This window comes from Triturus cristatus, chromosome 3_2 (assembly GCF_964204655.1).
Source record: "Triturus cristatus chromosome 3_2, aTriCri1.1, whole genome shotgun sequence".
Taxonomy (NCBI): domain Eukaryota; kingdom Metazoa; phylum Chordata; class Amphibia; order Caudata; family Salamandridae; genus Triturus; species Triturus cristatus.
In genome coordinates this window covers 1,086,528,537-1,086,816,894 of record NC_140584.1, presented here as the reverse complement: position 1 = coordinate 1,086,816,894, position 288,358 = coordinate 1,086,528,537, and the positions used below count along the sequence as shown (strand labels likewise).

Genomic DNA, 288,358 nt, shown 5'->3' with positions numbered 1-288,358 from the left:
GGGCAAAGACACGTACTCCTGTTAAGTTGGACTTTTTGACAAAATGGCTGGTCATGCTGGGGTCCGACAGGAAGAGGGAATTGTTGAGAGGTTTCCAGTTTGGGTTTCATTTGTGTTATGAGGGTCCCAGGTTTCGACAGTGGGCAGAAAACTTGAGATCAGTCAGAGGACATGAGGAGTTGGTTTGGAGAAAGTTAAGGATGGAGGTGTTGGAGGATTGAATGTAGGGGCCCTTTCCAGATTGGCCACTTAGGAATTTGAGGATTTTGCCCATTGGGTTGGTGCCCAAGAAGGAGGCGGGTGAATTTCACATCATTCATCATATTTACTTGGCCTGCGTGGCTGTCGATCAATTACTTCATTCCTGAAGGGTGTTGCAAAGTGCAATATGCCTCAGTTGACTCTACGGTCCAGTTGGTCAATAAAGTGGGAAAGGGTGCCCTTTTGGCGAAATGTGACATCAAATCAGCATTTCGGTTGCTTCCTGTTCACCCTGTGGACCATGAGTTGATGGGGATTCAGTTGGGGGGGGGCAGTTTTTTGTGGACAAGACTTTGCTTATGTTATATTCACTTCCCTGTTCTTTCTTTGAGGCTTTTAGTTCCTTTTTGCAAAAAAAATGTGTCCACGTGGCCGGAAAGGACGTGATGAGTCATTATTTGGATGATGTTTTCATTGTTGATGCTCCATATTCGGGGGATTGTCATGGTGTTCCAGGGCTTAATGCAGGATTTGGGGGTCCCCTTAGCGCCAGAAAAGACTTTGGGGCCTGTTCAGGTTATCACCTTTTTGGGCACAGAGCTGGATTTAGACAAGATGGAGATTCATCTGTCGGATGAGAAGAAGAAGCATTGCTTGAAGCTCTTGGATGCGGTCTTAGCCAGGTCAAAAGTACAGGTGATGGACATGCATATTTTATTGGGGCCCCTGAACTTTGCATGTAAGGCAGTCAGAGCGGCAGGACATTTTGTAGAAGATTGGGCGGGCATTGTCTGGGACCTCACTGTTGGATCACAGGGTGTGAATTACAGCATGGGTCCAGGAGGATTTTAGGCTTTGGTGTACTTTTCTGGATTAGTGCAATGCCATTCCAATGTTGGGGCATGTGGACCAGATGGAGTGGTCTGTGGAGATGTTTCAGATGCCGCTTGCAGGCACGGGTTTGACCTTTTCTGGCAGGGGTGGTGATGTGCCGAGGAAATTCCAGAGGCGTGGAAGCAGGGAGAGCTCAGCATCACTTTCCTTTAATTTTTTCCTCTTGTGGTGGCAGTGTGCTTGTGAGGGTGCTACTTCGTGAACAGGGCAGTCCGTTTAATGTGGATAACATGGCGGTAGTTGACATGGTCAATCGGCACTCTGCAAAGGATCCAAAGGTGTGGCAGTTGTGGAGAGTATTTGTGTTGGAATGTTTGCGGCCAACATTACTTACAGGGCGCAACACATTCCAGGAATAAACAATGAAATTGCTGATGGTCTCTCTCGATTTCAGTGGACAAGGTTCCTTCGGTTGGCCCCAGGGGCGGACGAGAGGAAGACTATGATGCCGCACCTCTTGTGGGACGTAGGCGAAAGCGCATGATGCAGCTGTTCCTAGGTTCGCTATTGGATTAGACACAGAAAGATTATGGGCTGGTGTGGGAGGAGTGTCTGCTGTCCTGCAGGGAAGTGCATATGGAGGTCGTGCTTGCTGGGATGATGTGGTAAGTTTTATCATGTCCTTGACTGACAGGGGTTTGTCTGCAGTCACAATAGCCTGTAAGTTGGCGAACATAGCCTTTTTTGGAAAACTGTGGTGGGCATACGAGCCATCGGCGGGTGACATGGGGAAGCGCATCCTGGAGGGATGGTCGAGGGAGAGGGGGGTGGGTGACAGGTGAAGACGGCCCATTACACTGCGCATTCTGAAGCAAGTGATTGCAGGTCTGCCAAGGGTGTGTTGGGATGCATGGGAGACACTGTGTTTTTCGGTCATTATGGTGTGGCTTTTTTGGGGCTTTTTGGATCACAGAAGTGCTTGGCTCTGCAACGTGCAGGGGATGCGTAGGCGTGAGGTCTATATGCAGGGGGCGGTGCAGGTTTGGATACCCAAGTCCAAGATGGATGAGTCAGGCAAGGGCCTTTGTGTGACATTGCGGGCGTACCCTGATGTGTCAGTTTACTCATTCACTTGTTGGATAAGGTTTAGAAAACAAAGGTGCAGTCGGGGGGAGATTTTTCTGCATGAGAATCGAGAGCATTTTTCTGCTTCGCAGGTGTTGGGGGTCCTGAGAAAAGCATTGGGTTTGTTGGGATATGAGGCAAATGATTTAGGGATGAATTCATTCCAGATTGGGATGGCAACGGAAGCTGAGGGCAGGGGTAGGGGGGTGGGGAGATTCAGCAGGTGGGGTGTTGGCGATCTAGCTGCTATCGGCGCTATGTGCGTTTGGGTGGGTGTTGTACGACAATCAATAACATGAGTTTGTTTTCTCCTAGGTTGCATTGTGGACCCACAAAGAGGCCATATAGAGGTTTGGATCTGCGGGCAGCTGTTGCCCAAATTTATTGGTTTATTGGTGCTCCTAGGAGAAAATGACTTAGTCAAGATGAAAGGTTTGGCTCTCGTAAAATCTATAAAAACAGGATTTACTAGAGATTAAGACAGTGTGGTCAGGCAGGGTGGTGGTATTCGCTGAGCTGATGCCACCGAGAGCATGGAGGGGAGCTAACAGGCCAGGGGCCATCGACAGAGCGAGGTAGAAAGGGAACAGGGAATTGCAGAAGTTTTGTAAGGCGCAGGGGTTTTTCTTTTTGGAACACAGCGACATCATATATGAGGCAGCTGAGTTTTTTTTAGAGATGATGGGGTGCATTTGTCTGTTTATATGGTGGAATTGTACCTGTTGCAGATCAAGAGTATGTTGGTGTACATACTACCAGGGGTCCATGACCCGCCACAGTAGGCGCACATTGAACGACAGCTACTATCAGCGGATAAAGGCCTCTCTGCTCTATATGGTAAAGAGACATGCGGGCATGACCCCACCTGCCCAGGACTGTATGCCATGTACAAGGCCTGGCAGCACTCACATGCTTGGTAGGTGCAAACCCACGGCTCCACGAGAAAGCCCCCCAATGGGGAATGCTTGCAGATGCATCAATGGACAAAGTCTGCCTCGGCCTCAGTGGAAAGCAGCAGGAATACACACCCTCAACCAGCTCCTCCATAATGGAGATCTCAAACCGTTCAAATGGCTTATGGAGGAGTTTGGCCTCCCTGCACCACAATCCTGTTGCAACATGCAACTGTAACACTGCCTGAGGGGATGCCTGGGCCCACGCCCGTGGTCCCTGCTGGCATCACTGGTGGCATCATATCTCCACATCTGGGGAAAGCACAAAGGGGTCATGTCAGGACTGTACAACACACTCTTATCTCATCTTTTCTCGCAACCGACTATCAGTCTCCTATGAAGAGGATGAGTGGGCGGACGACCTGAAAGCCCTGGACAGAGGTACCAGAGAGGCACGACTGAAGTTCTGCTTTTTCAAGACACCACACGACTGGCACTGGACACCAATGAAATTGAGTTGAGCAGGCTTACTCCCACATGCAAACTGCTGGAGATGCGCGAACGCCCGCTGCGACACAACTCACATTATCTGTGATTGGCCATTGATTCAACCCTTCTGGTCTTACGTACAACAAGTTCAGAGCGCCTCCATTCCCCTCCACTTGCTGCTTTCCCCCTCAGCTATCCTCTTCCATGACTTACGGAACGCACCTGAGTTGTCAAATCTGCAACGCCATCTCTTTCACCGACACCCCCGTCCCAGGAGGCTTGGCTAGTCACCATGATAGACACTGCCTCTCATGAACGAGTCATTTACAACTTACAAGACCAGGCAGATCTGTTTTTCCAGACATGGGTGCCCTTCCTACGTGCGGGGGACGTCGGGGGAAAGCCTACACTGAGTGCTCAAGGCCACCCCCCACCTCCCCCATTGCAATGGTCTAAAATGTCAGGACTGAAATAAGCACTGCCGCCCTATACAACGGCCTGCCCTGAAATACAGCCAGTTCACACACCTACCCGCACACCCTTTTTTCTTTACATGGCCCGCTCCACCCCTGTGCACTCGTTCTGTCGCCCTGTACCCCTTTGTCCTAGACATGTCTGCAAATCCCTGCCCTTCCTTACCACCACCACCCCTCCCCCCCCCCACGTAGCTCGCACATATCCTGGCATAGGCCTTCATAAATGATAACGGACATGAATTTCATAGCTGCCAGCCACTACTAATCCCCTCCCCTCAGCAACTACACTCTTCATCACCCACCATGCTCTTCCACCCCACTCAGGCGTGGACATGGAGGCCCTCGGCCCAGGCAGGGGTCTTTCATCCCCCCATACTCTCACCTCTCACCAATAGCTACAATGTACCCCTCATCCATGTAATCAATGTATATGATTATTGTACTTGCCTGAAAGATGATGGCTGCCCACAGCAAGAGTATGTTGGCGGGTATGCTGCATTTGCCAATAGTAATGTCAATTTTTGGTTTTGCCTAGTTGGGGGTTGGGGTGTACAGAAAAATTCTGGGGGGTTTTATGATGGTGGTTTTTCCTATGACAGTTAAAAAGGTTTGTAAAAGAAAGCACGGGTCAATGTTTAGACCCAGTTGAATTCAGGGGGAAGGGGGAGGGGATTCATGGAATGAGAGGACAACAGTGGTGGATGCAAGACGGATGGATGTGGGGATGTATGAGTGATGAGGTGTGATTGGATTTTTCTTGGTTTGGTTTAAAGGGGGGTTGATTAGGAGAGGGCGAGGGGGTTTTGATTAGTTATTGAACTGTATAGTGAGGCCAATGTTATGAGTAGACTGTATGGCGTAGAGCCAGGTTTTTGGGATTTTTATTGCCGTTTTATTCACCTGTTAAATTAAAGCAGCCTTTTCCACACTACAAAAGTAGTCCGTAGTTATTGGAGATGCCATCTCGCCCAATGATGGTTCTAGGGGGTGAGCAAAAGCCCTACCCACCCGTAATTTTAGGGCGGGTGGTAGGGTCCGAGGGCGTAGGGCATTAATATTGGCTAGGGATGCGGGGGCGGGGCTTAGTTAGGTCTTTGGGTGGCAGTTAACAGGGTTTAGGTGCCATTTTAACTTATCATGCCCCGGTTGGCAAGGTCAGAGTTAGCGTTGTCCCACCCACCCGTCCCTCTTTTGTTTTTCGACAGTCTTTGATGAGGTTTGTGCACGAGACAGGGAAGTAGGTTTGGGTTTTGTCGCTTTATGTGCAGGTGCGTGGCGGTTTTTCCTACAACAGTTACAAAGGTTTGTAAAAGGAAGCACGGGTCAATGTTCAGACCCAGTTGACTTCTGGGGGGCGGGTAAGGGGATTTATGGAATGAGAGGTGGATGCCAGATGGATGGATGCGGGGATTTATGAGTGATGAGGTGTGATTGGATTTTGATTGGTTTGGTTTTTAAAGGGGGGTTGATTAGGGGAAGGGGGGTTTGGTTAGGTAATGAAATGTATAGTGAGGCCAATGTTACGAGTAGACTGTATGGCGTAGAGATAGTTTTTTAAAATTATTATTGCCGTTAGGTGCACCTGTTTCATTAAAGCGGCCCTTTCAACACTACATAAGTAGTCCGTATTTATTGGAGACGCCATCCAGCCCGATGGGCCCTAGATGCAATTAGCTCTCTTCTACTGCTTGTAATGGCATTTTTTTCTTCATCACGCGCACATCTACCTGAAATGAAGTGTATTTCAGTTTCATTTACTTTGCCAATGCTTTTTTGTATTCTATTAGCTTTATCCTTCTTTAGGCACCTTTGTGTGTTAGAGTATGTCTTCAGGTTACAGTAATTCAAAGCCAATGGTATGTTTTCTATGCACCATTAAGTATAGTATTTGCTAGTGGTATGCATTAAAACAAAGAAAGGGTTTCTATACCTTGTCTAACAACACCTTCCTGCTAAGATGCACCCATGTAGTTCTATTAAAATTGCTGCACACTTTTTTATTTTATAAATGTTATTGCAAGCATACAGCCACCACGGATAGGCTTCAGCATGTTTTCTGTCTCATTTATTTTTGTGGAATATGTGCATACAATTAAAAAAATTAAACTTTTACACCAGCTACTTTGGTTTTGTAGTGACAAAGATGCAGGAGAAGCCACATTAACTAAACCACTGTAGTTCTGGAATCCACCCTATCTGGACACTACTGACTGCCTGCCTCCTGCAACATATCTACAGACCTTTATTGCCTCACTCTTAAAAAGAGATCATGATTTCAGAATGTAGCAGTTGAGGTTTGTCTTATGAACTGGAAAAGATGCATGCTGTACATATAATTCATGCAGTTTACTTCCATTTTCACCTAAACACACAACTCACAAGTAGGGGTGATTTCGCCCCTGCTTATGAATTGTCGTGCAAGGTTAATTCTGATTTTAGAGTATTTTCAATTAATTGTGAAGATGGGAGAACTGCAACTCTCTTAGGTTCTTAGGAGTATTTACAAACATAACAATTTCTTCATACAGAAACGAAGCAAGTTTACACATTCCCATCTGGATGCAAAAGTGCTTTTTCACTTAATTTAGAGAAAATATGTTTCTTCTCTGATAAACGTATTTCCACTACTCCAGGAACAATCTTGGCAGTGTTTCCTCCACATTCCATATTCATGTCCACATATCCTTGACAGGTCTAGGATTAGGAGTGTATTTAGGGTCAAACTACCAGTCAATTGTTGGTGAATACAAACACATCTGCTAGTTGGTGAGTGTTGAATAATTCTCTTGTGAACTGCCCAATGTGGTAGTTTTGCTCACAAACAGTTTCCCCACACTGGCAGAATTTCCAAGTGAGTAAATCCTATGTGAAAGGAAAAAATCTCACCATTTATGAGTTTGCATTTATTTTTACATTTAGACTGAACTTGGTTGCACAAACATATTAGAGTAAAAAAGGAAAGAACAAAGAACACTTTCTTTAGAAAGTCGTGCGCGCAAACCAGATTAGTGAGGGTTTGGTAGTTTATGCCTGGTTATGATTGCCGAGGCACTTGAATCACCTCCAACTGATTCAAATTATTGCAGCCAGACTAAGCTGAGACTTCCTAAATTGTCCTGTTACCAGTCACCTGGCTGGCCTTCATGGCATCTATGGAAAGCTGTGCAGAGTTTAAATATCTACGCATATGCCCTTGGTGATGAAGGACCACTGTTTTTAACACTTAAGGCCTCGTTGGTATGTCGAGCGGACCGACAATGACAGGCCGTTGGTGGCAGTCTACCCAACAGCCAAAGAAACGGTCTGACCACCTGGCACTGTGCATAGATGTTTTCAAAATGCTTTTTACCATTACGGCTTGTGTAAAGGTCCTTTTCCTGGGTTGCTGCACAAGCCCGCAATAGTAAAAAGCAGTTTACGACCACCTGCCAGGTGTTCGTACCGTAATTGAGTTGTCAGGACTGCCGACGCCTTGTTGAGTGGCTAATGCCCGAAATGATGGCAGTTGGGTTTGTAAAGCGCAGCTACTCACCTGAAAGGGTCTCAAGGTGCTTGGGGGTGGGGGAGGTGCAGCTCATTAAAGTTTACAGTGATTCCTCAAAGAGCCAGGTCTTGAGGTCCTTCAGGAACTTGGAGAGTGTGGGTGTCTGTCGGAGGTGGCGGGGAAGGGTTTTCCATGCCTTGGCCGCAAGGAAGGAGAAGGAGGATGTCCTGTTCTGGTCTTCTTGATGTGAGGTACAGTCACAAGAGCGAGCTGGGCTGAGCGGAGGGATCTTTGGGGTGCGTGGAACAAGAGGCGGCAGTTCATGTAGGTGGGTCCGGTGTTGTTGAGTGCTTTGTGTGCATGGGTGAGAAGCTTGAAGGTGATTCTCTTCTCGACGAGGAGCCAGTGTAGGTAGATGTTGGCTGATGTGGCAGTGGCGTGGTAGGTTGAAGACTAGTCTGGTGGCTGCATTCTGCGTGTTGGGAACTTTGCGGGTGAGGTTCTTGTTGATGCCAGCATAGAGGGCGTTGCCGTAGTCCAGTCTGCTGCTGATGAGGGTGTGGGTGACGGTTTTCCTGTGTTCGAGGGGAATCCAGTTGAAGGTCTTTGGGAGGAGGCGGAGGGTGTGGTAGCAGATAGAGGTGACAGTGTTGATCTGGCGGTCCATTTTGAGTTCGGAGTCCAGGATAATTCTGAGGTTGCGTGCATGGTCAGAGGGGAATGGAGGGTTCCCGAGTGCGGAGGGCCACTAGCTGTCATTCCAGGCGGAGGGGTGTGGGCCCATGATCAGTACTTCGATTTTTATCCATGTTGAGTTGTAGGCAGCTGTTCTTCATCCACCTGACAACTGCTTCCATTCCTTCTTGAAAGTTGTGTTTGTAGATGTTGGGTTCTTTGGATAGGGAGAGGATGATTTGGGTGTTGTCTGCGTACGATACAATGTTGAGTTCGTGTGATCTGACAATGAATGCGAGCGGGGCCATGTAGACGCTGAACAGGGTGGGGCTGATGGAGGATTCTTGGGGGACTCCGCAGGTGGTCGGTGTGGGTTCCGAGAGGAAAGTAAGGAGTCTGACCCGCCGCATTCTGTCAGAGAGGAATGAGTAGATCCAGTCGAGGGCCTTGTTCCAGATTCCTGCGTCGTGGAATCTGCAGTGTAGGGTGAGGTGTGAGACTGTGCCAAAGGCAGCGGAGAGGTCCTGGAGGATGAAGGCCGCAGTCTCTCTGTCGAGGAGGAAGCGAATATCATCTGTTGCGGCGAGCAGGGCGGATTCGGTGCTGTGAATCTGCCTGAAGCCTGATTGGGATGAGTCGAAGATGTTGTTTTCTTCTATGGAGGAGGCGAGTTGGCTGTTGAAGGCTTTTTCCATGACTTTTGTCAGGTACGGGAGCAAGGAGATCGGTCTGAAGTACTTGAGTTTGGTGGGGTCCGCCAAGGGTTTTTTCAGGAGAGGGCTGATCTCAGTGTGTTTCCACTCGTCGGAGAAGGAGGCGTTCTTGAGGAGCGGTTGATGGTTAGGTCGAGCCTGGGGCAATGACGTCCGCGGCTCTGTGGTAGATGTGGCGAGGGCAGGGGTCCATGGGGGCCCCAGAGTGGATAGACTTCATATTCTTCAGGGTTTCTTCAATACTGAGGGTGGTCCAGTTGTCAAGTGTTGGCTGCGCTGTGTTGGGAGCGGTGGAAGTGGGTTCCTTGTTAGGGATGTTGTCGTCGAAATTGCCATAGATGGTCTTGATTTTTTGATGGAAGAAGGCGCTGAGTCTATCGCAAAGGACCTGGGAAGGTGGAATGTCGGTAGTCTCGCTTTTGGGTCGGGCAAACTCTTTGATGATGCCGAAAAGTGCCTTGCTGTTGTGTGCGTGTGTGGATATTCTGTCCTGGAGTGCTTTCTTCCTTGAGTATCTCATGAGTTTGTGGTGGGCGGCTGTGGCAGTTTTGAAGTTGTCGAGGTCTGCTGTGGTTTTGGAATTCCTCCATAGCTGTTCGAGGCATCTGTAGGTTTGTCTAGATTCTCAGAGTTTGGTAGAGAACCATCTGGCTTTCTTGGCGTGTGGGTTGGAAGTTTTGTTGAGGGGGGCGATGGTGTTGGCGCAGTTGGTGATCCAGTTGTGTAGGGTATGGGCTGTGGTTGAAGGGGCGTCATCTGTGTCGGTGGGAGCAGAGTTGCTGAGGGAGGCGGTGTGCTGGTCGTCAGAGATCTTGTTCCAATTTCTGCTCTGGAGCTGGTAAGGACGTTTGCGGGTGATGTTAGTTTGGAAGGTGAAATGGACGAAGCGATGGTCCATCCATGGGAGTTCGGAAGTGACGCAGTTTCCTGCTGTGAAGATGGGGTCGAGGGTGTGTCCTGCTGAGTGCGTTGGTTCTGGTACGATCTGTTTGAGTCCGATGTTGTGAAGCTTGTCCAGGAGGGAGGTGGAGTTGGGGTCTTTGAGGCTGTCTAGGTGGGAGTTGAGGTCTCCCAGCAAGGTGTAGTCGGTGGAGGTGATTGCTTGCGGTGTGATGATGTCGATGATGGAGTCGGTGAAGGATGCGCAGGGTCCAGGGATTCAATAGATGAGGGCGCCTCGGAGGGCAGTGGTCGGTTGGTCTTTATCTTGAAGTGGAGATGTTCCCATCAGGTTTGTGGCCCTGTCGGTGTGGGTGCTCAGACGGAGGTTAGACTTGTGAGCGATGGCGATGCCTCCTCCGGGGTGGTTAGGGGGTCTCTCTGGGTGAACTTGTAGATCCGGTCCGGAGGCGGCAATCGTTCAGGTTTCGTTAAGGAAGGCGACGTCAGGAGTGTTGCTGTCAAGTAGGTCCCAGAGTTCTGCGGCGTGTCCGTGGAGGGAGCGGACGTTGAGGAGGATGCATTGCAGGGTTTGGGGTGCGATGGAGTTGTTGCTGGAGGGTAGGGGTGGGTCCTGGGTCTTGGCGAAAGTGAAGGAGTGTCGGCAGTGTCAGCAGGTGAAGGGTCCGTGGGTGTCGAGAGGTGAAGAGAGCTTGCAGTTGTTGTTCTTGCTGATGTTGAGCGCATAGACATCCGAGGAGCTGTAGCGCTGGCGGGTCGGAGGACCAGAGTCCCTGGCGCAGGTTGCGGTCGGGTCACAGACGGGCGTTGACAGGCTTGCCTTTGGCACGCCAGCGGCGTGCCCACTATGCGTGGCCGCCCAGTGGCGGCCATGAAGTAGGGTTTGGGTCAGCGGGAGGGTGGGACAGCTGGGAGGCGGGCGTGGAAGCGCGCAGGAGGGGCCGCGGGGCAGCAGCGGTGAACAGGAGCAAAGAGAAACAAAAAACAGACTAGTACAGAAAAACAGAAAACGGCAAGGGTGAAAGGAGATGGAAAGGCAGATAAAAAAGAACATGCAAAAAGAGGCAAAAGGCTAAAGAAAAGAGGAAAGGCTACAGAAAGGCAAAAGAAGGCGGAAGCAGGTCAAAGAAAGGACCGAAGCACAGGGGCCTCGAACACCAGCTGACAGCGCTAGAGGCGGGAGACTTGCAGCGGAGCTACGGGAGGGGAGAGCTGTTGGCTGGCCATCGTAATGAGACCCATAGATTTCACAGTAATACATCCTGCTGACTGCTCCTGCATGGTTGTCTTCTTTTATTGGTTACCATGGCCAAAATGTGGAATGCTGTCCCCCTTCATATTCAGTATACCTCTGATCATTTAGCATTTAGAAAACCTCTGGAAACATGCTTTATTTGCAAGATAACTTACAGACTTTCCCTGTGCTCACCCAAAACTTGCTATTGATGGGCCTATATCGTCTAAAGAAACAGTTGTTGGGAGTGATCCAGAGTGCGCTGATGAAGTGTGGGGCGATGCATAAATCAAAGGATTTGGAAGTGAGCAGTGGGGGAGGCCGTTGTCAATGAGCTCACAACATGCAAGGAAAGAGTCAGGTGGATGCTTACGTTTGAGCATGGGAATCTTAGTTATCAGGTTGGTTGATCATGTGTATGAGGGCATGAGTAGGGTCCACAGTGGGAGTGGAGTGAGGCATGTGATAGCTTGCTCTAGATAAGGTGACATTGCTAGATAATGCTTTGGTTCATATATTACATTTATAAACTGAAAAAGCAAAATGCAATAACAGTTTGTATAAATCAGTTACTGACAAATTATGTGGCAGTAAAGTGGGTATATAAAACTACATATAAACTTATTAAGACCACAATGCACATATTAACAATGATAATAATTATAATAATGTATTTTTATATAGTGCTTCATACCACACTTCTACCATTCGTAAGTGTTGTACCGAACAGATGTTACCATTATCCATTTTATGGAACTCAGTTTACTAACCTAAGAAGGATGGAAGGTTGAGACCACATTACCTCATGTTCTTCAGATCACCTTATTTGTTAGACAACTGCATTTATTAGTTGTCTATAAACCAGGAAGATGGCCTGCTCTTGTTTCTTCCTGCTTGCACACATTGCACTTCATTTTCTGAATTAGGTCTGTTGGGAATCTAATGATTTTAGAATTGTTCTTACTGTGGGCTTTCAGTGCTTTTATTCCTCTTGCTCACATGTGCGTAGCTCCCACTCAGCACTATTTTTGTAGTCCATTACCAGCACTTTGACTTCTTTTGAGAAGCTTCACCCATGGCGACTCACATGTAGACCTCCGTGGTCTAATTGTTGGAATTCACTCTAAGCATCCGCAAAGGGCCTTCAAAGTTAAAGCATGACCACCCAGTAGGTATGTACAAGGCATGCTAAAAACAGGCCTGTCTGCACCAATCTGCACTAGGACTTCACCCAGGGAATGGTCAGGGCCGGACTGGCCGTAGCGGGCACTGGGCGTTTCCCCTGTGGGCCGGAGAGGTTGGGGGCGGTTTTGTGGCCGTGGGGTCCTGTTATGTCACTGGGGGCCAGTTTTGCAGCAGTGCTGCAGTATCGGCCCCTTGTAACAAAAGCAAGAGCGGTGCTTCTTACTAGCACCCCTGCACCTCCCAGGTATTTCTTGTGAGTCATTTGAAAACCTTCAAAACTCGTTACTAGTACTGCGCTGTAACTTTGTAGTTATTGTCATGTAGTGCAGGAGGCATGGTCCTTCTCTCGTAAAGCCTTGAGAGGTGACAGGGGTACCGTGAATTAAAGTGCGCATGTTGGACTGGACAAGAGCTGGGGTAAGACCAGTCTGACATACTTACTTCAAAGGCAGCTTAACCCGTGCCATATTAGAGAGTCTAGGACACAGAGACGCAGGCTCCCTGGTCTCCAACGGAGCATGGGTTGCCCTGCCCAAGCCAATCCCAACACTGCTCTCATATACTTTACTGAAAGTCTGATATGCTTTATTTTAAAGATCAGCACTGGGATTGGCTAGGGCAACAAGAAGTAAACTCCGCCACACTGAATGACAGGCAGCACAGCGTGGCAGACCAGCCATGTGGCTCGGGTCTCTGAGAAGTGGCTGCTCCTGAGCACGGCAGGGTGTGGCCAATGCTGATTGGCCCTCACAGGATGACCTTGGTGAGCAATAGTGAGAAAGAAGGCTAAACATGCATGGAGCCCCCCCTTAACTAGATGATCAGTAAGGATTATGAACAGGCCTCCCTGTGTAGTTGACAGCGACATATTGTACTGTGTTGGAATCTGTTAGTCTTAGACACACCTGATGCATGCCTGAGACCACAAGGCTTCCCGTAACACTGAATAAGTCCCAGTTTGTGTAGAACTGCCTCGTAAATGGAAAGCAGCGAAAAATGCTGCTCAAGTTAAGAGGTATTTTTGTTTATATAATAAACTCATTAAACTCTTTACAAAGAGATGTCGAAGTGAAGGTTTTTGAGCGGGCTCCCGCTCAGCTCTCATGCTGCTAGATGTTTGAAGTTTGACTAATTAAATGTAAGGTTTGTATGTGAGAATCTATTTTGCATTACATAAAAGAGAGAATGTGGCCTAGCGGGGGAAACGGGTTTGAGTCTCGGCAGGGACATCAGTGCTTCATTTGTAAAAAAATTAAAAGTCAGGGCTCTCGTCAGGAGGCCACTGCAGCTTGCACCACACATTGCCCCAGCCAGAGCTGCCGATGATAGTAACAACCCATCTACCAACCGTAGCAACCCATCTACCAACCGTAGCAACCCATCTACCAACCGTCACACGCCCATAAGTGTGACAATTTGGATTATTTCAGCCCCCCAGAGCTATAGGGCTTGGGCGGCAGGTAGTAGTCATTTTTCCTGTACATTGAATTAACAATTAACTGTTGTTGGGGTAATCTCTAAATTAGCCAGACAGTGCCACCACGTGGCAGGCTGTCACAAGCCCGGGTGTTGACAATTAAGTGCCGATGCCTAGCACGAAAACCACCGGCTCAAATTAAGCACTGCTCAACATCCTGTGAATCTGGTCAAATCACTAAATCTCCCTGTGCCTAACAAAAAGAATGAGTCAGTCTGAAACGCAACTGGTGCTCATGTAAAGCTTTCGGATACCTTCGGACCGACTTCGAGCTATACAAAACTCCCAATAGTAAAAATAACTAAATTCTGACATTTGAAAGTTATGATCCTGTTTGTTTCTGTGGCAGGTACAAATATCTGCTTCAGAAATGTTTATATTTGTACGAGGTTTATGTTCAGGTAGTGCAGTGGGTTAATTTCCCTGCTGTAATGATCATTGTTTACCCTCCAAATCTCAGGGCCAGGTGTACAAAATTGTGTGTTTACGATATCCTAATAGCGAATTTTAGCGATTCTCTATTAAGAAATCACAAACTGCGATATACAACAGTGTGTTTGACACTGTTAGCGATTTGCAGTGGCTTGTAAATGGACCTGCCTCATTAATATTCATGAGGCAGGTCGTAATTTGCGACCCATTGTGTATGGCTACAATCACAGCAATGGTGGCCTGCTGGGGTCAGCAGAATACTATGTTTGTGAATGTTTTTTAAATAAAGCAATGTTTTATTTTGAAATGCATCCCATTGATGTATTTAAAAAAGAAAAATGAAAAAATTTCCTTTCATTTTTTAAGAGTGGGCAGTGGACCCTGCTCTTAAAAAATGTTCGCACCCACATTAACAATGGGGAAGGGGTCCCTTGTGAACCCCTTCCCGTTTGCGAATGGGTTACCACCAACTTAAAGTTGGTGGCAACTGCAAATGTTTTGCAACCACATTCCTGATTGCAAAACATTCCTACATACCAGCGCAACTCGCTATTTGGAAAGGATGCCCTTGGCACGCCCCTTCTAAATAGTAACTCGCACACCTAATTTGCGATTCAGTAATAGGTTACTGAATGGCAAATAAGGCTTTGTACGTTGAAAAAGGCTTTTTTTTGCTCGCAAACGGCCTGATTCTAAGAATCCGGATGACTGCGAGCTGAAAAAAGCTTCATACATCTGGCCCTCAGTGCCGAATTAGGTCAGAATCCCCTCCTCCATAGCTTTCAAGTGTGATACGAGCCTATACTTGCAAGCAGTACTTTAAATGGAAGTATAAGAGTTCTGGTATTAATTATTAAGAGTTCTTGTTTGCTCCTGAGAAGTGCTGATAATCTCCCATTAATTGTCTGGCAGCCCTGCTGAGAAGTGCAGGTACTCTCCCTTTCAAGTTAAAGAAGTGCAGGTACTCTCCCTTTCAAATTAAAGAAGTGCAGGTACTCAGTACCGGACAGTATCTGCCCATTTGAAGCACTGCTTACAAGGATAAAATGAAAACTGCAATTCCCCAGAAATACAATTTACTGCACACTAGACCAAACAGGTTGAAGGTGTCACACGCTATACCTGAAATGATCAACTACGTGAGTTTTTGGAAACGGTAAAATTACCTTTGATTAGGAAAATGATAAGATGCACTGTTAAAAAAAAGCGCGATCCTTCAGTGGTGTTTTTTGTATGCAGTTCCTAAAACCTTTGCTCAGTGTGCATCTCACATCCAAGAAGTACTGAATATTTCTCGTCACTGACATCACATTAGTCGGGCTGGTGTGGGCTGCAGCCAGTAATAATTTACCCGGACAACCACGAACTTGGACAGTAAGAAACAGGCGGGATAGGGGATTCTATATGTTCAGGTAATTAGACATTCTATTAATAGCAGTCAAGTTATCACTTTGCTTGTTTCACATTCACAAGTGTGCAGTGTGCTTATCTGTCACACTTTGAGTGAACAGAATATTTCCACAAATACTCAGTGAACATGAGGATCCTGTTCAGAGCTTCCAGGTAAGAGGATGATAATTTTACCCCAAAGTTGATGATCATTTTCACAGCATCTCGATGAAGTCCTTGTCACTTCTCCTTATGTCTGTCAAGTGGACAGCAGCATCCAGATGACCGCAGAACTTGGATCTCTTTGAAATGCATAATATTGCCACAAATCTCTGAGTTTTAAAACAATGCCACACATAATTTGTAAATTTACAAGCATCTATGTAGTCTTTCAATTTATCTGCTCAAGCTCCAGAGCTCTAACAATTCCCCCTTTCCTCCATCAGCTGTGCAGAGCTTGTGTTCTTGAGATAACAATTAGGTGAAAGTACTGTACGTACAATATTCTTACCCAATACAATTGCACAAAGCAGGAACCTTTGTGATACACAAGTTGTCAACACCTCGCCATGTGCTGCTGCACCTCCACCCATTTTTGGGGTGTGGTAAATAATCATGAGGATAACATGATGTGATATTCTTTATTGCAGAGCCCACACACGGTGTAGGGAGAACACGGCGGTAGCTCGAATCGACCTTAACATTTCCAATATAGTAGTAGCACAGCGAACACAATTCTAAACAGAATGTACATGAATGAGTGCATGCACTCACTCTTCACTAACGTCAAGAAAAGAATGAACACAATAAATACTACACATCTCCCCTCTTTAATATAAAAAGTGAAAAATAAACCTTAAAAATGATAAACAATATCTTATTCAAAGTTACCAACACGGTCATTATATTTCTTTGGAAGTCGAGGATTCCTGACTGGTCTGCAATGAGCCCTCTGCAATGAGGCACAATAATGGAATCTGAATCTTGAGGATGAACAATCTCAGAATCCACTCTGAAATGTGCAACATTGGTTGAAGCATTCACAGTTTCTTCATCAACATCTAAGTCACTCTACCATAGCCAGTCTTGAAATTCACCAACAGGTACCATTACTTAGAAAAACAGAGGTCTTCCCAATAAATACAACAGTAAACTTCTTGAAAAGTTTGTCTCAACATTTCCTACCAGCGTAGGTTTTTTTAATCTATAGATAGTCTCCAATCTTTAACTTTAGTTGTGTATGAATTGTTTTAGGTTTGTACTTCAAATGGGAATTCTCCACATTTTGTTTTTCTGAAACAAAACAATATTTTCTTTTGAGTCTCCGGCAATTTGCTGCTTAGCCAACCAGGAGTCAAGCTCGTATGAGGTTTCCTGGCTTTAAAGATTTCAAATGGTGTAAAACCAGTAGATTTTGAAAGCACAATGACATTACCATAACAGGTTTTCTATGTTCCCCGACATTCAGACCAGAGCTAATGGAAAACAGAAAATCCTCCGCAATCACTCTGGTAAATCTCTCAACTAGGTTATTCATCTTGGGTGAGTATAAAGCTGTACGGATATGTTTAATTCCACACTTTTCAAATTATTGAGATAGACGATTAGCCACAAATTGTTTACAATTGTCGCTAGTAATGATACAGGGAAAACCCTCTATAAGAAAGCAATTATTCAAATACTTAAAAACTGATTCTGAGTTTGAAGTATGGAGCCATTGTACATTTGCCCACTTTAGAAATACTAAAGAATACAAAAAGTGATAGATAGAATACTTGAATTAATCTCAGCCAATGGTAAATACTCTGGGCTGTCCAGTCCATCGTTATTTTGCACACCATGCCACCTCAGTTAGGACCCAGCCATATGCAAATCAGTCTTGACACTGGTTCAATGGAACAGTCGAGCCCAAACTGCCAGGTCAGGTCTTCCCTGAACTGGAATACAAGCAGCCCATTAACAGTTTCACCCTAGTTAGGGCTAATCAGCCAGGTATAGCTTGGTTCTAGTGAAACAGTGTGCACAGGACCGACGTCTGGGCATACCCATCTCACTTAAGGCGGCATAATAAAGAATACAAAAAGTAATGTATAGAATGCTTGAATTAATCTCCGCCACTGGTAAGTACTTGGTGGCCACATCCCAGTCCATCGTTATTTTGCATACCATGCCACCTCAGTTTGGACACAGCCATATGCAAATCAGTCTTGACCCTGCTCTAATAGGAACAGTCTAGCCCGAACTGCCAGGCCAGGATCTCCCTGAACCAGACTCCAGTGTAGTTCATCATCTGCTTCATGAGCTGATCAATATCTTAGCCACGGTCCAACATTGAAGGACATGGTCAAGGTTTTGAAGTTTACAAACAATTGCAAGCACTACATTAAAAAATCAACCATGCCACATGTCTATTAAAGCTAGGTGGGTTGCTTGAGTTTGTCGTTCTGAAAATTAGGTCGTAGCTCTCAAAGGTTTGGGAAGCACTGCTACATGGTGATATTTAGATATACCCCACCTCCGCCAGTAAAAATATTTTACATGTTTTCAACAAATTCAAAGCAATGTTGTCCTCTCTTCCCTTTACATACCTGGGGTGCACTTTCAAATATTTCGAAATGTTAATAGTACTCCTGTAGTAAAGACATTTAAAACTGTACTGTAAAATCCACAATTTTTCCCTCTATTTTTCAAAAATGTCTCCGGGATGTGAGAGATTGGGGAGACCCTGAAATACCTTGGAAGAATTGGGTTTACTCGTCACCTCACATTCAGGCCAGGTATTTATGCCCACTAGTTATAAATGTCACAAGTCACCACTGGAAGTACACAAATTTTCCGATATTAGGTAACTTTAACATTTGCTTAGCAGCCTAATAAACAGGGAGTTAACCACAGACATTTTAGGCCCTAATCAATTAATATAATTCCTTGCTCATTATGCTGGGCATTATCAGGGTCACATTTTTTCATCTGACCACACTGTAGTGGCTTCTGATCCTCAACCTAAGGCTTGGTCTGATCACCTTGAAAGGCCATTTTCTTTCCTTTTACCCTACCACAGTGCCGATTCCTTTTCAAACATTATCAGAAATAATGCCCTGAGTAGATCCTGGTCCCAAATTTCGTCTTTCGGGGGAGGGGTGTGTGCTAGAGAGGCCAAAGCAAGATGGCTGCACCTCAGTGCCGCTCTGACAGCCATACATCGTTATCCACCAATAATCCAGTCATCTGGCCCGCTGCACGCTGCTCTCTAGGGATTTAGTGCTCTCTAGGGATTTAGATGGGGGATGGCAGCTGGAATCTAAATATCCCGCTATTACACTATTTGGTGCCACACAAGCAATGATTGCAGCCTGAGGAGAGATGTGGCCGGGCTGGTGTGAGTAGATCACCTTGCTGATGTCGCTCGTCTGATGCCTGCCTCCCTGCTGGCTGACCTCTGTGCAGTGGACCCGGGTGTGAGTTCTGCCTCGCAAAGTGCCTTGCCGGGATCCCTGGGATGAGTTGAGGAGCTGCTTGGGCACAGCTCATGGAGTGTGGTGGACTGCATGGATCATAGCCCTTAAATAACAAAGGATCAAACTGCACCATTCTGCTCCTGTTCGACGGTGTGGCCCCCTTGTGCTTACCTCGTTCCCTGATTTATCATGGGAACGCTTGGCACCAGTCATACCGAGTGGACTGAGGCGCCCATCTGTGAGCTCGCTGGTGGCCCTTGGTGGGCCGTGGAGGCTCCAGGCAGGGGAGGCGCCCAATGGGGGAGAATTGGGCCTCCACCCGGCTTGAAGGTGACACTGCACACCCTGCCTCGATACTTAGAACCCTTCCTTTGTTGTGTTTGTCGGGTGAGGGGGATTCCTGGGAGTGATGGCAGAAACATATTAAGTTCCTAAAACCCCGGCAGCCTGGTCTGGTCTCACCGCGTCCATTGGTGCTCATGGGGCATCTACATCCTGCACTACTTGCGGGGAGCAAATTCCCCCCCCCCCGTGTGGCCCTACTCCTGAACCCCAGGGCCACTGGATGGTGCTTGCTGGGGCAGGAGGACATGGCTCTTAGCTGCTCTAGGCTGTCCTGGCCTGGTTACACACAAAGTATGCTTGCGGCTGCCTGATTCCTCCTACGCTGCGGCAGTTGCATAAGAAAATATTGGAGTGGTGCATCGCAGTCAATCCCCCCTCACATTTGAGGCTAAGCGTACCCCTAAACCCCCAAATGACAATCCGGTCTACTCGAAACAGAAATCTGCGCTGTCCAATGATACTGCATTCGTGGTGACGCTGCAAGCCATGCAACAGAGCCTGGTATCGATCGTTGGAAAAATAGACATGCTTAACCTATGCATTGATCACATTGCAGCAAAACTGGATAAGCAAACTGCCCAAATCACAACCGCGAAACAACATATGTTCGGTGCAGAAGATGGATTAAAAGTGGAGGCAAAAAATTAAAGCTTTGAGGCACGATCTCGCTGAAATAATCTACGTGTTACAAGGGTCCCTGAATTGACTAATACTGGCAAGGTTGAACAATATGTGGAAACTATGCTGACCTCCCTCCTTCATCTGAAAAGCTCTCTAGCCTGCTGGTGGTGGAGCACGCTCACCGCTCTCTCATGGTGCAGCCGCCTCTGAGGCCCTGATGTGCCCCATCATCACGAAGCTGTTAAACTATAGAGACCATCACATGATGCTCCGGCTGGCCCGTGAGAGGAAGGATATTACCTATCAGAGCAACACCACCTTTTCCCCAAGTTTTCACAGTGGCGGTACAGACAGAGAATTTATACCCGTCAAAAGACAACTACAAAATGAAGGCATTACCTGTGCTATGCTATATCTGGCGCGCCTCCACATTGATTACCATGGACACCAGAAAATCCTCATGCCCCCCTGAGGCAGCAACGGAATATCTCAGATCGCTCTCTCAATGTCGAGGGGGCACATCAGACCCTGCTGTGGATGACAACGAACTCTGACCACTTACCCCTTCTGATGCCTTCTGAAAGTGAACAACTGGTTGACTGGCACAACTGAGAAACTGGCCCCGGACAAGCCCTGTGACTCCTGTTTACACTGTTTACCCCTATTTAGGATACTCACTCTGCCGCCATGGCCAGACTGCTGCCCTTTTACCCTGGCCACCTCCAGACTCTGAGGGCTGAAGTTGGGCCTCTGGCTGACCCCTGCGGGAATACCCCAATAGTTTTTGATGTTTTTGGAATCTGTATTTATTTGATGCATAACTCATTGTACCCTTCTCAGTTGCTATTGTTGGGATCTGGGAATGTCGTTAGCATGATTGGGATGCTGATGTGGGTGGTGGGTGGCTTGGGAGATCGTTTGTTTTGCCTCTGTAATGTTGTAGACTTTTGTACCACATTTACAAACCGTACATCACAAATGACACAGCTATTCCAGTGACCCTTTACTAAGATAAAATGATAGACCCACCCGAGGTCACATGTCACTCTTAACATGGAACGTGCAGGGCCTCCACAATCCGCGAAAAAACACGGAAGGTGCTAGTTTATCTGGATCGCCCCAACATTCAGGCGGCATTTCTGCAAAAAACGCATTTGACACAGCATGCTGAACACAGTCGGTGCCGCCTGGGCTGTGCACAGGGTACCCTCCTCATGTTCCTCCTATTTGAGGTGCATAATGACACTACTTAAAAAAGTGATCTCCTAACGAATTACGGGGGCCTATACATAATTATACAGACAATTTTCTGTGGCACCCCTGTCACTCTGGTTAACATGTATGAGCCAAATGTGGATGACCCTGACTTTTACATGGTACTCCGGAACCAGCTCCTCAAGATAACTACAACTACTATTGTATGGGGGGGCCTGAATACATACCTAGACCCAATGTTTGATCAATTGTCCTTAACGGACTGGCATTGTAAACCCTCTACTAGACTACTGAAGGCCGGGATGGAGGAACATGAGACCATAGACATTCACCTCGTCGGTACATGGATTGTGGTCCTGTTTGGACTACTGGTTGGCAACTTGGGATGTATGTACCTGAGTATCCGACATCTTGCACTTGCCTAAGACCTTATCGGATCATACCCTGGTCGGTCTCACATTCAGGGTCCCTGCGCACACCCCTGCGCAGTTCAAGTGGCGATTTCAGGCAACAGCCCTCTTGGACCTGGTGTTCAGAGTGAACCGCTCCTCTATCAATGTGTACTTTGTAGAAAATGTTGGCCCTGTTGAAGATGCAGGCACACTCTGGGAGGCCTTCAAGGTCACTATCAGGGGAGTCTGTATCAGTACACAGGGTGGCATATTGAAGTCCCTACGTACACAATTATAGAACATTGAGCGGACGCTACACACTTTCAAATGGGACTATGAAACCAATTGAAACCCTTGCTATTATAGGAAAACACATTACTACCATTAATGACACTGCTAATCAAGGAATCCATTACAAGTCCATGCACTGGCATATGGGGAGGTGGGGCACCCTGGGGAGCTGCCTGGCTACTAAGCTAAAGACACCCTGGGCTCATGCACATATTGTTAAGAGTCTATCCCCGATGGAATTGAGCACTACGATACACCCGCCATCCTGGTGAACTTTACTAGATTGTACGTACACCTCTATGGTGCACGCAAAACTGCTTTGGCGGGTGACCTAGCAGACTACTTAGAGGATATTGCTTTGGCGTCGCTATCAGCTGGCCAGCAGGAATATCTATCCCAACATATTACAGTAGTCAAAGGAGGCCATTACTAATGTATTACCAAGTTATACGTCTCAGCAATAATCAATAGACCCACGGCCCTAAATCCGGCGCTGAAAAAATGGAATGCAATGTTGGATTAGCCAGTTGACAGAGCATTCTGTTGTTCACATACCCGTATGCTTACGCCTAACTGTAATTTACATATTATTCATTTCAAATATCTCCACCAAATGTATCATACACCTGCTAAGCTATATACGTTCGTTTGTTTTGAGAGCATATGCTAACTGTTTAAGGTGCAGGATGCTTAAAGCCGATTTCTTACATCTGGCATGATCATGACCTCCAATACAGCAATTTTGGATTCAGAACACGGATGCCCTTTCTGAGATGGCGCTGTGTTGTGCCGTTCGCACCTATGTCTTCTTAGTCTGGTTGAAGATTAGCAGCCGGAGATGCGTAGACTACCAGCAGTGGCATCATTGCTGGCCAAGAGGCGAGTTGCGATGTACTGGGGCAAGCGTGCGGCACCCACTAAACATTAGTGGTTATTTGATATGTAAGGAACAATCGGAACTTATGCTGAGGAACTACCGGCACTCTCACAACCCAAAGACAATTGGGGCCCCCACACTACATATTTTTTTACACACAACATGTGGAAAAGAGAGGCAACAGAAAAAGGCAATTAAGTGGCCAAAGAAATGTACTTGAGTCTTCAGATGCTAAAAGGAATTCTTCTTTATTGACTTCAACCACTCCCAGACCTCTCCAAAGGGTGGGAATACGTATGCTACGATCTACACTGGTCGTACTGACTCTGATGACTCGCTTGTGTCTTTCATATGTGACAATGTTTGCGTAGTTTGTACTATGTATGTTTATTGCACAAATGCCAATAAAAAATCCTCTTGCACTTTTAATCTGGTGCTTGCTGCTACAAAGTGCTTATATCGGATGGGTCGACATATGGAGGCAAACATTGATATTTATGGAGAGTGGATTGACTCCCTTCTCAATATATTTACGACTTCAAAAGCAAACCATACCAAAAGGGCAACTCTGTCTGCTCCTTGGAGCTCTGAGGATTTGGCAACTGAAAACCCTCAATGCAAAGCCCTAGTAGGAGCCTGGCATCAAGATTACAGTCTCCGTTTAAAACTCATTCAATCAGCATTTGTATAGCGCAACACTGTTAGCCCTAGGGTATCTGGGCGCCTAGAGTACTTTGTCTCTGTCGAACAGACAGTTCTTGGGCTTCTTTCTGAAGTCCTCCAGGGGGGGTGCTGTGCGGATGTGGAGGGGTAGGGCGTTCCAGGTCTGGCCGCAATGCAGGAGAATGAGCCGCCCCTTCTACATCTGCAAAGGATGCAGGGAGTGCGAGGGCGAGAGATGCGGAAAGCAGGTGTCTTGCGAGTAGATGGAAGTTCAGTCGATGGTTGATGTAGGATGGTCGTTGGTTGTGTAGGGCCTTGTAAGCGTGCGTGAGGATCTACCACTGGCGTCTCTTCTGGATGGGTAGCCAGTAATACATCTTTCTACTTTAAAAAATACAGAACACAATCTACATTTTCTTTCTTTTCATCTAGAATCGAAACAGTAAATGTGGCTTGAGGTCTTTCAAACTGTGAAAATCCTATTCGATCCTCTACACTCCTCTTTGTTTGCACCCGTGCTGGTATTTGCCATTACTAGGTGAAGGCGAAATTCCCTTTGTGACCATCTTTTCCTTACATTTTTTTTACTCTCCCTCACATCCACCCCAGTACCTCCATACGCTTTACCCTTCTCTTCTCATTTGCCTTATGATTTACCCTATTTATTTACTGTACCCCTTTCTCCTATTTATTTATGTTTTCCCTCACCCTATTTTTATCCCCAAATTTCCTATTAGAAGCTATTGAAGGGTGTGACCTACCAGAGAGATAGGTTAAAAATGTCTCCTTGGTGTGACCAGTCGGATGACATTATATAGGGCTGTCCTTAAAACTTGTGGGGTACCTATAATCAAAGACTCTTCCTATTGCAGCCTCTCGATACCACTCAGGACATAAATATAATACTGAACAGAAGTGCGTGGAGTTCTTGGGATTTTTGAGAGATTGCAGAACAAACTTGCTTTTATGTTTTTTAAACCAGACCAACATTTAAATGAAATTGAGACATAACTTTTACGGACATGACATATCCTTTACAATAATATTTTCCCTATGCCTTTCCCTCTTCGGGGGACTTGGTTTCTTTGGCGCCCACCGCGAAGCTTCCAATGAGTCCCATAGAAGTGATTATAAGAAAAGCATGAAATAGAGCAAGGAAAACGACGCCATTGAAGTGGTGATTTCGCCTTTTAGTGGCTTCGTGTAAACCTTCCATTTTCTGCATGTCTGGTACACAGCGGCGGCCTGGAGACGCGTCTCCTTTCATCAAGGGCGGAATCAAGGCAGTCTACTAAACCAAAGAGCCCACATTAATGTCTCCATTGTTTTTAACATAATCCGAGACAGCTGGAGTAACACGTTTGAAGAGACACGAGAAACTAGCGCGCTCGAATTAGTCTCAAAAACCCATTTAGGGTCATGCTTAGCATTAGCATGATGGAACTGTTAGCAGCATTCCATTTTGTCGCTCCTGATTGGCCGGACTCTTGAGCTCCTGACCAACCAGACAGCTGCCTTTCCGATGCTTCGAAATGCCATCTAAAAAATCTCAGATATTGTGCTACTGGCAACAGACAGACATGTTTTTTGAAGTACTGCGTTTTGTGGCCACAGTACCAACAAGCACTGGCAAAACCAATAGCTTTTGCCTTTTTTGACGTTTTAAGATTCCATAAAAGCGCGGACCGGATTCTTAAATAGAACTTTATAGGAAGGAAATCGTCTGTATTCGTTTTTATTTTGGCCTTTCTGTCTTTTTTGACTGTAACTATCAGTCGGGTCATTAAGGCAGCCTTTGAATATATTAGAAAGTGTTTTTTTTTTACAGTTACCATTCAAATTGTGAACCGATAAAAGAAAATAATACCGCCTTTAGGTAATTTTCATGCTTTTTGTACCAAAAGGGGAATTAAAATATCGGGCAAGCCAGTAAAAAACCGGTCAGAAGGCAATCCTAGATCAGCATCGGCAAAAATATTTAAAAAAATATGCGTAATTCTGGTGCTGAGCAGCATCTGCAAAAACAAACAAACAGTGCAACCATGTATATATGCGTGTCACCACTCATGCCCGCATATGCATCATGGCATTATGGCAGCCTCAGCATGATGAAGTGTGTGCACATGTTGCATGGCGTTGGGGCTACTTTTGTTTTTTATTTGCCTTTTCAAGATGGCGTACTCCCATCTTGGAACAATAAGTTAAAAAAATTAAATTAAGATGATGTGCAAAAGCATATTTAAAGAAAGGAGTGGCACAGAACCAAACATCTGCCACTCGCAACCACCTAAAAACTAAACAAAAAAATAAATACAAAAAATGGGTCCTTAGTGCTGGAGGAGCAAAGGAAGAACACAGGACTGGTAGAAAAGCAATGCAGTGAGCAGGGAGGGTTGGAGGAACAACAGAGGTTCCCCTGGGAGAGTACTAAAAAAAATCCAAGCAGATGTAGAAGGGTGGGGGGAAACAATGTACGAGCAAAATGGATGGGAAAGCAAGACGGTGAACACCAGACACTTGGGGATGTGAAGGGGGAAGCAGCACAAAATGGAGCAGAGGAGAGAGCAAGAAAACGCAAGCACTCCCCTGGATTGATGAAAGCAAACGAAAAACATGCCTTGGCTAAGCCAATAGGTCCCGCCTATGAGAACTACTGACTTTGGCAATGTATTGAAGCCCTGCTGTACAGCAGGGTATATGCTTTGCAGTGTGGCTAATACTAATTAAAAAAAAACCCTATGACCTAGGCAGGACTAATAAACATTTAGATTTTTTTTAGTTTACAAGCCCTGAATGCATCATAATCCTTTTTTTTCCCTTAATTTTTTAGCCATGCTACCCAGCAGCACAACAGCTATACAACATGGTCAAGTTGACAATGTCAACAGCTAAACAACATGTCAAAGTTGACAACGTCTAAGCTATCTAGAAAAAATAAAAGGCAGTGGCAAAGCCAATAGTCTTAAAGGCGAGACCTGTTGGCTTTGCCAATGCTTGTTGTGTCTTTTTAAAAAAAAGTTTTTATTGAAAGGACACATAAAACAAACAACAGTACCAAAACACCATTTACATCAAATCAATGACACAAAACAAATCTACATAACTGCGTGCCCTAGAATATATCAATAGGCAAAACAGCACTGCAACGGAAAGGAATGTAAAAAGACAATCACATCATGTAGATCTTAAAAATTAAGGACTTCACAGACAATAAGCAGAAATCATACAAGCCGCAAAAACTCTAAAAGATATCAGGGTTTCATGACTATCCGAGTGCAAATGTAATAGTCTAAGGCTTATGGCGGAGGAGAGGGTGCCCGGAGAAAGTCACCTTAAAGACAGTAGAGGTGCGGAGAGAGAGGAGCAGCAAACTGGAAAGTGAGCGAAGGTGCCAGACTACTTGGTTTGTGTGGGGGCTGGTGGTGTAAGGGGAACCTGTGACGTGTGAAGTGTGCGTTGTATGTATGTGCGATAGATGCATCAAATGTCCCGGGGCCTGGATGTCGGAGGTTAGAGTGAACCGTAAACCTCGGATTGTACATTACAGTACGCCAGACTCCAGCACCAGGCCGACCTAGTCGGACGAGCCCTTGCCCCCCAGAGAGCAGCTACCTCGCGCTTCGCCAGCAGCAAGGCGATTGCCTATAGCACAGCTTAATTCGCAGAACCAGTCCCAACAGGCCCATCTCCGGTGAGGGTATCAGAGATGTTTCTATAATTTGCGTCAACACAACAAATACTTCCTGCCAGTACGTGAAAATGGGGGGGGCAGGGCCAGGACATATGGGCAAAATCAGCATTCAAGGCGTTGCATTTGAATGCTTGTTATGTCTCAGCACAATACCCTGTGATTCTGAGCAAATCAGTAAATCACCCCATGCAAGAAAAAGAAAAGAAATACGAAATGTGGCAAAACAAATGTTATCACATAAAGAAAGCAATTGCACCCATGTCCATGTCTATGTCTTAGTGAAAATACATTTGAAAGTAGATACCATCTGTTGTCACATTAAACATCCATTCGAAAGAAGAAAATGGCTTCTATGAAGTGGGTGTGGCATAGTAAAACAGAGCTAGAAATGCCAACTGGCAAGAGGTTCAACGAGGACAACAGGAAAGAAGAGAAAATAAAAGTCGTACCTCAATCACAGTGTGATCAGCGGAAGGACAGCAATCAACCTGAAGCCCATCAGTACCTGGTCCATGCTCTGCCCCAAAGAAGAGGAAGTGAAGCCAGCACACACTGGCCAATTATAAGGCAGCAAATAAGAGGGAAAATGAAGCCAACAAATGTTAAACAATGGGCAAGATTGCAAGCACCTTGTTGAATACATCTTTCGCAAGTGACAGCGCATACAGTGCATGCGCTGTCACAGGCGAGACTTAAAAAGTAGTTCTCTGAATGTTAGTCGGACAATGTTCCACAGTATCCCTTTTACTGTTTGGGTTTTGCCTTCTTCTCCTTGACAAAGACCAATGCCACACAGAGGGACCATTTTCTAGGCACTACACGAGACACATTTCCAGTGCAGCCGAAGTGCTGGGTTTTCTGGACATACCCACAGCAGAAGAGATTCTTCAGAAATATCCACATGTTTGCGGATGTCAGGATGTTAACTCCAGCGACAAACTACCGGGTGTAGTCTCTTCTACTTCTGTCTTACTTTGGACTCCAATATATAGAGTTCGAAGCGCAAGGAAATCATAACCTAGATGTATATTTCCTTGGTTTTTGTTACATATGCCATAGTTTGTGTTTCTAAGGGTCACAATAATAGATTGTCAGTGGTTAGAGGAGAGGTCACTTCAGTGGTGTCCGGCTCTAGATGATCTTGCTCAGTTAAGTTAGTTATACACCGGTTCTGGTTGAGTACTTGAATGAGGGCGCCGAGGGAGCCTGTGATAGACGTGTAGAGGAAAGCGTAAGCGTGAAGAGGGTGAACAGGACCGCTGCCCACACAGGCATGATTTTTGTCCTTTAGGGGTACTGTCTGTGCTTCGGGGGACTGAAACTTTTCAAGAAGAGGTGGGTTTATACCTGTTATGAAAGGTTCATTAATGGGAGAGAGGGAGGAATATTTGATAGACAATGGCAAAGTGAGTAATCCTAGAATGAGTGACCACAAATAGCGTGTGTGTAAGAGAGAGTAGTTCATCACGAGTGCGGCATATTTGATCTTGTCGACAGGATATTGACATCAATGAATTATGTGACCAGCCCAGGAGATTGATACTTAATTGTTACTTTGGCTTGGAGCCGCCCTTTGACACAGATACTCTTATGATGTTGTCAGACTCTGGTAATTCAATTGGAAATTGAATTTCTCGTCATGATAACATGCAGCTATAAATAGGTATCAACTTAATTATCCATTATTTAACCTACCAATTCGATATTTTTGCTCAATTTTGCTAGTCCTAGGTAATAGACTCAGGGCACCTTAAACTGAAATAGCAGAGATTAAAAACAAAATGTACATCTTTATAGCAGTGCAACGATGTTTCAAAAACACTCCTGCTTGTATAGATTAATGCAAACACGGACATTTCTGCTGAGAAAATATGCATACATGTCTCCTGCTGTTGTTCTGCTTCAGGGTCGAGATCCCTGAATACAGAGGCAGAAAGGAAAAAATAAACAGAAGGTAACTCGGGGAGGCAAAAATGAAAAGAGATAGTCTAACTTCTATCTGCACTCCTCACTCATTCCATCCAATCAGATTCAGTCATCCTCAAACCACCCATGCAGGCGGCGCATGCATAAAATTGTTTGCATACCTGCATTACCCATGAACATCACAGGTGATGCATGCTGTTTGCATCTACATTCAGACATATAGCATCAGCCATCTGTGTGGTCGAGATGACACTAACAATCTAATGATATCATTAATAAACATCTGGATTGACACATAGAGTAAAAGGTCTACAACTTAAGCTTCAGAGGCCTACACCCTGGAACACCTCTCTTTACCATGGGTGTTACTCATTTACAATGATGTAGGCAAAAAGCTGATGTTATCTCCAACTCTTCAAGCCGCCAAGGCGTCAAATGATAGTACACACAGCCCAGATTAGACTGGGAGGGGCAATGCAAATAATTATGAAGGACTTCTTAAAAGTCCTTCCTCCGCAGATGCTTCCTGGAATCCACCCTCAGGGAGGCTACCACTGTCCTAGAAAGAACCCTAATCTAGTAATAAAGAAGGCGGTGTGCCCATCTACCTTTGTCATACTGGTCAACTTGGGATCAGAGGCTGTTGCACTGAGTTAGGCATCTAAGGGCTGTACAAGTAAACTATTCTTACCTTCAGAATGAAGTGAAATGTTTCTACCAAGATTCAGTAAGGCAGCACAGAGGTACATCATGAGCCAGAAAAGTAAGCTTCTTTAGCAGGAACAGCAGGCAGGCCACAGCAACGTTTTTGCGGGGCAATGGGCGAAATATACTTGCGGGGCCCCCCTTCATGCCACTTAGCTCCATCACCCCAGCTCTCTATGTACCCATTTCTGCAGCATGTGCCACAACTTATTGTCTGTAGCGTGGGTCAATGCTGCCCATTGGCTTCTAGTTGCTTTTCCCACTTCCCTGTACAGAATCTGTTTCCTTCTCATACCAATGATGAAGAAGGCCGAGATATTTATTGTATTTATGGTAAGGTGACGGAGTTTGAGTGTTTTGCTTGGATCATTATAGTAGAGGGAATTACAGGCGTTCAGAAGAGAGTGTCAGTAAGCCTAAAGTGATAGACACGTTTATCCAATGGGTGCAAATTCATGAAAAGTCAAGGGCAGAACCGACCCAATTAAGACCCACAGACGAAGATGCACTTGGAGGGTAATCGATAAGACCGGTGCCATTGAAAGACTGTGGCAAGTTCAGTCTTGTATAAGGCTTCAGACTTTGGAAGACACGTGGGATAGTGACAGAATCAGTCACACACCAAGCCTGTGCCCTTAAAGGGCCAGTCGTGCTGTGGTAGTGTTACTCATAAGCAGATCTGGGAGGGCTATGAAGAAGCCTCGGCGGGCCATGGAGATACACAAGAGCAGCCAGAAAAAATCAGCAAAGGGGTTTCGAGCATCTGCTAGCAGCATCTGCCCAAGACAGACAAGTCTACCAAGAGAAAGTAAACTATCTTTAGTAATGTTGGATTAGGTGGATATGACCTATGCCCATGGCCAGCACCCATTGTTCTGTTTTTGACTCTAAACTACCTTCTGACAGGTTTCAGCATTCTCTGTGTTTAGTTCTAGTGGAGTGCCCTGGCAGACCGCGTTGTTCATTTGTGATGATATCGTAACACTCAATTTCCTTCTTATTGAGCTCTCATCTATCCAAACAGCAGACTAGTTCGCTGCATTGTTAATAGACATGTCCCCTACCCTGAGTGCTCGACTGCAGGTGAAACTGGTATCCGGACTTTTCGTTTCGCTCTGGCACCACATTATTCTAGCATGTACTCGGTGACTTAGGCCTGTCTCTGGTGCTGTGAGATCCTGTAGGGGTGCGCAAACCATATCACCATAGTAGGTATAGGGCTACTGTGCATGCCCTGATTGGGTCACATAAAGCAATGATGGTAGCATACCAAGTTTTTATGAATCAATAGAGGGTCCAGACCTTCTACTCAGTGTCCAGGAGAGTCCGGTCTACTGACTCCTCTCATGTAATGTTCCACTGTTATGTCAGCCCCAGAACCTTGTACTGACATGCCATGTATATGCAGTGAGTGTGCTACACATGTATTGTAGTAGGACTTTGCGTTTATGAGTGTCAGAGTACTGGAACCAATGAGACCCATCGTGTATGATCCATGGGTTAACATGGCACGAGATGGTGAGAGGAATCAGCTTACCCATGCAGGAGTTCTGTGGCATTCCTGTGGCTGGATGAAGAGACCCAGACATTGAAGTGAAGGAGATTTGAGAGAGGCTACCTTTCGAAATTCAGTGAGGGACTTGTTATTAAAGGGCTGTTGATTAGTTCTTCCTAAGCACTGCCATTTGATAAGTGATAGAAGAGGATGGTGAGATTGCAGTTTAGGATGTTCAAGGTGAAGAACTTTTTAGGAAGGCCCTGTCCTTTTGTCTGTTCCAGATTACCGCTCCTGGAAGGCTGATGACAGCCAGGTGCAGAGATCTAACTCTTTAATGTGCCCTTTGTGAGAAAGTGACATCTTTCTTGCATGGTATGCCCCCACTTTTTGCTGAATTGCTGATGTACTTTGACTGAGTGTGCCCTGGGCTCCTGTCAATCAGGTACCCAGGGCCTGTGTTCCTTCCCTAAAACTGTGTTGAAGCCTAAACCCAATTGGCATCTCTGGCTCCTGGTAAATGGTACACTAGGTACCCAGGGCCTTGTGACCAGAGAAGGCCGGTAAGGGCTGCAGCACTTATTGTGCCACCCTTAGAGGCCCTGTACCCTGACACACACACGCTGCCGTTGCAGGCTGAGTGTCTGGGTGCAGAACAAAACAGAGAGTCGACATGGCACGCATCCCTGTGTGCAATGCCCACAACACACACTGCCCTGGCATACCTCAGTCACCCCTCTAGCTGGGTGCCCTGTGCCAGTGGTGTGGGTTCAGGTGCATGAGCCCTAGGCTCCTACAGTACCAGGTCCATTTCTGGGCACTGTAAGCGCAGTGCTGCCATTAAGAGTATATGGTGCTGGGAGGTCGTCAACACGAACTCCACAGCACCATGATGACAACACTGAAGACTGAGAAGTTTGGTATCAAACTTCTCAGCACTGTAAACCCACACTGATGCCAGTGTGGGATTTAATGTACAATGCACGACAGAGGGCAGCTTAGAGTTGCCCCCTGAACCTAACCTACAATCCACGTCTTGTCTGAGGGGCTGCCTAGGCTGCCACACAGCAGACATGTTGCTGGACCCCTGGGTAGAGAACCATCCGCTCTCCTGAGCCTGCAACAATGCACATCCTGGGCGAGATGCTAGGTCTCCTCCCCCAGGATGGGCAGGGGAAGCTTCAAAGGCATGCCGCCTTTGTGAGCTTCTCCAGGCCACTTGCTGTACTCAGCAACTGGCCCCTGCCGGTTCTGACCCCCACTCTGGCGGAAAGACTGGCGGGAAACCCCAAGGGAGGAAAGGGGGTGTGCCAGCCTCTGCCAACCCCACCCCTCAGGTGGGGGAGTCGAGGTGAAGCACATCTCCGGGCTCTCGCCATCTTGAAGATGGGGAGCCCTGCCCAATCAGTACTAGGCTACTGCCCCCCTCCCACAGGAGAGTGTCAGGATAGGGGGTGTACCCACCCCAGGGAAGGGACCCATTGGTCCCTGCCCCTTACCTACCTGTAACACCCCTACATTTAGTATTTAGGGGCACCCTGAACCTTCCTTCCTCAGATCCAGATTCTGAAACAAGCAAGAAGATTAAGAAACAAGAAGACCTGCCGTGCAGCTGCTAACAAGAGGAAGACACCAACTGATTCGGCCCCAGCCCTACAGGCCTGTCGACCCTCGAACCTGCTCCTGCTAAAACCCCGGCATCTCCAGTGGTCAGCAACCTAAGAACCCCGGAGGACCTGACTGTCTTGTGACTCTAACTAACTGGGACTCCCACGAGCAGTGGTACTGCTCAAAGCAAGTAACAAGCATCTGGCATCAGCCAGGAACCGCGAACCCTGCACACTCTGCACCCGGCAAGCCTGGTCTGTGCCGGAGTGGACAAAGATCGCGAGGACGTCCCCCCGGTGACTGTGACCCCGAATCCGGCACCCAAGGACCCTCCTCGACGCTCCTGATGACGCCTGCAGCCTCACCACCAGAGACCCCCCCAACCGCGACCAGCTGAAGGTAAGATTTCCCAACCCTAAAAGACACCCCTGCAACCGGCGCCCTGCGGCCCCCTGTGCCCAGCTCCTGGATGCCAACCTAACCCACAGCTTCCAAACTTACCTCTCGAAGTGGTGGTCGCACCTGAAGAATCTTTGTCCCCGAGCTTGCAGCCTTTGTTAGTCACTGAGCTTCTCTTTTGAAATCCATTGAGCGCCCGACGGCTCAAGAGCACCCTGCACCCAGCCGCCCGAGTGCCCCTGGCAGTGCAACCTCTATCCTAATCTACTTCCCCACTTGCCCTGAGTAAGTGACCAGGAGCCCAGCTCCCACAGCCGCGTGGCCTGCTAGCCAGCAGCCACCAACCAAAGGCCCCCTGCCTCCCATAGGATAACATTGGGCCTAACTCTCTCTGCACCCGGCTGCCCCTGTGCCGCTGAGGGTGTAACAACTGTACCTACCTGACCTTGGGAGACCCCTGAGTCTATGCCCAGAACCTTAACTCTGCCAGTCGAGTACTTACCCAAAAGCAGATAACTCACTTTTCTTCTGTAGGGTAACATTGACTGGTTTCACTTGGAAATTCTTCTAAGTAGCGAGTTTTGAAACTTTAAAATATTCATCTAAAATCAGTCGAATAACTAAAACGCAATTACTCACCTGTTATCAGGAGAGATCCCAGTGCTGGATCTTGGTGCCCAGCACTGACCCTGAAAAGTAATTACAACCGTACTTACCAATAACTTGATTTTCCTCCATAGGATTACATTGCCTGGTTTTCACCAGAAATTCTTCAAAGTGTCGATTTTTGAAACTTACAAATATTCCTTACAAATCGCCTGTATAACAAAAATGCTTTCTTCCAACTGTTTACAGGAGATGCACCAGTGCTGGATCCAGGATCCAACAATGAGTTAGAAAAAGTAACGATAACCCTACTTACCTGCTATGTGAATTACCTCCCATAGGATTACATTGGTGATTCTATGTGAAAAAGTTTCTGTCAACTTTTAAAATACACTAATATTCCTTAAAAATCACAACTGTAACCAAAACGTTTTTACTCAACTGTTTACAGGAGATGTCCCAGGACTGAATCTAGGATCCAGTCCTGTGGTAAGAAAAGTAATCCAAAAAGTAATCAATTGCATTTAACTAGAAATTCCCATTGAGCTCAATAAATAATTGTGTTTGAAATTGTGTTGCCTATTGCAACAACTGTATCTATTGCATTCAAAAGTCTATTGCCTATTGAAAGTATTCATCTAAATCATCTCATTCTGAGAAAGTATATTTTGATACCTATTTTTGGTTCTAAAATAAAACAACTATATATATTTATACAAAACCATTGGCCTACAGTTCAGTTCTTGAGTGTGTGAGACCATTTGCTGACTGAGTGTGTACAACAAATGCTGTACACCGTCCTCTGATACTGCCTTACTTCTCGACCAAGCTACCACTTTAGAGAGTAAGGTTATATCTAACTTTAGCCTCTGCCAAACCTCTGGGGACTGTTGACTCTGTGCACACTGTACCTATTTGGGAACAGTATATACAGAGCCACTTTCTTACACCCTTGTTTTGAATACTCCTGCTTGAAGGCAGCTTCATTGCTGCCTGTTGTGAGAGCCCTCACCTTCCACAAAGTCTGTGTCTAAGAAACAGCCAGAAAACGACAATTGAAAGAAAACCAACGCAAACCAGATCTGCACCCTTAGCCAGTAGATCAGCAACCCCTATCCAGAAATGAGTATTTTAGTGGGATACACATCACTCCACTTTGTTCCAGTTCCAAGTTCTTCATGACCAAGGAAGGGAGTGCTTTGCAAAGTAGTTGAACTACTGCTCTGTTATCACGATTTTGGTCTGCGTGACATCCAGTTGCCCAGATGTGAGGAGACTTCACCTGAAGTCTCCACTTTCTGCTGGAGGAGCTGAAGCTCTGCCTAGAAGCTATGAGAATGCCTAACTGGCTGCTGAGAGAGGGACGGAGTGTGCCTGGCCCTGCTGGGAGAGAGACTGTCCAGGAAAAAATCCTAGTTATATATGAATAAAAACAAGAGCAACCCTTATGTCCATGTGAACATGGGTATCAAGTTATCCTTGGAACAAAAGTTCAGATGGAACGAATTCGTGGGAAGGTTTTGTAGATTCACAGACCTTTCTGTGTAGAATAGATCTTTATAACAAAATCTACGATTAAATTAACAATGTTATTCAAAAAGAATTCGTAAGAAAGATAACAGCTCAGCCAGTATTTTTATGATGATGGGCACCTGTGTTGCGCTCACATACAGGTCAAAGGGACAGTCTTTGAAGGTTTTTTATCATTACTTCTCATTCTTTGTTGTTTCAAGCCTCCCAACGTTTGAATAGAACATGGGCTTCTTGGGACGGTGAAGAATGATGAATTATATATTTTGAACCGTGATTTCTCAAAAACTGCTGAACTGATTTACACCAAATCACAAAAAGCACGTTTTCTGGAATAAGATTTTGCTTTCTGCCAAATTTGGTGTAATTCTGTTCTGCTGTTTCATCAGAATTGCTGTTCAGTTTTCCTACGGGAAATTGCCGGGGGAAAACATGTTTTGGTTTTGCGATGACTTGTCAAACGGTGCCAAAGTTATTAGCAATAAATGCTTTTCCTGCGGTCTGAATTATAACCACCCTGTGGCAACCACCACTGGGTAATGTACACACATACATATTCACTGAAAGAAACAAAGGCTAAAGTAACGTTACAGTTCGGCAATATATCAGTGACAACATCAATGATTCGAGCCCAAAAAACCACAGAAATTCACCAGTTATAGCTAGCAGAGCTTACTATAATTTGCACCCCGCGATGCACTCCTTATGACCCCACATATTACATCACTCATGCCATGTTCTGTGACATCAATTATGAAATCACTCATGACATCTTAAATGACATCATTTTTAATGTAAAGTAATATTTTAATACCATACTTAAAGGCAACTCCCTGCTGCGCATGACTGGGGCCTGGCCTGTGGGACCGGCCCTGTAGCCAACCCACCCGGAGGCAGCCAACCCTTCTCACAGACAGCCAAACCCATGCTGCACCCGGCCTTTCGTTGCATGCAGTGTGGGGTTGTCTGCAGGGCCTGGCTCGCAGCCAAGCCCTGAGTCCAACTCCCTGTATGCAGCTACCCAGCGGCAGCCAACACCACCCTGCGCACGCCCCTTGATAATGCGTGGCATGGGATTAGTCCTGCAGCCAGGCCTTGCTTTCAACTCCCTGCAAGCAGCGACCCCGTGCTGCACACAGCCTTTGACAATGTGCATCGGGGGGTTGGGCACAGGGGGGATGCTGAGCCTTATTAGACCATGGGGACTCATCCCCCAGGGCTAAATACAATTAAAAACAAGGAAGGGGGCATGTAGCCCCCCTCCCAGAGGCTTTTTGGGCCCTGTGGACCTGAACCAATGGGGTCAAATTTAATATAAAATGGAATGGGCGGACGGCCCTCCTCCCCGATCCTTATTAGGCCCCGGGGACCCCTTTCCCTAGGGCTGAAATGTAAATAAAAGGGCTACCCAAGTGGAGCACTTTCTACTAGTTAATTAGTGACAGCTACCGCTTTGGGTGAATGTCTAGTGCATACCCTACACTACAGCTGCGTAAAAGACTAATAGGTAACGTCTCCAGTGACCTTGTGTACGTGTAATTGTGGCAATGTGATTGTTCCTTGAGCGTCTTCATACAGAGATAAGTGACAATTTATTTTTAAACCTTATTTTTATTCAGTTTCATAGTACCAAAACAAACAACCATGCAGCACGATTAACACTGGGAACATACACATTGCACAGGACCTTCCGTTACAGTAGTACAACAATGTTCTGGAGATAAGTATCTAGAAACAGTATTAAAACACAGCAAAGAAGCACAATCAGTGACAATTCTAGTAGAGGCGAGTGCCCTCCTACAAATCCGAGTCAGTACCCTCAGCATCCGAGCACTCTCCATCTGGGGTCACAAAGCGTTCACACAGGGCCGCCCATACATCCAAGTCATCCTGAAGTTTTTCATCTTTTCTACTATGTTTCCTGTGCATCTCTTCTTACAGTGACCACTCTACCACATCCCTATCCCTGAGGCCCATCGAAGGACCCCCATGCACAGTCCAGGAGATAGCCACCCTCCTCCTGGTCAACACCAAAGCCAGCTGCAAGAACGTGTAGGCCATTTTCCACCCCTTGGTTCGAGCAATAGCCCCCGGCAGACAATACTGTGGTGTAAGGACACTCCGCAGCTTTGTGGTAAGCACAAGTCTATCCACTACAATAACACAATAAGCCATTACTGGCTTGCAACTCCAAGCCAGATGCAGAAAGTCCGCCCCTACATAGCCTCGAGGACAAGCAGTGTGGCGATCCGGAGATATACGGTTAAAAGTCAGGGTCAGTAAGTATGGTGGAGAAAATTAAAATGAGTCAACTTAAAACGAGCATTACCAGAGACTGATCTTGTCAGGGAACACACCCGTTCACAATCCTCATCTGAAAGCGGTTCCCCGAAGTCCGTGTCCCATGCCAACTGAGCTCGCAAAGGTGAGCAACAACCGCCACGATGGCTTTATGCAGCAAGGACACTAAGTGCCTCAGTAACCCACAAGGCAACATGGCTCTTCTGTACTGGACATGGCTAACGCTGCAGGGTAAGCTGTCCTAGTCTGCCGGGCATGAAGAAAGTGACCCGGCCTCTCCCCAAGTCAATCTGCACATCCTCGAAGAAGATGAAGTGCTCGTTAGGGTATAAGCCCCCCAGTAACTTGTAACCCCCATCCCACTATGCTTGGAAAGACATATTGGCATGCATGTGCCGGAGCAGAGCAATAATCTATATTGGCAATTCACAGTGCTCTCCAAACTACCACCGCCATGAACCCCCGCAAAACATGTGCCGCCTGCAGGACCACATAAGGCAGCCCCACCCAAAGACCTGACTCCTCCATCAACAACACAGGAGATCCTTTCCCCCAATTGTTCCAGCCACTAGTTGTTTTTCTCAATTACTGCCGTCTGCCATCCATCGGGCTGCATGCTGTATATGAGCTGCAAAGTAATAGGACTCCAGTCGTGGTACCTCCAATCCCCCTCCTCACAGTCATCGCCAAAGTGTCCTGAGCCACCCTGCTGTGCTTACCCACCCAAAGGAGTGAAGTAAGCACCGAGTCCAGTTGCCGGGACCTGCTAGAGGGTAGGGGACATAGTGTATTCTGAATTGTGTAAAGGCAGCACAGGAGATGTACCATCCCCGAGCCAGCAATTTTTCCCATAAGTAACTGAGGCAGTGTATTATAAAAATTCACCGAAAAACATAACGATTCCAGCACCGTACCAATATTGTAGTGCAACTGACTCTCTTCAGTGTGAGCGACCATCACTCCCAGGTATTGAAAATGATCCAACTGGATCCTGCCAAATACCGCCAGCAGGAACAAAAGTGACTTCCTGCGATTCAGACGTAGCCCAGACACAGCCCCAAACTCATCTACTCAGCGCAACAATAGGCCCGGCAACTCCCTAGGGAGCCTTAAGATAAAACAGCATGTCATCTGCGTATAGCGACAAGAGGTGCCATGTCACTCCTAGTTCTATGCTCCAACCGTTCAGTTCCCAGCGGACCTAAATTGCCATATACCCCAGCGTTGATGCAAACAGTTGGAGTGACAACAGACAGCCCTGCTGAGTGCCCCTTCCCAACTCCCAGCAATCCGACTGATAAAGTCCCACCCGAACCCTGGTGCTGGGGCGTGTATACAGCATCTGGATCCGAGCCTGAAAATTCGGCAAAAATCCCATAACCCTCAAGACTTCCAGCAAGTATCCCCAATTCACAGTGGCAAGAGCTTTTTCAATGTCAATAGAGACCAGCGTCATTTCCTCACCCAAACCCTCTACTTCATGTAAGCCGTGCCTAGGCTGCCTCAGATTCAACTCTATGTTCCAACCCAGGATAAACCAGCACCTATTTCCTTTCACTAGCTTTCACTAGCAGGGTTTAAGCCCCGCCCCTCTTTTCCATTGGCTGGCGTCACCGTTTATGCTAAACGGTGGCCAGCCATTGGAAAAGAGCTTCCAGTGACGTACACTTTTCTCTTTTAGAGCCGTCCCAGTTGGACTGGCTCGTCTGACTTCCTGCTGGCGTAAAAGGTTTCTAATCTTCTTTATGAGGCCAAACACATGGCCCCATTCAGACAAGAAACCTTTTAGCAGGCGAGGCCGTCCAAGTGGGACGGCAGAAAAAGGCGACGAAAACATCATGGCGAGCGCTTGTTATTTTCTTACTGTCATGCGATATGTCACTGTAATCCGTGATTTATCTGCAGGGAGTCCTTCTATGCCACACACAAGCACCTTCATGGCATTTTGTGCCACAGCAGTCGTTCCTAAACATCTCTAGCTTCCTTGCGTGGAGACAGTACAAGCAATTTTCGGGCGTGTAAGATCCGCAGAGCCGTGTTTTTTGTCTCGCAGTTTTATATAGCTCGAATTCAACCTGGAGGTATCAGGGTGCTTTACAGGAGCACCAGCTGTTCCAGACGGGCACATCCATGTTTTGTTAGGCGCGGGGAGATGAAGTGATTTGCCCAGAATCACAAGAGGTTGAGCCACAGAGACTCGAACCTGGTTACCCAGCTTCGAGGTCATATGCTCTAACTGTTAGGCCACATCTTAATGAGTCCAGTCTGCAGGGACAGGGGCCCCTGTACTTACACTCCAGAGTGTGTCACTCCTGGGCGTGTCACTCTTAAGTTTGTCAGTCCTATGTGTCTCTCCTGAGGTTATCACTCCTGTATATATCACTACTGGGTGTGTCATTAATAAGGGTCTCACTCCTGAATGTGTCACTGGGGCGTGGGGGAGAGCAAACAACCCCGTACTGGTCACCGCGTTCTATTTGTATGCCGATGCTTGTTTAAACCCGAGATGCGCTTGGTAGGCGCTATACCCCGACCTTGTCACGTGAGAGCTTGTGTCTCACTCTTCGCCAACCAGCAGGTAGTGCGTGACTCTTCTGGGAGCGAGGGGCACTTATGGAGGGGAGAGAGTGTATCCCCCATGAGCACAAGAGTACCTCTGAGGCACGTGACAGTGCGTGCATGTGTGAGGGCGTGTGAGATCCGCAGAGCCGTGTTTTTTGTCTTGCAATTTTATATAGCTCTAACTCAACCCAGAGGTATCATGGCGCTATACACGAGCACCAGCTGTTGCAGACGGGCACATCCATGTTTTGTTAGATGTGGGGAGATGAAGTGATTTGCCCAGAATCACAAGAGGTTGAGCCGCAGACACTTGAACCTGGTAACCCAGCTTCGAGGTCATTCACTCTAACAGTTAGGTCACATCTTAATGAGTTCAACCTGCAGGGACAGGGGCCCATGTACTTTCACTCCAGAGTGTGTCACTCCTGGGCGTGTCACTCTTAAGTTTGTCAGTCCTGTGTGTCTCTCCTGAGGTTATCACTCATGGATGTATCACTACCGGGTGTGTCATTACTGGGTGTGTCATTACAGAGGGTGTCACTCCTGAGTGTGTCACTGGGGCGTGGGGTAGAGCAAATAACCCTGTACTGGTCACCATGTTATATTTGTAGGACGATGCTTGTTTCAACCCGAGATGCGCTTGGTGCGCGCTATACCCCGACTTTGTCACGTGAGAGCTTGTGTCTCACTCTTCACCAACCAGCAGGAAGTGCGTGAATCTTCTCGGAGCGAGGGCTACATATGGAGGGGGAGAGTGCATCCCCCACGGGAGCATCTCTGAGGCCCGTGACAGTGAGTGCATGTGTGGGCGTGTGAGATCCGCAGAGCTGTGTTTTTTGTCTTGTAGTTTTATATAGCTCGAACTCCACCCGGAGGTATCAGGGCGCTTTACACGAGCACCGGCTGTTCCAGACGGGCACATCCATGTTTTCTTAGGCGTGGGGAGATGAAGTGATTTGCCCAGAATCACAAGAGGTTGAGCCGCAGAGACTCGAACCTGGCTACCCAGCTTCGAGGTCATTCGCTCTAACAGTTAGGCCACATCTTAATGAGTCCAGCCTGCAGGGACAGGGTCCCCTGTACTTACACTCCAGAGCGTGTCACTCCTGGGCGTGTCACTCTTAAGTTTGGCAGTCCTGTGTGTCTCTCCTGAGGTTATCACTCATGGATGTATCACTACCGGGTGTGTCATTACTGGGTGTGTCATTACAGAGGGTGTCACTCCTGAGTGTGTCACTGGGGCGTGGGGTAGAGCAAATAACCCTGTACTGGTCACCATGTTATATTTGTAGGACGATGCTTGTTTCAACCCGAGATGCGCTTGGTGCGCGCTATACCCCGACTTTGTCACGTGAGAGCTTGTGTCTCACTCTTCACCAACCAGCAGGAAGTGCGTGAATCTTCTCGGAGCGAGGGCTACATATGGAGGGGGAGAGTGCATCCCCCACGGGAGCATCTCTGAGGCCCGTGACAGTGAGTGCATGTGTGGGCGTGTGAGATCCGCAGAGCTGTGTTTTTTGTCTTGTAGTTTTATATAGCTCGAACTCCACCCGGAGGTATCAGGGCGCTTTACACGAGCACCGGCTGTTCCAGACGGGCACATCCATGTTTTCTTAGGCGTGGGGAGATGAAGTGATTTGCCCAGAATCACAAGAGGTTGAGCCGCAGAGACTCGAACCTGGCTACCCAGCTTCGAGGTCATTCGCTCTAACAGTTAGGCCACATCTTAATGAGTCCAGCCTGCAGGGACAGGGTCCCCTGTACTTACACTCCAGAGCGTGTCACTCCTGGGCGTGTCACTCTTAAGTTTGGCAGTCCTGTGTGTCTCTCCTGAGGTTATCAATCCTGGATGTATCACTACTGGGTGTGTCATTACTGAGGGTGTCACTCCTGAGTGTGTCACTGGGGCGTGGGGAGAGCAAACAACCCCGTACTAGTCACCATGTTCTATTTGTATGCCGATGCTTCTTTAAACCCGAGATGCGCTTGGTGGGCGCTATACCCCGACCTTGTCACGTGAGAGATTGTGTCTCACTCTTCGCCAACCAGCAGGAAGTGCGTGAATCTTCTGGGACGAGGGGCACTTATGAAGGGGAGAGAGAGTATCCCCCACGAGAGTACCTCTGAGGCACGAGACAGTGAGTGCACGTGTGAGGGCATGTAAGATCCGCAGAGCCGTGTTTTTTGTTTTGCAGTTTTATACAGCTCGAACTCAACCCGGAGGTATCATGGCCCTTTACACGAGCACCAGCTGTTGCAGACGGACACATCCATGTTTTGTTAGGAGTGTGGAGATGAAGTGATTTGCCCAGAATCACAAGAGGTTGAGCCACAGAGACTCGAACCTGGTTACCCAGCTTTGAGGTCGTACGCTCTAATCGTTAGGCCACATCTTAATGAGTCCAGCCTGCAGGGACAGGGGCCCATGTACTTACACTCCAGAGTGTGTCACTTCTGGGCTTGTCACTCTTAAGTTTGTCAGTCCTGTGTGTCTCTCCTGAGGTTATCACTCATGGATGTATCACTACTGGGTGTGTCATTACTGGCTGTGTCATTACTGAGGGTGTCACTCCTGAGTGTGTCACTGGGGCGTGGGGTAGAGCAAACAACCCCGTACTGGTCACCGTGTTCTATTTGTATGATGATGCTTGTTTAAACCCGAGATGCGGTTGGTGGGCGCTATACCCCAACTTTGTCACATGAGAGCTTGTGTCTCACTCTTCACCAACCAGCAGGAAATGCGTGAATCTTCTTGGAGCGAGGGCTACATATGGAGGGGGAGAGTGCATCCCCCACAAACAAGAGAGCTTCTCTGAGGCCCGTGACAGTGAGTGCACATGTGAGGGCGTGTCAGATCCGCAGAGCCGTGTTTTTTGTCTTGCAGTTTTATATAGCTCGAACTCAACCCGGAGGTATCAGGGCGCTTTACACGAGCACCAGCTTTTCCAGACAGTCACATTACATGTTTTGTTAGACTTGGGGAGATGAAGTGATTTGCCCAGAATCACAAGAGGTTGAGCCGCAGAGACTCGAACCTGGTTACCCAGCTTCGAGGTCATATGCTCTAACCGTTAGGCCACATCTTAATGAGTCCAGCCTGCAGGGACAGGGGCACCTGTACTTACACTCCAGAGTGTGTCACTCCTGGGCGTGTCACTCTTAAGTTTGTCAGTCCTGTGTGTCTCTCCTGAGGTTATTACTCCTGGATGTATCACTACTGGGTGTCATTACTGAGGGTGTCACTCCTGAGTGTGTCACTGGGGTGTGGGGGAGAGCAAACAACCCCGTACTGGTCACCATGTTCTATTTGTATGCCGATGCTTGTTTAAACCCGAGAGGCACACTTCACACGTACTGTAACGTACAAACTACGCATAATCCGTCATGATCAGTCTTCTGGATGAAAGGCAGCTACCGTTGAATGAATAAACACTGATCGTGTCTCCCAGCTGTTCTACATGCAGACCCCACAGAGGGCAGTGCTTCGACGCGCACCCTCCGAGCTTGGTAACACTCACTTGCAGCCTCCGACTCTGTACACCTCCAGAGCCACACACCTACTCCTATGTGTACCTCTCCTCTGTCCCCGGCCACACGCTTTCTCAGCGTACTGAAACTCCCCTGGATGTCTAGCTCCTCTTCACTCCTCTTGGCGCTATGTTGTATGCTACAGGAGCAGGCGCAGTGCTGTGAGGTGAACAAGGGAGGGCGCCTCATTTCCTCACAGCTGTGATCGGTAGCAATCTGAGTATGTCAGGCATATGAAGAGGGGCACCGACCACCAAAAAATACAATAATACTGTTTTAAATGCAAGCCTGCAGCTGTTGCACAACTACAAAGTGTCAACAACATCGGTAGTCATAGGCGCACTGTTGACACATTCTGTAGTGTGCACACCATGCACACACTTGACATGTACTGTAGTGTACACACCACACACACACTTGACACGTACTGTAATGTACAAACTATGCACAATCCGTCACGATCAGTCTTTTGAATGAAAGGCAGCTACCGTTGAATAAATAAACACTGATCGTGTCTCCGAAGTCTGCACTCGGCATTACTCACAGTGAGGACTCTAGAATCTTCCTTTCAGAAACTGTTGCTAAGCTCGAAACTGCATTAAAGGTTTGCAAGATTTGGCTCCCTCTAACCCACGGCTCTTACCTTCATTAGGTACGCCTTCTGTGTTGTGTACCGTTCCCATTGTACCCTTCACACTTTGTAGCACACAGTGTAGACAAGGGTATTCATAGACAAGTGTAGACACTTTCTAAACAAAAGGGGTCATATGTGGTTCGGAAAAGTGGCAAACCCTCTGCAAGGATTAACTGGTCAGCTTTCAGTTGACGATTGCTGCATTCAGGTGTTAAACTGGTACTGATGAGGTGCGGCTTTGCTCATACACTATTAGTAGTTGTTAAACTGTCAAAAAAAACTGAAATATTACTGCTACATATTGTGCCACATTATGTTACATATTCGACTTTCCTTGCAGCATAATTATGTCAACCCTATTCTTCACTGCCACTTAATTCTAGTGGCCATGCTATAGTGCTTTATAGTGTTTAATTAGCTGATGTAAGAAATACCCCATGGGCAGATATTTCTATTGTTCTGGTGTCAATCTGGCACTGACCAGATGTGGCAACAACACCTTATCACAGCCTGGAGTGCTGGTCCTTTGGCCGAACCCCCAATCTGAAGCGAGAATAAACAGTATAAATGGGTGGCGGGTCATTATATCCAAATACGTTTTTCTGCCCCTATAGATTTTGTTTCCAACTATCGCTATCATGTACTGCTAGTAACTGCGGCCTCCATGGTGGTTCTTTCTGGCTTATCTGTACGTCATAGAAATTTTCACCATTCAGAAATAAATAAATCTAAAGGGAAAGTTGAAAGAAATGAAGGGCGACGGCAGTTCAAGTATTTAGGATTAACAAGTCAGGATTCACGGTGTTACAGTTCGCATGAAGCGCACAACAGGAAGCAGCTACGGATAGGTCACATTATAGTACTTGGTGTCATGTGACACAGAGCGCCACCCTCTGACACAAATGTCACCTGATAAGTAATGTGAACCCTTCTCCCCACCATAATAACAAAAAGATGCAACCAGGTCGGGACTGGCCCAAAAGCAGCAGCAAATGCTGCTCAGTGTGCACATTCACCCTGCCAATAACAAGGATTACTGCCTTCACTATTGAAAAACATAGCCAATAGGTCTCGCCTTTGGGCCCTTATAAATATTTAGTTATGCAGCACAATATCATTGGTTCTACAACATCAACCGTTGCATGGCTAAACACTTATAAGGTCCCGAAGGCGAGACCTATTGGCTATGCCAATGCTTGTTGAGTCCTGGATTAGAGAAGTCCTATTTCTGTGGGTCTGCCAGTCCAGTCTCCTCTGTCTGGAGTTCTCTCCACAATTGCATTTGTACTCCACCTGTCATCCCAATACACTGGCCTCGTAACATCGCCTTCATGGCCACCCACTCAGTAGTCCTACAGGAAGTCATTTCCCGATTACGTTCCATGACTGGGCAACACCCTGCCGGTGGGGCTAGGAGAGCAGGCAGAATGTCTCGACAAAGAGGAAGAGGAGCAGATGACAGCAGAGCTTCACACCTAGCGCTAGGGTGACGGTTTGCAGACAGCACTTTGAAATTGAAACAGAAGCGACAGGAACAGGAAACATCCCGGTTGAGTCGGTCACTTCAGCTGCCTCTGCCAGGAGTGCTTTGGATTTGGGGGAGGAGACGCAGATCCTCTAGTCCACTACAATTTGAGAATCCACCCAAGCCGAAGCTTTTGCCTGCTGGCGGCCCACTGAGGGACCATGGCCGGTGATGTGTCCACTTACCTGTGATGATTGCCCAGAAGAGATGGTATTGTATGAGCCTTTAATGTATTCTCTGACTTGTGGGTAAATGCTTAGAACCCGCATGTAACTGTGACATTCATGCCCAGTCCTTCAGTTGAATGGCTTGTCCCCATGGATTTACAACCACTCCCAAACCTCCTCTGGCCGTGTGAAGAAGTGCAAGCGGCCCTCATGCAGAACTATGAGTTTAGCTGGATACAGAATTGTATATTGAAGACTTATTGCCCTCAATTTCTGTTTGCCTCCATTAAAAGTTTGCCTCCCCTTTAACGCCGATTCAAGAAGCCCCATCTGTAGGGCGACCACACCTTTGGCATCCGTTCCGCACGGGCGGTAGCACAGCCTCCGCCATCTGGACTAGGGAGGTTGGCTTCTGCGACCACTTGTTGACTAATCCACTGCATCACAGGGCATAATGTGGGCAACCCGCTTCAGGCTACCTCTCCCCTGCTCCACTACTAAGTCCCACCAGGGCTGTAAGTCCCGGCTGAAAATGCCAGCAAAACAAGCAGTCCTCAGGGGCACTCAGGTCTCACACAGACACAGCGTCGCGCTCACCAGTGGTCCTTGGATCTCTCCAGTGCCCGCCACAGTGCTCAGAGACAGGGGAGGCGGCAGTCTACGCGGTCCCCCACTGTAAAGTGGTTGCGGTAGAGACAGGCAGACCTCAGCGAGACGCGACCGACGAAGAGCCGGTCAGGCAAGTGGCAGCCCCCATTTGTGGGTGTGTCACCCCTCAATTAAGTGTCCTCAGAGGCATTAGAAGAGTGCTGTCATTGACTGGTCTGTTTTCTTATTATTGTACTGTTATGTTGTTATTTTTGTATATGGAGGTAGGGGGAGTGTGCCCCTATTATATACAATTGAGAAATGTATACTTTGTATCACATTGTTTATATCCAATAAAAACCTACTAATTAAACAAAAAAAAAAGTGTCCTCAGAGGAGCCGACATGTGGGTGGACCCGGGTCCGAGGTATTCCCAACGCAAGGTGTCCAGACCGCTGTATGCCCCAGGGAAGGCCTGGTCCGCATGCCTCCGGCCACTGCTGCGGTTCGACGATCACACCTGAAATAGAGAGGCTCACCAGATGCAATGCAAGAAAGGCTCCGCTTTCCAGGAGGGAGTCACACCCACCCCGATCAGCATTCCGATGCAGGCAGGCCAATACACGGACCCCCCCCTTAGTGGACTGCTGCATCGCCGACCCAGCAGGTCTCCTCTAACGCTCACGCGGGTGTCCACGGGCAAGACAATCTGTTGGCGGCGGGGTGTGTACTCGAAGGCTGGAACACACCAGTGCTTAATTTGTAAAATATTAAGTGCCAGGGCTCTGACCAGGAGGCCACTGAGGCTTTTGTCATCGCTGCCAAAACTACTGACCATCTCTCCCGCATGTAAATGCGACAGTTAAGATTTTTCCAGGTCCCCAACGCCAAAGGAATGACTGGGGAGGCAGGTATTAGCACTATTTTAATGCATATTGTATTCCTAAACAACCATTGTTCTGCTCATCTTTAAATTAGATGAGCAGCACCACCATGTAGTAGACTGGCAACACCATACTTAGGACAGTTAGGTGCCGGTGCCGAGCACCGGAAACCAATTAAGTGCCGGTGCTGAGCACAGGAAAGCACCGGCTCAAATTAAGCACTGGAACACACTCCCACTATCAACCCCAATGTCACCCAGGCGAACCAGGGTATGGGAGCACTCCTGGGTAGGAGGATCATAGAGGATTACTTTCGCCAGGTCGGGAGCTCTGGCTTAATGCACACATCCGGCCATCTTGCCGGCCATGCCCCTCATATATAAACGCGCACACACAGACAGTATACATAACAGATAACCCCATAATACGGTCAAATAATGCCATATCGAGGTTCCAGTGACATCACAACCCACGAGTCAGAAGGCCCAGCGGTATGTATATGTCACCAGAACCCCAAGATGGCAATATTGAACCTTATTACACATTATGGATGCTGCATAATTTGCAAACATTTGTAGATTTCACTAAAACTATTTTTTCTAGCTAAAATGGAATAAAATAAGACTTCCAGAAATTGTGTTGCATAATTTGCATTTTTTACCACAGTTAAAAAAAAAACTTTGCCACAAAATGTGTTCCTCCATGCCCAGACAATGTTAGAGTTGTGCAGAGCTATAATTATGATGATGGAATCCGTATTTCACAGGAAACTGTGAAATTGTTCTCATATTTCATGATTCACAGTGAAATATGTTTTTTGTCCCCCACCTACATGAACAGTCACATCTCTTTCTACCAACCACCCAGACACCTCCACTCCACAGGACTCCTACTGGCACATATCCCACGCATACACAGAGTCAGATATGGGGACGAGCGTTTTCTTACATCACACCTAAAGCATGAAACGACCTCCCAGTCCACATGAGAGCATCCTCCTCTCTTCCTGAATGCTGCAGGAAGCTGAAGACCTGGCTTTTCAATTAACCAACCTACCCCAGGCAGTGCAAGGCACACACACCTGCTCAGGGCCAGGATACCCTAGCTTGTGAGAGTGCGCTTGGCAAATACACATAACATGATAAAGGGAACCGTGAGTCTGACCGGGACAAAATATATGACCGTAGCATAAATTTGAGAGATTTCACTATTCACTTTCTGTTGATATGTTCTTTTTCACGCAAGCCATACAGTACATATCAGGACAATATCTAAGACAAATATATTCAAACTGTCACTGACGCTATTTATTTATTTATTGTACACAACTTCATGTCATAATATTGCCATCTCCCTAGGAAATCATCATTGATGTAAGAATGGACAATGTTTTGTTCTGGTTGTTTTTTCAAAAATGTATATTTTTAATTGTATTGCTTTGTATGTTTAAAGGTCTTTTAAGTCTAATAGCCTTCCAGACATGACAGCTGGTCATGTTATGAACGACTAGATATGTGTCCTTTGGTGCAGCAAACATGGCCTTCATTACAAGTCAACAGCTGGTACCCAACAAACAAACCTCTTTTCAAGGTATGGGCAGGGAAAATGAGTTGCAAGCCACCATCATGTGTGCAAGTGTGTATGTGTGTGGTAGTTCTATAAAACAATGCTCATTACATCCTTTACTTGGGATGAACACCATTACCCTCTCTCTTTCCTCTCTACTTTGCAGGGGGAAACTCCTGTGACCCTCCACCACCACTATCATAGTCACACCCAGCAATTGGATCGATGCACGGGCCCACACACCTACCAGTCAAATCAAGGCATCCATCACAAACCCACACAGACCTGCCCACAGAAGTGCCTGCCTACCTACTGGCAGTATTAACTGAGTGCTGAATGCCCCATCCGCTTCACATACAGCAACAGTGTTCCACTTAATGAAATGTATAAAGCTATTCTTCATGTAAAATAGGACACTCGGGCAGAAGACAGGAGCGGCTCCTTCGCAGTGGCGGAGGAGCGTCGCCCCACTGGCTCAGAGACAGCAGGTGAAAAATAAAATGTTTACCTATAATTGTTTTCTTTTTCATTTGCTGGTCTGAGCCAGCATATGCAGAGGGGGTTGGGCATGAGAGGGGGAGGAGGAGTGCTATGTGCACTTTTAAGTGTGCATGTTTGTTTGGCCGGCCGTCTAATGCTGGCCAAATATACGTGTGCACTTAGGTTTCTCCACCTGGGCTGAAGAAACACCACTGACTCCTTGGTCTGAGCGGAGCCCAATCTGGCCAATCCCAGCGCTGCTCTCATAGCATAAGAGCAGCGTGTGCATTGCACAGGGAGTCTGTCCCAGTGAATGCTGGGAGCCTGGGATCAGGAAGAGTTCACGGAGGGGCTACGAGATGCAAGATGCAGCCGGCAGCTCCAGGTAAGTGAAGAAGAACTCAGGAGTGTACTGGATGCAGGTGGGAAGGCTGCCCTGATCCTTTTGGATCTCTCGGCGGCCTTCGACACTGTAAATCATGATATACTCCTGACCCGACTAGCAGAACTAGGAGCTCATGACACAGCACGAAAGCTATTATCTTCATACTTGACCGAAATAACTTTTACAGTTAAATTAGGAGATTCCACATCCAAATCCTTTAAGTCACCGTGGGGGGTACCTCAGGGCTCGTCCCTGAGCCCTACCCTTTTTAATATACATGTTTCCCCACTAGCAACTATTGTAAGGAACTGCGGGTTTCTACCTGTCTCCTACGCAGATGACACCCAAATAGTGGTGTCAATCTCAAATAACCTAGATGAAACAGCAGACAGATTTAGCAATTGCATGAAACAGGTTAATCACTGGATGCAGCTAAACTGTCTAAAATTAAACGGTGATAAAACCGAAGTCATGCTGCTAGGGACAGATTTGAATTTTTGGTCGCCTAAATGGTGGCCAGATAGCTTAGGAGACTGCCCCTCCCCAGTGGACAAAGTTAGAAATCTGGGAGTGGTACTTGAAAATAAACTGTTGTTTAATGCTCAGATTAACCAACTGTCCTCAACTGTGTGGTATATTATGAAAATGATAAAAAGACTTCTGCCTTTTATTCCCCAAGAATCATGCAAAACACTAGTAACGGCACTGGCCTTATCCAGGTTGGACTACGGGAATGCCCTGTATGCTAGGATACAAATTCAACATCTAACAAAACTTCAGCGTCTACAAAACGCAGCAGCGCGGTTGTTGCTGGACATTCCCAGATCTGAGCCGGTTGCCCACAGACTCAGAGCCCTGCACTGGTTACCAGTGCAGAAAAGGATAAGGTTTAAGTCAGTCTGCCTAGCCTACAAGGCCCTTCATGGGGTAGGATCCCATTTCTTAAAAACTCATCTGAAACAATACAAGCCTCCCAGGAGTCTAAGACCTAGTCAGGCAAAGTTGATTAAGGTCCCTAAATTCAAGCAGGTAAGGTGGGGGGGGGAGAAGCTTCCTGCTGCAGACAGCTAATACCTGGAACCAACTACCTATTACAATAAGAAATAGCTCCTCGCTACTATCATTCAGGAAGGCTGTAAAAACCTGGCTCTTTACCTCCTAGTTAGAACCTCATTTCACCGACAGCTCCAGACGTTTGCATTAACTTAGCGCCAAGACGCCCCTGGGCATTCATGCGCTCTACAAATTCACAAATCAAATTAAATCAAATCAAATCATTTTTTTTTTTTATTATTAACCCCCCTCCACGCGATCCCCCTCCTGCGCTCCTCTGCGCCCCCTCCACTCGCCTCGCCACCTCTTCATCGTGTCAGCCGCCACTGGAAGAAGAGCGAGTGGACAGATTCTGCCTGCTGTTCAGACCTGATAAGGAGACTTACAGGCACACAGGCAAAGAAGCTGGAGATGCTGGGTAGGGCCAGTCTGGGTTTGGCAAGCTCCAAGGAGCCCATAGGTGTTAGTTAGAATGGTAAGATGTGAGCGCGAGGAATAAACAGAGCATTGACCTGCCCCACATGTGTTATTGACGTGCAGACAGATCTCGTAATAATATAGGTCACCAAGACCCCTAGAAGCACACAGCCCTGCTCCAGGAAGTAATGTTTATAGGGCATGTTTTGTGTTTGTAACCCACTTATACCGTTTCAGTGGCGCCATATTGCTTTCTGAGTTCCCTTCGCGCTTCTTTTGCACTTGGGTCTGGGTCATCTCCTGTCAATGAGCTGCATGGAGACGACTGGTCTCTTCCAAGCATCAGGAATAGTCCGTCTTGGATCATGGGAAGAGGAGGATATTTCCAATTCTTCACAGGGATCTTTGTAGCGCTTTATGTCGATGGCTGTGTGTGCCGGAGAACTTTACCCTTAAAGTAAACTTCAGATCCCACAAGCCTTACCGTCCTGTAGAAATGAACCCATTAATTTGGTTGAGGTCAGTTACCTCCCAAAAGATTCATCGAACTTCATTAAAAAAGGTTTGAATATTGCTACTGATCATTCACTCTTAAAGCCAGACGCATTGATCCCGTGCCAGTTCGGAGCTATGGGCAACATGTGCAACAGTATTGCGAATTCGACCGCATGTGCACAGGAGGAAGTAGTGGCCATGCCACTTTACCTGCAAGTCCAGTTGAGCATGTGCCAAAATTGCCTAATCTTTGAAAAATAACTTTTTTTCAGAAAAGCTCAACATAATGTTTACTTCACTGCAACAGATTCTGATGCTTGTACCCTAGGAGGAGGCATCCTCTCTGTCCATTCTGTCTACAGTCACTGGTTTAAACCACTGCGCAGTGGGTGGTGAAGGGCACCTCATCCTGAGGTCTTTTGCTGGTCCTAAGAGGAGCATTCTTGTGTCTCTCTCTGGCTGAGATTACCAGATGACTCCATGTCTTGTGATAAACTTGCAGATCTGGCCTCCTCTTTTACAAATCTTTGTTTTCAGATGTGTTAGTCTAGTTACATAATGTGCAATAAACAAGGCTACAGTTGGCAGAATGCATTAGTTGGGTTTATCTGTGACTGGTTATATCTGGTGCACTTGCTGCCAATTTTTATACTTGCAATATTTCGGTGACCTACAAAGTCTGCCACTGACATGAAATTGAGGGCCTTATTTATGAAACCCTGCGTCACATTTATGCTGCCGCTGCGTCACTTTTTGTGATGCTGCGGTGGCATAAATAATGCGCCACATTGCGCCATATTTCCGAAGTGACGCATGCGTCAGGTATAATGTATGCAGGGTGGGGTTTCCCCCTGCATCAAAGCCTCGTAGAAGTGGCGCATTGAAATCTGTAAGATTTCAGTGCGCCAATTCTAGGACGCCATTGCGTCAAAACCTTGTGCCTGCCTCGTGGCAGTTGTAAGGGTGACGCAAGTCCTTTCACAAGGGGTTTTTCCCATGTGAAAGGACACATTGCTGGAGTTGCGCGTTTTCAGACACACCCCAGTAATGCATCACTTTTGCGCCTACAGAGCCACTCTGCCTATGGCTGGAAGACTTAGCCCCCCCCCCCGAAATCTTTTTCAGCCCCCCCTCCCGAAATTTGGCTCTAGTTGCCCGCCTGGTGTAAATACAGCGCATCCATGGTGTTGCAAGGAGGGCGTAATGAAAAGTGTTGCATCGTTGTTTTTCCCCCGCGATGCACCACTTTTCATAAATGAGGCCCCTAGTTTTGGTTAATTCGGAAAGGCAGCTGGCGGGGCTGGGCCATCATGGTTCTCAGTGCATTTACAAATACAAGCTCTCCATGGTCAGCAAGATTTAACGTTGAACCCTGGTGTGTGTCTGTGTAGGCGCTCAATCTCTGAAACTCACTTCCGGCGAGAATAGAATGCATCCAAAATCATCCTGATCCCCAGAGTGCAGAATAGACCTGGCTGATCCCCAGTGAAGTGGCCTCTCAGTCATAGTGAGACAAGGTGAAGTTTGTTTGTATCTGTAAATTCAGCTCTATCAGTGCTTCACATGGGCAGGCTCTGTCTGATACTCAGTACCTCCCCTTCGTAATTTTAAAGGGGATGTACCAGCACTTCTCAGCACGGCTGCAATACTGTCAGTGCAAGAGTACCGGCACTTCTCAGCAGCAAAAAGGAGTGAGTACCTGCACTTCTTTAGGTCTGTTTTAAGCTCTGAGCTCTATCAGTCTTGAATCTTTCTGCATCTTTTGACGTTACGGCGCATCTCCAGGTGTACAAACAGTACTGGGGCACCCAATCAAATCTTGCACACAACACCCACCTTTTCCCACACAGATCACGTCGTAAACCCACACCCTACCAACTACGCATGCGTATCCGCGGAGCCCCTTACCCTTCCGGCTACAAAGCGATTTGGACCAGGAAATGGTACAACATGTTATATAAATGCATGCAATGTAGGACCTTGGTATAAACCTGTTAATGGTCATGCATGTAACCATAAAGGGAACGATCTAGATACATAACAACACACCTGATTCAAACTGAAGACGCCAGAGTTTTATAGCTAAAAATTACTTTATTTTAGCTTTCTCCTGCCCCAGATTATTTCTACTCCAATGCAAGTAAGTAGAGAAAATACATTCACATGATTATTTTTTTCGAAATCTCCCTCTTTTCTGTGTACAAATGTTGACATTCATAAACCTAGGGCTGCGATTATCCTGAAACTAAATCAGATGCGAGAGGGATCTTTTAAAGTTTCCTCTGCACAGCGCTTGTGCTGTGCTTCCGCTTTCACTTGTAATGAAAAAACAAGCATTGGCATACCCAATAGGCCTCGCCTCTGGGACTTTACGTGTTTAGCCAGAGCTATTGGCTTTGGTAATGTTTTTAAGGTATGTTGTAGAGCAGTGTGGCTGCTGTGCGCCGGTCTTCAAACTTTGGGGGCATATTTACAAGAAAGTGGCTGCCCTATGTTGTTCCCTTATTGTCAATTGGTGATTGGATGTAGGGTGAGCGTGCACAAAACAAACTCCAGCACTCGCCGTTGAGGAGTGCCAACTGCTTAGCAGAAAACTGAAGGAACAAGTTGGTGGAGTGGTGCACTGCTTGTTGTTATGACAATAGTGGTCAATAAATCAAGGAGTCTTGATATGTGATGAGTCTTGTTTATTTCCCAAGACATAGATTGCCACCCAACTTGTTTCGTTCATGTGATGAACTTCTTCAGGGCATGTATGGACGCTCTTGTCAGATCGCAACCAAAAAATGTGTAGCCAATGTACAGCGCGGGGGCCACCTTGGTAAGGGCCTGTGTGCGCAACGTTCTGTGTGACGGGATGAGAAGGAGACACGTTCGCTCACGAAAGTAAAATGTGGTCGATTTGCGACTACCTAGGAATCGCTAAATGAAACTCTTTGAGTTTCATACATTAGGAATATCGTTTGCATAATTGCTTTCACAGTAAATCACGATTCGGTAATCATTATTCCTAATGTTGATACATGTGTCCCATAGTGCGGAAGGAGGTTTAACGTTTCATACGCATTCACTTTTATTCACCAGATTTTTATACAACAGCCATTCATTTCAGTTTGCTTACACAGATGTGAAGTTCTAATGTCTTTTCCTCGTCAGTGGTAGCAAGCGCTATATAAATGCAATTACAATATTGCACAACAGTGCTGACTGCTGTTCAACATGGCTTAATGGGAAAAAAGCGCTACGACGCAGTCAATGCTTGCCAGGTCATAGTGCTTTTTAAAATATTTTGTTTCTCTTTAGGCCATGATGCAAAGCAGCTCACGCTCCTGTGCAACATTACAAAAACAATGACAAAGCCAATATATTTTGCATAAGCAAAACCAATTGGCTATGCCAATATTTGTTTGGGTATTCAGAAAGTGTAGGGCGTGTCACGTGGGATGAGGTCACAGGGATTCCGCGTTCCTGGCTCCTAACCTTCTTATTGTACTGGCACCACACAGTAATATTTTGAAGCCGTGCCAAATTCTTGCAAAATAGTGCTTTTCCTCATGGTGAATTCAGTTTATGAGCCATAAAAGAAGACAATTCTGCATGTTCAGCCTTAATGGAATGAAATCAGTGATTCAGTGCCTTTCGCAGACTTAGCCTCTGCTGCAGGTATCAGCTGTACCGAGCCTTCTCTCAGCCAGTAGTGGCCGGTATGGCTGGCGGGTGGTGAGACGGCACGCGAAGGGGAGTGGCACGTGAGGGTTTGAGTGCGCAATATAAAAAAAAAAAGTTACCTTGCCGCCCGTCCTGCGTCTTTGCTCTTGCTCTTCTTCTGTACAGGAAGCACAGCCAGGCCCTACTGACCAATCACAACGCTGCAATGTGACACGGCACTCATCCAGGGGCTGGAGGGTTGGGCATGTTCTCCATCAAGGCTGTAATGCAGCCTGCATGGGGAACAGGGAAAGTGCGCATGACTGGTTTGGGCAGCCCAACAGGGCGACCAAACAGTCATTGCACACTTAGGAGAAGGCAAACCACTCCTCCCTTGCCCTGCTCTAAGAGCAGAGCGGCCCCACCCACCGGCCCACCCGCAAAGCAGCACAAGATATAATGATAATAACGCAAGGTTATTATCATTTTATGTTTCGTGTTTTGCACTGCTCAAAAGTAGTGCGACGACGCTCCTCCGCCATAGCGGAGGAGCCGCCACTGTCAGCTGAGTCCTTCTCCTGACCACACCAGTGAATAGTGGTGAGCTTCACCTTCACCTTGATTTTAAATTGCAAATTGATGTGAGTTTTATGGTTCAAATCACTCAAGTATCATTTCTGTGACAAGGCGTCCGGCCCTATCGGTTGTCAGCGGTATGTAGCCCTTGCATGATTTCTCGAGCCACCTGCTTTGCAAAACATTTGCCCCCTTTTTTTTGTAATTTTGTTTTTAATGGATTGGTTTCTTGACAACGTTTGCTATTTTTGTTATTTTGGCTTGGATGTTTACTCTTCTGCACTGTGTACTCGAGACATTAAAAAAAAAAATAAGGAAGAATATGAAAAAAATCGGTGGTTGAAGTTCTAAAGTAGACAAAAAATAATTGTTAATGTTTAAAATCCAAATTATCATACAATATAGTTTTAAGATTAACAGGCTTCAATTCCAACCATAAATATTTCACCACAATGGAATGCATGAAACAAAATCTATAATGAAAATGTAACAAAACTAGAACATAAAAGTGCCAGCTGATTACATCATGAACGCAAAACTAAAGTGAGAATTATATTGACCAAATCAGGTATTAGAAAGGAGTAGAATCAATTTTTGGAAACACAGATGCTATAAGTAACATCGAGGCACTGCATAAATTGCTACTTTACACTTTATGGTATTTCCAAATTGCACAGATTACACTTGCTGGCATTTCCCCATTACATGGATTGCACTAGTGGAAGATTGCACTGTTTAGTGCTTCCAGATTACATAGATGCACTCTCTAGCATTTTCAAAGCACGTACATTTCACCAGTTCAATTTTTCACTGCCAAGCATTAACATATGACAAAGAGGGCCTCAGTGCAGTTTTGCATTTTGTGACGTTTACGGATTAAGCAGATTGATTTGATGCAATTTTACACTTTCAGCCATTTCCAGATTACATGGATTCCACCAATCCAATTGTGCACTGTGTGGAATTTTCAGATTACATAGATTGCAGCAATGCAATTGTGCACTGTGTGGAATTTCCAGATTACATGGATTCCACCAATGCAATTTTGCGCTGTGTGGAATTTCCAGATTACATGGATTCCACCAATGCAATTTTGCACTGTGTGGAATTTTCAGGTTACATGGATTGCACCAATGAATTTTGCACTGTGTAACATTTTCCGAAGGGCATAAGTGAACCAGTTGCCATTTCCTTAATAAATAAAATGCATCAGTGTAATTTTCATTAATATTAAGATAAACTACAAAGAGCAAAGTCTAATTTTTGCAAAGGATATCGATCCAAATATCATTTATGGATTTATCAGGTGTTGCAAATGAGGTGTCAAACTGCACTACAAATACATATCCCAGCGAATTAAATATTTAAAAGGAGTATTATCATTCTGCAGTGGTAATTTCTTACGATATGGCTGGCCCCAGTGGGATGACGTATACGTTCTAATGCATCACCATGCTTGCACATGCTGGTGTCAGAACTTAGGCAGCCTTTTTTTTACTTTTAGTTTACCATTTGAAGGTTGCGCATACCCATCTTGGAGCAGTAAATGAAACAATAAAAAAGTGTACGAGAGCCCATGTACACTAACTGAGCTCATGATATAGCTCTTAGTAGGCATTGATTGCTCCGGCGTTGTAAGAGAGGCGATTCACTCGCTCCCATCTCGAGAATCATACCTGGATCTCAGAGAAATCCATGCCTACTAAGAGCTCTCTCATGAGCTCAGTATACATCCCTGGTAGGTTGTTTCCCAGACGCACCAGGCAAGAATAATTTTGGCCCTATTTTTACTTCTTGACACCACATTTATTGTCGGATCTAGATACCCACAGTAGAGGCTACTTCTCACCATTGGCACAGGCTGTTTTCTTAGCGCAGTCCTGATGAAGACCCGGGGTGATGTTTATGAATTACACACATAAAGGGTCGAAACGTCGATGATAAGTGTTGGTGCTCCCTTACCCTTCCAAGCTATTTCCATTTCCAATTTAAAAATGACTTCTGCTTGTGCAATCATCTGTTCTTTGGGACACCCTCAAAGAGAATTGTTTATGTAATTTTTGTACCATTTTATATGTCACCTGTGTTTAAGTCTACAATGTTTTGTAGCCCTGTTTCTTCATGTGTTTTTTCTTTTCCACTAATGTACTTTTTTCTCAAAAATCCTGTGTGATTCTGTGCCCTGTTATTTTGTACATCGTTTTACAATATATGATTGTCAATATATTGTTACTACAAACTCTGTCTCGTTGGTGTCCTATAGTATTTTGTCCATTCCAAGGTGTGATTGATTAGCCATGTCACAACTGCAGTTGTGGTGCCCTCCTGTTTTCTTTTTTTTTTTTTAACTAAACGGGGGAGAAATGGAGGAGTTGGGGACCGGAATAACAAGTAAAAATAAGCTGAGTTGGATGGTGAGTGAGATGAGTTCAGGGTAGCAACACGCAGAGTGTGGGAGCCGGCATGCGCAGGAGAAGTAGCTTATGGGAGGGAGAGTAGATAAACACATGCACTTTCATGCATTGCTGAAAGCAAAATATGGTTTTGAATGTAAGCACTGAAAGGAAATACGTCATCCACTCAACAGGATGGTAAAAAAAACTATGTTCCAGTGTAGGAACAAGCACAAGAGGGAAGTAAACCATCAAATAAGAAGTAGAAGAGATTGACAAGAAAGTCAACAAATGATAAGCAAGGGCTGACCCAAAGCTCACTAGAATGGTTAGGTATATTTTTGCCTCTGCAGTGTTTGCATGCAACACTGATAAACCCCTTGCCATCGTTGGCTGACCTGCATTGTGCTTCCTTGTTAGTGCAGTGTAATTAATTCTGAACTAAGTTAACTGTTACTGCAGACAGTCATAGAAAATGTATGGAGACAGTGTAGGGAATATAGGGGGGAACATGTGAACAAATCTGTTATGTCTTAGAGCAAGACTCACTGGAGGTGTCTTTGTGCTCCCTTAGCCACACACATTTCAAGAGGAAGACAGCGCATCTTTGTTTCTCACTGACGGTGCACAGTGAAGAGTCGCTCAGCGGAGAGTTCCGCTTGCCGTGTGGAGTGTTGATGGGAAGACATGAAAGATTCCTATAGGCAGTTCTTCTTCCTTCACCTGCCACGTTTTGGCAACGGTGTTCTCCTGGACAAGGAGACACCCCAGCCTTTAATCAATGCCTTTCCAAGATGCTCACCTCTCCAGTGTTTGTTGGCTGAAGTTCCCAAACCAAGATGATGTGAGCCTTTTTTCCTGTGATGTCATTTCCTGCTTGGAACACATGATAGGATACTTGTGCTAGAGAGGAATGTGTCACAAAATTGTTTCCCTATTGTTCATCATGTTCATCACCCATTTTGTTACCTTTTTGTCTCTAAGTTGTTGCTGTTCTTCATCAGGTTTCCTTTTGGATTCTTTTTTCTGGAAGACCTTATTCTGGGCTCTTTCTTACCCTGATTTAGGATGGATTCGGTGCCCTGCTTTTCAACCTCTGCTGTAACTATCAACTACAATGAAGACATTCCAGTATTGCCAAGGACTGTGTTACTGCCTTATGGGGTTTTTGTCTCAAAACAAGGACCATCTTAACAAGACACTAGTCACCTTTCACATATATATTTCGCCAGGGTAGCACCTTGGCGATTGGGAGGAATCCCCCTCTTCTCAGGCAGTCAAGCAGGGAAATAGAGAATCTTTTATTATCTCTAGTCCGTGACAGACTGCAGTGCCAAAGACTCAATAGGCCTTTCCGTGTTATGGCTCCCTTTCAGGATTTAGCTCAAGAGCTACAAGAAGTGCATTTTAAGAACGCAGGTTAAAAACAGATCTTAGCTTTATGTTCTCCTAATATCCCAATGGTACCTTTGAGTGTCCCTTGTTTTTAGGTCTCGCCTAGCAATGCAGCGCGTGTGCTGCTCGCCTTGGCGACACCTATTGTCGTCGGTTTCTTGGCCGAAGGGGGACAGGAGATGTGCACTCCGTACGCGTGCACATCTCCTGTCTCCGCGTAGGGCTTGCACGCTCATGGCGTCTCTATCAGCTTGCCCCCGGACAGCAGATGGGCACACGCATGGCGTCTCTTCACTTTCGAGCGCTCCCCCCGTGCACTTTCACTTTTGCGCGCTCGATATCAGCCTGCCTTTTCTGCTCCTTGGCAGTCATTCTGCTTCTCGGCATCACGGGAGAGCGCTTCATGCTTGCTTTGAGGTGCCCGCTGTCAATGTAAGAGTTTGCAGCATTACGGTCAGAAAAAGCACACGCTAGCAATTACAAAGGACGCAGCCGGAGAGGCAGCAGGACGCAGCGGCTCCATCACGCCCCCGACAACCTGCTTCGCATTTCCCAACCTCTAGCCTCGGCAATGGGCGTCCGGGACGGAGAACCTTGGCCAGACAGGGAGATGACAGTGTGACAAGTGCACCGAGGATAAGAGCCAGCAAGACAAAGGCTCTGCCGTCAGACACGGAGGCAGCACCCGCCAGCAGCGAGGGTCACACCGCTATCGGAAGCTGAGCCGCACACCACTTTCTTCCCAGCAACAGGCACATGATTGCGCGCAGTGCCACACAGCTCCACCGCTCCAATGGAAGAGCTCAGTTTAAACACACATTTATTTATTTGTATGTTTTTATATGCTGTGCACTGGGAAAAAATGGATGAATGGAAGTTTATAAAGGGAGGTTATCCTTTCCGTTCTGCAATACGAAACATGCACAATGCATGAATGCATACGCTTCGGAATAAGTTTTGTTTGGCCAAGCAACAAGCCACAAAAATACACTATAGTTCTATCTATAAGCGCACACGATTATGTATGACATGGCGTGCACTACGAGGTTAAGGCGCTCGATCTCAGCCTGCCTTTTCTGCCACGGCATCTCTATCAGCTTGCCCCCGGACAGCAGATGGGCACGCGCACGGCATCTCTTCACTTTCGAGAGCTCCCACCCCGCGATTTCTCTTTTGCGCGCTCGATCTCAGCCTGCCATTTCTGCCACGGTGTCTCTATCAGCTTGCCCCTGGACAGCAGATGGTCAAGTGCACGGCGTCGCAGACCACATCGACAGGATGACTGGGGAACACCTCTTTATAACTTCACGTTATTTATTTGTATGTTTTTATATGCTGTACACTGGGGAAAAATGGATGTATGGAAGTTTGTAAAGGGAGGTTATCCTTTCCCTTCTGCAATAAGAAACATGCACAATGCATGAATGCATACGCTTCTGAATAAGTTTTGTTTGGCCAAGCAACAAGCTACAACAAGCATTTGCAATACAATAGGTCTCGCATTTATGCAGTTTGAGCTATTGGCATTGTATGTGACAATGCCCTTTATTTATGTTTTGGTTTTCAAAACATAAATAAAAGGCCTTGTCCTTTACAATCCCAATAGCTCAAACTGCATATATGTGAGACCTATTGCATTGCAAATGCTTGTTTGAAGGATTGTGTTAAGATAACTTTTGGATTCTCTCATTGTGCATTTTCTGTTTTTTGCACAACACACTTTACCTAACCTGATCAGCTAAAATCCTTCCATTCAAGAAGGACGATTTTCTAAGGAGGGGGTCACCTCAGTCCAAAACACCTTACGGGTGGTCCTGACAGAGAAGGGACATATCTCTCCGATTTACTAATTTTCCCACCGACCTTGCCACCTAAAATGGGTCTTGTTCTAGGGGACTAGCATCTCCACTAGCTGGAGAGGCCCTGGCTAGCATAGCAAAGGGCAGGAAGCCTTTGAAGCTCACCACCCTGAATGATTTTCCAGCTTGGGGGTAGGTGAGAAGTACCTCCACCCTAAGCAGGCTTTATTCCTGACCCACGAACTCACAAGGGCCTGCACCTCAGGGGGACAGAAACATGTCAGTGTGGGGAAGGTTGGTGCAGACCAATCAGCAGTACACTAGAGAATGGGTCATGTTTCAGGGGGCATCTCTAAGATGTCCTCTGCGTGCATTTTGTAATAAATCCAGCACTGGCATCACTGTAGGTTTATTATGTTGAGACGTTTGATACCAAACTTCTCAGCATTCAATAAAGCCATCATGGAGCTGTGGAGTTTGTAATGACAAACTCCCAGACCGTGTACTCAATATGGCTTCACTGCACTTACAATGCCTAAGAATGCAGCTATGCCCGCACCTGTGGTATAGTACACCCTGCCTTAGGGCTGTGAGGCATGCTAGAGGGGTGACTTACCTATGACATAGGCAGTGTTTTGTAGGCATGGCACGAAGGAATGTGTGCCACGTCGATTCTCATGTCTGCACCAAAATACACAGTCTGCAATGGCAGTGAATATGTGTTAGGTGAGTGATTTCTGAGGGTGACACAATACATGCTGCAGGCCTTAGAGACTCTCTCTAGTCACAAGGCCCTTAGTACAAGTTGCACCTTTTACAAGTGGCTTACATGAGGGCCACATATGTGCCAATTGTGGAAACAAAGGTACAGTTTTGAGGAAGCACACAGGCACTGGGAACCTGATTGACATAGACCCAGTGCACATTCAGTCAAAGTGCATTAGAAATCTGGCAAAAAGTGTGTGGGGGGTATTTCAACAGAAACCCACTTCCCCTCACTACCACATCCTTTATTTACTCGAGAAAGAAATATGGACAAGGATTTATTGAACATGAGAGCTATTAGCTGACAGACTGTACACACTCGCCTTGCTTATATACGAGCTAAAATATATGATATGAGAAGCTATTCAGTTAGCTCCGTGTGATTTATTTTAACACACAAGCGTTGATTAGCAATGAAGAAGTCATTGTCGTAACTGACAAGACGAAACTCGTGTTGGCTAAAAACTGTAAATTGTCAAGCATCGGATAATTTGCTCAAAAAAAGAAGATTTGCAATCACAACACTGTGGAAAATACTTTATTTGTGTGCAATTCTTCTCCACTTAGATGATATCCTAGATTGATATGTTGCCTACAAGGTCCTGATCTGAATCAATCCTGAATGTTTCAGACTCGCAGACTCACAGCAAAAGTGACTACGGTGAGGAATTGTATTACATCACAATAGGATAGCCAATTCCAATATTTTTGTAAACGATATTTAGGCCATGATTTTTATGTCAGACGATATTTTTGCTATCAGTATTCTGACATCCAACCCCTTGTCTGCAATAAACCATGTGCAGCACATAGATGCCTGGTTAAAATGGGCTAAGAGAGTTTTATACTATACTTGGGTATAGACTACCCACGGACCCCATGCATAGGACATTGCAACCATAGAACTAAGATATGACTGTCCAGTGTAGTATCAACAAAGTCTTAGCTAGATGTGCTAATTGAGCATTGTAAGCTCAGGACTATGTCAACCAACTGTAACACAATGTGATGGACAATACATTTGCATGCCAAGGAAAAGTCTTACCAGGATGGCTAGGCATGAAAAAGTTGTACACCCGGGATCTTTTCAAGCGCAAGAAGTGAAATAGGATTCTTCAAACAAACTTGCTGACGGAGACTAAATTCTGACCAGTAAAGAGATTGTTTTAAATAGTTATGCATTAACCAGACTGACCTGTGTGCCGGCAAAACTGGAATGGGTATGTTACATAGCCAATGTTACCCTATGAGGTAGCAAATGTATATATAACTTCGTTCTGTGTCATCTCATCTGAAACTTTCCACTGCCCATAGGGGGTGTACACAGTGTGTATGCGAGTTTGCATGCGTGTGTGTGCGTGTGTGCCTGTTTATGTATGTGTGTGTGTAGTCAACACCCAGGGATGGGTAACTCAATGCCCAGACATGAGTACAACTACCAAGTGATTTGGTGGGTTGAGGTCCACTGCATTGAACTGATTGATTAAGTGAAAACACAATTGAAAGGAAGATGAACAATGGGTGACACTGGAATGATCTGATCTATGTCAGTAAGTCTGAAGCCCAGACTCGGAGAATTTGCCTCACCAAATGAAGAAGTTAAGGCACTGTCAACACATATGTCAAAATGCCCTCTAGACTCAACCCACTGACAAGCTGTGGAAGTCTGGCTCACTAAGAGAAACATCAACATCTGCTAAAACTTCCAAGTCTGGTGAGGATTAAGGAGAACCCTGCTCGGGATGATTTCAAATATGCCCCCACTGAATTCTGGGTTGGGGCAATGATCCAGATGAGATTTCCAAAACAGATGCACACTTCACACATCATTCGAGCTTTCTTCTTTGTCGGCGGGAATGATTGTGCATGTAAGAATTTGCTATCTTGTGTGTGTGGATTCTGCGGCTATGGTGAAAATGTCAAACTCAATGGGTGGACAATAAATTGAGAGCAGTAACACCCTACTGTGAAGCTCAGGGAACTTTAAAGACCTAGGGCAGTAATGAAATGGTCATACACTTACTGAGGGTTGATGGGGGACTAGTACATCCTGGCGGTTTTGTTAGCAGATTCTCCACAGCCCCTTAGTGAAAGCCCAAGGAACAAACCCTTTGTTGTCAGTTATTCAAGAGTCCAATTAAGTGTTCAGGATGCCTGTGTATCTGCAGAACTCAGTAACGTCCCATAGGCATGTTGTTGTTTCAACTGATGACAATGGCGTTGTTCCTTTTGGGGACTATAGAAATGTTGTTTACACAACCAAGCATCCTATAAAAAGTTTTAGTCCTGAAGAAGCTCTTCTTAAGAAGAGCGAAACGCACTGGCTGTAGTTTGATGTGTGCTCAGGAATGTAATATATAAAGAACACCCTCATATGAACTACTGCTTCTAGTACTTTTTTTAAACTACATAAATGTTGATAAAATATTCTATGTGGAGTTTAACCAGCTTGTGCCTCTCCTTACCGTATTAATCTGTGTAAAAGAGTACACCTAAGTTGCGAAGTCGTGATATGTGAACATTTATCAAGCCAGACACACTGATCCCTACACTTAAACTCAAGACTAATGACAAAGCTCAGTTTGGCGACCTAGCACAGTCATAGCTATCCCAAACCAAGACAGAAAAATGTTGTCACAAATTTATTTATTTTAAGTCTCCTTGACACTATTACTTTCTCTATGCACCTAGCCATTCCGAAAAAGTAAATATTCAGAAACTACAAAGAGAAAAAAGCTCCATCCAATCTCTCCAGGCCAAATCTTTTAATCATCTCTCTTGGTAGGAAAGCAACCCCAAATTGTGCTTTTGCTCTGCTTTAACCAACACCAATTTCTATGACAGTTGAGTACCACTGGTTGATTATTCGTCTTCTCAAATCTAAAATATTAGAAGATGTTTGTGAGGTGGAGCAAATGTACGGAACCGCCTTGAAGAAAGAATTGAAACAGGAACAGTAGATGAGTTGAGAGGTCTGAAACAGACTCAGTGCAACAAAAGCACTGAGTAAACAACCGAAAACATAAAGTCCAGGTAGGGTCTGTAAGGCAATGAGAGGCAGCTACGCGCAGATGGGATGGACTACTGGTCCTAATCGTTGGTCCAACTCTACGATCAACATATTGGACTTACCCTAGCTGGTACCAAAAAGAATACATTCAAGTACATTTTGTTTGAGGGTTGTTGCCTTTACTAAGACAATCAGGGCGGCTTTCTGATCTTGCCTCCCAGGTTTATGGTCTCTAATGTCAAATGCTAAAATGTGAAGATCCAAAGCCAGAGATACTGAGCTCCGCCTGTGTTTGTATGGTCACTGAAGGACTACCGTCACTCAGTCTCCCTGTGTATTTTCCAAATATTGGTGAATGACCACATTCCCAAGGCAAACTTACTCCTTACGTCAAGTGGTCTACAAGCACTCAGCAACCGCATTCAATCCAGTTCCCAAATTATGGACACAAGACATTATCGTAAAAATGGTCTTCACAAAAGGTTGTCTTTTATTTACACTGTTATTTGTGGATTAAATTGTGAACAACTATTTGTATCAGCTGCTGCCCAGGCTGCAGCATACAGTAGAATATATTGTAAGCTGTTCTGAGTTCGAATAGGAAAGACAGAAGACCTGTGGTGAGCCACCAGCCCGCAATGCAATAATACCAATATTTCAGAAGTTTAATCACATTACGAGGATTTCTACTGACAAAAGTTGAATTCGTAACGTTTACGGAGTATTTGATACATAAGTTTAAACAACTTCTCAAGTTTGCTTGAATACTGTATTTTGTCTTTCCAACATGAACTCTGTATTGCAGCCAGATAATCTCAAAATATGAAGAAATCTCTACTCCTAGTCCTTCTCCTCGCCGTGAGTGATGATATAGCACAGGTTCTTGTAGTCCAGGTTACCGGCGACATCTGGTGGGAACGCGTTGAACATCTGGGTTATCTGCAAGACAAAACAAGCATGAGATAATAGAATAAAGTTATTCTTCAAGATCTGGTCTTCAAGCTACTGCCCACCCTGAACAAATGAAATCAAACCCCTGCCAGTGACAAGGGCATGGAAAGCCTTTGTGTTCCAGAGAGTTATGCCAAATGTCATCGACGTCAAAGACCTCTTCTGGGTACCTGATCACATCATCTGCATTCAGCCTCGAAAAGGAATCTCAAAAGAAGACATTAAAGATGGAAAAGAACCCCCAGTTAAGAAACCTATAGTTTTGAGATTATGTTAGTTAGAAACGTCCTCATACTTGAAACCGCCAATGCCCTGTGAACCTGTTGCCTGGAAGACATATTCTCATGGATTGACCATCCTTAATTTATTTTCTGGTGCTGGTTGCTACTAATTCAGTTAATTTCTACGAATCAGGTTTTCTGACAGAAGCCTTTGATGATATCAGTCATGGATCACAGAAACCTACATGAGTAACTGTGCTAAGAGCCTCCACTGCGTATGTAAGTCTCCTTGGTGTATGTTGATCTTCTTCAAAGCCTTTGGTTTTTTGAGCCAAAACCTTGCTCCAGATCCGCCGGTTACAGTTTTTTAGTGCTTGCACCTTGATGCCTGTGAGTGACTGGAGGCCAGTATTACAAAAGCTAAAGTATTTACTATACTATACTATACTATACTATGCTATGCTATGCTATACTATACTATACTATACTATACTATACTACACTACACTATACTACGCTATACTACGCTATACTATACTACACTACACTATACTATACTATACTATGCTATGCAATGCTATGCTATACTATGCTATGCTATACTATGCTATGCTATGCTATGCTATGCTATACTATGCTATGCTATGCTATACTATACTATACTATACTATACTATACTATACTATACTATACTATACTGCTGCTCCTCTGTATTTGGCGGGATTCAGAAACATGATTGTCAATGACTCGGGCGTCATTGAGGGATTTCCAAAGTCAGTTTTCTATTGCCCATCACAAATCCTTGCTCATATTTTGAAGCTATTTTGAAGCTGTTGAAGGTGTCAATGTATCCACTTGCTCAACTCTTGCTCAGCTCTACTGAGTACCGAACAGAACATAACTGACATTTCAGGTCAAGAAAACCGCCTTCGAGCCACTTTCAATGCGCTCTATGTAAGCGAATGTTGAGTTGATACACTGTGTGTGAATCTTATAACAGTGAATGTTCATTCTATAGCAGTGGACGTTAATTCTAAAGCAGGGAATGTTGATCCCATAGCAAAGCACATAATTGATTTTTCGTTCATGTGGCGTTGTTACAAACTAGAGGTGTCACTATGGAGTAGTGGCCCTTAATACTCTGAACAAATGCAGAACCAAGGGTGGAATTGCACAGAGCCAGGCCTGCACACAGTCAACACCAGAGAGGGGTACCTGTGTGCCTGTCTGCAGCACAGGCACTTAGGGGCCTATTAGGATGGCGGGCGGACTTTGGCCCGCCCGCCACCCTAGCGGTGCTGGAACCAGTCGCCAGTGGTGCGGCGGTCCCGCACCGGCAATTTGGATGCCACCGCCACCGTAGCGGTGGTATGCCCTATTCCCAGCATTGTGGCGGGCGGTGCCCACAGCACCGCCCGCCACAATGCTGGGAATGCACGTCGTGCATTGGCATGCACAAGGTGACAGGAACGGCGCGGTGCCTGCCACTTTGTCCATGCCAATGGTACCCCCATGTGCACCCCCCAACTAACTGGGGGCTCGCTACGGGCCCCCATAGGCAAAGACCGCATGCCTTTCCATGGTGGCAACGCCCCCATGGAAAGGGACATCTCCGCCTGCATGCTAATATGGATAGCGGTGTCTTGCAGACACCGCCACCATATTAGACCCCTTTTTCGCCCGGTCTCCTGTGAGACCCGCGGATGGTCTTTCCGTCCGCCGGGGTCTCCCCACTATCCTAATATGGTGGGGGGAAATGGGAGGCGGGCGGAGAATAATGGTGGGCAGATCGCCACCGCCATATGGGTGGTGGCGAACTGCCCGCCATTATAATAGACCCCTTAGTGCCTGATTTAGGGAGTGGCGGACAGGTTACTCCATCACAAGCATATCCCGTCTACCTTATTACAAATGCATTATATCCTATTGCACTTGTGAGAAGGGCGGACCAGATAGCCATCACGTTATGACGGTAAACCCATCCGCGAAACTCAATCAGGCCCACAGGCAGTGGTTGGCTGCTCAGATAACGGTGGCCTACTCGGCTATGACTATTTCTCAATGGCAGCATTTTGTAAATGGCCCCAAACCTTGATTTTGCTCCCTTTTTCATCTTGAAATTGTCACTACAGTGATTTAAGTCTACAATCCTGCACAGTTTTTTCTCTTCTGCCCTCATCAGCAAGGCCTCTATGTCGATATTGCCTAATTGTGAAACAGACATTTGTTTTCACCATCGTAATATTAAAACATGATCACGCAACATTTGCACGGCTGACAGAGAGCCTATAAAACGCAGCCAGCCTTGAGTGAGTGTGCCTATGTATAAGTGAGAGTGAAAAGTGCTTGTACAAAACAGGAGGTGGAGAGGAGTGGGGTGTGAGCAAGAGTAGGCACCGTGTGAGTGAGGGTTAGTGTATGAAGAGGGCACACAGAGGGTTAGTGAAGGATGGAACTGCTTGTAACAGGAAGGTATTGTGTGTTTGTGAAATGGATTGAGGATGAATGATACAGAAATAGTTGAAAACAGCAGCTGTGAAAAGGGAGGAGGACAGCGTTAGACATCAGAGAGAATTGGGGCAGGTTTTAGGGAAGAGAATACTAGGTCGATAACTGGGCTGCCACCAGCGCGGGTGTCATATTACCAGTACACGCAGCAAGTGTGGGCGGTACAGAAAAATGTACCTTGGACTAGAATGACAAAACTCCCTGGGCTGGCCCTAACTGGTGCAGAAGGTGTTCAGACTAGCAAAGAGGAGTAGGTAGGTGGGAGGTAGCGGGGTAGAGAGTCGAAAAATGAAAAGAGTATGACGGGGGTATGTATATAGTTTAAGCTGAAATAGAAAAAAGAGAGCGAGGCAGGTGGGAATAAAGCGTGTGAGGGAATTGAGGGAATTGAGGGTAAGAGCAAAGTGTGAGAAAACAAATTATAGTCAAACAAGAGGAAAAAAAAGACAAGCTACAGAGAAGAGAGATCAATGTAAGCCAAAGAAATGAACATGAGAGACAGGGATGGAAAGAAAAAAAGAGAAATGGGAGGAAGGAGGAGAATGGATTGAGGGAGAGACTGAAAAGTGAGAGAGTGAGCAAGAAATATTCAATTGAGAGAGGGGACATAAAGAGTTAGAAGGGCAATGGAGAGTAGCTTCCCATGTTGTCTTTAGCTGGCCATGCTGGGCACGTGTCTCGCCCTCTATCCTCTTTCACAACATGAATAGGGAAGGTCTCGGTATAGGTTTAGCAAGAGCCCAACCGTTGAGAGCTGAGGCTCAATCACAAATGTAAATGTGAATGGCAGCAGTTGGATCAACAGGAAGTGACAGCAACAAGGCTGCAGGATATGACAACTGGAGTCCAGCAGTGACAGACAGCAGCGTTCAGGATGCCAATGTGGCAAATCACCTGAGTGAGAATGGTGTCAGAACCCACATATTAACTCAGTCATCCACCATCACCTTCCTCTCAGTGAGTAAAGATCTATCTGTAACCTGCGCCTCACTCATGCCTCAACTGTATATGTTGTGTGAGCAATGAAAGCCTGTTCCTGCCGAGCTTGTTCTATGAGGACGGAAGCCTGCACGTGCTGCCCTCTGTGAGGCAGGGAAACCTGCTTTGCCACTGCCAGGCTGCACCTGTTTTGTAGGGAAACAAAGCTTGCACTGGCACTGGCACTGTCCGGTGTGTCGTTGTGCTATCATGGGGCAAGCTTGCACACCTGCTGCCCTATCTGTACCTATGCTCTACAGGATGGAAGCTTCCACTGTTCCTGTCCACGGTGTACCTAGGAAGATGTGCTTCCATAGCTGCTGTACCCAATTATGAAAAAACAAAGGATGTATTAAATGCACTTGACTAACATGCCCTATGAACCGGGACTGTTTCACAATATTTGATGTGAAATATTGTCCTGAAGAAAAGGCCTCTCCCTTTACGCACAAATGTTTGAGCGCCGAAACATGCAGAAGGAAAAGAGAGGCGGCGGCCATTGCATCTCAGGCTACCCGTCAATGTGCATCTCACACCGTTGTCGCTAGGAATCGAACTCTCACCACTATCTCCATGCATGTTATGTTCCTTGGACCAGAGGTCTTTACACTACCTCCATAGGCCCCAAACACCTTTCACTGAGTGCCCTTCAACCCCATGCTCTTTACTCTGCCTATACATGGGCCCCCGGTTCATTGCGGTGTCGTTCAGTAGCCCAAATCCCTCATTCTGCCTACTGATACACCTTTAACTGTGGCCCACCCACTGATTAAAGGCAAGCACCACAGTGAGCTCTAAATGCGACCCACTGATCAATGGTGAGCCTCAGTGTGCAGCAATACGTGTGACTCACTTATCAATGGTGAGCCTCAGTTTGCAGCAATAATTGTGACTCACTTATCAATTGTGAGCCTCACTGTGCAGCAATAAGTTTGACTCTGATCAATGGTGAGCCTCAGCGTGCAGCAATAAGTGACTCACTGCAATGGTGAACCCCAGTGAGCAGCAATAAGTGTGACCCAGTGATCAAAGGTGAGCCTCAGTGTGCAGCATCAAGTGTGACTGATCAATGGTGAGCCTCAGTGCGCAGCAATAAGTGTGACTCACTGATCAATAGTGAACCCCAGTGAGCAGCAATAAGTGTGACCCAGTGATCAAAGGTGAGCCTCAGTGTGCAGCATTAAGTGTGACTCTGATCAATGGTGAGCCTCAGTGTGCAGCATTAAGTGTGACTCTGATCAATGGTGAGCCTCAGTGTGCAGCAATAAGTGTAACTCACTGATCAATGGTGAACCACAGTGAGCAGCAATAAGTGAGACCCAGTGATTAAAGGTGAGCCTTAGTGTGCAGCAATAAGTTTTTCCCCCAAGAATCTACATTTAAGTTTGACAACCTGAAAGAAGGTTGGTCCCTATAGACAGCTATAACTGTGGCACACAGACCGAGGAAGGACTTTAGTGTCTGGCTGTAGCTCTGACACGCTGACCGAAGGAGGACTTCCGTGTCTGGCTGTAGCTCTGAAACGCTGACCAAGGTAGGACTTCAGTGACTGGCTGTAGCTCTGACACGCTGACTTAGGTAGGGCTCAGTGTATGACTGTAGCTCTGACATGCTGACCGAGGTAGGACTTCAGTGTCTGTCTATAGCTCTGACACGCCGACGGAGGGAGGACTTCAGTGTCTGGCTGTAGCTCTGACATGCTGACCGAGGTAGGACTTAAGTGTCTGGCTGTAGCTCTGACACACTGACGGAGGGAGGACTTCAGTGTCTGGCTGTAGCTCTGACACACTGACCGAGGTAGGACTTAAGTGTCTGGCTGTAGCTCTGACACACTGACGGAGGGAGGACTTCAGTGTCTGGCTGTAGCTCTGACACACTGACCGAGGTAGGAGTTCAGTGTCTGGCTGTAGCTCTGACACGCTGATCGAGGTAGGACTTCAGTGTCTGGCTGTAGCTCTGATACGCTGACTGAGGGAGGACTTCAGTGTCTGTCTGTAGCTGACACGCTGACCGAGGCAGGACTTCAGTGCCTAGCTGTAGCTCTGACACGCTGACCGAGGCAGGACTTCAGTGCCTAGCTGTAGCTCTGACACGCTGACTGAGGTAGGACTTCAGTGTATGGCTGTAGCTCTGACACGCTGACCAAGGAAGGACTCCAGTGTCTGGCTGTAGCTCTGACACGCTGACCGAGGTAAGATTTCAGTGTCAGGCTGTAGTTCTGACACGCTGACAGAGGACGGATTTCAGTGTCTGGCTGTAGCTATGACATGCTGATCGCATGCTGACCGAGGACGGACTTCAGTGTCTGGTTGTAGCTCTGACACGCTGACCGAGGTAGGACTTCAGGCGTCCCCTCCCCCTCCAGCGCCTTGAGACCCCCACAGGTATGTAGTGCGCTTTATAAATACCATGATTGATTGATTGATTGAGTGTCTGGCTGTAGTTCTGACATGCTGACCGAGGACGGACTTCAGTGTCTGGCTGTAGCTCTGACATGCTGACCGAGGACGTACTTCAGTGTCTGGCTGTAGCTCTGACACGCTGACTGAGGGAGGGCTTTAGTGTCTGGCTGTAGCTCTGACACGCTGACCGAGGGAGGGCTTCAGTGTCTGGCTGTAGCTCTGACATGCTGATCGAGGTAGGACTTCAGTGTGTGGCTGTAGCGCTGACATGCTGACCAAAGACGGACTTGTGTCTGGCTGTAGCTCGACACGCTGACCGGGGTAGGACTTCAGTATCTGGTTGTAGTTCTGACACGCTGACCGAGGACACGCTGATCGAGGTAGGACTTCAGTGACTGGCTGTAGCTCTGACATGCTGATCGAGAGGGGCCTTTCGTGTCTGGTTCTACCTCGGTACGCAGATAGCAGGAGGCTACTAGTGGGCTGGCTGTGACACACCGATTGAGAGAGTGCGTGGCTCTGTTTCTTTCAGACAGATAAAGGGAAGCCTTCAATCAGGGCCGGTGCTAGGCATGGGCAGTGTTGGCAGCTGCCCGGGGCCCCGTAGTCAGCCCTCCAACGTGGGGCCCCACACCAATGCGACAGAGTCAGACCACAGCATGAACGGTGCTAACCTACAAGTGCGCCACCTTAGGAGGCCCCTCCCCTGGCCTCACTGCTATGGTGTAGCAAGGGGAACCCCCATTACCAGTTGCAAACTCACGTTTGTCCGGCAATTAGGCCTCCGCACCCACCCATGGAGAGGTACCGCGGGATGGCTATTGCCCTGCTGTTTAGCTCCCTGGCAGTATTAACCCTCTCTGGAGATAAGCAACCCTCACACCCCCAGCCCCTGATGAGCTGTTATGGGGTGCTTGTAGGTGGCTGAGAGGGAGGGGCTGCAGCTTCAGGTGCATCTATTCAGATGCAAACAGCCCTGAATGTGTCACGTCTATACAACTTAGAGGGGCCTCGCACATTCCCTTTCTGCTCAGGGCCCCAAAAATCCTAGAACCTGCCCTGCCTTCAGTGCCTGGCTGGCACACGGATGGGAGGTTGCCCTCAGCGGGTGGCTCTGAATGCCATCGCCGCTGTCTATCAGCTCCTGAGTGCCCACCCAGCCGGCCCCCTTTGGTTTACATCCGGGCATTACAGCTGCATTTGCTGCTTAAGGACAGAATGTGGCTGCGCCCAGGGCAGATGATCTATGTACACGAGTTATTAATAAACCCGCTGTGTACACAAGCTTTGCTTTGCTGTGACTATTTAGAAACTGCTTGAGGAAACGAGGGACCGAATGAAGACACCCTTAGCACACACTTCGGTATCCACGCAGGAGAAATTTGCGAGGCGAATACCAGAGCCTCATCAGAGCCGCCTCACGCTCATGTCTTAAAGGGGCCATCCAGCGAAGAGAAAACAAACATTTTGATGACGTCTGACTGGGATTGCAGACACACTGCGACGTCATCATTCCTGTTTCTGGCTGAAAAGCACAAGAGCCGCAAACACTGAACCCGGTGAAAGGGCCTGCATGTCAGTGGCGCCTGCTCGCGCTGAAATGTAGCAGCCTGCCCGCTGCTAGTCTGCTGCTATTTTTAGCCTCTGTAAATATGCTCTGAAAGCGGCGTAATCAGCATAATTCTCCTTTGTTCAGAAAGCGATTGGTTCTGACAAGTGCTGTGCTGGGGATTTATTAGCGCTTTTAATCACACCCTGGGTGAATTAGTCTAATTTCTACCCAGCAGGACTGGTTGAGAAATGTAGTTGAAGAAACAAGCGACTTATGTACGAGGTCTGAGCACAGCGCAGATCCGGAATGACTTAAGTGCATGGAAACTTGTGACTGGCGCCTTCCATCTACTGAAAAGTGATACAGCGAACAAATGACGGACGGAATGCCGGCAATGCAAACATTCTCCTTCAGTCAAAAGATCTGGGTTAAATCCATCACTCTTTTGCTCACTACGCCACCCCAGTTTGGACCCAACCATATGCAAATTGTCGTGTACCCTGTGCCCCATGGGAATAGTCAAGACAAAACTGCCAGGCCAGGTCCTCCCTGGACCGGAAACAAGCATCCTGGGACTGGTTTCAGGGTACGTCACCCTTCTTCAGCCAGGCCAGCTTGAATCCAGTGGCACAGTGAGCAAGGGACCCACGTCTGGGCATACCCATCCCACTTAGGGCAAAAAGTGTTACAGCAAACAAATGATGGACGGAATGCTGACAATGCAAACATTCTCCCCCAGTCAATAGATCTGGGTTAAATCCATTGTTCTTTTGCCCACTACGCCACCCCAGTTTGGACCCAGCCATATGCAAATCATTCTTGACCCTGTGCCCCATGGGAACAGTGTAGACCGAACTGCCAGGCCAGGTCCTCTCTGGACCGGAAACAAGCATCCTGGGACCGGTTTCAGGGTACGTCACCCTTCTTCAGCTAGGCTAGCTTGAATCCAGTGGCACAGTGAGCAAGGGACCCACGTCTGGGCATACCCATCCCACTTAGGGCGAACAAAGCAAACACAAGGAGATGATGGACGGAGCGCTGAAACTTTTCAGACACTCACCCCCAGTCACAGATCTAGGTTGAATCCAGGTGCCAGGATCCAACCCTTTTCAGGAGCCTTGAGCCAACCCCTGGGGCAGCCCGGCCTGGATTCCACCTTATGCCTCTTTCTTTCAGCACCCTACACTGGGCGGCTCCTCTGTAATGGCAGAGGAGCGCCGCCCCTCCCGCTAAAAGATGAAAAATACAATGATAATACTGTCATTTTGTTATCATTTTATTTTTGCCTTGCGTCGTCAGCTGTCAGCACGAGTCTCCCGCAGGGCGAAGTCAAGAAATCCTTTCGTGACAGGCATGGTAGGTGGAGGAGTGGTGGGCACTTTAAAGTTCGCATGTCAGTTTGGCCGGCCATCTTAGGCCTGCCAAACTGCCAATACTATTCTAACCCGTACATACATCTTTCCTGTTTTTTTGGTAGCCAATAATCTGGCTACGACATTTTAGTGGCATTATCTTATGTTCAATGTTGTTAACTACAACCCTTGACCCATTCCTTGAACTTTATCATGAACATAGTAGGATCGGAAGACCAGAGAGTGATGGCGGTAAGATTCATAGACTTTTTAAAAACATAAGCTCTTCTACACAAAGTAGTTAATAATGTAGACAACTTTGACCACCACTTTGGAATCAATCAATCTAGGATTTATAAAGCCTGGCAAATCACCCCTGAGGGTCTCAATGCACTGGATTTGCTATCAAGGGGAAAGCAAGGACAAGAAAGAAGAAGGCACCCACAAAAAGGGGAAAAACAAGGGCAAAGCAGTGAAAACAAGGGAAAAGCAAGGAGTAGGCACTCAAAAAGTGGGAATAAAGCAAGGAGAAGTCAAGAGCAAGAGCGATGCAGCAGCACGGGGAGAGCTGGGCCTGGGTACTTATCCTTTATTGACAGGCGGAGCAGGGCCTCCCAGCCAGCAAACTTCTCACTGCCCTAAATTTACATGTCCCAAATCTCTGCCCAGTATTGCTTTGCTTCCAGCAGTCTCGGAGTCCACTAGATAAACATCACATTTCTGGTGGAAATACTTCCTTACAGATCACTCAATCAGAGGACAGGGTCTACATACCCACTACTAAAAACTAGGCAAATTACTGTCCAATTTCCCACGCTACCAAAGACACACAAATGGCTGCCCAATGCCTCCTTACCAATCATCTCAGTGATAAGTACGCAAAATCTCATGTACCAAATGGAATCGCTGCCTACTATACCTCATACTGCCTCATACAACACTGGCGGACAGCATCGATACCAGCACAAACAGTGCAAAGTAATCTTCGCCATCATGAAGGATTTCACCTCACCAGTGTCCTCCTCCAGTTCAATCTCTCCCAATTCTTCAGCAACAAAATAACCCTTATTTACAGCAATTTCAATCCTCAACCACACCGGATAGACTTCGCCAAACACCTCCTGATCTTATCTAAAGAACCAATGCTAGCCACATGGCCCGTCGTCACCCCAGAAGAAAGTGCCAGCAACATAAAGTCCTTCCACGCAGGGGGCCCATAGGACCACTGCCTCCACCACACCTACTCCAGAGGACTGTAGCTCATCAGTGACATTCTCACACCCATTTTGAAAAGCCTCCGCCTTTTCTGTGACCTTCCCAGGTGCTTGGAAACCCACAACTGACCTCCTATTGCTGAAGAAACCATCCATGGACCCATCAACATTCGCCAACTACAGACCAATTTCCCTGCTAGTATTCATCAACAGACGCCTCACCGAATACCTCAATGACCAACTCCTCAACACCACTCAGTCTGGTTTTAGATCTAACCACAGCACAGAAACTGCCCTCACCGCCGCCACAGATGCCATCCGCATGACTTAGGATGAAAGAGGCACTTTGCTGCGTTTGACACAGATTCCCACCCCATCGTCATCTGGAGCCTACATGACATCAGAATCCAAGGACATGCACTTCAATGGATCTGCTCCTTCCTGACTGAACACAGTCAGTTACCCTTGTACTGCACACTTCGGACATCCAGGACCTCATTTGTGGAGTTACACAAGAATCCTTCCTAAGTCCGACCCTCTTCAGCACCTACATGAACCCTCTAGCCAGCATAATCTAATCTCATATTGATGTGCTCTTTACGTCGACAACACGCAACTCATTCTCTCACTCCCACACAAGATGCCCTGTACCCTGATAAAGTTCAATACTTGCATGACAAAAATCACCCACTGTATAAAGACCAACTCTCTGAAGCTAAGCATTGCCAAGACCAAAATCATGATCTTCGGGAAGAGCACTTCGCCATGATACTCCAACTAGTGTTCAACAGAGCTGGAACAAACACTCACCTGCACCAAGAACCTCAGGATTGTTATCAACAGTAAACTCCACTTGACCGCCCAAGTCAACACTGTCACAGCCTCATACTTCCATACCTTGAACCTCCATCAATCAGTACTTGTATAGGACAGCATTGTCGCCTCCTAGGGTTATCTGGGTGCTGATGTCTCCATCGAAAAGTCAGGTCTTGAGTTTCTTTCTGAAGCCCGCCAGGAAGGGTGCTTTTTGGAAGTGGAGAGGATAGCTCGTTCCAGGCGGCAATGCAGGAGAAGGAGCGGCCTCCACTGCGGCTGTGACGGATGCAGATGGGTACGTGAGGACAAGTAAGGCAGAGCGCAGGTGTCTTGTGGGCAGATGGAAGTTCAGTTGATGGCTGATGTAGGACATTCCTTGATCATGTAGAGCTTTGTAGGCATGCGTGGGGATCTTTAACTGACATCTCTTCTGGATGGGGAGCCAGTGGAGGTTTCTGGAGTGAGGTGATGTGGGCACTTTTAGGGAGGTCCAGGATGAGTCTGGCTGCAGTGTTCGGTATGGTCTGGAATCTGGGTAGAAATTGTGGCATAAAGAGCATTGTTGTAGTTAAGGCGGCTGGTCACAAGGGCCTGCGTAACAGTCTTTCTGGTGTTGATTGTAATCCATCTGAAGACTCTGCAGAGCATGCGAAGGGTATGGAAGCAGGAGCAGGCCACTGGATTGACTTGTCGCTTCATGGTAAGCTGGCAGTCAGGGATGATGCCATGGTTGCGTTCATGGGCTGTTGGTGTGGGTGTTGGTCTGAGTTCTGCTGGCCACCAGGTGTGGTCCCATATGGAGGTGTTCTTCCCGAAGACCAGTATTTCTGTTTTGTCGGAGTTGAGTTTGAGGTAGCTGTCTCTCATCCATTTGGCTACATTGGTCATGGCATTGCAGAAGTTGGTTCTGGTGTTGGAAGGGTCCTTGGTGAGTGAGAGGATTAGTGGAGTGTCATCTGTGCAGGAGATTGTGTTGACTCCATGGGATCTGACGACTTCTGCAAGGGGGGTCATGTAGATGTTGAACAGGGTCATGCTGCATATGATGTCCTTGGGTACAGAGGTGAAAGGAGGCAGTCGGATGATCGGTCTGTGTCCTGAAAGGAAGAAGTCAATCCACTAGAGGGCGATGCCGATGTTGTACAGTCTGTAGGTGAGGAGGTGATGGGAGATGGTGTCGAATGCAGCAGAAAGGTCAAGAAGGATTAGGGCCACAGTTTCTCCGCGGTGGAGCAGCATTCTGATGTCATCTGTAGCAGCAATCAGAGTGGTCTCAGTGCTGTGATTGGCACAGGATCCTGATTGTGAGGTGTCGAGTAGGTGGTTTTGTTCAGGTATTCGGTGAGCTGTTGGTTGAGGGATTTCTCGAGTACTTTGGCTGGGTAGGGGAACAAGGAGACTGGTCGTAGTCTTTGAGTTTGCTGGGGTCGGCAGAGGGTTTCTTTGGGAGGGGTCTGACCTCTGCGTGTTTCCATCTGTCCAGGAAAGTTGCTGTGGAAATGGATGTGTTGAGAATGCTGGTGAGTTCCGTGCTGATTGGGTTGATTCTGAGGTTGAAGGGATGGTGGGGGCAGGGGTCGGTAGGCACCCCGGAGTGGATGGATTACATGATGGCTGTGGTGGTCTGAATCGTGAGTGGAGACCAGGTGGTGATCGTTCAGCATGTATTTACAGGTTGGTTGATGTTGTCAAGGCTGAGAGTGGTGGATTGGGGGTCAAAGTAGTTGTAGATGGTGGCAATCTTGCTGTGGAAGTAGTCCGAGAGAGTGTCGCAGAATTTTCAGGAGGGGTGGATGGTGTTCTCTGTGGCTGCTGGGTTGGAGAATTCTATTTTGAAGAGTTTCTTTGTGTAGTTGACTGTGGAATGGATGTGGCCTGTGATGACTGTACTCTTTGCTTCCTTGTTGCGCAGGTGGGAGTTGCTGAGGGCCGTTTTATGAACAACTCTGTCTGAGGGGTTCTTGGTGACGCGCGGTAGATTCTCGAGTTGGAAGCAGTTGCGCTTGGTGGTCTCCCAGCTGTCTTGTTTTGAGGCTTTGTTGGCTTTTGCTGGTTGTAGCGGAGCAACTCTGTCGGCGCATTTGATGATCCAGGTGGAGATGTTCTGGGTGGCCTGGTCAAGGTCTGCTGACGTTTTGGGTTGTGTGGTACTGAGGGCCTGTGTTTACTGAGTCTTGGCTACTTTGCCCCAACTGCGGTGGGAGGAGCTGTGGTGCTTTGTGATGGTATGCTGGGCGTTGGAGATGGTGAAGTGAACAATGGTGTGGTCTGTCCAGGTGAATTCTATGACGTGGGTGAATTTGATTCTGAAGGTAAAATGGAGTCGAGTGTGTGTCGGTGATCTGTTGGGTGAGGTCAATGTTATTCAGGTTCTCCAGGAAGGTGATGGAGCTGGTGTCGTTGGGGTCGTCAACGTGGAAACTGAAATCGCTGAGTAGGACGCAGTGGTGGAAGTCTATGGCTCGGTGGGCGATGAGGTTGGAAATGGTGTCACAGAAGATCTGTAGATGAGGGTTCCTCTTATTGTGGTTTTAGCGTCGGTCTGTAGTCGGAAGTTGAGGTTTTCCAATGAGCGGCATTGGGTCGTCGTTGGTGATGGTGCAGCGGATGGTTTCCTTGAAGGTTATGGCAATGCTCCTGCCGTGTCTGTAGGTGTGGTCTTGGTGTATCATCTTATAGCCGCCGGGAGTGGTGGTGGCGATGATGGGGTTTGAAGAGGAGTTGAGCAATGTTTCAATGATGCAGACGATGTTGGGGGAGAGGGTAGGGATGTTGTTCCAGATTTCCGTAGTGTGTTTGTAGAGGGAGCAGGAGTTGAGCAGGATGCAATAGAGCGTTTCCGGGTTGTTCGTAGTCTTCTGAGTAGATGTGGGGCGGGGTCTCGTGCGGGCACGTTGTCCTTTGTAGCAGGAGAAGCGGCAGTGGCAGCATGTGAAGGTGCCTTTGGTCGATTGCGGGGAGAATGAGCAGCAGCTGTTGTTCCAGCATCCAGGGCCAGGAGCTCCTCAGCGGTATATTGGTGCATGGTGGGAGGGCACGGGGTCCTGGTGCTGGGCACGGTCCCGGCTAGGACAGGCGCAGACGGGCTTGCCTTTGGCATGCCAGCGGCCTCTATAAGTAGTCCTGGGAGGTAGGAGGGGCTGGCAGGGAGGTGGGCACCAGCAGGAGAGCGTGAGCTAGAGGAAACAGCAGGAGCAGACAGGGGCCAAAGCCGCACCTGGCCAAACAAACTAAGCCTACCCAGAAAGGACCAAAGTGGCCTAAGCCAGAAACAAATAAGCAAATAAAATTATGATGATAGAACTAGAAATGTGTCACAATAACAAAACAAAGAACTGACAAAGAAAATGAAAATGAGCACGTGGCAGGTGGGACCGAAACAGACTGCTGGACCAAGGTGTCATCCTCTAACTGACAAAACTAAGCCGTGGCCAGGGGAAGTGGCGCACAAGATCAGGGGTCATGGGCTACCTTGACCCCTCCCAATCAGCACCCAGAAAACTGTCACACATGCCTTTGTCATAAGCCAGTTGGACTGCAGCAACTCCCTCTATGTTAGGATTAGCAAAAGACTCACTAGAAGGCTGTAGATCATTCAGCACTCAGCAGCTGGATTCACTTTCGCTTACATCACACCTGAAGAAGCTCCACTGGCCCTTCAATACACAAATGAGCACAATTCAAACTACTCACCCACACTTTCACGGGAAACATCCTTTACCCCGCATTCACAAATATGGCATGCCTTTACAATGCAGTCACTACCCCGACTGCCTTAAAATGCAAGTCGTTACAACGACCTGCTTTAGGGGGCGCGTTGTTGGACTGGTGTTGGATTCTTAAGTCCAACACTTTCCCTACTGTTGCGTAGACTGGATTTGGAATAATAATTTATACTATTCCAAAGTCCAGCGGCCCCTAAAGCAAGCTGCTGTAATGACATGTGTGGTAAAGTAACGCATGGTAATGTCACAGTCAGGGTAGTGAATGCTTTGTCAAGGCATGAGGGGTAAATGTATGCAGGGTTCCGTCATACAACCCACTTTCAAGGTACTACATAACACGGGCCCAAGATATCGCATAAAGAATCGGCTTTCACAAACCTTTCAGACACCTCCATTCATCCGGACTCCTACTTGCACACATCCCACCCAAAAGGAAAACCAGATCCAATGATTGAACCTTCTCCTAAAGCGAAGAACGACCTGCCGCTAAACAAAAGACCCTCCTTCAAAGTTCACTAATTCTGCAAGAAGCTGAAGACCTGGCTTGTTGAGTAGCCCCACTAGGCCCAAGGTTTGGCAAGACTCGTACTTGTTCAGTGCCAGGATACCCTCCTAAGTGGTAGGGCACTCTACAAATCTGCATACCATAACATAAAAATGACCAGACGGATCACTATACTATATCTTGCTATACCTGAGTCTACTTTAATCATCCCACTGGAGGAGGAGGACATATATATCTCCATCCAGCATCCTATCCTACAATGACGAGACAATCAATGCCTTGACTCGCACACTGCCAGACAAAACCCAGATAACCATTTTCTTGTCACGAGAATCAATGCCCACAAGGCTTAGTTCCTGTAAAAAGACTTATTTTAAACAGAAGACAACTGCAATAGTTCCTGCAATAGTTCAAGATGACACTCAGAGGAGAACCTGACTTCAACCCTCGCCATGCATGTTACAGAATATCACCTGGAGAACATAGTTTCACAAGGGTTAGAAAAACTAGGATAAAAAACAAAGCACACTTGTGAAGCCTGGCATAGATCTTGACTACATTCATTGCTTCTAACATCAACCTGGTGGTGTTTTTGTAAGGTGGTTGGGTGGGGTGGTGCAAAGTATGTAAGTGTGCATCAAGCAGGCTGTTTGAGGAGGAAACAGAATCCAGAATGACATAGTGTCTTACCTCTTCCTGGCTAAAGCGGTCTGCTTGTGTCATCAGCATATCTTTGATGCTGTTGGGGAAAAATAGGCATGGTCAGCGTCAATAAACAGTGAAACGTGGCAATAAAAGTATGATCCTTAAACAGAGAAACTTTTTTTCTGATGAACTAATCTATAAACACCTGATTTGGGCACAGCGTACAGGAGGAGCCTAGACCACTACTCACTAGAGCAAAAAGACAAAACTCTTGATTCTTTCTTACTAATGATACACGAAGGCCATTTTTACCAGTAGATTTGCAACATTTACCACATAATCTATCATCTACTGCATACTATGCGGACTTAAAAAAAAATTGTTTCTACCTCAAACGGTTCAAAAGGTACTAAAAACGCAGTGACATGTTGCTGCACAGTGGAAGTGCTTTACAAAAAGATCAACTGCTCACCTTTCTGTTTGTTTATTGGTATATTTGAATGTTAAACTGGTACTAATGAGGTGCGGCTAATGCCCAGACAGTGTACACAAATGAAAAAATGACAAAATAATTAAGTAATAGTATCACAAAATGTGTCACATTATGGCACATGATTTGCCTTCCCTTTATTTATATTTTTGGGAGTTTTATATATAGCACAAACAAGACCTGAACGTATCAGAGCGCTTCATACGAGCACCAGTTATCTTACACCAGGACATATTCATTTTTGTTAGGCACGGGGAGATTAAAGTGATGTGCGTAGAATCACAGGATGGTGAGCGTCCTTGACGAGATTCGAACCCAGTTAGCCAGCTCAGGGGTCGGCCGCTCTAGCCGTTAGGCCACATCTTCTCCCCTCCCACACCCTCTTCCTTGCTGCATAATTTACTGAACCCCGAAGCATAATTCCAGTGTTCCTACTTGTAGGCAAAGACAGTCTACTGGGCTACCATACTACAGTTTTATAGAAGTCAGGGTTTAGTTTCTACGTGGGGTGCCATGTGAACAGGTCTTGTCACTTCTGTTCAATGTCTCATGTTCCCACTTGCCCATTGGGCAGAGGGCTGTGATCTCTGTGGCCATACGCCAGCAGCACACACATCCTTCTGTAAATATTGGGGCAGGGGTGCAGCACCGCTGTGTCGTGCAGCGCGTGGTGCGGAAGACATGGCTTTGTCTAAGGAGTGATAACACCAAATCCTGCTCTGGAGTGGCCCAAACCCGAGGACCCTTCCAGTTTCCAGGGTCATACCGTGGGTTCTCTCACATCTCTTTTGGGAGATAATATTTAAAATAATTTGGAAACACAATGCCAATTGCTGATTCTAGGTTTCAATGGTGGTATATCACGTGCCTCCTGCCATTCTGGATATGATTACTTGATTCTAAACGGGGTTGTTTAATAGAGTTTGTGATAGATAAAAAAAAAGGTTTTTAAAATTACAAGAGGGAGTTATTTAACAGTCAGTTCTCACGTTAAGGCAGTACTGAAATCTGCGCTTTGCATCTTCATGATGTACCCAAAATTGAGCTAATAAAGAAGATAAAATGTCTAGCTGATGAAGCGCGCACTCCCTTTATTTTTAAGCACTAGATGTACATTTTCTCAGTGGCTTCTTATTTTGGCAGCAGGCAGTGTGACATCACAACTAAATCGCAATCATTTATTACAGTGGAGTAGCCAAGCAATACATTTAATGAATTCATCATTGACTCAATCAGTAGCTACATCTTTTTCACATTACAGTGAATAGTGATCTCAACCCTACATTGTAATAGTTGACGCGAAACAGCTTATTATACTTGGATTACAGATGTGGTATACTAATAAACTATAATTTTTGAAAAAATATTTTTATTTAGCAATTCCTCAGTGTACAAAAGTAGATGCAATCTTGTACAAATAATTTGCAGCATTACAAAGAATAGGTACAGCGGCATTACAATGACCGTTGATATCAACCAACACGACACATCGGTTTTGAGATTCTGACATAGAATAAATACTGTCCTCATTGATCCCACACCTAGCCCGCCTGTACCCCCCAACTACCCCATAGTAACCTTTCACAGCCCCCTGTAGTCGCACATTGTTTCCAAACCATCTCGTATTTTCATAGACAACCCTGACTTTGGTGAGCCACCTGTTCCGCCCGTTGGAACCAATCCAGGTCAACCTCCTAGTGCTGCACACTTGGGGGTCTACTCGCTCCCCATGCCTTTGCGATGTTTCTCTTAGCCACCCCGCCCACTAATAATAGCCAGATCTTTAATATCTGGGTAAAACAATGTCACCCGCAATGCATAACTCATGCCATCTAGCCTCTAGTGGTACAATGAGACCTGTGACTTGGGCCATAACACGGACCACAGCTTCCAGTATTGCTGGATCATAGGACAGTCCCAGTAATGTATTCTCCTGCTTCTTGCTCTATAGTAGTGGTGGCAGCCACGGCTCGCCATAGCCTCTCAGTCGACTCGATATGCCAGTTCCTCTACAGCTATAAACACCCAATCACTGATTACGGTCAACTGGGCTGCCCAGTAGTAGTCCCGTAGGTCGGGAACTCCCAGCCCACCCTCATACATCCTTTGTTGTAGCTTACAGAGGGAAATACGTGAACTACCCCCATCCTAAAGGGGCTTGTCCAGTTCACTGTCAACCTTATGGAAGAATTCGGGGGGGCACCCTGCAGGGGGTATTTTGGAGGACATATAGCAGTTGGGGAGGGCCATCACCTTCAACTAATAGACTATTATAGTATTAGACGTATTATAATATTATAGAGACTTAGGAGTTTTTGCTCACAACCCGAGTGTCTCTTATAGTATGTCAGGATACTTAAGTGGCATGGAGGGCAATTATCTTTTTTTATTTCATTTATTAGAGTTTTATATAGCGCAAACATGACCCAAAAGGGTATCAGATCACTTTACATATATGCAGGTGAGTGAACCAGCGAATCAGACGATTATAAACCGTACACAATCACAATAAAAGTACAGAAGGCCGTGGGAAGTAGGTAGGGATACAAGAATGATCTATTTAATGCTCAGTAATAAGAAATAAAACTAACCAATCAGGCACATCAGTAGGGTCATGTCCGAGAAGCCATTCTAGATAGAGAAAATCAAGATTCAGATTTTGCCTACTTTTTTAAAACAGGCATTGGTAAATCCAATGAGTCTATGCTCTAAATGTGCATCCATCGAGATACATGATGGATAATCTTGGATTGGGTTTTTCGAATAATGCAGTGAGGCAGGCGGCGTTGGTGAGCGGGTAGATGAAAGAGCAAGCAGCCCAGAAAAACAGGGAGCAGGGTGGGGTAGGAGCATCGGGGGTAGAGGAGAAGTAAATAGAGTATGCCGTGGGTGGGGCTGAAAGAGGGGGAATGAGGGAGGACAGAAAAAAACACATGCACTCCCATGAAGTGTTCGATAGAAAAGTAAAAGAGTTCCCTCGGTTATGCAGTGGAAGGAACCAAGCTGTCTAATCCCAACAGTGTGAAATCAAAATGCTACTAGGTAGGACAATACAATAATAGGGGCACAGTCATGCAGTCAGGAGCTAGGAAGTGAGATAGACAGCAGACAGAAGCTGACCCAAAGCACACTCCACCCATTCTGGAAATAATAAGCGTGGCAAAAAGGCAGCTAAAGTTGTGGGTTGCTTAGTCCTAAGTATTCCTTACATCAAGAAAATACACGGTGATATTTAGCAATATCAGTGCTGGAAGCAAACTGGCCATTTACTCTGTAGCTTCACAGCCCTGAGAGTGGTCCAGCTCCATCACCTGCTTATCAACAGCAAACAATGGTTATTGCCTTTCTAAACACCTGGGAATGTCGAGGGTTAAGGGGGGCGGGCTCCCCGCCACTGCGCCTGTTCAAGCAAACTCCGCATGGCCATTGAACCGCTGCCAGACTTCAGCAGTGAAGAGATATTTATTCACAAGAGTAAAACGTGTGACTTTTTGCTATTTTCATGTTTTGTGTGAACAATTTCTTCACATCTTTGCTGCTGCTGCATCTGGCTGCTAATATTTATCATAATGTGCAACCACCATGCAAGAAACATACGGGCCAATTAAATTTTCGGCAAAGTGAATTTTAACCAAAGTGTTGCCTCAGAGACCATAGATTAAATTTCTTTATATAAAGAAAACAACCAGGGTTCGCTCAAAATAGAGTCGACAATAGGAACCTTAAATGTAAAAAAAAAGTATTGAAAAAGTTGCAAAATAAGGTAACCCAGAGTTAAATAATAAAGCTTCAGTGGTACAAAGTAAAAAATGGAATCTATGGTTTCCGACGCAACACTTTGCTTAAAATTCACTTTACTGATTCCAGCCTCTGAATCCCATAACTGAATCACTCCCCCGTTGTGTATATACTATTTAATTTTCGGCAGCACACCTATTGTCCTGATAGATATTCCACCCACCAAATTTAGAAATACTTGCCAAGCTGGTGCTCGTTTCTAAAGCATTACCAGGAACTGCCGTTCCTGTCAACACTTTTCATAGTTTGGTGCAGGGCTCCTTCAACATATTGTTCAAACTAGTTCTTTTTTATTTTCAAAAAGAAAATCCCGAGCTGGGTTTTCTTTTTGAAAAAAAAAAAGTCATCTCCCATGGAGAGGGGGGACATTTTTTGTTTTTCTGCAGTCACTTAATGCCAGGGTTTGCCTGGCAGTGGCAGACATAAAAAACAACTGTATGTCCACCCATCCTAATTGGGTGGACGGACATTGAGTAAATTCTCTGATAGCCCTTACTCCATTGGGCCGTCGGAGAAGTTCAGCCAAGACAGTGACGGAGTAGCCACCACCTTAGCCAAACCTATGGTCTGCCCACATATACATCAGACGGGCAGACTACTGTATTTATAGGTAGGGAACTCCGTCACCGTTCCGACAACTCCGATAACAATTAAATCGGCTCCATAGCCAGAACATTGTACAGAAGAAACTGGGACGTAGAGCATTTGGTCAGGAAGTGTGATTTATTTATGTATAAGACCCTACATGTTGGTGCTTGTGGAAGATACTGGACTAAGAGACTGGAAGCTGACAACCCCCCTCTACACACTTAAGTTGCAGAATGGGTGATAGTATTACAAGATCCCGCTGCCCACAGTGATGCAGGAGACCGACCCTTACCTTGTGTGACCAGAGGCCCCCAGGCTTCCTGGCATCAGAGTACTACAAGAATGGCAGCCATCTTGGAAGAGCATTGTCCGTATTAGCGAACATGAAATATACATCTGTAAATGTTGATATTACTAGACTTATTCCTTCCCTTTGGACAGATGAGATACTGCGAGCGTCGCCTACAACAGTTGCAACAGCACCACACAGTACAGCGCCCATTTGCTGCTCGGCATTTGCTCCCCAGCTCCCCTCCTCTCTACCTTAGACCCACTTCCCTCTCTGTCCTATTTTGCAGTCTTTTCTCTGATGACTGTTCCCCATGCCCCATAATTCTCTGACGTTCCTTCTCTCTCACTGTTTCTGCTGCAGCGACAGGCACCGGGTGTGTGCCTCTTCCTGTTGCCTGCTGCTCCTGCCTTGCTGTCCTAGTATCTGCAGTGCAGTGGCGGGAAGGCTTCAGGCTGCATGGGCGAGTTCACAGTGTGCATCTGTCTCTACTGCAGGTCTCTTCCATGCTGTTGTGTGGGAGATGTGGGGCGGAGGAGGGCTGATAGCCCTACTCCTTCTACTCATGGCGTCCTGGGTGTGAGAAAGTGTGCAATGCCTCGGCTCTCACCCCCTTGAACTCGTGCATTTCTCAGAGAAGCTTGTACCGCTTCTGCCAGGGTTTGGTAGAAATATCTTTACTATGCAAGAGCTAAAATATTTTCCATTCTGTCACAAGACCAGAGGCTCAATTATGACTTATCTTCTTTTTTGATAATCTCTAAGAGCAAAAATAAAACATAATTATCATTCCCCATGGATGGAAATATGCCAGCATCAAAGTAGCAAAGGTCAGCAGTCCAGCAGTGCAGTGACCTCACAATGTAACCACCAATCGTAATACAACCTATGGTATGGCCAACTCTGCAGAGCAGCAGACGTCCTCTTTTTTGCTGCTGTAGCAAATGATTGCTACCTCCTGCTTCTTTCTATGTTTTCAGCATAACGTTCTTTTATAAGGGTGGGATTTGTATGTTGGCAAATTGTCAATAATGGCACATCTATAGCCTTATTTCTTATTTTTTGCTTAGTTTACTCTAATTTATTGAATGGACCATCATCGGTCCAAGGGGGCCTTGAGGCATTTGGCCTCCAGTATGGCGCATAGGAGTCAACTTTTCTCTTCAGCTTAGCGTGCAACGCTGTAGTGCATTTCGTCTTCGCCTTCAGCAGGCTGCAACAGACCCAATGTTGCGTTGCGTATATTCTACATTCACAGGGACTTAACGCTCCCAGCCTGCCTTTCACTTCATACTTTGAGCCTTTTAAACATGGTTCTTCTTCTCTGGGAAAACTTTTTTTGTTATTTGTAATATTATATAATATATAATGCATGTAGAGCTTTAAGTACATCAAAATAATACCCATTCCGGCTTAGAGTGCCGCCTGAATTATGCAAAAAAGAAGCAAAGAACTCTGGGTAGTTCCCCAAGTTTAGATGTAGAGCAGCTCCTGTATAAAGCCACCAGTGACACTCTGAACCTGCTCACTTCAAATGTCTGTTTTTCTAGCAACGTTTCTAAGCATAGGATTAGCACAGAGATAGAAAGGGACAAAGGGCCAGATGCACGACCATTCTTTTTTGCAAGTTGTAAATGGCGACATTTTGAGGCTCGCCAAATGAAAAGTACAACAGTGTCCCAGACACTGTCTGCGATTACTAACAGGGTTTCTAAAGACCTATCTCATTAATATTAATGAGGTAGGTCGCAATTTGCAACCCCTTAGGAATCTCACATATCCCAGGGATGGTGGCCTACTGCGGACAGCAGACAACCACGTCTGTGATTGCTTTTTTAAATAAAGCAACTTTTTACTTTCAAATGCAGCCCGTTTTTCCTAAAGGAAAACGGGATGCATTTAAAAGAAAAAAAATGTACATTTTTTAAAGGGCAGGCAGTTGTCCATAGGAAGACTGCATGCTCTTAAAAAATATTTTCGCTGCCCCAAAAAAAGGGGAAGGAGTCCCCTGAGTACCCCTTCCCATTTGCGACTGGCTTACCAACTACTCGAAGTAGGTGATAACTATCATTGTTTTGCGAAAGCATTTGTGGTCGCAAAATAATTGTACATATCACTGTGTCTCGCTATTAGGAAGGACGCCCTTGGCACGCCCTTCCTAATAGTGAGTCGCAAACCATATTTTGCGAGTCGGTAATAGGTTACTGTTCGCAAAATGGGATTTTAACATACCACAGCCCTTTTTAGTGGTCATAAACGGCCGATTTTCCGTTTCTGACTGCTAAAAAGGGCCATATATCTGGCCCAAAGACTTTTGCCATTTCTACAGAAAAGTCTTAGCACAGTGCCATCCACGCCAAACTGTAAAATAACAAAAGCCTTTTACCACTCCAGGCACAGTATTACAGCTTTGGATTGATAAAATACCATCCAAGCCAACCTGGAATTAATAAAAAACAGATACATGTTTTGCTCTCATTATAGCTCTTCAGGGAGGTTTAGCTTTGTCCAGACACAAAGGAGCACCCAGTATAAGTCAAAATAACACCCTTTCAGGCTGAGAGGACTGCATAAATTATGCCACCAAGAAGCAGAGACCTCTGGGTTAGGTGGAGAGCAGCTACATATATACATACATTTATATATCATATAACGGTACAATTGACTATATATTATCTACAGGCGGTCGTCAATAGATAGTTATAGTTAGGACCTATTTTCCATAGGAAATCCGCAACATTCTATTCCCAATAAGTCTGGCGCCGGTTGCCGAATCTTCGCGAAATTTTGCAAACTTTTGACCAGCTCCGGTCCGCTCCTACCCTGAAAGTTTCGTGATGATTCGTCAAGCGGGGGCCGAGAAAAAAGGGGGGTCCCAAAACACGTTTTCCCCATGCAATTTCCCATAGGATCTGTTGTCGCAGCTACAGCTCGAACCGCTGAACGGAATTACACCAAATTTGGTAAAGAGGTAGTCCTCAGTTCAGACTCGTGCCTTTTGCATAAATGGTGTGAATCCGTTCAGTAGTTCCTGAGAAAATTAGAGTTAAAAGTACATATATATCTATGGCCGGGGAGGATCCGCGCACCCTACCCGCACCGTAAGCGCACCCTCCCCGAACTGAGTGCGCACCCTCCCGATCGCGAGCTGAATGCTAATTGGCTGTCGAGTGTCTGTCTACATTCGAAACCAGGAACTGTTGGTGGCCATTTTCTGCCTCGGTAGAAGCAAGGCTGAAGAAGCAAGGGGAATAAGTGTGTAAAACATATAAAGGGGGCAGAGTGGAAATATTCTGACCCTCTAGAGGTGCTTAGGGGGTCCCAGAAGGACCCCCTGGGGCCCCCTTTAAAAAAAACAAAAAACTGCTAAATGTGCGCAGGGTGCGCATATTCTATCACGTTTGGTGCACGGATCCTCTGGCGTTGGGTGCGCGGATCCAAAAACATGGAAAAAAAATATATAAAATAAAGTTTTGAACATAATATTTTGAAAAATATAAAAAAATATGTTTGAAAAACCCATTAAATTCAAATAATATTTTTTAATTTTTAAAAGAATTAATTGAAAAAATAAGTTTAAAAAATGGTGATAAAAAAGTATTTAAAAAAAACATAATTAATGAAATTGACACACTGAATTGGAAAAATATAGAAATCCAATCAAAATCATTAAACATGATATCTTTAGAGATAAGTTATAGATAGGAATTAGCATTTAAAAAACCTTTGAAATTCACTAAAAAAAACATAGGTTTCATGCACGTTATAGTTAGGAATTGGAATTTAAAAAACTTTGAAATTCACTGAAAAAACCAAAGGTTTTGTCACTGACCATGTCATGACTGATGTAATAAATGACGTCATCAGCAGTGCATTGCGGGGGCGCAAGTTATAGTTAGCTGAACTAACTATAACAGGGGAATTTCTAGGGTTTTGTACGAGGGAAATGTCCAGCTAACTATAACGCCCCTGAAACCTATGTTTTTTTTCAGTGAATATATATATATATATATATATATATATATATATATATATATATATATATATATATATATATATACGTGTGTGTGTATGTGTGCATATCTATATACACATAATTCCTCCAAGCTTAGGTAACTGCCACCGCCCTCCTGAACAGAGGGTGCGTCGTCGGAGCGGACCTTCATCTTACATCAGAGGAACGTCTATTTTTAAAAATAGATAAACCAGTTGTTCCCGTCTTTTACCTCATTCCGAAAGTCCATAAAAGTCTAGAGAATCCCCCAGGTCGCCCTACCAGCTCCGCCATTGGAGGAGCATTTGAAAACACCTCCAAATTTGTGGACTCGTTTCTGTGCCCCATAGTAAAAACTCTACCATCCTATATACAGGATACAGGGGATTTTCTGAAGAAAATATATGACTTGCCATGGGAAGATGACTTTCTGCTAATAACTATTGATGTAACCACACTGTATACAAGCATCAAACATGAGGATGGCTTGAATGCCATCAAATACTTTCTTAGTAGCCGACCCATTAAACTCTGGGCCCATACCCAGATGTTATTAAGTATGGTGTCCACGGAGGAGGAGCCTAGCGCGCAACCAAGATGGCCGCGTAGGTGCGAGGCTCCCGAGGACCTCCGCGACCTCCTGAATTAATCCTGGCGATATCCTGTCCTTGTTGAGGGGACTGTGTCGGTGAACCCGAGCTGAGGCGCCACCCGTTTTTTGGGCTCGAATCGGACCCCGAACACCGGTGGGAGCGTCGATTGAAGGTTGCGGCCTTCTCCTCGCCGGCCCCCCGGATTGGAGTAGTGGGGCGATCCGGGGACGAAGTGAATAACAGCGGCGAGCGGGGCTGGGCGACTCGCGTACCCCGCACTTTCACTTTCGCTTTTGCACCCTCCTTGCCTCAGGCGGGGTCGGGCTGCGGAGCGGGGTGCGGTGGTGTTGCCTTGTCCAGGTGCCCGGCTGACCCGCCGGCGGTGGGTTGACCCGCGGCCCGGTGGTCGCCCCCGCCCCCCCCCCTGACACCCGTGATTTGGTGTGGCGGCCCGTTTGGAGATCTTGGCACGACGGTGGAAGGGCCAGCATGTCCACCAAACAAGATGGCGACCGGACGAAGATGAAGACAACCCGCCGTGGCACGGCGCACCAGGCCAATAGTATGGATCGCTATACGCTCCAGAAGGGTTCTCCGGAGACATCGCGGTCATCCCTGGTGGGCCCGACGGAGGCGCCTGCCCAACCGGTGGATCTGACCCTCCGGGACGTCATGGGCGCCATCGCAGAGATGAAGGCCTCAGTGGACCAGCGTTTCGATACCCTGGCGCAAAAAATTGACTCGGTCCTGGTGGATGTGGGCCTTGTGAGGGCAGACTTGTCAAAAACGAACGACCGAGTTGACTCCCTGGCCCACACCACAACGAGCCTCACGGCGGACGTGGTGGCCCTCCAGAAGGAGGTGCGCCGGCTTGGCCAGGCGAGCGCCCTGATGGACCGGCGACTGGAGGATTCCGAGGGTCGGGCCCGGAGGAACAATGTTCGCATTATTGGTGTGCCGGAGGGCCGAGAGGCGGAGGCGGCCGATCTCTTCGTGGAAGAATTGATCCTGACCCATCTCCAGCCCCGGGGGCTGAGTAAGCTTTTTGCGGTGGAGCGTGCCCACCGGGTCCCTGGGGGCCGCCCTAAGACCGGTGCCCCGCCGCGGCCTATTATTGCCCGGATCTTTAATTTTCGGGACAGAGACGCCATCCTCCAGACCTCCAGGCAACAGGGACCGGTCAGGCTGGACAATATGGATGTACACTTCTACCCAGACTTTACTCCGGCGGTCCAGAAGCAGCGGCAGAGCTTTCTTGGTATTAAACGTCGCCTAAGGGACCTAAACCTCAAGTACTCAATGCTCTTTCCGGCTAAGCTGAGGGTGGAGGTGGATGGCCGTACGCACTTCTTCGACCGGCCCGAGGCGGCTGGGGACTGGTTAGATACTTTGCCTGGAGATCGGGGTGGGGGGGGCGCGGCTGGCGGGGAGGGCCCGCCGGATCAGAATTGAGGGGTGACTGTATAGGCCTTGCTCGGGATATTGTTCCTTTACCATATATTGCTTTCGTATGTTCCCCTCCCATGGAGGTCGGGTGGGGTCTGCTGGGGGCTTCCCTCCTCCTCTGGGGGACTAGTTAGTACTTAGCTATGGGGCGACAGGCACACTGCACTTTGGGGGGGCTGTCTGGGCTCATGCAGGGGTGCAGGGAGGGGGGAGTTCTGTTGGGACCGGGGGGTGGGGGGGGTGTGTTGTTTGTTAACACCGCAAGGCAAACCCGCAACTGTTTTGTTGTTTTTAAGATGCTCGGTGGGGGGCGACCGATTGTTTTGACGTATGATGGGGGGTAGGGATTTGATTGTGTTGTCATGGAATGTCAACGGCCTGGGGGATAGGATTAAGCGTGGTGTGGTCCTGCAGTATTTAAAACGTATTTCACCAGATGTTGTCTTCCTGCAGGAGACACACCTTATAGGTAACACCTTTCATGCAATGAATCGGCGGGGATATCGTTTGGCGGCCCACTCCGGCTTCACTTCGGGCTCGCGGGGGGTGGGTATTATGGTCAAGAACTCGCTCCCGTTGGAGATTGACGAGGTGCGCCATGATGAGAGGGGACGTTACACTGTTCTGGTGGGACGAATGGAGGGTAGAGTGTTTATCTTTATATCAGTGTACGTCCCGCCTGGGTTACAAGCCACTACATTTGCGGACCTGGGGCGCCTCCTTCTGGACCTTCCGGGTGGCCTATTGGTGGTTGGAGGGGACTTTAACGCGGTTGCCTCTGGGTCTATGGATCGCCATCCCCCTAGGGACCTCCCCCGGGCACAGGCGTGGCTGCCCGGCCTTTTAGACACGCTGGGCCTGGTGGATTGCTGGCGCTTAAAGCATCCCGTATTGCAACAGTACACCTTCCACTCGGGGGCCCATGGTAGCCTCTCGCGGCTTGATTACATCCTTGTCCCGGCGGCCCATGCAGGGAGGGTGGGGGAGGTGCGCCATCTGGCACGGGGTATCTCAGACCACTCCCCATTGTTGTTGCATTTCGATGTCTTCCCGAGGGGGGATGGCAGGGTGGCCCCGATCAATGCATGGTATTTGCGCGACCCCACCATTCGTGCCGACTTGATCAAATCCTTACAGCGCTATTTCGATGAGAATGTGGGGTCGGTCCCGTCTGCCATCTCCCTGTGGGAGGCTTTCAAGGTGGTTCTTAGAGGGGAGGCCCTCTCCTTCATCTCCAATGCCCGGCGGCGCGAGCGGGAGGAGGTGACCCGGGTTGAGGCCGAGATTGCAGAACTGGAGGGTGACCTGGGGAGCGGGGTAACAGATGCTAAGTTACATGTTTTGCACTTAAAGCAGGCGGCCTATCGGGCCCTCGTCACGGAGGCGGCCAGGGGCCTCAGTAGAGAGCAGCAGGGGCGATTGTATGATGTGGGTGACAAGGCTGGCAAATTGATTGCGTGGTTGGACAAGAGGGAAAGAGCGAGCCGTGTGGTGCCTTTGATTGAGAGCGTGGATGGTGTGTGCGTCACTGAGCCGGAAGCCATTGCCTCCTGCTTCGCGGATTATTTCCGCGAAGTCTACTCCCCGGTTTCTCCCTGCTCGGAGGAAGATTCCCATGCCTTGCTTCGGGACATCGCACTGCCATCCCTTACGGTGGAGGACAGGGATTCGCTGGATGCCCCGCCCACCTCGGACGAAATTGCCTCGGCTATTCGCTCGGTTGCATCCGGCAAGGCCATGGGCCCCAATGGTATTCCCATTGAGCTATACAAGCTACGCCCGGATGTGCTAGCGCCCCACCTGCGCGCGATGTTCCTTGCGGCCCACTCGCAGGGCTCCCTCCCGCCGGACCAGCGTCTGGCTACAATTGTGGTGATCCATAAGGAGGGGAAGCCCCGTGAGCGGGTCACATCCTATAGGCCGATTTCGCTTCTGAACGCGGAGCCCAAAATCCTCGCCAAGGTGTTGGCCAACCGGTTGGTTGGCGTGGTGGGCGATTTGGTCCACCAAGACCAATCGGGCTTTATACCACATCGCAACACGGCGCTTAATCTGCGGCGCTTACACGGGGTGCTCGCACGTGTCCCGTTTGTGCGGGAGCCGGCCATCTTGGCGTCCTTGGACGCCACCATGGCGTTTGATACGCTCGAATGGCCCTATATTTGGGCGATGCTGGCGAAGTTTGGGTTTGGCCCGGGCTTCGTCAGCTGGGTCAAATTGCTATATTCGGGCCCGTTGGCGCAGGTGGTGGTGAATGGGCGAGTATCTGCCCCATTTGCGCTGGGGCGGGGCACGCGACAGGGTTGTCCCCTGTCGCCTCTCCTGTTCGCCCTGGCCATGGAGCCCCTGGCGGAGTGGCTGCGGTGGCACCCTTCTATCCGTGGTCTCCGCTGGACCCCCGAGCATGAGGACCGCGTGTCCCTCTATGCTGACGATATCCTTTTGTATCTCGCCTCCCCGCGCAAGTCACTGATCGTCCTGGTTGATGTTTTGCGCTCCTTCGGTCGCAACTCAGGCCTGGTCATCAACTGGGCGAAATCCTGTGTCTATGTGCTCTCCGGGGAGGCCCCGGTCCTGCCACGGGACTGTCCGATCCAGATTGCCTCCCAGGGTTTCCGGTACCTGGGTATATATATCACTCTTGACCCGGAGGCCCGCTATGAGCGGAACTTGTTGCCCCCCCTCCAGCGTCTGCGGGAGGACGTGGTGCGCTGGCGGCGTCTGCCGCTCTCGCCGCTCGGCCGAGCGGCCTTATTTAAAATGATGTCCCTGCCGCGCTTCTTCTACGCCCTCCAGAATACCATGGACTTGGTCCCGGCACGCTACTTTCGCGAGGTGGAGGGCCTCCAGCGGCGCCTGTTCTGGGACGGGAGGCCGCGTATTGCTCTTGCTAAATTGACGCTCCCGTGGTACGATGGAGGGGTCGCCCTCCCGGACATCAAACGGTATTACTGGGCCTCCCAACTAGCTGCAATTAACCATGGCCTTTACGGGCCCGCCTTGAACCCGGCATTTGAGATGGACAGGACGCTTCTGCCCGGTGGCGATTATAATCGAGCGCTCTACTCTGGCGCGCCCGACTCCCGTTTGATGGGACCGACGCGTGTCATGGTGCGTGTCTGGCACGCGGCCAATGCAGCTATGGGGTGGAAGGACCGTTTGACCCGAGCGTCTCCGCTGTATGCATCTGAGAGGTTGGGCTCCCTGTGGACGTCGAAGGGCTTCGAAAAGTGGGACACGATCGGAATCAGCACGGTGGGAGATCTCTGGACGAGGGGGGGATTCAAAACTTTTGAGACGCTGCAGGCGGAGTTTCAGCTGCAGGGCAGTGAGTACTTTCGGTACCTACAGGTCCGCCATGCGCTGGGCTCCGTCTTCCCGGATGTTGCATCCATTCCGGAGTCTTCCCCCCTGGAGGACAGAGTGCTAGATGGCCATGTCCCGGACAGCACGATCTCCCTCATATACAAAAAATTGATTAACGATAGATCGTGTCTGCTGACTAGTCTCCGCGAGGCGTGGGTTGCCGACGGGCTGGAGCTGGACGACGAGGATTGGATTTCCGCGGTGGCCTCTCCGAAAGAGGTGGCCATCCCGGCTCGCCTTCGTTTCGTCCAGCTCAAGATCCTTCACCGGGTCTACGTAACGGGGCCAAGGCTTTTACGTATGGGTTTTGCCGGTGATGGAATGTGTAAGCGTGGCTGTGGTGCGTTGGCGACTTTCATGCATATACTGTGGGAGTGCCCGAAGGTGGAGCGATTCTGGCGTGGTGTGCATGAGGTTCTACGAATGGTTACGCGTGTCGCGCTGCTGCCTGAAGCGAGGAGATGCTTGCTGAATGTCTGGGAACCAAATGACTACTCGGTCCCGCAGGCGCGGTGGGTGACGCTGGGATACATGATAGCCAAGCGTGATATTGCCCAATTGTGGGGATCCCAGAGGCCCCCTGCGGTGTCTGCCTGGAAAGAACATATGGATTGGTGTATGTTTCGTGAAAAGGTGGTGTATGTGGCGAGGGGTAAGCCTGGGGCGTGGATGAAACTCTGGGGCCCCTGGAACGCCTACCGCGGGGGTATTTGTGAGCCGCCGCTGCTACCAGCGGCCTCGCCGGCTCCGTCTCCCTAGATGGCGCCCCTCCCTTGGCCGCGGGCGCGCGGTCCCCCAGTCCCTGATCTACTCCCGTCCCCCTCTTCAGAATTTTGCTGCTGGTTTGGATCCCCCACTTATGGAGCACGTGTTGTCACTTTGGATCGAGGGTTGCCTTGCGGTTGTGGTTTGTTTATGTTGTTTTGTATTAAGAAAATGGAACCGTACTGTGGGCATGGAGCTGTGAGGCCTGCACCACTGATCACTCCTGTCTTCCTACTGTGCACCGCTGAGAAAATTTTTTGCTGTATGTATGTAATATGCTTTTGAAGCTCTAGCGGCCGGCCGTGTGGTTGTAGGCCCATACCTGTAACTTCTATAAACTGCAATAAACGGTTTCAAAAAAACAAAAAAAAAAAAAAAAAAAAAAAGTATGGTGTCCACATGTCTGAAAAGTAACTACTTCCTTTTCAATGATGAGCTCTTTCATCAAATCTGTGGGACAGCGATGAGCACCTGCTTCGCCCCCAGCTATGCGAATTTGCATATGGGCTGGTGGGAGGAGCAGGTGGTCCGGGTCGCTTACCATACAGAGTGGGAAGAAAATGTGCTACACTGGAGTCGATTTATCGACGATTTGTTTGTAGTTTGGAAAGGATCGGAGGATTCGGCAAAAAACTTTATCAAAAAACTGCAGGTGAACAATTTAAATCTTAAATTCACCAGTACCATCAGTAACACGGCAGTCAGCTTCCTAGATCTTACCATCTATGTAAGTAATTCCAAACTACAGACTAAATTGTTTAGAAAACCCACTGCTGGAAACACTTTGCTTCATGCAGAGAGCTTCCATCCCCAAAATTTGATCAAAAGCATCCCGTATGGGGAATGTTTGAGAACTATGCGTAACTGCAGTGAAAAGGAAATACTAGATGAAGAACTAGCCAAACTTAGCTCTAGATTCACAGCTAGGGGGTATACTAAGACGAACGTGCAAGCAGCAACTAGGAAAGCAAGGGGAAGAACCAGAGAAGAAATCCTCTTCAATCCCAGTAAGAGCAAAACTAAAAGGGCAGAGTCAGAGAATAATCAACCAAGAATGATTACCACCTATAACCGTAAACATGGCCAAATCAGAAGTATCCTCACCAAACACTGGCACTTGATCAGAAATGATCCGAGCCTGGGCAAATTGACACAGAAAAGACCAGCAATCACGTTTAGAAGGGCTCGGTCCTTCAGACAAATGCTTGTAAGCAATGTGATTAGTAAGAGGCGTCCAAACAAACAGTCCATGAATTCGTTAAAACCCAGAGAAGGGTTTACCAAATGCACCAAGTGCAAAGCCTGTAGTTTTGGGAAAAATACACAGGTATACACATTGGGGCTATCTAAGCGCATGAAAAAGATCAAAGGACATTTCACATGCAAGACTGATTTTGCTGTCTACGTCCTTCAATGCCCATGTGGCTTGAGGTACGTGGGCAGCACGATCCACCCAGTCCACAAAAGAGTGCTACAACATCTTAGAGCAATACGGAATGGGGATAACTCTTACCCCGTTGCGAGACATTTTGAGGCATACCACAATAAGAATCCACAAGGCTTTGTGTATTTTGTAATAGATTGTATTCCGCCTAACCAACGTGGAGGCAATAGAGAGAAAAAGCTACGTAAATTAGAGTCCTGTTACATTTTAGAGCTAAACACACGATCCCCGGCGGGATTGAATATCGAAGAAGATTTAATCACACATTTATAATTCGATTGTTGATAGCTTCTCAAGATATAACAGATTACCAAGTAGGCAACTTCTCTGCCCCGTTTTCAAGTTTGTATATTATTTTTTATATTTTTTTATTTTTTGGTTTTTCTTGCATTTTTTGGGTATCAGGGACACATTGATAATTAACTAAGCAGTAAACCTTTGATTATTCTCCACTATTAGCCCACTGGGGCCATAGACAATGAACGTGTTGTGTAGCCTGAATATGTGTTTCAACGTGAATTTGCTAAATGATATTTTAAATGGAACTGTCTGCCCACTGGGGCTTAATTGAGATCGGCACTGTAGAGGGGTAATTCGTTTTCCTCATGTGTATATATAATGTTTTGGGAAAATTAATTTATTCCCTGAAACAAATTAGCCATGATTTGATAATTTTGAATGGCCGTTATTTCCTGTGCAAACTAAGTATTGTCTTGTTTTGTGGGCTATTCTGTACTATTGTAGTACGACTTAGTACTCTTCCAGGTCTTAATATATTCATTTATTTTTGATATCATGAAAGGCATTTTACTTGCGGTAATTTCACCATGTAACCAGGTGTTTAATATTGTGATAATTTTGTATATTGTAATGGTGTCACCCTACCTATGTGTTTGAAAAAAACAAAAAACTACAAGTCTTTCTTTTAATACACTATGTGAGTAGTTTCAGTCATGTGACATGACGTAAACACTGTATTTAAAAATGGCTAATCAAACGGGCAAGCCGTTGGTGAACAAGCCTGCTAGACAGGCGAAACGCGTCCTACCAGTCGAGTTCAATAAAGTTTTCTTGTCCAGAACACGGCATCGTCATCCTTGTGCTACGAGGAGTTTTGCTATCTATATACACTTATGTATTATATGAATACATAACGTTACAATGCAAACAATTACAACACATCACATGCTTTTACAACGCGGTTTTTAAAAACTACCATTACAACGCATTCCATTACAATGCATACCATTACAATGCATACCATTACAACGCATAATACTTTTAGGGTAAGTGTTGGATAGTGTAGGGGTAAAAATTACTATTCCCACTCCAGTGAGTGCAACAGTAGGGTAAGTGTTGGATAGTGTAGGGGTAAAAATTACTATTCCCATCTACCCCAAAACCCATATTCACCCTAAAACTAAAAAATCTCCATTACTTACCTTATAGTGCGTTGTAATGGTATGCGTTGTAATGGCATGTGTTGTAGTGACATGCGTTGTAATGGCATGCGTTGTAATGGCATGCGATGTTAAGGCAGTTGCGTTGTAACAGTTGTGTTGTTAAAGCAGTGCGATGTAATGACTGCGTTGTAATGGATGTTTTCCATATTATATATAGACAATAGATAGTTATTCTAATACTTATGGGCTGATTACAATGCGGCCCCTAAAGGCTACGACCATTGAGCGGAGCCTTTCTGGCCACATCATAATGGGCTGCTTGGTTTACTTTCCGACTGCCGCATTATGATGCTGGCGGTTGGAGAGTAAACCGGTCGGTCATTCCAGCTGGCTTACGATGGGCTCATGGAGCTCGTCGGCCAGTCGGAGCTGCCCGTAATCCCAAAGCAAACACAAGGAGATGATGGACGGAGCGCTGAAATTTTTCAGACACTCATCCCCAGTAACAGATCTGGGTTGAATCCATCATCATTCTTTAGCTCACTTCGCCACCTCAGTTCAGACCCAGCCATATTGACAACTCAGTCTTGACCGTGTGCCTCATGGGAACAGTCCAGCCCGAACTGCCATGCCAGGTCTTCCCTGAACCGGAAACAAGCATCCTGGGACAGGTTTCTGGGTAACATCCTTCATCAGCCAGGCTAGCGTGAATCCAGTGGCAAAGTGAGCAAGGGACCCACGTCTGGGCATACCCTGCCAACTTAGGGCGAACAAAGCAAACACAAGGAGATGATGGACTGAGCGCCTTTCCGCCCTTGGAATTATGATGCGCGCTTTCCGACATGATTTCCATGCCGGCCTGTCTGACATGGACACCATGTCGAAAAGTGTGTTTAGGGGTCCCCAGCAGGGCCCTCTCGGGTTCTAGGCCTATGGTTGGGGGCCGAGGGGGCACCTTTGGTGCCCCCCGTTAATTCCTGCACCCCGTGGCAGGCACCATCAGGTGCCTGCCACGGGGTTTAGGGATGAACCGCACCTCCCATTTCCCTATGGGACTATATATTATGGCTGGTTAACGGCCGTAATACATGCTCCCATAGGGAAATGCAGGAATACTACCAAACAGTCTTCGGCTGCATCCTAATGAGGCGGTCGGGACCGCTGACCAGATGTCGGTTAGTCCCAGGACTGAGTCGGTGTCAGGCGGAAGCAATTCTGCCCGACATTGAAATAGGCCCCTAAGTCTATAATAACTTTTTAGATTCAAATATCTTTGAGGCTGCCGGGGACAGGTGACTTAATTCAATCCATGCAAGCCATAACTATTATATTGCGGCTTCCTTTAACAAGCTTATTGATCACGTGCCTCGTTCAAGAGATGAGATGCATACTTCTCATGGGTGCTGTTCCCCAGCTACAGGGTCTAAAAATTCTGGTGCAAGAAAGTGAAATGATAAGGCATCTCACACTTTCAAGGAGATATCTGCTCCACTATCCACTAGAAACTAAGACTCTCAAGAGATATCCCCTAAAAAGTTTCAAAAGGTTACTTTTGTTAGGGATCCTTTGTTAAGACAAAAGTTGACCACGCCTGCCCTTCCATGAGGAACTTTAAATATGGTTTGAGTGTCCACTCCTACATGGCTACACTGATGGCAATAATGTGCCACAGCCTCAAGATCCGACAGACATTCCAAGCTCTGTGGTAGGTACTAGTGGCATGATTCTGTCTGTTTTGGCAGTTTTAATCCTAAGGTAATTACGCATTCCCAGTCAGGTGCATAGGCACCATTATCAATTATCTCTTAGTTTGTGGCACATTGGATTAGAACCCCAATGGAAAAGACTAACAGGAGTAAACTTAGTTCAGAAAGCCCAAGAACAGTTGTCCATACAAGTTAGCCACGACTCCTACTACCGATCCAGCAATGTGATCAATTTTTATCAAAGAAGGGAAAAACCCAGAGGGCATTAACATAGCCTTACAAATATGCCAAGGCAAGCTATTAGATGTTCCTGGCGCTTTAACACAAAATGTTAGAAATAACAGAAGGTGCAGCATCCACAGGTACTCAAACAAATTACAGCTGAAAGACGAAAGACCCTCTTAATGAGGATAAACCCAAAACTGACAGACATGTCAGATAATGAGTTAGGCTCTGAAGTAGAGGGTCAGTTGTTTGGAGCCTGTTTTGTCAGAGAAATCTCTTCATGTGTGCAAACTTTACCATTGTTTGAAAAGCTCAACAAAATCTCAAGAAGGTCTTTGCTCTCCTGACATCCATCAGCTTCCCAGCTCACTTCAGCCATCCTTCAATTCCCCAAGAGGTGGACACTCCACTGGATACCGCGATAAATGAGGCTATGCTCCATTTTCACCACAAAGAGGGAGTCGATTCCTGGGAAGATGCTAGAATGGCAGATGACAAAGTCATCCAAATAAGGTAACTCAATATATCTCAAAGTTTTTTCCCCAAGGAAGTTGAGTAGCAGACCCACCCTCTTTCTACACAATTGGAAGATGATTACGTCAGACTCAGGGTTTTTACAGTAAACTCAAAGTTACAAGACAGAGTTTTATTCTTAACCAGCACTGTTGACCCCTCCTTGTTCAATGATTTTTACTGTTCAAGAGACAAAAATTATTATAGAAGTGATTTACAAATTACTTCTCAAGGGTGGAATAGAAAATATCCCAATGTACTCTCTGGGTTTTCTCGACGAAAAATTTCTAGTCCTCAAAGTGGACGAAGGAGTTCTAATGGTGATAAATTTGAAACTGTTAAATGGTTTCGTCCTTTACAGACACTTTAAAATGAAGGTTGCGCATTGTTTAATAGATTCTTTGCAGATTTGCGACTCTCTAGCAAAGTTGGACCTGAAAGATCTTTATCTCTCAGTTCCAATGCATCCATCTCGCAAACATTACCTATATTTTCTATAGCAGGGAGAAAATTTCCAATTGAAATTGTTCCTTTTAGCTTGTCATCGTACCCTTGGCGTTTCACCAAGTTATTGAGACTTGGAGTCGCTTTACTCGGGTCTCACAGGATCAGACTGATAATTTATCTGGAAGACATGCATGGCACTTCCAAACCACTGTTGATCAAACAAATAAGAGCAGTGCTTCTCCTCCGTCAGAGTTTAGTGTTCATCATAAATCAAAAGAAATGAATTTTAGTTCCAACACAGACCATTCAGTTCCTGGCATTTACCATAGATTGAGTGAAAGCGTCTCCACCCCTCTCTAAGCAATATAAAATTAATTTTCAAAAAATGAGATTCAGGTAGTCCTCAGATAAGAGAAATGCTCCCTCAGAAGGTTAACCAGGATTGAGTGACTTCTTTCCACATCAATTCAAGAAGTTTATTCATCTCCTTTACATTATCGAGCTCTGCATTATTTCAAAACACTTCCTTTTCGCTAGGGCTGCCCTTACTCAGCATTCATTTCCCTTTCTCCAGAGGAAGGGAGGAGTTGCGTTGGTGGTTCTCCAAAATGGAAGCCTCGAATCGACAATATATTTTTAGCCTCGTCCCAGATATCATGTTAGAGTCAGATGCCAGCAATAAGGCCAGGGTGCGAGTTGCGTAGGTGTTATCACAGGAGGAAAATGATGGCTAGAAGAAGCTCAATTATATATAAACTAATTAGAACAGCTTGCAGGCTCCTTTGCTGCAACCCAATTTAGCAAGGGACCTAGCAAATGTCTATATTCTTCTTCGAACGGGCAAAGTTTCAGCTGCCCATTACCTAAACAGGTTTAGAAGGAGCCAGATCCAAAGGTCTAACAGATCTAGCCAGAGAGTTTGGGAATTTATTCCTGGATAGAGAGATCCTGCTTCAAGCTGAATACCTCACAGTTCTTTCCAATATGAAAGCAGATTGGGGATATAGGTTTCTCCAAGACAGCAGCGATTGGTCTTCAACAAGATTCGTTGTCAGTAGGGGCCTCTTCAGATACATTTCTTTGTCTCTTGGTTGAACCACCAACAGTCCTGATTCTACAGTTATAAACCAGATCCGGAGGGGGAATCAGGGGAAGCTTTCCTCCAGCGGTTGATTCAGGGCTGTGCCTTTTAGGCTGCCCAAGTTTTGTTCCCTAAACTATGAAATCTGTCTGTAGATTTTACTAGACTTATCCATGTGTTTCCTCCCTTATTCAGCCCTTCAGGGTCACCCTCACGCTCTAATCCTTCATGGTCATTTAGAACTCCCGGAATAAAGGTTTTCAGGTCATCCTGGAATGTCCCATGACTTTCACAGGAGGCGTTGTCAGTCATTAGGGCTCCTGGTCTCTTCCCACTCAGTCCAGATATAAATACACATGGACAATTAGAGTTGGCTGGTGTGCGGAATTGCAGATTAATCTCATATCTGCTACTCTATTTTAGTAGACATAATAAAGCTCTTCGTTTCCCCAGGCAAAGCTTACACAACAGTAAATCCCTATAAATCATCTATCTGTGAAGTTACCTTTTGGTAAAAAGTCAACCAATCGGGAAACATTCCGTACAGTTGCAGAGCCTTAACATACATCCATCTAAAGGTTCCACCGAAACCAAAATACTCTTCTTTGTGGGATGTTAAGGTGGCATTGGATTTACTTCTACCTTAGCTCAATAATTAATGTCTTTCTTTAAAGCAATTATAAGCAAAATTAAACACTCTATTGTGTCTTATATCATTTAGAAAAAAGTGTCTGATGTTTCGGCATTAGATGTGGACACCAAATCATTCTCCCTACACGGTGCCACGTTCTAAATTATAAAACAAGCTCAATTCTGGTCTACCTCTACAACTTATCCCATTTCCAAAACTGCACTTCCACGACTCCCTAACATCTGCTTTCATCCTCGTTCAATGTTTTATTTCTTTCAAGAAGCCTTTTGGTCCTGTATCCCCTTCCACCCTGGCCAGGGCCAGATGGCTCAGGTGGATTATGGCTGGAGCGGGATTGGTACATCTTTTATTCGGCACCCTCTCCACTAGTGGGGCTATGGCATGCCAGCCATACATTCCCTTAGGATGTTTAGAGAACATTCCTAAAGCAGCCGATTAGTCTCGGGAGTCGATGTTTAAAACATTTTTTAACAAACCAATTCCACATGTATCGTGCAATGTTATTACAAAGCTTTGAACTTGTCATAATTGAGCCTCCGGTCTTGTAAAAGAATGGAAACTCTCCCCCACAAAGGTTTGGATTCTATTAAAGACAAAGAGGCGAAGATTATCCCTCCCTATTTCTCTCTTTGTTTATCTCTTGTTTTTACTCTTCTCGGTTTAATGTGGAGTGCGGTATTTCAAGGGAGGCCCATCATCAAGAGATCCAGTACACATGAGAACCCTCTCATTGTCATTTTGAGCAGGGATCCACTGGACTTCAGAAGTCTACTATTCAGACTTTCTTTTCATTCTTCTGTTTGAGAGACCTTTTTTATTACAAACTAGGGGGCATATTAACAAGCCAGGCGATAAAATTATCGCCGCTTTAGCGGCGCGGCAGAAAACTGCCGCTAAAACGGCGATAATGGGCTTGATAATATGCTCTATGGAATTCCAATTGATGCCCATGTTAAATGTGAAGGACGTCTAACTTGGGCTTCAATTGGAATTCCATAGAGCATATTATCAAGCCCATTATCGCCGTTTTAGCGGCAGTTTTCTGCCGCTAAAGCGGCGATAATTTTATCGCCTGGCTTGTTAATATGCCCCTACGACTCTTTCTGGTTGCGTTATGATAGGTGGTTACATTGTGAGGTCAGCTGTACTGTTGACCTTTGCCACTTTGGTGTTGAATGTTAATGTTACTTTATTCTTTGCTGCTAGAGATTTTCAGTAAGGAAAATGTCATAATCTTCGCCTCTGTGTCTTTAATGGAATCCTAACTTCCTGTCATGTTAGTGAGGACATATTTTCCATTGTCAATGCTTGGTAACAACAGTAACAATTAAGGAAAACTCCCCACATGGGTAGAGCAGTACTCTTCAACAAACAGTGAAATATGAAGCACAAAGGCGCAAACACTAGCCCAGACGTCAGAACAGGTGAATTGGATATCTAGGGTTTAGGTTAAAATCCACAGGAGGAAGGTGGCGGTAAGTCAACAGATTGCGCTGCTGCTAGTCCACTGCTGAGTACGGCCACAGAGTAGTACACAAACAGTGCACGCATCAGCTGCCTTTAACATTACCACAATCTCACATGTGCAGCGTGCGTGAGTTTATGTCAGAGACAAGGGAAAAAGTGGGGACCTACCACCAAAACGTACAGTCTAGCACTTAGGGAGGCCAACTGCCTCATCTCAAGCCCTAATCAATAGCCAGGCACTGTACCCCTGGTGCTCGCTTTGTTGATGATCCTTGAAGGCTCAGCCAGTAAGAGGAACACAGGGACCAAGGGACATACCTGCACCTGGCACTTCCCTCATTACTGTTGCGTGCATGTGTGTGTCTTTGTGTGTGTGCGTGCATGCATGTGTGTACTCACCCCCAGGCCTCTCCCCTGCGCCATACCTGCAGGGGTGCTAGCACTGCTCAGGCCTCCAGTCTCAGAGGCTGAGAACTGCAACTGGTAAGTGTCTGCATTATGAAGCTCAGGGACAAGCAGTAGTCCCAAGCAATTGTAGCCCGGCAGGCCCCTGACAGCCCCACAGCACCATTGGTGGGACCAAACTGCAGAGTGCATCAAGTAAGAGGGTGGGCAGCAGCACCACAAAGATGCAGGCAGCCAACTGGCAGCTACCATAAACATAGACGATGCGTGGCGAAATATCTTGTAGCCGGTGAACTACTGTGGGTGTTGTGTATCTACATATGTCAGCTCTGGAGGACATTTTATGAGATGCGGTGAACATCCCAGACATTTAATGGCCACCTCGGCCTCAGTTGGGCATTCCTATCGCACACCTGTGTAGAGTAGAGTAATCAACCTAATAATTATTTATTTATTTATTAGAGTATTGTAAATATATATGTATACACGTGTGTGTGTATATATATATGTGTGTGTGTGTGTGCGTGTGTGGATACATATATATATATCTCCCCCCTCCACAGACCCTAAATAGAACCCTAACTACCACCGACCGTGGGGGATGATTCCAACCTGGAAGGCCGCCAGGAGTCATCCCAAGCTGAGGGGTGGGTCCCAGGATGAGAACTTCGGTCTTGTTCGAGTTGAGTTTGAGGCAACTGTCTTTCTTCCAGGTGGCAACGGCCTTTATCTCACTGTGGCAGCAGAAAGTTATGATAAAGCTGCTGCTACATGTTTAATGTAAATGTTTCCCCAAGTATGGCCTCAAGCAAATTGAAAGAGCAAAGCAAAGTTTACTCGTTCCCTGATTTTTTATGAAAGCTCCTTCTAAAATATTTTATTCAGTCAAGGTAAATATATTTAATCTCTGAGTTTGAGTTATTTTATATGCAATTCAATTCTGTTTGAAATTCAACACACTTAATTCAGCTTAGTGAAGGAATCTTCGAACAATAATTTCGGACGTGGATGAAGACATATACGTTTGTAGTGAATGATCATATTGCATTCATTGTGGACATCTGTTGTGCTAATTCCTCGGTCTGGGCAGCCTCATCCTCAAAGGACCAGGCCGGCATCTTTATAACACATTTGGAAAAAGGATTCCGTGTACTGTCGCAGTGTTCGACATTCACCAGCACGCGCCAGACCAGGGCACACACAAGAAAGACGAACAAGACACTTATAGGGCTTATGGTGGGGACACAAGCGAAGGAGGGGCACGCGGAGAAGCATTGTCACAATTTTCAAAGCTAGTCAATTTGCGTAGATGATCCATTTCTTGGAAGAAAATAAGAGAACCTCCCGGAGGCTTTACTGAAACCATTAGCAGCTCTGCCTTGATGTGGGTAGCATGGGAATGCGCGCGCTAGTCGATGTCAATCACGCGACCGACATTGGAAACATGTGGCATCACCCTGTCATTCGGAAATGACTTTGTACCCTAGAGATGTTTTATAATCCTGGCCATGCCACTCCTCAAAGTCTCTTCATTAAGAGTTTACATCAGGAAAAAAAGGCAGTTTTGGTTTACAGCTAACTAAAGATCTTTTCTCAACGATCTTCAAACATCATAGACGCGTTCCACCCATTTTTTGTTATTAGTGACCTCTCGAAAATTCTACAGAATAGTGCAAATTAGGAACCGGTGGACCGGGTTGTTAAAAGATACAGGTGATATTGTTGTCCTTTCCTTTTCATCATCATACGTAAATGGGAGCCCACCTATGTCTCTCAGGTAAAATCCAGCTTTAATTCCATCCCCGTATCACTCCCAAGGGAGACATAAGTCGAGTGGTACTAAATAGGTGGCTACCGCTTTCCCATCCAGCCGCTCCGTCAACAGCTTAGTACTCCAAATCGGTTCCTCTACAAAAGCAATCCTCAAACTCAGGCTTGTTACTATTTAGGGCCACAAGGCAATGAAGGGCATTCCGGATACTGCTTCTGCTTTGCCCAGGTGAAACAAGCACCACATTTCCAAGTAGTCAAAAAAATGTACTTGAGGGAAAGAGAAAGCATGGCACCTGGCTCTATCTAGTGGTGTGGCCCCACGCTCTACCTCCATATTAATGAAGATAGCATGCTTTCTTGCAACGCAAAGGGGAGAGGAGTTGGCCTACCGGCTAGGGCGTCCGACCTCGAATCTGGGGAACTGGGTTCGAGTCTTGGCAATGACACTGAACATCTTGTGATTCTGGGCAAATTACTTAATCTCCCTGTGCCTAACAAAAAATGAATGTGTCCTCGTGTAACGCAACTGGTGCTATGCAAAGCGCTCTGATACTCGTTTTGGGTCAAGTTTGTGCTATATAAAACTCTGTAAACAAATGCAAAATCTATAAATAAATGTTGCCCTCCCCCTTTTGACGGTCATGCTCAAACTGTGGCTCCTTTGAAACCACTCTGGGCCCGATTTAGAGTTTGGCAGACAAGTTAATCCGTTGCAATGGAGATGGAGTACCCTGGCTGCTAAAGTCTTGGTACACATGGCCAATTTTAGTTGGGCGGACCACCAGGGTTACACCAATGGTGTAAAGAATCCTCTTTCATGGCAAACATTGCTCTGAAGGCCCATGGGAGTATGGGCCATCGGAGGTAAGCCATCCGACCATTTGGCCATTGTAGAATGGGCAGTCAGGTGGCTTTTTTTTTTACTGTCTATCACCACCACGAATATCCTGATGGTGAGAGACAATAAAAATAACAATTACCCCCCAACACAATTAGAGAAAGCTCCTAATATGTTGGGGCCATTAGCTTTTACTTTACAAAAACAAACTCCAGCTTTGGAAGTTTGTTTCTGAAAAAGTTCAAACTTTTATAAGTTTGCCGTAAGTATCCGGCAGCAATGACAGACGCACACCACCCTTTTAAATGGCTTTGTATGACCACTGTGACGGCGGTTTATATAAAACAAACCTATAGAATTCACCGCAGGCGTGGAGGTGAATTCTGCATTTGTGTAGGTTAGGCATGGGGAGATAACATGAGAATCGATCAAACATAGGATATTAGAGCATTGAGAAAATAATGAGTTTTAAGAAAAAGAAGAGGCAGCATTGGTAGAATCTGGATTTGAGATGGTGTCAGAAATAATCAACTAATTGAATCATGAAGTCAAATACAACAGAACTCTAGAGGCGCGGGCTGGACATTGAATCATTTTTAAATTAAGAGCTTGGATGTCGCTTATGACAGGTCAGTACATTTTGGCATTTACGCTGCAAAATAGCTCTTTGCACAAGCTGGCGATGTAGAGACCAATGAACTCAAGAACTAAGAGGTCCGGGGTAAAGATGGGTGGATACGGATCACCTGAAGGAGTGAGTGGGGGGTTGGAAAGCAACTCAAAACGCGGAGGGCCGGGCGCAGAAGAGAAATCTCATGGCAGGTTTAATGGCAAATCAGACGCACAGAAATATTATTCCATCCAGGATTTGATCCTGGATGGAATAAAATGTAACTACTCCTCGAGCTGACTTTGGAATACTGAGGAAGATTTTACTTCAGTTTTCCCGAACCGAGTCATGGCCTAATTTTTAGAAGAAACTTGTGCGACCCACCTACCTCTAACGGACCTGAGGCAGTGGTGATTTTTATAATTTTTATAATGTAATACTAGACATGCTTTCAAAATGCTGTGAATTGTCAGAAATAACATACTTTAAAAAAAAGGTTTGTAAATGGCACACCCTTCAGTATGTCTTCACCAGACTGTGGCCAAGATACTGCACTAGAGCTGGAGCACCTTTCAGAGAGGAGTGCTGGCTTGTGGTATCTGTTCAATAAAATCACAAAAGGCTTCTGAAAAATCTTTGTGTAGATACCAGTGATATTAGCGCATTTGAAAAACATCTGTGGGGTTAAGGCTGCAGATCCCTTTTTATTTTAATACAATGCTCAGTGATGCATTTTGAAACCCACATATATTTACATACGTATATATATACATATATATATATATATATATATATATATATAAATATATGTGTATTTGCGTGTGTATATATGCAAAATGCAATGTGTGTGTGTGTGTGTATATATGCGATATGCAATGCATATGTGTGAGGATATGCAATGTGTGTGTGTGTGTATATATGCAGCGTGTGTGTGTGGATATGCAATGTGTATATATGCAATGTGTGCGTGTATATGCAGTGTGTATATATGCGATATGCAATGCATGTGTGTGTGGATATACAATGTGTGTGTATATATATGCAGTGTGTGTGTGTATATATGCAGTGTGTGTGTGTGGATATGCAATGTGTGTGTGTATATGCAGTGTGTGTGTGTGTGTGTGTGTGTGTGTGAGTAATACTCTAAGGATCACCCGAAGCTTACTTGGGGATACTTGCAAGGGTTTTTATTTAAAAACTGAACTTGGGGGCATAGTTCAGTTCCTTCACCAGTGATGCTGGAATCATTTTCACACTGGGGGTGCTGGCATCAATGTTAAATCACTGAAGTCATAGGGGTTGTAAAAAATCCTAACTTCCCACAAAGTGTTGCAAATCTATTGAGCAGAAGAATGGTACGGGTTAGTATGCTGCTGGTGGTACATTTTGGAGCACCCTGTCGCAAATATTTTACTGAAGCATCGTGCAGCAGAGCAGTGTCATTCACAGATAGCTAATTTTCATTGAAATGGTCAATGAATTTGCACAGACACAGTTTTACTGATGAAACTATACAGAACACAAATGAGGTTTCGGTGAATAGTTATTATTTGTCCTTCACCAAGTAGAAGTGTCTTGATTTGTTTTGATCCTATTAAAGTCTTTCTTTCCATCACTCGTCGGAATTACTAAAAAGTGGCTTCTTTTTATTTGCTTTTCAAACTTGTGACATATTCTGAAAAATGAGTACAGTTCATTTACAGTTACTTAAATCGTATTGTGTTACATAAATTACATCCTACAGCCTTTCCTTTTATATTTCATGTACCACAGCAAGACTGTCACATAGTTTACTTACAAAAATTAATTTCACTTTGCAGTCAGAGAAAGAAAAGCAAACACCAGTCTCCATGTTAAAAAAAATAAGCATCAATTCATCAAAGAACATAGCCCGACGTTTGGCCTCAGTCTTTGAAATACAGCAATTATGGCAAGATTGTGGTGAGTCGGCCAGCTCTTTCCGATGGCCCCTAACCTCAGGTAGCCTCATGGCCAAGCATAGCCTATAGGAATAAATAAACAGGACCGTGACCTTCCGTTGTCAGTCCTCAACGATAAATTAGAGTGTGTATGTGTGATCTTTGACCTGGTGAGGAACATGCCCAGGTCTCCAGTCCTGATTTGAGTGCCGATCCACGATGCTCAGACTAATCATAATGCTGCATTGCAGCATTGTGATTGGCTATGGGAAGACTGGGTGCTTTCTGGGACTTGCCCGAAGCGGAGGTAAGACGTGGCCGGCGGAAGAGGAAAGTGGATTTTTTTTTATTTTGTCTCCCCCCTCCACCTCACCACCCTTATTCCTTTCCAGCCGCTACTGCTGCCCAGTACCACAGGTTTACGCAGGCGATGAGGAATGGAGATGCTCCCTGGTGCACAGGCACCCACTCTCCCTGAGGACGATGCTTTTCCCCAGTTATACCCGACAGGAGCAGCTACGGAACCTCTAGGCTGCCGCTTTTCTCAAGGAATCCCACATACTGGATGGCCCTTCCTAGCTCTCTAGCACCCCCTGTGTTAGATTCCTGATCCTGCACTTAGTGGCTGGTGCGAAGCACTGCAGTAGCTAAGGTGGTTTGCCTGTGCCCCTGGGGTCAGCTAAGAGGGTTCCCTGGTTTGGGCCCTGTCGAGGTCACGATCATGAGGAGGTGGACCAGTGCCTGGAAGGAGCCCGCTGGAAGGGTGCTACAGGGCCATCAGTGCACAGTTGACTGCGAATTGCCACTCAGAGATGTCCGGACAACCCAGTGAGTCGCTTGCACCCAATGTCACCCGTGACTCCACCCCACATACAGTCAGAAACCCCTACACAGCCTGCCATTTTGCCAACAACTTCTGCCAGTCTCCCAGGAGGAGGAAGGGTACAACCCCCAAAACCCAGGTGCCACATGCATTGGTAGATCGCCACTGCTGCACACATGGTGACTTTCGCAAGCCAGCATACCAAGGATGGCAGACGATGCCAACAATGCTTTAGGAGGCGCTGGCAACCTTGCTTCACCAGCCCGCCTCACAAGTACCCCAAGAGGACACAAAGCTTTCGCAAACATGTGTACCGCCAATGACCAGGCCATGGAAGTCCAGTCCCAAATCGTACAAGGCTGCAGCTCAGTGACTCGAAGAGGCATTATTCTGCACCAACCAGGTATTCACTTAGAGAACATCATAGTTCTGGCATGGTCCCACGACTTGGCATCTCACACCTCAGAGGTAGAGGTGACACAGGCAAGGTCTTTGGCCCCACCCTGCCCAAGGAAGATGCAGTCCGACAAGACCAAGATGGTCCACGCCATACAGAGCCGACCTACTCCAACACCGACGAGTGCGGTCAACCAATGCAAGAATTGTGGCGTGGAGGTACATTCACCAGAGAACTACCCTGGCAAGAGCTACTCCAGCTGCAGGAAAATTAATCGCTACACCAGGGTCTGCAGCAGTGGAGGCAGAAGGCATAGAGTGAGAGGGTGATCTGAGCCCCCGGTTGTGATCTGCAATCTCAAGCTCGATGACAGAGACCGACACAACTTTAGGAGTCGCACTTCGTGAGCACACAATGACTAGGGGGTTGACCCCTCCGAGGAAGAGGATGCATTCCTCATATCCTAAACCGTACCGGTGAAAGGCAGCAGAAGACCCCAGCTGGTGTGCAAAGTGATGATAATAGGCACAGTGGTCAAGGCGCTAATCGACATAGGAGCTTCAGTAAATGTCATGAATGTGTGGTAGTACAACCGCCCTAGGCCCTGACCAACACAATCAACAACAAAGACCAAGATATACATCTACATAAGCCTAAGATCTCTTCTGCTAGTGTAATTGATATAATTGTGCAGCATGGCAACATACAGGCGCCAGGCAAATTCTATGTTACCAAGGAAAGGGGCAGAGACGGTATTGGGATGTCACATGGTGGAATTCCTCCAGTTAGTTTTCTTTGCACGAAAAGTCCATGCCCTGCAATTCGATTGCATCCTGGAACACTTCCCTCAGCTGCTTCAACAGCAAGGATGCCTGAAGGGAGGGCCGATTAAATAGCACATCGACATATTGATGAAACCAATGGAACTCCGGCACAGAAGGGTACCATTCCACCTCCACCCACTAGTGGAACACGAATTTGAAAAACCTGAACACCTCGGTGTCATTGAAAAGGTATCAGGCCCCACTCTACGGGTCTCACCAATGGTGACTAAGGCGATATCGAAACAACCAAGGACAATCAGGCTATGCGTTGACAAGTACCTCCCCAACCATGCCATCAAGAGGAAGAGGCACATCACTCCCATCACAGACAACATAATAGTAGGTCTTAATGGAGCCCACTGATTCTCTAAGCTTGATCTTCTCGCCCTACTATTACCAACTTCTACTTGACCCAGAAAGCCATTACATCACAACCTTTTCAACACACCTACGGCTCTGGTAGTACAAACTGTTAAACTTAGGGATTTCGTTGGCAGCAAAAGACTCTCTCTGGCCTGCAAAGGGTGATGAACATTAGTAACAACATCCTCATATATTCATCCATCCTTGAGGAGCACCACATTTGGCTGCGGGCTGTCCTACAGTGGCTCAGCGACCAAGAAAAGCGATTGTATTTTGAGTCCCAGATCGAATTCTTTAGCTATGTCTTCATCAGAGACAGGCTGAACTTGGACCCCGTGAACTCAGAGGCGATCCAGTGCCCCCCGCTCCTCGCAATGCAACAGAAGTAGGCAACTTCCTGGATATTTCCACATACTGTAGAACACTTCCTACCTACCCTAGCAATGCTCTCAGAGCCTTGACAAAGACAACCGTCAAATGGGTCTGGGGTTCCAAGGAAGATACAGCAGTCAAGATCATCGAAGAGACACTGCTGACCTTCACTACAGAGGCTGAGTTTGAGGAGTTCCTGGAACACCTGGGAATCCATCGCCAGAGGCTCACAACTCAATGCAGAAGGCCAATGGTGATGTAAAGTGATTAATATGCACCCTAAACAAAGACCTGTGTCTAGCTGTAGATGAAGGTGCAGATTCAGAGGTGAGCCAGCATTGAATCCTGCGCACATACCGGGGCACGCCTCACTGCACGATACGGTGCTCACCATGGGCCGCTGATGTTGATACGGTCTAGTAGAGACACGAGTCCCATGAGACTGCTATGGCAGACTCTAGTGTCTGGCCTGGGCGGCACAGAAGAGCAGTGTCAGAAGACCAATGACAGAGTAGCTATCGCAGAAAAGCCAAGGCTGATCTGGTGCCAGGAGACCAGGTATTGATTTGTAACCAACAACCAGGTGGGACATTCCGCATCCTGAATGAGAGAGGGTGATGGACTGTAACCGCGGTGAATGGTACCTTGGTGTCAGCCCATCCATGTACCGAAACGGTGGTTCGTAAGGTGTAATGGTTCGAGAAGGTGGGCAGCTGAAGAGATCATAATGGACAGAACTAGAGAAGTGACGACTACAACGGATGGACTGATCAAAGGGAAGAAGAACAGGGAACTCCATCTCTGACCACTACCAGCCAAGATACCGGGCCTGAACCTGCATCCACCACTGCCACCAGCCCAACCCACCCAAGAATACAGGCTGCCATTAACTCCAATGAGACGGGAGCATCTCTGGAATCAGCTCACAGCCAAATGTACGACTTACGCCCTAATCCAATTCTTAGCCAACAACTCTGAGATTTTGTATGCACCACCAAGCACCCCGGGGGGTCTTGTTATGAACTAACATTGGATGGGATGTAGTGAGCTACCCGGCACTCTCCGATGTATTGTGACCCCCAAGCAACCTGACATCTGGGCAAAGCCAGGTGCGGCCGGAGGGTACAAATGAATGGGATCGCGACAGCACGTGGTCAATCCTGTACGATACATTAGAGTGTGTGTGGGATCTTTTATCTCCCTTATGTTCAATAAATCAGATGTAACCCATGGAATTTTCGATGCTGTTTAATATTGATGTTAATCACAATATTTATTGATGAACTTCAATTTCCAGAATGCATTGTATTAGATCCAATATTTGTTCACTTTGTTTTCCAAACCAAATGCATTTCGGTGTGCCGCCTTCGTCAGGGGATAATCTATGAATAAAATGTTCTGCTATAAATCTATGTCATACAGAAGAATACTATTGTTTTTAATATTTACATTCTTAAAACCTGACTTTGTATGAAAAGTAATTCCGACGGTGTTTGGATGTATGTGAAACAGCCCAACTTTCTGCCCGCATTAGAAATTTGTACATTAGTGGATATGGGTCTTGGTTATATTGAAACGCTAACGATAATAGCCCTGTGTAGGTCGTTGTAGAGACGTTAATGCCAGTCACCGCGTTTAAAATGTGCCCGGTGCAGCTTAAAGTTTAAAATATAGTGAATTATTCATGTGTAGTAGTTGGTACGCGTCTCTGAAGGGCGTGAATCTGTGCTAACGATAAGCCGCGAGTTGCGTTTCTGTATATTAGTTAGAAATGTGCCTTATGTGATTAACAACAATATTAAACAGCATCGAAAATTCCATGGGTTACATCTGATTTATTGAACATAAGAGAAACTATTGAAACTTGAAATCAGGACGAATTCTGTGCCCGGGAGACACACCCCAAGCATTTGGGGGTGCTATTGATACTACAGTACTCTACACCTTGTTCAGAAGGTGATACCCAGAAGCACGAAACACCAACACAGATTCATGCGACAACCAGAGGCGGTGCACCAGCTGAATCCTTAATCTTGTATCTCCTCCCATGGTCTGACAGTGGCATCTTTATTTATTACTCTTTCGCAACCCACCAGAAATCAGCTGGTGACCCACCAGTGGATTACGACTCACAGTTTGGGTACCAATGAAGTAGAGCGCAACAAAATACAGCCCCGTCTCGTGATACATGCATTTAGGATGAATCTTAGACCGACCCCGGTGTAGAAGGAAAGAGTCCCAGGGAACTGGAGGTGATACCTCAATGAATCGGTGGATTGAAAGTAACAGAAAAAATTGTTCTCTCTTGAGATTGGCACGTAACGTTCAATTAGCCCCCATACTTTGCATTTATTAAATTTATTATATGCTCACTCATCAGGGATTGGAGAATAAATACGATTGACTCGGTGAAAAATCTTTGGTAAAGGCCTACATTTTCAAAAGCTTCTCTCAGATGCCAAAGTGAGTATTGTCACTCTTAAGAGCAGGAGTGTTCGAAGAATAATTTTGAGTCACTGAAGCCCTATGACGCCGATTGAATTAGATGCATTGATTGTCATCGAATATATGCGTCATGGGATTCCTGTATCTGCAATTCAGGGGGTAGGATCACAATCTCATCACACCAAACACCAAAAATGCAAAAGGACATAGAATTTATGAACTTACTAGTCTGCCCTAATATGGCCTTTCGCATCGGGGTCGAAAATCTTAAAGGCGTTTAAAAGTGTTTCCTCTGGGTCTGTGCCTGAAACAAAAGACATGGAGATGTTACAAAATTAAGCCTTGCACATACTTCATCTGGAGCAGATCTAGGGAGGTCGGATCCATGCCAGGTTTTTAGGATATAATAATAAATACACGTATCATCCATCAGAACAAATTAGAAAGAACAGCACACACGCATCCTATGCTGCACTTCTATGCCCCGCAACAGCACCAACCACTTAGGAACAACACAAAAGATCCATTAGGAAGAAAGCTCCCCATCCACCCAACCGGGCTGAGATATACTTAGAGGTGAGTTTCACCAAGCTTACAGCATTACAGGCATCAATAAGTAACAACAGAACACTAGACAAAAAACACATGAACATCAAAGATAGCTAGCAACAGCAACCCAATCCCCACAAAAGTATATACTGAAACCACAGATGCAACTATGCAACCCACACACTGCCAGCTGGGCACTGCGTATGCCAGCCTAAGCAGATGGCATGGAACATTACTACAAACTAGGACACAGTTACCACAACATCATACACATAGAAACAGCACAACTGCGCTTGATTACTCAAACCAAATAACCAGACAATAAACGTCAGGCTGATACAGACTCGAATCTACGGTGTAAAGGTACTTTCACTCCCACAGCGGTGTGCGGCTATACCAATATTAGGACGTGTAATATACATATCTCGCTAACATTACCATAGTCTGTGGTTATACTGAAAATCACGCATGAATTCAGCATTCCTGGACATATGCTGGACACCCTTGATCTACAGACATTACTAAATACTCCAGATGGGTAACAGTGCCCAGACAGTGCTATGAGCAGAGCTGTATTGGCAATATGAACTTTATTGTCAGACTACTGTCTGAGTCAAAGTACACATTTCCAAGGACACCCTCAGGAGTTTCCAGCACATATCCAGGAGAGAAGAGCTACCCAGGGTGAGAAAAGGTTAAAGGAAGGTGAATAAGCATTGGCAAACGCATCTCTAGATCACAGGTCTATGGTGTAGGTCTACGAGAGCTGGATCGATTCCATGGCAGAATTTCTTGGTACCCATCTGTGTAGAAGACTCCTGAATAAAGTCACTGAATCCAAATGTATTCAATGTGGATATCCTTAATATTGGGCAGACATTCCTCACACCACAATACTGTACAACCCTGCTCTAGTGGCTCTGGCCAGGTCCAGATTCTGTTTTCAGTCCTAGATATTTTTGCAAAAGCTTAATGTATTCTGGGTGTTGTAGTCTTGTTTTACCACCAATAAACTAACTAGACTAAAAGACTTGAATTCAATGATTTGTAGGTGAACAGTTCAGGACTTGGAGACAGTATCCGTATTGACCTGGAGTGAGATGACCACACTGAGGGGCATATTCACGAGAGGCCTGCCTCTTACGTTTGTGTTCAGTAAAGGTGGATTCTTGATTATGATACATATTTTTTCTAACACTTTGGTGTCTGCTATTGTACAACATGGATGTCTCAGTGTTATGGCAGTATATTGTATATCTGAAACATTAATAAATAAATTCTTTAAAAAAAAGACTTACATGAATTTTTGGGTCTGGCTTGACAGTGCATTTATAAGCCAGACCTATTGGTATTGCCAGGGCTCGCTCAATATGTACTGTATCCACCAAACAATATACCTTGTGTTTGCCCCTTCATTCTCTTCACTCAGATCTTACGTAAACTCTTTGGATGGGTACCTCGTGTGGCAATTACCATCTCAACTCAAGCTGGACTGCAGGTTGTTACACATGGACCATGTGTAGACAATCTAGCTGCTGTGTCTGGTGATCTAGTTATGTTACTAGAAAAGGATGAAATTGTTGTTTTCAACAAATGGTTTGCAATTGACATAAGTGAATTCGTTTTTCAAATATTTATTTGCAATTTAATTAGAAATTTTTTTTAGCAATGTGGACAGTGAGTCACAATTTACTGTGAAGTGCATTTCTTGCCAAAATGTTCCAGATTTGTTTTTGGAAGAATTAAGTACATTCCTCCGCACCCAGCAGTTTCACTACCATGACACTATACTACATGGCACTCAGAGCAGGCACCGTCTCCACAGCTCCTAACACTATACAGCTTCTCATCATCTCTGTCACTGTATCTTGGCGCATTCAGGAAAAGTAATATTGATCTGGCTTCCCATAATCTAGAGAAAAGAAACGTGCTATTCCAAACCTGACCAACAAATGCTCTACCAGTCCCAGCACAGCACGATAACACGAAATATTCCAAATAAATTGCTGACTTTGAGTTTAAAATTCAAATGTGCCACTGTGCCAGAGGTGTTTACCATCAGTCCACAAAGGATGCGTCAAACACAGATGTTTATGATAACCACTAACAAGTTAAATATATCCCATTCAGAATAATTGCTTATCATTGGATCCCATGTGGATATCTCGAACACCTGGCATGGATCCTCTTGGACTACCACTGGATAATCCTGCCCTACAGCCTCTCATGGTGTATTGAATCTGCTGGAAACAGCTTACTGTAAAGAAATACCTTCAACATTAGATCGTAACGCGATTCCAGTTTTCCTTACTAACTCATGTTCACTTTATTGGGCTCCATTCCTTCCAAAATGTCAATTCACTTCCCATGTCTAACAATTTTCTCCTGCCCTTGTCTTTCTCTCACAAAAGTGCTTTTTAAGGTTTACTTAGTTATCTTTGTGTTTCAAACCTCTGTTGATGTCACCCTTGAGTGTAGTTCAATACAATAAATGATCAGTTGAACCGGTATTGATGTACCTCACACTGGACCGGACCATATACCAGAGGTGTTCCGTGGTTCTTACTCGCTGCCACGTCACTGGTGACCACGGCTAGGGTAGAATCTGACGTCTTATGTAGTGAATGGCGCTGGTAGCGGCTTGTGTCTGCAAGGAAGGTACTGTGGAGTAGACCCACTTGAGTACTGTGACGCGCTGCCTTTAGTTGAACTGGGATTCCACGTGTCCACGTTGCTGGTGGAAGGTGCGCGGTCACGGAATGACCTTCCATGTATGTCACTCACTGATCTCAAGACCCACAGATCAGTGCTATCTCTTCAGGGCCTTCACCATCAGTGTTGGCACTAGGAGCCTACAAAAGGCCAACTCCTTCAAGTCCTCGCTTGGGTTCCCAAGCGAAGCGCACCGCCAGTGACGCACATGCATACGAGGCCTCCACAGCACATGGCGGCAGTGTGAGGGGCACCAGATGAAGTTGATACCCGCGCACTTCCTTGGGCAGACCGGCGCGTCTATGCAGCAATAAAAATTCTGTTCTTGGGATTTTGTTTTAGAAGATGGAATTATCCATGCATTATTGATTAGCTGGTAAATAAAGTGGTGGCTTTGATGTACAGGATCTCTGTTTTTGTATGCTAACAACACTCTCATCTGGTTGGCATTACATAAATACAATTTGTGTCTGGCATCAGGGCACCCGGCTCCTCAGTCCTGGGTCATGCCACCTCCCCTCTCCATCCTACGACCCTCCCCCAGGGTCGCCAGCTCGAAGGAGACCCTCCTCCCGGCTCTTAAAACGATACTTTGTTCACCCGCAGTCACTTCCGGCGGCCTGGTCTCCATCTATAATTGCACTACAAAGGCCTCGCATCCCAATTAGTTTTGATTGGGAATGCGCAGTGTTTTTGGCTCGGTTCAGTTTGCATGACAAACCCAACCAGAAGGGCGTGACAAAAGCAGCTGTGAGTCTCTCCCGTTCGCAAATGAAAAACCTGTTCTGCGAATGGCCAGCAGGAATCAGGCAAACTGTGCGTACGGGAGCGGTGGGGAGCCGAGGGCACGGTGTACCACAGGGAGGGGAGCAGCAAAGTGAAGAACGAGACAGAGGGGGGAGAGAATGGTAACAGAGCAGAGAAAGGAGAGAGGAAAAGAGGGAGAAAAGAGGAGAGCGGGAGGAAGGAACGGGTGAGCGAGAGAGAGGAAAAGGGAACGAATATGAGAAGGGAACGAAAGGAGAGTAAGGCAGAGACAGAGTTGTGGAAGACATATGGAAGCAGAAACAAAGAGGTAGAGAGAACAGACAGTAGAAAGGAGGAAATTGGAGAGAAGGGAGGGGAAGGAAGAGAGAGACATGACCCATGAGACAGCAAAGAGTTAGTAGGGCGGAAAGGGAGAATACGAGTACAGAGAAGGGGAAGTGGAAAGAAAGGTTGAGAGGGGAGTGGGAAGGAGATAAAAAAGAGGAGGGCGAGAGGGCGAGAAGGAGAGGAGAGTGAAGAAAGAAGTAAGAAAGAAGGATATGGAGAGCAAAGAGCAGAGTGAAAATGATGGAGAAAGAGGAGAGAAACAGACAGCAAAAGGAAGGGAGAATGAGGCTGAAGGGGGTGTGAGGAAGGGGAAAGGAAAGTACAAGGACGAGAATGAGAAGCTGAGCAAAGAAGAGAGTGAGAAGAAAGGAAAGGGAGAGAAAATAGGAGCTTTATTTGTGCCAGTGTTCGGTGGTACTGAGCACCTATTTCTGAAAGCCAATCACATGGTAGCGTCGACAGTCTAGTTGGAGCAGCACATATCACCTTAGAGGCGGATTCAAATGCTGGTAGTAAGGATATCCCGTCACAACGGCGAGGGACATCCATACCACCATGCTGATGGTTCGCCCTCTGAGTTTAGATACAGGCAGATTAGCAGATTATAGGTGTACCCATGGTGGAGACTACGCTGTCTGCACCACGGTTACACCCCTCCAATGGCCCGAGGGAGTAAAGACCAGCGGAAGCTGCACTCGATGTCCACCCACCGATTTAGACTGGCAGACATAGAGGTCATTTTTCACTGCACCGCCACCGTGAGTTTGGCGAACCGATGGACCGCCAAAGTCGTAATTAGGCGCTTAGTCTTTTCAGATTACATTTAGAAATTAAACTGGGAGAGATTAAAAGTCAATGAAGAGCATTTCTATAGCGCACGGCTACTCAGAAGAGTGTCCCGGCGCTTTTAGTCATGCAAAAGGTGAGTAGACCGGAGATCGCTGCCCATACTTTCCACTGGTGTCTAAATATGAAAGTTTTCCCCTCCTTTTTGAATTTAGCTTCTTCTTTAGGGATCCGTCTAAAATGATGCAGCATTTATCCCACACATTAGCTGCTTTAACCGTGAAGGAGGAACCTCCCCGATGCTGCTTCTGAAAGTGAGGAGTCACAATAAGACCAACAGAGCTAGAGCGCAACAGCCTCCCTGGGCAGTATGCATCGCAGGGCAGTGTGCCTCGACGCGTTCATTTAGGCACTTAGGTCCCCTATTGTGGAGGGCTTGGTGTGTTAGGGTCAGTGCTTGATACCTAATTCGCTGATGAATTGGCAGCCAGTGAAGTTTGCCCCAAAAAGATGACACCGAAGTGTATTTTGGAATTTTGTATCATAAGCGGACTGCCATATTCTGCATGACCTGCAAACGCTGGATCAGATATTCCAGGAGACCAAGGTACAGGACATTCGCGTAGTCCACCCTGGATATAATCAGTGATCTGACCACTATAATTTGGGCCTCACGAGGAGGCAAATGAAGAAACTTCCTCAACATGCGAAAAATCCCAAAACAGTGTTTCACCACTGCCGACACCTGTGCTCCAAATGAGAGCTGGGAATCAAACAACACACCCCCAGATTTCTGGCCACCGTTGAAGGTGGGGGCAGGGGGACACCGGTGGGCCAGGCCCAACACAGCCAGGAAGAGGATCCCACCCAAATAATAAGGCTTCTGTCTTATCAGGGTGGCACTGTGGTCTATTGGTCTTCAGCCAATCTTGTGCCACCAGACAATTGGCAAAGGCTGCCCTCGCCCTCTCAGGCTCCCCATCATACGTGGGCAGAAGTTGGGTATAATCAACATAAGAGATGATCTTTATATTTCAACTCTTTACCTCCCGAAGCATATGGTTTCAACCATACCACCTGCGTGTGTCCTTCAAGGAAAGAGCCCAACCAGCTCAGTGCAGAGCCCACGACTCCCAAGTGTTTTAACCTGTGCAGCAAGATGTTGTGATTCACAGTATCAAACGCTGCTGACAAGTCCAACAGCACCAGCACAAATCCAAACTACACTTAATGGACTCTGAGACCACTAATAATGTGGTCTTGGTGCTGTGGCGGGCACTGAACCCTGCTGAGGAGGGGTGTAGTAACTTATTTTCCGATAAATCGGTGGTGAGTTGCAGGTTTACCGATTTCTCCGGCACCTTTGATGCTGCTGGCAGCAATGAGACTGGGCTGAAATTTGCGAAGCATTCATGGTCCGCATGAGCCTTTTTTAATAGGGGAATTTAAGGGAGTGTCTTGTGAAACCAAGACATACCTACGCCAACCAGGCTGCACGGCTCTGCGGTTCCACAAAGAGTCTGGTTTATTGCTTTCAGTCTGTCCAGGACGGTGGGACGAAAACACTCTCTGACCTGCTTTGCAACATGATCAGAGCCGTCTCTCCGGTGCTTCCAAAAACAGAACATGCGTGTTATTCAAATCAGCCTTGCCGTTGGTATTTCTCGGCTTCATGCTGGACATTGTGGGGGGGAAGTCCATCCTTTCATTGCTATTGAGTCCTGATGCCTCTTAGCCCATTAGACCTGCTCCTCTGGGGCAGAGATTTGTGATGGGTAGAAGTCTGCCCTGCCCTTTTCCTTTCTTGCGGGCAGGATACAATTAACCTACCTTCCACTTGTACGCCACTTTTCATGTGATTAAATCCCACGAGCACCCACAACACACTTTCTTGTCCCCAACCAAGAACCTGACCTCGGTTGGGGGTTGCAGTTGAAAACATGGTCGCCAGGCTATATACCTTTGAGTTTCTCACCAAACATGGTGAGGAAGACGGTGAAGTTGATGGCTCCGGGCGCTTCTTTCACCATGGCTTCCAGTTCCTCGCTCTTGACATTGATGCGTCCTGAAACACAAAACATGGAGAAGACACTAACCCTAAAAACCCACCTGGAAGAGCAAACAGAGAATCCTGACGCATCTGCCCAGGGAGACATTAGGTATTGAAAACACTTTACCGTAAGGGCGGGAAAAACACATGTTCAGTAATGTTGAGAGGAAAATCAACGCCCCCTATTAAATTGCGGATCAGCTATTCACATCTGAAGTGGGGCAAAAGCAGGGGTGAAGGCATGCATGGTTTGGAGGGGAGCGTTCCTCACACCTGCAGGGTGACGTGTGCTGTTCCCTGTGTCATTAACTTAGAACACAAATTCCTCAGGAAAATTAGATCGGGAGAGCAAAAGCGAGGGAGGAAAAAGAAACGTCAAGAACAGAGACAAGTAGAAATGGTTAAGGGTAAAGGAAATACTAACGGAAATGTATGTCGGATATTAAAAGGAGCAGAAGGAAACACAAGCAGGTACAAGTGATAAAAACGGAAAACAAATTGGAAAGACGCAATTAAAAATTAAGAGAGTCGCGTTAAAAGGAAATAATACATTAAAATAAGGGAGGAGATACATAGAATCCCTTTGCCCCAGTAAGTGAAAGAAAAATGTAAGAAAACGTAAAATGCAAAATAGGACCTAGAGATTACTTAACTTGCGACTAACTTTCCGAGAATTCTCCTGAGAAAAAACATTTGGAGCCCTTCATGGGTTAAAGCTTGTAACTGCTGCCCTGGTGGTGGTGAACAGATAACTCCCCAATTCAGCAATCAGCGGCTAGAAGGTGACCAGTGAAGCTTTGCTAAGGGCCTGACGCCTTTGTTTTTGGTTAAGATCTGCAAATTATGCAGGGTGGACCATGTGGCAAGTGCAGTAAAATCCGTAATTATGCATAAAACATTGCAGCCACAGAACTGCATACCCCCCGTGGTTATGAGTGTATATAGTGCTGCTGTCTTTAGGTTTATATTTCCTTCTTTTTATTTTTTATTTAAAAGCCATTTTAGTCTGTCATTTCTGTCTATTGTCATAGACACATATACACTAATACATATAGCTTGTATTTTATGAGTGTGCAATTTTTCAGTTAAATATACAGCGCTAGTGAATGTTTCTGTAATTTCTATAATTTATTAATTGTTGCTTCTTAATTTTGTTTTCTGAGAGCATTGTGTTTGTAAATTAAGAGTCAATGGGCCATATGTATCAACACATTTCTCCATAGACACAGAATGGGCAAACGCCTTTGATACATCTGGCCCTATATATTCAATCTAATAAATATGTCTTTGTGACTTGGGCTGTTTGGAGCCAAGGATGTAGCTATCACTAGTGCAGCAGGTAAAGATGGTTCGTAATAAGTAGCTATTTTTTTTACTCTCGTATCAGGCGATGGATGTCAAACTTTCTTCTTTGACACTTTTGCTACTCCAGTGTTCGCAAGAACCATGGTTTTAGTGACGTGGCGTGCACCTGCCTATGGGAAAACCTCCTGAACTCTCCTAAGATTGACAGTATTAATAGGGCCATCAATGAATGATGTCACAGACGGTCTCAGAACCCAAGCAGACATGATCAAAGAAGCATTCTGGAACGTCTATTGTTGATGATTGTTAGGTAAAGGGGCTTGTGTTTTTTCTCTTCACTAGATAGCCCCTTTAAATATCAAGTTGTATAAAGGAAAAAAAGGCGTCCATAAAAAATAACGAGCTATTAAAAAATATAAAAAAGTAAACAAGTTGGCCCGTTCTGAGGCCAAACAAGAGGTGCCCCCTAAACATGGCTATGTCGCGTTTCTATGATTTTGGGTGAAATGACTGATCTATTGTCTGGCACATCTCGTTGCAAAATTGCCTTTAGTGCAGTTTTACCCAAAGCAGCGAAGGTGTCTCTCAGGTCCCCTTTATCGATGAAGCCGTCTCTGTTCTGATCCATGATGGTGAATGCCTGGAGAGGACAGAAGACTGTGTTATTCCTTCATAGTGTCACACGCCCGCCACACTCAATTTACAGTTATTAATGCTACAATCTTATATAAAGCGGGGTCTGAAATTCAGCAGTAATATTCCAATGGGGTTATAACATTAACACCACTAGTAACCACCACTGCTACCTCTAGCCCAGTGGTCTTCAAACTTTTTAATGCTGCGCCCCCCCAGTGAAAAAATAAAAATCATCGGGCCCCCTTAGAATTTTTTACACTTATTTTATTAAACTGGCAATGTTTAATATGTCTAAACTTATTCAAACATGGCAGTTAAGTTCTGTTACCCCTTTCAAAAATGCAATGAAAAAAATGATTGCCAAACATACTATTCTCGTCAAGCAGGCCTAACTACGCCTCAGTGTGATTATTTGAGAAGGGGGTGGGCGTTTTGAAGAATATTTGGAGTCCAGTTCTCTGTTGACACCTCCTCCCATCCAGGGTATAAATGACAAAAGGTTTTAGTGATGGTCCATGACAGACTGGCTTACTGCCACTCATTTTTTCCCACTTGAAACAAAGCACTGCTATCAGCAGAATTCTTGGTTTGGCCAGAGCCTGGTACCAGGGCCGGCTCTAGGGCAGTGCGACCGGTGCCACCGCACCGGGTGCTGACTTCACATGGGGTGACTGTTTGCTTAAAAGCACCTGCTGCCTCCTTCCTGGCGTCTAGCAATTTTCAGTCAACAATTAAAATGCCAAGAAAACTCCAGTGATTAATGTTCTTCCTGCAAGATCAGAGTTTTGTCAAGTAGAAGTTTTGACTTATGGAAGTTTTGAAGGTAGCTCAGAGGGTTAATATGCCTGCTGCTGCAAAGAACATGTACCAGGCAGATCACAAAGTTAATATAATGTAAATAGGTCAGTGGGTTACTGCTTTTGTCAGAGACTTGCTTTTGTTTGTTGCAGTTTACAGTGAGCTATTATCTGTCATCAGAGAACTGCGTGCAGACTTCAAGGTATAGATTAGAGCGAATGGATTTTTTCCCCAGACTTTCATTATTCTAATGTTGCAAAAAGGGTTCATTTCGGTACAAATCAGTTCTTGTTATTAAAGAGAGCCCCAAACCATTGTGTTACATCTTGAATTCAGAGTTTGTGCTTCTCCAGACCAAGTACTCTGCAACTGTACTGCCTGCCTGGATGGATGACATGTGAATCCACCCCTTGTTGTCCTCTGTCTTATGTAACATTTACTACACACTGATTTACACACCTATGATTGATTGCCTCTGTGTAGTGTGTGTGTTATGTAAAGTGCTCTTACACCCTTCACTTTTATGAGTGATGCCATAAAATTAATTAAATGCATCTGAGAGAAAGGTTATGGAGACTGTTAAAAGGTGGTGGTGAGGGTATCTGTGACTGAGGGGGTCTTTGGGGGTGCCAAAAGACATTGTCGCACTGGGCGCCACCAGTGCAAAAGCCAGCCCTGCCTGGTACCCTCCACCCCTAACCTGGGATCACTAGAGGCCCCCCCAGGAGGGGCCGCCCCTCAGTTTGAAGACCCCTGCTCTAGCTATAGAGTTCCAGGGCAAACAATATGTGGTAAAAGTGCGTAACACAATGTACTAACACTGCATCTGATGTACCAAATGTGTATTCCGTTTTTGGGGTGTTACCATCAGGCGCTGGTTAGTGGTAAGAGTCCTAAAGCCAATGGTCAGGACAACTGGAATTATGGAGCAGGGGAGAGCCAAATTATGTGGCAGGGTTGAGTAAATTATGCGGCAAGAAAAGGCAAATTATTTTGCGCAAGGCATCACATTTTGCGATCTTAATACTTCATTATTTTGTCATTCTTTTGCTTGTTAACACTGTCTGGGTGCTGCTGGCACCTCATTTCTACTAGTTTAATGCCCATTTATAGCAGTAAGCAATAGAAAGGTGGCGTGTCAATATTGGCAAAAAGTTGTCCACTGTGCGGCTACAAATGTCGCTTTATTTTTAGTAACAATAGAACAGTTTGAGCTAGAAACTATTTTTTGTTACTGCAGGACTCTAAGTGAGAATGTTCGCATCAGCAGAATGCGCAGCATCATTAACCGGTAAAGCTACTATGCACGGTTCCATGGTGGATAAAGGGGCCTCCATTGAAATGAAAAGGAGTCTGCAGCTGCTTCCATTGGCTGAGTCGGAAGAGTCGCGTGCCTGTATTCGCTGATTTAGGTAGCACACACGCTTGATTGGCTGACTCCGGTAGAAAGACACTTCATTGGCTTAATCGTGGATTAAATATGCTTTCGTTTTCTACATCAGTCAGCGAGCATGCCCTCATTCACAGAATAAGGCAGCAAACATGCTTCCACTAGGTCTACGAGGTATGAGGCACGAAAGCATGCCTGTAAAAGCACACCTACGTCACACCGAATCACATGGTAAGCATGCTGTAACTTCAGAAACATGTAGTAGGCATGCACGCCTCTATTCGATTAATCAGGGGACAAGCATTATTGTACTGATTGGCTCAGGTAGTGAACATTCTGACTCGGGCAGTGCGTCACTGCACTACCTGGACTAGGCAGTGAACACGCTTTGATTGGCCCATCGGGGAACCATTAATGCCCGCTCTGGCTGGTTTGTGGAGCAAACTTGCTTCCCTGGGCACAATGAGATAACAAACATGTTCAACTGCGGAGCCACATGCAAGCATAGTTCAGTTGTCTGATCCAGATGGTGGGTAGAAGTGGGTAGGATAATTCTGCGGTAGCTGATGTATCTGGTAAAATCACTTTGGTACCATTACTCAGTACTTTCAATGTATGGGTTATGCAGCTAACTGACAGGGCAGTAAATAGCAAACAGGCTGGGATATACCGGGAATATGCTGTACTTGCATCGATCACTGATAAAAAATGCTTTTGCTGTCTGAAATGGGAAGAATATATCTTGCACTGACTGGTTCAGATAATACGCATGCGCACTTTAGGTGATCCAGGCAATATCCAATGTTTGTAGGCCACAGGCAGCAATTGTGTTATCATTGGCTTTCATTGGCCGCTTTGAGCAGTATTCATGGTTTCATTGGCTGGTCCAGGAAGAATATATGCTTTCATTTAATCAGATATACATCACTCTTGCATTAGCATCGAGAGACACAAATAGGAACTGCCAAATATTATGTCATGCCACATTCACACATTTAGAACTTGTACATATGCAAGCTGAGGCTGTGTGCATCTTTGTGAATCCTCCATGCACTGTTTATCCTCAGGTGTGAATCGCTCCACTGTCGCTGCACTTTCCTCTTAGGACTTGGAACTTTCATCATCATATTTGAATATCGTGCCCCACCCCCATCATCCCAATAATTCCTGCCTCTAATTTAAATGTGCTGTCCTGAGGCTTGAATGCCCCATCCTGCACTGGTCTTCTCCCTAGGTTCTTTTATCCTCAGGTACCAACCACCACTGATTCTGTCCAGTAATTCTCAGGCATGAATCCTGCATTTTGCACTGTTCTTCTCCCTAAGTTCAGGTATCACCAGGTATGACCCACTCTGAGTGAACGCTCATCTGTCCTGTTATTCTTAGGCATTCATCTGCCATCCTGCACTGTTCTTCTTCCTGGGGTCTGTAACCTTTAGCTGTGAACCACTCCTGAGTCAATCCTCATTCGCCCTGTTGTTCTCAGGCATGAATACTCTATCCTGCACTGTTCTTCTCCCTGGGGTCTGTTACCTTCAGCTGTGAACCACTCCTGAGTCAATCCTCATTCGCCCTGTTGTTCTCAGGCATGAATACTCTATCCTGCACTGTTCTTCTCCCTGGGGTCTGTTACCTTCAGCTGTGAACCACTCCTGAGTCAATCCTCGCCTGCCCTGTTGTTCTCAGGCATGAATACTCTATCCTGCACTGTTCTTCTCCCTAGGGTCTGTTACCTTCAGCTGTGAACCGCTCCTGAGTCAATCCTCGCCTGCCCTGTTGTTCTCAGGCATGAATACTCTATCCTGCACTGTTCTTCTCCCTAGGGTCTGTTACCTTCAGCTGTGAACCACTCCTGAGTCAATCCTCGTCTGCCCTGTTGTTCTCAGGCATTTATACTCTATCCTGCACTGTTCTACTCCCTGGGGTCTGTTACCTTCAGCTGTGAACCACTCCTAAGTCAATCCTCGCCTGCCCTGTTGTTCTCAGGCATGAATACTTTATCCTGCACTGTTCTTCTCCCTAGGTTCTTTTATCCTCAGGTACCAACCACCACTGATTCTGTCCAGTAATTCTCAGGCATGAATCCTGCATTTTGCACTGTTCTTCTCCCTAAGTTCAGGTATCACCAGGTATGACCCACTCTGAGTGAACGCTCATCTGTCCTGTTATTCTTAGGCATTCATCTGCCATCCTGCACTGTTCTTCTTCCTGGGGTCTGTTACCTTCAGCTGTGAACCACTCCTGAGTCAATCCTCGCCTGCCCTGTTGTTCTCAGGCATGAATACTCTATCCTGCACTGTTCTTCTCCCTGGGGTCTGTTACCTTCAGCTGTGAACCGCTCCTGAGTCAATCCTCATTCGCCCTGTTGTTCTCAGGCATGAATACTCTATCCTGCACTGTTCTTCTCCCTGGGGTCTGTTACCTTCAGCTGTGAACCACTCCTGAGTCAATCCTCGCCTGCCCTGTTGTTCTCAGGCATGAATACTCTATCCTGCACTGTTCTTCTCCCTGGGGTCTGTTACCTTCAGCTGTGAACCGCTCCTGAGTCAATCCTCGTCCGCCCTGTTGTTCTCCGGCATGAATACTCTATCCTGCACTGTTCTTCTCCCTAGGGTCTGTTACCTTCAGCTGTGAACCACTCCTGAGTCAATTCTCGTCTGCCCTGTTGTTCTTAAGCATGAATACTCTATCCTGCACTGTTCTACTCCCTAGGGTCTGTTACCTTCAGCTGTGAACCACTCCTGAGTCAATCCTCGCCTGCCCTGTTGTTCTCAGGCATGAATACTCTATCCTGCACTGTTCTACTCCCTAGGGTCTGTTACCTTCAGCTGTGAACCACTCCTGAGTCAATCCTCGTCCGCCCTGTTATTCTCCGGCATGAATACTCTATCCTACACTGTTCTACTCTCTGGGGTCTGTTACCTTCAGCTGTGGACCACCTCTGAGTCAATCCTCGTCCGCCCTGTTGTTCTCAGGCATGAATACTCTATCCTGCACTGTTCTTCTCCCTGGGGTCTGTTACCTTCAGCTGTGAACTACTCCTGAGTCAATCCTCGCCTGCCCTGTTCTCAAGCATGAATACTCTATCCTGCACTGTTCTTCTCCCTGGGGTCTGTTACCTTCAGCTGTGAACCGCTCCTGAGTCAATCCTCGCCTGCCCTGTTGTTCTCAGGCATGAATACTCTATCCTGCACTGTTCTTCTCCCTGGGGTCTGTTACCTTCAGCTGTGAACCACTCCTGAGTCAATCCTCGTCCGCCCTGTTGTTCTCCGGCATGAATACTCTATCCTGAACTTTTCTTCTCCCTAGGGTCTGTTACCTTCAGCTGTGAACCACTCCTGAGTCAATCCTCGCCTGCCCTGTTGTTCTCAGGCATGAATACTCTATCCTGCACTGTTCTTCTCCCTGGGGTCTGTTACCTCAGCTGTGAACCACTCCTGAGTCAATCCTCGTCCGCCCTGTTATTCTCCGGCATGAATACTCTATCCTGCACTGTTCTACTCTCTGGGGTCTGTTACCTTCAGCTGTGGACCACCTCTGAGTCAATCCTCGTCCGCCCTGTTGTTCTCAGGCATGAATACTCTATCCTGCACTGTTCTTCTCCCTGGGGTCTGTTACCTTCAGCTGTGAACTACTCCTGAGTCAATCCTCGCCTGCCCTGTTCTCAAGCATGAATACTCTATCCTGCACTGTTCTTCTCCCTGGGGTCTGTTACCTTCAGCTGTGAACCGCTCCTGAGTCAATCCTCGCCTGCCCTGTTGTTCTCAGGCATGAATACTCTATCCTGCACTGTTCTTCTCCCTGGGGTCTGTTACCTTCAGCTGTGAACCACTCCTGAGTCAATCCTCGTCCGCCCTGTTGTTCTCCGGCATGAATACTCTATCCTGAACTTTTCTTCTCCCTAGGGTCTGTTACCTTCAGCTGTGAACCACTCCTGAGTCAATCCTCGCCTGCCCTGTTGTTCTCAGGCATGAATACTCTATCCTGAACTTTTCTTCTCCCTGGGGTCTGTTACCTTCAGCTGTGAACCACCCCTGAGTCAATCCTCGTCCGCCCTGTTGTTCTCCGGCATGAATACTCTATCCTGAACTTTTCTTCTCCCTAGGGTCTGTTACCTTCAGCTGTGAACCACTCCTGAGTCAATCCTCGCCTGCCCTGTTGTTCTCAGGCATGAATACTCTATCCTGCACTGTTCTACTCCCTGGGGTCTGTTACCTTCAGCTGTGAACCACTCCTGAGTCAATCCTCATCCGCCCTGTTATTCTTAGGCATTCATCTGCCATCCTGCACCGTTCTTCTCCCTGGGGTCTGTTACCTTCAGCTGTGAACCACTCCTGAGTCAATCCTTGTCTGCCCTGTTGTTCTCCGGCATGAATACTTTAGTACGCTTCTCCCAGTCGCTCCCTCTTTTGATCCCTCACTTTATTGTTGTCCTCTCCCATATAATCTCTCCTCACGCTTGACCAATGGTCGCTGGCCACAGACGCAAAACATCCCACTGCACTGCCTAAACTGTGATCCAGTACATGTCTCCCAGTCGGTACCTACTCTGATCCCTCACTTTACTGGTTGTCACATACATACTCTGTCATCCGGCCTGACCAATGGTTGCTGGCCAATGAAGAGAAACAGACTAATTTCTCCAACTATGAAAGCAAAAAAGAGCTTGAGCAGGTCACCTCTTTGAACTCTTGGATCTGACTTTGATCGAACATGGAGAAGACATTGGAACCCGCTCCTTCTGCCTTCTTCTTCAACTTCTTGGGAGCCTGTGGAAGAAGTTACAGACAGAAAATAGAAGTTATGCTAAAATCGCCCACCAGTTGCTTCACTCTGCGGGCACCGGACGGAGGTCAAGGGTCAAGAAACCAAGTTAATCAACATACATTTTTTTCACATCGTACACGCATACCAGGCAACAAAAGGCATGATTTATATCACAAACACAGTTAGACACTGGATACAAAATATTTGGATGAGACTACAATTGTTTCAGCCCCTCAGTTATCTGGGGGTCTTCATCAGGCCAACATAACTGATCTACCACACTGTGCTTGACAACAAAGTGTCAATTCCTAATTACTTCTAAATGCATCAATATTAATAGAAGGGACGCTGCTAACTACCTTGGAGGATGTGATAGCGGCACCAACATATTTTTCCAGGTATGCACTTTTGCACTCTAACAGGATAAATTCTTTCCTCAGTTTAATATTTCTGTTAAGGGGAAGATATCAATGGAGGGCTGCAGAAGAATAAACTCGCATCATTCAAATACATTTGAAATCACGTTTCAGAAGAGCAGCGGTTCACTACACAACCTGATACGGCCAGGCATGTTGGCAGCATCCCGTGCGTCGCTCTGCATCAGGTTGTGTGGTAGACCGCTGTGATTCTGAATTGTGCGTATTCTTTTAGGGTTGCAGTTTGCGACAGCTTGAACTTAGGACTCAAACAAGCCACCAGTCATCCTGAAGGATATCGAAGACCAGCGAGTCTAAAATTGCTTTGCAGTGAGCAGGACGCCACAGATTCTCAGTTTCTTTCCCTGAAGGCACCAGTCTCTTGCTTTTAACACCTACATTAATTACCATAAGTAACTATGAGGGCATCCAATGTGTGATAATTAAAACAAGTTCGGAAAACCAAATTCCTCCGTTGAAGAGCCCTCATTATGGGCAAGCATGGTTTGCGTCTGAGAGTGTCCATGATCAATGCATAGTTTGCAAGAGCGGGGTGACATTATTATATGGTTATACCAAATTCATAACAGTGTACAGATTTAAGTTAACTTAGGATAGGATAAGTGCTGATCAGTTTCCTTTAATTTCAGTAAAGGATGATGGTGGGTCACCTTCATTTGCATTATGGGTGGTTACTAATCTAATTTATTATGGGCCCCTTGGGTAAAATGCATAGTGTTCTTTAAGATGATGATTTCAAGGAATTTGTACGGTTTTCTTATAACACGCGGTAGCATTTGATAACAGTAGACATTAATTACTAAGATGTTTAAGTAAATGATCTAAAGAAAGTGAGTGAAACAAATGGCTTCAGAAAAGTTAAACTTCTCTGCAAAGATGATAAATGAATCTGTGTCACAGTAAAAAAACTAAAAAACCTTGGAGTTTACCATTCATCTTTAGTCGTATAATCCTAGCCACCGCCCTGTGGACACGCTGCTCCGGACCCCACACATGACATCACAAATTACAACTGCCAAAAACTGCCCAGCTGCTTCATACCGGGCCTGGGGCACATACATATTGTTCTCCGACCATCCCTTACATGTTGCACACAAAAGGCAAATTCTTTAGCCATGCCCTATATCCAGCTCACACAAGGGCATGGGAAATAGAGTTTTAAAAAAAGAATTATTATTATTTGCCATTTGTAAAGCGCGCAGCTGCCCATTGGGTTTCCCGGCGCTAAGCACTACAGGGGCGTTAAAAGAGCCATGTTTTTAAGAGTTAGCGGAATTGCATTAATGAGGTACAATTCCTCATATACTGAGGCAAGGCATTCCATAGTTTTGGACCAAGGTACCCAAAAGAGCGACCTCCCGATTGTACCCGATGTATTCTCTGTACACAGTATTGTCCCTGGTTAGCGGATCCCAAGTTTCGGGAAGGAATATACAAGGAGACCAGCTCGTGTCTCTATTTAGGGCCAAGCCCTGCCTTAGCTTGGAACACGAAACAGAGGGCTTTGAATTGTATTCGTTTTTCCTGCCACATGGTGTTCAGACTGGAGATGAGTCCTCACATCTCCAGGGAGCACCACACCCACCATGGATAACAACCCCTGGAGGTCCACGTGCTCATGTAATACCACCCCCTGGCCCCCAAATATCCACCCCCACCCCCTCACACACACATACAGGATTCCAGGAGTACTCAGTTTACCAGGGATGCTTCTGGAGTTTATTAAAATGTACCAAACATCTAAGGAAGTAGTTTATTCACGTGAGAACAAGTCATGTTAGATGAGCGGTACCCGTGGCACCCTATCAGGGGTTATGTTGTTACTAACTCAGCAATTTCCACACTGAGCAGTTCAAATAAACCGGTGGGAGCTTGACACAGACATGCCCCGGTGACTTTGCGTATTCTGTAGGAGACTGGCATTGTGATAGTGCACTGCATATTCTACAAGCAGGGCCCCAAGAATTATGCAGCAAGAGATAGCCAAATTATGCGGCAGGGTTGAGTAAATTAGGCCGCAAAAAAAGGCAAATTATGCAGCACAATGGGGAATACTTTGTAATTGTATTACTTCATTAATTCACCATTTTTAAACTTGGTATCAACACTCCATGGGCATCAGTTGCACCTCATTATTACCAGTTTAACATCCAATTTTAGCAATATCAACAGAAAGGTGACCAGTCCAGCTTTGCAAAGGGCCTTCCACTGCGCGGCACACAAATTGTGGGCTCTGGAGATCAGCCCTAGAACTTGTCTGCTTCCGCTTAGAGACTTTTTTTCTGTTCAACTGCCTCTATTTAACTGTCTTGATAGAAAATGATCAGCAGAGGTCAGTAAAATACCAGAATTGCTTTCTGCATAGGGACTTTCTTTTTTAAATTTTTCTGGCAACTGCCTCTATTTAACTTTCTTGATAGAAAACGACCAGCAGGTCAGTAAAATACCAGAATCACTTTAGCATTCCCTAAATTCCAGTCCATAGAAATTGTCTTCCATGAGCACCCGTGGTCAATAATATTTTTTTCAAATCCTGTAATGTCAGTGATAAGACCACCGAAGGCCCTGATTTTATATTAAAAACAGACCTTTGGACTATACCATTTCCCGCTGAAAGGCAATATTTCTCTCCATGTGTACCCATAGCTGGCGTGTCACGCAGTTTGGTGCTTACTCTCCCTCCATGTTAAAGAACAGTAGATGTTTCAGCACCCAGGCTAATGTGCTGCATAGCTAAATACATATAAGGTCCCAAAGGCAAGACCGATTGCATTGCAAATGCTTGTTAGATGTGTCCCTCCCCATTCAAAACCTAGATACAGATTTACTCCTGCCCTAGACAGAGGTAAATATCTTAAATATGTCCTTTATGGCCATGCTGTTTACAATAGTTTATAAGTACCCACATATTTAGCACATCCCCTACTTTGCAAGTTGTTACTTTCCTGAAACGCCCACTCGACCACTCAACTCCCTATCCCCGCCCTGCAACGCCCACAACCGGCCCTACCCCTGCCCTGAAATGCCCACTCCCCTCCCGGGGAGATGACCAAGTTGGTTTATGTTCCCATTGGCCTTCAGACACTTTGACTCCTTGTCTGTGATGAAGGGAGTTGTCTGGTTTTTAGGGATTAACCATCGCCATCACAGACTGAGCTGTGGATCTGCAGTCACACAGACTCACCAGGCTTTAGGACATTAGTACATGGCACTCAACAGAGCTTAAATTGTAAAAGAATGAGTGCTGGTGACCAAAGCTCTGCTCGGTGCCTGCAGCCGGTGCTATTAAAAGTCGGCACACTAAATAACGAAGCTGTGTGCCCACCTCATGCCTCTTTTATCCACTACCAGACACTCACTGTCCCTTTGAATATATGACGTTACAACGCATGCAATTACAACGCAGTCTTTACATCGCAACTACCATTACATTCCATACTTTTACAACGCATGCCATTACAATGCATTCCATTACAACGCACACCATTACAACGCATAATATTTTTAGGGCAAACAGTAGGGTAAGTGTTGGATAGTGTAGGGGTAAAAATTACTATTCCCCTTCCAGTGAGTGCAACAGTAGGGTAAGAGATGTACAGTGTAGGGGTAAAAATTACTATTCCTACTCCAGTGAGTGCAACAGTAGGGAAAGTGTTGGATAGTGTAGGGGTAAAAATTACTATTCCCATACACCCCAAAATCCATACCCACCCTAATACAAAAAAAAACTCCATTACTTACCTTATAAGGCATTGTAATGACATGCGTTGTAATGGTATGCGTTGTAATGGCATGCGTTATTGTGACATGCTTTGTAACGGCATGCATTATAAAGTCATGCGATGTAAAGGCAGTTGTGTTGGGATGGTAGGTCGTTGTAATGACTGCATTGTAATGGATGTTTCCCGTCCCCTTATTTCACTGTTGCAGGTTCCTGTTTTCTCACTTGGTGAGTGCCTGCTTCTTCCGTCATCAACTTCATTTGCTTTTCCCTCTCATTCACTCAGTAAATGTCTGATGTGAGAAACTAAGTGCCGGTTCAGTCCCCAAAAACGAGTGCTGGTGGACCACACCGGCAACCACCGGCTCAAATTAAGCACTGACGCTCAATTACTTTTGGAGTACAGACTCAGTAAAAAGCCTGCCTCTCAATCTCTTGTGCCTACTTGAGAATTTGAGGTACTATAGCCATGGCTGGTTTTGATGGGGAGGCTGATGCAGCCACCAACACATAGATACCCTCGATCATATAGTGGGTGCACTGTCGCTATGGACATCGCTTCCAGTGCCTGCCATGTCCGCATGGTAGTGTCTGGCTAGGTGAAGGTCATCTTGGTGACAGGTACCAGGCTCTGGATGGGAGCCTGTATCGGTGCTCAATTTACCCCATAGTGAGCACTGCAGAGAGACCACAAGGAATCATCCAATCCTACAGAACCAACGGGAATATGTAGGACGGGGACCTAAGTCGGAACAAGTACCTGAGCAAGCAAGGCCAGTGACTGCCTATGGGCTGATTTTCTGGCCTCATAAGCTGCACCAGAGACTGTTTCAGGAAGTGGGAACTGCAACAAAACCTAAGGCAGAGCGGCCGCAGGGGTATTTCTAGGCACCCGCTTCACATCAAAGCATCCTGAAGGGGTTTGAGGAGGGTACTGAGGATAGAATTGAGGGAAAAGAAATTGCACCAAGATCCGCAGCCTAATTTTAGAGGTGTGGCAACTCCTGGTTCAGCTGCTCCATGTCCAGAATGGGTGCATCAGAACTGTTCACCATGGAAACCACCACATACGCCGTGTCCTTTGGCGGCAGAATGCTGATATTGGGGCAGACTCCGGAGAGAATCATCGCTGCTCTGCAAAACCCAGTGCCAAATCCTTTTCCTCCAGGAAGTGGAAGCTGGATCAGACAATCCTTGTTGTGGTGCACCACTGTCGCTGGGGTGAACTCTGAGCAGGACTGGCTGAGTTAGGTCTCCAGGGAAGCTGGCCCGGCAGAGATTGCTCCTCCCCAGAGCCTCGGCTTCCTGTTACTCCTCCTGCACATTGGATTGGGCTCAGGGAGAGAGTGAACTCTAGGGAAAACCTGCCTCATGCACTTCTGCCTGAGCAGAGACTCACTTCTCACTAACTAGGTTGAACTCTCCTTCTTAACAGCTACTTGCAGAATGCAGGAGCCAGGTTTAGCCATGGAGGTGAAGGAGGGGTCCGAAGAGCTCCTGCGACAGAGATCGCCCCAGAAGGTACTGATCTCAGTCACCCGGTGGAATCCTCCAAGACATCAGAGCAGGTGGAAACTTGGATCCCGCAGCCACACTCAGAGATGGACTCAACCCCTCGCTGTAACTGACCTCCAGTAATGTGCCTGGGTGGATTGATCCCTCAAAGCAGGGATGGCTTGGGGACTGTGAACTCTGGACAAGGAGCAGGACTCGACTTAATCATGTAATCAAGTCTCTGAAGCAGGTTTAGACCCGAGACAATCCTAAACACCACTCCCTTGACCATGACAAAATGTTTCACCTGGAACAACTTCTCAGGTACGCGGCACAGCTTTTTATCCAGTTATTTTAATCTTCTCTATGGTTACTTCCACAACTTGCATAGTACCAGTAAGGGTCACTTCAACGAGGGCAGGAGTCTCCCTGAGGAATGCCTCGCTAGCTCAAAGGCATGAAGGGTGCTCCGTACCTCCACCCTCTTGGCCCAAACCCCAAATCTAACTCTTCTTCCTGGGGGTGATATCCAACCAACAGTGCTCCAGGGCTCCCTCATTCTGCTTGCAAGGCAGGAGGTCCTTGAGTAGCACACAGTGAGTATGTGCAGATGTCGCAACGCTCATAACTTGACGCTGGAGCATCGCAGCACAGGCTGGTCGATCTGAAGAAAGAAGATTAATGAGGGAAGAGTAAGAAAAAGGTAGGAAAAGAGTAGGTCCAAAAAAGAGTTAGGACAGGTTTTGTGGTTGCGTTTTGAAAGGAGTTACAAGTAGTGTCAATAAAAAGAGGTGTCCTGGGATTCACAGATGAGTAGGTCACAGCTCCAAAAGGCTTTAGTGTCCTATGATTGTCTTTGAGGAGAGGAACCTGACCAGCTGCTGGAGCGGAATCACTGAAAAGGGGGAAACTTGTAGACGAAACGTCATTGGCTGGAGCTATAGGTATGTTCACCTTTCCTTCAATAGTACTGCCGATGTAAGAGAAATATAAGACTCCATTTTAATGGGGCATAAAGTCAGCGTCTCATCAAGCAATTGATAAAACATCAAAGAGCGTTCTTCTCTACATTTTAAGATATTTCATTGTGTGGGCGCTTATAACACAAAGGTCAGCACCTTGGTTTCCCAAAGTAACTTTGCATGCTGCTGTCATCTCCACCACACCAGCCTCTTGCTCCAGCATGCATGGCAAAGCAACCGGCTGTTATTAGCCAATCAGGAAGCTGGTGACATCTCATTTTGCAATGCGGCCAACGGCATCGATTACCTGATGAAATAACGCCGGCGAAGTTCCTCCTCTAGTCTTAAAGGCAATGTCACAAGTTTGAGCGCTACCATTAGGTCAGCGGGGTACTCTAGTTTCAACACTGCCAGCTTTGGAGCCAGGGGACCTGGACTCCAGTCTCCGCTGTGGACGCCGCCACATTGAGTGATCCTCACCAGTTGCTTTATTCCTTTGTGGAATAGGACACGCTACAACGCAAACTTTTACATCGCATGCCTTTACAACGCGATTTTTACATCACAACATCCATTACAACGCATGATTTTACAATGCATGCCATCACAAGGCATTTTTAGAAACTACACCTACAACGCTTCCATTACAACGCATACCATTACAACGCATAATACTTTTAGGGCAACAGTAGTGTAAGTGTTGGATAGTGTAGGGGTAAAAATTATTATTACCACTCCAGTGAGTGCAACAGTAGGGTAAGTGTTGGATAGTGTAGGGGTGAAAATTACTATTCCCACTCCAGTGAGTGCAACAGTAGGGTAAGTGTTGCATAGTGTAGGGGTAAAAATTTCCCATTACTTATAATGCGTTGTAATGGCATGCGTTGTAGTGACATGCGTTGTAATGGCTGTGTTGTAATGGCATGCGATGTAAAGGATGTTGCATTGTAATGACTGTGTTGTAATGTTTGTTTCCCTCTCTTGGGCTTCAGGACCCTTATGTGCCATAACAGGGAGACAAATACAATAAATTGTGTTCTTGAAAAAAGAGAAGCTCTCTCTCTCTGTAAAGCAAACACAACATGTAATTCTCATTTGACGATGTAGTCGTCTGTCAACCAGTAGTAACGGGCATTACTATGGTTATTACTATTATTATCATGGTTTGCAGAGGTTTTTTTTATATAGCGCAAACTTGACCCGAATCCAATCAGGTATCAGAGCGCTTTCCATAGCACCAGTTACGTTACATGAGGACACACATTCATTGTTTGTTAGGCACGGGGAGATTAAGTGATTTGCCCAGAATCACAGGATGTTCAGTGTCATTACCGAGACTCGAACCCAGTTCCCCAGGTCCGAAGTCGAGCGCCCTAGCAGTTAGGCCAACTCCTCTAATTAATACTAATAGATAATACTAGCAGAAGTCGCTGCGGGAGGTAGTAGTAGAGGTAATAGTGGTGCTAGTAGCATCAGTAGTACTAGAACAAGAGGTATCATTCGCAGTACGAGTTGTATTAGTAGTATGAGCAGCGTGTAGCAGCAGTAGTAGCTGTAATAGTACTAGTAGGAGCAGTAGTAGTGTTAATAATTAGTAGAATCAGTACCAGAAGTACCAAAAGAGTGAGTACTAGTAGAATTAAGAGTAGCAATATTAGTAGTGGAAGTAGCTGCAAGAGGTAGTAGTAGAGGTAATAGCAGGGGTAGTAGCATCCGTAGTAGAACATGCAGAAGAAATTGCATTAGCAGTACAAGTTGTATTAGTAGTATAAGCAATGTGTAGCAACAGTAGTAGCAGTAACAGTACTAGTAGCAGCAGTAGTAGTATTAATAATTCGTAGAAGCAGTACTAGAATAACTATAGTGGGAGTAATAGTAGAATTAATCATAGCAATAATAGTAGTAACAGTAGTAGCAATAGCTGCAGGAGGTAGTAGTAGAGGTAATAGCAGTGGTAGTAGCATGGGTAGTAGTAGAACAAGTTGTTGATGGTGCACTAGCAGTACAAGTTGTATTAGTGGTACGAGCATTAGTAGTAGAGGTAATAATAATACTAGTAGCGCTATTTCGGGGACTAGCGGTAGTAGTACTACCAGCAGTACTTGTAGTATTGTCCGGCTAGAAGAAGCACCGCTGGTGCCAGAGTGATGTCTACTGAAGATTGGGGGACATTATCAGGGGACTTCTTATATTGTGAATTTGTACCAAATCAAATTCAAAGCTTTATTCGACAGCATTGTCATAAAAGCATATTTACATCCTAACAATAAATATAAATACTATTTTTAAAACAATATACAATCTTAAAAATACATTAAACCATGATGCTGGCGAATAGTTCCGATGAATTGATAACATCAATTAAAAACAAGCTTATGCTAAAAATAGAACAATGTCCTTGGTGTCAGATGTTCTTTATCCTTCTTCTAACATTTTTAGGGTGCGTGAACGTATAACCCAGGCCCACCCCAAGAATTTTGGTACAGCAATAACCAAATATTGAGTGCAATCAGATTCGAGTATCCTCAAGGCATCCTTGTATCTACGTATCCCCAAATTTAAACATACTGGTTTTATCCATCTGCGACGTGGAATGACATACAATGGACAAACAAATAATAAATGACCAGCATCTTCAATCAAATCTCGACAGTGAGGACAACAATTATCATGGTTGGGTAGCCAGTTCTGTGTAAATGTTTTAACAGGGAGGGTCCCAATTCGAAACTGAAAATACAGTTTTCTATCAAAAGGCCTCTCTATATAATCCCAAAAAGCCTCACAAGATGGAATACTTTTGATGTCGAGATATCGTCCTGTTAGATTGGTATTCTGGCCAGTAATAATAACAGATGTTGCAATCATATCCCAGTACATTTTTTTGAGTGCAGACTTAGGAGGAAATTTTAACCTATTTGAATCATCCCATAGATGCCCCAGATCTAATTTTATTAATAAGTCTCTGATTTCTGTAAGCCATGATATAGAATGAAATTGGTCGGCCCTAATAATGTCTTTTAGGGCAGTAGCATAGTGGGCCAATTCCGGTGTGACCATGATACGTCTCCAATATAGGAGTGGGCGCAATCGTGCCAAATCCTCAATTCTTTTCCTGCCCAGATCATAGGCTAATGGAATCATTGGGGTACTTCGGGGAACTCCCGTTAGGCAACGTAAGAACTTGTTTTCAGCTAGACTTAGTTGTTTCAGGTTGCCAAAACCCCATAATTCTGAACCATATAATACGGCACTAATAGCCTTCATGTTATAAATCTCTAAGGCTGGAGTGATAGGTTTGGTCAGGGATGTTTTATATTTTGAGACAATTGCCCCCGCTAACTGATGGAATTTTAGGGCAGCCATATCAATATGGCTTGTCCACTTCATATTACTCTGGAGGGATATCCCTAAATATGTAAATGCATCTACTTGTTCTAACGGAGTGTCATTGAATTTAATAACACCTCTAAAATTATTCCTCTTATTTAAGCACATGAACTTTGTTTTGGAGGTGTTTATTTCAAGACCACGTTCTCGACAAAACTCACCGAATGCATTTAACGCCTTCTGCAGGCCACTAGGTGTCCGTGAAACTATCAGTGTGTCATCCGCGAACATGAGGACAGGTACGCGGGTTCCAGCCAATACGGGAGCATCTGTGGGCGAACGACTCAGATGTTCTACAATACCATTAATAAATAGGGAGAACAGCGTGGGCGCCAGGACACATCCCTGCCGGACACCACGCTCTACAGGGAATGTGTCAGTAACCTCCCCCTGCGTTCCCCACCTAATTCGTGCATAATTGTTTTCATGCAAGCGGACGAGTAGTGTTAGTAATTCTGGAGCAATCCCTGCTTCGTCGAGAACCCTCCATAATTTAGAGCGAGGCACCAGATCAAATGCGGATTTTAAATCTATAAAAACCGCATAAAGAGTCCCATTGGTTAGCTTTACATTCCTCCAGTAGAGTGCTAAAAAATAAAATACCTGGTCAACCGAACTAGTGCATGGTCTAAACCCAGCCTGAAAGGGAGAAAGAATGTTATTTTCTTCGATCCAGGTATGTAATCTATTTTGCACTAATCGACCTATCAGTTTCTGGGCGGAATCTATGAGACTGATAGGTCTATAGTTACTGGGTAATGATTTGTCCCCTTTCTTAAAAACTGGGATTATTTCAGCCCCTTTCCATGAGGGGGGTACAGGCGCCCCCATAGCAATAGAATTTGCTAGATATTGGAAATACTGGCACCAGGACAATCTATCAGTTAAAAATACATCCGCAGGTATTCCGTCCATCCCGGGGGCACGGCCCCTGGTTATACAATCTAATGCTAAATTTATATCTTTAATCGTGAACACCTGCGTTTGAAAATAAATGACCGGGGGGGGTGAGTGCTCTCCTTCTAGCGAGGCTGAAGCATATTGTGGTTTGAAAAAATCAACCCATTGGTTTATTGCCACATTATTTTGGGGAGATGGTGCAACCCCGCCTCTGTCCCATTTTACTATCGCCCAAAACTTCTTTTGGTCCTTCGACATGCAAGCTGCTTTCAGATCCTGCCAATGATCCTCGTCCCATTCCTTCTTAGCCTTTAGCTGTGTATACTTATATAGTTTTCTAGCAGATCTCACACTATCCATGTTTTTTGATCTAAGGGCCAAACTTAAACTCTGGCGAGCTGCTCTACAAGATTTATTGAACCATCCCGCCATAGGATGTTTGTCCTTATTGGATTTTCCACCCACTAGGGGCTTTTTAAAATTTTTTTGGAGATTTAGAAAAAAAGTGGTATGGACCTCATCCATTGATGATAAGAATGTGTTCCCTGATGTTAGTGTAAACAATTTATCCACTTCATCTGTTACCACTTTTTTAAGATCTTCTATTTCTTCAGGCTTCTCTATAAATCTGTCCCATTTAACATGCCTCATGTTGTTTGATACAACAACATCCAGGCTAGTTTTCCCATCTTTATTTCCTAGTTCTGTGGGCTCATTAAAAGTTTGTAATTCCAGGTGAAGGGCATTATGATCGCTGTCATCTCGTTTAATTATGATCATATCGTTCAGTTTAGGCCAAATCCTTATATCCACTAGAAAATAATCAATACGACTAGTGGATCTGCCATTGTCGAACGTATTTGCCCCCTGGTGATCTGACCGAGTACGTCCATTAGCAGCCCTAAGCCGTCTCTCTAGGCAAAGTGCTTTCAATTGAATGGCCATGGCGGTCCACCTCTTGACCGGGGGTAGTTCCAGCTGGGGAACCCCCCACTTACTATCTTCTTCTTCTGCTAGGAACTGATCCTCCGAACCAAGAGGTTCGAACGTCGTATTAAAATCCCCACCTACTAAGATAGGCTTCTCCGATGGTAATACAGAGAGATGTTGGTCTAAGACAGATATTACATCTGATGAGGAGCCTCCAACCGTCCCTCTAACATAAACATTTGCTATAACCAATCCCTGATCATTAGGCCAGGTGATATTTAGTGACAGAATGTCGCTAGATTGAGAACTAAGTTGGTCGATTTTACAGCGAAGGGATTGGCGGATCCAAATTATCAAGCCTCCTGAGGGACGACCTTTAGCTTTTTTGGTAGCAGGTACGTAGAAATTAAGGAACCCCAAGCGATAGACCGGGTCCATTGACCACGATTCTTGAAATAATATTATATCGAACTGGTCAACAAAAATGCACCACTCAGGACAGTGCATTTTGTTGCCAATTCCTGCAAGATTCCAGGATAAAACGGACAAATGAAGCTTAGGTTTAATAGAACTAGTAAGCTCATTTAGCATTAGTGAGATTTGGATACCATCTTCAATCCTGTTCGTATAATCAGTCCTGCTACTTGGATTACTTAATGATTCATTTATTAGTGCCTGTACTTCAATATCTCCAGTTCCTAATTGGGTGGGTAATGCAGATCTACAAAGTTCCTGTACAGCCAACTGGGTAGAGCTGGGGTTGCCTTTTACAATACTGTCATCGCAACTGACTGATCCTATGGGGATAGATAAGGTATCGTGCAAATAAATGCTGTGATGTCCCTACTACACCGCTCTTTTTCTCATTTTAGAAAGTACATATTACCTACATGAGTGATCAAATATAAAGACATCATCATATATATTCCGCATGCCTAAAAACAGCTACGATAACCCCCCACAACTTCATAAAAGCCCCTCTGTAGTAGGTCCTTCTGCAGAGCCGTTACCGTGTGAACCTGGTGTACAACCCTCCTGTAATGCTGCACGGTTACTCGACTCGCAACCTCTCCAACATCCCACCTGTTTCTAATCTGCCTGGCTGAGGAAGCGACCCAGAGCAGTGTTTCCCATTAACGGAACGCCTCCTGGAACAAGGAACATCTGCTAGCAGGCCATCAATCCCGATCCACACTGGCTGCAGCATCCGAGATGCCACAAACAGCACGATGCTGTTTGCTGCACACTGGGCGGGAACACTGTGTACTCCTAGGTCACCACCGGATGATACCAACCGGGGACGTGGCATGGGTTTCCATGGCCTAGTCTAGGACAGGCTGACCTCCTGCGGAAGGAACCTCTCTGGGAGAAGGCAATGCCATGTGTTGCTCCGGAAGGCTTCACCCTGGAAGTAACTCAGTGCAGATGCCGAGAAACTCGCGCGCTCACTGTTCACACTGTATGTTGAGTAACTGGGCTGGCTGTACACGTGTGTATTCACCTGTGTAGATGACCCTCACTCTATCTAAAGATGCAATGCCTCCAGTGGTTAATTAGTAAAACAAAATAAGTGTCTGGGCTCTCGTCAGGAGGCAGCTGGTACCAGCCCATTCCTCCTGTTAGCGCCGCCTGAAATAGAATCAACTACTAACCAAGAAAGTGGGGCTAGGATGTGACATAATGGTCAGAGCTGCAGACTTCAGAGCAGGCTCGAGTCTCGGCTGTGGATCAACATCCCATGATTCTGGGCACATCACTCCGTAAATGAATGTGTCCTTAACCGGTGCTGATGATTAAGTGCTCTGAACACTGGAAACCACCGCCTCAAATTAAGCACTGGATGCGTCGCTCCTGCATTGCAGGAATCCAGCACTGGATGCCAGACAGTTGTCTGATGCAGAGCCTTCAGAAAACACAGCTCCTTTTCACTATCATGAACACAAAAACAAATTTGAGCTATTGCTTTTCAAAAACCTGAAGGTGCAAGGCTTCTCGCCTTCACTCCCCACCTCAGTAAAATGACTCACGTTTACACCCCCCACAACCCCCTCACGCATCCTGCACATCAGCAGAGTAGCTCAATCTACCTACTTTCACCTTCCTTCTATTGGAAAAAAAGGTAAAAGACCCTTCATGAGCCCTGCTGAGAAGAACAGCAGCCTGCCACCCAGTTATTTCTCGCATGTGCTTTGGCAACCCCCTACTAGCAGGGCAACACCCCTCCTCCCGAGATTCCCCCCCTCCCCCCGCCCCCCCCCAGCTCCTCTTAAAACCATTCCCTTAAAGGTGCGCAGAGTATTAATTACACAAGCATATATCATGCTATTCTAAATTGTTTGCCTTGGTATAGTTTGAGGAGTCTCATGCTGTTCCTCCGCCCTGGACTTGGGAAGCTTTCTCATACACGTTATTTTAGCATCTGAAACTCACAAGGCATGAATGATTATATATACCTCACTTGGGTTTTTCAAACAAGCGCTTTGAAGCTGCTTCACACAGATAACTCTGAACAGGGCTTTAGGTGGGCCGGGTCCTGCCGGTGCTCAGCATCAGCAGGTCTAAAAAGCAGGTGCTGAGACGGGTCCCTATCGGGCTCTCCATTTTTGCTCTCACCCTCAGGGTGAACAAAAAATCTCAACTCTTCAGCAGTACCACTGCTCAAAGCCTTTGATGTAACTTCAAAGAGTCTTGTTTTAGTTCTTTCACAGTCTCATCATTTCAGAACTGAAGCATTTTCAATATTATATACAACAGAACCATAGTTGTTGCTTATTTATATTATGCAACTAACAATCATTGACAAAGCCAATAGTACTGGCTTGTTGTAGGTATAACGTTACTTGTTATATCATATATCTGGATGCAACAACAGAAACAGCAAAATACCAGTCTGGCAGCACATTACGCTAAGCATAGATTTTTAGGTTATGTGTTTTTAAGCCACGCCCTTAGTTACTTAGGCCACACCCCTTTGAGAGACCTCCCAGGTTTTTCATCCCATTTAAATTCCTGAGTCTGTAGCATTTTGCTTGTGACTGATTACGCTGCATTTTATTCAGAGCCCCACCTCGTGCAGCATTTTTTAAACTTGCATACCTTCATGGCTTTTATAACTTTTGTGACCATTACATGTGTTGTATTGTAATTGAATTAATATAGCGCTTACTACCCCTGACAAGTAATTGAATCTCTTTACAGCAAGTAGCACGCTACTCTTGAACTTAGTGTTTAATGTTACATATGAGAGGCTGTCATCTATGGAATGGGGTATCAGCCAATTGCAGAATTACAGTATTTAGAATTAAGGCAGACAGGCATGAGACTGAGAGGAGGATGTTCTCATAAATAGAAGGTATGCAGAGGATGGAAGGTAAGTAGAGGGTCACTCTGAAGAAAGAAACTGTGTCAAGGTCATTTTGTCATGCAGGGTTTAGGAGTATAGTGGCAGAAGGCTTCCTGAGTTGGCAGGCAATCTGAGAAAATAAGCCTTGAAAAGAATAATTATCCACAGTGCTCCATATCCAAGGCAGACAGCTTAAACATGCGCTGCAGAGTGTACACATCGTGTAAACATTAAAAGTCCTAGCCTGTTGTGTGCCGAGCCTATGACAAATCTTTTAAATGTAGACAGGAGTATCCCAACCTTGGTAAAGGGTCTGTATGCTGCACATGGGGAGTTGGCGCAGAAAAACCAAACATGTCTCATTTAAAGCTCTCCCCTCATTATTCTGTGAATTAAAGGTTTATTTACTCATTCACTAAACAGGAGTTACTTGGCCCAGGCTGAGTGTGTCTTGCTAATGCGCAGTCAGATTTATACCCTGTTTTATCACCTAATCCCATACAAGTCTATGTTATGCGTGTTTCTGTATATAGCGTTTGTAGCATACGCATTGTATGTATAAGTGAAACTGATTGATGAAGGCTTGTGGGTTTCAGTTTGGAAGTCCCGGGCCTGTTCCGGTGCACCAGATGGGGGTGATGTTGTTTTCGCAGACAGTGGAAATGTATTAGGATGCAGGAGGGAGGAGACCTAGGCAGTTAAGTGAGGACAAAGAAGACAAGTCTCCTATATAATATGTATTAGGGCCTGTCTATGGCACTGCCAATTGGTAGATGTTGCAGGTGAAGAAGGCCCACAGTCTTTTGTTCAGAGGAGAAGCGTCTTTTAGGTAAAACTACCTTTTGTCTTTGTCCTGATCACTGTCTTTGTGCTGCTCATAGCGAGGTGCAGATAATTCACGCCTCTGTGTGCCTCAGCTCCAGGATGGACACTACCTTGCTGTGAGGGACATCTCCCCACACCTAATCTGTGTCTACAGAACTGCATAGAAAGGTATGTGAAAAGAAAGCCACCGCAAACCAGATCTCATGCCTGTAGATTTCTGAGAAAAAAAGAATGATTTCCTTGCTTTGGTGTAGCGCAAAATGTAGAGAAGAGCTGCTTCACAGCACTTGACGATGCTGCATCATGATACCAGTTTAAATATCGCCAGGACATTACTCTGAGCTGTGCTCTATTACTGGAATACAAAAGTACATATTCCTAACACAAACATGTATCACTTCTGCTCTGTAGTAGTTGAAATAAATTGTACTTTCCAAGGGAAAAAGAATGTGACTTCACAAATCAAATTCTCTTCCAGAAACTTTGATCACATCTCCTCAATCGTAAGAGATGAGCACTAGATACCCATTGAAGCAAATATCACATTTGAACTGTTGTCTCCAGTGCTTTAAGTGGGATCGAAAAAGAGTATGTGTCGTGAGGGGGGGTGGGAGGTGTCTCTAAAAGGCCTATGTATTTAAAAGCGTGGCTTACAACAGTAAACTACATTTCTGTGATTTCTATAGTGTGCCATCGGCCTATATTTTGGTGCCTCACTGAGTTTTCAGTTATTGTATCCTGGTATACTACACAACAACTGACATACACCTACACAGCCAAGACAATTGGCTTTGTCAATGGTTGTTAGTTGTTTAGGATAAATGAGAAAAACTTAATTCTGTGAATCACTTCCGTTATGTTGACTCTATTTTAAACATGTACACAACTTTTCTCTCCACATCTCCTCCATCTGCATATCTTACGCCTCTCTCCTGCCTATTCCGTGCCCTCATTTCACTCTCTCCTGAAAGTACTTCCTCACATCTCCCTCACTTCACCCCAGCACACTCACTCACCTGGAAGCACTGCATTTTCTTTTACTTTTGCCGTTTCAATACTTTGACAGCTGTGTAGCTCCTTCACACACAATTGCACAGAATCACAGTTTCAACTGGAATATATGACTATTGCTCTGTGCGCTGTGCAGAGAGGCCAAGCATTGGATGACTATGTCTTCTGAACACTACTTTGACCCACTGGCAGCCCTGTGAGAAACTTGCAATGCCTTTAGTCTCATGACCTCACAATCGTGAGGCATAAAAATACCTGGCGGAGACGTAGGTCAAAGTATGCACTATACAAGAGTAATATACATGAAAAAATACAAAAACACATCCTGGAAATAGCTAACTCTATTAGGGAATGCACGATTAAGTAAACCATTTAAAATATAAACCAGAATGAAATCGCTGGCATGGATTACCTGAACGGTTTTCACATTAATTGTTCAGAAATCGATCAGTGTTTTTGTAATAAAGTTAAGGACATGAATATAGGGCCAATAGGGAGCAATTTCAATGTCTGATTCCAATGACTGCCGGGTCTGAAACCCAAATGGGGCCCAGCTCACTTAAAGCCCTGGTTGTCTCATGTGTTTTGTTATGCTATGCAATGTTTTGTTCTGTTTTGCTACTCTGTGCTATGGTCTGTTTTGCTGTGTTTTGTTATGCTCTGTTTTGTTGTGTTTTGTTATGCTATGCTTTGTTATGCTATGTTTTGCTATGCTATGCTATGTTTGTTATGCTATGTTTTGTTTTGTTATGCTATGTTTTGTTTTGTTATGCTATGCTGTGTTTTGTTATGCTATGTTTTGTTATGCTATGTTTTGTTGTGTTTTGCTATGCTATGCTTTGTTTGGTTATGCTATGCTATGTTTTGTGATGCTATGCTATGTTTTGTTGTGTTTTGTTATGCTATGCTTTGTTTTGTTATGCTATGTTAGGTTTTGTTATGCTATGCTATGTTTTGTTGTGTTTTGTTATGCTATGCTATGTTTTGCTTTGTTATGCTATGCTATGCTTTGTTTTGTTATGCTATTTGTTATGCTATTTGTTATGCCATGCAATGTTTTGTTATGCTATGCTATGTTTTGCTTTGTTATGCTATGCTATGCATTGTTTTGTTATGCTATTTGTTATGCTATGCAATGTTTTGTTATGCTATGCTATGTTTTGCTATACTTTGTTATGCTTTGTTTTGTTATGCTATGTTTTCTTATGCTATGCTATGTTTTGGTGTGTGTTGTTATGCTCTGCTATGTTTTGTTATGCTATGCTATGTTTTGTTTTGCTATGCAATGCTTTGTTATGCTATGCTGTTTTGTTATGCTATGCTATGTTTTGTTATGATGTGCTATGTTGTATTTTGTTATGCTTTGTTTTGTTATGCTATACTATGTTTTGTTTTGTTATGCTATGTTTTGTTGTGTTTTGTTATGCTATGCTATGTTTTGTTTTGCTATGCTATGCTTTCATTGGTTATGCCATGCTATGTTTTGTTATGCTATGTTTTGTCGTGTTTTGTTATGCTATGCTATGTTTTGTTGTGTTTTGTTATGGTATCCTATGCTCTGTTTTGTTGTTTTGTTATGCTATGCTATGTTTTGTTGTGTTTTGTTATGCTATTCTATGCTGTGTTTTGGTGTGTTTTGTTATGCTATGTTTTGTTGTGTTTTTCTATGCTATGATTTGTTTTGTTATGGTATGCTATGTTTTGTTATGCTTTTTTGTTGTGTTTTGTTACGCTATGCTTTGTTATGCTATATTTTGTTTTGTTATGCCGTGCTATGTTTCGTTATGCATTGCTATGTTCTGTTTTGCTATGCTATGCTTTTTGTTATGCTATGCTATGATTTGTTTTGTTATGCTATGCTATGTTTTGTTATGCTATGCTATGTTTTGTTGTGTTTTGTTATGCTATGCTGTTTTGTTATGCTATGCTTTGTTTTGTTATGCTATGCTATGTTTTGTTATGCTATGTTTTGTTGTGTTTTGTTATGCTATGCTATGTTTTGTTATGCTATGCTTTGTTATGCTATGCTTTGTTTTGTTGGGTTTTATTATGATATGCTGTGTTTTGTTGAGTTTTGTTATGCTATGCTATGCTGTGTTTTGTTATGCTTTGCTATCCTATGCTTTGTTTTGTTATGCTATGCTGTGTTTTGGTGTGTTTTGTTATGCTATGTTTTGTTGTGTTTTGCTATGCTATGTTTTGTTTTGTTATGCTATGCTATGTTTCGTTACTCATTGCTATGTTTTGTTGTGTTTTGTTATGCTATGCTTTGTTTAGTTATGCTATGCTATGTTTTGTTATGCTATGCTATGTTTTGTTGTGTTTTGTTATGCTATGCTATGTTTTGTTTTGCTATGCTATGCTATGTTATGCTATGCTTTGTTTTGTTATGCTATGCTATGTTTTGTTATGCTATGCTATGTTTTGTTATGTTTTGTTATGCTATGATTTGTTATGCTATGTTTTGCTGTGTTTTGTTATGATATGCTGTGTTTTGTTGTGTTTTGTTATGCTATGCTATGTTTTGTTGTGTGTTGCTATGTTTTGTTGTGTGTTGCTATGCTATACTATGTTTTGTTATGCTATGTTTTGTTGTGTTTGTATGCTATTCTATGCTTTGCTATGCTATGTTTTGTTTTGTTATGCTATGCTATGTTGTGTTCTGCTATACTATGTTTTGTTGTGTTTTGTTGTGCTATGCTTTGTTTTGTTATGCTATGCTATGTTTTGCTATGCTATGTTTTGTTGTGTTTTGTTATGCTATGCTATGCTTTGTTTTATTATGCTATGCTATGTTTTGTTTTGGTATGCTATGCTATGTTTGGTTGTGTTTTGTTATGCTATGCTATGTTTTGTTATGCTATGCTATGTTTTGCTTTGCTATGCTATGCTTTGTTATGCTATGCTATGTTTTGTTGTATTTTGTTATGCTATGCTATGTTTTTTTGTTTTGTTATATGCTATGCTCTGTTTTGTTGTGTTTTGTTATGCTATGCTCTGTTTTGTTGTGTTTTGCTATTCTATGCTGTGTTCTGTTTTGCCATGTTTTGTTATGCTCTGTTTTGTAGTGTTTTGTTAGGCTATGCTTTGTTGTTTTTTGTAATGCTATGCTACGTTTTGTTGTGTTTTGTTATATGCTATGCTGTGTTGTGTTTTGTTATGCTATGCTCTGTTTTGTTGTGTTTTGTTATGCTATGTTTCGTTGTGTTTTGCTATTCTATGCTATGTTCTGTTTTGCTATGTTTTGTTTTACTATGCTATGCTTTTTTTGTTATGCTATGCTATGCTTTGTTTTGTTATGCTATGCTGTGTTTTGTTATGCTATGCTATGTTTAGTTGTGTTTTGTTATGCTATGCTATGTTTTGTTATGCTATGCAATGTTTTGTTGTGTTTTGCTATGCTATGCTTTGTTTTGTTATGCTATGCTATGTTTTGCGATGCTATGCTATGTTTTGTTATACTATGCTATGCTTTGTTTTGTTATACTATGCTATGTTTTGTTATGCAATGCTATGTTTTGTTGTGTTTTGTTATGCTATGCTATGTTTTGCTTTGTTATGCTATGCTGTTTTGTTATGCTATGCTATGTTTTGTTATGCTATGCTTTGTTTTGTTATGCTATGTTTTGTTATGCTATGCTATGTTTTGTTGTGTTTTGTTATGATATGCTATGCTTTGTTTTGGTATGCTATACTATGTTTTGTTTTGTTAGGCTATGCTATATTTTGTTGTGTTTTGTTATGCTATGCTATGTTTTGTTATACTATGCTAGTTTTTGTTTTGCTATGCTATGCTTTGTTATGCTATGCTATGCTATGCTTTGTTTTGTTATGCTATGCTATGTTTAGTTGTGTTTTGTTATGCTATGCTATGTTTTGTTGTGTCTTGTCATGCAATGTTATGTTTTGTTGTGTTTTGCTATGCTATGTTTTGTTTTGTTATGCTATGCTATGTTTTGTTATGCTCTGTTTTGTTGTGTTTTGTTATGCTATGCTTTGTTATGCTATGTTTTGTTATGCTATGCTATGTTTTGCTATGCTATGTTTGGTTATGCTATGCTATGCTTTGTTTTGTTATGCTATGCTATGTTTTGTTATGCTGTGCTATGTTTTGTTGTGTTTTGTTATGCTATGTTTTGTTATGCTATGCTTTGTTTTGTTTTGTTATGCTATGCTGTTTTGTTGTGTTTTGGTATGCTATGTTTTGATGTGTTTTGCTACGCTATGCTTTGTTATGCTAAGTTTTGCGATGCTTTGCCATGTTGTGTTTTGGTATACTTTGTTAAGCTATGCTTTGTGTTGTTATGCTATGCTATGTTTTGTTATGCTATGCTATGTTTTGTTTTGTTATGCTATGCTATATTTTGTTGTGTTTTGTTATGCTATGCTATGTTTTGGTATGCTATGCTATGTTTTGTTTTGTTATGCTATGCTATGTTTTGTTGTGTTTTGTTATGCTATGCTATGTTTTGTTTTGCTATGCTGTTTTGTTTTGCTATGCTATGCCTTGTTATGCTATGCTATGCTTTGTTTTGTTATGCTATGCTATGTTTTGTTGTTTTGTTATGCTATGTTATGCTCTGTTTAGTTGTGGTTGTGTTTTGCTATGCTATGTTTTGTTTTGTTATGCTATGCTACGTTATGTTATGCTCTGTTTTGTTGCGTTTTGTTATGCTATGCTTTGTTATGCAATGTTTTGTTATGCTATGCTATGTTTTGCTATGCTATGTTTTGTTATGCTCTGCTTTGTTTTGTTTTTTATGATATGCTATGTTTTGTTATGCTCTGCTATGCTGTTTTGTTGTGCTATGTTTTGTTATGTTTTGTTATGCTATGTTTTGTTATGCTATGCTATGTTTTGCTATGCTATGTTTTGTTATGCTATGCTATGCTTTGTTTTGTTTTGTTATGCTATGCTATGTTTTGTTGTGTCTTGTTATGCTATGCTATGTTTTGTTATGCTATGTTTTGTTGTGTTTTACTATGCTATGCTTTGTATTGTTATGCTATGCTATGTTTTGCGATGCCATGCCATGTTTTGTTGTGCTTTGGTATGCTATTCTATGCTTTGTTTTGTTATGCTATGCTATGTTTTGTTATGCTATGCTATGTTTTGTATTTTGTTATGCTATGCAATGTTTTGTTATGCTATGCTGTTTTGTTTTGCTATGCTATGCTTTGTTATGCTATGCGTGGTTTGTTATGCTACGCTGTTTTGTTATGCTATGCTATGTTTTGTTGTGTTTTGTTATGCTATGCTGTTTTGTTATGCTATGCTTTGTTATGCTATGTTTTGTTGTGTTTTGTTATGCTATGTTTTATTGTACTTTGCTATGCTATGTTTTGCTGTGTTATGCTATGTTTTGTTATGCTATGCTGTTTTGTTATGCTATGCTATGATTTGTTATGTTATATTGTGTTAGGCTAGGCTATGTTATGTTGTGTTAGGCTGTGTTTTTGTTATGATATGATGTGTTTTGTTATGCTATGCTATGTTTTGTTGTGTGTTGCTATGCTATACTATGTTTTGTTTGGTTATGCTATGTTTTGTTATGCTATGTTTTGTTGTGTTTGTATGCTATTCTATGCTTTGGTATGCTATGTTTTGTTTTGTTATGCTATGCTATGTTGTGTTATGCTATACTATGTTTTGTTGTGTTTTGTTGTGCTATGCTTTGTTTTGTTATGCTATGCTATGTTTTGCTATGCTATGTTTTGTTGTGTTTTGTTATGCTATGCTATGCTTTGTTTTATTATGCTATGCTATGTTTTGTTTTGTATGCTATGCTATGTTTGGTTGTGTTTTGTTATGCTATGCTATGTTTTGTTTTGCTATGCTATGCTTTGTTATGCTATGCTATGTTTTGTTGTGTTTTGTTATGCTATGCTATGTTTTTTTGTTTTGTTATATGCTATGCTATGTTTTGTTGTGTTTTGTTATGCTATGCTGTTTTGTTGAGTTTTGTTATGCTATGCTCTGTTTTGTTGTGTTTTGTTATGCTATGCTCTGTTTTGTTGTGTTTTGCTATTCTATGCTGTGTTCTGTTTTGCCATGTTTTGTTATGCTCTGTTTTGTTGTGTTTTGTTATGCTATGCTTTGTTGTGTTTTGTAATGCTATGCTACGTTTTGTTGTGTTTTGTTATACGCTATGCTGTGTTTTGTTTTGTTATGCTATGCTATGTTTTGTTGTGTTTTGCTATTCTATGCTATGTTCTGTTTTGCTATGTTTTGTTTTGCTATGCTATGCTATTTTTTGTTCTGCTAAGCTATGCTATGTTTTGTTTTGCTATGCTATGCTTTGTTTTGTTATACTATGCTGTGTTTTGTTATGCTATGCTATGTTTAGTTGTGTTTTGTTATGCTATGCTATGTTTTGTTATGCTATGCAATGTTTTGTTGTGTTTTGCTATGCTATGCTTTGTTTTGTTATGCTATACTATGTTTCGTGATGCTATGCTATGTTTTGTTATACAATGCTATGCTTTGTTTTGTTATACTATGCTATGTTTTGTTATGCAATGCTATGTTTTGTTGTGTTTTGTTATGCTATGCTATGTTTTGCTTTGTTATGCTATGCTATGTTTTGTTTTGTTATGCTATGCTATGTTTTGTTATGCTATGCTATGTTTTGTTGTGTTTTGCTATGCTATGCTTTGTGTTGTTATGCTATGCTATGTTTTGTTATGCTCTGCTATGTTTTGTTGTGTTTTGTTATGCTATGTTTTGTTTTGTTATGCTATGCTATATTTTGTTGTGTTTTGTTATGCTATGCTTTGGTATGCTATGCTATGTTTTGTCTTGTTATGCTATACTATGTTTTGTTGTGTTTTGTTATGCTATGCTATGTTTTGTTTTCATATGCTGTTTTGTTTTGCTATGCTATGCCTTGTTATGCTATGCTATGCTTTGTTTTGTTATGCTATGCTATGTTTTGTTGTTTTGTTATGCTATGCTATGTTTTATTGTGTTTTGTTATGCTATGTTATGCTCTGTTTTGTTGTGTTTTGTTATGCTATGCTATGTTTTGTTGTGTTTTCCTATGCTATGTTTTGTTTTGTTATGCTATGCTACGTTATGTTATGCTCTGTTTTGTTGCGTTTTGTTATGCTATGCTTTGTTATGCAATGTTTTATTATGCTATGCTATGTTTTGTTATGCTATGCTTTGTTTTTATTTGTTATGTTATGCTATGTTTTGTTATGCTCTGCTATGTTTTGTTGTGTTTTGCTATGCTGTTTTGTTTTGTTATGCTATGCTGTTTTGTTGTGCTATGTTTTGTTGTGTTTTGTTATGCTATGCTTTGTTATGCTATGTTTTGTTATGCTATGCTATGTTTTGCTATGCTATGTTTTGTTATGCTATGCTATGCTTTGTTTTGTTATGCTATGCTATGTTTTGTTGTGTCTTGTTCTATGCTATGTTTTGTTATGCTATGTTTTGTTGTGTTTTACTATGCTATGCTTTGTTGTGTTATGCTATGCTATGTTTTGCGATGCCATGCTATGTTTTGTTGTGCTTTGGTATGCTATTCTATGCTTTGTTTTGTTATGCTATGCTATGTTTTGTTATGCTATGCTATGTTTTGTATTTTGTTATGCCATGCAATGTTTTGTTATGCTATGCTGTTTTGTTTTGCTATGCTATGCTTTGTTATGCTATGCTTTGTTTTGTTATGCTACGCTGTTTTGTTATGCTATGCTATGTTTTGTTGTGTTTTGTTATGCTATGCTGTTTTATTATGCTATGCTTTGTTATGCTAGGTTTTGTTGTGTTTTGTTATGCTATGTTTTATTGTACTTTGCTATGCTATGTTCTGCTGTGTTATGCTATGTTTTGTTATGCTATGCTGTTTTGTTATGCTATGCTATGATTTGTTATGTTATATTGTGTTAGGCTAGGCTATTTTATGTTGTGTTAGGCTAGGCTATGTTATTTTGTGTTAGGTTAGGCTAGGCTGTGTTATGTTGTGTTAAGCTAGGTTGTGTTGCGTTGTGTTGTGCTGTGTTGTGTTGTGTTGTGCTGTGTTTTGGTTTTGTTTTGTTATGTTATGGTTTGCTATGTTTTGTTATGTTATACTATGTTATGTTATCACGTGAGCAGAAAGGTAAGACATGTCACCTCACCAAACAATGTTTGCCTACAACCCCAGCGTGGAGCTGTGCGTGCACTCCACATTCAGGTCAATCTGAGCCATCATTAATGCAAGGAGTCATTCAATACTTTTGGAATGCACCGGCTACAACTTGAAAGCTTGGTTCATGTGCTCCATTGATTGCAACTAATACTTGCCAGTATTTAACATGCTGAGGGATGAGTACTTTTGTGATCTGGAATCCAAGCCAATACTCATCAGTGCACAACTGCATTTAGGCATGACAAAATGTCATTGCTGCCTCGGCAGGAAACGCAGTCTGCCAGGATCCCCCTGTCCTCCCTATGACCCCATGGGCCTCTGAGCTCTGTGCCTGCTTCACAGCTGTTGCGAAGACTTTTCTTATCTGCTAACAAGCAGATAAGAAAAGTCTTCACGACAGCGACAGCGTGAAGCAGGCGATCCAGTCCGGGTGAGCAGGAACAAAAAGTCAAAGGGAGGCAACCCAGAAAGCTCATTTCCAATGGCAGCCACCGTTTACCATAAACGGTGAAGCCAGCCAATGGAAATGAGGGTCGAGGCTTAAAGCCCTTTTCTGAAAATCCTCTCCTACAAAATCTCTCACGGAGGTGGAGCAGCGCTTTGCGCTGCAACGCATGCGAGACCTAAAAAAGGGAGTTGTAAATATTAAGAAAAACACCAAATGTGCCTGGTATTTCCCATTTGACATGAAAACTCCTAATTGGGGGTAGTTATCGCACCCGATAAATACCAAATCCACTGTTTTGGATTTTATCGGGTGTGAAAATTATCTCTACTCCTCCGGGGTACTAATAATCATGGTATTTTCTTCTAAATACTCAATTGAAAGTGTCCCTCTTAATTCGATGATGCTTAATTAGCCTTTGATGGAAGTGAGGTTGAACTACCCGGATCTGTAGGTTACAAACAGACTCCTGTGGTCATTTATGTGGTTATTTCACTGAGCTATATTACCAGTAGAGTGGATTTATTATGGGTACTTATTTATTTAGCATAGGTGATGCGTAATTGTTATGTCATACAGCAGTGCAAGGCTGATGTAGGCACTGAAATAGGATAGGAATAAAATTGCAAGACGCATAATAAAGGCAAGAGCTGTAGTACACAGTGGCAGAGAAATTAGGTGATTTTGAGGTTGGTGGATGCTGGCCTTGTACTGGAAAAGCCAATAGGTCTAGCCTACACAAGGTATTGACTTGTTTTTAGCCATGCTGTACAGCAGCACAGCTGATTTTTTTTTTTTTTTAAAGCGCTATGATACCACCAGCACTGGCGGAATCACAGAAGGAGGGTGAGAAACACAGAGGGCTAGGGAGGCAACACGGAGCATGTGGGGGGGAGTGCTACAATTCGGCCAGAAGTGTCTGCGTCATAGTGCCCTTTTTTGTTATGATGGGTTGGAGGGGACAAGGGAAGGAAGGGGGCGGATGAAGAGAGGCTAGCAATGACAAACAGAGGGAGAAAGGGCGGGTGAGGGGGGCAAGCAACAACGAATGGAAGGAGGGAGGGAGGACAGGTGGGCAAGCAACACGGATGAGGGAAGGTGAGGGGAACATGGAGGGGGAGAAGAACAAGAAGGAGCCAGCTGAAAAAGACTTACTCTGGTAGAGTATTTAAAAACGCAGACAAAAATAGCATCTAGAAAACAAGCAGTGGAATGACACAAGTAATTCATTTGTGCTTCAGGGGAGGCACAAACACACAAAGATGAAGAAAGCTTACAGCAGCTGATCAATAAGACACAAGCAAACGAGAATGACAATGAAACTAACCAATGGTAAGCAATGGGTGGTTTTTATGCACACTGTCAGACAATAAAAGGTCTTCAAGAGATAACGCATGCGCTGTTTAGGCGAGACCGCAAAAGACAGATGCCTGCCCACCAAACTCAGTGGTTCCCCCTTTCCAATTTAGAAATGGGGGGACCGCAGGGATCCCAAAAATAGTTTTTAGGGGCTCTGATGTGGGAAATCTTGAATTGATGGCCCTTTCACCAGTATGCCACCAGGTGAAAGTGATGACCACCCTCCCAATAGAGCAGAGTGACCGCTAATGTAATTCCTTGAGGAGTACCAAGTAGGTAAATAAACTAAGGGCCCTGGCATGAAGGGAGTTTGCTTTGAAAGACAGAAAAGCTTGCCAAGCGGGCCAAAATAACATGCTACCTACTCTTTAAACTGCTCTTCCCATAATATGTTCACTCTACCGGCAGATACTTTACAGGCAGGTGAGGATCTCAGACTATGGCGAGTGATTTTCTGCCACAGCAGTAGAGGCCAAGCCATCTGGCAACATAAGGAGACACTCACTGAGGTCTAAATGACCTCCACATTGTCCATGTGAACATCTGTATAACAGAAAACCACTGTAGATCTTCAAAAAGCTTGAGCAATTTACCAAGCCCTGATTGTTCCTTTGCATTCTGACAACCTGGGCAGCAATAAGTGGGGCTGGAGGAGACTCATTCACCCCAATAGTACTCTTCTTGTGAACTTCCACAGGGCCCCACTTTGTCCCCTACAATACAGTGGCATAGGAAGGGGGAGTGCAGTGGGTGCGGGCCGCCCCAGGTGTCATAATTGAGGCGGGTGACAAAATGGCAAAAATATGTGGTTTTAACACATATTTTTGCCATGTTGTCAAGCCGGGGGTGACAAGTGTCATCACTGAGGGGGTTGACAAAATGGCAAAAATATGTGTTTTCAACACATATTTTTGCCATTTTGTCATGCCAGGGGTGACAAGAACTTTTCCGCACCGGGTACCACCTGACCTTGCTACACCACTGGTACAATATTCAATATCTACCAAGAGTCTCAATATTTCTTATGAAGCGCTATTATTCTAGACACAAATGTTTGGTGCTGTAAGTTCCAAGTTTCACTTTTCTCCATGTAAATTCCTTTGTTTTGCCAGAAGCGGTGGTCACAAATTCAGGTCCTACTGAACCTTACTGTAAGAGACACCTACAAGAAGGGGTCTCAGATGGAGCATTTATTCCCATGTGACCTATTGCCGGAAGTGTCTGGTTGGTTGCAGCGTAATTTACAAAGAGGTGCAGGCATCATTTTCTACCCTTGAGAAAAGGTCTATTGACGCTGCACCGCTCTGCCAAGTTAACGTCATGCAGTCACCTGTCACGTGTTAAGTGTACAGTAAAAACACTATATGGAATATAGTGCACGTCAGTGCCTACATATGCGGTGCTTTACACAAAATCTATCAATGAATTAGAAATACACAAAACTTTCTGTGCAGCCATCCAACCACAGTTGATGCTGTGAAAATGTATTGAGACACTCATTAGCTGACCCTCAGAATCTCCAAGCAATGCAATCGATTGATTGAGAGGTTACCCGAGTTATTGAAATGAAATGCTCAAGATCCACTATGCACCTGTACATTAAGTCTGTGTGTCTGAATTGCTGGCAATGTGAGCTCTCAGACCCCCAGACCAATGGCATAACGCAAAGTGATAGCCCCCCCTGCAGAATGTGATGAGCACTGGCGTCTCCCACACTGCACAGGTATTCATTCAATTTGGGCTCAGTGGGGGAACCCTGAAGAATTGTGACCCCCAGAGCCTCAGGGGCCTGCATTATGCCCTTGCCATAGGCACCTGGGTACCTATAGCTGGGCTTCTGTCTGCTAGGGATATTAAATTAACAGTGTTGCTTTTCTGTTTTTATCTGCTTGGCTAAGCAGAGTGGCTTTACAGAGCATTACTATTGTTCTTATTCCATGCCATTGCACACATTCTGCCAGGCATGTAATGGCATGGCTTAAGTGCTGAGGTGGCCACCTCCAAAGGAAGGAACCCAGGGAGCCCACCGCACCGCAGGGGTTGCAGGGGCCTCCGTTATGCCCCAGACCCAGCACCCCCTTCAGTGTACCAGGCAGCAGAAGTGCTGAACTAAACTGAGGCCTTTATACTCCCTGCTGCCTTCAAAGTCTGCAACCAGGCAGTGCCCGGGCACTGCCAGTGGTAGAGCACCAGGCAAGTACAGCAGCTGTAACCCCAGCCTACCATTAACGCCAGCCTACCATTAATTGAGGTCCATGGCTTTGCGGGTAAGCCAGCCACGCAGCTGCGGTTGCGCAAGGCACAACCCAGCACAATGACAGTAGTTACAGGATACTGTCCCAAGGCATCTCATTGGCTGGCCCACACCACATTCCATGGAACGCGCCAGTGTGTCTCTCCTCGCCCCGCCTCCGCTCCTGCTCAGACATCACGTCCGCCACGCCTGAGAGGTTGTGTGGTCTTCCGCCGGCTCTGCGTGCGCTCCCGCGCGCCGCAGCCACAGCGTCTCCAGCTAAAACTAGTAATTTATTTTCTCTGGGCCGCTTTGTCTGCGCTAATCCTTTGAAAGTAGCGTGGCTTTGCTGTGCATCTGAACATCGTCGAGGCCCCCTCGCGTGGCTCCAATATTCACCAATGCCTCTTCAGACTTCAGAGAGGAGGAACTCCCCACAGAGACGGCGCGCGTAATTACACTTGGGCACGTCTCTCAGATTAATAAACAATTATCATTTCATCAAAAAAGCCCATCCCTGTCTCTGCCATCAGAAAGCATCTCGGACTTATATGTTTCCAGTCCTCGAGCCTGCTGTGTTTGTACAATATATGTCGTGTGTTTTGTTGCTGCGTTTTTTCTGTTCTATTTTGTTAATACGCCGTTTCCTTTTTTGATGCTAAATTGGTTTCTATGTGTTTCGTTATATGTTTGTACTTTACCTCCAAAAGAAGTTTCTATATTTTAGTTTATATTTGATGTTCTGTCTTTCTGTTGTGCTCTTTCTTTTGTCGAGATATTTTTACAGCTGGGGCTTGTTTTATTCAGTGTTATGTAAATGTACGTATAATATTGTAAAGGTAAGCATATATACGTCAATATAGGTTTACTATACTTAACTTCAGATACATGTACCTTTATAGTAGATGATGAGTTTAGAATAGTAAATCTTACTTCCCAGTATGTATTTTTCGTCGCCATCTTTTGGTTCCTGATGTAGGCTTCGATATTTTCGCCCTATAATATTTTTTTCTAGCTATTTTTACATACAAACGTCTGATTAAGTCATTTTCATGGCTCTTCTTCGGTTCTCACTAGTATGTTTGGGAGGCGTTTAAAGGAAAATAGTCAGATTGCAATTGGTGTTGCCAAGCCAAGGACTTACTTGGAGATGGGGCATTTGTGTGGGTTTTGACCTCTACGGTAGAGCTTTCTTTCTGAAATTCCCTCCAACTGGCAAATGTAATTTCCAACATTGTTCCACTACCAACAGAATCATACAGACAATACAGGGTCTTCAGGAATTTAAGTACAAAATGGACAAGGGTTTCAGCTGGACTTAAAAAATTAACACTTTACTTACACTTTCACTTTTTCAAAGGAATACCTCTGATCTCCCATCCTTATCTTCTACATCATTATTTAGGTACCCCTCTCTGTTCCTTCTACTCCTTTGCCTTCCTTAGAGGGCTAATGAGCATGGCTTTCTTAACAGTCAATTGATTATTTCTTGAAGCAGGGCCATCAATCAGAAGAGACATTTGTGGCATTGTTAAAGACCAGATAATTTCCATTTGCAACAATTACCGAAACAGATCAACAAAAGGGAAGGATTACATTTTTAAAGTAATGCTAACACTTTGCAGCTTATTGGGAGAAAATGGACAACAAGGTTCCCCCTACATTAAGGTAAATTTTGTTTTTACTTAAGTTATGAAGAAGGTTAAAGATATTTGTGGCAAAAGATGTGTCTTCCTCTTTTTGAATGAATATTTTCAAATTGATATGCCCTCTATTTTTACACTAAATGCATTTTCTTTGTATAAATCCTAATAAAAGTTTGCCTAATCTGTGTAGTCAATGTCTGCCTTTTTCATTTTACAGCATCTATTTGTCAGAAAATCGATGAGATCCAATGTGCAGGCCCTGAAAGTCGTGTCTTTGCCTATCCAAAGCATCTGAAAGAAAACATCAATTGAAGGCAACAGCAAAAGCGCAAGAGCTTAGTATTCCTAAGAGAGCCCTTGACTGGAGGGCTTGATAAGTTCTAGGAAATAACACATCTCTACTACTTAAAAAAATCCCAGTAATGCTGCCGCCCGACCCCAGTTTTTTCATACATTGATTGGAACTTGAGCCACCTTGACAATAGCACATTAAGAGCTGGGCATTATTGAAAAGAAAGTATACTAGTTAAATTAAGAAACAATTCAAATATTTCCACTCCTCCGTAAAAAGATGGTGACCAGTTATCTTAATAGGCTCTGAAGTACAATATTGACCGTCTAGCAAAAAAAGGTTGTTTTTTTGTGTGTTAGCATTTATATAATGAGACACTTTTAAGTCCCATAGCTGCCCAAAGGAGAAGGGAAAAATAACATACATCAGAACATTTTAGAAAGGACAGTTGAAACTGCCCTTTTTAGCTATGAATCTACAAATACTCCTTTCTTTATGCTCATCCTTTCCCACTTTGACTACTGCTCCTACCTCCTTGTCAGTATCTCTGCCTATGTCCTTGACATCCTTTGCTCTATTTTTAGTTCTGCATTATGACTTTTTTCATAGTTCCCCTTTTTTCCGTCATTCTCTTCCTCCCTTGCTTCTCTCTGATACTTCCATTTAAATTTTGCATTCTCTACAAATGTGTTCCTGGTATTACTTTTCCTACATTTCTTCAATTATTACTCTGTTTGTTTCTTCACACACTCTGCATTTGGCTTCTAAATATTTTATTTTTGATTTCCTCAACCTCCCTGTACCCAAACCGATTTTCATTCATTACAGGAAGGGGTGGGAGCACACTGCTTCACCTCCCAGCAAAGTTCTCCCCTTAGAATTATGGTAAATGCAGTTCTTAATACATGCTTACTTGAGGTTTTACTGGAGTGTTCCACCAAAGTTGAAGGTTAGTGCTGTAGATCTTTAGACAAGTGTTTCTAGATTTCATCCGTCATCAGTAGAGATAAAAACGAATTGTATATGGGGCTGCTGAGCAGGCTGTCACAATCCTTACAGGTCTCCGTACCTCACACAGGTGCATCTCCACAAGCTCGTCATTCGATTTTCATTCATTTTTGCTACTCGCCCCTCAACACTGGAACTCACTTCCTCCCCCATATAGTCTGCCCCACATAAAACACCTTCCACTCCCTGCTAAAGTACCAATTTATCTGTCTCTATCCATTGGTTTTATTGATGCTTTAACATATAGTTCCCTTTGATTGTTTGTGTCACTTTTAATTTACTTGTACAGTACCTTTGCAAAGTGATATATAAACTAAACAAAAGGAAATTTAAATAAATCATAATTCTTAGGTTACATTACACTATACACTGAGTATGAGATTCCATAAACATTCCACTCTTAATCAATGTTCCCTCTAATTTTTTTCCTCTGTGTGCGGCAGTGTAGAGTCTCTGCGCTGCACCTATGGCTATGTGCGCCAGGAACGAGACCGCGTGTGTGTGCAGCGCCAAATATCCCTCCAAATTTTAGAAACTGAAAAGACGATGCATTTCCACACATATGAGTCAGTTATTTGGAGTGAGAAGGATAGCGGAGGGATAGAAGGGGAAGAAAGGTTTGCATTCATATAGCACCTGTTACCCCTGATGGGTGTTGAAGCGCTTTTCTGGCAAGTAGCACGCTACTCCGGAACCCATAAAGTATTAGTGTTGAAAATTAGTATAGTGAAATATGAAGTCATTCGAGTGGTGGATATGTTATTCAGTTATTTGGATAGAGAAGGGTAGGTGGCGGGATAGAAGAAGAAAAGAGGTTTGTATTTATATAGCGCTTGCTACCCCTGATGGGGTTTTGAAGTGCTTTTTTTTGGCGAGTAGCACGCTACTCTGGAACCCATAAAGATTAATTTTGAATTAGTATAGTGAAATATGAAAGTAATTTTAGTGGTGGCTATGTTAGTTAGTTATTTGGATTGATCAATCTATTATATTTAATAACTGCTGGGTAGGGTACAGTTGAGAGGTCTGTGCTGAAAATTCTGTCCCTTCCCTTCTTTGTACGTTTTGGGGTTAGGCATTTACCTTGCACGGATGGAGTGTGTGCTTCTTGTTCACTTATTTATGGATCCTTTTTGACTTTAGTAAGTGTGGCGTGTAGATGGGGCATCACTCACTTTCTGTAATAACATCCATCCCCGCCTATGTTGCCCAGTTGTTGCAATAAGACCGCAATTGCAAACTGGCCATCAAGCCAGTCACTGCTGCAGCTGAACATATTATAGGCCTGATGCTTCAACAATCACCGCACAATTCTTTGTTTTATTTTTTTGAATTTTTATTTCAGGTTTTCACAATATTAGCCACTTCTGTCTGCAAAGACCATTTAGAACTTAGTTCTGGCTGTGAAGTGTCTCAGCAGGGACCCCCGGGTGAAGAACATAGTATAGTGTACGAAGCATTATGTCGTCAGTATCATTACTATTAAAACACCAAATTGCATTTACCAATTTTACAAGCCTTAAACTCGTAATTCAAGAATTTAAGGTAATAATGCCTACCAAAGTAGCAAAACTATACATGTTCTTATAAGCCTATTAAAAAGGGTTTATAGAGGTGGCAGAATGAAAAAGAAAGTTTAAAATAAACAAATAGATATAAAAACTCATGGACAAACTCTTAACTCACATGATTCACCTCTGCTATTAAATCATAGTTACAATTTCTAATAAAAAATCAGAATTATGAGTGCAGGTGGTTTGATTTATGAGTGCAAGTGATTAACAAATGGTGAGCTTCCAGTTGCAAATCATTTTATTCTTGCGTAATATCACTCCATGAAGTGGCATACATACTACGTATGAGTAGACACCTCTTAAATGATGAGGAGGGGGCATGGTGAACCTTACACGTTTTCTACATTATGTGGGCGTTTTCAGACTTCTTTTTGACCTTTTCCAACCATGGACGTCTTCAGAGATATGCTGAATGGTGGATGCAACATCCTTAATGTTAGTGGGTGTGAAAAGGAAGGGGTTTCTTCATGGAGGAAACAATTGATAAATATTTTTCCTATAACAAACGAGGAAAGAAAATTGTGGACCTGAGATTGTGTGCAGAGATGGTGAATTTCCAGAATATGTAATTTGCAGGATGTGCGCAATTACCTAATGAGAAACAAAAATAATGCAAAATAAAAAGAAATTCACAAAACCTGTCCAGTACCCATAAACACCTTACTTTGGAAAAGTTTGGCGAATATCAAAAAATCATAAATCCCCACTGGTGTGCATAATAGTAAACACCCTTTGAGATAGTATTCATGTGAACTGCAGCGCACACGGGCGCCGCAATTAACATGAATACTAACTCAAAAGCCCACAATCAGCCCCGCAGCTGTGCACAATTAAGAAAAGAAAAGCAGAGTCTCAAACACAGCGTGTGCTAAAACACACGCTGTGTTTGAGACACTGTTTTTCTTTTCTTAATAGTGCACAGCTGCGGTGCCGATTGTGGGCCTTTGAGTTAGTATTCAATCAGCCTCGCAGCTGCGCCCTCCCAAAACCCAGAGCCACAGGAATTACCGTTTTTCAAGCCGCTCGCATTTTAAAAGTGGTGGCGCGAACGGTCTTGCGGGATGTGCGTGCCAAATACAGCACACTGCGCGCTTGTGGTGATTTCGGTGCGCGTGCGCTCACGCGCGCAGCCTATTGGGAACAGTGCTCTTAATACACATGTGCCATACCCACTGCATGGGGTACCTATGCAGATTCTCTTAAATTATATCACTATGTAATTCCCAGGTGTATTCTTGTCCTGATATGTAGGATATGCTTTCTGTAACTGATCTTGGAATATATAACACTATAGGTTAGCACCTCACCTCAAGACTGTCACGCAAAAGCAGTATTTTAGCTTTGTTTTCCGGCGCTTGACCTTTATTAACTCTTTCTATTGTTACCCATGTTAAGATAATCTATATATAATGTAACATTAAACAGTTCTAATCAGTGTGTAAAGCCGTTATTTTAATTTTAACAGGTGCATTCACAACACCGTATGTAGTAGGAAAAAGTTGTTATGTAAATAGGAAAAAATAATATATTACTTGCTTATTATAACATATTGCACTAGACCCATTAATCGGAGTTCCATCTCCTTATTAAAGCACTCAGCAGGCAGTCTCATGTCTCTCTATATGGTTATAAAACTCCTTGGTGACCTGCAATAGCATATTAATGAACAGATGGGGATACATTCTCCCATATAACAAAAGAAAGGTTGTATTAGAAGTGTAGAAAGTAAAACCAATCTCTAATTTTCTTTTACTGTCGAGCTATCACAGTCACCTATAGTAGGAACATATTGTAGATGTTGTTCCGTAATAATTTGTTAGAGATGAGTTGTGACATCACAACAAGTGCTAGCAGACACTGAGAAATGTATCGCTGAACAGAATTAGAACTAAACAGTGAGAGTCAAAACTCACTTTTAAATTCTCTTTTGGAACAATTATTCCTTAAAAATGTATAGTAATCAGCTGATACAGATGAATTTACAGCAGTAGTTTTTTTTAACTTGTTGCACTGATGGACTTCAATTCTTGAAGCTGGAAATGTATCTGAGCAGTCAGATTACCACACATTCTGAACAACAGCCCCTTTTGAAAGTGAAATTCCTTCAAATATATTTTGAAACCAAATGCAAGCTGCTTATTGGTGTTTATTTTTACAGAACAGATTCCCTATCAATTAAATGTATCTAAAACTATAATATTGCATAGGAGGAGCAAGAGACCAAGGTATTTAAACTGGTAAAGCCAATAGGTTTTGCATATGCAAGATCTATTGGCTTAGTTCATATTTTTTTGCGCAAAATGGCTTGAATTAAAGGAATTAAAGCGCTATGTTGCAGCAGGCATTCACCACGTCTTATCGGTTTTTTAGGTCTCGCCTGGCGTGTGCTGCGCACATGCGCAGTCTCGCTGGCGAGATTTAATGATTTGGGGTATTTTCGGTAAAGGGCATTAAGCCCCACCGCTCTTTTCCATTGACTAACGTCACCGTTTATGCTAAATAGTGGCCAGCCATTGGAAAAGAGCGGTTTGTGATGTTTTTGTTTGGCTTTTTGAGCTGTCCCATTTGGACGGGCTTGTCTGCCTTCCGTGCGTCGTAAAAGCTTTCTTATCTTTATGGGGCCTGGTGTTTCAAACACATGGCCCCATAAGGACAAGACAGCTTTCACAACGGACGAAAGTGAAAGCGGACCGTGCTTGTTTTTAATCTGCACTCTGGGACTTAAAGCCCTGAATTAAATGGAATACTATATACGCCCCAGAATGCAAAGCAAAACATGGTCTCAACTGAGTTATGCATAGTCTTGGGTACTTGAGAACTCTCATGTCAGTGTCACAACAGTGCTTGCCCTGTGGCCCCGATACCTGCTCCAGAGGTTTAAGAAGCCCCGTATGATGAGCGACACAGCCAAAAGTCCCTGCTTTGTAGTCTATAAACAATGAATTCTGGGCCTCGTAAATGTTAAAAACAAAGAGAGAAAAAAATCCCACCATGCTGGTTCTGATAAAAAAAAAACTCAAGACTTGAATGTGCAAATGTATTTTTACACTGAGGGAGACTTGGAAAGTAAGTTGACTTTCTCGTGTAGAAAAGGCGGCATCGTACACCCGGAAAGATAGGGACAACATTCTCGACTTGTACGTGTCATTTATATTCTCTGGCGCTACAAGGCATGGCGCAGTCCAACTACGGATGTGCTTCTCTCATACAGAGCAGAGGCCCAATCCCCGGCCTGCAGTGACTTATCTCCCCTATAACTATATGCTTGAGCTGGGGCTGGCTACGACCTCCCCCTGCCGGCTTTCCCTCCTCTGGAGGTCCGCCCGCGCCTCTGCCTAGCCTGGCTCTCCTTCCCGGGCACTCACGTCTCAACTCCTGCTGTAGCAGGGCACTCAGGCGGCTGAACATGGCTCTATGCGCCCCCGAAGCCTCCCCGGTGCCTAGTAGGACGCTCAGCTCGAGCGGTTCCCTCTCCCTACCCAGCCACAGCTTCTTCCTCTTCCTGTGCGACTTCGGCCTGCCCTCCCTAGCCCGCCCCCTGGGAAATCTGGGGTGAGACGGCCAAGGACGGGGAACTGCTGTACACCGGAGGGGCAAGGGCGCACCTACTGGGTGAGCGCGGCAGACTTCCCGCACTCATAGACAGTCTGTGAGTGTGAGCACTACGGCGAAGAGCAGAGCGAAGTGACGGTAGCAACCTGATATGAAAGGCTTGTAATTGTGAGAGACAGACACACGGGGAAAGAAAGGACTGTAATTACGGAAACCATAGACGTGACTTCCTTTTGGAGACCGAGTGCAGGGCAAGCCCGTAACTGCCCAAGAAGGGGCGAGGCATGTGACGATGTGACTCTAGAGATCTGAGACTGATAATTCAAGGGATATCTCGCAAAACCATGTAGGTTTTTATTTTCCAATTAACTTGCTTGCCTTGGATTGGATAAATGAATATTACTTTTCCTTTATTAATTAATTAATTTCATATTTTTTCACTGTGCAAACGCACTGGATTGGACATTTGTCCTGCGGTGATTTCCAGGGGGGCTAGCATTTCATTTTAGTTTTGCAGGAGCCTCTTTGCATGCGGAGACTGACATTTTTTCTAGCTAAACGCATCTAGAATTTTGAATTCTATTACAGGACTCGAGGCTTCGGATTATGCTTTCTCTTTCTTTACTGTAAATATTCAGTAGCCATTGAAACAAGCATTGAAAATGCAATAGGTCTCGCCTTTGATTAAGTTAAAGCCATTTGCTTTGCTAATGATATTGTATAGCAAAGCAAATGGCTTTAACCTAATAAAAGGCGAGACCTATTGCATTTTTAATGCTTGTTTCTTTAAGCCATGTTGCTCACCAGTCCACGCTGATATGCAAATGTCTAAAAAATGTCTAAAAACAACCGCTGTGGGGTGGGAGGAAGGATGGAACAGAAACAACGGACAGCAGGCACACAAGGAAGCTGCAGGTGAGGAGGTGGGAAAAGCAACAGCAGAGTGGGAGGAGGGTGAAGGAGATCGTACAGTCAGAGATGGACGAGCTGCTGATAGCTCAAGTCTGAAGCCTGGCTCAGCTCCAGGTCATGTTGGAAAATCGAGTCCATAACGAGCCGAGCTTTTGAGTGGTTTCTGCATGCCACACTTGCTTTACCCTCATTCAAAAGAGGTAAAAACAAAGCATTAACATGAGCTAAAAAGGAGATATAAATAGATACCCATTTAGCGGCTGATGTGTACAAAGTGAAACCAGAAAACCTGCATTAAGCGTGGCTCCCGTGTTTAACCAAATTGTGTGATCGTGGGACATGTTTTATTTTACCAATCCTCCTTCAATACCAGCTGTGCAAATGCCTGTTGTATTTAATTTGATAGATTATAAGGTTGCTCTATAAGAATCTGGGCCACTTATAGGGTTCATCTGACAACTTTCTTGCCTCCTACCTCCTGTTGCCAAGATGGAGACAAGGCTGAGTAGTTTTAAGTTCTTTTTTTTAAAAAACATCACTTTTAATAAGTACTTCTTAGTGCAGTGCATTTTTGGGGCTCTGCTCGTGCATTGGCTCTAAGAGCCAAACCAGACTCTTGAATCAGCTCTGGCTCGGCTCACCCTGTTAATTTGTTGGCTCACCAACCTCTACGTACAGTGCCATGCACTGTTCTGGAGTGCATGGCAAAACATTTAAAAAAAAGAAAAGACTACTTGAAGCAGTGCACGGGCAGTAGACAAAGGCCGCAAAAAGGAAGCTGTGATAGACCCATGCTGCATAGCAGGGACAGAACTTCTCTATGACTTCTATTATTCTTAAAATGCACAGTAGGGCGTGTGTTAGGCTATAAATAGTATATAATGCTTCTGGGAAATCTGGGGGGAAAAAATACTTCCAGAACATGAGTTTTAAAAAGATTTTCTGGGCTAACTGTTCCAGGATCAATGTCTCTGTCTCCTAAATATTCGTTTCCCCACTGTAGTAGGTTGCAGTTAAGGCTTCACAAGCTCTTGAGAGACTGCTCTCCATTTTAAAATAAATTTTCCCTGCAAACTACGATAGATCAATTTATTCATCCCTATATCCTAGCTCTCTGAATGACCCAAAAATCCTCTGTGCGCATTTTAATCACCGATACTTACATTGATTATATTCCAACTGTGACATATACTACCACTTCCGTTCCATACCACCTCTCTCTGCGTGCTGATCGAATATAGTTTTTCAGGCATAGAATGTTAGTTTTATCAAAGACCATGCGTAGCAGAGGGACATCACACACACTATGCCCCCAAAGACATCACAGGTTTAACCTCTTGCCTACTTTTTGCTGCTCAGGAACATGGTAAAGGTCATGGAGCGGACACTACAGTGTAGACCAGACTCTTAGAACCTTGCCTACTTTCTATTCTTGCTGCTGCCTTTATGACTCTTGAAACCGGGAAAAGCAGAGGTAGTAACGGGGTACCAAAGGGCAATACAGGGGTAAGAACAGTTAGCCTTGGTTGACCCCAGTGGGCATCCTTGATACGTGGGTACCTCTGCATTCCTCTCTTTGTGTGGTGTTTGTGGTTTGACACCCTTCCCCCCAATAAATGGATTCTGGTGTGTGTAGTTGGGTCCATGGTCCTCCAGTCGGGCTAGCAGTGGCTGTGGTCAGATTTTACTCGGATTAGCAGCGCTAATAGCACAGATGTGTCTCTATGAAACTTTGCCGAGCTTATATACACCCACCCCTCATTATCTCTTACACAAAACAGGCCAAGTCTAAACAAAGTGGTGGATGGCTCTCATGTGGTGCAGAGATGCCTTTCAAATGTATTACAATTTTCATCCATTTTACCATTTCAATGGCAGTAATGGTTGGGAAATGTCAGTTTCACATCCCTGAATCTAACTGACTGAGCTACACCCATGAATAACAGCAAAGCTACGCCCTAACTAACAGCAATGCACGCCAAGGCCTCCAAATATGGGATTGCTTACCAATTTTTATGATGTTTGTGCACATGAACTCCCAAGGATTGCTCTTTTGATTCTTGAAGCTCTACCGTGTGCTATCTCACTGCCATCTTGACAGCTCAATGTGATTATATGATATGGTGTTATTAACCTCACTCATGTTTGCAACGAAGGCCTTTCTTGCTACGTTCAGCCTAGATGCACCGTTGCCTCTTGTTTCTCTATACAATGGGGGTTGAATTAAGGGCAAAGCCTGTGTCTTTGTGCTGAATTGACCACTGAGGATGCAGGGAAGTCTGTGTTAGGATGAGGGCAGAGTCCTGCTCTCATGGTTGGACTGGTCGTACTGGACAGTGAGAAGCTCCTGGTAGCAGTGGCGTAGCTAGATCTTTGGCCAACCGTGGTGGTCCCTGCATTTGCCGCCCTGAGGCAGCCGCATGTAAGAGCAGGGGGAGTGCTGACAATTCCTACGTTTGCCGGTCTGTGACGCCAGCAGGTCAAGAGTGGGCAGGCCGCCACCTCCTAAACTCATGGTGCCCGTGGCGGCCCCTTCCCCGCCTTTGCTACAACCTCTGCTTGGTAGTTTAGGCATAAGAGCCTGTTGTGAAGACCGTACTGACCAATTAGGCCAGAGGCTACTCTCTTGTAGGCTAGGGGACAGGACGATGCTCTCAGGGTAGGATAGCCAGAGGTGACCTCAGCTAATCCAGCCCTTGGAACAGTCATAGAAGCTGCACCTAATGTATATAACCAAAAGTGTGAAGTGCTGGTGAAATAGTGCTCCTGGTTACTTCCCCTGATCCAGATGTATTGGAATATTTCATGAGTTTAGCACAAGAACTGCACAGTAAACTGGGGATTGTTATGGTACCATATTTGGAAAACGATGCTGCAGACTCACTGGAACATTTAAACAAATGTGTGGGCCGGGACTTGTTGGATCTCTCATGAAACGAGAGTATCTCACACTCTATGGCCGAGCATTCAGTGCAATGTACACCTGCTGCTTGCAACATATTCCAGAGCTGCTTTCAACCCTCAGCCCAGGCCTGGATTGTGCCCGTCCTGAGCCTCCAGTGCCATGTTTTGCATGCAGCCTCGTGCCGCAGTTGTGTTGTGTTTAGAGGACTCATGCGGGCCGCTACCTCTGGGTAAAGGTTTATATTTGCCAATAGTGCCTCTCTTGGCACCACTATTATAGTGGGGCTCCGAGGAAAGGTTGGTATGATGGCTAGCCGGAAACGCATTCTCACCCTCACCTTAGATTTCTCCTCAGCAATGGAACCTTTGTATAGATTTTGAATATCACCATTCATCCCACATCCATCCTCAAGCTAATATTATCATAGGTATGGCAGTGGAGAGAAAGAAGATAAGACAAGACGCCTAAACAGAATATGTTCATCATTGGACGCGCTCTGTGGTTAAAACTTTGCACTCTTTTTTTTCTTGAAGTTTATCAAGAAAAATATCTGGAGCAGGAACTGATGTGTGTTTTCTTTTTGTGGAACAAAATTTTCAAACGTTGAGCTGGCTTATCTTATTACGAATTAACACAAGATAATTACCCACAGTACTTGTCATTAACACACGATGGTTGCTCAGATTCTGTCAATTTGCAAGTTGTTTTTAAATTAGCCTCAGAATTAGAGATGGCGGATTCTTGAAACAAGTTGGTTTAAAGTTAGTTTCAGGATTAGAGCTGGTGGATTCCTGAAACAAGTCGATTTAAAGTTAGTTTCAGTATGAGAGGGGATGGATTCCTGAAACAAGTTGTTTAAAAGTTAGTTGTAGGATTGGGGCGAACTTAATTTGACCTTGTGTAACCTTTCAGCTGCTACACTGTGTCTTTAGGAGGGTGGAACGTGTGATTGCAACTGATTGAATACCACCCACTCCCAATACCTGCAGTAGCTTCATTCCCCTCTGCAGTGGGAGATGTTTCTGGGGCAGTAAATAAAGGTAATGCCGTTACAACAGAAAGGTCGCCATCCATCCCTTCCCTGGTGCAGCACAGACATGTCCAGAGTCAGCAGTTCATGAAGGAGGGCCAGAGTACCAGAGGTGCGCATGCGCAGAGGAGCACGTGAAGAATCATGGCCAGAGGATCTACGCCCAGGATACCCAGCCTGATCGGAGAGGATGGGCGGGCCCTTTATTCCCCCTCTCGTTATTCCCTCCTTCAAGAAGAAGAGGATTGGTGGTTCCAGCCGCTTCTGGAACTCCCTACCACGTCACATTAGAAAGACCTCCGGCTACTCCAGATTTAGACAGCTCCTGAAACCATGGCCCTTCATACCAGCATATGAGGGAAATAACAAGCAGAAGGTTAGGTTCCTATGCTTAGCGCCAAGACACTGGTTGGTGCATGTGCGCTTTCTAAATACTATTAACATAACAGAGGGGTCAGTTTTGGAAAAACAATAGGTTGGGGCAAATATGGCCTGAGAGGCCTATGCCAAAGCAGGCCTCGGTGGGATGGGAAGATATGTAGGAGATGGCAAGATGGTTACTAGAGAGCCGGGAAGATGGGGCAAGATGAGTCATTTTTAGGCTGCCAAATTGGTTGTTCAAGACACAAAAGGAGAGAAAGACAGAAATGAATGGAGAGATAGTGAGGCAGAGCAGTAGACAGGTTGGTTGGTGGACAGACATACAGGTAGATAGATAGACAGGCAGATTGGAGACACACAGGAAACAGATCACACGCAGCCAATCAACAGACACAAAACGATTGCCGAACCTTCCTAGATATGCAGTAAAGGGCATCCAGACAGAGAATGCGCTATGATACGATAACAGTGGTAGTTGGCGCTATGCAAATACGAATCGCCGAGCATAACATAGGCAGACACAGGCAGAGACACACACTGGAAGTCTCGCGGGCACTGCACACAGTCCTACCATTGTGAATCGCGTCTGTCCGCCCCTCCTGTGCCAGGTCACACGACAGCGCGCGCACAATAGGCATTGTCTCTTTATATAGGGTGGCCAGGGAGTATTAATATTCAGGCTCCAAGTTTAGACAATGGATGCAACGTCGGAAAAGTGCAGTAATTGGACCCCGCGCCATGCGTGGCATCTGCGCTGGGCAGCTCGAGCCTTTCACTGGAATAATAGGGCTGCCGGGGGCACTGGGGGCAGAGTGAGCGGAGGCTGGCGGCGGGGCAGGGTGGGACAGTGAGCAGGGGTTCTGGGTGGGCCGGATGAATGGCGGGACAGTGAGCGGAGGCTAGAGAAGGGGTGTGAGCATGAAGGGACAGTGAGTCAGTAAAGGCTAGCGGAAGGGCAGGGTGGGACAGTGATCAGGGGTTCTGGGTGGGCTGGAGGCACAGCGGGACAGTGAGCGGAGGCTAGAGATGGGCTGTGGGTCTGTGGGAGAGTGAACAGATTCTGGATGGGGTGTGTGAAGAGATGGACAGTGAGCAGAGGCTAGAGATGGACAGTGAGCATGAAGGGACAGTGAGCAGAGGCTCTGGGAGGGCCGCGCGTATGGAGGAACCGTCAGCTCTAGGCTAGACATGGACTGTGTGCATGTGGGACAGTGAGCAGAGACTGGTTCGAAAGTGTGAAGGGACGGACAGTGAGCAGAGGCTAGAAATGGGCAGTGAGCAGGAAGGGACAGTGAGCAGATACTGGATCGGGTGTGTGAAGGGATGGACAGTGAGCAGAGGCTAGAGATGGGCAGTGAGCACGAAGAGGCAATGAGCAGAGGCTAGCGGGGGAGCAGGGAGGGACAGTGAGCTTTAGTCTAGACATGGACAGTATGAAGGTGGGACAGTAAGCAGAAATTCTGGATGAAGTATGTGAAGGGTGGGACAGTGATCAGAGGCTAAAGATGGGCAATGAGCATGAAGGGACAGTGAGAAGAGACTGGATGGGGTGTGTGAAGAGATGGACAGTGAGCAGAGTCTAGAGAGGGGCAGTGAGCATGAAGGGACAGTGAGCAGAGACTGTGGGTGGGCTCACTGGGCTGTCTGTATGGAGGGACAGTGAGAGGAGGCTAGACAAGGACTGTGTGAATGTGGGACAGTAAGCAAATACTCTGGATGGGGTGTGTGAAGGAATGGACAGTGAGCAGAGGCCAGATATGGGTAGAGAGCATAAAGGGGAAGTGAGAAGAGGCTGGTGGCGGAGCAAGGAGGGGCAGTGAGTAGTGGTTCTGGATGGGCTGTGAGCATGGAGGGACAGTGAGCGGAGGCTACAGGTGGGCTGTGAGCATGAAGGGACAGTGAGCAGAGACTCTGGATGGGCTGTGTGCATGGAGGGACAGTGAGCGGAGGCTACAGGTGGGCTGTGAGCATGAAGGGACAGTGAGCAGAGACTCTGGATGGGCTGTGTGCATGGAGGGACAGTGAGCAGAAGGTAGGGGTGTGCTGTGTACAGGAAGGGAGGGGATGAGAGGCTCGAGTGAGACTGTGAGGTAGGGAAGGACCCTGAGCAGAGGACAGGTAGCACAGGGTATGGATGGGGCGTGGGAGAGGAGGGACAGTGACGAGAGGTAAGGGATGAGCAGTGTGCAGGAAGGGACAGTCATTGTCTAGCACTGGGGGTTTGGGTTTGTGCAGGAACGACATCGAGCAGAGCAGGGATGGGGTGAGTCCAGGGATTGACAGTCAGCTAGGGATAGGCAGTGTGAGGGGAGGGACAGCCAGCACAGGCTAGGGATGGGCAGTGTGAGGGGAGGGACAGGCAGCACAGGCTAGGGATGGGCAGTGTGAGGAGGTACAGCCTGCACAGACCAGGGATGGGCAGTGTAAGGGGAGGGACAGCCAGCACAGGTTAGGAATGGGCAGTGTGTGGGGAGGGACCGCCAGCACGGGCTAGGGATGGGAGTGTGAAGGGAGGGACAGCCAGCATAGGCAAGGCATGGGCAGTGTATGGGGATGGACAGCCAGCACAGGTTAGGGATGGGCAGTGTGTGGAGAGGTACAGCCTGCACAGGCCAGGGATGGGCAGTATGCGGGAAGGGATAGCCAGCACAGGCTAGGGATGGGCAGTGTGCGGGGAAGGACAGCCAGCACAGGTTAGGGATGGGCGGTATGGGGGGAGGTGACAGCCAGCACAGGCTAGGGATGGGCAGTGTGTGGGGAGATACAGCCAGCACAGGCTAGGCATGGGCAGTGTGTGGGGAGAGCCAGGCAGCACAGGCTAGGGATAGGCAGTGTGAGGGGAGGGACAGCCAGCACAGGCCAGGGATGTGCAGTGTGTAGGGATGGACAGCCTGCACAGGCCAGGGATGGGCAGTATGCGGGGAGGGACAGCCAGCACAGGCTAGGGATGGGCAGTATGTGGGGAGATGCAGCCAGCACAGGCTAGGGATGGGCAGTGTGTGGGGAGGATAGTAAGCACAGGCTAGGGATGGGCAGTGTGCAGGAGGGGCAGCCAGCACAAGCTAGGGATGGGAAGTGTGCAGGGAGGGAGAGCCAGCACAGATTAGAGATGAGCAGTGTGCGTGAAGGGACAGCCAACACAGGCTAGGGATGGGCAGTGTGGGGAGGGACAGGCAGCGCTATCTACGAATGGGCAGTGTGCGGGGACGGACAGCCATTACAGGCTAGGGATGGGCAGTGTGTGTGGAAGGACAGGCAGGAAAGGCTAGGAATGAGCAGCGTGCGGGGAGGGACAGGCAGCACAGGCTAGGAATGGGCATTGTGTGGGGAGGGACAGCCATTACAGGCTAGGGATGGGCAGTGTATGGGGGAGAATGAAAGGCAGAGGCAAAGGAAGGAACGTGTGTGGGGAGGGACAGCTAGCACAGGCTAGGGATGGGCAGTGTGTGGGGAGGGACAGGCAGCACAGGCTAGGGATGGGCAGTGTGTGGGGAGGATAGTAAGCACATGCTAGGGATGAGCAGTGTGCAGGAGGGATAGGCAGCACAGGCTAAGGATGGGAGTATGCGGGGAGGGACAACCAGCTCGGGCTAGGGATGGGCAGTGTTTGGGAATGGACAGGTAGCACAGGCTAGGGATGGGCAGTGTGCGCGAAGGGACAGCACAGGCTAGGGATGGGCAGTGTGCGGGAGAGACAGACAGCACAGGCCAGGGATGGGCAGTGTGAGGGGAGGGACAGCCAGCGCAGTCTACGAATGGGCAGTGTTTGGGGAGGGACAGACAGCACAGGCTAGGAATGGGCAGTGTGTGGGGAGGGACAGCCAGCACAGGCGAGGAATGGGCAGTGTGAGGGGAGGGACAGCCAGCGCAGTCTACGAATGGGCAGTGTTTGGGGAGGGACAGACAGCACAGGCTAGGAATGGGCAGTGTGTGGGGAGGGACAGCCAGCACAGGCGAGGAATGGGCAGTGTGAGGGGAGGGACAGCCAGCGCAGTCTACGAATGGGCAGTGTTTGGGGAGGGACAGGCAGCACAGGCTAGGGATGGGCAGTGTGTGGGGAGGGACAGGCAGCACAGGCTAGGGATGGGTAGTGTGTGGGTAGGGACAGCCAGCACAGGCGAGGAATGGGCAGTGTGTGGGACGGGACAGACAGCACATGTTAGGAATGGGCAGTGTGTGGGGAGGGACAGGCAGCACAGGCTAGGGATGGGCAGTGTGTGGGTAGAGACAGCCAGCACAGGCGAGGGATGGGTAGTGTGTGGGGAGGGACAGATAGCACAGGCAAGGGATGGGCAGTGTGTGGGTAGGATAGTAACAACAGGCTAGAGATGGGCAGTTTGCGCGAAGGGACAGCACAGGCTAGGGATGGACAGTGTGCGGGAGATACAGGCAGCACAGGCCAGGGATGGGCAGTGTGCGGGTAGGGACAGCCAGCACAGGCGAGTGATGGGCAGTGTGCGTGTCGGGACAGCCAGCACAGGCTAGGGGTAGGCAGTGTGTGGGAGGGACAGGCAGCACAGGCTAGAGATGGGCAGTGTGTGGGTAGGATAGTAAGCACAGGCTAGGGTTGGGCAGTGTGTGCGGAGGGACAGCACAGGCTAGTGATGGACAGTGTGCGGGAGGGACAGTCAGCGCAGGTAACGGATGGGCAGTGTGCGGGGAGAGACAGTCAGCACAGGCGACGGATGGGCAGTGTGTGGGTGAGGGTAGTAGGCAGAGGCGAGGGACGGGCAGTGTTTATGAGGCTATGAATGGGCTTCGTGTGTAAAGGGACAGAAATGAGAGGCTAGGGTGCGGTGTGTGGAGCAGAGAAGTCTGAGGAGAGGTCTTGGAACATACGAGTGGACTGCACAGTACACGGTGGAGGACGGCCATGATGAAAACAGGGAGGTCTGTGGCATCATCCCAGGGCCCAGCTTGATGTTCATCTCTGGATGGATTCCCCATTACCAAACATGTTCTGCTCTCTGTTTGGTGGGTAAGAGGGGTTTGTGACAGCAGCATTCCCCCAACAACCCCCGTGAACCAGCTTACTCTTTTCATCTTTGGGGACGGAGGTACTCGGCATGTCCAAGTCTGAGCTGGTCACCTACGAGGGGTGGGAGGGCAGGACCAGTGTTGTTATATCCTGTACCCCTCCACATACATGATCAGTTCATAATCAGGTGCCAGGAGGTGACTTTATTACCTGCACGCCAGCCTCACCAGCTTCACCTACAAAAGGGTACTGTCTTATGGCTGGGGGACTGACATCTCTAGGGCCTGCTTGCGGTGTCAGAGAGTACCCCGGCCCCAGGTGTATGCTGTTAATAGCATTCACTGTCCCTTGAAGTGTGATATAGGACTCAGGCCCTATCTAAAAAAGGTGTGTTGACTGGCTCTGCGCATGCCCTGATTGGTGGAAACAAGTAGTCACCAAAAGAGTACTGGAAATGTGCCTTCCACTAACGACTTAAATAGAGGACTATGGACCTCCTTTCTCTACGGTTCGTCTCTCTCCATTGGCAGATTCCTAGCCAATCAGGGGCGGTGGGAAAGAAGAAATGTAAGGAACCTGACACAGGGCTCTGGAATTGGGAGGGATTGGCCGTCTGAAGGAGCCTGAGCCCACACTCATACCCGTGAGGCCAACAGAGGGGTGAAGGCGACCTCTAACCACAGAGGGCTGTTGCATTCCTCTGCCACCAAAACGTTATGGGCACCCTGGCTTTCCATACTTCCTGGGCTGCCAAAAGTGTTGCCCTCATCACTAATGACCCCTCTGACTTCTGCAGCCAGGATTTACCTCTCTCCTTTCTGGAATCTGCCCCAGGAACGCGGAAGAGGTATGCAAATAAGATTTAGGATCAGGCTTTTACCCCATTAGAGATAACCTAGTTGAATAATTTGAATGGTAATCCACGGTTAAGTACACTGGAAGAAGCAAGCCCCGACTCTAGTTGTGCTTTCCATTAGGGGTGCCACAGTGACATTCATTCTCTCAGACACTCCTTTCTGTTAGTTGATGGATTGGAGGCAAGAGACTGGATCATTATCAACCCAGGAGAGCTGCTGTTCCATCCTAAATAAAAATCATCACTGGTGACACACCCGTCACAGGATGCATCACATACAGTCATGGCAAAAACTAAAATGCATTAACATACTTAATCGATTTAAGTAGCAAGAGAGCAAGCAGCTTTAAAACACACAGCAGCGGCCCGTCCTTAAGGGGGGAGGGGCCACACACTACAATTTTTTCCTGACATAAAGAGAGTATGTCAGGCTGAGGAAACGTCAGACTGACAGACACTCTTTTGTTGAGGTCAGAAAGCCAGGTGTTATACATGCTCTAAATGTGCAGGCGCCTGGCTGACTGAGCGGAACTTTGCCGTCCTGAAGATGTCACAGCTCTTGTGGGTGTGCCTTCTTGAGCCCGGCAAAGAGCTGTGGGGACCTCCCTCTCATGATGAGGGGGAGCGTCACTGATAGCCTCAGATCTGGGCACTTAAGTTCTAATCCCTGAAGTCCTCAGAGCAAGTGTCTATCACAGACACCTTATCATAGAGTAGGGTGGGGTCAGCAACACTCACTGACCCCATCCCACTCTGTGACGAGGTACGGAGTGCCGCCTCCTCTCACTGGCTGACAGCCAATGAGAGGAGGGGGTAAGTACCAACCCTCCTGGAACTTCTGAGGCTTCCCTTTCAGAGACTCTGCAGAAGGTAAGATTTATGTTTTCATCTAATGTTTGGTGCCTCTGTGTATGTCTGAATGTATGTGTATATGTGAGTGCGTTGTGTGAAGGGGTGTGTGTGCATGTGTGTGTGTGAATGCATGAGTGTGAGTGAGTGTGCATGTGTGCAAATGGGCCCCCATACGCTCCATTGCCCTAATTTCCGCCCGCCACTAAAAACACAGGGTGATTTATAGTTTGGCGGACAGAGTGTTGCAACACAACGGAGTTACCCTGTCTGCGAAATGATGGTCCGCCCACCATGTTTAGTCAGGTGAACTGTCAGCTTTCTGTCAAAGGAGCCCCTGTTGATTCTGTTGATAGAAGGCTTCTTCTGAAGGGCCGACGGAGTATGGGCCATTAGAAGAAGGGCATTACACTGCCCTCCCTAATTAGGGTGGACAGCGTGACTTTTTTTGTTTGTCCGTCACCGCCAGGTAAAACCTGGTGGTGAGGACCATAAAAAAAACTAATAATGACTCCTACACCCATGAAAAAACACTGCCTATTTGTGGGGACATTCGCTTTTTGTTTTTCAATGGCAACCTCCCACTTTGGGAGTTTGGTTTTGAAAAACAAAATGTTTATTAAAATTTGGTGGATGGCTGTCAAATTCTTCGATGGCTGTCCACCAAACCTTTTGCACCTTGACAGGAACCACCAGGACAGCGGTGCTGCAGATCGGAGCATATAAATTCTCCCTACTTCCACGGACAGAGTAAATCCACAGTCACACGCACATACTCTCACTTACTCTTTTTCTTAGTTTCATGTCAAAGTACAGAGATCCCTGCTGGGTCAGAGGTGATCTCTAAATTTGGGAGACGAAGATTATCAGGATGGTGGACGTAATATCCTCTACCACCCTGATGGATGGTGTAACATCTGCTAAATTCTAGATCCAGCCCTTAAGCTCTTCATTTCAAATTTAAATTAAACATTGGAAAGAATAATGTTAAAAAATAACAAAAAACATCAAAATTGTAAAAAAATCAATATTGCCCTTTATGATACCATTTCAGACGTATTTTAGCCCAATTCAAAAACTTTTTTCCAGATCTGCACTACTGTGAATTTGGAAAAAAAAGCTTTTTCCTAACACAGAAATCAACAAAAATGAAAGTCATTTTTCAAGGATGTGTCAGGCGCTGATTTTACACATTTGGGATTATAAGGTATCTGGGAACTTTACGTTTGCAGGCCTCTTGATATATCGCCCTCCTGGTCCACGAGCTAAGTTTGCGGAGATTTGGTGTCAAACCTTGGAACCTTATATGATTGCTGCCCATTATACTATTTTAGGGAATTGTAACAACAGTCGGGAAAATGATTCTGCTCTCTTTCTGGATCTTATGGCCAACCTTGGTTATGATCAGCTGGTTCATACATTCCTGGAAATATGTATAAGTACTGCGTGTAATACAGATTGTACCTCAATGATCCTTCTATGCAAAAATCGAATAAAGATTGTTTAAAAAAAAAAAAAAAATGATCAGCTGGTTCATTCCCCCACACATACAGCTGGTCATACCCTTGATGGGAGTTTTACTAACCATAATAATCTGGTCATTGAGGCCGCCCAGCACCTTAGCTGTGTTGATCACTGGTTGATCATGTCCAAAGTATTTTTGCTGCACCCCATCACGGGTGTAAAGTGTTCCTCCCGAAGGCATATACACTACAGGAGCATGGATAAAATCACAGCTGAAAACTGGGAAGCAGCCCTGGCAACGGTATCTGATACTAAGGATATTTTAGATCCATCTACAGCAGAGGGATTCCGTGAGTGGATTAATGCAGACCTGGACATTGCTGTTCCTTATGAAAACGGTGTTATTAAAGGAACAAAACCCTCAGCCCCTTGGTTTTTGACAGAACTTATGTCCCTTAGGCGGGAATGCCGAAGACAAGAGCGGAAATGGAGACCCAAACCATGTCCTAGTGAAAAAAGAGAAGCAGAAAATACTTCTTCGAAACTACAAACAGGCTATCTTCCACGCCAAATCGTGCTTTGTCACAGAGAAGATCAGGTCGGCTGAAAATTTGTCTAGTATGCTGTTTAAAGTTATAAAGGAGATATCTGAGCCTTCGAAGTTACGTATGCTGAACTCTTCTCAAGAGTTCAGCGATAAGGTTGCAGTCTATTTTCAAGAAAAGGTCCTCATTATCATTCAAGATCTTGTCCCTCCAGAGGTAGAGGAAACAGTTTTTGTGGACTTTGCTCATTGTCCTAATGAGAACCTTTTTACTGCTTTCCACAGATCTCGGTTCAGCAAATGAAGGAGTTATTGCTGTGTTTAAAATCAGGAGCCCCCTCGGACACGTGTACGCATTCTATACTCAAACTGGCTCTGGCTCCAGTGGGCAAATTTTTATGTAAGGTGTTTAATGACACGCTTCAATCCGGTAGTTATCCAGAAATTTGGAAGGAAGCTATTGTTACGCCGCTCCTTAAAAAACCCAATGCTGACCCCAAGATCTGAAGAATCTCCGTCTCTCTTCTCACCACCCCTGCTAAGGTCCTGGAGAAATTCATCAATAAAGAGCCGATGAAATACATTGATTCCCGGGAGATCTTAGATCCTTCTCAGGATGGGTTCCACGAGGGTTACAGTACATAGACTGCCCTTATGACGGCTACCAACTGTATCCGTGCTCAGGTAGATCAGGCTGGCACAGCGGTTATGATAATGCTTGACCTGTCGGCGGCATTTGATTCTGTCACCCCGGCACGTATGGTTCAGCCCCTGTGGCAAGTGGGAATCCTGGGGACAGCCCTACAGCTTCTCCATTCATTTCTGTTGAATAGGGCCCAAATCATTAGCTGTGGAGGCTTTAAAGCCAAGGCCTTTTGTCTTCCTTGTGGGGTGCCTCAGGGGTCATATTTGAGTCCCACTCTTTTCAATCTCTATGTGACTCCCCTTACTGGCCTGGTGCGTTCTTTTGCCTTTCAGGTATTATCATGTGCTGACGATACGCAAATTATCGTTTCCAACTCCAATGACCTGCAATAGGTAGCAGGGAGGTTTAATCAGTGTATGTCCAGCATTATTTGCTGGATGAAGGACAACTCACTGAAGATTAACGCAGATAAGACTGAAGTGCTGGTGTTTGGTTCTCAGAACTCCCATCTGGTCAAGCTCTTGGTGGCCGGCGGTCAGCAGTCCCCTCCCTGCCAACATTAGAACAGCCAAAAACCTAGGGGTCATCTTAGATGATGCTCTGAGTTTTGACGCCCAGGTCAGTCGCACTGTTAGCACTTGTTTCTACATCTTGAGGATTTTGAAAAAGGTCATGCCTATTATTCCTCCTGAGCTGCACCAGTCATTTGTTATTGCCCTGTTCACTTCTCGGCTGGACTACTGTAATGCTCTGGACCTATACATCAATGGTGTTTCCCTTAACAAACTCTAGGTGGTACAGAACGCGGTGGCTCATCTTATCCTGAACATTCCCAAGCGTCTTTCAGCCAGGGATGGGATTTGTTCCCTTCACTGGCTCCCCATCAGGAAACGTATTTCATTTAAGGCTCTGTGCATGTTATTTAAGCCTTTGCATAGTAAGGGCACTTCATGCTTGAAGTCTCTCTTCCAATGGTATGTTCTGGGGAGGCAACTTAGATCCTCCTCACAGAAAAATGTGTGCTGCCTAGATTTCGTAAGACTAGATGGGGTGGCCGCTCCTTTTCATTAGCAGCCGCCAAAATTTGGAACTCCCTACCAATTTACATTTCTAATGTGGACTCCTTCTTGGCTTTTAAAAAAAATCTGAAAACCTGGATCTTCTTGTCTTAGTTTTGGCTGCCTTGCCGCCTCTCATTTTGTTTCCTCCTGGTCTGCTATATCGCCTTGACACCTCCGGGTATTAGTGCGCTTTACAAGGGCTAGCCCATCCTTTCCCTCATGTACAAAGAGATATGATGGCATCTTGAGAGTAGTCAAAGAACTATCTGACCCTAGTAACTTATCTCCCCCTCCTTCGATGTCACAGTCACAATGTGATGAACTGGCACACTTTTTTTGTAAAAAAAAAACCAAAGTGACAGATATTCAACATTCTCTCTCTGCTGTCTTGACTGCAAAGCATCAGAAGAAGGAAAAACCGCTGGCACTGCCTTATCGATTGAATGAACTTATTCAGGTGCTGATATTATCGACACCTAATACTATAAACAAAGTTTGGATTAATTTGTTCCTCTGTATGCTCCTCTCTTTCACACTTTACTGTAAGCCATAAAGTTAGGTTCTCCTCCAGAACCCCTTTCTCCTTCCTTAATTCTTCGCTGCAAGAGGGATGTATTCCTCAGGCATGGAATTATGCTATGGTTTTGCCCCAACTGAAGAAAGCCAGTTCTAACTGGTCTAATTTTAGGCTGATTTCGCTGCTTCCGCTGTTCTCCAAAATCTGTGAGAGACATGTCAACCAGCAAATATCCGCCTCTGCAAACTCTCTGAATTATTTTTTTTCAGTCACAGTCTGGCTTTAGAGTGGGGTACAGCACTGAATCCACTCTTTTGGGAGTTACTGAAGGTCTCAGACAGCTTCTAGATAATGGTGGAACGGCTGTCCTGATCCTACTCGACCCGAATGCGGCCTTTCATGTCCCACACAACACTTGTAGAAAGACTGGAGAACATGAGTCTCCAATCCACAGCTTTATCTTGGATGACCTTGTTCTTGCAGGACTGGACCTTTCACGTCTTTTCAGCTAATTCTTATATCTACAAGGTTTACCCCCGGATGAACATCAGCTCCTTAAGTTGAACGGTGACAAGGTGATGGGTAAGAACCTCCTTTTCTGGGGCCCCCAACGTTGTCCTGATACCGAAGGAGCCCTCACTATGCTGGTCTTTAAGGTTAAGAACCTTGGTTTCTGGCTAGATGACAATCTCTCCATGGAAATTCAAATTGCCACGGTAGCCTCCACCTGTTTTGCAGTCTTAAAATGGCTATAAAAATCATCTAGATGCTTCCCTTTTCGGCACAGAGGATTATTATCCAGGCCTTGATTTTATCGAGGCTAGATTATGGGAACATTCTCTATCTGGGGGCTGACCAGGATTCCATCAAACACCTACAAGTTAATCAGAATTCCACTGCCAGGCTTCTATTTAATCTTCCCAAGTGCTCCTCATTGTTGAGTATTCTCCGCTATATCCACTGGCTTACGGTGGAGAAGCATATACAGTTTAAAGCCTTATGCTATATGCATAAAGCTAGATCAAACACTTGTCCACTCTATTTGCAACAGCTAGTGGAACCGTACCATCCAACTCGGTCTCTTCAGTCGAGCAACCGCTACCTTCGCAAGGTACCCAGAGTCAGAAAAGCCTGTATGAGTGGGTGCTAATTTTCCTACTTGTACCCAATCAATCAATCAATCAATCACTGCATTTATAAAGCGCGCTACTCATCCGTGAGGGTCTCAAGGCGCTGGGGGGGGGGAAATGTTACTGCTCGAACAACCAGGTCTTGAGCTGTTTCCTGAAGGAGAGGTGGTCTTGGGTTCGCCGAAGGTGGGTGGGGAGGGAGTTCCAGGTCTTGGCTGCAGGTAGGAGAACGATCTTCCTCCGGCTGTTGCTCTGCAGATGCGTGGTACGGTGGCGAGGGCGTGGCTGGTAGATCGTAGCTGGCGGGTGGGCGTGTAGAAGGTCAAGTGGTCGTTGTTCTGAAACACATTGCCCAATTCTCTGAGAAGCTGTCAATCGCTGAGCATTTTTTGTAAAAATTCCGAAACCTGGCTGTTCTGATTACCTTTGTATCTGGCTAGTTACATACCTTTGTCTAGCACTGGGAACCCTTTGCGGTAGCTATACGCTATTTAAAAGACCCTATAATAATAATCTGAGCCTGGAATACCTCCTTTGCTTCTGTAACAATCCTGCCCTTGCAGAGAAGAGAACAGTGGAGTCGGGGTATAAAATGGTGGACTCTATACTCTAATGCTCATGTATTTAAAATGTTATTCACCATCGAGTAATGATTTTGACCTGCATTAAGTATAATACAATTTTATTAACATTGTACCTTCTAACTACCAGGATGAAATAGCTTGTATAAAACTTGCAAAGTTTCAAAATGAGGAAGATACAACTTGTACACATCTTGTCACTAATGGCGGGCCTCTCTTATTCCTTGTATCTGAGTTATGTTTTAGAAGTGTTCATTAGTTTTAAATTTAATGTCTACCTACACTGTCTCTTATTTCCATTAAATAAACCTTGCAGACCAGTATTTTACTTTACATATGTCTCACTAGGAGACACAGACATCAGACCTTTAAAAATAGAAAGAAAATGTCTGGATTTCTTTGTATATTCGGTTATTATTATTATTATTATTAAATTTCTAAGGCGCACAGCTGCCCGGAGGTTTCCCGGTGCCATTGGACCCACGCAAGAAGAGAGAGATACCCTATTGGTTGAATAACCATGTTTTTAGGTCTTTGCGGAATTTGTAATAGATGGATATAGCATAGGGCCTTAAATTTAATGCGATTCTACATAGCCAATGAAGGTCACTTAGAGAACCTGCGATAGAGGCCTTTCTAGGTAACAGGCAAAGCAGTCTGGCCGTAGAATTCTGGACTACCTGCAGCTTTTGAACCACCTCCTTATTGGCTCCTAAATCCAGGACGTTGCCATAGACACAATCAAGGCCTAGATTACTGTTCTTTGTGTAGAATTAGGCAGCATCCAGGATATTATTTTGACCCATATCAGTATGGTGAAACAGGTTGAGGCGACCTTCACCGCTTGCTGCCTCATAGATAGTGGTCATCTATTATTATGCTCAGATTACAGACTGATTGTGACGGTTGTGGGAGATCACCCACTTGAGGCTGCTACGTCACTCCTAGATTCAGAAGCCCCTTCATGCGGCCCACAGTACAGAGTGACCATGAGGAACAATCTTGACTTTGCCCAGTTAGTAGATAAACCAGAAATGTGTTTAAACTCTTCCAGCAACTGCAGCAGGTGCAGACCTGAACCCACCAGGGAATTGTCGGCTTATAGCAACACCATGTGGCCGTAAGACCTGTCTCAATCTCCCTGTCTGCCATTTGCAGCTGAAGGATACTAGCCAGCGGCTCCACGACCACAGCGAACAGCAGGGATGACAAAGGGCACTTCTGTTGTGTACCTTTCCCCAACTCCCACTTGGACGACACCAGCTTCACAGTTATAACTCTTGCTTCCGGGCAGGGTGTATAATAATCGTATTCAACATAGAAAGTAAGGTAAGGGGCAAAATTCATCTCTTTCAAAACACAAAACATAATCACATACCACTCTGTCGAAAGCTTTTTCGAGGTCAAGTGAGGACATGGTTGTAGCTTGAAGTTCTAGAATTGGACACCTATGTTGTGACTACATACTAGGATGATGGAGCTGTCAAACAGTTGTTGATATTGCATTTTGCTGGTGAAAAAGTCTGCAGCATTTTCTCTGCCCTTTGTTGGGGCTAGCTATTTGGCAGCTTCGAGAGTGCTTCAAAAAAGGGAATGATGGAATGCTTGAATTAATCTTAGCCACTGGTAATTACTCAGAGTAGCAACCAAATCCATTATTATTTTGCATACCTTGCCACCTCAGTTTGGACCCAGCTATATGCAAATCACTCTTGACCCTGCTCCACTGGGAATATACCAGTCCGAACTGCCAAGTTAGGTCCTCCCTGACATGATCAGAAGCACCTCAGGACCGGTTTCACACTACTTAGGACTCATCAGCCAGCTATAGCTTGGTCCAAGTGCAGTGCTTAGTTTGTACAAAATAATACATGCCAGCACGTTGTCAGGTTCCCTCTGCAACTAGCACTATCCATTGCTCCTGCCATCTCTGCCAATGACAGTAACAACACAACTACTAACCATCACACTTCTACAGGTGTGACTATTCAGAATATTCCAGGCACCCAAAGCTATAAGAATGTCTTGGGCAGCAGGTATTAGCCATTTTAATATATACTGTCATAAACGCCGGTGTTGACAATTAAGTGCCACTGCAGAGCACCGGAAACTACCGGCTCAAATTAAGCACTGTTGCATGGGATACACATCTGGGCACACCCGTCACACTTAGGGAAATACACATAGGTATACAAAATGAGGAAGGATGGAATGCCTGAACTAATTTCAGCGAGTGGTAATTACTCATGGCCCTCGTGATTACTGATGAGCTCTAATTAGTGTATAACCGGTCCTAGATTGCTGGTGTTCCACTTATATGCAACCTCTCGCTATCACATGACACTACAAACAACAAAAACTCTACAAGCACACATCACTGACTTCCCCTCGCATCTGAAAAGCCTGCCATTCTCTATCTCCCACTCCAAGTTTAAGATCTAGAGCAGTCCGTCCAGGGGCTGTGTTATACATTGCATGCCAGCTTTGTGCACTCCCAGGGCTCAATGGTATGTACAGAAGGGGCTGCAGACGCTTTTGCGACCCCTTCTGTAATACGGATAGCGCTGACGCAATGTAGTACCAGCGCTGTCATTAGAGGGTGTTACCTCATTTACATGGGGCATGGCACCAGGCCAATGAGGTAATTTCTTTGCCTCTGCACCCGCAGCGTATTATAGACATAGGCGCGGACGCACACAGGCCCTTAGGAGGCACACTCACAGTGCACCACAAAAAGGTGGCGCACAGTCAGTGCACCTCCAGAAGGCAGCCCTTTCGAGGCATGAAGGGTCTACAGACATCCTCCTGCAGGAAGATGCAGTCACTCACATCACACGCCTGCCAGAAGGATCTCTAACCCCTCGGTAAATACAAGTGGGTTGCCGTCTGTACTGTAAAATACGGAGCAGCTTTGAAACAGCTGATATGTATTTCAAAGAATGCAGTGCTCTCAAGGCAGTGAGAGTTCCAAGCTGCCTGCGGGCAGTGCACCTTGACACAAACAGGTAAAGTGTCCCTGGTGCGTAATACGACCCCAGATGGAGAAATATAACGTCCTTAAGAGTGCCATCTGTGCAATTCACAATCCATCTGGCCTCAATTAGGAGAAATAACTCTCTCCTACTAACACCCATTTTGTATGCTCTAATCATTAAACCTAACCAGACACTAGCAATCATACAAAGAGACCCACCAAAAAGACACAATTGTATCCTTTAAACGAACAGGATCGGGGGGCGTGGCAAAGATGGCAGCGGAGTGAGACGCGTTTCCTTGTCTCTCCGGCACCGCCCTACTTTCGCTTTGGATATCTGCCCTCCTAGTGCCCATCGCAGCTGGCCGTTGTGCTCCGCTGTGTGTGCTGCTCGCCCTGCTCACGCGGCTGTACATCTTTTGGCGAGTGGAGGCGGCCTTTGGGTTCCGAGGGGCAATCCGGCCCCGGCCTTGCTGCGGCCCGGCGGCCTTGCTGGATCTGGTCTGCTGCCGCAATCCTTGGCCCAGAGGAGCATCAGCGGCAGCTGGGGCGCCCGGTGGTGGTGCGGAGGCAGTGGCTATGTGGACTGGGGGCTCGTCTCCTATTTGGCCCAGTGTTGGTGCGGCGACGGCGGTGGGGCCCACTTCGCGGCCGCCATTTGCATCCCTGGAGGGTCCGGCCCTGCGTCGCCTGGCCTTGATGTCTCTCGGTGCGGGCCCGCGGCGCTTGCTACCCCAACAGGCTGCGGAGGCTCGGCGGAGAACTGGTGGTGAGTGCGGCCCAGCATTGCAGCGTTGCTGGGAGTGGAGGCAATGGCTGCAAAGTGGTGATTTTCGGTCCGCGAATCGGCGGACGGAGGGCTGCGCGACTTTTGGAGCGCACGCGGGGACTTTCTGCGGGCCCTGACTTGGTGTTGCTGCGGGACGGTCCGTGCCCCTCCTTCGTCTGGCCACATAGGGGCGCGGGCCGCGATTGTGGGCTCCCCCGCCCCCTGCATGGACATTCCCTGGGCCTGGTTTCGGGCCTGGGAGGCCTGCGCTGCTCGCTTCCAGGGGCCTGCATTCGGCCCGTGAGTCGGCGTCTGGCGATTGCCTGCTGTAAGTGAGGACTAGGGGACCGTCAGCGGAGTTTCTTGGGACCTACTGCACTGAGGTGTCCCATTCTCAGCGCGAGGACGGTGCGATTTGGCTGGCGGCTGCGGAGAGGCAGCTGTTCCCGCAAAGGTGGTGCTCGGACAGTATATCTGCGGTCGGTGTTGTGGTGGGAGCAACGGCGGACGAACGGAGGGGGCCCGCTGCGGGGCGGGCTTTGCAGGTGGCATAGCGCTGTCTCCCTCCCTCCCCTCTCTCCTGCTTTGCAGGCACTGCAGGGCTAGTGACTCCTTTGGCGCTTCACCTGGGTGTGGGGGGCTGGCGCAATAGAGGCTCTGGGCGCCTTGGTGGGGGCCTGCCTTGGAGGGTCCTTGAGCTTATTGAGGGGTTGTGGCTGGGTGAGCCCCGGGAGCTGTGGCTGGGTGAGCCCCGGGAGCTGTGGCGGGTGTGCAGGCCTCCTCCTCCCTTTGAGTCCCTCTGCCTGCGACGCCCGGGACCTTTCCTTGTCTCCCTGAGGATTGATTTGTGGACCAATTGGACAAGCGCATTGGAGGCCTGTTAGTTTCCCTTTCTACTGAGGTTGGACTTCATTGTGGGTGGGCTCTGACTTTGCTTTTTGGGGGGCTGTTCTCGCCTCTTTGCTGCGCCTCCAGTTTTTCTGTGTGGGCTTCTGCTTTGAACACCATGTCTTCCGCCAGGAATAGGCGTGATAAGCCCCTGAAGGATATCCTACAGAAATCAGCGAGCCCGTTCTCATCCCAATCGGGCCCACACTCGCCGCAGCCTGAGGATAGTGATGAGCCGGCATCTAAGGATTTTATGCTTGACTTATTCTCAGCCATTAAGGAAGATATTCTGAAGCTTCGCTCCCAGCTCTCCTCCGATCTACGAGAGGTGCGTCGCGACGTGGACACCCTTGGAGAACGAGTCGCCACTGTGGAGGAGCACGATTTGGGGCGGGAGGACGATTTGCACCAACACCAGCAGGATGTCATTCGCCTCACAGAGCAAAATCTTGATCTGCAAGCCCATGTCGAGGACTTGGAAAACCGTTCTCAACGGAATAATATCAGAATCCGGGCTGTGCCATGGAAAGGGGAAGGGGACGACCTCCGTTAATATGTTCGCCAGCTCTTTCGACAGATCTTGGGGGATGGCGAGGAACGGGAAATACAGCTGAATCACGTTCACCTTGTTGGCTTGCCGAGGGGTGCTAAAGCTCCGCTGCCGGACATTCTGGGGAGCGTCCACGATTTCCAACTTAAGGAGCAAATTCTTTGGAAGGCCCACGATCTCAACCCTGTGCAATTTCGGGGTCACCAGCCAACACTCTTTCAGGACTTAGCAGCTCCCACCATGGTCAAGCGCAGGGAGTTTAAGCCCATCACTAGTCACCTCCGTGAGCAAGGTATCCCCTATTCGTGGGGTCACCCGTTTCGACTTATCTTCAAATATCAGGGCAAGCTCCTGCAGATCCGTTCTTTGGATGCCGCTTACGATGTCCTGGGGTTAGAATGGTCCTCTCCTCAGTCTGGGATGGCTGGCGTCCCCCGCGTCGGCACAGGCCCTCCGATGGCTGGCAGCGGGTCGGGAAGTCCCCTCAATCTTCGAAACCCGACGTGTCCACTAGTATCATGGAGAGAGAGGCGGCTGTCACATCGGTGGCACAGGTGACGGACAACACCGGCGTTCCATGAGCTGCGCATGGCTGGCATCAGGTGGGCTCTTTCTCGGCACCGGAGGAGAGTGTTATTACCATCACCTGCCCTTTGGGTGTTGGATGTATATTGTCTCCAGGGAGCGGCGCAATTCACCATGGTGCCATGTTCCCTTCATCGTTTGATCTTTGTGACAGACTGTTGTCCCTTTACAGGACTCCTGCATCCCGTTTTTATTTTATTTTATGTGCTTGTTATGTCTTATGGGTTGGGGAAGGGGAGTTTGTTGGGGGTACGGGGTTGCTTTGGGGATGTTTTGGGGCTCCGCATCAGTTCTCCATTGGGTTTGGGAGATGTATGGCCCGTGGTCACTGCCTTCTTGCCCGCCTTATATCTCTGGCGCTATGCGGCTAGGTCACGGCTCTTCCTTCCCCGACTTTTATGGGTAGGATCCTAAAAGTGATGAGCCTGAATGGGAGGGGTTTGAATAGTCCTGTTAAGCGCTCTGCTATCCTGTCCCTCCTGGAAAACGCAGAGGGCGATGTGCGTCTGCTACAGGAGACTCATCTCCTTCCTAAGGACACTAAGCGGATGAGAGACAAGCGCTTCCCTTTACAGTTGTGGTCTTCAGGCCGGGCTAAAAAGCATGGGGTGGCAATCCTCTTTAGCATGTGCGCTCATTGCAAAGTTCTCTCCCAGGTCGTCGATTTTAAGGATAGGTTCCTCGCGGTCCGCGTGCAATGTGGGGATACGCACCTAACTATAGGGTCATTGTATGCCCCGAACGAGCACCAGGAATCCTTCCTGCGGGCGGCTCTCTCTGAGGTTCTGGCTTACCCGGACGCCTCGATTCTGGTGGGTGGAGACTTGAATGTGGTGATGGATCCGTGTATGGATAGGTCTGAGCAACGGACCCATCGTATGGGCACGCTCTCGCAGGGGGGGGGGGGGAGGCAATGGATGAGTGATGGCGGTTTACATGATGTCTGGCGCGTACGGCACCCCACTGAGCGAGATTACACCTACTACTCTGCAGCGCATAAAACCTATGCCCGCCTCAACCACTTCTTAGCCTCAACCTCTCTCCTGCCCTACTTATCTAACGCCACTATCACCCCTGTTCGCTTTCAGACAATGCCCTCATTTCAGTGCAATTCACCTCAAACGGTAAGCGCCCCCCACCTCCTGGTTGGCGTCTGCGTGATTCTTTGCTCCACTCGGAATCGGTAGTTACTCGTATACGGGACACTATCACTGCTTACCTGGCAGATAATGACCAAGCTGTATGGGAGGCCCTAAAGTTGGTGGTGCAAGGAGAATTCATTGCGCTGACTGCCACGTTCACGCGTTTACGTAAGGCTAAACGAGCGGAGCTGGAGAAGGACATGGGAGCTCTAGAGTCTGTGCACAAAAGAACAGGGGCTCCTAGGGTTTGGATGGAGCTTGAAACAAAGCGGCGCATGCTGAAGCACTTAGATCTAGATAGGGCCGAGCATGCCCTCTTGCGTCTGTGCCATAAATTTGATCTGTGTGGGGATAAAGGGGGGAAGCTGTTAGCCCATAGGTTGCGAGCGCGCACACAGCGGACAGCGATTCAGTCCATTAGGGACTCCCAAGCGGTTGAGCATACCAATGACACCCTTATTGTGGATTCTTTCCGCCATTTTCATCAACGCTTATATAGTAGGGAGGCGCCGGGCTCGGAGGGGTTGGCGGACTACCTCGTGTCCTGCTGCATTACGTCGTTGTTTACATCCTCGGCCGACACGTTGGATTCCGCTATTCGCATTGAGAAAGTCATATCTGCGATAGCCCGTCTAAAGATCGCCAAATCACCAGGGCCGGGTAGCTTTTCAGCACTGTTTTATAAAACTTTTTGCGTTGAGCTGGCTCCGCTTTTAACGCATCTTTTCAACTCTTTCCTGGATACTGGGGAAGTAACACCCTCCATGTCCGAGGCAGCTATTACGGTCATCCTTAAGCCGGGGAAGGATTTCCCTTTTAAATATAGACGCAAAGTTATTTGTGAGTATACTGGCGGCGCGTCTTAGCCCCCTGATGGATGGTATCATAGACCCGGACCAATCAGGCTTTATTCCTACGTGACAGGGCGGGGAGAACACCAAGCTAATTCTTCATCTTATAGACCTGGTTCATCGATCTTGGGCTCAGGCCTGTCTTCTTTCCATCGACGCAGAGAAGGCCTTTGATCGAGTGGACTGGGACTATCTGTTTGCCGTTTTACGGGCCTTTGGGCTTGGTGAGAATTTTGTACGCTGGGTGCAATGTCTTTACGCAGCTCCTAAGGCATCGGTGAGAGTGAATGGGTGTAAGTCTTCCTTTTCCCCATCTCCAGGGGGACGTGGCAGGGGTGCCCCTTGTCCCTGCTACTGTTTGCTTTTATATGGAGCCTTTTGCCCAGCGCATACGCTCGAACCCGGATATAGAGGGAATCAAGTTTGGCGCCGACATACACAAAATTAGTCTGTATGCAGACAATGTTATTCTTTCGCTTACCCAACCTCACACCACCCTGCGGTATTTGGCAAGGGAGCTTCATGAATTTGGAAAAGTGGCAGAGTTTACAGTACATTTCTCGAAATCGCAGATTCTTAATCTCTCTATCCCTGAAGATGAGGTTCGCGACCTGCAGCGTGACTTTGACTTCCAGTGGGTGCACTCCGACATTCCTTCCCTGGGAGGTTGACTTCCTCCATTGCTAAACCTGTATCCCTCAACTATAACCTGTTGGTGGATCACACTTCCAAGTCGCTATCCGACTGGTCTCGCCTTAATCTGGCCTGGTACGGGAGACTTGCGGCGATAAAAATGACTGTGCTCCCGCGTGTCCTTTATTTGTTTCAGATGCTCCCTGCGTAACCTCCGCCGGGCACCCTTCGGAAATTGCAGGGGCTTCTTAATAAATTTCTGTGGAATAATAAGAGACCGAGGCTCGCATTATCCCTTGTTACCTCGCAGAAGGCCGTGGGGGGGCTGGGCTTCCCGCTCTTGGGTGCCTATTACCAAGCATTTTGTCTGCACTGCGTCACAGAGTGGAATAGACCGCTGTCCAGCAAACATTGGAACTTTATGGATCAGACGGTAGCTGGTTGTAATATATGGCGTGAACTCTGGCTTCCACAGAAGCATAGGGCTTGGGGCCTCTATTCGTCGCCAGTGACCTCACCGACTCTCAAATCGTGGGATCAGTTAGCGGGGCACATGGGATTTGTTCCCTTCACTGGCTCCCCATCAGGAAACGTATTTCATTTAAGGCTCTGTGCATGTTATTTAAGCCTTTGCATAGTAAGGGCACTTCATGCTTGAAGTCTCTCTTCCAATGGTATGTTCTGGGGAGGCAACTTAGATCCTCCTCACAGAAAAATGTGTGCTGCCTAGATTTCGTAAGACTAGATGGGGTGGCCGCTCCTTTTCATTAGCAGCCGCCAAAATTTGGAACTCCCTACCAATTTACATTTCTAATGTGGACTCCTTCTTGGCTTTTAAAAAAAATCTGAAAACCTGGATCTTCTTGTCTTAGTTTTGGCTGCCTTGCCGCCTCTCATTTTGTTTCCTCCTGGTCTGCTATATCGCCTTGACACCTCCGGGTATTAGTGCGCTTTACAAGGGCTAGCCCATCCTATCCCTCATGTACAAAGAGATATGATGGCATCTTGAGAGTAGTCAAAGAACTATTTGACCCTAGTAACTTATCTCCCCCTCCTTCGATGTCACAGTCACAATGTGATGAACTGACACACTTTTTTTGTAAAAAAAAACCAAAGTGACAGATATTCAACATTCTCTCTCTGCTGTCTTGACTGCAAAGCATCAGAAGAAGGAAAAACCGCTGGCACTGCCTTATCGATTGAATGAACTTATTCAGGTGCTGATATTATCGACACCTAATACTATAAACAAAGTTTGGATTAATTTGTTCCTCTGTATGCTCCTCTCTTTCACACTTTACTGTAAGCCATAAAGTTAGGTTCTCCTCCAGAACCCCTTTCTCCTTCCTTAATTCTTCGCTGCAAGAGGGATGTATTCCTCAGGCATGGAATTATGCTATGGTTTTGCCCCAACTGAAGAAAGCCAGCTCTAACTGGTCTAATTTTAGGCTGATTTCGCTGCTTCCGCTGTTCTCCAAAATCTGTGAGAGACATGTCAACCAGCAAATATCCGCCTCTGCAAACTCTCTGAATTATTTTTTTTCAGTCACAGTCTGGCTTTAGAGTGGGCTACAGCACTGAATCCACTCTTTTGGGAGTTACTGAAGGTCTCAGACAGCTTCTAGATAATGGTGGAACGGCTGTCCTGATCCTACTCGACCCGAATGCGGCCTTTCATGTCCCACACAACACTTGTAGAAAGACTGGAGAACATGAGTCTCCAATCCACAGCTTTATCTTGGATGACCTTGTTCTTGCAGGACTGGACCTTTCACGTCTTTTCAGCTAATTCTTATATCTACAAGGTTTACCCCCGGATGAACATCAGCTCCTTAAGTTGAACGGTGACAAGGTGATGGGTAAGAACCTCCTTTTCTGGGGCCCCCAACGTTGTCCTGATACCGAAGGAGCCCTCACTATGCTGGTCTTTAAGGTTAAGAACCTTGGTTTCTGGCTAGATGACAATCTCTCCATGGAAATTCAAATTGCCACGGTAGCCTCCACCTGTTTTGCAGTCTTAAAATGGCTATAAAAATCATCTAGATGCTTCCCTTTTCGGCACAGAGGATTATTATCCAGGCCTTGATTTTATCGAGGCTAGATTATGGGAACATTCTCTATCTGGGAGCTGACCAGGATTCCATCAAACACCTACAAGTTAATCAGAATTCCACTGCCAGGCTTCTATTTAATCTTCCCAAGTGCTCCTCATTGTTGAGTATTCTCCGCTATATCCACTGGCTTACGGTGGAGAAGCATATACAGTTTAAAGCCTTATGCTATATGCATAAAGCTAGATCAAACACTTGTCCACTCTATTTGCAACAGCTAGTGGAACCGTACCATCCAACTCGGTCTCTTCAGTCGAGCAACCGCTACCTTCGCAAGGTACCCAGAGTCAGAAAAGCCTGTATGAGTGGGTGCTAATTTTCCTACTTGTACCCAATCAATCAATCAATCACGGCATTTATAAAGCGCGCTACTCATCCGTGAGGGTCTCAAGGCGCTGGGGGGGGGAAATGTTACTGCTCGAACAACCAGGTCTTGAGCTGTTTCCTGAAGGAGAGGTGGTCTTGGGTTCGCCGAAGGTGGGTGGGGAGGGAGTTCCAGGTCTTGGCTGCAGGTAGGAGAACGATCTTCCTCCGGCTGTTGCTCTGCGGATGCGTGGTACGGTGGCGAGGGCGTGGCTGGTAGATCGTAGCTGGCGGGTGGGCGTGTAGAAGGTCAAGTGGTCGTTGTTCTGAAACACATTGCCCAATTCTCTGAGAAGCTGTCAATCGCTGAGCATTTTTTGTAAAAATTCCGAAACCTGGCTGTTCTGATTACCTTTGTGTCTGGCTAGTTACATACCTTTGTCTAGCACTGGGAACCCTTTGCGGTAGCTATACGCTATTTAAAAGACCCTATAATAATAATCTGAGCCTGGAATACCTCCTTTGCTTCTGTAACAATCCTGCCCTTGCAGAGAAGAGAACAGTGGAGTCGGGGTATAAAATGGTGGACTCTATACTCTAATGCTCATGTATTTAAAATGTTATTCACCAACGAGTAATGATTTTGACCTGCATTAAGTATAATACAATTTTATTAACATTGTACCTTCTAACTACCAGGATGAAATAGCTTGTATAAAACTTGCAAAGTTTCAAAATGAGGATGATACAACTTGTACACATCTTGTCACTAATGGCGGGCCTTTCTTATTCCTTGTATCTGAGTTATGTTTTAGAAGTGTTCATTAGTTTTAAATTTAATGTCTACCTACACAGTCTCTTATTTCCATTAAATAAACCTTGCAGACCAGTATTTTACTTTACATATGTCTCACTAGGAGACACAGACATCAGACCTTTAAAAATAGAAAGAAAATGTCTGGATTTCTTTGTATATTCTGTTATTATTATTATTATTATTAAATTTCTAAGGCGCACAGCTACCCGGAGGTTTCCCGGTGCCATTGGATCCACGCAAGAAGAGAGAGATACCCTATTGGTTGAATAACCATGTTTTTAGGTCTTTGCGGATTTTGTAATAGATGAATATAGCATAGGGCCTTAAATTTAATGCGATTCTACATAGCCAATGAAGGTCACTTAGAGAACCTGCGATAGAGGCCTTTCTAGGTAACAGGCAAAGCAGTCTGGCCGTAGAATTCTGGACTACCTGCAGCTTTTGAACCACCTCCTTATTGGCTCCTAAATCCAGGACGTTGCCATAGACACAATCAAGGCCTAGATTACTGTTCTTTGTGTAGAATTAGGCAGCATCCAGGGTATTTTTTTGACCCATATCAGGATGGTGAAACAGGTTGAGGCGACCTTCACCGCTTGCTGCCTCATAGATAGTGGTCATCTATTATTATGCCCAGATTACAGACTGATTGTGACGGTTGTGGGAGGTCACCCACTTGAGGCTGCTACGTCACTCCTAGATTCAGAAGCCCCTTCATGCGGCCCACAGTACAGAGTGACCATGAGGAACAATCTTGACTTTGCCCAGTTAGTAGATAAACCAGAAATGTGTTTAAACTCTTCCAGCAACTGCAGCAGGTGCAGACCTGAACCCACCAGGGAATTGTCGGCTTTTAGCAACACCATGTGGCCGTAAGACCTGTCTCAATCTCCCTGTCTGCCATTTGCAGCTGAAGGATACTAGCCAGCGGCTCCACGACCACAGCGAACAGCAGGGATGACAAAGGGCACTTCTGTTGTGTACCTTTCCCCAACTCCCACTTGGACGACACCAGCTTCACAGTTATAACTCTTGCTTCCGGGCAGGGTGTATAATAATCGTATTCAACATAGAAAGTAAGGTAAGGGGCAAAATTCATCTCTTTCAAAACACAAAACATAATCACATACCACTCTGTCGAAAGCTTTTTCGAGGTCAAGTGAGGACATGGTTGTAGCTTGAAGTTATAGAATTGGACACCTATGTTGTGACTACATACAAGGATGATGGAGCTGTCAAACAGTTGTTGATATTGCATTTTGCTGGTGAAAAAGTCTGCAGCATTTTCTCTGCCCTTTGTTGGGGCTAGCTATTTGGCAGCTTCGAGAGTGCTTCAAAAAAGGGAATGATGGAATGCTTGAATTGATCTTAGCCACTGGTAATTACTCAGAGTAGCATCCAAATCCATTATTATTTTGCATACCTTGCCACCTCAGTTTGGACCCAGCTATATGCAAATCATTCTTGACCCTGCTCCACTGGGAATATACCAGTCCGAACTGCCAAGTTAGGTCCTCCCTGACATGATCAGAAGCACCTCAGGACCGGTTTCACACTACTTAGGACTCATCAGCCAGCTATAGCTTGGTCCAAGTGCAGTGCTTAGTTTGTACAAAATAATACATGCCAGCACGTTGTCAGGTTCCCTCTGCAACTAGCACTATCCATTGCTCCTGCCATCTCTGCCAATGACAGTAACAACACAACTACTAACCATCACACTTCTACAGGTGTGACAATTCCGAATATTCCAGGCACCCAAAGCTATAAGAATGTCTTGGGCAGCAGGTATTAGCCATTTTAATATATATTACATTAACAAACAACTGTTGTTGTGCTTATCTGTAAATTTGACAGACGGTGGGACCATATGGCCAACTGTCATAAACGCCGGTGTTGACAATTAAGTGCCACTGCAGAGCACCGGAAACTACCGGCTCAAATTAAGCACTGTTGCATGGGATACACATCTGGGCACACCCGTCACACTTAGGGAAATACACATAGGTATACAAAATGAGGAAGGATGGAATGCCTGAACTAATTTCAGCGAGTGGTAATTACTCATGGCCCTCGTGATTACTGATGAGCTCTAATTAGTGTATAACCGGTCCTAGATTGCTGGTGTTCCACTTATATGCAACCTCTCGCTATCACATGACACTACAAACAACAAAAACTCTACAAGCACACATCACTGACACCCCCTCGCATCTGAAAAGCCTGCCATTCTCTATCTCCCACTCCAAGTTTAAGATCTAGAGCAGTCCGTCCAGGGGCTGTGTTATACATTGCATGCCAGCTTTGTGCACTCCCAGGGCTCAATGGTATGTACAGAAGGGGCTGCAGACGCTTTTGCGACCCCTTCTGTAATACGGATAGCGCTGACGCAATGTAGTACCAGCGCTGTCATTAGAGGGTGTTACCTCATTTACATGGGGCATGGCACCAGGCCAATGAGGTAATTTCTTTGCCTCTGCACCCGCAGCGTATTATAGACATAGGCGCGGACGCACACAGGCCCTTAGGAGGCACACTCACAGTGCACCACAAAAAGGTGGCGCACAGTCAGTGCACCTCCAGAAGGCAGCCCTTTCGAGGCATGAAGGGTCTACAGACATCCTCCTGCAGGAAGGTGCAGTCACTCACATCACACGCCTGCCAGAAGGATCTCTAACCCCTCGGTAAATACAAGTGGGTTGCCGTCTGTACTGTAAAATACGGAGCAGCTTTGAAACAGCTGATATGTATTTCAAAGAATGCAGTGCTCTCAAGGCAGTGAGAGTTCCAAGCTGCCTGCGGGCAGTGCACCTTGACACAAACAGGTAAAGTGTCCCTGGTGCGTAATACGACCCCAGATGGAGAAAAATAACGTCCTTAAGAGTGCCATCTGTGCAATTCACAATCCATCTGGCCTCAATTAGGAGAAATAACTCTCTCCTACTAACACCCATTTTGTATGCTCTAATCATTAAACCTAACCAGACACTAGCAATCATACAAAGAGACCCACCAAAAAGACACAATTGTATCCTTTAAACGAACAGGATCGGGGGGCGTGGCAAAGATGGCAGCGGAGTGAGACGCGTTTCCTTGTCTCTCCGGCGCCGCCCTACTTTCGCTTTGGATATCTGCCCTCCTAGTGCCCATCGCAGCTGGCCGTTGTGCTCCGCTGTGTGTGCTGCTCGCCCTGCTCACGCGGCTGTACTTCTTTTGGCGAGTGGAGGTGGCCTTTGGGTTACGAGGGGCAATCCGGCCCGGCCTTGCTGCGGCCGGGCGGCCTTGCTGGATCTGGTCTGCTGCCGCAATCCTTGGCCCAGAGGAGCATCGGCGGCAGCTGGGGCGCCCGGTGGTGGTGCGGAGGCAGTGGCTATGTGGACTGGGGGCTCGTCTCCTATTTGGCCCAGTGTTGGTGCGGTGACGGCGGTGGGCCCACTTCGCGGCCGCCATTTGCATCCCTGGAGGGTCCGGCCCTGCGTCGCCTGGCCTTGATGTCTCTCGGTGCGGGCCCGCGGCGCTTGCTACCCCAACAGGCTGCGGAGGCTCGGCGGAGAACTGGTGGTGAGTGCGGCCCAGCATTGCAGCGTTGCTGGGAGTGGAGGCAATGGCTGCAAAGTGGTGATTTTCGGTCCGCGAATCGGCGGACGGAGGGCTGCGCGACTTTTGGAGCGCACGCAGGGCCTTTCTGCGGGCCCTGACTTGGTGTTGCTGCGGGACGGTCCGTGCCCCTCCTTCGTCTGGCCACATAGGGGCGCGGGCCGCGATTGTGGGCTCCCCCCCCCCTGCATGGACATTCCCTGGGCCTGGTGGTGGTTTCGGGCCTGGGAGGCCTGCGCTGCTCGCTTCCAGGGGCCTGCATTCGGCCCGTGAGTCGGCGTCTGGCGATTGCCTGCTGTAAGTGAGGACTAGGGGACCGTCAGCGGAGTTTCTTGGGACCTACTGCACTGAGGTGTCCCATTCTCAGCGCGAGGACGGTGCGATTTGGCTGGCGGCTGCGGAGAGGCAGCTGTTGCCGCAAAGGTGGTGCTCGGACAGTATATCTGCGGTCGGTGTTGTGGTGGGAGCAACGGCGGACGAACGGAGGGGGCCCGCTGCGGGGCGGGCTTTGCAGGTGGCATAGCGCTGTCTCCCTCCCTCCCCTCTCTCCTGCTTTGCAGGCACTGCAGGGCTAGTGACTCCTTTGGCGCTTCACCTGGGTGTGGGGGGCTGGCGCAATAGAGGCTCTGGGCGCCTTGGTGGGGGCCTGCCTTGGAGGGTCCTTGAGCTTATTGAGGGGTTGTGGCTGGGTGAGCCCCGGGAGCTGTGGCTGGGTGAGCCCCGGGAGCTGTGGCGGGTGTGCAGGCCTCCTCCTCCCTTTGAGTCCCTCTGCCTGCGACGCCCGGGACCTTTCCTTGTCTCCCTGAGGATTGATTTGTGGACCAATTGGACAAGCGCATTGGAGGCCTGTTAGTTTCCCTTTCTACTGAGGTTGGACTTCATTGTGGGTGGGCTCTGACTTTGCTTTTTGGGGGGCTGTTCTCGCCTCTTTGCTGCGCCTCCAGTTTTTCTGTGTGGGCTTCTGCTTTGAACACCATGTCTTCCGCCAGGAATAGGCGTGATAAGCCCCTGAAGGATATCCTACAGAAATCAGCGAGCCCGTTCTCATCCCAATCGGGCCCACACTCGCCGCAGCCTGAGGATAGTGATGAGCCGGCATCTAAGGATTTTATGCTTGACTTATTCTCAGCCATTAAGGAAGATATTCTGAAGCTTCGCTCCCAGCTCTCCTCCGATCTACGAGAGGTGCGTCGCGACGTGGACACCCTTGGAGAACGAGTCGCCACTGTGGAGGAGCACGATTTGGGGCGGGAGGACGATTTGCACCAACACCAGCAGGATGTCATTCGCCTCACAGAGCAAAATCTTGATCTGCAAGCCCATGTCGAGGACTTGGAAAACCGTTCTCAACGGAATAATATCAGAATCCGGGCTGTGCCATGGAAAGGGGAAGGGGACGACCTCCGTTAATATGTTCGCCAGCTCTTTCGACAGATCTTGGGGGATGGCGAGGAACGGGAAATACAGCTGAATCACGTTCACCGTGTTGGCTTGCCGAGGGGTGCTAAAGCTCCCCTGCCGGACATTCTGGTGAGCGTCCACGATTTCCAACTTAAGGAGCAAATTCTTTGGAAGGCCCACGATCTCAACCCTGTGCAATTTCGGGGTCACCAGCCAACACTCTTTCAGGACTTAGCAGCTCCCACCATGGTCAAGCGCAGGGAGTTTAAGCCCATCACTAGTCACCTCCGTGAGCAAGGTATCCCCTATTCGTGGGGTCACCCGTTTCGACTTATCTTCAAATATCAGGGCAAGCTCCTGCAGATCCGTTCTTTGGATGCCGCTTACGATGTCCTGGGGTTAGAATGGTCCTCTCCTCAGTCTGGGATGGCTGGCGTCCCCCGCGTCGGCACAGGCCCTCCGATGGCTGGCAGCGGGTCGGGAAGTCCCCTCAATCTTCGAAACCCGACGTGTCCACTAGTATCATGGAGAGAGAGGCGGCTGTCACATCGGTGGCACAGGTGACGGACAACACCGGCGTTCCATGAGCTGCGCATGGCTGGCATCAGGTGGGCTCTTTCTCGGCACCGGAGGAGAGTGTTATTACCATCACCTGCCCTTTGGGTGTTGGATGTATATTGTCTCCAGGGAGCGGCGCAATTCACCATGGTGCCATGTTCCCTTCATCGTTTGATCTTTGTGACAGACTGTTGTCCCTTTACAGGACTCCTGCATCCCGTTTTTATTTTATTTTATGTGCTTGTTATGTCTTATGGGTTGGGGAAGGGGGGTTTGTTGGGGGTACGGGGTTGCTTTGGGGATGTTTTGGGGCTCCGCATCAGTTCTCCATTGGGTTTGGGAGATGTATGGCCCGTGGTCACTGCCTTCTTGCCCGCCTTATATCTCTGGCGCTATGCGGCTAGGTCACGGCTCTTCCTTCCCCGACTTTTATGGGTAGGATCCTAAAAGTGGTGAGCCTGAATGGGAGGGGTTTGAATAGTCCTGTTAAACGCTCTGCTATCCTGTCCCTCCTGGAAAACGCAGAGGGCGATGTGCGTCTGCTACAGGAGACTCATCTCCTTCCTAAGGACACTAAGCGGATGAGGGACAAGCGCTTCCCTTTACAGTTGTGGTCTTCAGGCCGGGCTAAAAAGCATGGGGTGGCAATCCTCTTTAGCATGTGCGCTCATTGCAAAGTTCTCTCCCAGGTCGTCGATATTAAGGATAGGTTCCTCGCGGTCCGCGTGCAATGTGGGGATACGCACCTAACTATAGGGTCATTGTATACCCCGAACGAGCACCAGGAATCCTTCCTGCGGGCGGCTCTCTCTGAGGTTCTGGCTTACCCGGACGCCTCGATTCTGGTGGGTGGAGACTTGAATGTGGTGATGGATCCGTGTATGGATAGGTCTGAGCAACGGACCCATCGTATGGGCACGCTCTCGCAGGGGGGGGGGGAGGCAATGGATGAGTGATGGCGGTTTACATGATGTCTGGCGCGTACGGCACCCCACTGAGCGAGATTACACCTACTACTCTGCAGCGCATAAAACCTATGCCCGCCTCAACCACTTCTTAGCCTCAACCTCTCTCCTGCCCTACTTATCTAACGCCACTATCACCCCTGTTCGCTTTCAGACAATGCCCTCATTTCAGTGCAATTCACCTCAAACGGTAAGCGCCCCCCACCTCCTGGTTGGCGTCTGCGTGATTCTTTGCTCCACTCGGAATCGGTAGTTACTCGTATACGGGACACTATCACTGCTTACCTGGCAGATAATGACCAAGCTGTATGGGAGGCCCTAAAGTTGGTGGTGCAAGGAGAATTCATTGCGCTGACTGCCACGTTCACGCGTTTACGTAAGGCTAAACGAGCGGAGCTGGAGAAGGACATGGGAGCTCTAGAGTCTGTGCACAAAAGAACAGGGGCTCCTAGGGTTTGGATGGAGCTTGAAACAAAGCGGCGCATGCTGAAGCACTTAGATCTAGATAGGGCCGAGCATGCCCTCTTGCGTCTGCGCCATAAATTTGATCTGTGTGGGGATAAAGGGGGGAAGCTGTTAGCCCATAGGTTGCGAGCGCGCACACAGCGGACAGCGATTCAGTCCATTAGGGACTCCCAAGCGGTTGAGCATACCAATGACACCCTTATTGTGGATTCTTTCCGCCATTTCCATCAACGCTTATATAGTAGGGAGGCGCCGGGCTCGGAGGGGTTGGCGGACTACCTCGTGTCCTGCTGCATTACGCCGTTGTTTACATCCTCGGCCGACACGTTGGATTTCGCTATTCGCATTGAGGAAGTCATATCTGCGATAGCCCATCTAAAGATCGCCAAATCACCAGGGCCGGGTAGCTTTTCAGCACTGTTTTATAAAACTTTTTGCGTTGAGCTGGCTCCGCTTTTAACGCATCTTTTCAACTCTTTCCTGGATACTGGGGAAGTAACACCCTCCATGTCCGAGGCAGCTATTACGGTCATCCTTAAGCCGGGGAAGGATTTCCCTTTTAAATATAGACGCAAAGTTATTTGTGAGTATCCTGGCGGCGCGTCTTAGCCCCCTGATGGATGGTATCATAGACCCGGACCAATCAGGCTTTATTCCTACGTGATAGGGCGTGGAGAACACCAAGCTAATTCTTCATCTTATAGACCTGGTTCATCGATCTCGGGCTCAGGCCTGTCTTCTTTCCATCGACGCAGAGAAGGCCTTTGATCGAGTGGACTGGGACTATCTGTTTGCCGTTTTACGGGCCTTTGGGCTTGGTGAGAATTTTGTACGCTGGGTGCAATGTCTTTACGCAGCTCCTAAGGCGTCGGTGAGAGTGAATGGGTGTAAGTCTTCCTTTTCCCCATCTCCAGGGGGACGTGGCAGGGGTGCCCCTTGTCCCTGCTACTGTTTGCTTTTATATGGAGCCTTTTGCCCAGCGCATACGCTCGAACCCGGATATAGAGGGAATCAAGTTTGGCGCCGACATGTTATTCTTTCGCTTACCCAACCTCACACCACCCTGCGGTATTTGGCAAGGGAGCTTCATGAATTTGGAAAAGTGGCAGAGTTTACAGTACATTTCTCGAAATCGCAGATTCTTAATCTCTCTATCCCTGAAGAGGAGGTTCGCGACCTGCAGCGTGACTTTGACTTCCAGTGGGTGCACTCCGACATTCCTTCCCTGGGAGGTTGACTTCCTCCATTGCTAAACCTGTATCCCTCAACTATAACCTGTTGGTGGATCACACTTCCAAGTCGCTATCCGACTAGTCTCGCCTTAATCTGGCCTGGTACGGGAGAATTGCGGCGATAAAAATGACTGTGCTCCCGCGTGTCCTTTATTTGTTTCAGATGCTCCCTGCGTAGCCTCCGCCGGGCACCCTTCGGAAATTGCAGGGGCTTCTTAATAAATTTCTGTGGAATAATAAGAGACCGAGGCTCGCATTATCCCTTGTTACCTCGCAGAAGGCCGTGGGGGGGCTGGGCTTCCCGCTCTTGGGTGCCTATTACCAAGCATTTTGTCTGCACTGCGTCACAGAGTGGAATAGACCGCTGTCCAGCAAACATTGGAACTTTATGGATCAAACGGTAGCTGGTTGTAATATATGGCGTGAACTCTGGCTTCCACAGAAGCATAGGGCTTAGGGCCTCTATTCGTCGCCAGTGACCTCACCGACTCTCAAAGCGTGGGATCAGTTAGCGGGGCACAAGGGTTGGACTACGTTTCCATCCCCTATGACACCTATAGTGGATAACCCTGACTTTCCGCCGGGATGCGCGTCTCCAGCCTTTCAGCGATGGAGGGAGGAGGGGTGTAAGAGGGTGGGCTCCCTCTTTGATTTGGTTGGCATGATCCCATTCGCTCAACTGCCCAAAGACTATTTTGACTTACCGAAGACTGACACTTTTCATTACTCGCAACTGGCGCACCGGGTGACCCAACCTTCTAATTTTGCTTTGATGTCGCGTCCCTTGACCACTTTTGAGCGTTGGTTGGTTTGCAAAAAGGATGACCCGAAATTCATATCGGAATTGTACGCAATGATAATGGCTCGTCCTAAGCAGCAGCGGTCGAAAGCGCAGGTTAGATGGGAGACTGAGTTGGGGCGCCCTCTGACGCACAAGGAATGGGAGCATATTTTCTACTGAGCCCATCATACAGCCTCTGACATGGCGGGTGCGGAATCTGCTTATAAGGTGGTGGTATATTGGTACTATACTCCAGCGTGTATTCAGTCTTTGGATAACACTAAGTCAACCTCTGCTGGCGGGGGTGTGGTCATCCTGGCACCCTGGTCCATTTGCTGTGGCATTGTCCGAAGCTGGTGCGGTACTGGGCGGCGGTTCTTGATGACCTTGATGGGGCGTTCCAGATCACGTTCCCCCGGGATCCCGCGTACACGTTGTTGGGTCTTCCTCATCCCAAGTCCTTTCCTTTGCGCTCGCTTTGGGGCAGACAAATTGCATTTGCGTTGCTTGCGGCGCGGCAGGTTCTTCTGGCGCAGTGCGGCTCTCCGATTGCACCTGACCCGAGGGATTGGATACGGAGACTCTGGCACCTTTTAGCAATGGAGCGCCGGTCGCTCAGCATTGATGGGAAGGGGTCAGAATATGCAAAGCTCTGGGGTCCATTCCTGCAGCTCCTATCAAAGGAATTGAGGGAAGTCACGCGCCCAAAATACTTACAAATTCTTCAGCTCATCCCTTTAGAACTGGCGGGGGCCACTGGGGTAGTCTGACTCATCCTGAGCTATGACTGATGACCTCGGGGGATTAAGCTTGGAGGTTCGAGACTGATGCGGAGAGGGTGGGGGGCTTTGAGGGGGTTGATGGCTGGGGGTTTGTCTATTTGTTTAGTTTTTCTATTTTTTATAAAAGTGGTATATGAGCAGTTGCCCTGCAGGTATGTTCTGCACTAAACCGTCTTCTTGCGGGGTCGCCCTTCGGGCTGTAGACCTGTACGCTGTGTACTGACAATCCTGTTACGCTCTGCCGGCCGATGGTTGTAGGCAGTTGAGCTGTGTAATTTGAGCGAGTACCACGTAATAAAAATAATTGATTATAAAAGAACAGGATCTGCTGTGGCCGGTGTAACGTTTTCCGCTAGCCTTCCTGATCAAAATCCGGATCTTCTCACAGCCTCACATGAACTTCTTTCTGCCTACAGTGTATGCTATCAGGAAATATTTGGTAGGGTGTGGTGTCCACGCCTTGCCACAATGTTGCCCTTTTACCAATTCATCTAAAACCGTGGTTTGAGGTCCCGTCAGGTAACCCTATTCCCTGGCAATGCAATCAGAGAATGTTATGTAAAGGACCATATTTACTCCTTACTTAAAGCTGCTATTGCTTACAGTTAAACTCTTTAATGAGGACAGTGTCAATTATTCCTTAATTTAGCACTTCTTGGTTAGAAATAATATACAACTTGCTGTGCATTTGTATATTTTCAGTTGTGTATGTATGTGTAAGTTATGTCAATGCAAAAACCAAAGGAAATGATGGACGGAGTGTTGAACATTGCAAGCACTCACCCCCAGTCAACTGATCTGGGTTTAATCCATCACCGTTCTTTAGCCCACTCTGCCACCCCAGTTCAGACATGGCCATATGCAAATCAGTCTGACCCTGTGCCTCATGGGAACAGTCCAGCCCGAACTGCCAAGCCATGTCTTCCCTGGACCGGAAACAAGCTTCCTAGGACCGGTTGCAATGTTCAACACTCCGTCCATCATTTCCTCTGGTTTTGCTAAGTTATTTCAATAGCACAAACCTAGCCAAAAGGGAGCACTTCTCAGGAACTCCGCTTGGATGGGGAGTAAACTGACAAGTAAAGATAGTCTGACGTCAGCAAGGAAAGGGTCATTCTGGAGGACGTCTTTAGCCTACACAAGACATATATCTGAAAGTTGGGAATGTAAAGTACAAGACAGAGTCTGTGGACTGAAACAGGTTGGGTTTGGGACTGTGGAACTAAAATGCGTAAAGGCCTATGAAGACAAAATATATACTGAACAATAAACAAGGAGATTGCAAGATGATGGTACCAACAGACGCATGATAGACACACTATCATAAAGGATGGTTTGTATGCTCCTTGGGAAGTGATCTCTCTGTGAGAGGAAAAGATCATACAAATAGCAAAGAACAATTAACCTCACAGAGTCTGAGAACACACCCAGCAGCTATTATGAGGGAAGAGTGCTGGTTGAGTCTCTGTGCAAGAGGCACCAAGCCTCACAATCTTACTTGCACACTCGGTAATAATAATCGAAGTATCAACACAACCAGAAGAGAGGACAAAAGCAAAGAACACTAAAAACAGGAACTAGGCTCAAGGAAAAGCATGACTGGATTAAAAAATAAACTAGACTGAACTCAAAGTCTGTGGAACACAGAAATCAAAGGAAGAGAATCTACATGTATGCAGGTGCAGGATTTGAGTAAAGTACACAGGATGCGGACCAAGACTCAGTACAGCAAGATCACAACAAGGACTTTGTGCAGACGAAAGTAGAAATACAGATGAAAAGAGAGACCAACTGATGTCTGCACGCTCACAATAACAGCATACAAAATTTTTTTGGGTTATTTTTGGATTTTTAAGAAGGACAATACAAAGCATAGTACCCAAATGTATGGGCCTATAGTACAACAACCCAGTAGTATAGGCCTGGAGGGAACTAAAGTATTGATATTACCAGCAGAAACAGCACTCAAAGCATAACATTTGAAGGCAGAGCAAGCACAGGAAGCAAAGCAACAATAACGAGGGAAGCATTTGAGTTTACACAGCTTTGTGGGGACAGTATACAACATTTATGCACATAGGACATGTACTCACAGAAACCCAGTCATGTGACAGCCGAGGCACGAGACCCCCACTTTTCCTTCGACAAAGAGTTTTCACATCATCCCCAAGTGTACAAATAAAGGCACGTAAAAAAAAAATCAGAAACTGTAAGCATGTATCATCTTAACTCAAAACTCCGTTCACCAGACTCCAACACAAAGCATTCCTCACAACAACAGTCATACACAAATACCCCAGCTATCCACATCACACTGCTCAACTATTCAGGTGGCACTGACAAAACAAGCACACGATCCTAGAAGGACAACACATTCTACCACACACTCACACACACACAATAGTGAGAACAACACTCCAAACTCCCAGTGACATTAGCTAGTCAAACCTTCATCACCAAATGCCAGACAGAAGAAGACAGCTAATCTGCACCCAGTACCATGCCCTTTGGAAACGGCACCAGTAAAAGTCGGAATGCCTTTCGAGCACTATAATGACACCCTCCGGTAACCGCATACTGAAAGATTATTGATATAACACAACAATCAAACACTAGAGCAGTCCAGCAATACACCCGTTGACAACAGACTGCATCAGCAGGTAAAGAAGTAGTTCATATTGAAGAATGTGTATGCATTCGTTATGTACCTACGGCCATTTTGGCATTTTTAATGTATCATTCCAACATAGCCAAAGGTAATTTTTCAACAGTAAATTAAAAGTAAAAGAAGTAAAAAAAGAAAGTGAGGCAGTACAAATAAATTGGAGTGGCACTTTATAGCTGTGAGGCTCTCGTGAAAAAAAAATGTCTTTTTTTTAAACTGAAAATATGGATCCAGACAAGGAGCATAGGGGAGAGGAAGTGTAGTAACTAGAGAGCCTGTGATCGTTATAGGGGCACTAAGATGTTAAAACGAAAAAGCAGGTGAGGGCCTCAGAAAAGACATGTACTCCTATGGAATGCTAAAAGACAAAGAAAAAATGACCTCCCTTAAGGCATCAGTGGAAGGAATCAACTCATCCAATCAAAACTCTGTGAGACCAAAATACGTCTGGGTGAGACAAACATAAGAATATTTAGGAAAGTCACTGAATCAAGAGCTGAGACACCAAAGAAATGCATCCAATCATCAGAAAAGTGCTGAAACAAAGTCTACTCTATGTGTATGTTATGTATTGGAAACAACAGGACAATGACAGCTAGAAGTATCGGTAGCCAAGACCTAAACAAGGAACAAATATTAAAATGTCACCATGATAGTGCTCAAGGACATTAAATTAAAAAGAAATATTTGTATGATTGGAGAACATGTAAGAAAACCCCACCAACTCCTCTCAAAGGTGCATAGTTTAAGCATACATGAAAACTATTCTGCATTATAGCCATATATGACTCAAAAGAAACATGTGAACTACAAAAAGAAACCGGTATCCAAAACACAAACCTTAAATTTCAAATGATAGGGGAATTCACCAAATTCTTCAAGATTAAAATCATAACCATTAGTCAGGAGCCATCAACTCCAAAATGCACAGCCTTATTTGTCACCCTCAGGTGGAAATGCTTAGGTCCACAAACTAACTTCAAATCTGTCATCTCTGCAACCTTACAGGAAGTTGTATCTCATAGGAAGTCATCCAGCTACTCAATGTGTCTGGCCACCTTCTAGCGCAAACAACTGGCCATCCACTCCCTCTTTGCTGCCTAAGAATCATCAACAAGCAGGAGGTGCATACTAGAAACCACTAGCTGATCAACTAAGAGTCTCTCCCCTTCATTAGCCTATCAGTCTTAACCATACTCATAAAAAGCTGTGTGGCGTTTCAGATGCAGGCATCTGGTAAAGGTCTACATGGAAACCAATCAAATAGGTTAACACCACTTTGGTTTCCACTACTCTGGCCACTGCACCGAATCCGTTATGCTGAAAGTACTGGGTGATATTCTCTGAAGGTTCGACAAGAATGTAAAATTATCTCCTAATCCTGATAGAGCTGCCATCTGTATGTCACACTGTTGATCACAACAATCTCCTAAAATATCAGAAGGAAAGGAACACCTTTGATGGGAAAGTACTCCAAATGTTTGAATCGATTCTGGTGCCTCTACTTTATAACACCTACACAGGGGCCCTTGGTGTAGGTGTTATAAAAGGTAAAGGTAAAACATGCCTAGAATAACATGAAGGAGGAATAGGTGTAGATACAGAGTCATCAGTAGAAGCAGTTCCGGAATTAGAAATGTCAAAACCCGGACCAAAAGTAAAATCAGAATCATTTTCATCATCAAACCTGTTAGCATAAACGTTGTTAGAGATCTGGACTTGAGAATTAGTAACCTTGACAACATTGTTCTTGCTCCACCAACCTCTGCTTTCTAAAAGAACAGAAGGCTTAGTAACTCTGATCACACGAACAGGCAGTGTAAACCTAGATTGGCCTTTACAAACTTTATAAGGTTTCTTAATGAGAACCCATTCATTATCATTAAGATCATTATTTTGAAGTTTAGACACACCATTGTAGGATTTCTTTTGCAATAACTGTTTTGCAGCAACTGTATTTTTTGTTGTCTGAAGATCTGGCAAAGTGTTCCTTTTTTTCCAAAGCAGAACCTGCTGCTAAATCGATGAACCATCCAGGCATGAGTTTAGATTAAGCTTCTCTACCTCTAAGGGCACTGAAAGGTGTAACATTAGTGGTGGAATGAGGTGTAGTGAGATAAGCCCACAGTTTACGTTGTAAGAAATCCCCCACATCAACATTAGATGCAAGAGCAGTTTGGACTCCTTCTTTTATAAACCGGTTGGCTCTCTCAACAAGTCCATTAGAGGAGGGGCTATATAGAGCAACTTGATAATGTTTTACTACATGAGTCTCTAGAAAGTTGGTAACTTGATGAGAGAGAAAAGGTTGACCATTGTCAGTGATGACACAATTAGGTGTGCCCTCAATTCTGAAAAGGCTTTGAAGAAAAGAAATGACTGTGGAAGAATATGCAGCTTGAACAAAAGAATAATAAATCCACTTGGAATGAAAATCTATAGCAACTATACAGTATCTATTATCAGATGGTAATAAAGTGAAAGGTCCTAAAAAGTCTAAAGCTATTTTGTCCCAAGGAAGGTCAGGAAATGGCACTGGAAATAAAGGTTTTGTATTGGTTTTCCAGTGCTTGTCAGAAACGACACGGCTGGGACAACAATTCACAAAAAGAGCCACTTGTTTATCTAAGCTTGGCCACCAGTAGATAGTTTTCAATTTTTTACAAGTGGCAAAAATGCCTAAATGACCCTCGTGGGCAATGTTGATAATTCTATCCCTCAACAAAGCTGGAGGGACCAAAAGACCATTCCTGACACAAACTCCATTTTCAAATGACAATTCTTCACTGATTTGTGCAAAACATTTTAAATCATTACTTAAACTTTTGGTAGTAAGCCATTTACATTTGATGAAAATTTCTACTTTTTTAAGAGTTTCATCTAGTGCCGTGGCAGATGCCCATTCATCTTGAGAGATACTGCCAGAACACATGGAAACAGCATCTATTAATCCAACAACACAATCTTTGTGAAAATTGTCTTCACCTTCACTACAATCGGGAAGGGGAATACGAGAGAGACAGTCTGCTCGAACATTTTTACCTCCTTGGATGTATTTGATAAGAAGATTGTACTCCTGTAATTTAGAAAGTAACCTTACTAGTCTAGCACAAGATTTTTCTAAACCATTACCTGATAATAGTGACATGAAAGGCTTGTGATCGGTGAAAACTTCACAAGGAACTCCCCAAATGTATGTTTTGAACTTCTGGACAGCCCAAACAATGGCAAGGGCTTCGCGTTCAATTGTGCTATAATTACATTCAGTGGGTGTCAAGGCACGGGATGCAAAAGCAATGGCAGTCTCTTTACCATCCACCCACTGACCAAACACAGCACCAAGACCTTTTTGGCTTGCATCCACTGACATGAAAGAACTAGCATTAGGAACAAAAGGGCGTAATGCCGGCGCATTTATGACTAAGAGTTTCACTTGCTCAAAAATTCCTCGAAGTGTATCAGTCCATACGAATTTAGAACCCTTTTTAAGAAGACATCTCAAAGGTTGGACCAACTGAGCATAACCAGGAACAAACCTAGCATAGTATTCACACAGTCCAAAGAATGAACGCAGAGCATCTTTACCAGTAGGAGGAGGAGCACTGCGTATAGCTTCAGTATTGCAAAATGTAGGTTTGATACCTTCACTGGAAATTAAATGTCCAAGGTATTCAACGCCATGAACAAGTAGTTTACATTTGTTGGCTTTTATGGTCATGCCTTTGTTTTGTAATATTGAAAATACCTTATTCAGGACAAGTAAGTGTTCCTCTTTTGTTTCTGTATGGACTAAAATGTCATCTTGAAAAGCTTGCACTTGATGCAAATCACCAAACAGATTGTCCATGAGCTTTTGGAAAACGCTTGTAGCTGAAGCAAGACCAAAAGGTAACCTCAAGTATTTAAAGGCACCAAAAGGAGTCACAAAAGCAGTGAGCGGTTGAGAGTTAGGTGAGAGTTGGATTAGATGATAAGCAGAATGCAAATCAATGGTAGAGAAAATTTAGATTTCCCAATATTGGCTAACATCTCATGGATGTGTGGTAAGGGGTGACAATCAACGAGGATATTTTGGTTAAGAGATCTTAGGTCCACACATAGCCTGAGATCCCCGGTCTTTTTTTTCCGCAAAACCACCGGAGAAATCCATTCAGAGGCATCAATGGGAGAAAATATGCCTTCCGACTGGAGATTAGCTAAAAGGGATTTTAAATCATCTCTGACACTGAGAGGAACCAGTCTAACTCTATGTACTATAGGAATAGCATTTTTTTTAAAGTAAAATGGTATGTTCATATCCTTTGACAGTACCTACTGAATTTCTAAACACATCAGGAAAAGATAGTGCAAGTTTGTCGATAGTAGACTCTTGATTATTAATGGATAGAATGCTGGAAGGAAGGTCACCTAAGACAATGGGAGGGTCTTGTCCAGGACGTAGAATGATGTCTAAAAGAGCAAGATCCTTCCATCCTATTATGTCTCTTCCTCTGACTGCCACATACATTTTAGTTTTAACAGATCTGCCTAAGCATCCAAGTTTATCCCAAAAATAACCCAATAAGTCAATATCTTGCTCTCCAAAAGCTTTGGAATTGATGTCGGGAGCAATTAGCGGTGCATTATTAGGCCACAGTTTGTAAAATGTTAGGTCTGCAAGAATAGTGAAGGGGGCACCTGAATCGGACATTGCTAGAATCATTTTATCATCAATCGAAATGTCAACTAACGGGCCTTTGATAGGTTTGTCAGAGTACTCAGGAACATAAACAGTGACCAGAATATTAGCAAACTGGGACGTGCAATCTTGGACCTCAGGGGTATCCACAGAAATGTTAGAAATTCTGACTCTACTAGGGTTATTGTTAGGTGTTGTGTTCATACCTCTCCTGCATACACTTTGAAAGTGTCCAAATTTCTGGCATTTAACACATTTCTTTCCTATAGCAAGGCAGTTAGGGTTGTTACCTATGTGGTCTCTTGAACCGTAACGGAAACAAACTAATTGGGTTCTCGTATGATGACTTTTTAAGTATTTTCTGCCAGGATTTTGCTTCGAATTGATGGCACAAACAACATTCTCGTCAGAAACAAAATTCACAGTTTGAAAAGGTACAGAATGTATGTTAGGTTGTGTGAGGGGAATAGCAGTTTGATTACTAGATATGACTTTGGATGTAACAATTGATCTCTCAATGCTTTTGGCAATGTCAATTGTTTCAGTCAAAGTTGGATTGCAAGAAGTAAGTAGGAGTCTTGGAGAAACAGCAAAAGACAAATTGATCTCTTATATACACATCAACATTAGTACCAAAATAACATTTTTCAGCCAAAACCCTTAAAGTTGCTATATAATCCTCTACTGACTCTTCAGAAGATTGTTTGCACATGGCGAAATTAAATCTTTCTAAAAGAACACTTGTAGCATCAGAATATTGTTTTCCCGTGCATAATTTAGCTTCAATAAAGACATTCCACACAGTATCTTCAGACGTAGGCGAAGGAAAACATGGGAGATTATCGAAAACTCTGCGACCAGCTGTTCCCAAATGATTTATTAACAATGCCAATTTCCTTGTAGGAGGGTAGCCATCGGCGTCAATTGCAGTTAAATAATTTTCAAAATCTTTCAGCCACTCTGCCCATTTTAAATCTGGTTTGCCTGGTTTCTGTAGAAAGGGTGCAGGTTGAATGACACCCTGAGCAGTTGCCATAATGAAATTGTGAAGAGGTATTGGAACAACAAATTGTAAAACAAGTGAAGTAAGAAGCAATATGTAAAGGTGTGTGAATCACCGGGGACGAGGTGTCACACGAGGAGTTAAAACGTATATAATAAATATGAGCGAGTGTTGAGAAAGCCAGACAACTAAAAACGATAGTCACTCACTTAAATGGCAGGTACCGATGAAACCAGATGTGACCAGGACTGTGCAGAACCGACAACAAATTAGTGAGGAGGATGGTGTGCGAATCACCGATAGAGGGTCGCACTATGAAGTATATGGAGTAAAGTCGGAGGGTTTAGTAAATCAAACCACCTCACGACTTACTCTAAATGGCCGCTGTGCCTGTGACGTCATCGCGCATCCCACAATGCTTGGTAGGACTTCCTCTTCCTCCGTGTCACCGTGACAAAGGGAAAAGAATGGAGGAGACGATGGAACTCATAGGCTTCGGAGATCCAGATCTCGTATGATGAAGGTAGGAGTGTGCGTCAGCCAGCAGTGATGATTTGAACTAGGTTGCGTGAGCTCATCAACGGCGGTTAGTAAAGCTCCAGGAATACTGTAGAGAAATAAACAAATACTCTGACCCACCTTCCGGAATAATTAGGTAGTCCTGATGGGTCGAGAAGTCGCAATAATAAAAACGCCGGTGGGCTCCAGCAAAGTAAACTTCCTGTAGATGCAGGAAAAAATAATTTGAAGAAAAGATATCAAATTGTAGTGAGGGTGTATGAACAGGAACTCTCTGGATACACGTCCATAAATTCAGAAGAGCTTTAATTAAAATATAAAGCTATAAATGTAGGGAGCCCACGGCAGAGATACCAGTACAAACAAGAGGTCAGCAATAACTGCCGTGGCGCAAAAGAACACCAGCTAACAGAATGCAGAAAGTATTCTAAAGCAGAACACAGAATTAAAGTAACAGTATACATGTAAAGTAACATACCACAGGGACTTTTCAGTTGACAACTGGAGGCTTGGATGTTGGATGGGGTCTCTGTTGGCTGTAACCTAATTAAGCCTACTTCAACCCTATCCTGAACTCCTGACCTTTTCTTCATGATGTCACCCTGATCTTACATTTGGCGATGACCGGAACTTGGAAGGAACCCACGCGTCCAGCGGAGACTCCAACACATCAAGTTTACCTGCTCTATCCAACCCTGCCAGCTGGAGGTTGTGGCGTTGAGGTAACGGATGACGACCCGTGTCCTGGAAAGCCTTGGCTGCCCCCCATGATCGGTGCCCGAATTGGGGTGGCCACACGCTCAACACCACAGACCACCTAATATTAAGCCACGCGCAGCCTTGCGCGTGAAGGCAGGGTTCGCGAGGAGAAGTGCCTGGAGACGGAGGGCCGCGCAAGTGACAAGCCGCGGTGATGTGTGTAAGCAGTCAGCATTGTCTGGAGAGGCCACAAGCCGTGGTGACATGTGTATCTCCCTCTATGTGAGTACTGTCTCAGAGAGTTGCGTACGCCAGCGTGTGACGCTGCTCCACATCTACGTCAGGAGTACTGTCGGCCATCTTGGATCGGCCAAGTGATATTCCCATGGTGCGCTGATGCTGATGCACAGCAGCGGCGTAACTCTTCTGTTCCACAACTCATCCTGCGCTGCATCCTGTTGAGCCTTTTGTGGGTCAACCGTGCGAGCAGCCCTGAGGCCTGTCAGTAACACGCTGATGCGCACAGCTTTTACAGTATTTTTTTTGAGCTGCGTGCCGCGCTGAGGCCGTTTATTGACACGCTGAGCACAGCTTTTGCGATAGTTGAGCAAACTGTGTACCGTGGTGCGAGCGGCGTAGAGATCGCTTGGAAGCACACTAATGCGCACAACTTATTCACTACCTGTTTTAGCGCGCTGGCGCGCACAGCATTTTGTGGTAACTTCTAAAATGACACTAATAAGTTTTGGCAGTAGTGTTTTAGAAGGTACAAGACCAGAAGTTGCAACAATGCAACATTTTTCTGCTCCACTCTTTTTTCTGTCCTCGCCTGGTGAACCGGTTCTTCCCTTGGTGAAGTGGAAAAAGGTGTTTACCCATTATGCTCGGGTATGCCGGACATCTCTTAGTGCTGAGGGGAAAACATCCTTATTAATGCACTGCTTAGGTTCGGAGGGACAAGAGGTGTTTGAACATCTTCCCGAACTTTCAGATAGTGATTCTTCAAGTCCGAACGAATTTGAGATCTGTAGAAAGAAATTGGACCTACACTAATTGCCGAAGGTGAGCACACTTCTTGAAAGGTATCACTTCTGCAGAAGGATGCAAAGGCAAGAGGAGTCAGTAGAATAGTACATCACCGAGTTGCGTAAATTTGTCTTAACGTGCAATTTTGGGGCGTCATTAGAGGAGCGACCAGCTAATGTTGGGTTGTAGTATTAATAAAGCCAGGGACAGTTTGTGGCAGAAGGATAATCCCTCTTTGCATGAGGTACTCACTATTGAAAAGACTCATGAACATTCAAAGGCCTATTTGGAAAAGATTTGTAAGAATGTTCCCCTAGAAAAAAAGTGAGACTAGTGTTATGAAGGTAGAAGAGGATAAGGTGGTCAGAAACAAAATCTTCACAAAGGCAGAAAACAAACCTCTAATCTCAAAGAATTTCCAGGGTAAATGTTTCACATGTGGAAACTCTGGCCATATGGGGAGCTTTAAGGATTGTCCGGGCAGGAAGGTTACATGCAGCGCCTAAGGGCGCAAGGGTCACTTTGCAAAATATTGCAGGTCCAGTAGAGATCAAAAAAAGGTCAGAGAAGTGGACCTCTATGAAGATGAAGTAGAAGAGGTCAACATCTGTCAGATCAAGGGGTCTGGTGGCGAGGGTCCCATAGAGGTGGTATTGGTTAATGATGCACCAGTACAAATGCTTTTTTTCCACCAACTTGATTTGCATGTATTTTTGGATCCTAATGAGAGCCCCTCAGTGTGTTTAAAGGAAATGCCTTCTGTCAGCCAGCTGGGTGGAGTGTGGAAAGCCTGGGTCAAGGATTTTCCAGACGTGTTCGATAGCAAGTTGGGGTGTCTCACAAATTACATCCATTGCATCAAAATTAAACCTGGCTCAGTACCGTAGGTAACTAAAGTTCGGGACGGTCCGCTAATCGTAAAAGAAAGTTTGAGTTGGACAAATTGATCACCAATGGCAAAATACACGAAGTTGAGACCACTGAATGGCTTTCTCAGATTGTTATGGCCCACAAGACGAATGGGGAGGCCAGGGTCTGTGAGGACTTAAGAAAACTCAACAAGGCGGTGGTGGTAGATCACTACCCCATACCGAATATCAGTAAAATGTTATGTTCCCTTGGAGGGCGAATCATTTTTCATCCCTCGACTTGATGTCGGCCTATGATCAGGTCAAATTGCATTTTACCTCTCAAGACCTCACTGCCTTTGTTACACTGTTAGGCACCTTCAAGTTCTTTAGGATGCCATTCGGTATAATCCCTGCTGCTTCGTTGTTTCAGAGGGTCATGGAACGCATCTTGAAGGGAGTTGAGGGTGTCAAAGTATACCAGGATGATGTTCTGGTGTTTGACGTTGATTCTGAAGAGCACGAGGGAGGTTGAGAATGGTCTTGAGAAAACTGTGTGATGTTGGCTTAACCCTGCGAGTTGACAAATGTAAGTCAGATGTGGCAGAGATCGAGTACTTGGGACACTTGGTGTCAGCAAGTGGTATTAGGCCCAAGGCTTCTTTGGTCAGCACCATTTGCAAGCTTAGAGTCCCTCAGAACAAGGATGATGTTGTGAAGTTCTTGAGGATGACAGAATTTTATCACAAGTTTGTACCCAGCTTTGCTGGAGAGACTGGTCATTTCAGAGATCTTCTGAAGAAGGGTTGTGAGTTTGTGTGGTCAAAAGCTTGTGATGATGAGTTTCAGTACCTGATAAGGTGTTTGAGCAAGGCGCAGGATCTGGGCAGTTTAGACCCAAAGAAGGAATCTTATTTGATTACAGATGCCAGCTTTAAGGGATTAGGTGTGGTTCTGCTACAGAAGTCCACGGGTGAAGAGAAAGCTATTTTGTTTACGATAGACCCTTGAGGGATGCGGAGTGTAATTATTCCATCATGGAGAGGGAAGCCCTTGCCATCTTTTGGTCCATCCGCAAATTGCGGAAGTTCCTTTGGGGTAGCAAGTTTGAGGTGTTGACGGATCAAAAACATTTGAAGGAGGTGTTTACTAAAAAAGGGATTGATTTTGTTTCCCACAGCATACAAAAGTGGGTGGTGGCTCCACAGGAATTTGACTTTGTCGTCTCTTATTTGCCTGGGGCCAGTAACACTCTGGCTGACTGTTTGTCTAGGTTGAGTGACGTGCATGATGAGGTGTCTGAAGAAGGTGAATGGTTTGGTGCAGAAGAGTTTGAGGAGAATATCGATGTGTGCCTGATTAGTGATGGTATCGTTTTTGAAGCTGAATAGAAAGAGCTATTAGCAAAGGATCATATTTTACAAAAGATGGGGGCGATAATTTTGGAAGGGTGGTGTGAGAAGAAGGATTGTAGTCAGGATTTGAAGGGCTTTTGGTAAGTTAAAGGTGAACTAGCGGTTCTTGATGGTCTCCTCTTGAGGGGCAGAAAATTGGTTCCCCCTCACGCTTTATGGGAACTGTTGTTAAAGAGGGCTAATGCCAGACATATGGGAATTGTCAAAACTAAAGAGAGGATTAGAGAAGCATATTGGTGGCCAGTGATGGACGTCTGGGTCGAGAGGGAGGTTAGGAATTGGAATTGTGCAGAGTGTACATGCAGCGATAAAATTCTAAAATGTAGAAAGCAACCCATGGTGCTGAGGGAACAGTCCAAGGAGCCTTGGTCGGATATTGCCATTGATATTTTATGTTCTGTGAAACTGAAAACCTCGAGATCGGTATGTCCCGGTCTGCATGGATATGTACTCACGGTGGCCAGAAATTAACGTGGTGAGCTCTGTTGAGTCTACAGTAGTCATTAAGTTTTTTGGGTGATATCTTCGAGAGGGACGGTTTTCTGTTGTCCTTACTCTCGGACAATGGTGTACAATTGACCTCAGGGGTGGTTGAGGAGTTCTTGTGTAACAGGGGGATCAAACACAAAAAGGCACCTTTTTACCATCCAGAAAGCAATGGTGTGGTTGAGAGGTTCGTAAAGCTGTTGAAGGAGACCCTGCAACAGGTCGTGTGACAGGAGCAGACTGGGAGGTGGCCATGAGAAAGAGAATGAGGGAGTACAGGTTTACCCCGCATTCTTCTACAGGGTTATCTCCATTTCGCCTGTTCAAGGAAAGGGTGGCAAACACAAAAGTCTGTCCTTCTTGGGTCTCTGCTAAGAGATCGTTCGTTGACTGTGATGTTGGTTGTGCGGATGGTTGGAGAGAAAGAGAGAGGGTGGTCATGGAGACGAGGAAGAGATGGTTTGATGAGAGAAGAGCTGTCAAGAACACAGTGGTGTCTGTGGGTGATAAGGTAAAGATCAGATCTCCTCTTATGGGTAAAGGGAACTCGAAGTTCAGTAAGCTGTTCAAGGTGATAAAGGTTTTTAAGAATGCAATCAAAACGAGTGACCACAGGTTGTGGCACTTGAACAGAGTGGCCAGATGTCAACATATTTATGTGCTTGAGCATACAGATGCTGTTCCACAAGAGGAGATCTCCAGACCTCGCCGGGTGGTCAGACACCCTGTTAGATTGCACGATTATATCTAATAAGTTATGTCTTTCTTGCAGTGCTGCTGATGGTAGCTGTACATTTTGTTTTGTTTATTAACTTATTTTTTTCCTTGTTTTCTGGTTCTTTGTTATTAATGAGGGGGAGGTGGTGTAGTGTCCTGCGTCTCTGACATAATGCAGCTCCCGGTGACCATCCCTGGAATGTGGAACCTGGGGGTTGCTTAGTGATGTTGGTGATTTGTCAGTTGACAGTTGCGAGGCTTGGATTGCTGGATGGGGTCTCTGTTGGCTATAACCTAGTAAAGCCTACTTCAAGCCTACCATGGACTCGACCTCTTCTTACCCTAAGATTGCCAACTGTCGGAGGTCAAGAGGCCAATGAACTCTGAATCCATAGGCAATAGTCATAATCACTACTCTCACTGGATTAAGCTAGCCTAGGACATAGTTTGACCCTTAAAAAAAGTTAGCCCAAAACAAGCTAGAACGTCTACTAATTGGTGCACCATGGGCTCTCTGAGGGTAGAAGAGGGTGCAAGAAATTTGAAATGGTGTGCCACAGTGACTATTCCACCAAGTTCAGATCTGAATTAAAACAGGCGTTGTTGAAATATAAAAAGCTGATAACAATTGTGAAACCGGAAGTTTACTTTCAGCAGATTCTAGCTTCGGACAACACAGCAAACACATTTTAAAAAAGTGTAAAGTCACTTGCCTCCCTACCTGTAGACCCTCTACTATTTTGCCTGCTAAAGAGCTCCCTGAAAAGCTCTCTTAATATTTTCAAGAAAAAATATATATTATCTATGACTCCCTGCAACCCATGAGCCATCAGATAGAGCTCAACCTGAACTGCTGGTTAAAACCGATTGACCCGTCTCCTGATCTCCATACCTCCGAGCAGAGCCACCTTGGTCATATTGATACTGTGCCCAAATTAGACTCGGCACCCACACTAGGTTTGAGATCCTGATGTTGGAGCAATATACAGCTGCTGTAGCCTCTATCAGGTCTTGCTCTCCCTTTGATCATATTCTGCCGAAATTTTGGAACATGGCTAGGTCTGCTCTGGAACATGGCTAGGTCTGCTCTGGAACAGCCCCTGCTTGAGGTTTGTAAGCTCATGCCTGATTCCCAATTGCAAAAAAAAAAAAAACTAGTCTCCTCTTGGTTGCGACTCAATGCCCTTAAATTTTATTCAGATAAGACCGAAATCCTCTGGATTTCAACCACTGTTCCAGTAAGACAATTTCCATCGACATACTGGCCTTCGTCCTGGCCGGTTACCCCTAGCCCCTCTAAATCAGTAAAGAATTTAGGCAAGACACTAACTTTGGAAAGACAAGCCAATCTTTTAACATTTTCTTGCTTTCTTTTGGTTTGGGTATTCCATTTTTTCTGGGCTGGACCTGCTCAATAGTGGTGCAGGTGACCATTGTTGGTCACCTGGGCTACTGTAACTCTCTATTTTTAGAGCATTGTTGGGAATAGCAAACAAACTTCAATGTATTCACGTTGTAGCCAAATTACCCCTTGGCTCATCTTGGGCTGCCTCATCGTCCTTCGCCTTGAATAAGCTTACTAGCTCTCTGTGGCAAAAGGGATTGACTTTAAGACCCAGTGCATTGTCGAGCAGTAACCACTCTGGCCATTCTGTTTGATAAAGACATTTAATATATATATGCACAAGTCGGCCCTGTCATTCTCAAGAGGCCACCCTCCAATTAGTCCCTAGATTTAATCGAGTCTGCCTTGGCAGTGGAGCCTTTTCCATGCTGCACGCAAAAATGGGCAACACTCTTCCCATTACTATACATACACTAGTATCGTACCTGTACTTTAGAAAGGCTCTAAAAGCCTGGTTTCATAGCTTAGAACTGGTGATGGATTTTTGTTCCCTTTTTCCTTTTTTAGGTCTCGCCTGACCCAGCGCATGCGCTGGTCTGGCGAGACTTATTGAGAGGGCTCCAAAAAGTGCTACCAGGCCAGCCTAGAGCTACAGTGCATGTGCGAGGGCGCGCTCGCCACGCTTTACCGCGATTACTCTCACTTTCGCAGCCCCGCGGCCGCTTTGATGTGTGATCGCGATCACTTTAACTTTCGCAGCCGCACGGCCGCTTTGCATAGCCAATAGGTCTCGCTTCTGGGACCTTATAAGTATTTAGTTATGCAACTGTTGCATGGCTAAACACTTATAAGGTCCCAAAGGCGAGACCTATTGGCTATGCCAATGCTTGTTCTTATTAGGCAGAGATTAGTCTATTGGATTGTGTTGGTTTAATGACTTTGAATTGTTGCTTGGTTAGGGATTGGTTTGTTTCTTATAATATTTTTACTTTCTCTTTCTTTTTTACACCAGAATGATGGACTTTGTTCTTATTTGGTTTACTTTTCATGATCTCTCTGTGGTATGGTCCTCAGTTTTCTTTCAGCACCAGGACACCTTTCAGGTGTTTGCGCACTCAAACTATAACATAGCAGATCACTGGGCTTGCTATTTGACAAAAAATGTAGAATGAAAGGTATGCCGTATCTCAAACCTGCCTCGCCATGTCATCATTTTACGCAGTGCTTGTTTTGTGCCGGTGTTTGCCAGTGCTCGGCTCTGGAACTTTTTCTTAACACCGCCACAAATTTATAACAGCCACATGGTGGTGCTGTCTATTTTTAAACAAAGCACAATCCGCTGAGCATTGACCAGTTCAATATATATTTAAAAAATAAATAAATATCAGGGCATTCAGCCGATTCTTGCAACTTCTGGTGGCACTGAATGGTCAAAACTGTCAAATTTGAGGAAGTGTGATGGCTAGTTGAGAACATTAGTACTAGCATTTGGCAACACTGGTATGGACATTGGAAGGTGCAAGCTACAGTAGGCTCCTGAGAAATATCGTGGGCCCTGGCAGTTATTTTTTGACAAATTAAGCACTGGTTTCACATCACTTTTTTCCATCACCCTGCACGTCCTGCACTCTGTATATCACTTTTCCAGGATCTTTTTCCTCCCTGTTTTCTCTTTGTCAACATTTTCTTATCTTTCTCTTCCTCCTCGTTTCTGCCTTTAGCTCTCATGATCTGGGTCAAAGTCTAATTCAGAATAATAAATCCTTGTCCCCAAAAACGAGGGCCGGTGCCTACCACCTGCACAAATGAAGCACTGTTCATGAATTGGAATCCAGGCAAAGCCAACTCAGCCTTCCATTGCTCTGAAGTTTGTAAATGCCATGCCATTAAATTAGTGATAGCTAGCACATTGGCTACATCAGATACAGCGCTATATACAAAACACTGCCTCAGTGATGGACCATGAGACTCCACCCTCCCCTCCCCACCACGGAGCAATGAAATACCGTAGAAATAATCACACAATACAAATCACTTATGTGTGTCAGGGAGAAGGCGGCAGGTCCCTCCTCTCCCCAGGGAGACCTTCACCGGGGCATTGGTCTGCACTCCTGAGACTCCTTCAGCAACAAGAGCCCAAAGAGCCAATGCTGCAGTATGGAGAACCCACTTAAGGTAATAGAACATTAGTGCTTTAGTTGAGCAGGTGCTAGAGGATGTAGGGACTTGAACTTCTTATATTTGATAGGCCATGACTGCAGCTCCATTCTCCAAAGTTACTCTTTATCAACTTCTCTAATCCCTTTTATACTGCTGTATCTGGCTGTTAACCTCTTATTTTCCTACCAATTCAAACTAAGTTGTGTGTCCCAGCACTTCATAACAAATAAATGCATGTGCTGAATGACACATACCTTTTTATAAGCATGATGTAAATCTAACCCTCCCTAATAAATGTATTTTATGGTAAATATTTGGGTACAGGTGCTTTCAGTCGGGTATGGTGAGGTGTCCTGTCGGATTTCACCAGGAATTTCACATACACACAAATAAAAAAAGCACACTCTCTCTCTGTTTTGAAAGTCCTAAAAAATGTTGCACGTTTCTAAATATTGTGTTTTCTCTGGCATAGTACCCCTACCAATCTGCATTCCTCTACCTTTCCGCTGCCCCTAAAACCCCTCTCGCAGAACCTGCTTATCATATAATGTATTTAACATTATAGGCCAGTGTGATTGTTGAAAAATCTGAAGCATCCCCCTCCACCCTCTTCGACAATCTTACTGACCAAGCAACGCCCCTGTTCATTGCTCACCTGCACTTACTATAGAAATACCAGTAGTCTCGTGTACACACTGTCACTCTGCACGTTGGATTCTGCAGCTCTTCCAGTTTACCTTATGATGTGATGATACATTCATTATGGAATGTTACATTATGATAACTTCCAATGCTGTTTACTACGCTATACCAGAGGTCTTTAACCCGGCTTGCGGACCCCGCTAGGGGGCCCTCAAGTTATCCGGGGGGGGGGGGGGGAGGGGGGGGCAGACTCTGGCCGAAAGAAGCACTATGCTCTGTAATGGACCATCACTTACATCTTTTTTCATTTATATTCTAGCTGGGAGTACGTGTCAAAGGGGAAGAGATTCGAAAAAGTCTTCAAAACTCCCAGCCACACACTGTGGATACCTTTAAAGGATACAATTTATTAAAAATAGAATGATTGTGAAATGATGATTTTTTTTTCCCCACTGAGGGGTCGCGGCATTAAAAAGTTTGAAGACCAGTGCATTTTACTGTGCGATGCTGTTAAGTTGCATTATGTTAAGTCCTATTGTTTTATGATGTCACTAGTATCTGTATAGCGCCCAGTTTTCTATTAGTACGGCCTCACAGAGCTGTTGGAGTTGTGGGGTGCCATCTGTGCTAATGCAGCATTTCCATTGCAAATCAGACAGTCTGAAACTTCGTCTGATGATTGATGTCTCAGTCTATTCTGCTCCTTGTACAGAAGGGTGTGTTCGTCCTTGAAGTGTGTGAGGTTGTTCAATAGGTTCATGGGTTGATGGCCATCTACGGTCCAGCTAGATTGCTTGGAAGATATTTAAAAACACTGTGCTGAGCACATTGCCAATGCCAAAGAAAATAACATTTGGTTGTAGGAATTGCCAAATGCCAGATTGTGATGTTTATATCTCTCATTGTGAATCAAAATAGAATGGACCACTTGTCCTGTGTTCCCAAGGTCTTGTCGGTTGTTACCGTCATAAAAAGACCCTCATACATTTACACAGGTCGAGGGCGGTATATTTGCATTTTCCGCCTTTAGTGTACTGTTTCAGCATCATCATTGGGTCATTTTATTGTAAAATGCTGACCTCCACCTGGAGGGAGACCTGGTTGGTACTAGCAGTAGTGGTCAGAGATAAGAGTGAATATGTGCTCGTGATAAAGTGAAAAAAATGATAAAACCTCCCAATCACTGCCTCCGAATAAATCATTGAGGTTGAAAGTGACTTAGGGATTTTATCATTTTTTTCACTTTATCACTCCAGGTGGAGGTCAGCATTTTACAATAAAATGACCCAATGATGATGCTGAAACAGTACACTAAAGGCGGAAAATGCAAATATACCGCCCTCGACCTGTGTAAATGTATGAGGGTCTTTTTATGACGGTAACAACCGACAAGACCTTGGGAACACAGGACAAGTGGTCCATTCTATTTTGATTCATAATCTAACGACTTGGAAGCCGGATGGACCTCAGCTTCTTTTTCCCTCCATCTGATTACAATATATCTCTCATTGTACATAAGATATAGTCACGACACAATGAAAAGTACATGAAAATAAAACAGCAAGTTGTTTAGAGGACTGGGAGGACGAGGTTTGTCTGTGTGTGGGTCCGCCTGCCAAGACCACGCGTACAGTGTAGACAACTCACCTGTGTAGTGTAGCTATGGGTTTCTAATTAGAAGGGTGTTACATTCTGATTTTTCAGATTTAGGGCACACTACGAGGAGCCCTTAGAAGTAAACAGGAGTAGAGGTAGAATGTAGTACTCCTGCCTTATTGCTATTTAAACCCAGGCATTTATCTATTGCTGGAACACAACTCAAGAACAAGGAACAACAACTCAGGAACAAAAAGCTGGTGCGAATGGCACATTGTTCAAGTTAGCCTACCGTTGCTGGTTTGTTTTTTGTAGCGCCGACATACCTACGCGTATAGCTCGCCTGGGTCTGTGAGACAGAGTGAAGGACGGCAAAAAGTTGGGCCGGGGCCAATAATCATGGCCTCGGTGCTGTGAGCGCGAGCGGTGGATTATTCTGCCGCCCTTTATTCCCGCCGTGGCCTATCACACATTCCGCGCATCGCTGTGGGTTAAATGTGTCCGAGTGATATCAGGCGGGTATAATTACACGGCCGGCCGCGCTGCGAGCCCCGTGACCATGTTAGGAGCTGGACGGAGGCACGGCGAGGCCCTGCGCCCTCTCTAAGGTCAAGGACTGAAGCAGCGGCGGCCTCTCTCTCGTGACATGAACCGGCCGGAACCACTTCCGGGTACAGTAGGGTCCGGGTGGCTCCTGAGCCAGAGCTTCCGTCAGCGTAGGGCACTTGTTTCTACCGCAGTTCTGAGCCAGGGTCAGTGTAATAGAGCCAGGGGTAGTCTAGGAGAGCAGTGTAAGCCTACTGCAGCTTTGAACCTCTTATGGTAGGTTGTAGAAATCATTCACTTGTACCTGAGATCTGAGGACAATTGTGGCAGCCTTTCACTTGTAACCGAGATGCAGCACTTTGTGGCAGTGGCAGTGTGATGTCGCTCTAAGTTCTGTGTTCCAGTTTGGAGCGTGGAGCAGAGAGAGTTCCATTTGCGACAGTTGCTTGAAGTCCTCTGTGCATCGGGTCATTTTAATAAACCCTCTATGACTTTAATACGATGTATGCCTCATATCTACCTATTTCACACTGGCGACGAGGATGAGATGTTCTGAAGTCCTCTGTGGATGGGGTCATTTTAATAAACCCTCTATGACTTTAATACGATTTATGCCTCATATCTACCTATTTCACAGGCAGCCTTTCACTTGTCCCGAGAGCTGGTGTCAGGCAGTTGCAGCCTGGCAGTGCTTCATGTTGCACTTGGGCAATATAGTCAAGGCACCTCATGGTAGTCTTTAAACAGTAATGCCCTGGTTACTTACTGGTAATCTTCATTACTCTGAGTCCTGGATGCAGTCCTGAGGCCCGCCCTCCATGGCGGTTGACTATTTCCTGTCCTGTTTTACTGTTGTCTTTTTGGCATGTTATGTTACAGGAAGTGCTTCAGTATCTCCTCCCTTTTGTGGTGGCTCCAGGGTAAGGGGCCATCTTGGGGGAACTTTATGGGTTTCAGCTTGGGAATTGTTTTACTGCCAGAAAGAAGTATCTGGGAAGAGGGATGAGGAGGTAATGCAGAGCTGGTTTCAGACTATAGCAGAGTGTACCAGGACACGTAATGGAATTCCAAATATGCCTGTGGTAGTGTTTCATGTGCGACGCTTGCCTGAGGTTAGTCTATGGCAGCTCATGGCAGTCTTTCATGAGTAACCTAGAAATGGGCCCACTCGTTCATGTACTGCCCAGGAGCTGGCCCAAACTAGACGACAACATTTCATGGCATTCTTTCCTTTGTAACACAAGGTTTGGGCCCAGTTTGTAGGACCTGCTTTAAGGCTGAGGGCGCACTTTTTCATGTGCACCTCAGTAGCTATATTTACCTGTCTCTCTCACTTCACTTTACTTCCTCCCCAGATTTTTTCTGTCACTTCCTGATTTGCTAAAGACATCTTGGGAACATTCAGAAAGCTTCCCTGGGAATGCATTCCACCTTTGCTTAACATTGTCTTTGCGGTTTTATAATTCACATTTTCTGGCTATTTGCTGGCTGTATCTGTTTGCGACTGTACAGTGTGAGTTTGTTCCTCCCAAGGAGTAAAGACGTTTCACTCTACCTTTCCTTGTATTCTTTCACAAGTGCTGCTTTCTGTAAACAGGCCTGTAAATCTTGTTCTTATCTTGTCACATTTGCTGTGCATTTAAAGACAGAGGGCAAACCTCAGGCTCTGTCTTCTGAGGGAGCTTGCTGTTTACTTTTCTTTCTCTGACTTCAAAGTGAGAGGATTTAAACAACAAACTTGCTAGATACTGACGGTAGGAAAGGTTTTTGTTCCAGCACACAACAACATTTAAATGAACTGTGCCGTTATTTCAGAATATATGAGAATTACAAAAGAACACATGAAGCACATTTTGTGTCAATTCTGAAGTGCATTGGAAAAAAATACTTTAAAATGATCAAAACAAATCAGTATGCTAGGTGATGCCATTTCCACACATTATTGTTTGTGCACCGTATATTTTTATCAGCAAAACTCTATATCTGTGCAAATGTTACAGTCTTTTTAATTGAAAATGTGTTATCTGTACTGGCAGTGTGCTACAACACCATGCATACTCCATTCTACGCTACTCCACTCTATTCTGAACCATTCCACGCCCCTGCACTCTACTCTGCACCACTCCACACCACTGCACTCTGCTACACTCTAATCTACGCCACTGTACTCTGAGGAAATTCAAAATATGGCCCGTCTTTGCTTGTAACACCACCACGCTGTTGGCCCCTTCAACATTCATAGCGTTTCTTTCACGTTCTATACTGTTGCACATATTACACGACCTTTCCTGTTTCCAAGAGCTAAGTCCACTCTGAGACACTACTCACCCGTAGGGTCTCAAGGTGCTGGGGGGGGGGGGGGGGGGGGGGGTGGAACGTTACTGCTCGAACAGCCGGGTCTTGAGTTGCTTCCTGAAGGCGAGGTGGTCCTGGGTTGTCCGGAGGTGGATGGGGAGGGAGTTCCATGTCTTGGCAGCCAGGTAGGAGAAGGATCTTCCTCCGGCGGTGGTTCTGCGGATGCATGGAACGGCGGCGAGGGCGAGGCTGGCGGAGCGGAGCTGGCGGGTGGGCGTGTGGAAGGTCAGGCGGGTGTTGATCAGCTTGGGGCCCAGGTCGTGGAGGGCGTTGTGTGCGTGGGTGAGGAGTCTGAACGTGATCCTCTTGCTGACAGGGAGCCAGTGCAGGTCTCTCAGGTGTCCGGAGATGTGGCTGTGCAGGGGGATGTCCAGGACGAGTCGCGCTGAGGCGTTCTGGATTCGTTGGAGTTTCCTCTGGAGTTTGGCGGTGGTGCCGGCGTAGAGAGTGTTTCCGCAGTTCAGCCGGCTGGTGACGAGTGCCTGGGTGACCGTCTTCCTAGTCTCGGTGGGGATCCACCGGAAGATCTTTCGAAGCATGCGCAAGGTGTTGAAGCATGAAGATGAGACGGCGTTGACTTGTCTGGTCATCGACAGGGAGGAGTCCAGGATGAAGCCCAGGTTGCGTGCGTGGTCCGTTGGCTTGGGGGTGGTGCCCAGGGCAGGGGGCCACCAGAAGTCGTCCCAGGCTGAGGGTGATGATCCCAGGATGAAGACCTCCGTCTTGTCAGAGTTCAGTTTCAGGCGGCTGTTCTTCATCCATTCGGCGATGTCTTTCATCCCTTCGTGTAGGCTGGCTCTGGCGGTGGCCGGGTCGTTGGTGAGGGAGAGGATCAGCTGGGTGTCGTCGGCGTAGGTGATGATCTTGAGGTTGTGTTGGCGTGCGATGGTTACGAGGGGGCGCATGTAAACGTTGAAGAGGGTGGGGCTGAGCGATGATCCCTGTGGAACGCCGCAGATGACCTCGGTGGCCGCTGACTGGAACGGGGGGAGGCGGACTCTTTGGGTTCTTCCGGCGAGGAATGAGATGATCCACTTCAGGGCCTTCTCCTGGATTCCAGTGTTGTTCAGGCGTTGCACTAGGGTGCGGTGGCAGACAGTGTCGAATGCTGCGGAGAGGTCCAAGAGGATGAGGGCCGCTGTTTCCCCGTTGTCCAGTAGGGCTCTGATGTCGTCTGTGGCCGCGATGAGGGCGCTCTCCGTGCTGTGGTTGGCTCGGAAGCCGGACTGCGAGTGGTCGAGGGATCCGTTCGTCTCGAGGACGTCGGCTAGCTGTTTGTTGACGGTCTTCTCGATGACTTTGGCAGGGAACGGGAGGAGCGAGATGGGGCGGAAGTTCTTGAGGTCGGTGGGGTCTGCTGAAGGTTTCTTCAGCAGGGCACTGATCTCGGCGTGTTTCCAGCACTCCGGGTAGGTGGTGGTGTCGAAGGAGGCGTTGATGATATCGCGAAGGTGGGGTGCGATGATGCCGTTGGCCTTGTTGAAAATGTGGTGTGGGCAGGGGTCTGTGGGGGATCCGGAGTGGATAGTGTTCATCGTCCGGGTTGTGTCTTCGGTGCTGACCGGGGTCCAGGTGCAGAGGGTGGAGGTGGGGGGCGTTGGTTCGATGGTGGGGTTCGTGGTTGGAGGGCCGAAGCTGCTGTGTATGTCGGTGATCTTGTCGTGGAAGAAGGCGGCGAGTGAGTTGCAGAGGTCTTGCGAGGGAGTGATGTCGTTGTTTCCGGCGTCGGGGTTGGAGAGCTCTTTGACGATGTTGAAGAGTTCCTTGCTGTTGTGGGTGTTGTTGTCCAGACGTTCCTTGAAGGCTGTCTTCTTCGTGGCGCGGATCAGTTGGTGGTGTTTGCGGGTGGCGTGCTTGAGGGCAATCATGTTGCCTGTGGTCTGGTTGGTGCGCCAGGTAGCCTCCAGGGAGCGGCAGTTCTTCTTGGAGGTGATGAGTTCGTCGGTGAACCAAGATGCTTTCTTGCTGCCATGTCTGCTGGGAGGGTTCTTCAGTGGTGCGAGGACGTCAGCGCAGTTGGTGATCCACTGTGTGAGGTAGTTGGCGGCTTTGTTGGGGTCCGTTGAGCTGGCGGGGGGGTTCTGGCTGAGGGAGGCAGTGAGCTGCTCGTCGGTGATCTTGTTTCAGCTCCTGCAAGGGGCCTGTTGTGTGCGGTGGTGGGTCGTAGTCCTTCTGAAGCTGAAGTGGACGCAGCTGTGGTCGGTCCACTGGAGTTTGGTGGAGTGGCTGAAGGTGACGTACTTGCTGGATGAGAAGATTGGGTCGAGCGTGTGGCTGGCGTAGTGGGTGAGGGTGGTAACCAATTGCTTGAGTCCGAGGTTGGCAAGGTTGGCCATCAGGGTGGCGGTGTTGTGGTCCTTGCTGTTCTCCAGGTGGAAGTTGAGGTCCCCCAGGAGGATGTAGTCGGTGGAGTTGATGGCGTGCGGGCCTACGAAGTCTGTGATGTCTTCGCTGAATCGTGTGCGTGGTACCGGTGGTCTGTAGATGAGGGTGCCTCTGAGCGTGGTCTTGGGGTCGATGTGTATCTGGAAGTGAAGGTGTTCGGCGGAGGTGAAGGGGTCATCCGAGTTGGTCGTGATGCGGATGGTGTTCTTGTGGATGATGGCGATGCCACCTCCCGTCTGGTTGATGTGGTCCCTCCTGGTGATCTTGTAGCCGTCTGGGATGGCGATGGCGACATCGGGTGCTGAGGAGGCGTTCATCCAGGTTTCCGTCAGGAAGGCGATGTCTGGTGCTGTCGAGTCGAGGAGGTTCCAGAGTTCGACGGCATGCCTGTGGACGGAGCGGGTGTTGAGCAGGATGCACATCAGATGGTTGTTGCTGGGGCTCGGTTTGGCTGGTGCGGTGCGGGTTCGGAGGCAGGTGAAGCGGCAGGTTTGGCAGGTGAAGGGTCCGTGGGTGCGTTTCGGGGTGGCTCGGTAGCAGGCGGTGTTTCTGCCAGCGTTGAGTGCATGGAGGGTTGTGGTGTCGTAGGTGAGTCAGGTGCGCTGGCGTCTGCGATGGCCAGGGGGTCTGGCGCTGGGCGCGGTCCAGGCGCGGACGGGCGCAGACGGGCTTGCCTTGGGCGCGCCCGCTGCGCGCGCCCGCTGCGCGGCCTCCATATATGGGGGAGAGGGAGGGAGGAGTAGCTGGGAGGTGGGAGCGGGGAGGCCAATGGGAGAGGAGGGGGCGGGGCCGCAGTGGTCAGCGGCGGGGAAAAACGGGAAAAACGGCGGGAGAAACCGGCGAGGGACAAGGGGGGAGGGGGAGATACAGAAGAGAAGGGGTGAGAGGGGGCACAAGGGGAACAAGGCTGGGAGCTGGAAGCAGCAAGAAAAGGGGGTACAGAAGAGAAGGGTTAGGGGTACAGCAGAGAGGCAGGAACCACAGAGGAGCAGTCAGCCAGCGGGGGTGACCGGGCAGCAGCAGGCAGCTGACTCAAAAGATTTCAGGCGTACCCTGCGCCGCTGGGCTTTAAAAGCAAGATTCTTCAATTTGGTGCCCTCTGTGAGGCCGCTTCAGAGGTCGGGGGTCCAGCCCGAGGATCGTGAGGAGCCCCGCAAGGAAATTCCGGAGGACGCGCACCACGTGATCGACCCCTGCATGTCGTAAGTGGACCGAAGGTTTTTTACCGTGTGGCTTCTCCCTCCCAACGGCTGAAAAGACCTGCTGCCCTGACTGCGGCCACGCTTTGGCTCCCTTTGGTTATTTGTATCGCGAGACATCAGACGGGCCTCTGTTGGCGTACGGACACATCTGGATAAGTTAAGTAGAGTGGCCACTCCTTTGTCTTTGTTTTGTTTTGTTCGACTTTTGCAAAAGCCGAAACCGAGGGGTGAGTGCAGTTTGTGTACGATAAAGTGACTATTTAAACCCCTTGAAGTTTGTACAGAAACTAGTGTTGCAGCGATGCCTGGTTTCAGTAAATTTGGAAATTGGTTTGGTTGTAATCGCGATAGGGCTTCCCGACTGGAGGATTCTTGTCCAATTCCTCCGGCCGGAACTCCCACTTATGAAGTATATTCTAAACATGGTATTAGCCCCATAGCTTTTAATGAGGCGTGGGTTCGCTATACTAGAAAAGATGGTGTTTTAAGATGGCCGCAGAACGGCAGTTATGAGCTCAACATTTTAGATAATTTGGAGAACACTTTGTTTAAACGAAAAGCCCGGCCGGCTAGGTTTGACTCTTTTCGCCTATGGCAGAAGGAGGCCAAATAGAAAGAAATAAAACAAGCAAAAAGGGGTAGGAGGGATATGTCTATTTTGCAAGCTGCGCAACAGTTTAAAAATAACGAAACCGATCATGCGATTGAGGTCTCAGATAGGCAACATCGTATGGCGGTAGATAAATGTTATCCAGTGTTGCCAACTTCCCCTACGGAGAAAAATGTGGACCCTGAGAAGGATCCTTTTTTGTCCCATCTGCTGAGATTACCCGCGCCCTATGCGCAGGGAGCTAATGTACCTTTTGGATTACCGCCTGCCCCCGGAGCGAATGCACCTTTATTGTTAGCACCTGCCCCACCTGTTCCGCCTTTTGTCCCACCTGTCGTTCCCCAACCAGTTCCTGCACCCCCACCACAGTCTTCTCCGGCATTGCCGAGCTCTCCCTTACCTTCGGCTCCCTCTGTAAATACTACTTCCTCTTCTGCTCCGCCTAATATTCTGTCTCCTGTTCTAATGACGAATTCTCCCTCCGCTCGGAGGCGAATGATCAATACCGTTTCTGGCCTTTTGTCCCCTCTCTTCGGGACATTTCAAATGACCCCGGTTCCTCCTCGTAGACAAACTCGTAGTCAGTTACCAGGTCCGAAGGAACGGGAAGTGCTAGACCTTCAAGCCCGAAGGTGGATCACGAATGGCCCCCAGTATAGTGTGCAAGATATTATGGTCACCTTTCGGCAGTTCGAGGCACCAACGCAGAGATATGTTTTTGATGCTATGTGTGAAATTTTAAGTCAAGAGTGGGAGGATATGGGTTTGGGACGAGCCCCTCAGGGCCTGCTCGATGTACAGGCCGAGTTTGATAGAGGACTGATTGTGGGCGCAGAGGTCGAGGACGCGGTAGGAACGCTTGTCACTTTTAGAACGATGCTTGCCTGCCGGTCCTTGCCGAAAAGCGATCCCTCCATCAGGCGAAAATTAAAGCACTATCCCATGAGAGAGGTTCCCCCAGTGTGGAGCGAGGAGGTTGCAGCCCAGGGTGCTAATCCTCTTATACCTGCTCACTTTCAACGCGTGTGGGTACACGTTCCGTGGAAGCGATCTGAGGTATTGGCCCTTAAACAGTCATTACCGGACCCCCGTAAAAATCCTGCAGGGTACTACAAAGAGTTGTCTCAAACTGTCGATGCATGTATCATGAATTTGGCCGATATAGACATGCTAATGGGTAATGTGGTCCCACAACCGTTATGGGCTATGATTCGGAAGGAGGACCATGTAGGGGAACTGGGGGGTGATTGGGCTGCCATACTCGCCGCGGACAGACTCCAAGTCGGTGGTGCCAAACCTGAACCTCTAATTACAGAACTCCCAGCTAGGATCATTACCTTACTGAAGACTATGATGCCCCCTCTGCGAGTTAATTGGGATAAGTTAGCAGCTTGTAAGCAGAAGGCGGATGAAAACGTCTCTGATTTCTTCACTCGTTTCGAAGAGACGTTCATCGATCATAGTGGTCAGGATATGAGCACGGAAGGTGGCCAACGATTGTTTGTAGACAAATTTGTGTCTAACTTAGTTCCGAAATATCTAATAAGTTGAAGAATTCCTAAAGCGCGTGGGCGGTCTCCTCTTCGGCCCAGATATTGGCTACTGCCCAGTATTATGAAAATAGGGATAAAGAAGAAAGAGAGAAACTTGATAAAAAGACCAAAGAGTTGAAAACAAAAGTTCTTTTGCAACAGGCTTATCCTCCTCGCCCTGCCCAACGTGAATATCAGCTGTCTCCACCATACCAGAGACAGTCGCAGAGGGCTGGGCCTTTCGTTCCCCGACCCCCACTGGGCCAAAATAAATGCGCTTACTGTAAAGAAGAAGGCCATTTAAAGTATAATTGTCCGGCTCTGTTACAGCACACGAGCGGTATTCCCGCGTCACGAGGCCAGAGTGGTTATCAGTCAGCACCAAGAGGTAGAGGACGAGGTACGCCACCTAATAACCAACGTTCCATGCCCCCTGGAAACTCCACAAATTATTTTGATCAGCAAAATGTTCAGTCTACCAACTATTACAACAGTGATTACTATACTGAGGATGAGAGTCAGAATTCCCAACCTAACTAGGACAGCCATGGACAAAGTAAGGGAGTAGTATCAGTTCCAGTGGACCAGAGTGGGCCTTATGTTAATGTGGAAGCACTAGGTGTTACAGAGCCATTCCTATTAGACACTGGTGCAACAAAGAGCTCTATGATTCACTCTAAACTCCCTGGGGCACCTTTGTCTGGCTGTACAAATGTTTCTGTAGGTTTTTCTGGCGCCCCATTTCAAAACCCAGTTTCATGCCCTTTGCCCATTTCAACAGGTCCTTACAAGTTGGAGGCCCCGCTCCTTTTAACGACTGGTTGTGGTGAAAATTTGTTGGGCTTAGATTTATTGAAGAGATTGCGACATTACATTGTTCCCCTTCTGGTGTACGTCTTACCTTAGGTAAGAAATTGGCCTCACCGATGTACTTGTCTAAAGATCAGCTTCCCCCTGAATTACAATCTCTTCCAGCCACCCTCTGTGCCACCGGCCCCAATGATGTGGGCCTCCTGCGGATGCCTCCCTACAGTGTAACACTCAAGCCTAATACTAAATTTCCTCGCATTCCACAGTATAAAATTTCCAGTGACGGCGAGAAAGCTCTTTTGACTATAGTTCATGATTTGGTACAAAACGATGTGGTTGAAGAGACATGGGGAAATGTATGTAATAGCCCCGTTCTGCCTGTTTTTAAACGAACCAACCCTTCTCAGCCACCTGTCTACCGTTTTGTGATTGATCTCAGAGAGGTCAACAAGATTGTGATACCTCAATTCCCTGTTGTCCTGGATATTAATGCCCTGCTGACGATGATACCAGCCTCAGCTTCCTGGTTTTCCGTCATTGACCTAAAAAAATGCTTTCTTCAGCATTCCCATTGCTGAGGAAAGTAGGGATATTTTTGGCTTCTCCTTAGCAGGCCGAAGCTTCCGGTTCAAGCGAGCTCCTCAAGGCTATTGCGAGAGCCCCTCCATTTATAGTCAAGCATTGAAATCGCAGCTTGATACTTTGTGTTTACCACCAGGAGCCACTCTCATACAATATGTGGATGACCTGTTGGTTGCAGCAGATTCTGAAGACACTTGTAAAAAGGCTACCATTTCACTGCTACGCCACTTATCTGACCACAACCACAAAGATTCACCATCAAAATTGCAATATTGTTGCCAAGAGGTTACCTACCTAGGTCATCTCTTGTCAAAGGAGGGACGGCGATTGACCCCAGAACGTATCCAAGCAATTGCCCAAATGCCTATTCCATGTACGCAAAGAGAGGTGCGTGCCTTTTTAGGTATTACCTCTTATTGTAGACAATGGATCCCCAATTTTTCCCTCCTGGCAAAGCCCTTGTTGGCACTTACTCTTAAAGATACACCACACCCGCTTCCATGGACTGTGGAATGTCAGAAAAGTTTCACTGATTTGCGCACTGCCTTGTGCTCTGCCCCTGTGTTAGGTACTCCTGATTACAGTAAGCCTTTCACACTCTATGTTCATGAGAATGAAGGTTGCGCGTTATCAGTGTTAACGCAACAATTTGGGGACAAGCAACGCCCCGTGCCTATTTTTCGGCCACGTTAGATCCAGTGGCCAAGGCATTACCTAGCTGTTTGAGGGCTACAGCAGCGGCAGTTTCCATTCGCCAGTCTGCTGGATTGGTATTAGACAAAACCCTTATGGTCATGGTACCGCATGCTGTAGATACCCTCCTAAATAGAACAAAGACTCAACACCTCACGAGTGCCTGCCTTTCTGGGTACGAATTGACACTCTTGGCTAGCCACATACACATTAAGCGATGTAATACCTTGAACCCGGCAACATTGCTGCCAATTCCAGTAGAAAATGACACTCAGGAGCAACACGACTGCTTCCTCCGCAGCAGTTGATTTGAAGGATACCCCACTCCCGTACCCGGATGGGACCTTATGGGTGGACGGTTCTTGTTTTAAGCTTCCCAATGGTGAAACGACCTCAGCCTATGCAGTCACTACCTTATACACTATCGTAGAAACAGCACGTATTATACATAACTCAGCCCAGGCAGCTGAATTGATAGCACTGACTAGAGCTTGTGTGTTGGCTGAAGGAAAAAGGGTGAATGTGTATACTGATAGTCAGTATGCGTTTGGAGTGGCCCATAGTTTTGGCCGCCTGTGGAAGGAAAGAGGGTTCCTCACATCCCATGGCACTAAGATACAGCATGGCCAATTGGTAAATGACCTCCTTGAATCGCTCACCTTGCCCACTCAGAAAGCGATTGTGAAGTGTAGTGCGCATGGGAAGATCATTGATGATGTAGGTCAGGGAGATGCTTTCGCAGACCACATGGCAAGGGAGACAGCTAGAGACACTACGAGCCGCATGTATGTTGTGGGCTCTGCTGGATGGGTTGCACAAGGAGGGATGTGTGAGAATACTGTGGACAGTGTGAAAATGATCCAGGCAGAGGCCACAGAGAAATAATTGATTACGTGGAAAGAAAGTATAGGAAGATTGGATGTGACAGGGTGCTGGACAGACTTGTCAGAACGTCAACGCTGGTTGTTACCAGATGCTTATGTACTCCCAGTAGTTACCATGGCACATGGTCCAGCCCATATTAGCGCTAAAGGTATATGCAAGCTTCTGGCTCCCGTATGGAAGAATGTGGGGATCCCTAAATGTGCAGACAATCTGGTTAAGCATTGTATTGTATGCTTTATGCATAACCCGGGGAAGGGAACACCAACACCAGCAGGACACTTTTCTCCTCCAACTTACCCTTTTGAGGTTTTACAAATAGATTACATCCACATGGAACGATGTAACAATCTGAAGTACGTTCTTGTTGTGGTATGTGCCTTCTCCCGATGGGTAGAGGCCTATCCCCTGAAAGATAATACTGCTCTATCCACGGCAAAAGTCCTTTTGAAGGAGTTTCTGCCAAGATTTGGGTTACCAAGAATTATTTGGAGTGACAACGGAAGTCAGTTTTTGGGTCAGATCATGCAGAAAGTATGTGCAGGCCTTGGCATTCAACTAAAATTCCACGCAGCAAACCATCCTCAGTCAGCAGGTTTGGTGGAATGCTATAATGGCACCTTTAAGCTTAAGCTGGCGAAAATACAAGCCAGCACGGGTCTTGCCTGGCCTGATGCCTTGCCCTTGGCTCTCTTATCCACCAGAACAACCACCCATTCCCGTATGGGACTTAGTCCTTATGAGGTTGTCTTTGGATGCCCTGCAAATGTTTGGGGAGTCCCAAGGCCAAAGAAATACTCCGAGATAGAGCATCCATTGTTGATTGACTATTTACATGATCTAACCACTAAGTTACGTGTCCTTCATCAACAGGTACAAGATAGTTTGCCCCAGGCTTCAACGGATCCTAGTCACACCATACGGCCGGGAGACTGGGTCTGTGTCAAAAACTTCCAGAGGTCAAAGAACTTGGAACCTCGCTGGAGAGAACCCCGTCAGGTTCTCCTGACAACGCGTACTGCAGTAAAGGTGGTCGGCAAAAAGAACTGGGTACATGGGGTACATTGCAAGAAAGTGCCCCTACCATTGCCTTATGATCAATGGGTTTATCAACAAATTAGTGACTCTGAATCTGGAAAAACACCAACATTTGGACTATTCAGTGATGCACGCCTAGACTTTGCCGGAGCAGGACAAGACGACGACAAGGCCCTCCAGACAGCTATACCACCGGCAGTGAAATTGGACACTACTAAACCACATCTCCTTTTCCAAGAACAAACTGTACCTGGTTCCCAGAGGTACGATTTGAGGCCCAGACTGAACAAAATACCTCAATAGTGCTTCATTGATTTTTGTCTTTATCCCGATTTCCACATGATTGCAGGGCCGTGATCGTAAGTCTCAGAATTGTGACCCAAATGTGGCTCTAGGCCTGTGGGACTTGTAGGAAAGTATAAAGAACTACAGACAATCACAGCTGAGTGAAGCAACCTCCCGTCACGGGCAATATTTAGAGCTGGAAATGACTGTTAACAAGGGAATGGACAAAATACAAACAATGAGCACGAAGAATTGTAAATTATTGCATAATCGTTTTATAGTGGTTTTAATAATATTGATTTTGATATGTATTATATTGTCTTGTATAGGATGGGGACTACACGTAGTTTTTACACAGCCTACTCCCAAAGTTACGGTTGAAATGCATACACATGGCACTCTACCACCTCATGTTGAGTCAAGGAGTGAATTCCGCAACAACACATTTGTTTCCATGCTACACCAACATCAATTGGCCACTAATGCGACGAACTGTTGGGTTTGTGGTCTTCTGCCAAGTTCAGTGAATACTTGAATGCCATACATTACCCTTCCTTTTTCATTTAATGGCTCTTGTAGTGCATGGTGGGAATTGAGCGCCAGTTGGGTCTTTTCTGGAGATGGGGATACAAGAGAAGTAAGGAGCTTGGGAGTACATCTATACCATTTATGTTGGCGAGACAGAAAAAGGATATATGGGACGGATAGTGAGAAGTCAGAATATGCAGATCGCCAAACCAAATCTACGGATTTGTATTTTCTGCCCTCTAATAGAACCTCTAGAAAAGGGCAAACTTTTCTAGTGGTACCTGGACAAGCACCATTCTGTATTAGGAAAGGAGGGTTAGAATATAAAGGTACAAGCAATTGCCAACATATTGTGACCTTAAATGGGACAGATTGGCCTCGCATGGTTCCCTCACGTAACACATACTTCGTGTGTGGAAATAAGGCTTACACTTCTCTACCAGGTAATTGGAGAGGCACTTGTTACATCGCTTGGTTGTTGCCCCCTACATATATAGCAGATGCCAAGCATCATTTACAGAAAAGAGGGGTGGCGTCTGGCCAGGATACGTCAGGACAAGAAGTCGGGGATGTCTTGAAAGGACTCATTCCATTCTGGGGCTCAATAGCCAACAGTAGAGACATAAGACAACTAATTCGAGTTGTAGAAGCCACTGTCAATGAAACAGCTGGAGCTTTGAGTAACATCACTGCAGAACTCGCTGCTGACCGCCTTGTCACACTTCAGAATAGGATGGTATTAGATATCATCCTTGCTGACCGTGGGGGCGTATGCAGATTGATCGGCTCTAGCTGCTGCATTTTTATTCCAGACAACGCCCCTACAGTATACCAAGCCATCTCTAAGCTACATAAGATCGCTGAGTCCGTTCACCAGGATGAAGGGAATTGGTCTCTGATGGGATGGTTTGGGGGACTACTGTTTACATGGGGATGGAAGATTCTTACCTTTGTCGGAGTGACTTTGGCTATTCTCTTCTCATGTTGCCTTTGCCTACAATGTGGTCCAGCTATATGCGGACTCTGCGCCACCCTGTGTGTTCCAAATCCGGTATCACAGAAAGCAGCAAACACAAAGATAATGCTGCAGCAACAGCTTGTAGATTTCATGGCTATTGAAGTTGATTCAGATTAACACCAGCCTCTGGTTTCTTTGCCTGAGTAATGGCAAAAGGAGGGTCTGAGGAAATTCAAAATATGGCCCGTCTTTGCTTGTAACACCACCATGCTGTTGCCCTCACTCAGACCCCCTTCAACATTCATAGCGTTTCTTTCACGTTCTATACTGTTGCACATATTACACAACCTTTACTGTTTCCCCGAGCTAAATCCACTCTGAGACCCGGCTCGAAGCAACTAATCCCCCAGATAACCATCTATTGACCCTTGGTGACCGTTCTCGGCCTCTCCAGTTGTTTTACGAATCACCATCTTCAACACGCAAACACGTCCTGTCGAAAATTAATTCAACCTAGGAATGGCTATGCCACCTGACCTATAGGGTCGGGTAGAGAACACGACCTTAGGGAAGAAATTTCTATTACCCATTATCCTGTATCTTGTACAAAGAATGTTTTCTTGTGGATGATTTGTATTTTTATTGCACCTTGTGGGGGTTGATGCTTTAGGGGATTCAAGCGCTACAAAAGACTGTGAGCCACAGATTGAAGTGGCAGTCTCCTGACAACCTACCACCGATGTACTTCTAGGACAACTGTACTTAGCTGCAGCTAATAAATTGAAGTTCCTATGCCAGACAGAGTGTTCCATGTCTCTGTAATTTGGAAGGCGAACTCAGAAGATTTCAGGCGTACCCTGCGCCGCTGTGCTTTAAAAGCCCGGTTCTTCAATTCTATGGCTCTCTTCTCTACTCTGCACCACTCTACTCTATACCAATGCAATGCACTCTACGCCACTGTACTCTACACTACTGCACTCTTCGCCACTGCACTTTACAGCACTCCAGCCTAGGCCACTCCACTCTACTCTGTACAACGCCACTCTATGCCACTCTACGTCACTGCCCTCTACTCTGCATCACTCCACTCTACTCCCCGCACTCTACACCAATCCACTGTACGCCACTCTAATCTACTCTGTACCACTGCTCTCTATGCCACAGCACTCTACACCACTTTACTCTATGCCATTACACTCAATGCCACACTACTCTACACCACTGCACTCTACCCTGCACCACTCCACTGTACGCCACGTCACTTTTCTCTGAAACAGTATACTGTATGCCACTGCACTCTGTGCCACTCTACTCCACTCTTCGCCACCTTTCTCTACGCCACTCTATGCCACTGCACTCTACGCCACTCTACAACACTGCACTTTACGACATTCTGCATTTCAACACTGCACTCTCAGCCACTGATCTCTGCACCACTCTACTGTGCACTATTGCACTCTATGCCAATTTACTCCACGCCACTCTGCTCTGCATCAATGACCTGTATGCCACTTCACTCTCCATCACTCCACTTTAAACCAATGCACTCTACATCCCTCCACTCTGCACCTTTCTAATCTACTCTGCACCACTGTATTCTATGCCACTGTACTCTACGACACTATACTTAATGCCACTCTACTCTGCACTGCATCACTGCACTCTACTGTGCACCACACTAATTTACACCACTGCATTCTACGACGCTGCGTTGTACGCTGCTGAATTCTATGCCGCTGCACTCTATTCCACTGCTCTCCATACCACTACATTCTTCAACACTCTATGCCAAACTTTTTGATGCCGAGACCCCTTCTCAAAAATGTATAGTTGTAAGGACCCCCTTCTGACGAAAAATTCTAGAACCTGTTACTCATCATCAATAACCATAAACATCCTCAATTCCCATGGCAAATCATTTTTACGGTGGGCAAATAATAGTCAAAACCGTGTATTCTGTAAGATTTTTAGGTCTTTCACCGCCAGGTAGATAGGTATAAAATAACAGGTAGCTTAAAGGAAAAATACATTTAAAACATTGTTACTCAGTGGGAAATGCACAACAGTAAATTAGGAAACCTTTATTAGTTAATGCACTGCAGCAGTCTGTGTGTAATCAGAGACCCACAGAATAAAATCTTGGATAGTGCAGTGGTGAATAGTTACTTGTGCATTTTTATTGCTAGAAGGTCACAGCTTGTGACAGAAAGCACTGTGAATATATATGTAAGACATTATTTAAATCTTGCATTTTAGTAATACCCAGATTGCACGCAGTTATTTTTGTTTGTTTTTTACAAAATTATTGCTTCAAACACCTCCTGGGGTAGTAAGAGCTATACATATACAATTAGAGGCACACACTTCACAGCCCAATTGTTACCTCTTTGCACTACCACTCAAAAATAATACAGCTTTGTCATCACAAAGCTTTGAGTGATTCGATAAATTAAAACCAGTACCTGCTTCCAAGCATCCTTTATTTACATGTGCAGATTAACTTCTAGTTCACATTTGCATTTCTTTCAGGCAAGCGGACAGTTAGCGGTCTGCCCGATTTATATTTCACAGCACATGTCACTTCTTGAATGACTCTCCAGCTATCAGAATTAACCATCCCAGGACGGTTGTCTTTCTCCAAAAAGTAGGAGAAGGGCTATTTAAATATATTTGCGAGTGCTTTTACTGCGGAAACAATCTTCATCAAACGAAGGGTCGTGCAATTGCACTTTATAAATATCATATTTAGCAAAATAATGCCTCAATGAGAGCACGAAATAAATAATTAAAAGTTAATAGAAATAATTCTTCAAAATAATCTGCAAACATGTATTTAAAAGGAAATATAGATATTCTAGCAACAGCCATCAATAAGCCTTTCTACTACAAAGGTTTTTTTATGCACCACAATAAAAAACCACTTCTAAATACAAGAGCCCTTTACAGTATGCATTATAAAGAGTATTTGTGAAAACTAGGTGACAAAAACAGGAAAATGACAAATGGCAAAAGGTAAGTGGCTGGGTGGTTCACAGCTCTGACTTCCATCCCATTTTCCCCTTTGAGAGAATGGCCTCCTCCAACACCCAAGCCCAGCAAGCACCTTCCCTTGTGGACGCAGTACATTAACAGGCATGCTGGGCTCAATTAAGCTGGTACTTGCCTCCCGCAGAGTCGGACTGCCTCCTGTTGGTTGTGGTCGCCAAAACCCATCCTCCTTCATCAGCTGGTGAGGAGTGTGCACAATAGGTTTGCTTCTCAGAGGAGCTCCCAGTGCAAGGCTCTGTCTGGTACAACCTCTGTGAGCTGATGCCATTCAACAATCTTTGGGTGCCGACAATAAGGCTGCGGAAGGTGCGCCCCCCTTTACATGACTCCATGGCATAACCTGGGGGTCACGCCCCACAGATTGAAGACCTCTGCTGCACGCTAATGCACTCTTCTACAATTCACTATATTCTACTCTATTCCACACTACTCTACGCCAGTCTGTGCCACTCTGCTCTGTGCCACTGTACTCTACGCCGCTGCAATTTATGCCACTGCAGTCTACTCTGCATCACTGCACTCAATGCCACTGCACAGAGCGTCAATGCCCTCTGCAGCACTCTACTCTACTCCGCACCACTCTACTCTGTGCCAGTTCAGTCTATTCTACTGCACTCTATGCCACTGCACTTTACTCGGCACCACTGCATTCGATGCCACTGCTCTCTACACAACCCTACTCTACTCTACGCCACCGCACTCTACGCCAAGGCACTTTAAACCACTCTACACCACTGTCCTCTATGAAACTCTACTCTGCAACACTGCACTCTATGCCACTGTACTTTGCACTCCTGCATTCTGTGCCAATGCACTCTACGCCATTCTAATCTGCGTCACTCCACTCTACGCCACTGCACTCTGCAGCACTCCTCTCTACACTACTGCACTCTGCAGCAGTCCAATCTATGCTGTTACACTCTACAGTACTATACTCTACTCTGCACCACTCTACGCCACTGTACTAAACGCAACTCTACTCTACACCATTCTACTGTACACCACCTCACTCTACCCCATTGTACTCTACACCACTCCACCAGTGACGGCCCGTGTAGGGCGTTTTACCGGGGCGGTGACGTGGCGCAGAGGAGGGGCAGGGTGGGGGGTTGCAAAATGCGGCAAACGGACGATTTCAGGTAAGTTACGAAAAAAAATAATAAAACGAATTTCGTTGCGCACGCTGCATCGCATTTGGCAATGCAGCGCGCGCAACGACATTCGTTTTATTCATTTTTTTCGTAACTTACCTGAAATCGGCCGTTTGCCGCACTTTGCAACCCCCCACCCTGCCCCTCCTCTGCGCCACGTCACCGCCCCGGTAAAACGCCCTACACGGGCCGTCACTGCACTCCACTGTACAAAAAAGGGAACACCTGTGTGAAGATCACGGTTCCGAGGACAGGGACAATGCAGCAATGCAAAAAACAACCCCTTGGCAACCAAACAATTAATGACTAATATTGCTCTCTATACACATAATGACAAAATAGACAGACAGGACATAACATACATAATCTCATGATAAACATGTAAAAACATAGAATATATACAAGTTAAAATACTTGTAATGGTTTAATTTGTCATTACTAACTACTTCACAACATGTTTGTAAACTTAGTGGGTACAATATTGTTTCCCAATAATCATATTATTTCCATTGTCTACGTGCGTTTCGGCGAACAAACACTCCTTCGGGAAAAGCCACTAATTGAGTGAAATGAGAGCCTTCAAAAAATGTACATGTTAATTTTAGCCAATTCCATAAATTAATCTTTGTTATATATCTACTGAGACATTTCTCAGTGAAGAAAAAGTCAAAAAACTGGTTGGGCAAAAATGGAGCTTAGGAAAAATCCTTAGAAAGGACAGGGTAAAAGGAGTCACACACATGGTGAAAACGACCGACCAAACACATATGCGTACTTAGGGAGTGCACTAGTACTCTTCCTCCCCCTCCCATGCCCCGCCCCTCCCTGCCCCAAGCTGGCTCAGAGGCAGCAAACAAAAAATAAAATGATGCTAGTACATCATTTTACTTTTCGTTTTCTGGCCCTGCGCCTGGTAGGAGGGAAACGCTCCTCCGCCATTGTGGAGGAACCACGGCTGATGGCTAAAAGGCATTGCCAAAGCCAATAGCTCTTGCATAGGCGAGACCTATTAGCTTGTTCTCTCCCCTTCTCGCATAGTTTTCCTGTCAGCCTTTCACCGCTTCTCCTTCACCTATCTCCAGTCTAATTTCTTCCCTTCCTACATCTCTCTGCCTCTCTTCCCTTGTCCTTTCCTTCCTTTTGTCTCTTGTTCTCTCTCCCTCTTCTCATCTCACTGTTTACTCTGCCCCTCCCCCACTTATCATTGTCTACCCCTCCAGCAGGGGCTGTAAGAGCATTACATCACGTAAGGGCACCTACCCTAACTGATTACACACGTTCGACCTCTGCTTTGCGGTTCTCCGACTGGACAGTGTTCTTTCCTAACCTTGCTCTTGGAAGTGACTGAAAGTGACATGCAAAGGCATTGTAACACTTCCAACGAAAGTTATAAATATTAACAGCGCTTCGATCCCACCTGTCTAATCTTTCATTCTTCTTGTTCCTTTGTCAGTGTTCACCTTTTTATGTATTTGTATTTCTCTTCTATGCTGTCGCACGCTCCTTTCTTGCCTTATTATAGTTTTCTTTCTTCCTCCACCCACTTTATACTTTTTTTCATCGGCCTTTCTCAACTTTTCTCGCCCCTCCCCTGTCAGTGTTTCTCTCTCTCTATAATTCCTCTTTCTTTCTCCAAGTCCCGCTGCCATCCTCCATTATTCCCCTAACTCTGTGTTCCCTTTGCATGCTCCCTCCCCTGCCTCCTGTCTTACAGATAGCTCCTAGACATCAGCCTAGTGTCTTCAGCCGGCCCTCCCCTCCCTCATGGCCAGGGTCACACAGCCCTTTAATCACGCAGACATGTTTTGTCTTCTCGTTTCCAAGCCTCGTCTCTCCAGCAGAGTTTTGGCAGGGAATCGGCAGCCCTGCTGCTGAACATGCCTTATGAGTCACCGGGGATCTGACAGATTCCAGGAGACTGGAAAGCTGCACATTTTACATGGATCATTTCTCTAAAAGCGAGCCATGACCTCACTTCCAGAGGTGTCCAGAAATAATCTACACGCAGTGCCCAGTTACCCAAGGGGAGCAAGCAGGTGCTGGGACACCAGAAAAACAGGGGCAGAAAAAAGAGAACACTTTTAAAAGAATAAGATCCAAAAGAAAGACGGATTGAACATATGCATCCCTAAGGTGGGGACACTCCATGCCTTTATATTACCAGACACTGCTTGTTCCTTTAGAGAGACCGCCAACGCCAGCCTTGAGGTGGCGGCCCTCCGCTATCTGGCAGCAATTTCACCCCCGCCAGATTTTGATAGCGGGGGGAATCCACAGGCAAGCGGTCCTTTTCCGCCTGCCTTACGGAATTAAACTACGGGCCAACATTGCGGCAGTGCCTTGCAGGCACCGCCATAGGGATTACGCTATCCCTTTCCGCCAGTATTTTCAGGCGGCAACGGATTCGGGGGCCTGTAGTGGGCCCCCTTGTGTTGGGGGGAGGAGGCTGTGCACTGGGGGGTACCCATGGTACCACCCTGCATTTCCCTGCACAGCATGGCAAGCACCGTGTGGTGCCTGCCACGTAGTGCAGGGAAATGCACAAAATGGCATTTTGGCATTGCGTACGGTGCTGCAGCCAGCAGCACCGTCCGCCATGTTAAATGCCCTGGATGCGCCCACCAGTATGGTGGGCGCATCCTAATTGCAGTGGTGGGACCGCCGCATGTCTGGCGGGCGGTCCCAAACACCGCAACGATGGCGGGTGGACTCAGGTCCGCCCGCCATCGTAATGAGCCCCAATGTGAGGAAATCCGTCCCTGTCATGTGTTGCCAAACGTGTGTGTTTCATTATCAACACATGTTTTCTGAGTTCTACATCATTTGTATAATGATCTTTGGTTACAAGGAGAAGCCTTACTCATTAGAGTAGGACACAATGCCCTCCCTCAACATTGGTAATGCATAGCCTAATCAGCATAATACACTCAGCACATCTGCATGTGTGGTCATTACATTTTTTCATGTATTCCTGGAGTTAAACATTTTTTTTCTTACAGGATGCAAAAAGTAAAAGCTGTGCAGTAAAGTAAAATCGGTTTAAGGAGCTGTCTGGCTATTCACAGAGTTGTTTCGATGATGTGTAAAGGTATTATAATATGCAATCTGCGAGGCAGTAAACGGTGCATTTCTCAGATTTCATTGTGATGGCATGCTAAACTGGAATCCGACCTTGGAACTGGAACAATAGCATATAACTCTCTGGGCTTCTGCGTGTATACTTTATATTATGCTGTTTTATCATATGCAGTAGTTATAAACACAATTATTTAACCATAACCAGAGCACAAGGGCTGAAACCAGTCTTGTAGATGGAATCACAATAAGTAGGACTTGGGCCTAAAGTCCCAGCCATTTCTACTGCAAACTAGTTGTAGACCAGAATATGCGAGGCATTAAGCAGTGTTTTCTCACGTTTTACTTCTACTGTGGTAATAAATATGTGAACCTGCTTTTATTAGTACACTTATTGCAAAACTGTATGTATGTATTGTGCTTTTGAATTAAAACGGAAAAAACACTTACATACTGTAGTTATGAGTAGCTCAACAAACCATAGCTAGCACACCAGCCATTCAAACCATAACTAGGACACCATATGCAAAGGCCAAACATCGTCGGGTAGCCAATCCACACTGTGCACAGGCTTCAGCAGTACACAACAGGGGTTGGATGCACAACAGGCCTTTGACCAACGGCAGAGGGCAGCCAACGCATGCTGCACATGGCCAAAGCCTGTGCGCTTTGGAGATGGCCACGGTGCCTGGTCAACAGCTCAACACTATGTGTGGCCATTCCATGTGAGGTATTGTACACAGGCCTGGCCTTCGGACAGTCACTCCACTTAACCTACCGTGGGCAGTCAACCCCAGCTGGTTGACAGTAGAGACTAGGACTTAACAGAGACAAGCTCTTTTCTTGAGTTTCTTGGGTTATTCTCAAAATAGCTTTTTTTTGCTATCAGGTTTATGGCAATTTTTGGTAAGACTGTGAAGATTTTTGGCGTTTTTTTGTTTAAACTGATCTTTACTGCAACTGCACCGACAAATGGGCACTTATAAACAAAGGTTTTTTTGATGGAATTGTTTTCTTCGCCTTTCATCTTCTCGCTCTCAAGCCTGGATTTGTGTTCTCACCACCACACATTTGTTTGCACTTCAGGCATTACAACTTCCTGCAGGCAGCATTTATCCAGGAACATTTTGCAATGTTTTTAATAATAATAATAATAATAAATCATCTTTATTCGGTTATGTATAAACAATTATAACCATAAAAGAAAATACAAGGATCATATCATCCACAAAATATAAATACATACAAATATTTAGAGTAGCAGGGAATATTTCAGCCAAGATTTGTTCTATGGTTATAAATACATTTTAAAAAAGTGGCCACAGTTTTTGTGATCAATATAGTGTTCAAAAATTGTAGGTGCAGCATAGCAGGACGACATCTTCTAAAACCAAGGGTTCTTAGCAATGGAGTCAACCATAAAGTGCGATGGTCAGCATAAAACTTACAAAACAAGACAGTATGCATTGTAGTTTGTTCTGAAATTTCGTCACAAGGGCATACCATTGAGATCTCTTTCCAAGAATTACGTTTGGGAAAGGCCACGAGTTTATGAAAAATATTCAATCTGAAGCGTGTCAACAGGAGACGCTCAAAACGGGACTCAACATAGGTCAAGTATGGCTCAATGTTCAGAGTGGTCGCAACAATCAAGGAGTGTTGAACAGAAGGCTTTCTTATCTCCTTGGTTAGCCGCAGTTCTTCCAAGTGCGAGAGAGCTCTGATTTTTAGCTCTTTTTTAGAGATCTCAGACATAGATTCAGGGTTATCATAATATTTAGCACAGCCCAAGTCAGTAAAAAACCTTTTTATATATAATAGCCACTCGATTTTACCCACGTGCTCCAAAGACATGGTGTCTGCTACAATCGCCTTTGTAACTAGATTTCTTGATGACATCCAAATACGGCGCCACAATAGAAGAGGTTGGATTGTTGCCAAATCCTCGATGTGGGCCATGCCTAATTCAGCATGGCATGAAATAGTGGACACTCGTTTCGGAGTCATCAGGAGAAATCTCATGAAAATGTTCTCTGAGACTTGCAATGCATTTGTGTTTTTATGGCCCCACAAACCTGCCCCATAAAGTGCGGTCGAATGGCACTTCGCTACATAAATGCGAAGTAGTTCTGCAGGAGGTCTTTTTCCCAATTTTTGGGAGAATTTTATAAGGGCCATTATTGCTCGCAGGAGGTGGTGTTTTCTAGCGTCAATAGCAGCTTTCCAATTGAGCTTTTCATCAATCATGACTCCAAGGTACGGGTATTGGGTAGTAAACTCCAACCTCTCTTTATCTAGGAAAATGGACATTCCCCATTTCCTATCCTTCCCTGCCACCATCACATAAGTTTTTTTAATGTTTATTTTGAGGTCCAGATTACCCATAAACTTAGAGTACCTATCTAGGGATTTCTGCAACTCTCGCGGAGTACGCGCTATAATTACTGCGTCATCCGCGTAAAGAAGCGCAGGGATGAGGCGATCTTTTATTCGAGGGAGGTCCTGAGCCCCTTGCAACATCTCCGCCTCCAGGCCATTGGTATAGAGAGAGAAGAGAAAGGGGGCCAGGACACAACCCTGCCTCACGCCACGTTCCACCCTAAAGGTCTCAGATACTTCGCCCTGTGCTCCAAAACGGACCCTGGACGAAGCATTGGAGTATAGTGCACGAAGGAGATTTACCAGGGCTGGATCAATGCCCATAGCAATAAGGACAGACCATAGCTTTGAATGGGAAACACAGTCAAATGCCGCGGAAAGGTCGACATATACCATGTAGAGTTTGCCTTCTTTTGCTGTTACATATTTTCCCATCAATAAGCTTAAGTTCAGTGCCTGTTCTATTGTACCAAAACCCTCCCGAAAGCCGAACTGTATATCAGATAGTATGTTATGGTCTTCCGCCCACTCTTGAAGTCGCTGTAGAACCACCCTCCCCAATACTTTGCCAAGAGAGTCCAACAATGATATTGGCCGATAACACGACACATCTTCTCTATTTCCCCTTTTAAAAACCGGAATCATGATCGATTGAGACCACGTTTCAATTAGCCCATATCGCATAGTGGCATCAAAGACCGCCTTTAAAATTGGGGCCAGAGATCAAGTTTAAATTTTAAAAAATCAATCGGTACTCCATCTGGGCCGGCTTTCCCACTTTTGCTTGCCTGCACAGCATTTATGACTTCCTGGAGTTCAAAATTTAGGGCAATCGGAATTAGAGTTTCTTGGGGGCTGTCGTTTTCTTCCTCTAATAAATCAGCTGCTTGTGTTTTCCTAAATACTTTTGAAAAATGGTTTACCCATGTTGGGCCATCAATTGCTACCTCAATTGTTGGCTGATCATGACTATCTGTCAGGAATGGAGTCTTCACTACCCTCCAGAACAGTGCCCCGTTTCTAGACTGCGAGCTTTCTTGTAATTGATCCCATAAAGATTGTTTTATTTTCTGCTTCCTTGTTTTGCAGGCTAGACGGTATAACCTCCTTAGCCTGCGAATCTCGTCTTGATCTCTTACAGGATTTGTCAGGGCCCTTTTTAAAAGTTTGTTGGCTGAAGTGCATTCGTGGTTAAACCATCCTCTTTTCTAGCCTGTTTTCCCTTTGTTAGAACAAGTTAATAGGTTTTTAACTACCTCCAAAATGATACCAAAATTGTACAACAGTTCTTCTTGATTGATGTCACTGTCTAGACATTTCACAATGGCGGGATATGCTGCTTGAACCACCTTCGTAGTTGTGGCTTCCGGGTCTATCTTCCCCCACCCTATGGTGAGACCATTTAGTTTTGTGAGGTGGATATTATTCTGGGCAAGGGCAGTCATCAAAGAATATGGTTTAAATTTTCCCGTTTCAGTAATCAAATTAAAAGCCAAGGCTGCATGGTCACTTAGCGTATTGATTATTAATCTAAAGTTCTGAGCTCTGCTTCCCAGGGTTGCTGAGATCAGAACATAATCAATCGTTGTTGCCCACCCCCTACCCAAATAAGTGGCCTGTAGCTGATCCAATGAAATATCGGGTTTATTTAGAATCATTAGACCCAATTCCGACAGTATTTCATTCAGGAAGTCTCCTATCTTAGTGTGGCTAAAATGGATCACATAATTATCTGTTTCTTCTGCTACCCCGCATATACTACTATTTTTCACACCACAGGGATGATGGTTGAAGTCCCCACCCCAAACAATGCTTGGGACGTCCGGCCCTTGTACTTTACTTGTTAAGGTGGAAAGTTTGTTACGTATGGACCCAAGCAATTCTAAGCTCTCACATTCTAGGAGGTTGTCATAGGAGTTTACTAGATAAATTACCCCTTTCCTCATGAAAGAAAGTTTCAATAATTGATAATTGGTGTAAAGTCTAAGGCTGGTTACTTTTAGTCCAGGAATAGTGTTTTTTATGTACACTGTCAAGCCCCCCTTCGCCCTTCCGCGAGGACCTGCAGTTGTCGCTGAGAAATATGTTTTATAGCCCATCAAATGTAGTTCATTGATGGACCACGTCTCTTGTAAACAGATTACGTGATAGTCTTGGACAAAGTCTATTAGGGTCCCGTCTATTATTTTGGTACGTAGGCCCGCAATGTTCCATGACATAATCTGTACTGTAGTGTCAGCGTTTCTTGTAGCTGAGCTATCCTTCATGTGAGTTACTTTCGCAACAGGGGAGTTATCTAAGTCTCTTTGTATTATACCCCCCTGCTGTTTAAGTGGTTCACTACGAATATTCCTCGTTGTGGTGATATCAAAACTTCTGTACTGTGGGGAATTTGATGCTGAGGGGGAAGGACCAATTTCTGTTATATGAGACACTGCGTTTTTTACGCGGTCAGTGTTGCTTCTAAGAGATTGATTTGGTGCTGGGGGGTTTTGTAATTGGGCTACTACAATGTTGAGTCAATCTACGTCTTCCAGACCATAAAGGACTGCATAAGAATTGGAAGTGGGGATGTTAAATCTCTGGTTTATCTGGGGCTGATTATTCCAGTGTGCCAGATTTAGGGACTGAAAAGACTGATGATTGTTAATCGGTATCCTACTTAACGGAAACCTACTTATCGGCTGAAAGTGTGAAGATTGATTACGAGCAGCCTGGTAGGAGAAACGGTTATCTACTTCCCTCCAATTCGGGTAAGAATCATTTATACCATAAGGTTTGAGGCGAGAAATCAATTCTCTAGGATAGAAGTAGTTAACGAAATGCGTGGTAATCGCATCCTCCCCCCTGGATTCAAACCAATCACCTATACACCTGACCGCTCTGTGATCTCTAAAATTTATGATTATAACATCCCCCTTCTTATCTTTTGGTCTCGTTCCTACCCAGCAAGTACGTCTCACCATAAGGATTTCTCCATTTATATGCGCTGGGAGGGGTCTATTATGGTTCAACCAATGAATGGTCTTATTTTTCAAGGCGTAGAAGTCCTCCCTTACACCCTCCGATAGTTCGGGAACCCCTGTCATAATAATCGTGTAAGGAGCAGATTCTGGGGGTAGATCCACTCTACTGTTTGCTGGGATATATTGTGGCTGAGGTGCCCGTTGACCCTTCTCATGTTCCTTTATATCCTTTTTCCTCATATGCTCTATTCCCAAAGAATTAGTTATATTTTTACGTTTTAGTTCTTCTGTTGTTGCTATGGTGTCAGATTTAGGATTGTTGCCCACTTTTCTATCCGTTACTGGTTCTTTGCTGGTTGTCGCGTGGTAGATACTACCTACCTCTGTGGTGTTAATAGAAAATTTTTCCACAGAATTTTCCCCTTGCTCAGTGCACGATTTCATCGGATTGTCACTGGTCGAGGGTCGCGTCACCACTGAAGGGGAAAAAGGGGCTTGATCATTGACACTACTTTTAGCCTTAGTATTTAGAAGATCTGATATTGCTAGGTTATTCTTTTCCATTTGATGACTTAGATCATCTAGATGCAAGCTTATTAATCTAGTTCTTTCTAGAAGGGGCAATAAAAGAGATTTAACCATGGTCTCAATTTTACCTAATAGATCGGTCATCATAGCCTGGCTAGGTAGTGAGCCTAAAGCATTAGAGCTTAAAGGGAGGGTGAGTGGTGCCGAAGAACCTATATGTATCGAATTTTGAGTTGAAGGTTGAACCTTCTTCTTTTTAGCTAAGAGTGTCCTAGTGAGTGTGCCACATCTCTTTCTTGCTAAGCGTCTTTTTACCACAGGAGGGGAAGAGATAACTAAATTCGGAGAGGCTGATAGCGCCGACAAGGTTGGGCTACTGGTAATCTCGGGAATGGAAATCAAACAAGGAGAGTTGACCAGAGTTGCTTCTTCAATCGTTCCAGGCGTCATGCGGGAACCAGAAATTATTGTACCCATGTTCGGCGCCTCTGGAGAAACAGCTTTACCAATTGTGCCCAATGAGGAGCGTTTACCTGCTAACAAATCTAAGGATAAGCGCTTTTCTGTGTCCGCTATTTCCTTCTCCAGCACTGTAGATACGCGCTTGAAGAATTGATCAATAGTGCCGGACACAGATCCTTTAGAGGTGTTGACTGTTAAAATACGTGATTTATCAGCATTTAAGGCCATGTTGATACACTAACGGGAAATAACAAGGAAGTAATTACAGCCAAGGCCCGGAAATACACTAGAGTTATGTCCGCAGAATGTACGTATTTTAGTCAATAACACTAAAAATATTCTCACCGTTAGATGTGGAATGTTAGAGGGGGGGCCCGGCCCGTCCTCAGTCGTCCTCGGACGGCCTCAGACGGCCCGCCCTTAGCCCGGGCTTCACCCCGGACTACGCCCCGCACGCGTCCCGCTAACGCGAGACAAGGTGAGAATTAAAAGGACAGTGAAGGGGGCGGAAGTAGTGGCTGGGGGAGGAGCGGGAAGAGGAGCCAGGTGCAGGTCGTCAGCAGTCTCGAGTGCACCCTGGTCCTCGCAGTCCCGTAGATGAAAGGTGAAGAATAAATGAAGTTAAAAACCCCGAGCCAGTTCTATCGCAAACAGCGTGCTGTCCTCAACAATGTCCGTGTTGAATAAAGGTTATGACCATCCGCTTTGCCTGCATGAGATCCTGAGCCTGCGAGCGGCTCCCGCGAAGCGGGGGCCGCGAGGCTTAATGTAGTGGCTGGGGGAGGAGCGGGAAGAGGAGCCAGGTGCAGGTCGTCAGCAGTCTCGAGTGCACCCTGGTCCTCGCAGACCCGTAGATGAAAGGTGAAGAATAAATGAAGTTAAAAACCCCGAGCCAGTTCTATCGCAAACAGCGTGCTGTCCTCAACAATGTCCGTGTTGAATAAAGGTTATGACCATCCGCTTTGCCTGCATGAGATCCTGAGCCTGCGAGCGGCGCCCGCGAAGCGGGGGCCGCGAGGCTTATTGTAGTGGCTGGGGGAGGAGCGGGAAGAGGAGCCAGGTGCAGGTCGTCAGCAGTCTCGAGTGCACCCTGGTCCTCGCAGTCCCGTAGATGAAAGGTGAAGAATAAATGAAGTTAAAAACCCCGAGCCAGTTCTATCGCAAACAGCGTGCTGTCCTCAACAATGTGCGTGTTGAATAAAGGTTATGACCATCCGCTTTGCCTGCATGAGATCCTGAGCCTGCGAGCGGCGCCCGCGAAGCGGGGGCCGCGAGGCTTATTGTAGTGGCTGGGGGAGGAGCGGGAAGAGGAGCCAGGTGCAGGTCGTCAGCAGTCTCGAGTGCACCCTGGTCCTCGCAGTCCCGTAGATGAAAGGTGAAGAATAAATGAAGTTAAAAACCCCGAGCCAGTTCTATCGCAAACAGCGTGCTGTCCTCAACAATGTCCGTGTTGAATAAAGGTTATGACCATCCGCTTTGCCTGCATGAGATCCTGAGCCTGCGAGCGGCTCCCGCGAAGCGGGGGCCGCGAGGCTTAATGTAGTGGCTGGGGGAGGAGCGGGAAGAGGAGCCAGGTGCAGGTCGTCAGCAGTCTCGAGTGCACCCTGGTCCTCGCAGACCCGTAGATGAAAGGTGAAGAATAAATGAAGTTAAAAACCCCGAGCCAGTTCTATCGCAAACAGCGTGCTGTCCTCAACAATGTCCGTGTTGAATAAAGGTTATGACCATCCGCTTTGCCTGCATGAGATCCTGAGCCTGCGAGCGGCTCCCGCGAAGCGGGGGCGCGAGGCTTAATGTAGTGGCTGGGGGAGGAGCGGGAAGAGGAGCCAGGTGCAGGTCGTCAGCAGTCTCGAGTGCACCCTGGTCCTCGCAGTCCCGTAGATGAAAGGTGAAGAATAAATGAAGTTAAAAACCCCGAGCCAGTTCTACCGCAAACAGCGTGCTGTCCTCAACAATGTCCGTGTTGAATAAAGGTTATGACCATCCGCTTTGCCTGCATGAGATCCTGAGCCTGCGAGCGGCGCCCGCGAAGCGGGGGCCGCGAGGCTTATTGTAGTGGCTGGGGGAGGAGCGGGAAGAGGAGCCAGGTGCAGGTCGTCAGCAGTCTCGAGTGCACCCTGGTCCTCGCAGTCCCGTAGATGAAAGGTGAAGAATAAATGAAGTTAAAAACCCCGAGCCAGTTCTATCGCAAACAGCGTGCTGTCCTCAACAATGTGCGTGTTGAATAAAGGTTATGACCATCCGCTTTGCCTGCATGAGATCCTGAGCCTGCGAGCGGCTCCCGCGAAGCGGGGGCCGCGAGGCTTAATGTAGTGGCTGGGGGAGGAGCGGGAAGAGGAGCCAGGTGCAGGTCGTCAGCAGTCTCGAGTGCACCCTGGTCCTCGCAGTCCCGTAGATGAAAGGTGAAGAATAAATGAAGTTAAAAACCCCGAGCCAGTTCTATCGCAAACAGCGTGCTGTCCTCAAAAATGTCCGTGTTGAATAAAGGTTATGACCATCCGCTTTGCCTGCATGAGATCCTGAGCCTGCGAGCGGCTCCCGCGAAGCGGGGGCCGCGAGGCTTAATGTAGTGGCTGGGGGAGGAGCGGGAAGAGGAGCCAGGTGCAGGTCGTCAGCAGTCTCGAGTGCACCCTGGTCCTCGCAGTCCCGTAGATGAAAGGTGAAGAATAAATGAAGTTAAAAACCCCGAGCCAGTTCTATCGCAAACAGCGTGCTGTCCTCAACAATGTCCGTGTTGAATAAAGGTTGTGACCATCCTCTTGGCCTGCATGAGATCCTGAGCCTGCGAGCGGCTCCCGCGAAGCGGGGGCCGCGAGGCTTAATGTAGTGGCTGGGGGAGGAGCGGGAAGAGGAGCCAGGTGCAGGTCGTCAGCAGTCTCGAGTGCACCCTGGTCCTCGCAGTCCCGTAGATGAAAGGTGAAGAATAAATGAAGTTAAAAACCCCGAGCCAGTTCTATCGCAAACAGCGTGCTGTCCTCAACAATGTCCGTGTTGAATAAAGGTTATGACCATCCGCTTTGCCTGCATGAGATCCTGAGCCTGCGAGCGGCTCCCGCGAAGCGGGGGCCGCGAGGCTTAATGTAGTGGCTGGGGGAGGAGCGGGAAGAGGAGCCAGGTGCAGGTCGTCAGCAGTCTCGAGTGCACCCTGGTCCTCGCAGTCCCGTAGATGAAAGGTGAAGAATAAATGAAGTTAAAAACCCCGAGCCAGTTCTATCGCAAACAGCGTGCTGTCCTCAACAATGTCCGTGTTGAATAAAGGTTATGACCATCCGCTTTGCCTGCATGAGATCCTGAGCCTGCGAGCGGCTCCCGCGAAGCGGGGGCCGCGAGGCTTAATGTAGTGGCTGGGGGAGGAGCGGGAAGAGGAGCCAGGTGCAGGTCGTCAGCAGTCTCGAGTGCACCCTGGTCCTCGCAGTCCCGTAGATGAAAGGTGAAGAATAAATGAAGTTAAAAACCCCGAGCCAGTTCTATCGCAAACAGCGTGCTGTCCTCAACAATGTCCGTGTTGAATAAAGGTTATGACCATCCGCTTTGCCTGCATGAGATCCTGAGCCTGCAAGCGGCTCCCGCGAAGCGGGGGCCGCGAGGCTTAATGTAGTGGCTGGGGGAGGAGCGGGAAGAGGAGCCAGGTGCAGGTCGTCAGCAGTCTCGAGTGCACCCTGGTCCTCGCAGTCCCGTAGATGAAAGGTGAAGAATAAATGAAGTTAAAAACCCCGAGCCAGTTCTATCGCAAACAGCGTGCTGTCCTCAACAATGTCCGTGTTGAATAAAGGTTATGACCATCCGCTTTGCCTGCATGAGATCCTGAGCCTGCGAGCGGCTCCCGCGAAGCGGGGGCCGCAAGGCTTAATGTAGTGGCTGGGGGAGGAGCGGGAAGAGGAGCCAGGTGCAGGTCGTCAGCAGACTCGAGTGCACCCTGGTCCTCGCAGTCCCGTAGATGAAAGGTGAAGAATAAATGAAGTTAAAAACCCCGAGCCAGTTCTATCGCAAACAGCGTGCTGTCCTCAACAATGTCCGTGTTGAATAAAGGTTGTGACCATCCGCTTTGCCTGCATGAGATCCTGAGCCTGCGAGCGGCGCCCGCGAAGCGGGGGCCGCGAGGCTTAATGTAGTGGCTGGGGGAGGAGCGGGAAGAGGAGCCAGGTGCAGGTCGTCAGCAGTCTCGAGTGCACCCTGGTCCTCGCAGTCCCGTAGATGAAAGGTGAAGAATAAATGAAGTTAAAAACCCCGAGCCAGTTCTATCGCAAACAGCGTGCTGTCCTCAACAATGTCCGTGTTGAATAAAGGTTATGACCATCCGCTTTGCCTGCATGAGATCCTGAGCCTGCAATGTTTTTGTGTTCTGGCTGGCTGAAGTTTTTGGTTCTTTTTTCTTTTCCCACTGTAATTTCAAATACTCTATTCATGCTTTGACTTGAGGTGGTTGGTCTTCATCAACGACCTAGTTCCATGCATAACTTCTAGTCACAGAGTCTGCAGGTTACTCTCCTAGTGTTTTCCTCCTGGATGATGAGTGGAAAACTCCCAAACGACCACATCCTTGGTGTGTTTTAATGGTTCCACAGTCTCCTCCGTGAAAACAGCGTCTTGTTCCTCTGGACAAGCAGAGGGTGATGCTGGAGTCTCCTCTTTTATATGTAAAATGAACCACCGACTGTTCGTAACACCTGATAGATCTACTGCTCTTCACAAATGATGAATGTTGCTCCCTTAGCTATGGAAGAGGCACTTTATGATGTGGTGGAAGCATATATACATTTTCAACCAATAAAACCCCATAATTCTCTTAAACATGCCCAAAAGTCAGGTCCCTGGGAACACTCCCATTAAAACTCAATCAGTCTCCAACCCACTCCTGTACAAAAAATTGAATGAAGAGATATTACAGTTTCACATCTTTAATGTTGCCCAAATTTATCTAGAGATCACTGGTTTTAAATTAAGTCCAGGAACTTGGAATACACTCTAATGGTTGCCGTAGTCCTTGAAGTCGTCTCATAGTTAAAGAACTATGAGCAGGGACGCAAAACGGATCTTCAAGTTCTGATTCCGGCTCAGATTTTGCAGACTATGACCGGGGACCCAACATGGGTCCACAAGTTCTTCTATAGAGAGGAAGTGAACATGGGTCGATTAGATCCTAAACCCTGAAACGAGGCTTATCCTTTGTGTAATATGAGCACGGGCCCAATATAGTTCCACGAGTACTTGTGCCCACAAACCTAGCTCAAGGATCCATGCATGGGCATCTGCACAAAGAGCCTCTTACTGCAATAAACAACTGATATGAAAGTACCCCGTTCTCATTGGCCAACCCTCAATGTGTGATTTTTTGCAATTGAAACTTATATATCAGTTTAATTTGACATTTTCTTTGAGGGGTGGCCCACACCCATGCTAAAGTCTACAAAGATTGATTGTGATGTTTTCAATGAGAGTGGCGCATACTTCTTAACATTCAATGGCTGTTTAATGGTGATGATTTACCTATCAAGATTCCGCCTTGCTGCCATATAGCCAGATTTACTCCTATCATTATTTCTAACTTTATTATACTGCAACTATACTTTAACCATAGTCCGTACAGTGATATTTTAAAAGGCCTGCTCCAGCGTTAAAGGCCCGAACCGAAGGCGATGGCTTTTAACAAGGGAGTGGGCCTTTAATGGACGGTAGAGCACACTATGGAGGGCTCTAAGGCTATTAGAACATTTCACCCATAGAGGGCAGAATGTTCTAATATGTAAAACAAAGGCCTCAGGAGCCTGAGGGGGTTGAAAGCCCCTCGGGCGCCGTGAAGCCTTTGTTAAACATTGGGACGTTGATGCTGCAGCTTCTACCAGCAGATAGAAGCCCGGAGCACTCCATTGATTTCAATAGAGCTCCCAACATTCTAATGTTCTAATTGGGATAAGAATCTCTGACCTCCGGATTACACAGTCTTTCCGGTAGGTATATACTGAACCTTCTGCCTCGGCATAGAACCTGTAACCGTCATGTTGCACACAGGCGCCTCTTCAGTTAACACATTAACTCACAAAGTTTTCTGACTTGGATTCCCGCCGGTGGCTTATACATTACTCATCAACAAATCTCTGCTGCTGTTGCATGAACTCTTGGCCTATTCTACAGTAAATCTCGGGTAGCAACTGTTGACCTGAAAAATGTGCACAGCGACATCTACATATTTCAGACTGTATGTGGCATCTCGGCAGTAAGTTATTAACCCATTTGGTTATCTCACTCATACTTTAACCTGTAAGAAGCAAAGTCCATCTGTATAGTTGTCTAGTTTCATCTCATCTGATTCTTTGAAGTTAACTCTCCTTGTGTGTCCTCTCTTTTCACACCAGATGCACAGATTTCGGTGTGTCCCACAAGCCAGCAAAGCTCCTCCTACATAGACCCCAGTCCACACCCTTCTAAGTAGAAACCCCAATAAAAATGTTCAAGTTTTCCATGCCTCTCTCCTCCTTCCTTCACTACACGCCTTAATGCAGCGACAGATGCCTGGATAAGAGTACCGCTCTGGTCATCATTGACATCACCAAAACTCTTCTCCTGCAGGCCACCCTATAATCTAACATCCTTCCAAGCAAACACAACCAGCAGTGTAATGTACCACCCATCTACTAAAGCTCCTGGTGCCTCGTCAGAAGTATGAAACGCTATATAAATTCAACTACAATACACTACCCTCACATCAAACATTCAGGCAGTGACTTGGCGGCTCAGCATCGTCTCATGCAGAGGCTGATGAAAGGGATACTGGGTCGAAAATGGGCTTGAAGTGACTGTGGGTTGGCTGGAAAATCTGTAGATCTGAGACGTTTGAACTCTGAGGGGTTGGGTTGGATATTGTTATAATACTGCACAGGTAATGAAACTGACTCAGATACCCACCCCTAAGGCACTTTGCCTGAACTACTGTGTGTACTCTCCATTCCCCACCTAGGAGAGTCAACCGACCTGAGCTTCCAATGTGCTTAGCTTGAGTGGGGAACGCGGCCCTGTCATATCTCAGAGAAAACAGCCCCTTTGCTGGACCGCACTTTATAAACTTAAACACCACCACACTTATAGACGCCAGCAAAGCCTTTTACTTCCTTGGCAACTGGCCCTCGTGTTCTGTCCCTAATTATCCCACACCTACTGTGTACATTTAGGCCCAGATATTCTAACCTTTCACACAAAGTAACGCAGCAAGGCAATATGCTGCTCTGCGTTGCATGAAAGGGAGTGAGCAGAAAAGAGGCAGTTCTCGTTGCACTGGTGCACTTCAAGCAGCATAGTGTCAACGCAGACTTCCTTGTGCCATGGTGCAAGGGTGCCTGTGTTACAGGCAGGATTGTTTTTCTGCTGGAAGGGTAACATTCACTAAAAAACAAAAACAATTCAGAGGCATATTCCACTTTCTACGGGCGATGGAGAATGCACCACACATGGAAAGAGTAAATAAAGAGTAAAATTCACAACATTTCTCCTCATTACATCTCTCTGCGTAGGCACACCATTTTGGCGCAAACCCAGGCTTACTGCCTTTAGTGAATCTGGACTTGTGTCAGAATACATAGATACATATACAGGCACGGGAACATCCATGCTCCACCCATGTAAGGCCTATCCAAGGTGACATAATGCAACGCAGCACAGTGCCTTTTTGCTACAAAGCCATGCAAGACAAAGCAAATCGGCCCTTGTGTGGATTTGTAAATCGCAACTAGCATTTAGCATCATGGCTGCGCCACAAAAGTGGCACAACAACGATGCAAAATGTTAGTAAACCTTGGCTTTTTTGTGCACTCAACCATGTTTTTGTGCCTTTTCAAATACAGCTTTTAGAGGGTGCCTTGAGGGGTGTACTACCAGAACATCACGTTTCAAACATCACCCTACTATAATATCAGATCCAAAATACTGACTACCACACTATTGAGAAGATAAGCATATAGAGTTAAGTATACATTTTCTATTTTAAATTCCACAACTACAGACCTTGAATATATATTTATTTTAAAGCTACATATAGATTTACTATACTTAGCTCCACATCTATGTACCTTGAATACATGAATATGTGCAAGGTATGTACTAAATATGTAATAAATCTTTGCTTACCTTCACTAAATTTTGGTTGTCGATATTCTGGATGCAAAATTGTATCGGGTGATAGTTTTGTTGTTAATATAAGCTTGTGTTTTTGTGAAGCAGATGACAGGCGTGGTTTACTGGCTGAACTGTAAAGCCATCATACCTTACAGTTGAGCACATGCTTGGGGACAGGTTCTGGGTTCACTAGTGAAAGCAAGAGTGTAAATCACGACTAAGGCCTGCCCGCCTGCCATGGGCTCGTCTTAGCACCATCACTAATTTAGAAGAGCTGCAGCTGTTGTGAAATGGATCCAGGTCCAGTGGAATGTATCCACCATGGTGACAACTACTAACTGGGTGACCTTTGACATATGAACTGATACCAGTGTTAAAAAAGGAAGACAAGCATGAAGGCCGTGTCCTAGCGGAAGCCTGTGGCCATAACTCACATCGTTAGGTCGAGCACTGCAACCTAAGAAAAGAAGTGCCAGTCAGAGGAAGGGTTTTATGGAGAGTGGAGGTTCCTCTAAAAGCCTGCCAGGCGCACCAGCCAAAGGCTTCAGTTTACGGATGCAGGTTTCAGAATCTGTCTTTCATGATTATTCAGTTTCACCAACTTGATGGCTGTAGTCTGGAATATCAGTATCATTAACTATAACTCGCCCCTTCTCCATCATGCACTACTTATAGTGTGGCTCAATGGTTAGAGCGGCAGACCCTGATGCAGAAGTCTGGCCCGGGACCAGGGTTCAATTCCCGCCTCGGCGGGTCTTGGGCTCAATTTCCTCGGACCTGATAATTCTTGCCTCGGTGCCTATCCTAATCATGGATCCCACTCTGCAACTCTGGGCAATAGCTTGCTTAATCTCCACAACGGCCCCAACAACGCTAGGATGCCTGGCCTCACCTTGGGGGTGCCCAGGAGTGGACACTTCACAGGGAAAGGCCAGGAAGGGTTCCTCAGTGGTATTCGTACAAGTGCCGAGATGCCTCTGGGTAGTCGTGCGCTATACAAGTACCTCTACATTTACATATCCTTGGATATTACCTAAGTAATATCATGTGGAATTATTGCAGTAAATAAAACACTTATAACATCAAAAATGATATTTGTAGCCAGAACACAGTGCATGGTACAGTGGCAAGTTATACTTAATGTAGTGTGGCCCTTGAGGTGACCAGACTGTGTACAGAAGTGCACGAGTGATTTTAATTGAATGGTGGTGCATAAGTTTCAATGTGAGTTATAGAGACTCCTAGTAATATGAAAGTGGTGCGTAAATGATAATTTCAAAAGATAACTATAAGTTATGAATGAGTTATGCTTGTGTAGTTTAAGTTGTGCTTGGCACAAATAAGATAGAAATAAGTTTTAAGTGGTGCCTAATTCATAAAATTAAGGGATAACTATGACTGTAAAATATTTAATGTTTATGGAGCACAATTTGGATATGTAAAACAAACCTAAATAAAGTTTTCCTATCTATAACTGAGTTGTAATCTTTGTTTTTTGTGTGGATTTCAGTGGTTTTTACAATGTTAATAACAATTTTGTAATATTCATCCAGTTTACTTTAGTGGAGTGGAGTGTTATTAAGTTGTGTGTGGTACAATATAGTGGTGGATAATGTTGTAAATTGTAATCCGGGATAATATATTGAGGTATAGTGAAGTAGAGTAAAGTGGAATGAGGTACAGTGCAGAAGTGTATAGTGGAATGCCATAACACGCAGTGGCGTAGAGTGGAATCTCATAGGCTGGTGTGCTGTACACTGAACTGGGATACAATAGAGTGGCGTTTATTGGAGTAGCATAGACTGTAGTGGTGTACAGTGCAGTGGTATTCAGTGGGGTAGCATACAGTGGAGTGGCTTGACGTTCTGTAAATATTTCAGAGTGTATTAGGGTACACTGTAGGGGCATAGAGTGTACTGCTATACACTGGAGTATTGTACAATTTAGGGGCATATATTAGCATATTGTGTACTGAAATAAAATACAGTGGAGTGGTGTACAGTGGAGTGGGGTACAGTGGAGTGACAAAAACTGTAATAGCGTCCACCAGAGTGTATACTGGAGTGCTATAAAGTGGAGTGGGGTAAAGTTGAGTGGTGTACAGTGGGCTCACGTAAAGTGGAGTTTGGTACAGTGTAGTGTTGTAAAATTAAATTGCATAAAATGAAGTGACATATTTTGGAATGCCGTACAGTGCAGTGGTGCAGACCAGTATACTGTAGACTACAGTGTAATACAGTACAGTACAATAGCATATACTGGAGTAGCATAAACTATAATGCAATAGAGTGGAGTACAGTAGAATTTAGTAGTGTTTACTGTAATAATGTTGAGTTTAGTGGCGTTAACTGTTTCACATACAGCGGAGTGCTATATAGTGGAGTAGCATACAGTACAATGGTGTCCAGCTCAATCAGTTTAATTATAGAAGCGTAGAGTGTAGTCACGCACAGTGAAATGTGGTTTAGTTGTGTGGTGCATAATGTACTCTTGTAAAGCGAAATAGCATACAGTCGATTTTGGTACAGTGCAGGGGTGTAGAGTGCATTTCAGTGCAATGCAGTGGCTTTCAGAGTAGCTGCGTAGACTGGAATAATGTACACTCCAGTAGTGTACCATGAGGTAGGCAATTGTGTAATAGCATGTAGTGGAATAGCGTAAATTGGAGTAGGGTACAGTGGAATGGCATTAAGTTGTGAGCAGTACCGTTTAGAGACGTGCAGTAAACCAGCATAGCTAAAAAACATAATATATCATCCTTCCAAATTTTGTCACAATCCAACTGACAGTTTTCGTGCTACGCAAAATAGAACCCCCTTTTTTTCTTTGCTACCCCTTGACCAAACATTGCATAACTTTCACTACTCTGAAAATTAAATGGAGACAGTAGGTCTGCAAAGTTGTGCGGACTTTCGTTAAACAGGTGCAAAGTTGTTAAGGGACAAAATCCCTAACAGGTGACCATAACTATAACTACGAAGTAAGTAAGTAAGTGGTAAGTTACAGACTTGTAGAGCGAAAGAATGCCGAAGCGTCTTGGCGCTAGGGTTTGCAAAGAAACCAAAAGAGACCAGGAGAAGCCAGATCATTCCTGTATAGGGAATAGCGAGGTTTTGACCATTTTCCTAAATAGGGGTCTGGAGAATTAAAGTCTTATATGAGTCGGTAGCTCAAACCTTTGATGCTCGATATGCGAGACATCTGCCGCCCCATCTGCCCTATTGATTTTAGGAACCCGAACCAGTGCTTTACTTGCCGATCTTAGATTCTGACGTGGGTGTACCACTGAAAGAGTTTCTGAAGGTCCAATGGCCCTCCAACATAGAGTGCTTTATGCACCAAGTATATCGCCTTAAATTCGATGCGTTGCCTGATTGGAAGCCAGTGGAGATTCAAGATGTAGCTAGAGATGTGGTGGTATTTAGCAATATTGAGCAGAGTTTGCGCTGCAGCATTTTGCAGTGGTTGCAGTATTGACAGTTGACGATTCTCAACGCCTAAATACAGTGAGTTACAATAGTCAAGACGAAAGAGAATAAGAGCAACTACCACTGTTATTCTGAGGTCTGAAGGAATAAAAGGCAGGATTTTATGCAGAATATTGAGAAGAAAGAAGCAAGATGATGTCACCTGGCTAATCTGCCCTGAAAAGTTTAGCTGGACATCACACAGAAATCCCATGTTCCTCACCTTTTCCACTGGGTCTGGACAGGCCATGCCACCACCGGCCACCACGATTGATTCCAAATAGGAGGTCCATTTTCAAACTCCAGACCTCCGTTTTGTCCGTGTTCAATTTGAGGTAATTCTTTTGCATCCATTCCATGATGTGCTCATGACATCTGTGGACTCTCCCCGCCATGCATGAGGAAATGGAAATAACAATCTGTGTATCGTCGGCATACGATACCAACGAGAAGCCGTGAGCCTTGATTAATTTGGCCAGAGGCGTCACATATATGTTGAATAGAGTTGGTGACAGTGCTGAGCCTTGGAGGACTCCACAGGGGAGGGAAAACCTCTCGGATTTGAAGTTATCCCAGCACACCCTCTGTTCTCTGGCTGTCAGGAACAAGGTGAGAAGGGTTAGAGCAATGTCTTTAATTCCTTCAGCCATTGCGTAAGTACCATATGATTCACTGTATCAAACGCAGCTAATAGGTCAAGTTGGATCAGGACAGGTCTGCTTCCACCATCAATTAGTAAACGGATTTCCTCAGTGGCCATAATTAGCACTGACTCAGTGGAGTGGCTATCGTCACTCTGTTATACATATATCTATATATATGTATATATATATATATATATATATGTATATATATATATATATATATATATATATATATATATATATGTATACACATATATATATATATATCAATTCCGATTTCCAGTTTATTTCACAATGGACACTGACACAGCAGGCTTGTCAAAAATCACACTTTATTCCATGTGGATGTTCTTGTTCTAACGCTTTTCGGCAGGATCCCCTGCCTTGCTCATACCCTATATATATTCACTGAAACGCTATAGTTAGGTTCAGATTTTCCACACACAATACCATTAGAATTCAGCAGTTATAGTTACCGGAGTTAACAGACCCTGAAATGGGACTATTTTACTTAAGCCCCCGCAATGCACTGCTAATGACCTCATATATTGCATCACATGGGTGGAGATGTCCTCATATTCCTCTGCATCGAGCACCCGTCACGGAAATCAGTGGAAAACGCCCTTTGGGCCTTTAAGTAAGCTGTCCATCAACATGGGAAATGGGAGAAGACCTTTGCCTACTACTAAGGTGGACGGGGCAGGGCCAAAGGGGCGGAGCTTGCAAGTGATTTTGTGCATTTGCATACTCATTGTAATCTAAACGGAGAACCATGGACTCTGCTCTCACTAGAAGGTGACAAAAAAGAACTCACTAGTCACAGTCACTACAGAAGAGATTACGCTCAGATAGATCAATGATGCATTCGCCTGCATCACGTATTTTAGAAAGTTTTTCTAGCTTTGCCTTCGCCAAGCCCAAGAACTTAGGTGCAATAATTTATTGCATCAATAAATTCCTTAACTTTTATCTCTGAGAATGAAAGTAATTATGGAATTGAAAGCCTTTTTTTTTTTAAACGAGCTCAATCAGTAAGGTATGCCTGACATTTTGTTGCCTGAAAAGGCTTTATGAGCTTCCTGAGTCATTGAGGTAAATTGATCTGCAAAATAGTCCCATTTCAGGGTCTGTGACGCATATGATATGGAGTTTTCAATCTAATCTCTGCTTTGCTTCTCTAGAGTGTGCCCAATGTTACCACTGCTTCGAGATGGTATGGAGTCGCTGTCTGAGTCATCGGAGGATAACTCAGATGAGGTATCAGAGACTGAAAAGAACCGCTCTCCCCACTCAACTTTATACTTGTAGCCTAGGTTAGCAGCAAAAACAAGCTCCATTACTTCAACACATTCCTGCCCCAGGTCCCTTATGGCTGAGGTTTCATCGTGAAGCCCTTTTTTCAGGTCTTGATTATCTTGCACAAAGTTTTTGAATGTTGGAAGTTATAAGGGCCTTTTGGCATCTGAGCAGAACCTGGTGTCCGTCCACCATGTTTGATTTGATCGCTTTTTCCTTACCACTGCCCTCCCCAGGACATTAAACTTAAATCTTAAAGTGACTTCATGACCATCTTCAACATCAAGTTTATCATACTGCAAAGATTACCGCATTAGCAATGATTCTAAGCCTCATTATCAGCCTTGGTTATAGCTATTTCAGAAGCAGTACCAGTCACATAAATTCTTTCCTCGGAAAAGGAGGAGGAAACAAATTGAGAGCCTGTATATACGTGCGTTGAATCCTTGGGTGACAATTCTGGGTGCACAGTCTCAACCCTGTTCACTGCATGTATATCTGGTGCACCATCACTCCATATACTTGTGGCCCGAGTTCTCTTATTGTTACTTGGGGTGGTGGGGGGAATGGTGGATTATATGGGGAGGGGAATGATGGATTATAGGGGGCAGGGGGGAATGGTGCATTATCCACCGGGTCCAGCCATGAGGTTAGGCGATTTAACACTGGAATAGTCTTTTTTCCACCTCAGCCCCCTTGCATGTTTGAGATTCAGTGCTCGTCTCCAATGTCTACCCATCTGGAATACTTTTTACTAATTAATTAGTAAGTGCCACCTGAATAGGTAAATGTCTAGTGCATATTCTACGCTGCAGCTGCGTAATGGACCATAAGGAAATGTGTCTAGTGACCGTGTGTGCGTTAAATTTCGCCAATGTGACTTTTCCTCGAGCGTCTTCTTTCAGGGCAGTAGGGGAAAACCCCAATTCCCCGGTGTTCCCTGCCAGCTCCCCGCCTCCAACGGGAGCCGGCATTACTGCCGCACACAGAAAGCAGCAAAAAATGCTGTTCCCTGCAAGTGGGAGCATTTTTTAAAATCTGTTTCCTCACGGAGGTTGCAGTCCCCAAGCCACCCCTCCCTCTTAATTGATTCAGCCTGGCCCTGGGGGTGGCAGTCCCCGAGGCCAAAATCAATCTGAGGAGGGGGGGGCATATGCGCTCCCCTACCCCCATTATAATATTAAATCCACCTCCGGGACCCTGACAACCTGGGGGAAAATTTAAAAACAAGCCAAGGAAACAGCGCTCAGATATTTTTTTACAATTTTGCCCCGAATTCGCTGATCCCCTGCGAAATCGTGGCAAAGTCCCAAAATGGCTGCCAACATTCCTGGTTGAAGTGTTGGCAGAGAATCAGATCTCTGCATGAGTTCTGTTAGATTTGCGGAGGGTCCACGTCCCAAGATATCTATATTTCTTTTTCCTTTAATAGCTCCAAACCGACTGAATGGATTTACACCAAATTACAAAAAGCACGCCCAGGATCTAGCTTTGTGCCAAATTTGCTGTAATTCCATTCAGCAGTTTGTGCTGCAGTAGTGTCTAAAATCTCTATGGGAATTAACGTGAGAAACACACTTTTTTTACCTCACTTTTTCTCATATCCCACTTGACAGATAACCCCGAAACTTTCCATGCACAACTAGAAACAGTAGGACACTGTTTGGGGAAAATTTGGGGAAAATTCGTCGACCGGCGCCAAGGTTATAAGCAAGTCAAAAAAAGCTTTTCCTTTGGAAAATAGGTCCTAACTATAACTTACTAGGTCCTAACTATAACTACCTACTGGTGACTGCCAGTAGGTAATATAAACACATATATACATATATTTATTTCTTTCAAGATATATATATACTTTGTGGCCGAAACGCGTAATGACGTGCTGTGTGGGTGCTGGTTCGGATTAAATTCTCCTGAAGCACGATTGGTGTCCGTGTGCTTTCTTCTTCGCCTGCCTGGAAGTGGGAGAATGCGCCTGGTGTTTGCATATATATATATAGTTTCCCCTAGTTGTCACCGTAACAGTGTGGGCACAGGATTTGGCACATAAGAAGGTCCTTTTCTGGGTGAACAACATGGCTCTTGTACATGTGGTCAATAAACAATCCACCGGGGATGAACAGGTACTCAAGCTAATGAGAGTTTTCATTCACAGTTGTTTGAAACATAATGTTCTGTTTCAAGCCAGGCATGTGCCAGAGGTAAACAATGACATTGCGGACGCTTTGTCCCGTTCACAGTGGGAGAGGTTCCATGTGCTGGCCACGGAGGCACGGAGACCTGCAAGACACCAGTGCCTGCCGGAATGTGGTCGATAGGAGACAAAGGACGCTGCAAATGGTGGTAGGGTCGTTGGCTGTCTCCACTAGGAGGATGTATAGGCAAGCCTGGCACGAGTTCATAGAGGGAGGGGCACAGAAGAAGGCAGAAATGTAAGCACAGGAGGAGGATGTTGTTCAGTTTATTTTGTCGTTGATTGACAGACGCTTGTCCAAGGTCACAATTTCAAGCAAGCTGGCAGGGATTGCCTTCATGGGTAAGCAGTAGTGGGGGGTATGCCCCTTTGGCGGGTGAACTGGGCAGGCGTATTCTGGAAGGCGGGACCAGGGAGAAAGGGGTTAGGTCCCGGGTCAGGAGGCCAGTGTCAGAGGCACTTTAGAAATGCCTCCCAAAGGTCATACTCGGGATCTGCATGAGCTCTGAGGAGACACTTCTATTCTCTGCCTTAATGTCATGGATGTATTTTGGCTCATTTCGGGTATCGGAGCTGTTGGGGAGGAAAGGAGTGCCAGGTCTAGATTGGAGAGAAGTGAGCATGCAGGAAGGGGAGTTAGGGGTGGTAGCAGTGATGCTCAAACAATCGAAGACAGACGAAAGGGAAGTAGGGAAGGTGGTAGTAATGAAGGCCAGAGGTGAGACGACTGTATGTCCGGTGTGCTGAGGGTGTACATTAAGAGGCATGGTTGATAAGGGATCAGGGGGGGGGATTCGCAGGGTATCAGGCCAGGCGGTTACTTCAGTGCAGCTTTTGTGGGTAATGCGGGGAGCGTTGTTATTGTTGGGGGACGCCCCGGGTGACTATGGCACCCACTCCTTTAGGATCTAGGTAGCTACGGATGCAGCGAAGCATGGCTGGGATAAGGACATTCCAAAATTCCTGCACTGCATGAGCTACCGCTGGCCAAAAATAACTCTCACTGGGCCACTTTTAAACTCTACGATCTCATTGACATCACCAATATTCTAGCCACGACCAAACTTAACAACCACTTCAACAACCCTGTCCCCTCAAATTGCTTACCCCACCTCTTCCATATCATCTCACCTCTCTGGACCAAAATCATCAATGCCTCACTAGCACAAGGTCACATCCCAGATTGCCTAAAAACAGGCCAAGTCACCCCTATCCTAAAAAAACCAACAGCAGATAACTCCGACCCCAACAACTTCCGACCAATAACCAACATTCCCATGCTAGCCAAGGTCCTCGAAAAATGTGTTCAGCAACAACTGAACCAACACATCTTGCACTTCAATCTACTGAAAATTCACCAATCGGGTTTCAGACCTGGGCATAGCACAGAAACAGCTATCCTGCACATAGTAGATGACGCCCTTCAAGCCCTTGGCCGCAACAAAACCTGCCTGCTAGTTTTACTCGACCTCTCATCCGCCTTCGATACGGTCAATCACGACAAATTACTAAGAAGACTAGAAAACAGGATGGGTTTATCTGGTAAAGTCCTTCAGTGGTTCAAATCCTTCCTGGAAAACAGAACGCAATCGTCCATGATCAACACCAATCTCTCCGTTTCCTCTCCTAACCTACTGGGAGTTCCACAAGGCTCCACACTATCTTCCATGCTATTCAACCTATACGTCGAACCACTCACCGAGCTACTACAGCAGGAGAACATCTCCTTCCACATGTACGAGGATGATACCCAACTGTACATCAAGATCTCCTCTATCGAAGAGATAAGGACAATGAATCTAGCTCTCAAAAAGACAGTCCAATGGCTATCGACCAACTTCCTCAAGCTAAACTCTCAAAAAACAGTTTCTCTTAATCTCCCCCCCCCTAAGAACTCCACTGAGACAAAGGAGTAGATCAAAATTATCACTGCGTTGAATTGCACGCCAACTGTACTGGACTCCTCCATATCACTAGGAATCACTCTGGATAAGAACCCTAACATGCAAAATCACGTCAACTTATTGGCTAAAAATGCCCGCTTACACTTCAGCTATCTCAGAAAAATGAAACAATTTCTCGAGAATTCGGACCTCAAAACTGCAATCCAGTCCTTAGTTATTTCAAGGCTTGAATACGGATGTGCCACCCTCGTTGGGCTTCCCAAAATCTCAACCGCCCCTCTAAAAGCCTGTCTCAATGCCGCAGCAAGACTCATAACAGGCTCTAGGAAATTTGACCACATATTGCCACACCTGCAAGCACTCAACTGGCTACCCTACAAAGCTCAAATCCACCTAAAAATGGCTTGCATCACACACAGGGCGTTACACCACAACACCCCCCAGTACCTAGCCCAAAAACGTACCTTATCGGGAGGAAACAGACATTCAAGGAGCGCAAACAATCTACTTCTGAAACCCTCACGTTTCAAAAAGACTAAAACTTCCAACAGAGCATTCTCCAGGGCCGTGCCAAAAATATGGAACTCGCTTCCACCATATTTCAGAAAAATCTCCTCTACGCCTTTCTTCAAAAAGGAAGCAAAATTATTCCTGATGAGCAAATTCCTACCTTAAATCCGCACAACCACAACACCAGATCTACAACTCACTAACTACCTCTACTCTTTGGTTACCTGACCGCGAAGTGAAGACCTACACGAACTTGAACTGTCTTTTACTGCTCAGAACATTTCTTCTCACTGCTGCCACGAGAAGTGAAGACCTACACGAACTTGAATGGTCTTTTACTGCTCAGAACAAGTCTTCTCAATGCTGCTACTCCTTGTTAATCTCAGATTATGTTTCTTTGTATGCAATGTTCCCCTTTGAATGTGGTCACCGTACGCCTTATGTAAAGCGCTCTGATACCCTAGCTTGGGTCTGGTTCGCGCGCTATAAAACTATAAAACTAAATAAATAAATAAAGGACAGGATTATGCTCTTCGGGCGTTGGACTTCTGATTGTTTTAGGAGATATATTAAGTAGGAGGATCCGAGGTACTGCAATGTATAGTTTTCCATGTACTTACGCGTGTGTCTTTTCAGGTGCAGTAGCGGGGCCAGCTACGGCAGAGCTGAGCTTTTGGACAGTCGGGCATTCTTTTATAAAATGGGCTGATCGTCATGAACTGCAAAAAGGGAAAGGTTTGAATCTTGGTCTGGACACGTCTTTATTTAACGTTTCTTGGAACGGGAAGGGTGGTATGCAATGACACGAGTTCATACCCTGCATGAACAAATTACTTCAACACCTCATTTGCCCTGATGTTTTGATTGTGCATCTAGGGGAGAATGACCTGGTGGTATGTAAGGGATTAGCCTAACTGAAGCAGATAAAAAGGCACCTTCTAGAGATCAGGCAGCAAAGGTCTGGATGTTTCGTCATTTGGATGGAATTTATTCCTAGGAGACAGTGGCAGAGGGCCGAAAGACATGCTGCTATTGACAAAGCACGGCTGAAAATCAATAGGGATATAAGAGTATTTTGTAGGGATGAAGTTTCGGTAGAGTTGAGCGCCCAGAGTTGAGGTATGCAGAGGTTTATTTCTTCAGGGATGATGGAGTGCACTTATCACGCTTCTGGATGGAGCTATATCTGATCTAAATAAAATAATTTTTAGGCAGGGCATTAGACATAAGGAGAGATCTTAAAGTGTCCTAGAAAGGGGGGTCAGAAAAGTCATAGAGGGGGGGGGGACTTTTCTGAGTGGCGTTTGGTAACTTGTGTTCACATTTTTACAGGTTAAGTTTACAGTTGGGAATAAGTTACTCCGGGAGCAGGCAATAAGGAGAAGTAGAGATAGGAGATACTTAGGGGCATATCAACAACAACCAGCGATAATTATCTCTGAGCGCACTTAGCGCTAGGATAATTATCGCCGGCTAGCGTGAATTTTTATCGCTGAGATAGCGTGCTATTAGCAAAGCTTATCTCAATAGCGATAAAAATCCTCACGCTAACTGCCTAACGTGAGATTATCGCTGGAAACCCAGCGATAATCTTACGTTAGCTTGTTGATAGGGACAGACAAACTTAGCCATGATATCCTTCTTCCATAGGATATCATGGCTAAGTCAGAAAAATACCAGACGTAAAAAAGCAGCGTTAACCGCGGTTAGCGCTGCTTTTTTTGTCTCTAACAGGGTTAGCGACATTCTTGATAATAGGAGAAATGTCGCTTAGCGACATTTCTCCTATTATTTTACTCTGGAACGCCCCCTTTGCATCTCATTAGAGATGCAAGGGGAAGCGTAGAGTAAAAGGGTGCTAACATACAAATTTGCATGTTAGCACCCTGTTGCTGATAGGGCGCTAGTTTTATCTCTCCTTTTTTGGCTTTTAAAGCCAAAAAAGCAGAGATAAAGCCCTTGTTGATATGCCCCTTAGTTAGGTAGATGTTTAGATAAGTACATAAAAGGTTACAGGGTTAAAGTTCAACAGTTAATGACCTATTAGGGGGTTTTAAATAGTTGCAAGGAAATGAGAAAGGGGGATACCTTAGGAGTTGGGGCTGGAGTGAAAGTGGGTGAAAAAATGTATAGCAAGGTTTAGTTATGTAAGGCAAAGGCCAAGGTCAATTATGTGAGGTGCACCCGTCTTCAATAAAGAGGCCTTTTTCACACATAATGAGCTTTTTTGTGGACTATGCTGAGCCCTCTTTGCCCCAATATGTAGTATTATACTTACCCCCGTATCAGAATCAACGTCTAGGGAAAAGTCCAAGCTAGCAGAAACGCTGAAAAGTGTGTGTGTTTAAGACGCATCCCTTAATAAAAAGCGCGACTGTGGTGGAAGAAGGATAGAGTGTCCAAATCAAAGGCAAGAGTGATCATACATTGTCGCCATGACGGAAAGTGTGAAGAATCACGCTGTGTATGCGGAAAAGGAAATGGAGCAAACATAAAGCAGTCATGACCCATTAAAATGTATGAATTAAAAAATACACTGAAACTATTGTTGTATATAAACTTTATTTTAAAGTGTAACAGGTCCAAAGAAATGCTTCAAGGGGCATAATAAAATACAGGCAGGAATCGAGCAAAAACACAAAGGCTATTTCCGCAGTTGTTTAGGCTGACCCTTATATCTTGGGGTTGCAACAAGGCTGTAACACAACACAACCTGTACAAAAGGAAATGGAATTGGACCAATTTAGTAGAAGTGTATGTACGTGAAAAGATGATAAAACATAAGAACAAACCCAGCACGGTGACCAAATACATATCCGGTTTGCAAAACCAAAAAGTTCCCATGTGTCGTCATACAAATACACAAATCAAAAGAATGCAAACAAACAAAAAACAAAGTAGTTTACAAAAGCTGTCATAAAATGTAAATCCACCAGCAGGCCTGGTACACCACAATCGCAGGAAATAAGGTTCCCCATAGCAATATCCACCCACTAACCCAGGAAGAAAGGGTGGAAGCCAGTAGTAAAGTCTGGTAAGAACTAACACCCGGTCCTCAGTATTATCTCCAAAATGTGGCCCAAAAGAGTCATGCAGAAAAAGATGGGTGGGAAATGTAAAACAGTGTTAGAATCAGATGAAAACAGATTTTTATAATGCTTCAATGAGATTACATCAAGAGCTGACACAATACATAAGGTACATTTATAGCACAACTAATGGCATGAGCAACCAAATATGCCGCGCTTAATAGCAATGCGATAGTATAGCAATGATCTCACCGTATAATACAATATATCCTATTGATGGTAGGTGTTGAGGCCGTTCGCAACAGCGCTTAGTCTGATGAGCCATTGTGCCTCTTGTTGGTGTAGCAGGGCTACTCTAGTGTCACCTCCAAGTGCCATGTTAACAATTTCCAAAGAGTGACATTAAATTCTAATGTCGTCATCACTGGCATGCACTGAGTTACAGTGTGCAGCCAAAGGATATTGGTCATCACCACTGCAAATGACACACATGTGCGCCTGTATTTTCTATCTGCAACATCCAATGGTGCCACCTACATGGATGAGGGCGCAATGACGGATCATAGCAGATACAACACATGTTGTACCACAGTTGATAAAATCACGAATGATGTAACGAGCACTGTTATTACATCGAAACTGAGCTATTATGTCCGAAGTGAAGGGACAAATAATGCATTTCCCACACTGAAAAAGCCTCTTGGTTTGGAGGGCATCCAGGGGATGGATGTGACGAGGGTACAGGAGATAGGAAGCCGCGGCATACTCAGTCTCCTATGGTCCTGCCCTTCTTATAGTTAATGCTAGGCTTGGCAGGGACAATAGCTTTCAGATGGGTGTCAATGGTAGGCATGTGCCAATGGCTAAGCAAAATGGTTCGCAGATCACTGCTGTTTCAGTTACATGGAGTAATAAGAACAGGATGTGACATATCTTTGTGTCTGGGCTCTATTGTCAGCAAAGTAGAACTTTCCACTTTGCTAATACGATCTCTTTGCTTTACAAACCAAATCCTGTGTGTAGCCCCTATCCAAGATCCTTTTTAGGTCTCGCCTGACCCAGCGCATGCGCTGGTCTGGCGAGACTTATTGAGAGGGCTCCAAAAAGTGCTCCCAGGCCAGCCTAGAGCTACAGTGCATGTGCGCGGGCGCGCGCGCCGTGCTTTACCGCGATTACTTTCACTTTCGCACGGCCGCTTTAATGTTTGATCGCGATCACTTTCACTCTCGCGGCCGCTTGGCATAGCCAATAGGTCTCGCTTGTGGGACCTTATAAGTATTTATTTATGCAACTGTTGCATGGCTAAAAACTTATAAGGTCCCAAAGGCGATACCTATTGGCTATGCCAATGCTTGTTTCTATCGCGCAATAATCAGTCCAGGCCAGGTAAGTTAGCGTAAAAGGCCATTTTTTTAGGACAGGGTTGGACAATCATAACCAAACATAACACAAACCCCACAACAATCCCCAACAACATAACTTCTCACTTTCCATACTCTCCCAGACTCCAAATACTCCATCCCCACTTCACACAGCACCTCCTCACCTATCCCATTCGCTTCCTCACTTCTCTTCCAAACTTTCCCATCCTCTCCATTCCTCGTACACTGATCTGACGCACCCCCACCTTTCCCCAGTATCCCCCTCCCCGGAAGGGTGAGTATGCCCGTCATGGACTCCTCCCCCTCTCCAATTCGCTCCGCACTCTCCCCAACCCGTCCTAAACTGGCACGCTGATAACACGTAACACCCGAAATCAAATCCCACGACTGTAGGGTGGGCGGGTGGCCAAAGCTCGCCTAACTGCTCCCTGAGGCGCTGGGGAAGGAAGAGGAAGGACTTCCTCTCCCAGCCCCTTTAACCTTTCCCTGCTGACCCCACCCCTAATCCCACCCCTTCCTCCCCTGTCCTTACATCGCGCGAAATCCCCGGGGGAAGACTAGACCGCTGGCCTTTCTTCCCCCGGGGGCCGCATTCTCCCAAGTTCAGTTTGATGATGCCGAAGACGGGCGATCTCCCCAAAGGGGATAAACCGACCCTGTTGTTGAGGGTGTGTGAGCGGATATGTGGATGTTGTAGGGACACGTGTTCTTCACTTGCCCTGAAATCAGGCAGGCTAGGTGTCAGGCGGAATATTTTTACTCTAGATTCTTCAGCTCTCTTCATTAGCATTGTGTCTAATTCTCCAAGGTGGATTATGTGGTAAGTGTGTAATTCCATAATAATGCGGAAAATAAGTGCGGCTACAGAATGGAATCATATCAGTGGCCCTTGGCTTGCAAAATATCTTAATGCACTAAGCACAAAATCGCTGTAGAACTTTTAAGTCACATGTTTGAATCCTGGCACAGGATGATAAAAATAAGTGCCTTAGAGGTACCTGCAAAACAAGCTACTTGCGGCTGCACCAAGCGCCATGTAAAAGTGCGCAGTTGGCCTTTGTGTCTAATATTTCCGTTTCTGTTTTTCCCCCCCCCTGCTTCGGTTTATGCAAGAATTTCTGAAATCCTCACAACATGAGGTTGCTCCACACCTCGCAGCACTGGAGCGAAAAACTGTTTAAAGGTTACCAGAGCGACGTGGTCGTACCGCGGCCGACTCAGAGCCTCCGCAGCGCGAGCTGTCACCGTCCCGCCGCGGCTGCGCGCGCTAATTCCTCTTTTGACTCGATTCAAAAGCTCCAGTCGAACTGCGGGGGTGGGAAAAGCTTTTTATGCGTCGAGCAATTATAGGCTTATGAACTCCTATTGATTATTTTAAAGAGAAAATGACACCCTTGTTGAAAATGTCAAAATAGTTCTGTCAAAATATATGTTTTTTTTTAATTATGAAAATGCGGAGGGGGGTTTTCACCTCCTATGCGAGCGATTCCTGCAAATGCTGCTTCAGCGCTTCTGTTCTACGGCTCAGATTTCTGTGACAATAGTCATTTTGTTTCTCGTTTTTCGGTTCTCTGTTAAGTTTGTGCTTGCCCAAGAAGAGTGAATGGAAAACAAACAACGGTGAAACACTACCAAAATCATAGGTCTGAGACTTTGACAGACCGCTTCGCCACTAGCCCTCAACCCTTTCCTGTGAAGAGCATCCCTGAAGGGGAGTTTAAATCACCATCGCCAGGAGGAGGGAGGGGGACCAGGCAGGGTAATTTTCTCGGTACCTGAAGTGGGCACGCCCAGTATGTTTCACAGCGCAAGTGAGTGTAGTTATAGCACAAAAGGCCATGCCCACGCCAAGAAGCCACGATCACAGCCATGGGCATAGCTACAATAGTGCAGCAGGTGCAGTGGCACCAGACCACAGATCCCTGAGGATTGAATCCTGATAGTTGTTGTATTTACTACCCCAAAAAGAACAAAACGGGCATTTTCCTTGCTTGCACCAGGGCCCATGTCACACATGCTACACTACTGCTCGGAGTTGATTGGGCATAGGCCTTAAATGTAAATTGATACTTGTATAGCACACTACTCACCCGCAAGGGTCTCAAGGCACTTGTACAAATACCACTGTGGAACCCATCCTGGCTTTCCCTGTGAGGTGTCCACTCCTGTGCACCCCCAAGGTGGAGGCCAGGCATCCTTAGCGTTGCGGGGGCCGTTGTGGAGATTAAGCAAGCTATTGCCCAGAGTTGCAGAGTGGGGCTCCATGATTGGAATAGGCACCGAGGTGAGAATTGTCAGGTCCGTGAAATTTTGAGCCCAAGACCCGCCAAGGCGGGGAATTGAACCCTGGTCCCAGGCCAAACCTCTGCATCAGGGTCTGCCACTCTAACCATTGAGCCACACTTCTCCAGTGAGACTGAGACTGTTCACACACACCCAGCAGCAAAGGATATTCCACCTAGCTACCAGCCAATAGGGCAGAAGTAGTGAGGTGGTGAGGGCTTGGACCCCTTAGGTCTCCGCAGCTCTGCTTGTGTTGCATCCTGTCTGGAAGAACAGAGCTGTGGGGGCTGAGGAGAACAGCTCAGCTTATTTTAGGTTAGCTCAGCCTGGACCGCCTGCCCTTCAGCATGTGTGACTGGCTGGCGGCTGCCACTTTATTTTGAGCTAGGACACAAACTTTTAATTTTTTTTTTTTTTTTAAATGCATCTTGGATTGTTTCGCCTAAGCAGATATATAATACCACTGCACTCAGTATCCTTTGTTAGGATTAATGAACCGTACCCCTTCTGCTCTTATGATTTTATTAATAACTCGAGAGGCAAGTCAGTTGTCATGTGCCTCTTAATTAGGCCTTTACTGTTATAAAGGTACCAATATTATGGTCTATTGAACCATATACAAAAGAGTTTTTTATGTGCAGTGTTCATCCTAAATTATAACATTTCAAGGTTGTTAGAAATGGGGGTCTCTAGTTGGCAGATGGTAGGTACCTTTTTTCAAATAGGGACCTTTGCTTCTAGTCAGAGTAAGGGGGATACACACTTCAGATAACTCCTGCTCACCCCCTTGGTAGCTTGGCACGAGCAGACAGGCTTATTCCAAAGGTAATGTGTAAACTATTTGTACCTACACTCACAGTAACACAGTGATAACACTATAAATGGACACCACACTGGTTTAGAAAAAGAAAGTATCTTTATCTAAACTTAAAAAGACCAAAACAACAAAAATCCAACATACAAGTATTAAGTAAAATGCCTTTCAAAATGTTTTAGCAACTGAGTCCATAGAAAACTATGAATGTGTGAGTTCTTGCAAAGTACATGTTGTTGCGACAAAATTCACCAAGCCAAACAGCTGCAGCAATGGGAAGCGTCGAAAAACAAAGAGATGCGTCGATTCCCTAGACCTTCGTGGATGCGATGCGACAGTTCCGCTGGACACTGGGGAGCGGTGCGTGGGGTCTGGTCTGTAGGGGGAAGTGTTCCGTCGATTCTGAGATGACTTCGATCCGCAGAAGATGCAACGGGGAAAACTTGCCGAACAGGGACAATGCGTCGAAATCAAGCAGGCGTCGGCAAACGATGGAGCGGCGTTGACCGGCGCTGGAACTGTTTCTTCAGCCGTGATCCCTCGATGCGTTGATTCTTGCAGCGGCGACAGGTGCTGCGTCCATTTCAGCAGCAGCGGTGCGGGGGGATTTTTCTTGCAAGATGGTGTTGCGTTGCATCGCAAAAACTGTCACAAGAAGAGCGATGCATCAATTTTCTTGTTGTTGCATTGCTTTCCCGCACCCAGCAGCAGAAACAACCTCCAGAGGCCCCACACAGTCACAGGCACTCCTGGCAGGTCAGAACTCCCAGCAAGGAAGTTCAGGGGAGCTGGGGTGAAGTCTTTGTGTTCCTGAGACTTTAAAACAGGAGGCAAGCTCTACTCAAGCCCTTGGAGACTTTCCTCAAGCAGGGGACACAGCACACAGTAAAGTCCTTCTCCTTTCCTTGGCATAAACAGCAACTGCAGGCCAACCACAGACACACAGCAAGGGCAGTACTTCTCCTCAGTTTCTACAACTCTTCTCCTTGGCAAAGGCTCCTCTTGATTCCAGAAGTAGTCTAAAGTTCACGGGTTTTAGGTCTAATACTTATAACCCAAAATGTCTTAGTTTTCTTTGTGCAGAGAAGCCCCATGCTCTGTCAAAACCAGTTCTGTCCTCTCTGGTGCAGCTTCCTGGCAGGAGGTGAAGACAGCATTGTCCTTGGCAGACCAGGCCCAATCAGATGAAAGGAAGTCTCCCACCCCTACTCTAAATGCAGCCCAGGTCCATTCAGCCCAGCCCTGACTCATCAGGCTCTCTGGAGCCACTGCTCCTACCCAGCCAATGACACTCCAAACCCAGACAGTCAATACACATCCTTGCAGAGGCACACTGGATGACTTATCAAGAAAATACCTACTTTCTAAAAGTGGTATTTTCAAACACAGAATGAAAAGTTCACCCTCACTAAAAGATTCATTTTAACATTCTGTGTACAGGCACAATAAAGTTTATTTTCCTACCTTGTTCCCAGGTGCAGTTATATTTATAAGATGTTATAAACAAACTCCCCATTCTGTCCTATGGGAACAGGTAGCCTTGCAATAGTGAAAAACGGAATTGGCAGTAATTCATTATCAGGACATGCTACTCACATCAGGGCATATCCTATCTTTCACGTACACTGCACCCTGTACACAGGAGAACCTTGGGCCTACCTTAGGGGTGACTGACATGTAAGACAAGGGAAGGTTAGGGCCTGGCAAGTGGGTGCACTTGCCAAGTCAAGTCGACAAGGCAGTTAACAACTGTGGACAGACACTGCAGTGGCAGGTCTGAGTTACCGTTTCAGAACTACTCATGTGGGTGGCACAATCACTGCTGCTGGCCCACTAGTAGTATTTGATTTACCAGCCCCGGCACACTCAGTGCACTTTACTAGGGACTGACCTGTAAATCAAATATGCTATTCAGGTAGAACCAATCATAATAACAATTTACACATGGAGCACTTGCACTTTGATACTGATCAGCAGTGGCAAAGTGCCCAAAGCATCTAAGCCAGCAAAAACGAAATCCAGCACAGCATCAAAAATACAGGAGATAGAGGCAAATAGTCAGCGGAAACCACACCAAAGATGCAAAGTCTAACAAAGGTGCTCTTAAATGTGATGATCGTACAAATCATGGCTTCTCTTCTGCCCACTACCTCTCACCCAAGCACAGAAAGACATTTCCATATTAGCCACATACACAACGCTCAGTGATACATCAGTGGTCGTGAACTAAGAAACCTTGCTCTTTCCCTCGGTGCCCCCCTTGCTGAGGGTCTCCACTTGTGCCGATAGTCAGCGTAAAAGTGCACTGGTGCAGTTCGATTTTGCACTGACCTTTGTACCAGTTGATTACTGCAGAATATCACTTTGGCACTGTTCAGCAGGGGACAGGCTATTTTCGGTTCTGCAAATGTTGTTGGATAAAACTATGGACATGCAGGAGAATTGAGCTAGCAGTTTCTTCTTTCAGAAGGTTCACTCACCTAGGAAACATCTGAAGGGAGTGAACTCACAGCAGGCTCCATAAACCTGCACCTGTCATTAAGCATTAACAGCACAAGTGTAGCACCTAGGAGGTATACAGCAAGGATACTGGTGTTTAGGAGCTATGTGAGAGAAGTGAGACTGGGCACAGTGTTTTGATTTTACTTTGGTCTGGGTTCTGTTTTTAAATCAGCTGCCTGTTATACTTTTTGCGTAATCCTTTTAACAACGGTGTGACAAATGAAAGTATAAACGCTATTTGGCCAGATCAGCTAGTCTGAGACTGGTATAACTCAAATACTTACACAGGGTCTAATTTACTCCCAGGTGGCTGAGGAAAATTGAAAGGATACTGTGGAAACCAAAGAAGAATCATATGCAGGAGACAGGTAATGGTTCAGTAACTCCTTTACACTGCACCTCATCCACAGTCTTCAATCAGGTCTCACAATTTCAAAACAAGCAACACGTTCAGAGCCCTAGAACACTCAGAGAGAACCTTCAAGAAGTGTCCGGCTGCAGAACCAAATCAAGGTCCCACCGAGCTGGTCAGCAACAGGGATACCATACAACTCCCCCTCAACAAGCAAAACAGAAGTGAAGTAACAACAAGGGTCTTGTGTAGAAACACATTTTCCCACAGACACAGAATGTGCAAAACCTTTTTATACATCAGGCCCAAAATGTTTCCAACAGTTCAAATAAGAAAACCAAGATTAGGTGATAAATTTTAACCTGAGCAGTGGATTTTACTAGGCATGACGGAACCTTAAAGGTGTGTCCAGCTCCGGAGCTCTGGCAAGATTCCACCGAGCTGTTCAACAAGCTGGGCATAAATAATACCAGTGGTGTTCCAATACCGCCCATGTTGCGGGGGGGCCTGAGCACAAGGGGACCCCCTATGGCACTGTGCACGGGCGGCAGACCCCTGGAGATAGATCTCCAGACTGGAACGAGAGCATGGGGGGACCCTCCATGTACTCTGCAGGGGGGGCCCCTTAAGTTTCGTTACGCCACTGACTGATACAATCCCAAATTGCACTAGATATCCTAACGAGATTTGTGACTTGTTTCAGAGGTTATGGTCCTGTACAATCGAACACTATTGGTGGAAAATTGCGCATAGACCGTTTACAATGCAGGGGAGGCCGAATGATATCTCATCTAAGATGTTTCTTTTGGGGATTTTAAAAGAGACTTGCAGTGGACTTTGGTGGGACTGGGCGCATTGCCCTCATACAAAGAAATAGTAGGAAATGGAAATCTGAGACTGCCCCTGCGTACTTGATGCAGTTATGGAGCATGGACTGATGTTCAAAAGTAGAGACGCCATTTTCCTACAATACAATACATTACGTCAGATGCAGGTAATGTTGTTTCCTTCTACATTTTTGTACATCCTCATATTGCATGCTGTCTCAAAAAGCATCTCCCCACTTTTTCCAACCCTGTTGAAATCTTACATGAAAACTTGACCATGACTTAAATCTATCAGTTGTTTCTCTACAGAACTGTCCTCTGACCGCCCATCCTCTCCAGGCCTTACTCTGTCGGAATGTAGCCTGCTCGGAGTCACATGCCTGTCTGCCTTATTCTTACTTCTGCTAATTTTGCACACCCCACCTCATAGACCCCAACATCTTCTCCCTTGAAAAAATAACTAATCTCTTCTATCCTATTTACTCACACCCATTTGCATGCACTCACACTTCGTGTTTAATTTGTAAAGTAATAAGTGACGGTGCCCGGTGCTAACAAAAATCGGGGTGCAGAATACCAGGTCTGTTTAGTCTTGATTACACCTCATGCCTCTCGATCCATCACCATACATTCCCTACACCTTTTTTCACTCATGCAGGTTCTTTTTCATCACTACTTTCTCCCCTAGACGCTGGTTTTCCTTCTTTCTCTTCGTCTTCCTGTTGTGTTTTTCTCTCTCTTGCTCTGGTTCAAAGTCTGATAAGGAAAGGATTAGTGCACGCCTGCAAAAAATGACTGCGGTGGGCCTCACCTCCAATCACCAGCTCAAATTAAGCACTGCTCACACTATTTATTACATTCGACTCCTATTAATTAACTCTACCCCATAAGCACTACTGTAAATGCTTAGGGTGATTTAATGATTTCATTTCAGTACAAGAATAATCCCAAAAACCAGTTACCAATAATAACCAACATCCTCTGGACTAACCACTAACCTTGGATTATGGAGTAGTGTGTTACAGCTGTAACACGCTTCAACATTCTGTCAGGGGTAATAAGCGCTATATGAATGAAATTATAGTTCAATACAGTACAATATCTAGAGTGTGTCTACATAAACATAAAAACTACAGGTGCCTTAGTGGAACTACCTGCAACTGAATATCCTATGAGAGATTACTGGATTTAGTTGAGATTCCTTAAATAGACATTTTTCAGTGAACGAA

The 288,358-nt window shown here is 46.0% G+C and overlaps 1 protein-coding gene across 2 annotated transcripts; it reads right to left on the bottom strand.

Annotated features, from left to right (window-relative positions):
• Nucleotides 1-65,961: 65,961 nt before the first annotated feature.
• LOC146859171 (myosin regulatory light chain 2B, cardiac muscle isoform) lies at nucleotides 65,962-230,287 on the bottom strand. Of its 2 annotated transcripts, none has more exons than XM_085649845.1 (7): nucleotides 230,131-230,287; nucleotides 133,406-133,495; nucleotides 126,467-126,542; nucleotides 124,508-124,612; nucleotides 117,631-117,709; nucleotides 82,415-82,463; nucleotides 65,962-66,439 (listed from the first exon to the last, which is right to left on the bottom strand). In XM_085649845.1, exons 2-7 carry the CDS (start codon nucleotides 133,439-133,441, stop codon nucleotides 66,341-66,343), a joined length of 444 nt encoding a protein of 147 aa, XP_085505971.1. In that variant the 5' UTR covers nucleotides 133,442-133,495; nucleotides 230,131-230,287; the 3' UTR covers nucleotides 65,962-66,340. The 2 variants fall into 2 exon arrangements, with proteins under 2 accessions (XP_085505971.1, XP_085505970.1); XM_085649844.1 differs by lacking the exon at nucleotides 230,131-230,287 and adding an exon at nucleotides 176,547-176,596.
• Nucleotides 230,288-288,358: the final 58,071 nt, after the last annotated feature.

Coding starts and splice junctions, on each gene's coding strand:
- LOC146859171 (XM_085649844.1), bottom strand. Junction 126,543..133,405: donor AGATCCAAGAGTTCAAAGAG/GTGACCTGCTCA, acceptor TGTCCTCTCCAG/GCATTCACCATCATGGATCA. Junction 117,710..124,507: donor GTTTGGTGAGAAACTCAAAG/GTATATAGCCTG, acceptor CTTTTGTTTCAG/GCACAGACCCAGAGGAAACA.